The 288358-nt window shown below is 46.1% G+C and overlaps 1 protein-coding gene and 2 pseudogenes across 3 annotated transcripts; all 3 read left to right on the top strand.

Annotated features, from left to right (window-relative positions):
* The first annotated feature begins 156278 nt into the window (after window positions 1–156278).
* On the top strand, window positions 156279–156733 carry LOC309835590 (protein FAM136A-like; annotated as a pseudogene). The gene has a single exon. The product of its transcript is annotated as a protein FAM136A-like (transcript).
* Window positions 156734–167116: 10383 nt separating this feature from the next.
* LOC309835559 (small ribosomal subunit protein eS26-like) lies at window positions 167117–167463 on the top strand (annotated as a pseudogene). The gene has a single exon. The product of its transcript is annotated as a small ribosomal subunit protein eS26-like (transcript).
* Window positions 167464–167672: 209 nt separating this feature from the next.
* On the top strand, window positions 167673–287672 carry LOC309835286 (DNA repair-scaffolding protein-like; the record flags this gene model as incomplete). Its single annotated transcript, XM_082674684.1, has 7 exons — window positions 167673–167805; window positions 168456–168522; window positions 174936–175115; window positions 177620–177777; window positions 249778–250028; window positions 265158–265258; window positions 287455–287672. Exons 4-7 carry the CDS (start codon window positions 177757–177759, stop codon window positions 287670–287672), a joined length of 591 nt encoding a protein of 196 aa, XP_082530810.1. The 5' UTR covers window positions 167673–167805; window positions 168456–168522; window positions 174936–175115; window positions 177620–177756.
* Window positions 287673–288358: the final 686 nt, after the last annotated feature.

Below are 288358 nucleotides of genomic sequence, written 5' to 3'. Positions count from 1 at the left end.
CGCTGACACTGACCCGCGCCCTCACACGTACGCTCCCCCTAAAGCGTTGTCGTACCCTCACCTGGACCCTAAACCGTCCCCGTCCCCTAACCCTAACCCTAGCCCGAACCCTAACCCTAACCCTTCCCCGAAGCCTGACCCTCACCCGTCCCCTAATCCTAACCCGTACGCTGACACTGACCCGCGCCCTCACACGTACGCTCCCCCTAAAGCGTTGTCGTACCCTCACCTGGACCCTAAACCGTCCCCGTCCCCTAACCCTAACCCTAGCCCGAACCCTAACCCTAACCCTTCCCCGAAGCCTGACCCTCACCCGTCCCCTAATCCTAACCCGTACGCTGACACTGACCCGCGCCCTCACACGTACGCTCCCCCTAAAGCGTTGTCGTACCCTCACCTGGACCCTAAACAGTCCCCGTCCCCTAACCCTAACCCTAGCCCGAACCCTAACCCTAACCCTTCCCCGAAGCCTGACGCTCACCCGTCCCCTAATCCTAATCCGTACGCTGACACTGACCCGCGCCCTCACACGGACGCTCCCCCTAAAGCGTTGTCGTACCCTCACCTGGACCCTAAACCGTCCCCGTCCCCTAACCCTAACCCTAGCCCGAACCCTAACCCTAACCCTTCCCCGAAGACTGACCCTCACCCGTCCCCTAATCCTAACACGTACGCTGACAATGACCCGCGCCCTCACACGTACGCTCCCCCTAAAGCGTTGTCGTACCCTCACCTGGACCCTAAACCGTCCCCGTCCCCTAACCCTAACCCTAGCCCGAACCCTAACCCTAACCCTTCCCCGAAGCCTGACCCTCACCCGTCCCCTAATCCTAACCCGTACGCTGACACTGACCCGCGCCCTCACACGTACGCTCCCCCTAAAGCGTTGTCGTACCCTCACCTGGACCCTAAACCGTCCCCGTCCCCTAACCCTAACCCTAGCCCGAACCCTAACCCTAACCCTTCCCCGAAACCTGACCCTCACCCGTCCTCTAATCCTAACCCGTACGCTGACACTGACCCGCGCCCTCACACGTATGCTCCCCCTAAAGCGTTGTCGTACCCTCACCTGGACCCTAAACCGTCCCCGTCCCCTAACCCTAACCCTAGCCCGAAACCTAACCCAAACCCTTCCCCGAAGCCTGACCCTCACCCGTCCCCTAATCCTAACCCGTACGCTGACACTGACCCGCGCCCTCACACGTACGCTCCCCCTAAAGCGTTGTCGTACCCTCACCTGGACCCTAAACCGTCCCCGTCCCCTAACCCTAACCCTAGCCCGAACCCTAACCCTAACCCTTCCCCGAAGCCTGACCCTCACCCGTCCCCTAATCCTAATCCGTACGCTGACACTGACCCGCGCCCTCACACGTACGCTCCCCCTAAAGCGTTGTCGTACCCTCACCTGGACCCTAAACCGTCCCCGTCCCCTAACCCTAACCCTAGCCCGAACCCTAACCCTTCCCAGAAGCCTGACCCTCACCCGAACCCTAATCCTAACCCGTACGCTGACACTGACCCGCGCCCTCACACGTACGCTCCCCCTAAAGCGTTGTCGTACCCTCACCTGGACTCTAAACCGTCCCTGTCCCCTAACCCTAACCCTAGCCCCAACCCTAACCCTAACCCTTCCCCGAAGCCTGACCCTCACCCGTCCCCTAATCCTAACCCGTACGCTGACACTGACCCTCACCCTCTCACGTACGCTCCCCCTAAAGCGTTGTCGTACCCTCACCTGGACCCTAAACCGTCCCCGTCCCCTAACCCTAACCCTAGCCCGAACCCTAACCCTAACCCTTCCCCGAAGCCTGACCCTCACCCGTCCCCTAATCCTAACCCGTTCGCTGACACTGACCCGCGCCCTCACACGTACGCTCCCCCTAAAGCGTTGTCGTACCCTCACCTGGACCCTAAACCGTCCCCGTCCCCTAACCCTAACCCTAGCCCGAACCCTAACCCTAACCCTTCCCCGAAGCCTGACCCTCACCCGTCCCCTAATCCTAACCCGTACGCTGACACTGACCCGCGCCCTCACACGTACGCTCCCCCTAAAGCGTTGTCGTACCCTCACCTGGACCCTAAACCGTCCCCGTCCCCTAACCCTAACCCTAGCCCGAACCCTAACCCTAACCCTTCCCCGAAGCCTGACCCTCACCCGTCCCCTAATCCTAACCCGTACGCTGACACTGACCCGCGCCCTCACACGGACGCTCCCCCTAAAGCGTTGTCGTACCCTCACCTGGACCCTAAACCGTCCCCGTCCCCTAACCCTAACCCTAGCCCGAACCCTGACCCTAACCCTTCCCCGAAGCCTGACCCTCACCCGTCCCCTAATCCTAACCCGTACGCTGACACTGACCCGCGCCCTCACACGGACGCTCCCCCTAAAGCGTTGTCGTACCCTCACCTGGACCCTAAACCGTCCCCGTCCCCTAACCCTAACCCTAGCCCGAACCCTAACACTTCCCAGAAGCCTGACCCTCACCCGTTCCCTAATCCTAACCCGTACGCTGACACTGACCCGCGCCCTCACACGTACGCTCCCCCTAAAGCGTTGTCGTACCCTCACCTGGACCCTAAACCGTCCCCGTCCCCTAACCCTAACCCTAGCCCGAACCCTAACCCTTCCCAGAAGCCTGACCCTCACCCGTCCCCTAATCCTAACCCGTACGCTGACACTGACCCGCGCCCTCACACGTACGCTCCCCCTAAAGCGTTGTCGTACCCTCACCTGGACCCTAAACCGTCCCCGTCCCCTAACCCTAACCCTAGCCCGAACCCTAACCCTAACCCTTCCCCGAAGCCTGACCCTCACCCGTCCCCTAATCCTAACCCGTTCGCTGACACTGACCCGCGCCCTCACACGTACGCTCCCCCTAAAGCATTGTCGTACCCTCACCTGTACCCTAAACCGTCAACGTCCCCTAACCCTAACCCTAGCCCGAAACCTAACCCTAACCCTTCCCCGAAGCCTGACCCTCACCCGTCCCCTAATCCTAACCCGTAAGCTGACACTGACCCGCGCCCTCACACGTACGCTGCCCCTAAAGCGTTGTCGTACCCTCAACTGGACCCTAAACCGTCCCCGTCCCCTAACCCTAACCCTAGCCCGAACCCTAACCCTAACCCTTCCCCGAAGCCTGACCCTCACCCGTCCCCTAATCCTAACCCGTACGCTGACACTGACCCGCGCCCTCACATGTACACTCCCCCTAAAGCGTTGTCGTACCCTAAGCTGAACCCTAAAACGTCCCCGTCCCCTAACCCTAACCCTAGCCCGAACCCTAACCCTAACACTTCCCCGAAGCCTGACCCTCACCCGTCCCCTAATCCTAACCCGTACGCTGACACTGACCCGCGCCCTCACACGGACGCTCCCCCTAAAGCGTTGTCGTACCCTCATCTGGACCCTAAACAGTCCCCGTCCCCTAACCCTAACCCTAGCCCGAACCCTGACCCTAACCCTTCCCCGAAGCCTGACCCTCACCCGTCCCCTAATCCTAACCCGTACGCTGACACTGACCCGCGTCCTCACATGGACGCTCCCCTTAAAGCGTTGTCGTACGCTCACCTGGACCCTAAACCGTCCCCGTCCCCTAACCCTAACCCTAGCCCGAACCCTAACCCTAACCCTTCCCCGAAGCCTGACCCTCACCCGTCCCCTAATCCTAACCCGTACGCTGACACTGACCCGCGCCCTCACACGGACGCTCCCCCTAAAGCGTTGTCGTACCCTCACCTGGACCCTAAACCGTCCCCGTCCCCTAACCCTAACCCTAGCCCGAACCCTAACTTTAACACTTCCCCGAAGCCTGACCCTCACCCGTCCCCTAATCCTAACACGTACGCTGACACTGACCCGCGCCCTCACATGTACGCTCCCCCTAAAGCGTTGTGGTACCCTCACCTGGACCCTAAACCGTCCCCATCCCCTAACCCTAACCCTAGCCCGAACCCTAACCCTAACCCTTCCCCGAAGCCTGACCCTCATCCGTCCCCTAATCCTAAACCGTACGCTGACACTGACCCGCGCCCTCACACGTACGCTCCCCCTAAAGCGTTGTCGTACGCTCACCTGGACCCTAAACCGTCCCCGTCCCCTAACCCTAACCCTAGACCGAACCCTAACCCTAACCCTTCCCCGAAGCCTGACCCTCACCCGTCCCCTAATCCTAACCCGTACGCTGACACTGACCCGCGCCCTCACACGGACGCTCCCCCTAAAGCGTTGTCGTACGCTCACCTGGACCCTAAACCGTCCCCGTCCCCTAACCCTAACCCTAGCCCGAACCCTAACCCTAACCCTTTCCCGAAGCCTGACCCTCACCCATCCCCTAATCCTAACCCGTACGCTGACACTGACCCGCGCCCTCACACGTACGCTCCCCCTAAAGCGTTGTCGTACCCTCACCTGGACCCTAAACTGTCCCCGTCCCCTAACCCTAGCCCGAACCCTAACCCTAACCCTTCCCCGAAGCCTGACCCTCACCCGTCCCCTATTCCTAACCCGTACGCTGACACTGACCCGCGCCCTCACACGGACGCTCCCCCTAAAGCGTTGTCGTACCCTCACCTGGACCCTAAACCGTCCCCGTCCCCTAACCCTAACCCTAGCCCGAACCCTAACCCCAACCCTTCCCCGAAGCCTGACCCTCACCCGTCCCCTAATCCTAACCCGTACGCTGACACTGACCCGCGCCCTCACACGTACGCTCCCCCTAAAGCGTTGTCGTACCCTCACCTGGACCCTAAACCGTCCCCGTCCCCTAACCCGAACCCTAGCCCGAACCCTAACGCTAACCCTTCCCCGAAGCCTGACCCTCACCCGTCCCCTAATCCTAACCCCTACGCTGACACTGACCCGCGCCCTCACACGTACGCTCCCCCTAAAGCGTTATCGTACCCTCACCTGGACCCTAAACCGTCCCCGTCCCCTAACCCTAACCCTAGCCCGAACCCTAACCCTAACCCTTCCCCAAAGCCTGACACTCACCCGTCCCCTAATCCTAACCCGTACACTGACACTGACCCGCGCCCTCACACGTACGCTCCCCCTAAAGCGTTGTCGTACCCTCACCTGGACCCTAAACCGTCCCCGTCCCCTAACCCTAACCCTAGCCCGAACCCTATCCCTAACCCTTCCCCGAAGCCTGACCCTCATCCGTCCCCTAATCCTAACCCGTACGCTGACACTGACCCGCGCCCTCACACGTACGCTCCCCCTAAAGCGTTGTCGTACCCTCACCTGGACCCTAAACCGTCCCCGTCCCCTAACCCTAACCCTAGCCCGAACCCTAACCCTAACCCTTCCCCGAAGCCTGACCCTCACCCGTCCCCTAATCCTAACCCGTACGCTGACAATGACCCGCGCCCTCACACGTACGCTCCCCCTAAAGCGTTGTCGTACCCTCACCTGGACCCTAAACCGTCCCCGTCCCCTAACCCTAACCCTAGCCCGAACCCTAACCCTAACCCTTCCCCGAAGCCTGACCCTCACCCGTCCCCTAATCCTAACCCGTACGCTGACACTGACCCGCGCCCTCACACGTACGCTCCCCCTAAAGCGTTGTCGTACCCTCACCTGGACCCTAAACCGTCCCCGTCCCCTAACCCTAACCCTAGCCCGAACCCTAACCCTAACCCTTCCCCGAAACCTGACCCTCACCCGTCCCCTAATCCTAACCCGTACGCTGACACTGACCCGCGCCCTCACACGTATGCTCCCCCTAAAGCGTTGTCGTACCCTCACCTGGACCCTAAACCGTCCCCGTCCCCTAACCCTAACCCTAGCCCGAAACCTAACCCAAACCCTTCCCCGAAGCCTGACCCTCACCCGTCCCCTAATCCTAACCCGTACGCTGACACTGACCCGCGCCCTCACACGTACGCTCCCCCTAAAGCGTTGTCGTACCCTCACCTGGACCCTAAACCGTCCCCGTCCCCTAACCCTAACCCTAGCCCGAACCCTAACCCTAACCCTTCCCCGAAGCCTGACCCTCACCCGTCCCCTAATCCTAATCCGTACGCTGACACTGACCCGCGCCCTCACACGTACGCTCCCCCTAAAGCGTTGTCGTACCCTCACCTGGACCCTAAACCGTCCCCGTCCCCTAACCCTAACCCTAGCCCGAACCCTAACCCTTCCCAGAAGCCTGACCCTCACCCGTCCCCTAATCCTAACCCGTACGCTGACACTGACCCGCGCCCTCACACGTACGCTCCCCCTAAAGCGTTGTCGTACCCTCACCTGGACTCGAAACCGTCCCTGTCCCCTAACCCTAACCCTAGCCCGAACCCTAACCCTAACCCTTCCCCGAAGCCTGACCCTCACCCGTCCCCTAATCCTAACCCGTACGCTGACACTGACCCTCACCCTCTCACGTACGCTCCCCCTAAAGCGTTGTCGTACCCTCACCTGGACCCTAAACCGTCCCCGTCCCCTAACCCTAACCCTAGCCCGAACCCTAACCCTAACCCTTCCCCGAAGCCTGACCCTCACCCGTCCCCTAATCCTAACCCGTTCGCTGACACTGACCCGCGCCCTCACACGTACGCTCCCCCTAAAGCGTTGTCGTACCCTCACCTGGACCCTAAACCGTCCCCGTCCCCTAACCCTAACCCTAGCCCGAACCCTAACACTAACCCTTCCCCGAAGCCTGACCCTCACCCGTCCCCTAATCCTAACCCGTACGCTGACACTGACCCGCGCCCTCACACGTACGCTCCCGCTAAAGCGTTGTCGTACCCTCACCTGGACCCTAAACCGTCCCCGTCCCCTAACCCTAACCCTAGCCCGAACCCTAACCCTAACCCTTCCCCGAAGCCTGACCCTCACCCGTCCCCTAATCCTAACCCGTACGCTGACACTGACCCGCGCCCTCACACGGACGCTCCCCCTAAAGCGTTGTCGTACCCTCACCTGGACCCTAAACCGTCCCCATCCCCTAACCCTAACCCTAGCCCGAACCCTGACCCTAAGCCTTCCCCGAAGCCTGACCCTCACCCGTCCCCTAATCCTAACCCGTACGCTGACACTGACCCGCGCCCTCACACGGACGCTCCCCCTAAAGCGTTGTTGTACCCTCACCTGGACCCTAAACCGTCCCCGTCCCCTAACCCTAACCCTAGACCGAACCCTAACCCTAACCCTTCCCCGAAGCCTGACCCTCACCCGTCCCCTAATCCTAACCCGTACGCTGACACTGACCCGCGCCCTCACACGGACGCTCCCCCTAAAGCGTTGTCGTACGCTCACCTGGACCCTAAACCGTCCCCGTCCCCTAACCCTAACCCTAGCCCGAACCCTAACCCTAACCCTTCCCCGAAGCCTGACCCTCACCCGTCCCCTAATCCTAACCCGTACGCTAACACTGACCCGCGCCCTCACACGGACGCTCCCCCTAAAGCGTTGTCGTACCCCCACCTGGACCCTAAACCGTCCCCGTCCCCTAACCCTAACCCTAGCCCGAACCCTAACCCTAACCCTTCCCCAAAGCCTGACACTCACCCGTCCCCTAATCCTAACCCGTACACTGACACTGACCCGCGCCCTCACACGTACGCTCCCCCTAAAGCGTTGTCGTACCCTCACCTGGACCCTAAACCGTCCCCGTCCCCTAACCCTAACCCTAGCCCGAACCCTATCCCTAACCCTTCCCCGAAGCCTGACCCTCATCCGTCCCCTAATCCTAACCCGTACGCTGACACTGACCCGCGCCCTCACACGTACGCTCCCCCTAAAGCGTTGTCGTACCCTCACCTGGACCCTAAACCGTCCCCGTCCCCTAACCCTAACCCTAGCCCGAACCCTAACCCTAACCCTTCCCCGAAGCCTGACCCTCACCCGTCCCCTAATCCTAACCCGTACGCTGACACTGACCCGCGCCCTCACACGTACGCTCCCCCTAAAGCGTTGTCGTACCCTCACCTGGACCCTAAACCGTCCCCGTCCCCTAACCCTAACCCTAGCCCGAACCCTAACCCTAACCCTTCCCCGAAGCCTGACCCTCACCCGTCCCCTAATCCTAACCCGTACGCTGACACTGACCCGCGCGCTCACACGTACGCTCCCCCTAAAGCGTTGTCGTACCCTCACCTGGACCCTAAACCATCCCCGTCCCCTAACCCTAACCCTAGCCCGAACCCTAACCCTAACCCTTCCCCGAAACCTGACCCTCACCCGTCCCCTAATCCTAACCCGTACGCTGACACTGACCCGCCCCCTCACACGTATGCTCCCCCTAAAGCGTTGTCGTACCCTCACCTGGACCCTAAACCGTCCCCGTCCCCTAACCCTAACCCTAGCCCGAAACCTAACCCAAACCCTTCCCCGAAGCCTGACCCTCACCCGTCCCCTAATCCTAACCCATACGCTGACACTGACCCGCGCCCTCACACGTACGCTCCCCCTAAAGCGTTGTCGTACCCTCACCTGGACCCTAAACCGTCCCCGTCCCCTAACCCTAACCCTAGCCCGAACCCTAACCCTAACCCTTCCCCGAAGCCTGACCCTCACCCGTCCCCTAATCCTAATCCGTACGCTGACACTGACCCGCGCCCTCACACGTACGCTCCCCCTAAAGCGTTGTCGTACCCTCACCTGGACCCTAAACCGTCCCCGTCCCCTAACCCTAACCCTAGCCCGAACCCTAACCCTTCCCAGAAGCCTGACCCTCACCCGCTCCCTAATCCTAACCCGTACGCTGACACTGACCCGCGCCCTCACACGTACGCTCCCCCTAAAGCGTTGTCGTACCCTCACCTGGACCCTAAACCGTCCCCGTCCCCTAACCCTAACCCTAGCCCGAACCCTAACCCTTCCCAGAAGCCTGACCCTCACCCGTCCCCTAATCCTAACCCGTACGCTGACACTGACCCGCGCCCTCACACGTACGCTCCCCCTAAAGCGTTGTCGTACCCTCACCTGGACCCTAAACCGTCCCCGTCCCCTAACCCTAACCCTAGCCCGAACCCTAACCCTAACCCTTCCCCGAAGCCTGACCCTCACCCGTCCCCTAATCCTAACCCGTTCTCTGACACTGACCCGCGCCCTCACACGTACGCTCCCCCTAAAGCGTTGTCGTACCCTCACCTGTACCCTAAACCGTCAACGTCCCCTAACCCTAACCCTAGCCCGAAACCTAACCCTAACCCTTCCCCGAAGCCTGACCCTCACCCGTCCCCTAATCCTAACCCGTACGCTGACACTGACCCGCGCCCTCACACGTACGCTGCCCCTAAAGCGTTGTCGTACCCTCAACTGGACCCTAAACCGTCCCCGTCCCCTAACCCTAACCCTAGCCCGAACCCTAACCCTAACCCTTCCCCGAAGCCTGACCCTCACCCGTCCCCTAATCCTAACCCGTACGCTGACACTGACCCGCGCCCTCACATGTACGCTCCCCCTAAAGCGTTGTCGTACCCTAAGCTGGACCCTAAAACGTCCCCGTCCCCTAACCCTAACCCTAGCCCGAACCCTAACCCTAACACTTCCCCGAAGCCTGACCCTCACCCGTCCCCTAATCCTAACCCGTACGCTGACACTGACCCGTGCCCTCACACGGACGGTCCCCCTAAAGCGTTGTCGTACCCTCACCTGGACCCTAAACCGTCCCCGTCCCCTAACCCTAACCCTAGCCCGAACCCTAACCCTAACCCTTCCCCGAAGCCTGACCCTCACCCGTCCCCTAATCCTAACCCGTACGCTGACACTGACCCGCGTCCTCACATGGACGCTCCCCTTAAAGCGTTGTCGTACGCTCACCTGGACCCTAAACCGTCCCCGTCCCCTAACCCTAACCCTAGCCCGAACCCTAACCCTAACCCTTCCCCGAAGCCTGACCCTCACCCGTCCCCTAATCCTAACCCGTACGCTGACACTGACCCGCGCCCTCACACGGACGCTCCCCCTAAAGCGTTGTCGTACCCTCACCTGGACCCTAAACCGTCCCCGTCCCCTAACCCTAACCCTAGCCCGAACCCTAACTTTAACACTTCCCCGAAGCCTGACCCTCACCCGTCCCCTAATCCTAACCCGAACGCTGACACTGACCCGCGCCCTCACACGTACGCTCCCCCTAAAGCGTTGTGGTACCCTCACCTGGACCCTAAACCGTCCCCATCCCCTAACCCTAACCCTAGCCCGAACCCTAACCCTAACCCTTCCCCGAAGCCTGACCCTCACCCGTCCCCTAATCCTAAACCGTACGCTGACACTGACCCGCGCCCTCACACGTACGCTCCCCCTAAAGCGTTGTCGTACGCTCACCTGGACCCTAAACCGTCCCCGTCCCCTAACCCTAACCCTAGACCGAACCCTAACCCTAACCCTTCCCCGAAGCCTGACCCACACCCGTCACCTAATCCTAACCCGTACGCTGACACTGACCCGCGCCCTCACACGGACGCTCCCCCTAAAGCGTTGTCGTACGCTCACCTGGACCCTAAACCGTCCCCGTCCCCTAACCCTAACCCTAGCCCGAACCCTAACCCTAACCCTTTCCCGAAGCCTGACCCTCACCCGTCCCCTAATCCTAACCCGTACGCTGACACTGACCCGCGCCCTCACACGTACGCTCCCCCTAAAGCGTTGTCGTACCCTCACCTGGACCCTAAACTGTCCCCGTCCCCTAACCCTAGCCCGAACCCTAACCCTAACCCTTCCCCGAAGCCTGACACTCACCCGTCCCCTATTCCTAACCCGTACGCTGACACTGACCCGCGCCCTCACACGGACGCTCCCCCTAAAGCGTTGTCGTACCCTCACCTGGACCCTAAACCGTCCCCGTCCCCTAACCCTAACCCTAGCCCGAACCCTAACCCCAACCCTTCCCCGAAGCCTGACCCTCACCCGTCCCCTAATCCTAACCCGTACGCTGACACTGACCCGCGCCCTCACACGTACGCTCCCCCTAAAGCGTTGTCGTACCCTCACCTGGACCCTAAACCGTCCCCGTCCCCTAACCCTAACCCTAGCCCGAACCCTAACCCTAACCCTTCCCCGAAGCCTGACCCTCACCCGTCCCCTAATCCTAACCCGTACGCTGACACTGACCCGCGCCCTCACACGTACGCTCCCCCTAAAGCGTTGTCGTACCCTCACCTGGACCCTAAACCGTCCCCGTCCCCTAAGCCTAACCCTAGCCCGAACCCTAACCCTAACCCTTCCCCGAAGCCTGACCCTCACCCGTCCCCTAATCCTAACCCGTACGCTGACACTGACCCGCGCCCTCACACGTACGCTCCCCCTAAAGCGTTGTCGTACCCTCACCTGGACCCTAAACAGTCCCCGTCCCCTAACCCTAACCCTAGCCCGAACCCTAACCCTAACCCTTCCCCGAAGCCTGACGCTCACCCGTCCCCTAATCCTAATCCGTACGCTGACACTGACCCGCGCCCTCACACGGACGCTCCCCCTAAAGCGTTGTCGTACCCTCACCTGGACCCTAAACCGTCCCCGTCCCCTAACCCTAACCCTAGCCCGAACCCTAACCCCTCCCAGAAGCCTGACCCTCACCCGTCCCCTAATCCTAACCCGTACGCTGACACTGACCCGCGCCCTCACACGTACGCTCCCCCTAAAGCGTTGTCGTACCCTCACCTGGACTCTAAACCGTCCCCGTCCCCTAACCCTAACCCTAGTCCCTACCCTAACCCTAACCCTTCCCCGAAGCCTGACCCTCACCCGTCCCCTAATCCTAACCCGTACGCTGACACTGACCCGCACCCTCACACGTACGCTCCCCATAAAGCGTTGTCGTACCCTCACCTGGACCCTAAACCGTCCCCGTCCCCTAACCCTAACCCTAGCCCGAACCCTAACCCTAACTCTTCCCCGAAGCCTGACCCTCACCCGTCCCCTAATCCTAACCCGTTCGCTGACACTGACCCGCGCCCTCACACGTACGCTCCCCCTAAAGCGTTGTCGTACCCTCACCTGGACCCTAAACCGTCAACGTCCCCTAACCCTAACCCTAGCCCGAACACTAACCCTAACCCTTCCCCGAAGCCTAACCCTCACCCGTCCCCTAATCCTAACCCGTACGCTGACACTGACCCGCGCCCTCACACGTACGCTGCCCCTAAAGCGTTGTCGTACCCTCAACTGGACCCTAAACCGTCCCCGTCCCCTAACCCTAACCCTAGCCCGAACCCTAACCCTAACCCTTCCCCGAAGCCTGACCCTCACCCGTCCCCTAATCCTAACCCGTACGCTGACACTGACCCGCGCCCTCACACGGACGCTCCCCCTAAAGCGTTGTCGTACGCTCACCTGGACCCTAAACCGTCCCCGTCCCCTAACCCTAACCCTAGCCGGAACCCTAACCCTAACCCTTCCCCGAAGCCTGACACTCACCCGTCCCCTAATCCTAACCCGTACGCTGACACTGACCCGCGCCCTCACACGGACGCTCCCCCTAAAGCGTTGTCGTACCCTCACCTGGACCCTAAACCGTCCCCGTCCCCTAACCCTAACCCTAGCCCGAACCCTAACTTTAACACTTCCCCGAAGCCTGACCCTCACCCGTCCCCTAATCCTAACCCGTACGCTGACACTGACCCGCGCCCTCACACGTACGCTCCCCCGAAAGCGTTGTCGTACCCTCACCTGGACCCTAAACCGTCCCCATCCCCTAACCCTAACCCTAGCCCGAACCCTAACCCTAACACTTCCCCGAAGCCTGACCCTCACCCGTCCCCTAATCCTAACCCGTACGCTGACACTGACCCGCGCCCTCACACGTACGCTCCCCCTAAAGCGTTGTCGTACCCTCACCTGGACCCTAAACCGTCCCCGTCCCCTAACCCTAACCCTAGCCCGAACCCTAACCCTAACCATTCCCCGAAGCCTGACCCTCACCCGTCCCCTAATCCTAACCCGTACGCTGACACTGACCCGCGCCCTCACACGTACGCTCCCCCTAAAGGGTTGTCGTACACTCACCTGGACCCTAAACCGTCCCCGTCCCCTAACCCTAACCCTAGCCCGAACCCTAAACCTAACCCTTCCCCGAAGCCTGACCCTCACCCGTCCCCTAATCCTAACCTGTACGCTGACACGGACCCGCGCCCTCACACGTACGCTCCCCTTAAAGCGTTGTCGTACCCTCACCTGGACCCTAAACCGTCCCCGTCCCCTAACCCTAACCCTAGCCCGAACCCTAACCCTAACCCTTCCCCGAAGCCTGACCCTCACCCGTCCCCTAATCCTAACCCGTACGCTGACACTGACCCACGCCCTCACACGTACGCTCCCCCTAAAGCGTTGTTGTACCCTCACCTGGACCCTAAACCGTCCCCGTCCCCTAACCCTAACCCTAGCCCGAACCCTAACTTTAACACTTCCCCGAAGCCTGACCCTCACCCGTCCCCTAATCCTAACCCGTACGCTGACACTGACCCGCGCCCTCACACGTACGCTCCCCCTAAAGCGTTGTCGTACCCTCACCTGGACCCTAAACCGTCCCCGTCCCCTAACCCTAACCCTAGCCCCAACGCTAACCCTAACCCTTCCCCGAAGCCTGACCCTCACCCGTCCCCTAATCCTAACCCGTACGCTGACACTGACCCGCGCCCTCACACGTACGCTCCCCCTAAAGCGTTGTCGTACCCTCACCTGGACCCTAAACCGTCCCCGTCCCCTAACCCTAACCCTAGCCCGAACCCTAACCCTAACCCTTCCCCGAAGCCTGACCCTCACCCGTCCCCTAATCCTAACCCGTACGCTGACACTGACCCGCGCCCTCACACGTACGCTCCCCCTAAAGCGTTGTCGTACCCTCACCTGGACCCTAAACCGTCCCCGTCCCCTAACCCTAACCCTAGCCCGAACCCTAACCCTAACCCTTCCCAGAAGCCTGACCCTCACCCGTCCCCTAATCCTAACCCGTACGCTGACACTGACCCGCGCCCTCACACGTACGCTCCCCTTAAAGCGTTGTCGTACCCTCACCTGGACCCTAAACCGTCCCCGTCCCCTAACCCTAACCCTAGCCCGAACCCTAACCCTAACCCTTCCCCGAAGCCTGACCCTCACCCGTCCCCTAATCCTAACCCTTACGCTGACACTGACCCGCGCCCTCACACGTACTCTCCCCCTAAAGCGTTGTCGTACCCTCACCTGGACCGAAAACCGTCCCCGTCCCCTAACCCTAACCCTAGCCCGAACCCTAACCCTAACCCTTCCCCGAAGCCTGACCCTCACCCGTCCCCTAATCCTAACCCGTACGCTGACACTGACCCGCGCCCTCACACGTACGGTCCCCTTAAAGCGTTGTCGTACCCTCACCTGGACCCTAAACCGTCCCCGTCCCCTAACCCTAACCCTAGCCCGAACCCTAACCCTAACCCTTCCCCAAAGCCTGACCCTCACCCGTCCCCTAATCCTAACCCGTACGCTGACACTGACCCGCGCCCTCACACGTACGCTCCCCCTAAAGCGTTGTCGTACCCTCACCTGGACCCTAAACCGTCCCCGTCCCCTAACCCTAACCCTAGCCCGAACCCTAACCCTAACACTTCCCCGAAGCCTGACCCTCACCCGTCCCCTAATCCTAACCCGTACGCTGACACTGACCCGCGCCCTCACACGTACGCTCCCCCTAAAGCGTTGTCGTACCCTCACCTGGACCCTAAACCGTCCCCGTTCCCTAACCCTAACCCTAGTCCGAACCCTAACCCTAACCCTTCCCCGAAGCCTGACCCTCACCCGTCCCCTAATCCTAACCCATACGCTTACACTGACCCGCGCCCTCACACGTACGCTCCCCCTAAAGCGTTGTCGTACCCTCACCTGGACCCTAAACCGTCCCCGTCCCCTAACCCTAACCCTAGCCCGAACCCTAACCCTAACCCTTCCCCGAAGCCTGACCCTCACCCGTCCCCTAATCCTAACCCGAACGCTGACACTGACCCGCGCCCTCACACGTATGCTCCCCCTAAAGCGTTGTCGTACCCTCACCTGGACCCTAAACCGTCCCCGTCCCCTAACCCTAACCCTAACCCGAACCCTAACCCTAACCCTTCCCCGAAGCCTGACCCTCACCCGTCCCCTAATCCTAACCCGTACGCTGACACTGACCCGCGCCCTCACACGTACGCTGCCCCTAAAGCATTGTCGTACCCTCAACTGGACCCTAAACCGTCCCCGTCCCCTAACCCTAACCCTAGCCCTAGCCCGAACCCTAACCCTAACCCTTCCCCGAAGCCTGACCCTCACCCGTCCCCTAATCCTAACCCGTATGCTGACACTGACCCGCGCCCTCACACGTACGCTCCCCCTAAAGCGTTGTCGTACCCTCACCTGGACCCTAAACCGTCCCCGTCCCCTAACCCTAACCCTAACCCGAACCCTAACCCTAACCCTTCCCCGAAGCGTGACCCTCACCCGTCCCCTAATCCTAACCCGTACGCTGACACTGACCCGCGCCCTCACACGTACCCTCCCCCTAAAGCGTTGTCGTACCCTCACCTGGACCCTAAACCGTCCCCGTCCCCTAACCCTAACCCTAGCCCGAACCCTAACCCTAACCCTTCCCCGAAGCCTGACCCTCACCCGTCCCCTAATCCTAACCCGTACGCTGACACTGACCTGCGCCCTCACACGTACGCTCCCCCTAATGCGTTGTTGTACCCTCACCTGGACCCTAAACCGTCCCCGTCCCCAAACCCTAACCCTAGCCCGAACCCTAACCCTAACCCTTCCCCGAAGCCTGACCCTCACCCGTCCCCTAATCCTAACCCGTACGCTGACACTGACCCGCGCCCTCACACGTACGCTGCCCCTAAAGCGTTGTCGTACCCTCAACTGGACCCTAAACCGTCCCCGTCCCCTAACCCTAACCCTAGCCCGAACCCTAACCCTAACCCTTCCCCGAAGCCTGACCCTCACCCGTCCCCTAATCCTAACCCGTACGCTGACACTGACCCGCGCCCTCACACGTACGCTGCCCCTAAAGCGTTGTCGTACCCTCAACTGGACCCTAAACCGTCCCCGTCCCCTAACCCTAACCCTAGCCCGAACCCTAACCCTAACCCTTCCCAGAAGCCTGACCCTCACCCGTCCCCTAATCCTAACCCGTACGCTGACACTGACCCGCGCCCTCACACGTACGCTCCCCCTAAAGCGTTGTCGTACCCTCACCTGGACCCTAAACCGTCCCCATCCCCTAACCCTAACCCTAGCCCGAACCCTAACCCTAACACTTCCCCGAAGCCTGACCCTCACCCGTCCCCTAATCCTAACCCGTACGCTGACACTGACCCGCGCCCTCACACGTACGCTGCCCCTAAAGCGTTGTCGTACGCTCACCTGGACCCTAAACCGTCCCCGTCCCCTAACCCTAACCCTAGCCCGAACCCTAACCCTAACCCTTCCCCGAAGCCTGACCCTCACCCGTCCCCTAATCCTAACCCGTACGCTGACACTGACCCGCGCCCTCACACGGACGCTCCCCCTAAAGCGTTGTCGTACCCTCACCTGGACCCTAAACCGTCCCCGTCCCCTAACCCTAACCCTAGCCCGAACCCTAACTTTAACACTTCCCCGAAGCCTGACCCTCACCCGTCCCCTAATCCTAACCCGTACGCTGACACTGACCCGCGCCCTCACACGTACGCTCCCCCTAAAGCGTTGTCGTACCCTCACCTGGACCCTAAACCGTCCCCATCCCCTAACCCTAACCCTAGCCCGAACCCTAACCCTAACACTTCCCCGAAGCCTGACCCTCACCCGTCCCCTAATCCTAACCCGTACGCTGACACTGACCCGCGCCCTCACACGTACGCTCCCCCTAAAGCGTTGTCGTACGCTCACCTGGACCCTAAACCGTCCCCGTCCCCTAACCCTAACCCTAGCCCGAACCCTAACCCTAACCCTTCCCCAAAGCCTGACCCTCACCCGTCCCCTAATCCTAACCCGTACGCTGACACTGACCCGCGCCCTCACACGTACGCTCCCCCTAAAGCGTTGTCGTACCCTCACCTGGACCCTAAACCGTCCCCGTCCCCTAACCCTAACCCTAGCCCGAACCCTAACCCTAACACTTCCCCGAAGCCTGACCCTCACCCGTCCCCTAATCCTAACCCGTACGCTGACACTGACCCGCGCCCTCACACGTACGCTCCCCCTAAAGCGTTGTCGTACCCTCACCTGGACCCTAAACCGTCCCCGTTCCCTAACCCTAACCCTAGTCCGAACCCTAACCCTAACCCTTCCCCGAAGCCTGACCCTCACCCGTCCCCTAATCCTAACCCATACGCTTACACTGACCCGCGCCCTCACACGTACGCTCCCCCTAAAGCGTTGTCGTACCCTCACCTGGACCCTAAACCGTCCCCGTCCCCTAACCCTAACCCTAGCCCGAACCCTAACCCTAACCCTTCCCCGAAGCCTGACCCTCACCCGTCCCCTAATCCTAACCCGAACGCTGACACTGACCCGCGCCCTCACACGTATGCTCCCCCTAAAGCGTTGTCGTACCCTCACCTGGACCCTAAACCGTCCCCGTCCCCTAACCCTAACCCTAACCCGAACCCTAACCCTAACCCTTCCCCGAAGCCTGACCCTCACCCGTCCCCTAATCCTAACCCGTACGCTGACACTGACCCGCGCCCTCACACGTACGCTGCCCCTAAAGCATTGTCGTACCCTCAACTGGACCCTAAACCGTCCCCGTCCCCTAACCCTAACCCTAGCCCTAGCCCGAACCCTAACCCTAACCCTTCCCCGAAGCCTGACCCTCACCCGTCCCCTAATCCTAACCCGTATGCTGACACTGACCCGCGCCCTCACACGTACGCTCCCCCTAAAGCGTTGTCGTACCCTCACCTGGACCCTAAACCGTCCCCGTCCCCTAACCCTAACCCTAACCCGAACCCTAACCCTAACCCTTCCCCGAAGCGTGACCCTCACCCGTCCCCTAATCCTAACCCGTACGCTGACACTGACCCGCGCCCTCACACGTACCCTCCCCCTAAAGCGTTGTCGTACCCTCACCTGGACCCTAAACCGTCCCCGTCCCCTAACCCTAACCCTAGCCCGAACCCTAACCCTAACCCTTCCCCGAAGCCTGACCCTCACCCGTCCCCTAATCCTAACCCGTACGCTGACACTGACCTGCGCCCTCACACGTACGCTCCCCCTAATGCGTTGTTGTACCCTCACCTGGACCCTAAACCGTCCCCGTCCCCAAACCCTAACCCTAGCCCGAACCCTAACCCTAACCCTTCCCCGAAGCCTGACCCTCACCCGTCCCCTAATCCTAACCCGTACGCTGACACTGACCCGCGCCCTCACACGTACGCTGCCCCTAAAGCGTTGTCGTACCCTCAACTGGACCCTAAACCGTCCCCGTCCCCTAACCCTAACCCTAGCCCGAACCCTAACCCTAACCCTTCCCCGAAGCCTGACCCTCACCCGTCCCCTAATCCTAACCCGTACGCTGACACTGACCCGCGCCCTCACACGTACGCTGCCCCTAAAGCGTTGTCGTACCCTCAACTGGACCCTAAACCGTCCCCGTCCCCTAACCCTAACCCTAGCCCGAACCCTAACCCTAACCCTTCCCAGAAGCCTGACCCTCACCCGTCCCCTAATCCTAACCCGTACGCTGACACTGACCCGCGCCCTCACACGTACGCTCCCCCTAAAGCGTTGTCGTACCCTCACCTGGACCCTAAACCGTCCCCGTCCCCTAACCCTAACCCTAGCCCGAACCCTAACCCTAACACTTCCCCGAAGCCTGACCCTCACCCGTCCCCTAATCCTAACCCGTACGCTGACACTGACCCGCGCCCTCACACGTACGCTGCCCCTAAAGCGTTGTCGTACGCTCACCTGGACCCTAAACCGTCCCCGTCCCCTAACCCTAACCCTAGCCCGAACCCTAACCCTAACCCTTCCCCGAAGCCTGACCCTCACCCGTCCCCTAATCCTAACCCGTACGCTGACACTGACCCGCGCCCTCACACGGACGCTCCCCCTAAAGCGTTGTCGTACCCTCACCTGGACCCTAAACCGTCCCCGTCCCCTAACCCTAACCCTAGCCCGAACCCTAACTTTAACACTTCCCCGAAGCCTGACCCTCACCCGTCCCCTAATCCTAACCCGTACGCTGACACTGACCCGCGCCCTCACACGTACGCTCCCCCTAAAGCGTTGTCGTACCCTCACCTGGACCCTAAACCGTCCCCATCCCCTAACCCTAACCCTAGCCCGAACCCTAACCCTAACACTTCCCCGAAGCCTGACCCTCACCCGTCCCCTAATCCTAACCCGTACGCTGACACTGACCCGCGCCCTCACACGTACGCTCCCCCTAAAGCGTTGTCGTACGCTCACCTGGACCCTAAACCGTCCCCGTCCCATAACCCTAACCCTAGACCGAACCCTAACCCTAACCCTTCCCCAAAGCCTGACCCTCACCCGTCCCCTAATCCTAACCCGTACGCTGACACTGACCCGCGCCCTCACACGGACGCTCCCCCTAAAGCGTTGTCGTACGCTCACCTGGACCCTAAACCGTCCCCGTCCCCTAACCCTAACCCTACCCCGAACCCTAACCCCAACACTTCCCCGAAGCCTGACCCTCACCCGTCCCCTAATCCTAACCCGTACGCTGACACTGACCCGCGCCCTCACACGTACGCTCCCCCTAAAGCGTTGTCGTACCCTCACCTGGACCCTAAACCGTCCCCGTCCCCTAACCCTAACCCTAGCCCGAACCCTAACCCTAACCCTTCCCCGAAGCCTGACACTCACCCGTCCCCTAATCCTAACCCGTACGCTGACACTGACCCGCGCCCTCACACGTACGCTCCCCCTAAAGCGTTGTCGTACCCTCACCTGGACCCTAAACCGTCCCCGTCCCCTAACCCTAACCCTAGCCCGAACCCTAACCCTAACCCTTCCCCGAAGCCTGACCCTCACCCGTCCCCTAATCCTAACCCGTACGCTGACACTGACCCGCGCCCTCACACGTACGCTCCCCCTAAAGCGTTGTCGTACACTCACCTGGACCCTAAACCGTCCCCGTCCCCTAACCCTAACCCTAGCCCGAACCCTAACCCTAACCCTTCCCCGAAGCCTGACGCTCACCCGTCCCCTAATCCTAATCCGTACGCTGACACTGACCCGCGCCCTCACACGGACGCTCCCCCTAAAGCGTTGTCGTACCCTCACCTGGACCCTAAACCGTCCCCGTCCCCTAACCCTAACCCTAGCCCGAACCCTAACCCTAACCCTTCCCCGAAGCCTGACCCTCACCCGTCCCCTAATCCTAACCCGTTCGCTGACACTGACCCGCGCCCTCACACGTACGCTCCCCCTAAAGCGTTGTCGTACCCTCACCTGGACCCTAAACCGTCAACGTCCCCTAACCCTAACCCTAGCCCGAACCCTAACCCTAACCCTTCCCCTAAGCCTGACCCTCACCCGTCCCCTAATCCTAACCCGTACGCTGACACTGACCCGCGCCCTCACACGTACGCTGCCCCTAAAGCGTTGTCGTACCCTCAACTGGACCCTAAACCGTCCCCGTCCCCTAACCCTAACCCTAGCCCGAACCCTAACCCTAACCCTTCCCCGAAGCCTGACCCTCACCCGTCCCCTAATCCTAACCCGTACGCTGACACTGACCCGCGCCCTCACATGTACGCTCCCCCTAAAGTGTTGTCGTACCCTAAGCTGGACCCTAAAACGTCCCCGTCCCCTAACCCTAACCCTAGCCCGAACCCTAACCCTAACCCTTCCCCGAAGCCTGACCCTCACCCGTCCCCTAATCCGAACCCGTACGCTGACACTGACCCGCGCCCTCACACGGACGCTGCCCCTAAAGCGTTGTCGTACCCTCACCTGGACCCTAAACCGTCCCCGTCCCCTAACCCTAACCCTAGCCCGAACCCTAACCCTAACCCTTCCCCGAAGCCTGACCCTCACCCGTCCCCTAATCCTAACCCGTACGCTGACACTGACCCGCGCCCTCACACGGACGCTCCCCCTAAAGCGTTGTCGTACGCTCACCTGGACCCTAAACCGTCCCCGTCCCCTAACCCTAACCCTAGCCCGAACCCTAACCCTAACCCTTCCCCGAAGCCTGACCCTCACCCGTCCCCTAATCCTAACCCGTACGCTGACACTGACCCGCGCCCTCACACGGACGCTCCCCCTAAAGCGTTGTCGTACCCTCACCTGGACCCTAAACCGTCCCCGTCCCCTAACCCTAACCCTAGCCCGAACCCTAACCCTAACCCTTCCCCGAAGCCTGACCCTCACCCGTCCCCTAATCCTAACCCGTACGCTGACACTGACCCGCGCCCTCACACGTACGCTCCCCCTAAAGCGTTGTCGTACCCTCACCTGGACCCTAAACCGTCCCCGTCCCCTAACCCTAACCCGAGCCCGAACCCTAACCCTAACCCTTCCCCGAAGCCTGACCCTCACCCGTCCCCTAATCCTAACCCGTACGCTGACACTGACCCGCGCCCTCACACGTACGCTCCCCTTAAAGCGTTGTCGTACCCTCACCTGGACCCTAAACCGTCCCCGTCCCCTAACCCTAACCCTAGCCCGAACCCTAACCCTAACCCTTCCCCGAAGCCTGACCCTCACCCGTCCCCTAATCCTAACCCGTACGCTGACACTGACCCGCGCCCTCACACGTACTCTCCCCCTAAAGCGTTGTCGTACCCTCACCTGGACCCAAAACCGTCCCCGTCCCCTAACCCTAACCCTAGCCCGAACCCTAACCCTAACCCTTCCCCGAAGCCTGACCCTCACCCGTCCCCTAATCCTAACCCGTACGCTGACACTGACCCGCGCCCTCACACGTACGCTCCCCTTAAAGCGTTGTCGTACCCTCACCTGGACCCTAAACCGTCCCCGTCCCCTAACCCTAACCCTAGCCCGAACCCTAACCCTAACCCTTCCCCAAAGCCTGACCCTCACCCGTCCCCTAATCCTAACCCGTACGCTGACACTAACCCGCGCCCTCACACGTACGCTCCCCCTAAAGCGTTGTCGTACCCTCACCTGGACCCTAAAACGTCCCCGTCCCCTAACCCTAACCCTAGCCCGAACCCTAACCCTAACACTTCCCCGAAGCCTGACCCTCACCCGTCCCCTAATCCTAACCCGTACGCTGACACTGACCCGCGCCCTCACACGTACGCTCCCCCTAAAGCGTTGTCGTACACTCACCTGGACCCTAAACCGTCCCCGTCCCCTAACCCTAACCCTAGTCCGAACCCTAACCCTAACCCTTCCCCGAAGCCTGACCCTCACCCGTCCCCTAATCCTAACCCATACGCTGACACTGACCCGCGCCCTCACACGTACGCTCCCCCTAAAGCGTTGTCGTACCCTCACCTGGACCCTAAACCGTCCCCGTCCCCTAACCCTAACCCTAGCCCGAACCCTAACCCTAACCCTTCCCCGAAGCCTGACCCTCACCCGTCCCCTAATCCTAACTCGTACGCTGACACTGACCCGCGCCCTCACACGGACGCTCCCCCTAAAGCGTTGTCGTACCCTCACCTGGACCCTAAACCGTCCCCATCCCCTAACCCTAACCCTAGCCCGAACCCTAAACCTAACCCTTCCCCGAAGCCTGACCCTCACCCGTCCCCTAATCCTAACCCGTACGCTGACACTGACCCGCGCCCTCACACGTATGCTCCCCCTAAAGCGTTGTCGTACCCTCACCTGGACCCTAAACCGTCCCCGTCCCCTAACCCTAACCCTAACCCGAACCCTAACCCTAACCCTTCCCCGAAGAGTGACCCTCACCCGTCCCCTAATCCTAACCCGTACGCTGACACTGACCTGCGCCCTCACACGTACGCTCCCCCTAAAGCGTTGTTGTACCCTCACCTGGACCCTAAACCGTCCCCGTCCCCAAACCCTAACCCTAGCCCGAACCCTAACCCTAACCCTTCCCCGAAGCCTGACCCTCACCCGTCCCCTAATCCTAACCCGTACGCTGACACTGACCCGCGCCCTCACACGTACGCTGCCCCTAAAGCGTTGTCGTACCCTCAACTGGACCCTAAACCGTCCCCGTCCCCTAACCCTAACCCTAGCCCTAGCCCGAACCCTAACCCTAACCCTTCCCCGAAGCCTGACCCTCACCCGTCCCCTAATCCTAACCCGTACGCTGACACTGACCCGCGCCCTCACACGTACGCTCCCCCTAAAGCGTTGTCGTACCCTCACCTGGACCCTAAACCGTCCCCGTCCCCTAACCCTAACCCTAACCCGAACCCTAACCCTTCCCCGAAGCGTGACCCTCACCCGTCCCCTAATCCTAACCCGTACGCTGACACTGACCCGCGCCCTCACACGTACGCTCCCCCTAATGCGTTGTCGTACCCTCACCTGCACCCTAAACCGTCCCCGTCCCCTAACCCTAACCCTAGCCCGAACCCTAACCCTAACCCTTCCCCGAAGCCTGACCCTCACCCGTCCCCTAATCCTAACCCGTACGCTGACACTGACCTGCGCCCTCACACGTACGCTCCCCCTAAAGCGTTGTTGTACCCTCACCTGGACCCTAAACCGTCCCCGTCCCCAAACCCTAACCCTAGCCCGAACCCTAACCCTAACCCTTCCCCGAAGCCTGACCCTCACCCGTCCCCTAATCCTAACCCGTACGCTGACACTGACCCGCGCCCTCACACGTACGCTGCCCCTAAAGCGTTGTCGTACCCTCAACTGGACCCTAAACCGTCCCCGTCCCCTAACCCTAACCCTAGCCCGAACCCTAACCCTAACCCTTCCCCGAAGCCTGACCCTCACCCGTCCCCTAATCCTAACCCGTACGCTGAAACTGACCCGCGCCCTCACACATACGCTGCCCCTAAAGCGTTGTCGTACCCTCAACTGGACCCTAAACCGTCCCCGTCCCCTAACCCTAACCCTAGCCCGAACCCTAACCCTAACCCTTCCCCGAAGCCTGACCCTCACCCGTCCCCTAATCCTAACCCGTACGCTGACACTGACCCGCGCCCTCACACGTACGCTCCCCCTAAAGCGTTGTCGTACCCTCACCTGGACCCTAAACCGTCCCCGTCCCCTAACCCTAACCCTAGCCCGAACCCTAACCCTAACCCTTCCCCGAAGCCTGACCCTCACCCGTCCCCTAATCCTAACCCGTACGCTGACACTGACCCGCGCCCTCACACGTACGCTCCCCCTAAAGCGTTGTCGTACCCTCACCTGGACCCTAAACCGTCCCCGTCCCCTAACCCTAACCCTAGCCCGAACCCTAACCCTAACCCTTCCCCGAAGCCTGACCCTCACCCGTCCCCTAATCCTAACCCGTACGCTGACACTGACCCGCGCCCTCACACGTACGCTCCCCCTAAAGCGTTGTCGTACCCTCACCTGGACCCTAAACCGTCCCCGTCCCCTAACCCTAACCCTAGCCCGAACCCTAACCCTAACCCTTCCCCGAAGCCTGACCCTCACCCGTCCCCTAATCCTAACCCGTACGCTGACACTGACCCGCGCCCTCACACGTATGCTCCCCCTAAAGCGTTGTCGTACCCTCACCTGGACCCTAAACCCTCCCCGTCCCCTAACCCTAACCCTAGCCCGAACCCTAAACCTAACCCTTCCCCGAAGCCTGACCCTCACCCGTCCCCTAATCCTAACCCGTACTCTGACACTGACCCGCGCCCTCACACGTACGCTCCCCCTAAAGCGTTGTCGTACCCTCTCCTGGACCCTAAACCGTCCCCGTCCCCTAACCCTAACCCTAGCCCGAACCCTAACCCTAACCCTTCCCCGAAGCCTGACCCTCACCCGTCCCCTAATCCTAACCCGTACGCTGACACTGACCCGCGCCCTCACACGGACGCTCCCCCTAAAGCGTTGTCGTACCCTCACCTGGACCCTAAACCGTCCCCATCCCCTAAACCTAACCCTAGCCCGAACCCTAAACCTAACCCTTCCCCGAAGCCTGACCCTCACCCGTCCCCTAATCCTAACCCGTACGCTGACACTGACCCGCGCCCTCACACGTATGCTCCCCCTAAAGCGTTGTCGTACCCTCACCTGGACCCTAAACCGTCCCCGTCCCCTAACCCTAACCCTAACCCGAACCCTAACCCTAACCCTTCCCCGAAGAGTGACCCTCACCCGTCCCCTAATCCTAACCCGTACGCTGACACTGACCTGCGCCCTCACACGTACGCTCCCCCTAAAGCGTTGTTGTACCCTCACCTGGACCCTAAACCGTCCCCGTCCCCAAACCCTAACCCTAGCCCGAACCCTAACCCTAACCCTTCCCCGAAGCCTGACCCTCACCCGTCCCCTAATCCTAACCCGTACGCTGACACTGACCCGCGCCCTCACACGTACGCTGCCCCTAAAGCGTTGTCGTACCCTCAACTGGACCCTAAACCGTCCCCGTCCCCTAACCCTAACCCTAGCCCGAACCCTAACCCTAACCCTTCCCCGAAGCCTGACCCTCACCCGTCCCCTAATCCTAACCCGTACGCTGAAACTGACCCGCGCCCTCACACGTACGCTGCCCCTAAAGCGTTGTCGTACCCTCAACTGGACCCTAAACCGTCCCCGTCCCCTAACCCTAACCCTAGCCCGAACCCTAACCCTAACCCTTCCCCGAAGCCTGACCCTCACCCGTCCCCTAATCCTAACCCGTACGCTGACACTGACCCGCGCCCTCACACGTACGCTCCCCCTAAAGCGTTGTCGTACCCTCACCTGGACCCTAAACCGTCCCCGTCCCCTAACCCTAACCCTAGCCCGAACCCTAACCCTAACCCTTCCCCGAAGCCTGACCCTCACCCGTCCCCTAATCCTAACCCGTACGCTGACACTGACCCGCGCCCTCACACGTACGCTCCCCCTAAAGCGTTGTCGTACCCTCACCTGGACCCTAAACCGTCCCCGTCCCCTAACCCTAACCCTAGCCCGAACCCTAACCCTAACCCTTCCCCGAAGCCTGACCCTCACCCGTCCCCTAATCCTAAACCGTACGCTGACACTGACCCGCGCCCTCACACGTACGCTCCCCCTAAAGCGTTGTCGTACCCTCACCTGGACCCTAAACCGTCCCCGTCCCCTAACCCTAACCCTAGCCCGAACCCTAACCCTAACCCTTCCCCGAAGCCTGACCCTCACCCGTCCCCTAATCCTAACCCGTACGCTGACACTGACCCGCGCGCTCACACGTACGCTCCCCCTAAAGCGTTGTCATACCCTCACCTGGACCCTAAACCGTCCCCGTCCCCTAACCCTAACCCTAGCCCGAACCCTAACCCTAACCCTTCCCCGAAGCCTGACCCTCACCCGTCCCCTAATCCTAACCCGTACGCTGACACTGACCCGCGCCCTCACACGTATGCTCCCCCTAAAGCGTTGTCGTACCCTCACCTGGACCCTAAACCCTCCCCGTCCCCTAACCCTAACCCTAGCCCGAACCCTAAACCTAACCCTTCCCCGAAGCCTGACCCTCACCCGTCCCCTAATCCTAACCCGTACGCTGACACTGACCCGCGCCCTCACACGGACGCTCCCCCTAAAGCGTTGTCGTACCCTCACCTGGACCCTAAACCGTCCCCGTCCCCTAACCCTAACCCTAGCCCGAACCCTAACCCTAACCCTTCCCCGAAGCCTGACCCTCACCCGTCCCCTAATCCTAACCCGTACGCTGACACTGACCCGCGCCCTCACACGTACGCTCCCCCTAAATTGTTGTCGTACCTTCACCTGGACCCTAAACCGTTCCCGTCCCCTAACCCTAAACCTAGCCCAAACCCTAACCCTAACCCTTCCCCGAAGCCTGACCCTCACCCGTCCCCTAATCCTAACCCGTACGCTGACACTGACCCGCGCCCTCACACGTACGCTCCCCCTAAAGCGTTGTCGTACACTCACCTGGACCCTAAACCGTCCCCGTCCCCTAACCCTAACCCTAGCCCGAACCCTAACCCTAACCCTTCCCCGAAGCCTGACCCTCACCCGTCCCCTAATCCTAACCCGTACGCTGACACTGACCCGCGCCCTCACACGTACGCTCCCCCTAAAGCGTTGTCGTACCCTCACCTGGACCCTAAACCGTCCCCGTCCCCTAACCCTAACCCTAGCCCGAACCCTAACCCTAACCCTTCCCCGAAGCCTGACCCTCACCCGTCCCCTAATCCTAACCCGTACGCTGACACTGACCCGCGCCCTCACATGTACGCTCCCCCTAAAGCGTTGTCGTACCCTCACCTGGACCCTAAACCGTCCCCGTCCCCTAACCCTAACCCTAGCCCGAACCCTAACCCTAAACCTTCCCTGAAGCCTGACCCTCACCCGTCCCCTAATCCTAACCCGTACGCTGACACTGACCCGCGCCCTCACACGTACGCTCCCCCTAAAGCGTTGTCGTACCCTCACCTGGACCCTAAACCGTCCCCATCCCATAACCCTAACCCTAACCCGAACCCTAACCCTAACACTTCCCCGAAGCCTGACCCTCACCCGTCCCCTAATCCTAACCCGTACGCTGACACTAACCCGCGCCCTCACACGTACGCTCCCCCTAAAGCGTTATCGTACCCTCACCTGGACCCTAAACCGTACCCGTCCCCTAACCCTAACCCTAGCCCGAACCCTAACCCTAACCCTTCCCCGAAGCCTGACCCTCACCCGTCCCCTAATCCTAACCCGTACGCTGACACTGACCCGCGCCCTCACACGTACGCTCCCCCTAAAGCGTTGTCGTACCCTCACCTGGACTCTAAACCGAACCCGTACCCTAACCCTAACCCTAGCCCGAACCCTAACCCTAACCCTTCCCCGAAGCCTGACCCGCACCCGTCCCCTAATCCTAACCCGTACGCTGACACTAACCCGCGCCCTCACACGTACGCTCCCCCTAAAGTGTTGTCGTACCCTCACCTGGACCCTAAACCGTCCCCGTCCCCTAACACTAACCCTAGCCCGAACCCTAACCCTAACCCTTCCCCGAAGCCTGACCCTCACCCGTCCCCTAATCCTAACCCGTACGCTGACACTAACCCGCGCCCTGACACGTACGCTCCCCCTAAAGTGTTGTCGTACCCTCACCTGGACCCTAAACCGTCCCCGTCCCCTAACCCTAACCCTAGCCCGAACCCGAACCCTAACCCTAACACTTCCCCGAAGCCTGACCCTCACCCGTCCCCTAATCCTAACCCGTACGCTGACACTGACCCGCGCCCTCACACGTACGCTCCCCCTAAAGCGTTGTCGTACCCTCAACTGGACCCTAAACCGTCCCCGTCCCCATCCCCTAACCCTAGCCCGAACCCTAACACTAACACTTCCCCGTAGCCTGACACTCACCCGTCCCCTAATCCTAACCCGTACGCTGACACTAACCCGCGCCCTCACACGTACGCTCCCCCTAAAGCGTTGTAGTACCCTCACCTGGAACCTACACCGTCCCCGTCCCCTAACCCTAACCCTAGCCCGAACCCTAACCCTAACCCTTCCCCGAAGCCTGACCCTCACCCGTCCCCTAATCCTAACCCGTACGCTGACACTAACCCGCGCCCTCACACGTACGCTCCCCCTAAAGCGTTGTCGTACCCTCACCTGGACCCTACACAATCCCCGTCCCCTAAACCTAACCCTAGCCCGAACCCTAACCCTAATCCTTCCCCGAAGCCTGACCCTCACCCGTCCCCTAATCCTAACCCGTACGCTGACACTAACCCGTGCCCTCACACGTACGCTCCCCCTAAAGCGTTGTCGTACCCTCACCTGGACCCTAAACCGTCCCCGTCCCCTAACCCTAACCCTAGCCCGAAATCTAACCCTAACACTTCCCCGAAGCTTGACCCTCACCCGTCCCCTAATCCTAACCCATACGCTGACACTAACCCGCGCCCTCACACGTACGCTCCCCCAGAGCGTTGTCGTACCCTCACCTGGACCCTAAACCGTCCCCGTCCCCTAACCCTAACCCTAGCCCGAACCCTAACCCTAACCCTTCCCCGAAGCCTGACCCTCACCCGTCCCCTAATCCTAACACGTACGCTGACACTGACCCGTGCCCTCACACGTACGCTCCCCCTAAAGCGTTGTCGTACCCTCACCTGGACCCTAAACCGTCCCCGTCCCCTAACCCTAACCCTAGCCCCTACCCTAACCCTAACCCTTCCCCGAAGCCTGACCCTCACCCGTCTCCTAATCCTAACCCGTACGCTGACACTGACCCGCGCCCTCACACGTACGCTCCCCCTAAAGCGTTGTCGTACCCTCACCTGGACCCTAAACCGTCCCCGTCCCCTAACCCTAACCCTAGCCCGAACCCTAACCCTAACCCTTCCCCGAAGCCTGACCCTCACCCGTCCCCTAATCCTAACCCGTACGCTGACACTGACCCGCGCCCTCACACGTACGCTCCCCCTAAAGCGTTGTCGTACACTCACCTGGACCCTAAACCGTCCCCGTCCCCTAACCCTAACCCTAGCCCGAACCCTAACCCTAACCCTTCCCCGAAGCCTGACGCTCACCCGTCCCCTAATCCTAATCCGTACGCTGACACTGACCCGCGCCCTCACACGGACGCTCCCCCTAAAGCGTTGTCGTACCCTCACCTGGACCCTAAACCGTCCCCGTCCCCTAACCCTAACCCTAGCCCGAACCCTAACCCTAACCCTTCCCCGAAGCCTGACCCTCACCCGTCCCCTAATCCTAACCCGTTCGCTGACACTGACCCGCGCCCTCACACGTACGCTCCCCCTAAAGCGTTGTCGTACCCTCACCTGTACCCTAAACCGTCAACGTCCCCTAACCCTAACCCTAGCCCGAACCCTAACCCTAACCCTTCCCCGAAGCCTGACCCTCACCCGTCCCCTAATCCTAACCCGTACGCTGACACTGACCCGCGCCCTCACACGTACGCTGCCCCTAAAGCGTTGTCATACCCTCACCTGGACCCTAAACCGTCCCCGTCCCCTAACCCTAACCCTAGCCCGAACCCTAACCCTAACCCTTCCCCGAAGCCTGACCCTCACCCGTCCCCTAATCCTAACCCGTACGCTGACACTGACCCGCGCCCTCACACGTACGCTGCCCCTAAAGCGTTGTCGTACCCTCACCTGGACCCTAAACCGTCCCCGTCCCCTAACCCTAACCCTAGCCCGAACCCTAACCCTAACCCTTCCCCGAAGCCTGACCCTCACCCGTCCCCTAATCCTAACCCGTACGCTGACACTGACCCGCGCCCTCACACGTACGCTCCCCCTAAAGCGTTGTCGTACCCTCACCTGGACCCTAAACCGTCCCCGTCCCCTAACCCTAACCCTAGCCCGAACCCTAACCCTAACCCTTCCCCGAAGCCTGACCCTCACCCGTCCCCTAATCCTAACCTGTACGCTGACACTGACCCGCGCCCTCACACGTACGCTCCCCTTAAAGCGTTGTCGTACCCTCACCTGGACCCTAAACCGTCCCCGTCCCCTAACCCTAACCCTAGCCCGAACCCTAACCCTAACCCTTCCCCGAAGCCTGACCCTCACCCGTCCCCTAATCCTAACCCGTACGCTGACACTGACCCGCGCCCTCACACGTACGCTCCCCCTAAAGCGTTGTCGTACCCTCACCTGGACCCTAAACCGTCCCCGTCCCCAAACCCTAACCCTAGCCCGAACCCTAACCCTAACCCTTCCCCGAAGCCTGACCCTCACCCGTCCCCTAATCCTAACCCGTACGCTGACACTGACCCGCGCCCTCACACGTACGCTCCCCCTAAAGCGTTGTCGTACCCTCACCTGGACCCTAAACCGTCCCCGTCCCCTAACCCTAACCCTAGCCCCAACCCTAACCCTAACCCTTCCCCGAAGCCTGACCCTCACCTGTCCCCTAATCCTAACCCGTACGCTGACACTGACCCGCGCCCTCACACGTACGCTCCCCCTAAAGCGTTGTCGTACCCTCACCTGGACCCTAAACCGTCCCCGTCCCCTAACCCTAACCCTAGCCCGAACCCTAACCCTAACCCTTCCCCGAAGCCTGACCCTCACCCGTCCCCTAATCCTAACCCGTACGCTGACACTGACCCGCGCCCTCACACGTACGCTCCCCCTAAAGCGTTGTCGTACCCTCACCTGGACCCTAAACCGTCCCCGTCCCCTAACCCTAACCCTAGCCCGAACCCTATCCCTAACCCTTCCCCGAAGCCTGACCCTCACCCGTCCCCTAATCCTAACCCGTACGCTGACACTGACCCGCGCCCTCACACGTACGCTCCCCTTAAAGCGTTGTCGTACCCTCACCTGGACCCTAAACCGTCCCCGTCCCCTAACCCTAACCCTAGCCCGAACCCTAACCCTAACCCTTCCCCGAAGCCTGACCCTCACCCGTCCCCTAATCCTAACCCGTACGCTGACACTGACCCGCGCCCTCACACGTACTCTCCCCCTAAAGCGTTGTCGTACCCTCACCTGGACCCAAAACCGTCCCCGTCCCCTAACCCTAACCCTAGCCCGAACCCTAACCCTAACCCTTCCCCGAAGCCTGACCCTCACCCGTCCCCTAATCCTAACCCGTACGCTGACACTGACCCGCGCCCTCACACGTACGCTCCACTTAAAGCGTTGTCGTACCCTCACCTGGACCCTAAACCGTCCCCGTCCCCTAACCCTAACCCTAGCCTGAACCCTAACCCTAACCCTTCCCCGAAGCCTGACCCTCACCCGTCCCCTAATCCTAACCCGTACGCTGACACTGACCCGCGCCCTCACACGTACGCTCCCCCTAAAGCGTTGTCGTACCCTCACCTGGACCCTAAACCGTCCCCGTCCCCTAACCCTAGCCCTAGCCCGAACCCTAACCCTAACACTTCCCCGAAGCCTGACCCTCACCCGTCCCCTAATCCTAACCCGTACGCTGACACTGACCCGCGCCCTCACACGTACACTCCCCCTAAAGCGTTGTCGTACCCTCACCTGGACCCTAAACCGTCCCCGTCCCCTAACCCTAACCCTAGCCCGAACCCTAACCCTAACACTTCCCCGAAGCCTGACCCTCACCCGTCCCCTAATCCTAACCCATACGCTGACACTGACCCGCGCCCTCACACGTACGCTCCCCCTAAAGCGTTGTCGTACCCTCACCTGGACCCTAAACCGTCCCCGTCCCCTAACCCTAACCCTAGCCCGAACCCTAACCCTAACCCTTCCCCGAAGCCTGACCCTCACCCGTCCCTAATCCTAACCCGTACGCTGACACTGACCCGCGCCCTCACACATACGCTCCCCCTAAAGCGTTGTCGTACCCTCACCTGGACCCTAAACCGTCCCCGTCCCCTAACCCTAACCCTAGCCCGAACCCTAACCCTAACCCTTCCCCGAAGCCTGACCCTCACCCGTCCCCTAATCCTAACCCGTACGCTGACACTGACCCGCGCCCTCACACGTACGCTCCCCCTAAAGCGTTGTCGTACCCTCACCTGGACCCTAAACCGTCCCCGTCCCCTAACCCTAACCCTAGCCCGAACCCTAACCCTAAACCTTCCCCGAAGCCTGACCCTCACCCGTCCCCAGTCCTAACCCGTACGCTGACACTGACCCGCGCCCTCACACGTACGCTGCCCCTAAAGCCTTGTCGTACCCTCACCTGGACCCTAAACCGTCCCCGTCCCCTAACCCTAACCTTAGCCCGAACCCTAACCCTAACCCTTCCCCGAAGCCTGACCCTCACCCGTCCCCTAATCCTAACCCGTACGCTGACACTGACCCACGCCCTCACACGTACGCTCCCCCTAAATCGTTGTCGTACCCTCACCTGGACCCTAAACCGTCCCCGTCCCCTAACCCTAACCCTAGCCCGAACCCTAACCCTAACCCTTCCCCGAAGCCTGACCCTCACCCGTCCCCTAATCCTAACCCGTACGCTGACACTGACCTGCGCCCTCACACGTACGCTCCCCCTAAAGCGTTGTTGTACCCTCACCTGGACCCTAAACCGTCCCCGTCCCCAAACCCTAACCCTAGCCCGAACCCTAACCCTAACCCTTCCCCGAAGCCTGACCCTCACCCGTCCCCTAATCCTAACCCGTACGCTGACACTGACCCGCGCCCTCACACGTACGCTGCCCCTAAAGCGTTGTCGTACCCTCAACTGGACCCTAAACCGACCCCGTCCCCTAACCCTAACCCTAGCCCGAACCCTAACCCTAACCCTTCCCCGAAGCCTGACCCTCACCCGTCCCCTAATCCTAACCATTACGCTGACACTGACCCGCGCCCTCACACGTACGCTCCCCCTAAAGCGTTGTCGTACCCTCACCTGGACCCTAAACCGTCCCCGTCCCCTAACCCTAACCCTAACCCTAACCCGAACCCTAACCCTAACCCTTCCCCGAAGCGTGAGCCTCACCCGTCCCCTAATCCTAACCCGTACGCTGACACTGACCCGCGCCCTCACACGTACGCTCCCCCTAAAGCGTTGTCGTACCCTCACCTGGACCCTAAACCGTCCCCGTCCCCTAACCCTAACCCTAGCCCGAACCCTAACCCTAACCCTTCCCCGAAGCCTGACCCTCACCCGTCCCCTAATCCTAACCCGTACGCTGACACTGACCTGCCCCCTCACACGTACGCTCCCCCTAATGCGTTGTTGTACCCTCAACTGGACCCTAAACCGTCCCCGTCCCCAAACCCTAACCCTAGCCCGAACCCTAACCCTAACCCTTCCCCGAAGCCTGACCCTCACCCGTCCCCTAATCCTAACCCGTACGCTGACACTGACCCACGCCCTCACACGTACGCTCCCCCTAAAGCGTTGTCGTACCCTCACCTGGAGCCTAAACCGTCCCCGTCCCCTAACCCTAACCCTAGCCCGAACCCTAACCCTAACCCTTCCCCGAAGCCTGACCCTCACCCGTCCCCTAATCCTAACCCGTACGCTGACACTGACCCGCGCCCTCACACGTACGCTCCCCCTAAAGCGTTGTCGTACCCTCACCTGGACCCTAAACCGTCCCCGTCCCCTAACCCTAACCCTAGCCCGAACCCTAACCCTAACCCTTCCCCGAAGCCTGACCCTCACCCGTCCCCTAATCCTAACCCGTACGCTGACACTGACCCGCGCCCTCACACGTACGCTCCCCCTAAAGCGTTGTCGTACCCTCACCTGGACCCTAAACCGTCCCCGTCCCCTAACCCTAACCCGAACCCTAACCCTAACCCTTCCCCGAAGCGTGACCCTCACCCGTCCCCTAATCCTAACCCGTACGCTGACACTGACCCGCGCCCTCACACGTACGCTCCCCCTAATGCGTTGTCGTACCCTCACCTGCACCCTAAACCGTCCCCGTCCCCTAACCGTAACCCTAGCCCGAACCCTAACCCTAAACCTTCCCCGAAGCCTGACCCTCAACCGTCCCCTAATCCTAACCCGTTCGCTGACACTGACCTGCGCCCTCACACGTACGCTCCCCCTAAAGCGTTGTTGTACCCTCACCTGGACCCTAAACCGTCCCCGTCCCCAAACCCTAACCCTAGCCCGAACCCTAACCCTAACCCTTCCCCGAAGCCTGACCCTCACCCGTCCCCTAATCCTAACCCGTACGCTGACACTGACCCGCGCCCTCACACGTACGCTGCCCCTAAAGCGTTGTCGTACCCTCAACTGGACCCTAAACCGTCCCCGTCCCCTAACCCTAACCCTAGCCCGAACCCTAACCCTAGCCCTTCCCCGAAGCCTGACCCTCACCCGTCCCCTAATCCTAACCCGTACGCTGACACTGACCCGCGCCCTCACACGTACGCTGCCCCTAAAGCGTTGTCGTACCCTCAACTGGACCCTAAACCGTCCCCGTCCCCTAACCCTAACCCTAGCCCGAACCCTAACCCTAACCCTTCCCCGAAGCCTGACCCTCACCCGTCCCCTAATCCTAACCCGTACGCTGACACTGACCCGGGCCCTCACACGTACGCTCCCCCTAAAGCGTTGTCGTACCCTCACCTGGACACTAAACCGTCCCCGTTCCCTAACCCTAACCCTAGCCCGAACCCTAACCCTAACCCTTCCCCGAAGCCTGACCCTCACCCGTCCCCTAATCCTAACACGTACGCTGACACTGACCCGCGCCCTCACACGTACGCTCCCCCTAAAGCGTTGTCGTACCCTCACCTGGACCCTAAACCGTCCCCGTCCCCTAACCCTAACCCTAGCCCGAACCCTAACCCTAACCCTTCCCCGAAGCCTGACCCTCACCCGTCCCCTAATCCTAACCCGTACGCTGACACTGACCCGCGCCCTCACACGTACGCTCCCCCTAAAGCGTTGTCGTACCCTCACCTGGACCCTAAACCGTCCCCGTCTCCTAACCCTAACCCTAGCCCGAACCCTAACCCTAACCCTTCCCCGAAGCCTGACCCTCACCCGTCCCTTAATCCTAACCCGTACGCTGACACTGACCCGCGCCCTCACACGTACGCTCCCCCTAAAGCGTTGTCATACCCTCACCTGGACCCTAAACCGTCCCCGTCCCCTAACCCTAATCCCAGCCCGAACCCTAACCCTAACCCTTCCCCGAAGCCTGACCCTCACCCGTCCCCTAATCCTAACCCGTACGCTGACACTGACCCGCGCCCTCACACGTATGCTCCCCCTAAAGCGTTGTCGTATCCTCACCTGGACCCTAAACCGTCCCCGTCCCCTAACCCTAACCCTAGCCCGAACCCTAAACCTAACCCTTCCCCGAAGCCTGACCCTCACCCGTCCCCTAATCCTAACCCGTACGCTGACACTGACCCGCGCCCTCACACGTACGCTCCCCCTAAAGCGTTGTCGTACCCTCACCTGGACCCTAAACCGTCCCCGTCCCCTAACCCTAACCCTAGCCCGAACCCTAACCCTAACCCTTCCCCGAAGCCTTACCCTCAGCCGTCCCCTAATCCTAACCCGTACGCTGACACTGACCCGCGCCCTCACACGGACGCTCCCCCTAAAGCGTTGTCGTACCCTCACCTGGACCCTAAACCGTCCCCGTCCCCTAACCCTAACCCTAGCCCGAACCCTAACCCGAACCCTTCCCCGAAGCCTGACCCTCACCCGTCCCCTAATCCTAACCCGTACGCTGACACTGACCCGCGCCCTCACACGTACGCTGCCCCTAAAGCGTTGTCGTACCCTCAACTGGACCCTAAACCGTCCCCGTCCGCTAACCCTAACCCTAGCCCGAACCCTAACCCTAACCCTTCCCCGAAGCCTGACCCTCACCCGTCCCCTAATCCTAACCCGTACGCTGACACTGACCCGCGCCCTCACACGTACGCTGCCCCTAAAGCGTTGTCGTACCCTCAACTGGACCCTAAACCGTCCCCATCCCCTAACCCTAACCCTAGCCCGAACCCTAACCCTAACCCTTCCCCGAAGCCTGACCCTCACCCGTCCCCTAATCCTAACCCGTACGCTGACACTGACCCGCGCCCTCACACGTACGCTGCCCCTAAAGCGTTGTCGTACCCTCACCTGGACCCTACACCATCCCCGTCCCCTAAACCTAACCCTAGCCCGAACCCTAACCCTAATCCTTCCCCGAAGCCTGACCCTCACCCGTCCCCTAATCCTAACCCGTACGCTGACACTAACCCGTGCCCTCACACGTACGCTCCCCCTAAAGCGTTGTCGTACCCTCACCTGGACCCTAAACCGTCCCCGTCCCCTAACCCTAACCCTAGCCCGAAATCTAACCCTAACACTTCCCCGAAGCTTGACCCTCACCCGTCCCCTAATCCTAACCCATACGCTGACACTAACCCGCGCCCTCACACGTACGCTCCCCCAGAGCGTTGTCGTACCCTCACCTGGACCCTAAACCGTCCCCGTCCCCTAACCCTAACCCTAGCCCGAACCCTAACCCTAACCCTTCCCCGAAGCCTGACCCTCACCCGTCCCCTAATCCTAACACGTACGCTGACACTGACCCGTGCCCTCACACGTACGCTCCCCCTAAAGCGTTGTCGTACCCTCACCTGGACCCTAAACCGTCCCCGTCCCCTAACCCTAACCCTAGCCCCTACCCTAACCCTAACCCTTCCCCGAAGCCTGACCCTCAACCGTCTCCTAATCCTAACCCGTACGCTGACACTGACCCGCACCCTCACACGTACGCTCCCCCTAAAGCGTTGTCGTACCCTCACCTGGACCCTAAACCGTCCCCGTCCCCTAACCCTAACCCTAGCCCGAACCCTAACCCTAACCCTTCCCCGAAGCCTGACCCTCACCCGTCCCCTAATCCTAACCCGTTCGCTGACACTGACCCGCGCCCTCACACGTACGCTCCCCCTAAAGCGTTGTCGTACCCTCACCTGTACCCTAAACCGTCAACGTCCCCTAACCCTAACCCTAGCCCGAACCCTAACCCTAACCCTTCCCCGAAGCCTGACCCTCACCCGTCCCCTAATCCTAACCCGTACGCTGACACTGACCCGCGCCCTCACACGTACGCTCCCCCTAAAGCGTTGTCATACCCTCAACTGGACCCTAAACCGTCCCCGTCCCCTAACCCTAACCCTAGCCCGAACCCTAACCCTAACCCTTCCCCGAAGCCTGACCCTCACCCGTCCCCTAATCCTAACCCGTACGCTGACACTGACCCGCGCCCTCACATGTACGCTCACCCTAAAGCGTTGTCGTACCCTCACCTGGACCCTAAACCGTCCCCGTCCCCTAACCCTAACCCTAGCCCGAACCCTAACCCTAACCCTTCCCCGAAGCCTGACCCTCACCCGTCCCCTAATCCTAACCCGTACGCTGACACTGACCCGCGCCCTCACACGGACGCTCCCCCTAAAGCGTTGTCGTACCCTCACCTGGACCCTAAACCGTCCCCGTCCCCTAACCCTAACCCTAGCCCGAACCCTAACCCTAACCCTTCCCCGAAGCCTGACCCTCACCCGTCCCCTAATCCTAACCCGAAAGCTGACACTGACCCGCGCCCTCACACGGACGTTCCCCCTAAAGCGTTGTCGTACCCTCACCTGGACCCTAAACCGTCCCCGTCCCCTAACCCTAACCCTAGCCCGAACCCTAACTTTAACACTTCCCCGAAGCCTGACCCTCACCCGTCCCCTAATCCTAACCCGTACGCTGACACTGACCCGCGCCCTCACACGTACGCTCCCCCTAAAGCGTTGTGGTACCCTCACCTGGACCCTAAACCGTCCCCATCCCCTAACCCTAACCCTAGCCCGAACCCTAACCCTAACACTTCCCCGAAGCCTGACCCTCACCCGTCCCCTAATCCTAACCCGTACGCTGACACTGACCCGCGCCCTCACACGTACGCTCCCCCTAAAGCGTTGTCGTACCCTCACCTGGACCCTAAACCGTCCCCGTCCCCTAACCCTAACCCTAGCCCGAACCCTAACCCTAACCCTTCCCCGAAGCCTGACCCTCACCCGTCCCCTAATCCTAACCCGTACGCTGACACTGACCCGCGCCCTCACACGTACGCTCCCCCTAAAGCGTTGTCGTACCCTCACCTGGACCCTAAACCGTCCCCGTCCCCTAACCCTAACCCTAGCCCGAACCCTAACCCTAACCCTTCCCCGAAGCCTGACCCTCACCCGTCCCCTAATCCTAACCTGTACGCTGACACTGACCCGCGCCCTCACACGTACGCTCCCCTTAAAGCGTTGTCGTACCCTCACCTGGACCCTAAACCGTCCCCGTCCCCTAACCCTAACCCTAGCCCGAACCCTAACTTTAACACTTCCCCGAAGCCTGACCCTCACCCGTCCCCTAATCCTAACCCGTACGCTGACACTGACCCGCGCCCTCACACGTACGCTCCCCCTAAAGCGTTGTCGTACCCTCACCTGGACCCTAAACCGTCCCCGTCCCCTAACCCTAACCCTAGCCCCAACCCTAACCCTAACCCTTCCCCGAAGCCTGACCCTCACCCGTCCCCTAATCCTAACCCGTACGCTGACACTGACCCGCGCCCTCACACGTACGCTCCCCCTAAAGCGTTGTCGTACCCTCACCTGGACCCTAAACCGTCCCCGTCCCCTAACCCTAACCCTAGCCCGAACCCTAACCCTAACCCTTCCCCGAAGCCTGACCCTCACCCGTCCCCTAATCCTAACCCGTACGCTGACACTGACCCGCGCCCTCACACGTACGCTCCCCCTAAAGCGTTGTCGTACCCTCACCTGGACCCTAAACCGTCCCCGTCCCCTAACCCTAACCCTAGCCCGAACCCTAACCCTAACCCTTCCCCGAAGCCTGACCCTCACCCGTCCCCTAATCCTAACCCGTACGCTGACACTGACCCGCGCCCTCACACGTACGCTCCCCTTAAAGCGTTGTCGTACCCTCACCTGGACCCTAAACCGTCCCCGTCCCCTAACCCTAACCCTAGCCCGAACCCTAACCCTAACCCTTCCCCGAAGCCTGACCCTCACCCGTCCCCTAATCCTAACCCGTACGCTGACACTGACCCGCGCCCTCACACGTACTCTCCCCCTAAAGCGTTGTCGTACCCTCACCTGGACCCAAAACCGTCCCCGTCCCCTAACCCTAACCCTAGCCCGAACCCTAACCCTAACCCTTCCCCGAAGCCTGACCCTCACCCGTCCCCTAATCCTAACCCGTACGCTGACACTGACCCGCGCCCTCACACGTACGCTCCCCTTAAAGCGTTGTCGTACCCTCACCTGGACCCTAAACCGTCCCCGTCCCCTAACCCTAACCCTAGCCTGAACCCTAACCCTAACCCTTCCCCGAAGCCTGACCCTCACCCGTCCCCTAATCCTAACCCGTACGCTGACACTGACCCGCGCCCTCACACGTACGCTCCCCCTAAAGCGTTGTCGTACCCTCACCTGGACCCTAAACCGTCCCCGTCCCCTAACCCTAACCCTAGCCCGAACCCTAACCCTAACCCTTCCCCGAAGCCTGACCCTCACCCGTCCCTAATCCTAACCCGTACGCTGACACTGACCCGCGCCCTCACACATACGCTCCCCCTAAAGCGTTGTCGTACCCTCACCTGGACCCTAAACCGTCCCCGTCCCCTAACCCTAACCCTAGCCCGAACCCTAACCCTAACCCTTCCCCGAAGCCTGACCCTCACCCGTCCCCTAATCCTAACCCGTACGCTGACACTGACCCGCGCCCTCACACGTACGCTCCCCATAAAGCGTTGTCGTACCCTCACCTGGACCCTAAACCGTCCCCGTCCCCTAACCCTAACCCTAGCCCGAACCCTAACCCTAAACCTTCCCCGAAGCCTGACCCTCACCCGTCCCCAGTCCTAACCCGTACGCTGACACTGACCCGCGCCCTCACACGTACGCTGCCCCTAAAGCCTTGTCGTACCCTCACCTGGACCCTAAACCGTCCCCGTCCCCTAACCCTAACCTTAGCCCGAACCCTAACCCTAACCCTTCCCCGAAGCCTGACCCTCACCCGTCCCCTAATCCTAACCCGTACGCTGACACTGACCCGCGCCCTCACACGTACGCTCCCCCTAAATCGTTGTCGTACCCTCACCTGGACCCTAAACCGTCCCCGTCCCCTAACCCTAACCCTAGCCCGAACCCTAACCCTAACCCTTCCCCGAAGCCTGACCCTCACCCGTCCCCTAATCCTAACCCGTACGCTGACACTGACCTGCGCCCTCACACGTACGCTCCCCCTAAAGCGTTGTTGTACCCTCACCTGGACCCTAAACCGTCCCCGTCCCCAAACCCTAACCCTAGCCCGAACCCTAACCCTAACCCTTCCCCGAAGCCTGACCCTCACCCGTCCCCTAATCCTAACCCGTACGCTGACACTGACCCGCGCCCTCACACGTACGCTGCCCCTAAAGCGTTGTCGTACCCTCAAGTGGACCCTAAACCGACCCCGTCCCCTAACCCTAACCCTAGCCCGAACCCTAACCCTAACCCTTCCCCGAAGCCTGACCCTCACCCGTCCCCTAATCCTAACCCGTACGCTGACACTGACCCGCGCCCTCACACGTACGCTCCCCCTAAAGCGTTGTCGTACCCTCACCTGGACCCTAAACCGTCCCCGTCCCCTAACCCTAACCCTAACCCTAACCCGAACCCTAACCCTAACCCTTCCCCGAAGCGTGAGCCTCACCCGTCCCCTAATCCTAACCCGTACGCTGACACTGACCCGCGCCCTCACACGTACGCTCCCCCTAAAGCGTTGTCGTACCCTCACCTGGACCCTAAACCGTCCCCGTCCCCTAACCCTAACCCTAGCCCGAACCCTAACCCTAACCCTTCCCCGAAGCCTGACCCTCACCCGTCCCCTAATCCTAACCCGTACGCTGACACTGACCCGCGCCCTCACACGTACGCTCCCCCTAATGCGTTGTCGTACCCTCACCTGCACCCTAAACCGTCCCCGTCCCCTAACCCTAACCCTAGCCCGAACCCTAACCCTAAACCTTCCCCGAAGCCTGACCCTCACCCGTCCCCTAATCCTAACCCGTTCGCTGACACTGACCCGCGCCCTCACACGTACGCTGCCCCTAAAGCGTTGTCGTACCCTCAACTGGACCCTAAACCGTCCCCGTCCCCTAACCCTAACCCTAGCCCGAACCCTAACCCTAACCCTTCCCCGAAGCCTGACCCTCACCCGTCCCCTAATCCTAACCCGTACGCTGACACTGACCCGCGCCCTCACACGTATGCTCCCCCTAAAGCGTTGTCGTATCCTCACCTGGACCCTAAACCGTCCCCGTCCCCTAACCCTAACCCTAGCCCGAACCCTAAACCTAACCCTTCCCCGAAGCCTGACCCTCACCCGTCCCCTAATCCTAACCCGTACGCTGACACTGACCCGCGCCCTCACACGTACGCTCCCCCTAAAGCGTTGTCGTACCCTCACCTGGACCCTAAACCGTCCCCGTCCCCTAACCCTAACCCTAGCCTGAACCCTAACCCTAACCCTTCCCCGAAGCCTTACCCTCAGCCGTCCCCTAATCCTAACCCGTACGCTGACACTGACCCGCGCCCTCACACGGACGCTCCCCCTAAAGCGTTGTCGTACCCTCACCTGGACCCTAAACCGTCCCCGTCCCCTAACCCTAACCCTAGCCCGAACCCTAACCCGAACCCTTCCCCGAAGCCTGACCCTCACCCGTCCCCTAATCCTAACCCGTACGCTGACACTGACCCGCGCCCTCACACGTACGCTGCCCCTAAAGCGTTGTCGTACCCTCAACTGGACCCTAAACCGTCCCCGTCCCCTAACCCTAACCCTAGCCCGAACCCTAACCCTAACCCTTCCCCGAAGCCTGACCCTCACCCGTCCCCTAATCCTAACCCGTACGCTGACACTGACCCGCGCCCTCACAGGTACGCTGCCCCTAAAGCGTTGTCGTACCCTCAACTGGACCCTAAACCGTCCCCGTCCCCTAACCCTAACCCTAGCCCGAACCCTAACCCTAACCCTTCCCCGAAGCCTGACCCTCACCCGTCCCCTAATCCTAACCCGTACGCTGACACTGACCCGCGCCCTCACACGTACGCTCCCCCTAAAGCGTTGTCGTACCCTCACCTGGACACTAAACCGTCCCCGTCCCCTAACCCTAACCCTAGCCCGAACCCTAACCCTAACCCTTCCCCGAAGCCTGACCCTCACCCGTCCCCTAATCCTAACCCGTACGCTGACACTGACCCGCGCCCTCACACGTACGCTCCCCCTAAAGCGTTGTCGTACCCTCACCTGGACCCTAAACCGTCCCCGTCCCCTAACCCTAACCCTAGCCCGAACCCTAACCCTAACCCTTCCCCGAAGCCTGACCCTCACCCGTCCCCTAATCCTAACCCGTACGCTGACACTGACCCGCGCCCTAACACGTACGCTCCCCCTAAAGCGTTGTCATACCCTCACCTTGACCCTAAACCGTCCCCGTCCCCTAACCCTAACCCTAGCCCGAACCCTAACCCTAACTCTTCCCCGAAGCCTGACCCTCACCCGTCCCCTAATCCTAACCCGTACGCTGACACTGACCCGCGCCCTCACACGTATGCTCCCCCTAAAGCGTTGTCGTATCCTCACCTGGACCCTAAACCGTCCCCGTCCCCTAACCCTAACCCTAGCCCGAACCCTAAACCTAACCCTTCCCCGAAGCCTGACCCTCACCCGTCCCCTAATCCTAACCCGTACGCTGACACTGACCCGCGCCCTCACACGTACGCTCCCCCTAAAGCGTTGTCGTACCCTCACCTGGACCCTAAACCGTCCCCGTCCCCTAACCCTAACCCTAGCCCGAACCCTAACCCTAACCCTTCCCTGAAGCCTTACCCTCAGCTGTCGCCTAATCCTAACCCGTACGCTGACACTGACCCGCGCCCTCACACGGACGCTCCCCCTAAAGCGTTGTCGTACCCTCACCTGGACCCTAAACCGTCCCCGTCCCCTAACCCTAACCCTAGCCCGAACCCTAACCCGAACCCTTCCCCGAAGCCTGACCCTCACCCGTCCCCTAATCCTAACCCGTACGCTGACACTGACCCGCGCCCTCACACGTACGCTCCCCCTAAATTGTTGTCGTACCCTCACCTGGACCCTAAACCGTTCCCGTCCCCTAACCCTAACCCTAGCCCAAACCCTAACCCTAAACCTTCCCTGAAGCCTGACCCTCACCCGTCCCCTAATCCTAACCCGTACGCTGACACCAACCCGCGCCCTCACACGTACGCTCCCCCTAAAGCGTTGTCGTACCCTCACCTGGACCCTAAACCGTCCCCGTCCCCTAACCCTAACCCTAGCCCGAACCCTAACCCTAACCCTTCACCAAAACCTGACCGTCACCCGTCCCCTAATCCTAACCCGTACGCTGACACTAACCCGCGCCCTCACACGTACGCTCCCCCTAAAGCGTTGTCGTACCCTCACCTGGACCCTAAACCGTCCCCGTCCCCTAACCCTAACCCTAGCCCGAACCCAAACCCTAACACTTCCCCGAAGCGTGACCCTCACCCGTCCCCTAATCCTAACCCGTACGCTGACACTGACCCGCGCCCTCACACGTACGCTCCCCCTAAAGCGTTGTCGTACCCTCACCTGGACCCTAAACCGTCCCCGTCCCCTAACCCTAACCCTAGCCCGAAATCTAACCCTAACACTTCCCCGAAGCTTGACCCTCACCCGTCCCCTAATCCTAACCCATACGCTAACACTAACCCGCGCCCTCACACGTACGCTCCCCCTAAAGCGTTGTCGTACCCTCACCTGGACCCTAAACCGTCCCCGTCCCCTAACCCTAACCCTAGCCCGAACCCTAACCCTAACCCTTCCCCGAAGCCTGACCCTCACCCGTCCCCTAATCCTAACACGTACGCTGACACTGACCCGCGCCCTCACACGTACGCTCCCCCTAAAGCGTTGTCGTACCCTCACCTGGACCCTAAACCGTCCCCGTCCCCTAACCCTAACTCTAACGCGAACCCTAACCCTAACCCTTCCCCGAAGCCTGACCCTCACCCGTCCCCTAATCCTAACACATACGCTGACACTAACCCGCGCCCTCACACGTACGCTCCCCCTAAAGCATTGTCGTACCCTCACCTGGACCCTAAACCGTCCCCGTCCCCTAACCCTAACCCTAGCCCGAACCCTAACCCTAACCCTTCCCCGAAGCCTGACCCGCACCCGTCCCCTAATCCTAACCCGTACGCTGACACTAAACCGCGCTCTCACACGTACGCTCCCCCTAAAGCATTGTCGTACCCTCACCTGGACTCTAAACCGAACCCGTCCCCTAACCCTAACCCTAGCCCGAACCCTAACCCTAATCCTTCCCCGAAGCCTGACACGCACCCGTCCCCTAATCCTAACCCGTACGCTGACACTAACCCGCGCCCTCACACGTACGCTCCCCCTAAAGCGTTTTTGTACCCTCACCTGGACCCTAAACCGTCCCCGTCCCCGTCCCCTAACCCTAGACCGAACCCTAACCCTAACCCTTCCCCGAAACCTGACCCGCACCTGTCCCCTAATCCTAACCCGTACGCTGACACTAACCCGCGCCCTCACACGTACGCTCCCCCTAAAGCGTTGTTATACCCTCACCTGGACCCTAAACCGTCCCCGTCCCCGTCCCCTAACCCTAGCCCGAACCCTAACTTTAACACTTCCCCGAAGCCTGACCCTCACCCATCCCCTAATCCTAACCCGTACGCTGACACTAAACAACGCCCTCACACGTACGCTCCCCCTAAAGCGTTGTCGTATCCTCACCTGGACCCTAAACCGTCCCCGTCCCCTAACCCTAACCCTAGCCCGAACCCTAACCCTATCCCTTCCCCGAAGCCTGACCCTCACCCGTCCCCTAATCCTAACCCGTACGCTGACACTAACCCGCGCCCTCACACGTACGCTCCCCCTGAAGCGTTGTCGTACCCTCACCTGGACCCTAAACCGTCCCCGTCCCCTAACCCTAACCCTAGCCCGAACCCTAACCCTAACCCTTCCCCGAAGCCTGACCCTCACCCGTCCCCTAATCCTAACCCGTACGCTGACACTAAACAACGCCCTCACACGTACGCTCCCCCTAAAGCATTGTCGTATCCTCACCTGGACCCTAAACCGTCCCCGTCCCCTAACCCTAACCCTAGCCCGAACCCTAACCCTAACACTACCCCGAAGCCTGACCCTCACCCGTCCCCTAATCCTAACCTGTACGCTGACACTATCCCGCGCCCTCACACGTACGCTCCCCCTGAAGCGTTGTCGTACCCTCACCTGGACCCTAAACCGTCCCCGTCCCCTAACCCTAACCCTAGCCCGAACCCTAACCCTAACCCTTCCCGGAAGCCTGACCCTCACCCGTCCCATAATCCTAACCCGTACGCTGACACTAACCCGCGCCCTCACACGTACGCTCCCCCAAAAGCGTTGTCGTACCCTCACCTGGACCCTAAACCGTCCCCGTCCCCTAACCCTAACCCTAGCCCGAACCCTAACCCTAACCCTTCCTGGAAGCCTGACCCTCACCCGTCCCCTAATCCTAACCCGTACGCTGACACTAACCCGCGCCCTCACACGTACGCTCCCCCTAAAGCGTTGTCGTACCCTCACCTGGACCCTAAACCGTCCCCGTCCCCTAACCCTAACCCTAGCCCGAACCCTAACCCTAACCCTTCCCCGAAGCCTGACCCTCACCCGTCCCCTAATCCTAACCCGTACGCTGACACTAACCCGAGCCCTCAAACGTACGCTCCCCCTAAAGCGTTGTCGTACCCTCACCTGGACCCTAAACCGTCCCCGTCCCCTAACCCTAACCCTAGCCCGAACCCTATCCCTAAACCTTCCCCGAAGCCTGACCCTCACCCGTCCCCTAATCCTAACCCGTACGCTGTCACTAACCCGCGCCCTCACACGTATGCTCCCCCTAAAGCGTTGTCGTACCCTAACCTGGACCCTAAACCGTCCCCGTCCCCTAACCCTAGCCCGAACCCTAACCCTAACCCTTCCCCGAAGCCTGACCCTCACCCGTCCCCTAATCCTAACCCGTACGCTGACACTAACCCGCGCCCTCACACGTACGCTCCCCCTAAAGCGTTGTCGTACCCTCACCTGGACCCTAAACCGTCCCCGTCCCATAACCCTAACCCTAGCCCGAACCCTAACCCTAACCCTTCCCCGAAGCCTGACCCTCACCCGTCCCATAATCCTAACCCGTACACTGACACTAACACGCGCCCTCACACGTACGCTCCCCCTAAAGCGTTGTCGTACCCTCACCTGGACCCTAAACCTTCCCCGTCCCCTAACCCTAACTCTAGCCCGAACCCTAACCCTAACACTTCCCCGAAGCCTGACGCTCACCCGTCTCCTAATCCTAACCCATACGCTGACACTAACCCGCGCCCTCACACGTACGCTCCCCATAAAGCGTTGTCGTACCCTCACCTGGACCCTAAACCGTCCCCGTCCCCTAACCCTAACCCTAGCCCGAAACCTAACCCTAACACTTCCCCGAAGCATGACCCGCACCCGTCCCCTAATCCTAACCCGTACGCTGACACTAAACCGCGCCCTCACACGTACGCTCCCCCTAAAGCGTTGTCGTACCCTCACCGGGACTCTAAACCGAACCCGTCCCCTAACCCTAACCCTAGCCCGAACCCTAAGCCTAACCCTTCCCCGAAGCCTGACACTCACCCGTCCCCTAATCCTAACCCGTACGCTGACACTAAACCGCGCCCTCACACATACGCTCCCCCTAAAGTGTTGTCGTACCCTCACCTGGACCCTAAACCGTCCCCGTCCCCTAACCCTAACCCTAGCCCGAACCCTAACCCTAACACTTCCCCGAAGCATGACCCGCACCCATCCCCTAATCCTAACCCATACGCTGACACTAACCCGCGCCCTCACACGTACGCTCCCCCTAAAGCGTTGTCGTACCCTCACCGGGACTCTAAACCGAACCCGTCCCCTAACCCTAACCCTAGCCCGAACCCTAACCCTAACCCTTCCCCGAAGCCTGACCCTCACCCGTCCCCTAATCCTAACCCGTACGCTGACACTAAACCGCGCCCTCACACATACGCTCCCCCTAAAGTGTTGTCGTACCCTCACCTGGACCCTAAACCGTGCCCGTCCCCTAACCCTAACCCTAGCCCGAACCCTAACCCTAACCCTTCCCCGAAGCCTGAACCTCACCCGTCCCCTAATCCTAACCCGTACGCTGACACTAACCCGCGCCCTAACACGTACGCTCCCCCTAAAGCGTTGTTTTACCCTCACCTGGACCCTAAACCGTCCCGGTCCCCGTCCCCTAACCCTAGCCCGAACCCTAACCCTAACGCTTCCCCGAAGCCTGACCCTCACCCGTCCCCTAATCCTAACCCGTACGCTGACACTAACCCGCGCCCTCACACGTACGCTCCCCCTAAAGCGTTGTTGTAGCCTCACCTGGACCCTAAACCGTCCCCGTCCCCGTCCCCTAACCCTAGCCCGAACCCTAACCCTAACCCTTCCCCGAAGCCTGACCCTCACCTGTCCCCTAATCCTAACCCGTACACTGACACTAACCCGCGCCCTCACACGTAAGCTCCCCCTAAAGCGTTGTCGTACCCTCACCTGGACCCTAAACCGTCCCCGTCCCCTAACCCTAACCCTAGCCCGAACCCTAACCCTAACACTTCCTCAAAGCCTGACCCTCACCCGTCCCCTAATCCTAACCCGTACGCTGTCACTAAACCACGCCCTCACACGTACGCTCCCCCTAAAGCGTTGTCGTACCCTCACCTGGACCCTAAACCGTCCCCGTCCCATAACCCTAACCCTAGCCCGAAACCTAACCCTAACCCTTCCCCGAAGACTGACCCACACCCGTCCCCTAATCCTAACACGTACGCTGACACTAACCCGCGCCCTCACACGTACGCTCCCCCTAAAACGTTGTCGTACCCTCACCTGGACCCTCAACCGTCCCCGTCCCCTAACCCTAACCCTAGCCCGAACCCTAACCCTAACACTTCCCCGAAGCCTGACCCACACCTGTCCCCTAATCCTAACCCGTACGATGACAATAACCCGCGCCCTCACACGTACGCTCCCCCTAAAGCGTTGTCGTACCCTCACCTGGACCCTAAACCGTCCCCGTCCCCTAACCCTAACCCTAGCCCGAACCCTAACCCTAACCCTTCCCCGAAGCCTGAACCTCACCTGTCCCCTAATCTTAACCCGTACGCTGACAATAACCCGCGCCCTCACACGTACGCTCCCCTTAAAGCGTTGTCGTACCCTCACCTGGACCCTAAACCGTCCCCGTCCCCTAACCCTAACCCTAGCCCGAACCGTAACACTAACACTTCCCTGAAGCCTGACCCGCACCCGTCCCCTAATCCTAACCCGTACGCTGACACTAACCCGCGCCTTCACACGTACGCTCCCCCTAAAGCGTTGTCGTATCCTCACCTGGACCCTAAACCATCCCCGTCCTCTAACCCTAACTTTAGCCCGAACCCTAACCCTAACACTTCCCCGAAGCCTGACCCTCACCCGTCCCATAATCCTAACCCGTACGCTGACACTAACCTGCGCCCTCAAACGTACACTCCCCCTGAAGCGTTGTCGTACCCTCACCTGGACCCTAAACCGTCCCCGTCCCCTAAACCTAACCCTAGCCCGAACCCTAACCCTAACCCTTCCCCGAAGCCTGACCCTCACCCGTCCCCTAATCCTAACCCGTACGCTGTCACTAACCCGCGCCCTCACATGTATGCTCCCCCTAAAGCGTTGTCGTACCCTCACCTGGACCCTAAACCGTCTCCGTCCCCTAACCCTATCCTTAACCCTCACCCTAACCATTCCCCGAAGCCTGACCCTCACCCGTCCCCTAATCCTAACCCGTACACTGACACTAACCCGCGCCCTCACACGTACGCTCCCCCTAAAGCGTTATCGTACCCTCACCTGGACCCTAAACTGTCCCCGTCCCCTAACCCTAACCCTAGCCCGAACCCTAACCCTAACCCTTCCCCGAAGCCTGACCCTCACCCATCCCCTAATCCTAACCCGTACGCTGACACTAACCCACGCCCTCACACGTTCGCTCCTCCTAAAGCGTTGTCATACACTCAACTGGACGCTAAACCATCCCCGTCCCCTAACCCTAACCCTAGCCCGAACCCTAACCCTAAGCCTTCCCCGAAGCCTGACCCTCACCCGTCCCCTCATCCTAACCCGTACGCTGACACTAAAAAGCGCCCTCACATGTACGCTCCCCCTAAAGCGTTGTCGTACCCTCACCTGGACCCTAAACCGTCCACGTCCCCTAACCCTAACCCTAGCCCGAACCCTAGTCCTAACCCTTCCTTCAAGCCTGCCCCTCACCCGTCCCCTAATCCTAACCTGTACGCTAACACTAACGCACGCCCTCACACGTACGCTCCCCCTAAAGTGTTGTCGTACCCTCACCTGGACCCTAAACCGTCCCCGTCCCCTAACCCTAACCCTAGCCCGAAACCTAACCCTAACCCTTCGCCGAAGACTGACCCGCACCCGTCCGCTAATCCTAACCTGTACGCTAACACTAACCCACGCCCTCACACGTACGTTCCCCCTAAAGCGTTGTCGTACCCTCACCTGGACCCTAAACCGTCCCCGTCCCCTAACCCTAACCCTAGCCCGAACCCTAAGCCTAACCCTTCCCCGAAGCCTGACCCTCACCCGTCCCCTAATCCTAACCCGTACGCTGACACTAACCCGCGCCCTCACACGTACGCTCCCCCTAAAGTGTTGTCGTACCCTCACCTGGACCCTAAACCGTCCCCGTCCCCTAACCCTAACACTAGCCCGAACCCTAACCCTAACCCTTCCCCGAAGCCTGACCCTCACCCGTCCCCTAATCCTAACCCGTACGCTGACACTAAACCACGCCCTCACACGTACGCTCCCCCTAAAGCGTTGTCGAACCCTCACCTGGACCCTAAACCGTCCCCGTCCCCTAACCCTAACCCTAGCCCGAAACCTAACCCTAACCCTTCCCCGAAGACTGACCTGCACCCATCCCCTAATCCTAACCCGTACGCTGACACTAACCCGCGCCCTCACACGTACTCTCCCCCTAAAACGTTGTCGTACCCTCACCTGGACCCTAAACCGTCCCCGTCCCCTAACCCTAACCCTAGCCCGAACCCTAACCCTAACACTTCCCTGAAGCCTGACCCGCACCCGTCCCCTAATCCTAACCCGTACGCTGACACTAACCCGCGCCCTCACACGTACGCTCCCCCTAAAACGTTGTCGTATCCTCACCTGGACGCTAAACCGTCCCCGTCCTCTAACCCTAACCCTAGCCCGAACCCTAACCCTAACACTTCCCCGAAGCCTGACCCTCACCCGTCCCCTAATCCTAACCCGTACGCTGACACTAACCCGCGCCCTCAAACGTACGCTCCCCCTGAAGCGTTGTCGTACCCTCACCTGGACCCTAAACCGTCCCCGTCCCATAACCCTAACCCTAGCCCGAACCCTAACCCTAACCCTTCCCGGAAGCCTGACACTCACCCGTCCCCTAATCCTAACCCGTACGCTGACACTAACCCGCGCCCTCACACGTACACTCCCCCAAAAGCATTGTCGTACCCTCACCTGGACCCTAAACCGTCCCCGTCCCCTAACCCTAACCCTAGCCCGAACCCTAACCCTAACACTTCCCCGAAGCCTGACCCTCACCCGTCCCATAATCCAAACCCGTACGCTGACACTAACCCGCGCGCTCACACGTACGCTCCCCCTAAAGCGTTGTCGTACCCTCACCTGGACCCTAAACCGACCCCGTCCCCTAACCCTAACCCTAGCCCGAACCCTAACCCTAACACTTCCCCAAAGCCTGACCCTCACCAGTCCCCTAATCCTAACCCGTACGCTGACACTAACCCGCGCCCTCACACGTACGCTCCCCCTAAAGCGTTGTCGTACCCTCACCTGGACCCTAAACCGTCCCCGTCCCCTAACCCTAACCCTAGCCCGAACCCTAACCCTAACCCTTCCCCGAAGCCTGACACTCACCCGTCCCCTAATCCTAACCCGTACCCTGTCACTAACCCACGCCCTAACACGTATGCTCCCCCTAAAGCGTTGTCGTACCCTCACCTGGACCCTAAACCGTCCCCGTCCCCTAACCCTAGCCTTAACCCTAACCCTAACCATTCCCCGAAGCCTGACCCTCACCCGTCCCCTAATCCTAACCCGTACACTGACACTAACCCGCGCCCTCACACGTACGCTCCCCCTAAAGCGTTATTGTACCCTCACCTGGACCCTAAACCGTCCCCGTCCCCTAACCCTAACCCTAGCCCGAACCCTAACCCTAACCCTTCCCCGAAGCCTGACCCTCACCCATCCCCTAATCCTAACCCGTACGCTGACACTAACCCACGCCCTCACACGTACTGTCCCCCTAAAGCGTTGTTGTACCCTCAACTGGACGCTAAACCGTCCCCGTCCCCTAACCCTAACCCTAGCCCGAACACTAACCCTAAGCCTTCTCCGAAGCCTGACCCTCACCTGTCCCCTCATCCTAACCCGTACGCTGAAACTAAACAGCGCCCTCACATGTACGCTCCCCCTAAAGCGTTGTCGTACCCTCACCTGGACCCTAAACCGTCCACGTCCCCTAACCCTAACCCTAGCCCGAACCCTAGTCCTAACCCTTCCTTCAAGCCTGCCCCTCACCCGTCCCCTAATCCTAACCTGTACGCTAACACTAACCCACGCCCTCACACGTACGCTCCCCCTAAAGTGTTGTCGTACCCTCACCTGGACCCTAAACCGTCCCCGTCCCCTAACGCTAACCCTAGCCCGAAACCTAACCCTAACCCTTCCCCGAAGACTGACATGCACCCGTCCCCTAATCCTAACCTGTACGCTAACACTAACCCACGCCCTCACACGTACGTTCCCCCTAAAGCGTTGTCGTACCCTCACCTGGACCCTAAACCGTCCCCGTCCCCTAACCCTAACCCTAGCCCGAACCCTAACCCTAACACTTCCCTGAAGCCTGACCCGCACCCGTCCCCTACTCCTAACCCGTACGCTGACACTAACCCGCGCCCTCACACGTACGCTCCCCCTAAAACGTTGTCGTATCCTCACCTGGACGCTAAACCGTCCCCGTCCTCTAACCCTAACCCTAGCCCGAACCCTAACCCTAACACTTCCCCGAAGCCTGACCCTCACCCGTCCCCTAATCCTAACCCGTACGCTGACACTAACCCGCGCCCTCAAACGTACGCTCCCCCTGAAGCGTTGTCGTACCCTCACCTGGACCCTAAACCGTCTCCGTCCCCTAACCCTAACCCTAGCCCGAACCCTAACCCTAACCCTTCCCGGAAGCCTGACACTCACCCGTCCCCTAATCCTAACCCGTACGCTGACACTAACCCGCGCCCTCACACGTACACTCCCCCAAAAGCATTGTCGTACCCTCACCTGGACCCTAAACCGTCCCCGTCCCCTAACCCTAACCCTAGCCCGAACCCTAACCCTAACACTTCCCCGAAGCCTGACCCTCACCCGTCCCATAATCCAAACCCGTACGCTGACACTAACCCGCGCGCTCACACGTACGCTCCCCCTAAAGCGTTGTCGTACCCTCACCTGGACCCTAAACCGTCCCCGTCCCCTAACCCTAACCCTAGCCCGAACCCTAACCCTAACACTTCCCCAAAGCCTGACCCTCACCAGTCCCCTAATCCTAACCCGTACGCTGACACTAACCCGCGCCCTCACACGTACGCTCCCCCTAAAGCGTTGTCGTACCCTCACCTGGACCCTAAACCGTCCCCGTCCCCTAACCCTAACCCTAGCCCGAACCCTAACCCTAACCCTTCCCCGAAGCCTGACACTCACCCGTCCCCTAATCCTAACCCGTACCCTGTCACTAACCCGCGCCCTCACACGTATGCTCCCCCTAAAGCGTTGTCGTACCCTCACCTGGACCCTAAACCGTCCCCGTCCCCTAACCCTAGCCTTAACCCTAACCCTAACCATTCCCCGAAGCCTGACCCTCACCCGTCCCCTAATCCTAACCCGTACACTGACACTAACCCGCGCCCTCACACGTACACTCCCCCTAAAGAGTTATTGTACCCTCACCTGGACCCTAAACCGTCCCCGTCCCCTAACCCTAACCCTAGCCCGAACCCTAACCCTAACCCTTCCCCGAAGCCTGACCCTCACCCATCCCCTAATCCTAACCCGTACGCTGACACTAACCCACGCCCTCACACGTACTGTCCCCCTAAAGCGTTGTCGTACCCTCAACTGGACGCTAAACCGTCCCCGTCCCCTAACCCTAACCCTAGCCCGAACACTAACCCTAAGCCTTCTCCGAAGCCTGACCCTCACCTGTCCCCTCATCCTAACCCGTACGCTGAAACTAAACAGCGCCCTCACATGTACGCTCCCCCTAAAGCGTTGTCGTACCCTCACCTGGACCCTAAACCGTCCACGTCCCCTAACCCTAACCCTAGCCCGAACCCTAGTCCTAACCCTTCCTTCAAGCCTGCCCCTCACCCGTCCCCTAATCCTAACCTGTACGCTAACACTAACCCACGCCCTCACACGTACGCTCCCCCTAAAGTGTTGTCGTACCCTCACCTGGACCCTAAACCGTCCCCGTCCCCTAACGCTAACCCTAGCCCGAAACCTAACCCTAACCCTTCCCCGAAGACTGACCTGCACCCGTCCCCTAATCCTAACCTGTACGCTAACACTAACCCACGCCCTCACACGTACGTTCCCCCTAAAGCGTTGTCGTACCCTCACCTGGACCCTAAACCGTCCCCGTCCCCTAACCCTAACCCTAGCCCGAACCCTAACCCTAACACTTCCCTGAAGCCTGACCCGCACCCGTCCCCTAATCCTAACCCGTACGCTGACACTAACCCGCGCCCTCACACGTACGCTCCCCCTAAAGCGTTGTCGTACGCTCACCTGGACCCTAAACCGTCGCCGTCCCCTAACCCTAACCCTAGCCCGAACCCTAACCCTAACCCTTCCCCGAAGCCTGACCCTCACCCGTCCCCTAATCCTAACCCGTACGCTGTCACTAACCCGCGCCCTCACACGTATGCTCCCCCTAAAGCGTTGTCGTACCCTCACCTGGACCCTAAACCGTCCCCGTCCCCTAACCCTAGCCCGAACCCTAACCCTAACACTTCCCCGAAGCCTGACCCTCACCCGTCCCCTAATCCTAACCCGTATCCTGACACTAACCCGCGCCCTCACACGTACGCTCCCCCTAAAGCGTTGTCGTACCCTCACCTGGACCCTAAACCGTCCCCGTCCCCTAACCCTAACCCTAGCCCGAACCCTAACCCTAACCCTTCCCCGAAGCCTGACCCTCACCCGTCCCCTAATCCTAACCCGTACACTGACACTAACACGCGCCCTCACACGTACGCTCCCCCTAAAGCGTTGTCGTACCCTCACCTGGACCCTAAACCGTCCCCGTCCCCTAACCCTAACTCTAGCGCGAACCCTAACCCTAACCCTTCCCCGAAGCCTGACCCTCACCCGTCCCCTAATCCTAACCCATACGCTGACACTAACCCGCGCCCTCACACGTACGCTCCCCATAAAGCGTTGTCGTACCCTCACCTGGACCCTAAACCGTCCCCGTCCCCTAACTCTAACCCTAGCCCGAACCCTAACCCTAACCCTTCCCCGAAGCCTGACCCGCACCCGTCCCCTAATCCTAACCCGTACGCTGACACTAACCCGCGCCCTCACACGTACGCTCCCCCTAAAGCGTTGTTGTACCCTCACCTGGACCCTAAACCGTCCCGGTCCCCGTCCCCTAACCCTAGCCCGAACCCTAACCCTAACCCTTCCCCGAAGCCTGACCCACACCCGTCCCCTAACCCTAACCCGTACGCTGACACTAACCCGCGCCCTCACACGTACGCTCCCCCTAAAGCGTTGTTGTACCCTCACCTGGACCCTAAACCGTCCCGGTCCCCGTCCCCTAACCCTAGCCCGAACCCTAACCCTAACCCTTCCCCGAAGCCTGACCCACACCCGTCCCCTAACCCTAACCCGTACGCTGACACTAACCCGCGCCCTCACACGTACGCTCCCCCTAAAGCGTTGTTGTACCCTCACCTGGACCCTAAACCGTCCCCGTCCCCTAACCCTAACCCTAGCCCGAACCCTAACCCTAACCCTTCCCCGAAGCCTGACCCTCACCCGTCCCCTAATCCTAACCCGTACGCTACCACTAAACCGCGCCCTCACACGTACGCTCCCCCTAAAACGTTGTCGTACCCTCACCTGATCCCTAAACCGTCCCCGTCCCCTAACCCTAACCCTAGCCCGAACCCTAACCCTAACACTTCCTCGAAGCCTGACCCTCACCCGTCCCCTAATCCTAACCCGTACGCTGACACTAAACCACGCCCTCACACGTACGCTCCCCCTAAAGCGTCGTCGTACCCTCACCTGGACCCTAAACCGACCCCGTCCCCTAACCCTAACCCTAGCCCGAACCCTAAACCTAACCCTTCCCCGAAGCCTGACCCTCACCCGTCCCCTAATCCTAAACCGTACGCTGACACTAACCCGCGCCCTCACACGTACGCTCCCCCTAAAGCGTTGTTGTACCCTCACCTGGACCCTAAACCGTCCCGGTCCCCGTCCCCTAACCCTAGCCCGAACCCTAACCCTAACCCTAGCCCGAACCCTAACCCTAACACTTCCCCGAAGCCTGACCCTCACCCGTCCCCTAATCCTAACCCGTACGCTGACACTAACCCGCGCCCTGAAACGTACGCTCCCCCTGAAGCGTTGTCGTACCCTAACCTGGACCCTAAACCGTCCCCGTCCCCTAACCCTAACCCTAGCCCGAACCCTAACCCTAACCCTTCCCGGAAGCCTGACCCTCACCCGTCCCCTAATCCTAACCCGTACGCTGACACTAACCCGCGCCCTCACACGTACGCTCCCCCAAAAGCGTTGTCGTACCCTCACCTGGACCCTAAACCGTCCCCGTCCCCTAACCCTAACCCTATCCTGAACCCTAACCCTAACACTTCCCCGAAGCTTGACCCTCACCCGTCCCCTAATCCTAACCCGTACGCTGACACTAACCCGCGCCCTCACACGTACACTCCCCCTAAAGCGTTGTCGTACCCTCACCTGGACCCTAAACCGTCCCCGTCCCCTAACCCTAACCCTAGCCCAAACCCTAACCCTAACCCTTCCCCGAAGCCTGACCCTCACCCGTCCCCTAATCCTAACCCGTACGCTGACACTAACGCACGCCCTCACACATACGCTCCCCCTAAAGCGTTGTCGTACCCTCACCTGGACCCTAAACCGTCCCCGTCCCCTAACCCTAACCCTAGCCCGAACCCTAACCCTTCCCCGAAGCCTGACACTCACCCGTCCCCTAATCCTAACCCGTACGCTGTCACTAACCCGCGCCCTCACACGTATGCTCCCCCTAAAGCGTTGTCGTACCCTCACCTGGACCCTAAACCATCCCCGTCCCCTAACCCTAGCCTTAACCCTAACCCTAACCCTTCCCCGAAGCCTGACCCTCACCCGTCCCCTAATCCTAACCCGTACGCTAACACTAACCCGCGCCCTCACACGGACGCTCCCCCTAAAACGTTGTCGTACCCTCACCTGGTCCCTAAACCGTCCCCGTCCCCTAACTCTAACCCTAGCCCGAACCCTAACCCTAACACTTCCTCGAAGCCTGACCCTCACCCGTCCCCTAATCCTAACCCGTACGCTGACACTAAACCACGCCCTCACACGTACGGTCCCCCTAAAGCGTTGTCGTACCCTCACCTGGACCCTAAACCGTCCCCGTCCCCTAACCCTAACCCTAGCCCGAACCCTAACCCTAACCCTTCCCCGAAGCCTGACCCTCACCCATCCCCTAATCCTAACCCGTACGCTGACAATAACCCATGCCCTCACACGTACGCTCCCCCTAAAGCATTGTCGTACCCTCACCTGGACCCTAAACCGTCCACGTCCCCTAACCCTAACCCTAGCCCGAACCCTAAACCTAACCCTTCCCCGAAGCCTCACCCTCACCGGTCCCCTAATCCTAACCCGTACGCTGACACTAACCCACGCCCTCACACGTACGCGCCCCCTAAAGCGCTGTTGTACCCTCACCGGGACCCTAAACCGTGCCCTTCCCCTAACCCTAACCCTAGCCCGAACCCTAGTCCTAACCCTTCCTTCAAGCCTGACCCTCACCCGTCCCCTAATCCTAACCTGTACGCTAACACTAACCCACGCCCTCACACGTACGCTCCCCCTAAAGCGTTGTTGTACGCTCACCTGGACCCTAAACCGTCCCCGTCCCCTATCCCTAACACTAGCCCGAACCCTAATCCTAACACTTCCCGGAAGCCTGCCCCTCACCCGTCCCCTAATCCTAACCCGTACGCTAACACTAACCCGCGCCCTCACACGTACGCTCCCCCTAAAGCGTTGTCGTACCCTCACCTGGACCCTAAACCGTCCCCGTCCCCTAACCCTAACCCTGGCCCGAACCCTAACCCTAACCCTTCCCCAAAGCCTGACCATCACCCGTCCCCTAATCCTAACCCGTACGCTGACACTAACCCGCGTCGTCACACGTACGCTCCCCCTAAAGGTTTGTCGTACCCTCACCTGGACCCTAAACCGTCCCCGTGCCCCAACCCTAACCCTAGCCCGAACCGTAACCCTAATCCTTCCCCGAACCCTGACCCTCACCCGTCCCCTAATCCTAAACCGTACGCTTACACTAACCCTCGCCCTCACACGCACGCTCCCCTAAAGCTTTGTCGTAACCTCACCTGGACCCTAAACCGTCCCCGTCCCCTAACCCTAACCCTAGCCCGAAACCTAACCCTAAACCTTCCCTCAAACCTGACCCTCACTCGTCCCCTAACCTAACACGTACGCTGACATTAACCCGCGCCCTCACACGTACCCTCCCCCTAAAGCGTTGTCGTACCCTCACCTGGACCCTAAATCGTCCCAGTCCCCTAAACCTAACCCTAGCCCGAACCCTAACCCTAACCTTTCATCGAAGCCTGACTCTCACCCGTCCCCTAATCCTAACCCGTACGCTAACACTAACCCGCGCCCTCACACGTACGCTCCCCCTAAAGCGTTGTCCTACCCTCACCTGGATCCTAAACCGTCCCCGTCCCCTAACCCTAACCCTAGCCTGAACCCTAACCCTAACCCTTCCCCGAAGCCTGACCCTCACCCGTCTCCTAATCCTAACCCGTACGCTAACACTAACCCGCGCCCTCACACGTACGCTCCCCCTAAAGCGTTGTCGTACCCTCACCTGGACCCTAAACCATCCCCGTCCCCTAAACCTAACCCTAGCCCGAACCCTAACCCTAACCCTTCCCCGAAGCCTGTCCCTCACCCGTCCCCTAATCCTAACTCTTACGCTGACACTAACACGTGCCCTCACACGTACGCTACCCCTAAAGCATTGTCGTACCCTCACCTGGACCGTAAACCGTCCCCGTCCCCTAACCCTAACCCTAGCCCGAACCCTAACCCTAACCCTTCCCCAAAGCCTGACTCTCACCCGTCCCCTAATCCTAACCCGTACGCTAACACTAACCCGCGCCCTCACACGTACGCTCCCCCTAAAGCGTTGTCGTACCCTAACCTGGACCCTAAACCGTCCACGTCCCCTAACCCTAACCCTAGCCCGAACCCTAAACCTAACCCTTCCCCGAAGCTTGACCCTCACCCGTCCCCTAATCCTAACACGTACGCTAACACTAACCCGCGCCCTCACACGTTCGCTCCCCCTAAAGCGTTGTCGTACCCTCACCTGGACCCTAAACCGTCCCCGTCCCCTAACCCTAACCCTAGCCCGAACCCTAACCCTAACCCTTCCCCGAAGCCTGACCCTCACCCGTCCCCTAATCCTAACCCGTACGCTTACACTAACCCGCGCCCTCACACGCACGCTCCCCTAAAGCTTTGTCGTAACCTCACCTGGACCCTAAACCGTCCCCGTACCCTAACCCTAACCTTAGCCCGAACCCTAACCCTAACCCTTTCCCGAAGCCTGACCCTCACCCGTCCCCTAATCCTAACACGTACGCTTACACTAACCCGCGCCCTCACACGTACACACCCCCTAAAGCGTTGTCCTACCCTCACCTGGATCCTAAACCGTCCCCTTCCCCTAAGCCTAACCCTAGCCCGAACCCTAACCCTAACACTTCCCCGAAGCCTGACCCTCACCCGTCTCCTAATCCTAACCCGTACGCTAACACTAACCCGCGCCCTCACACGTACGCTCCCCCTAAAGCGTTGTCGTACCCTCACCCGTACCCTAAACCGTCCCCGTCCCCTAACCCTAACCCTAGCCCGAACCCTAACCCTCACCCTTCCCCGAAGCCTGACCCTCACCCGTCCCATAATCCTAACCCGAAAACTAACACTAACCCGCGCCCTCACACGCACGCTCCCCCTAAAGCTTTCTCGTACCCTCACCTGGACCCTAAACTGTCCCCGTCCCCTAACCCTAACCCTAGCCCGAACACTAACCCTAACCCTTCCCCAAAGCCTGACCCTCACCCGTCCCCTAATCCTAACCCGTACGCTAACACTAACCCGCGCCCTCACACGTACGCTCCCCCTAAAGCGTTGTCGTACCCTCACCTGGACCCTAAACCGTCCCCGTCCCCTAACCCTAACCCTAGCCCGAACCCTAACCCTAACACTTCCCCGAAGCCTGACCCTCACCCATCCCCTAATCCTAACCCGTACACTAACACTAACCCGCGCCCTCACACGTACGCTCCCCCTAAAGCGTTGTCGTACCCTCACCTGGACCCTAAACCGTCCCCGTCCCCTAACCCTAACCCTAGCCCGAAACCTAACCCTAAACCTTCCCCGAAGCCTGACCCTCACCCGTCCCCTAATCCTGACCCGTACGCTAACACTAACCCGCGCCCTCACAAGTACGCTCCCCCTAAAGCGTTGTCGTACCCTCACCTGGACCCTAAACCATCCCCGTCCCCTAACCCTAACCTTAGCCCGAACCCTAACCCTAACCCTTCCCCGAAGCCTGACCCTCATCCGTCCCATAATCCTAACCCGAAAACTAACACTAACCCGCGACCTCACACGCACGCTCCCCCTAAAGCTTTCTCGTACCCTCACCTGGACCCTAAACTGTCCCCGTCCCCTAACCCTAACCCTAGCCCGAACACTAACCCTAACACTTCCCCGAAGCCTGACCCTCACAGGTCCCCTAATCCTAACCCGTACGCTGACACTAACCCGCGCCCTCACACGTACGCTCCCCCTAAAGCGTTGTCGTACCCTCACCTGGACCCTAAACCGTCCCCGTCCCCTAACCCTAACCCTAGCCCGAACCCTAACCCTAACCCTTCCCCGAAGCCTGACCCTCACCCGTCCCCTAATCCTAACCCGTATGCTAACACTAACCCGCGCCCTCACACGTACGCTCCCCCTAAAGCGTTGTCGTACCCTCACCTGGACCCTAAACCGTCCCCGTCCCCTAACCCTAACCCTAGACCGAACCCTAACCCTAACCCTTCCCCGAAGCCTGACCCTCACCCGTCCCCTAATCATAACCCGTACGGTAACACTAACCCGCGCCCTCACTCGTACGCTCCTCCTAAAGCGTTGTCGTACCCTCACCTGGACCCTAAACCGTCCCCGTCCGTCCCCTAACCCTATCCCTAGCCCGAACCCTAACCCTAACCCTTCCCCGAAGCCTGACCCTCACCCGTCCCCTAATCCTAACCCGTACGCTTACACTAACCCGCGCCCTCACACGCACGCTCCCCTAAAGCTTTGTCGTAACCTCACCTGGACCCTAAACCGTCCCCGTACCCTAACCCTAACCTTAGCCCGAACCCTAACCCTAACCCTTTCCCGAAGCCTGACCCTCACCCGTCCCCTAATCCTAACACGTACGCTTACACTAACCCGCGCCCTCACACGTACACACCCCCTAAAGCGTTGTCCTACCCTCACCTGGATCCTAAACCGTCCCCTTCCCCTAAGCCTAACCCTAGCCCGAACCCTAACCCTAACACTTCCCCGAAGCCTGACCCTCACCCGTCTCCTAATCCTAACCCGTACGCTAACACTAACCCGCGCCCTCACACGTACGCTCCCCCTAAAGCGTTGTCGTACCCTCACCCGTACCCTAAACCGTCCCCGTCCCCTAACCCTAACCCTAGCCCGAACCCTAACCCTCACCCTTCCCCGAAGCCTGACCCTCACCCGTCCCATAATCCTAACCCGAAAACTAACACTAACCCGCCCCCTCACACGCACGCTCCCCCTAAAGCTTTCTCGTACCCTCACCTGGACCCTAAACTGTCCCCGTCCCCTAACCCTAACCCTAGCCCGAACACTAACCCTAACCCTTCCCCAAAGCCTGACCCTCACCCGTCCCCTAATCCTAACCCGTACGCTAACACTAACCCGCGCCCTCACACGTACGCTCCCCCTAAAGCGTTGTCGTACCCTCACCTGGACCCTAAACCGTCCCCGTCCCCTAACCCTAACCCTAGCCCGAACCCTAACCCTAACACTTCCCCGAAGCCTGACCCTCACCCATCCCCTAATCCTAACCTGTACGCTAACACTAACCCGCGCCCTCACACGTACGCTCCCCCTAAAGCGTTGTCGTACCCTCACCTGGACCCTAAACCGTCCCCGTCCCCTAACCCTAACCCTAGCCCGAAACCTAACCCTAAACCTTCCCCGAAGCCTGACCCTCACCCGTCCCCTAATCCTGACCCGTACGCTAACACTAACCCGCGCCCTCACAAGTACGCTCCCCCTAAAGCGTTGTCGTACCCTCACCTGGACCCTAAACCATCCCCGTCCCCTAACCCTAACCTTAGCCCGAACCCTAACCCTAACCCTTCCCCGAAGCCTGACCCTCATCCGTCCCATAATCCTAACCCGAAAACTAACACTAACCCGCGACCTCACACGCACGCTCCCCCTAAAGCTTTCTCGTACCCTCACCTGGACCCTAAACTGTCCCCGTCCCCTAACCCTAACCCTAGCCCGAACACTAACCCTAACCCTTCCCCGAAGCCTGACCCTCACAGGTCCCCTAATCCTAACCCGTACGCTGACACTAACCCGCGCCCTCACACGTACGCTCCCCCTAAAGCGTTGTCGTACCCTCACGTGGACCCTAAACCGTCCCCGTCCCCTAACCCTAACCCTAGCCCGAACCCTAACCCTAACCCTTCCCCGAAGCCTGACCCTCACCCGTCCCCTAATCCTAACCCGTACGCTAACACTAACACGCGCCCTCACACTTACGCTCCCCCTAAAGCGTTGTCGTACCCTCACCTGGACCCTAAACCGTCCCCGTCCCCTAACCCTAACCCTAGACCGAACCCTAACCCTAACCCTTCCCCAAAGCCTGACCCTCACCCGTCCCCTAATCATAACCCGTACGCTAACACTAACCCGCGCCCTCACTCGTACGCTCCTCCTAAAGCGTTGTCGTACCCTCACCTGGACCCTAAACCGTCCCCGTCCGTCCCCTAACCCTATCCCTAGCCCGAACCCTAACCCTAACCCTTCCCCGAAGCCTGACCCTCACCCGTCCCCTAATCCTAACCCGTACGCTAACACTAACCCACGCCCTCACACGTACGCTCCCCCTAAATCGTTGTCGTTCCCTCACCTGTACCCTAAACCGTCCCCATCACCTAACCCTAACCCTAGCCCGAACCCTAACCCTAACCCTTCCCCGAAGCCTGACCTTCACCCGTCCCCTAATCCTAACCCGTACGCTAACACTAACCCGCGCCCTCACAGGTACGCTCCCCCTAAAGCGTTGTCCTACCCTCAACTGGATCCTAAACCGTCCCCGTCCCCTAACCCTAACCCTAGCCCGAACCCTAACCCTAACACTTCCCCGAAGCCTGACCCTCACCCGTCCCCTAATCCTAACCCGTACGCTAACACTAACCCGCGCCCTCACACGTCTGCTACCACTAAAGCGTTGTCGTACCCTCACCTGGACCCTAAACCGTCTCCGTCCCCTAACCCTAACCCTATCCCGAACCCTAACCCTAACCCTTCCCCAAAGCCTGACCCTCACCCGGCCCCAATCCTAACCCGTACGCTAACACTAACCCGCGCCCTCACACGTACGCTCCCCTTCAAGCGTTGTCGTACCCTCACCTGGACCCTAAACCGTCACCGTCCCCTAACCCTAACCCTAGCCCGAAACCTAACCCTAACCCATCCCCTAAGCCTGACCCTCACCCGTCCCCTAATCCTAACCCGTACGATGACACTAACCCGCGCCCTCACACGCACGCTCCCCCTAAAGCGTTGTCGTACCCTCACCTGGACCCTAAACCGTCCCCGTCCCCTAACCCTAACCCGAGCCCAAAACCTAACCCTAACCCTTCCCCGAAGCCTGACCCTCACCCGTCCCCTAATCCTAACCCGTACGCTAACACTAACCCGCGCCCTCACACGTACGCTCCCCTTAAAGCGTTGTCGTACCCTCACCTGGACCCTAAACCGTCCCCATCCCCTAACTCTAACCCTAGCCCGAACCCTAACCCTAACCCTTCCCCGAAGCCTGACCCTCACCCGTCCCCTAATCCTAACCCGTACGCTGACATTAAACCGCGCCGTCACATGTACGCTCCCCCTAAAGCGTTGTCGTACCCTCACCTGGACCCTAAACTGTCCCCGTCCCCTAACCCTAACCCTAGCCCGAACCCTAACCCTAACCCTTCCCGAAGCCTGACCCGCACCCGTCCCCTTATCCTAACCCGTACGCTGACACTAACCTGAGCCCTCACACGCATGCTCCCCCTACAGCGTTGTTGTACCCTCACCTGGACCCTAAACCGTCCCCGTCCCCTAACCCTAACCCTAGCCCGAACCCTAACCCTAACCCTTCCCCGAAGCCTTACCCTCACCCGTCCCCTAATCCTAACCCGTACGCTAAGACTAACCCGCGCCCTCACACGTACGCTCCTCCTAAAACGTTGTCGTACCCTCACCTGGACCCTAAACCGTCCCCATCCCCTAACCCTTACCCTAGCCCGAACCCTAACCCTAACCCTTCCCCGAAGCCTTACCCTCAACCGTCCCCTAATCCTAACCTGTACACTAACACTAACCCATGCCCTCACACGTACGCTCACCCTAAAGCGTTGTCATACCCTCACCTGGACACTAAACCGTCCCCGTCCCCTAACCCTAACCCTAGCCCGAACACTAACTCTAACACTTCCCCGAAGCCTTACCCTCACCCGTCCCCTAATCCTAATCTGTATGCTAACACTAACCCTTGCGCTAACATGCATGCTAACCCTAAAGCGTTGTCGTACCCTCACCTGGACCCTAAATCGTCCCCGTCCCCTAACCCTAACCCGAACCCGAACCCTAACCCTAACTCTTCCCCGAAGCCTGATACTCACCCGTCCCCTAATCCTAACCCGTACACTAACACTAACCCGCGCCCTCACACGTACACTCCCCCTAAAGCGTTGTCGTACCCTCACCTGGACCCTAAACCGTCCCCGTCCCCTAACCCTAAACCTAGCCCGAACCCTAACCCTAACACTTCTCCGAAGCCTTACCCTCACCCGTCCCCTAATCCTAAACCATACGCTAACACTAACCTGTGCCCACCCACGTACGCTCACCCTAAACCATTGTCGTACCCTCACCTGGACCCTAAACCGTCCCCGTCCCCTAACCCTAACCCTAGCCCGAACCCTAACCCTAACCCTTCCCCAAAGCCTGACCCTCACCCGTCCCCTAATCCTAAACCGTACGCTAACACTAACACGTGCCCACACAAGTACGCTCACCCTAAAGCGTTTTCGTACCCTCACCTGGACCCTAAATCGTCCCCGTCCCCTAACCCTAACCCTAGCCCGAACCCTAACCCTAACCCTTCCCCGAAGCTTTACACTCACCCGTCCCCTATTCCTAACCCGTACCGTAACACTAACCCGTGCCCTCACACGTACGCTCACCCTAAACCGTTGTCGTACCCTCACCTGGACCCTAAGCAGTCCCCGTCCCCTAACCCTAATCCCAGCCCGAATCCTAACCCTAACACTTCCCCGAAGCCTGACCCTCACCCGTCCCCTAATCCTAACCCGTACGCTAACACTAACCCATGCCCTCACACGTACGCTCACCCTAATCCATTGTCGTACCCTCATCAGTCCCCTAAACCGTCCCCGTCCCCTAATCCTAACCTTATCCCTTACCCGAAGCCTTACCCTAGCCCGTCCCCTTATCCTAACCCGTACGCTAACACTAACCCGTGCCCTCACACTTACGTCACCCTAAACCTTGTCGTACCCTAACCTGTCCCCTAAACCGTCCCCGTCCCCTAACCCTAACCCTAACCTGTCCCCTAAACCGTCCCCGTCCCCTAACCCTAACCCTTCCACTAACCCGTCCCCTAACCCGTCCCCTAATCCTAACCCGTCCGCTAACACTAACCCGTGCCCTCACACGTATGCTCACCCTAAACCGTTGTCTTACCCTAACCTGTACCCTAATCCGTCCCCGTCCCCTAACCCTAACCCTAACCCTATCCCTTACCTGAAGCCTTACCCTAACCCGTCCCCTAATCCTAACCTGTACGCTGACACTAACCCATGCCCTCACACGTACGCTCACACTATACCAATGTCGTACCCTAACCTGTACCCTAAATCGTCCCCTAACCCTAACCCTAACCCTAACCCTTTCCCGAAGCCTTACCCTAACCCCTCTCCTAATCCTAACCCGTACGCTAACACTAACCCGTGCCCTCACACGTATGCTCACTCTAAACCGTTTTCGTACCCTAACCTGTACCCTAAACTGTCCCTCTCCCCTAACCCTAACCCTAACCCTTACCTGAAGCCTTACCCTAACCCGTCCCCTAATCCTAACCCGTACGCTAACACTAAACCTTACCCTTACATGTACGCTATCCCTAAACCGTTGTCGTACCCTAACCTGTACCCTAAACCGTCCCCATTCCCTAACCGTAACCCTAACCCGAAGCATTACCCTAACACTTACCCTAATCCTAAACGGTACACTAACACTGACCTGTACCCTAACACTTTCGCTCACCCTAAACCATTGTCGCATCCTAAACCATACCCGTTCCCTAACCCTAACCTTAACCCTAACCCTAAACCCACTTATAGCACTATAGCTCAGGGAAATTAAAATAACAAGAAACAACCACCGCAAAGTTTAGGGCTGCTCTGTTTACAAGAGCCTCGACTACGGTACAAATTAAATATCCTTGAAAGAGATAAATGGATAAAGAAGTTTTCGTACTTACGTACAATGGAATATCACTCAACAATGAAATCAATGTCGTCAGGCCCATACAAACATAATGAATGGATTTAGGTACGATGATTCAAAGGAAATAAGTCACACAGAAAAAGAAACTTATCATAAGATATCACTTATAGAGGGAATGTAAACTTGGCTACACATGAACTGAATTACAAAACAGAACAGAGTCTCACATTTAGAAAACAAACTTATGCTTTCTTAAGGGGAATGGTGAATTGGGGTGCTGCGTAAAACCAGAGATTGAAATTAGCACAGATACTATTCCATAAGCCAAATATATAATAGACAAGATATACTCCTTGCTCAACGAATTAGACTCAACACCGCCTATTCACTGCAGAGGAATATATCTGACAATAAGAATATTAAAACATATGTATTTATATGTCTCCGTAAGAGAATCAAGTGTGTGTAGAGCAGTATACACAGCCGTGAAAATCAACTAAACCCCATTATTAAAATAAATTTCAAAAACAAAGACAGTGAAGGAGAGAAAGTTCTTAAATAATTCTTTCAGGGCTTGTGATGAAACTTGGATTTACCACATCTACACCCACAGCTGGGTGAGACATAAGGCAAGACATTTGGGGCTGAGAGGATTGGTGAGGTTCGGTGAGCAAATGCAGACCCTTTGAAGTAATACTGTATGCTACCCATTCCCTGGGTCCCAACTCTCCTGGTTTAAGGGATTCTTCCTACAACTAAAACATGCATGGGAAACCCAGAGGATTGTACACCATGTGATCGGGCAACGTTTCTAAAACCCATCTCATTTTTTGTCCCCTGGTACACGGGTTCGCCATTCCAGACGCTTTACTAAAAATCTCCCCACGTGGAGAGTCAGTGCCTTAAAACTCCTGTTTGGCACAGTTAGCAATTTCTGCGGAGGTTGAACGGGAATAGGGAGAACCAATGAGAGACTAGCTGTAGGTGTTTGGACGGTCACATTTCACTCTAATTTCCCACCAGGAAGAGGAATTAACAAAAGGCTCAGCGTGCCGTGATGAAACAAGATTAGGGCCTGAAGCAATCCTGCAGTTCTGCGGCCAGCCCACAAGAAAGCGAGTTGAAGAAAGGACCTCAGGGGCACTGTAATTCATAAACCTGCAGAGTTATAAATGACAGCTATCGTCCAAAAATATATTGAGGTAAGGCTGCGAAGAGGACTTGAAAGCATGGCACAATTGCAGGAAATATATTTCAGGAGGTAGATGGAAACTGCATTTAAAGCATATGAAAAGCGGCAGAACTTTGACAATGATGCACTTGGCCAAAAAGGGCGTATGCGTTTTTTTCCTGAATACATGCAGGAAAAAACGCATACGCTCTTTTTGTCCAAATAAGCAAGCCTGCAACGGAGATCTGCACTACAATGAAGTCTCACTTCCCACGGGTCAAAAGGGCCATCTGAAAAAAGTGTAAAAACCAGAAAGGCAGGACAGGCCATGGAGAACAGGGAGCCTTGTTATGCTGATGGGCGGGATGTAAATGGCCAACAGCCACTCTGGAGAAGTGTATGGTGTTTCCTGAAACCTCTAAAAAACAAAGCTACAGAGCCTAGGTTGCTTCCACTTATGGCCTATAGCTTAGGAAAATTAAAATCAACAAGACACAGCCACCCCAAAGTTTAGGGCTGCTGTGTTTACAAGAACCTCGACTACGGTACAATTTAAATATCCCAGAAAGAGGAAAATGGATAAAGAAGTTGTGGTACTTATGTACAATGGAATATCACTCAGCAATGAAATCAATATCATCAGGCCCGTAGGAGCATAATGAGTGGATTTAGGTACGATGATTCTAAGGAAATAAGTCACACAGATAAAGAAACTTATCATAAGATATCACTTATAGAGGGAATGTAAACTTGGCTACACATGAACTGAATTACAAAACAGAACAGAGTCTCACATTTAGAAAACAAACATGTTTGCTTAAGGGGAAAGGTGAGTTGGGGTGCTGCATAAATCCAGAGATTGAAATTAGCAGAGATACCGTTCCATAAGCCAGTAATAGACAAGATATACTCCTTGTTCAACGAAGTGGACTCAACACCCCCTATTCACCGCAGAGGAATATATCTGACTAGTAAGAATCTTAAAACCTATGTATTTATATGTCTCCGTAAGAGAATCAAGTGTGCATCGAGCGGCATAAACACAGCAGTGCAAATCAGCTAAACCCCATTATAAAAATAAATTTCAAAATCAAAACACAAAGACAGTGAAAGAGAGAGAAATTCTTAAATAACTCGTTCAGGGCTTGTGATGAAACCTGGGTTTACCACATCTACACCCACAGCTGAGTGAGGCATAAGGCTGGACACTTGGGGCTGTGAGGATTGGTGAGGTTCGGTGAGCAAATGCAGACCCTTTGAAGTAGTACTGCGTGCTACCCATTCCATGGGTCCCAACCCTCCAGGTTTAAGGGATTCTTCCTACATCTAAAACATGCGTGGGAAACCCAGAGGATGGTCCACAGTGTGATCGGGCAAGGTTTCTAAAACGCATCTCATTATTCGTCCTCTGGTACTCGGGTTCGCCATTCCAGACGCTTTACTAACAATCTCCCCACTTGGAGAGTCAGTGCTTGTAACCTCCTGTTTGGCACATCGTTTGGCAGCGATGTACTTGGCCAAAAAGGGCGTATGCGTTTTTTCCTGAGTATATTCAGGATAAAATGCATACACACTTTTTGGCCAACCAAGCAAGCGGGAAATTCAAATCTGCACTACAAAGAAGTCTCATCCTAACACGTACCCTAACCCTATCCCGCTACCGTACCCTAACCTGTACCTGAGACCGTACCCGTTCCCTAACCCTAACCCTTACCCTAAGCTGTACACGAACACTAACCCGTACGCTAACATGTACCCTAACAGTAACACATAGCCATACACTAAACTTTATCCTAACCCTACCCCGTATCCTAACCCTTTCCCTAAACCGTACCATAACCCGTATCCTAATCCTAACCCATCCCCTAACACTAACCCATAACCTAACCCGTACCCTAATCCTAACCCATACACTAACACGTACCCTAACCCTAACCCGTTGTCATACCCTAACCTGTAACCTAATCCGTACCCATTCCCTAACCCTAACCCTTACACTATCCCGTACCATAATCCTAACCTGTACACTAACACTAAACCGTACCCTAACACTTACCCTACTCCTAACCCGTGGTCATACCCTAAACTGTACCCCAAACCATACCCGTCCCCTAACCCTAACCCTAAACCTTACCCTAAACCATACCCTAATCCTAACCCGTACACTAACACTAAACTGTACCCTAACACGTACCCTAACCCTTTGTTGTTCCCTATCCTGTACCCTAAACTGTACCCCTTCCTTAACACTAAACCTAACCCTAACCCGTACCTAACACTAACCCATACACTAAACCTAACCATAACCCTGAACGTAAACCGTACCTGAATCCTAACCCATACCCTAACACTAACCCATACCTTAACCCGTACCCTAACACTAAACCATAGCCATACCCTAAACTGTACCCTAACACTAACCCGTACCATAACCATAACACTAAACCATACTCTAAGCCGTACAATAATCCTAACCCGTACCCTAACCCTAAACCTTACCCTAAACCCTAATCCTTACCCCTAGCTTAATTTTGTTTTTTTGTATTTAAAAAAATATTTTCTTGGGTTAAAACAAACTAGCAGAACAACAAAATAGGGGGCTTCGCTGGTGGTGCGGTGGTTAGAATCTGCCTGCTAATGCAGGGGACACAGGTTCGAGCCCTGGTCTGGGAGGATCCCACATGCCATGGAGCAACTAGGCCCATAAGCCACAACCAGTGAGCCCTCGCATCTGGAGCCTGTGCTCTGCAACAAGAGAGGCCGCAATAGTGAGAGGCCCGCGCACCGAGATCAAGAGTGGCCCCCCACTTGCCACAACTAGAGAAAGCCCTCACACGGAAACTCAGACCCAACACAACAAAAATAAATAAATAAATAATAAACTCCTACCCCCCCCCAAAAAAAAGAACAACAAAATAAAACAGAAAGTAACCTGAGTGTCCCTCAAAAAGCTAAGTCTGAAATAGTTGGTACTTCTGTTCTATGGACTGTTATGTAGCCTATAAAAAGTGTGAGAGCTAAATCTGTTTTTCTACAGTGAGAAGCATGATATTCCAGATGTATAGAACACCTGGATAAAATGAGAAATCTACACATTATGCTGGTCGTTTCAGTAAATGGGAAAGGATGGCAAGTGGTAAAATATTATCTTTTCCTTTAATTTTTTAAATTTCACTTGTTACAAAGAACTTCAATTATAATTGTACTTTAAAAAAGTAACAATGGAAATTTAAAAGAAAAAATATATATTGTGTGTTCAGTTACGTTTCATAGAATTATGAAATGCTCCACCCTCTGGCCATTACCTGAAAAAGCAGCTTTAAAACCTATGCTAATTGTCACTTCATATGAACAAGTCCTGCAGGGCTGTAAAGGAAACCTGCCTTCATCATGTCTTGCGGGAGGTAAAGGCCAAAGTATTTCAAAATGTGGCACATATTTCAAGAAAACCATTTGAAGAACTAAGCTGTAATAACCGTTTGAAAAATAAAAGGACATGCCTGAAAGCTCAATTTCAAAGGATTATGAGACACATGCAAATCCAACCACACAGAGGTATCAGCTCACACCATTCAGAATAACCATCAGGAAAGAAACTACAAACGATCAATGCTGAAGAGGTTGTGGAGAAATGCATACCCTTAATTTGAAGTGGGACGTAACCTGGTAAGAGTCACTAATGGGAACAGGGTGGAGGTGCCTTTAAAAGGTAAACATTGAGCTACTATATGATCCAGCAGGCCCACTCCTGGGCCTATAACATAAGAAGACAGAATTGGAAAGACACAGGCAGGCAAATCTGCACTGCAGCAGTATTACAATAGCCAAGACATGGAAGCAACCAAAAGTCCATCAACAGATGAGTGGACAAAGAGGAACTGTTACATGTAGAGATGGAATATTAGCTCGGGAAAAAAATGAAACAATGCCATTTGCAGCACCATAGATGAGTCTAGAGGTAACCATGCAACTTGTAGTAAGTGAGAAAGCGAAAGACACCTAACGTATATCACTTATAGGTGTTACCTGAAAATTGATAACAATGAAGATATTTCCACAGAGAAAGGCAATCACAGATTCATTGAACAAACTTATGGTTCCCCAAATCGAAAGGTGTGAGGATTGGATACATTACGATATTGGGGTTAACATAGATATAGAAACACATGTGAAATATATAATCACCAAAGACCTACGGAATACCAAGAGAAGACTACTCAACATTGTGTCATAACCTACCTGGGAAAAGGTTCCGAAGAAGAATAGATATATGTATGTGTGTGAAAGAACCACATCTTGCACACCTAGAACAAAAAAAAAAACATTGTAATCAAATTTGCTGCGATAAAAAATAAAAATTAAATTAAAAATATGAACAAGAAATAATGAGACATAAACTGAAAGGAATTTTTCCTGGCACATCCCATTCTAATTTTCAACCTAGAACAGGATTTCCATTAAGGCTCTGTTGCCCTGGTAACCAGATTTGGTAAAGGAGAAATGCTGCCGCCTTGTGACTGTTTCACACAACAGCAGCTTTAAACCAAGAGGTAATGGTCACTTAATATTCAAAATATGTGCAGCACTGTAAAGGACACCGGGCCTCAAAAATGTCCTGGGGTCGTAATCGACCAGAAAATTCAAAAGACGTCAACATTTCAAGAAGACAATGTCAAGAGGCATATTTTACGCACATTTTGTCGTTTCTTTTTTTTCTCTTTAAAATAAAAGGGAATTGAAAAATGCGCAACATCAGCAATGAATAAAGCCATGCAAATCCAATTACAGAAATGTTCACCTCACAGCCGTCAGAATGTTCTTCAGCAAAAAGTCTACAAAGAATAAATGCTGAAGGGGTTTCAGAGAACTGTGTACCCTCCAGCTGCTGGGGGGGATGTAAACTGGTAACAGCCAGTAGTGAGAACATAATGGAGGTGCGTTTAAGGGTAAAAATTGAGCTACCATGTGATCTGGTAGGTCCTTTGATGTGCCTATCACCTGAGCAGAGCAGAATGGAAAAGACACAGGCTGGCAATCCTGCACTGCAGGAATATTTAACATAGCCAAGACTTGGAAGAAACCAAAATGTCCATCAACAGAAAAATGCACAAAGAGGAAGTGGTCCATGTAAACAATGGAATATAAGCCATGGAAAACAATGAAACAGTGCCGTTTGCACCACCATATAAGGACCTAGAGATAATCACTCAAATTAAAGAAAGAAAGTGAAAGACAGATATCCTATGACATCACTTCTAGGTGTTACCTAAAAGTTGATACTCATGAACTTATTTCCAAGAGAAGGAAAAGCATGGATTAAGAAAAAAAATTATGTTTAACCAATGGAAAAGTGTAAGGAATGTGTGAATTAGGATATGAGGGTTAACAGACATGTACTAATACATATGAAATATATAATCACAAAATACCTATGGAATACCAAGAGAGGTCTAGGCAACACTCTGTAATAACCTACACGGTAAAGAATGCAAAGATAAATGACAGATACATTGATATAATGAACCAGATTCTGTACACCTAGGAGAAACAAAATATTTTTATCAAGTTTGCTCTGATAATTAATAAAAATTAAATTTATAAAACAAACAAGAAGTAAGGAGATATAAGCTCTTGGGGATGTGCTCTGGCACATTCCACTCTAATTTGCAGCCTACTAACACGATTTCCAGGAAGGCTCTGCTGCCCAAAAACCCAGAGTTGGAAATGTAGAAATTCTGCTGCCTTGTGGCCGTTTTCCGCAAGAGCGGCGTTAAGCCCACAGCTAATGTTCTCTTAACATTCACAAGGACTCAGGGCTGCAAAGGACACCTGCCCTAAACAACTGTGCTGAGGTAGGGAATGGACAATAAAATTCAAAACTGGCAAATTTTTCAAGACGATAGTATGAAGAGGTAAGTTTGACTCACTCTCTTGTTTAAAAAAAGGAAAATGGGTGAAAGCTCAACCTCAGGAATTATTAGACTCATGCAAATTTAATGTACAAAAAGGTTTCAACTCACACCAGTCGACTGACCATCAGCAAAAGGTCTACAAACAATAAATTCTGAAGGGGTTTTAGAGAACTGTGTACCCTCTAGCTGCTGGTGAGATGTAACGTGGTAAGAGCCAATAATGAGAACAGAAAGGAGCTACGATTAAAAGTAAAAGTTGAGGTACCATTCGATGCAGCAGTCACACCACTGGGCCTCTCACCTGAGAAGACCAGAATCGAGAAGACGCGGGCTGCAAAAGCTGCACTGCAGCCTTATTCACAATATCCAAGACAGTGAAGCCACCAAAATGTCCATCAACAGATGTATGGATGAAGAAGAAGTGGTCCACGTTCACAATAGAATATTAGCCATGGAAAACAATGAAACACTGCTATTTGAGGCGCCATAGATGAGCTTGGAGATAATCACAGAATATGAGGTAAGTCAGAAAGCAAAAGACCTATATCCTATGATATCACTTATAGGCGTTATCTAATAACTAACACAAATGAGCATATTTCCACAGAGAAAGACACTCACAGACTTAGAAATTAAGTATGCTTATCTAAAAGGAAAGGTGGGCAGAATGGATAAATTAAGATTAACGTTACCATACGTATACAAATACATATAATAAACATATATCAAAAAGACGGACCATATAGCAAGGGAGGTCTACGGAACACTGTAATATTTTACATGGGAAGAGGATCTGAACATGAATAGACATATATATTGTACAAATGAACCAGATTGTGTACATCTGGACAAACAATATCTAATCATTACCCCGATTAAATAAATTTTAAAAACCAAGATGTAATGAGACATAAACTTATGGGCGTTCCTCCTGGCACATTCCATTCTAACTTAAAACCTAGGACCACGACTTCCAGAAAGGCTCTGCTGCCCTAGTACCCAGATTTGGCAAAGGACAAATGCTGCCTCCTTGTGGCCGTTTCCCACAACAGCAGCTTTAAACCCAGTGCTAATGGTCACTAAATATTCACCAAACTTGCAGTTCTGTAATGACATCTGCCCTCCAAAAAAATCCTGGGGTCGAATAGCCACCAAAAATTCAAAAGAGGGCAACCTTCCAAGAAGACAGCTTCAAGAGATAGATTGTACTCACACTTGATTTTTAACAGAAAGGAAAAAGGCGTGGAAAATGATGAATTTTAGGAATTTTTAAAGTCATGCAAACCCAAATTACAAAAACCTATCAGGTCACAGCAGTCAGACTGGCCATTAGCAAAAATACTGCAAACTATAAATGCTGAAGGGATTGTGGAGAAGTTCGTACCCTCGGCTCTAAGGAAGACATGGTAAGAGCCACTAATGAAAACACAATGGAGGTGCTTTGAAAAGGTAAACATTGAGCTACTAGTCAATCAGTCATACCCACTGCTGGGACTATCACCTGAGAAAATGAGAATCAAAAAGTCACAAGCTGGCAATCTTGCACTCCAGCAATATTTAATATAGCCAACACTTGGAAGCAACGAAAATGTCCCTCAACAGAGCAATACACCAAGAAGTGGTCCATATACAAAATGGAATATTACTCCGATAAAAATATAAATTAAATTAAAAAAACAAACAAAAGTAAGGAGACATCAGCCTTTGGGGGTTTATCCGGGCACATTCCACTCTAATTTATAACCGAGGAAGACCACCGGCCGGAAGCTCTGTTTCCCTAGTACCAGCATGGGGAACAAAGAAAGGCTGCCGCAATCTGGCCGTTACCTGCAAAAGCAGCTTTAAAGCCTGTGCTAATGGTCACTTCATGTGAACAAGTACTGCAGGGCTGTAAATGAAACCTGCCCTCAAAATGTTTTGAGGGAGGTAATGGCCAATAAATTTCAAAATGTAACACATACTTTAGAAAACACTTTGAAGAGCTAAGCTGTAATCACAGTTTGAAAAATAAAAAGGACATGACTTAAAGCTCAATTTCGAAGGATTATGAGTCATATGCAAATTCAACCACAAAGAGGTATCAGCTCACACCAGTCAGAATATCCATCAGCAAGAAAACTACAAACAATAAATGCTGAAGCCATAAAAAGAAACGAAATTGAGCTATTTGTAATGAGGTGGATAGACCTAGAGTCTGTCATACACAGTGAAGTAAGTCAGAAAGAGAGAGACAAATACCGTATGCTAACACATACACCTGGAATTTAAGGGGAAAAAATGTCATGAAGAACCTAGGGGTAAAACAGGAATAAAGACAGAGACCTACTAGAGAATGGACTTGAGGATATGTGGAGGGGGAAGGGTAAGCTGTGACAAAGGGAGAGAAAGGCATGGACATATATACACTACCAAACGTAAGGTAGATAGCTAGTGGGAAGCAGCAGCATGGCACAGGGAGATCAGCTCGGTGCTTTGTGACCGCCTGGAGGGGAGGGAGGGTGGGAGGGAGGGAGACGCAAGAGGGAAGTGATATGGGAACATATGTATATGTATAACTGATTCATTTTGTTGTAAAGCACAAGCTAGCACACCATTGTAAAGCAATTATACTTCAATAAAGATATTAAAAATAAATAAATAAATAAATGCTGAAGGTGTTGTGGAGAAATGCATACCCTCAACTTTAAGTGGGATGTAACCTGGAAAGAGCCAATAATGAGCACAGAATCGTGGTGCATTTAAACGGTAAACCTCGAGATACCATATGATACAGGATGCCCACTCCTGGGCCTATAACATAAGAAGACAGAATTGTAAAGACACAGGCAGGCAAATGTGCAGTGCAGCAGTATTACAATAGCCAAGACATGGAGGCAACCAAAAAGTCCATCAACAGGTGAGTGGACAAAGAAGAACTGTTACATGTAGAGATGGAATATTATCTAGGGAAAAAAATGAAACAATGCCATTTGCAGCACCGTAGATGATTCTAGAGGTAATCAGGCAAATTGTACTAAGTCAGACAGCAAAAGACACATATCCTATAATATCACTTATAGGTGTTAGCTAAAAATTGATACCAATGAAGATATTTCCACAGAGAAAGACAATCACAGATTCATTAAACAAAGTTATGGTTCACCAAATGGAAAGGTGTGAGGACTGGATACATTAGGATATTGGGGTTAACATAGATATAGAAACACATGTGAAATATATAATCACCAAAGACCTACGGAATACCAAGAGAAGACTACTCAACATTGTGTCACAAGCTACATGAGAAAACGATCTGAAGAAGTATAGATACATGTATATGTGTAAAAGAACCACATCTTACACACCTAGAACAAACAAAACATTTTAATCAAATTTGCTCTGATAAAAAATAAACATTAAAAAAAGAACAAGAAAAAAAAGAGAGAAAAAAAGGGAAAAAAAAGAACGAGAAGTAATGAGACATACACTTAAGGGGCTTTTTGCTGGCACATTGCATTCTAGTTTACAACCAGAACACGACTTCCATTAAAGCTCTGTCATCACTAATAAAGCAGCTTTATAAGCAATGTTGAAGGTAGCTTAAAAGAATTCTCACTAATTATTGACAGTAACAAGAAAACAAACAAAAGTAAAAATCTCACGGCAAAAAGTATACATAGAGTAAGGGTAGTAGATCAAACACTTATTAAACTTCTGTAAAGAATAAAAGACAACAGTGGTATTTTTTTTTAAAGAGAGGGGCCAAATAAATCAGAACTGAAAGAGATGATGTTACAAGAGCCACCACAGAAATACAAAGTATCCTAAGATACACACAGGGTAACTCAGGGCTCAGACTGGACAGAGCCCACTCTCCATTCCCCTGTACATGACTTACAGGAGCCTCAGGAACTGAGGAGGGGGTCCTTGAGGAGAGGCACAAGATAGAAGATGTTAGGCATTAACATGACTGCATTCATTTTAAACGTGCCTGAACTACATTCACATGAGATGATTTTGTCCTGTTTGTACATCAGCACCTCTAGTCGGAACTGCAGATCTTTGGTTTCACCACCTCTATGACAGCATTAGCTTCACCTGCTGCGGACCGTCTCCTATAGGATTTCTAGAACCACAAAACATCGAAGCTTCACAGGACCCAGAGTCTGTGCGACTCCACTCAGAGTCTCAACTGCATTCAGAGACTCAGAGTCTCAACAGAGACTCCACTCTTGGAGGACACACACAAAGTAGTGTGCACATCAGGACCCAGGGGAAGGAGCAGTCACCCCGTAGGTGAATGATCATACCTAGCTGCTAGTTTTAGAGGGTTTCCTGCAGAGGTGGGGTGTGGCTGCGGCTCACCATGGGGACAACGAAACTGACAGCAGAAGTTCTGGGAAATACTCCTTGGCGTGAACTCTCCCAGAGTCCACCATTAGCCCCACCAAGAGCAAGGTAGGCTCCAGTGCTGGGTCGCCTCAGTCCAAACAACCAACAGGGAGGGAACCCAGCCCCATGCATCAGCAGACAAGTGGATTAAACTTTTTATTAAACTTTTATTTAATCCACAGACAAGCAGATTAAAGCTCTGCCCACCAGAGCAACACCCAGCTCTACCCACCACCAGTCCCTCGCATAAGGAAGCTTGCACAAGCCTCTCAGATAGACTCAATCACTGGAGAGCAGACAGCAGAAGCAAGAAGAACTACAATTCTGCAGCCTGTGGAAGGAAAACCACATTCAGAAAGATAGAGAAAATGAAAAGGCAGAGGACTTTATACCAGATCAAGGAACAAGATAAATCCTCAGAAAAACAACGAAATGAAGTGGGGATAGGTAACCTTCCAGTAAAAGAATTCAGAATAATGATAGTGAAGATGATCCAAGACCTTAGAAAAATAATGGAGGCAAAGATCGAGAAGATGCAAGAAATGCTTAACAAAGACCTAGAAGAATTAAGGAACAAACACCTAGAAGAATTAAAGAACAAACAAACAGAGATGAACAATACAATAACTGAAATGAAAAATACACTAGAAGGAATCAGTAGCAGAATAACTGTGACAGAAGAACGGATAAGTGACCTGGAAGACAGAAAGGTGGAAATCACTGCCATGGAACAGAATAAAGAAAAAGAATGAAAATAAATGAAGACAACCTAAGAGACTTCTGGGACAACATTAAATGCAACAACATTCGCATTATAGGGGTCCCAGATGGAGAAAAGAGAGAGAAAGGACCCGAGAAAATATTTGAAGAGATTATAGTCGAAAACTTCTCTAGCATGGGAAAAGAAATAGCCACCAAAGTCCACGAAGCGCAGAGAGTCCCAGGCAAGATAAACCAAAGGAGAAAAATGCCGAGACACACAGTAATCAAATTGACAAAATTAAAGACAAAGAAAAATTATTGAAAGCAACAAGGGAAAAATGACAACATACAACGGAACTCCCATAAGGTTAACAGCTGATTTCTCAGCAGAAAATCTACAAGCCAGAAGGGAGTGGCATGATAAATTTAACGTGATGAAAGGGAAGAACCTACCACCAAGAGTACTCCACCCAGCAAGTATCTCATTCAGATTTGATGGAGAAATCAAAAGCTTTACAGACAAGCAAAAGCTAAGAGAATTCAGCACCACGAAACCAGCTCTACAACAAATGCTAAAGGAACTTCTCTAAGTGGGAAACACAAGAGAAGAAAAGGACCCACTAAGACAAACCCATAACAATTAAGAAAATAATAATAGGAACATACATATTGATAATTACCTTAAATGTGAATGGATTAAATGCTCCAACCAAATGACACAGGCTCACTGAATGGATACAAAAACAAGACCCATATATATGCTGTCTACAAGAGACCCATTTCAGACCTAGGGACACATACAGACTGAAAGTGAGGGGATGGAAAAATATATTCCATGCAAATGAAAATCAAAAGAAAGCTGGAGTAGCAATACTCATATCAGATAAAATAGATTTTAAAATAAAGAATGTTACAAGAGACAAGGAAGGACACTACATAATGATCAAGGGATCAATCCAAGATATAACAATTATAAATATATATGTACCCAACACAGGAACACCTCAATATATAAGGCAACTGCTAACAGCTATAAAAGAGGAAATCAACAGTAACACAATAATAGCAAGGGACTTTAACACCTCACTTACACCAATGGAGATCATCCAGACAGAAAATTAATAAGGAAACACAAGCTTTAAATGACACAATAGACCAGATAGATTTAATGGATATTTATAGGACATTCCATCCAAAAACAGCAGACTACAAGTTCTTCTCAATGGCACACGGAACATTCTCCGGGATAGATCACATCTTGGGTCACAAATAAAGCCTCAGTAAATTTAAGAAAACTGAAATCATATCAAGCAGCTGTTCCGACCACAATGCTATGAGATTAGAAATCAATTACAGGGAAAATAACGTAAAAAACAAACACATGGAGGCTAAACAATACGTTTCTAAATAACCAAGAGATCACTGAAGAAATAAAAGAGGAAATCAAAAACTACCTAGAGACAAATGACAACAAAAACACGATGATCCAAAACCTATGGGATGCAGCAAAAACAGTTCTAAGAGGGAAGTTTATAGCAATAAAAGCCTACCTCAAGAAACCAGAAAAATCTCAAATAAACAATCTAACCCTACACCTAAAGGAAATAGAGAACGAAGAACAAAACCCAAAGTTAATAGAAGGAAAGAAATCATAAAGATCAGAGCAGAAATAAATGAAATAAAAACAATAGCAAAGATCAATAAAACTAAAAGCTGGTTCTTTGAGAAGATAAACAAAAATGATAAACCTTTAGCCAGACTCAAGTAAAAGAGGGAGAGGACTCAAATCAATAAAATTAGAAATGAAAAAGGAGAAGTTGTAACAGACACCACAGAAATACAAAGCATCCTAAGAGACCTCTACAAGCAACTCTATGCCAATCAAATGGACAACCTGGAAGAAATGGACAAATTCTTAGAAAGGTATAACCTTCCAAGACTGAACCGGGAAGAAATAGAAAATATGAACAGACCAATCACAAGTAACGAAATTGAAAGTGTGATTAAAAATCTTCCAACAAACAAAAGTCCAGAACTAGATGGCATCAGAGGTGAATTCTATCAAACATTTAGACAAGAGTTAACACCCAATCTTCTCAAACTCTTCAGAACTTTTCAGGGGAAGGAACACTCCCAAACTCATTATATGAGGCCACCATCACCCTGATACCAAAACCAGACAAAGATACTACAGAAAAAGAAAACTAGAGACCAATATCACTGATTAATATAGATGTAAAAATCCTCAACAAAATACTAGGAAACAGAATTGAACAACACATTAAAAGGATCATGCACCATGATCAGGTGGGGTTTATCCCAGGGATGCAAGAATTCTTCAATATACACAAATCAATCAATGTGATACACCATATTAACAAATTGTAGAATAAAAATATGATCATCCCAATAGATGCAGGAAAAGCTTTCGACAAAATTCAACACGATTTATGATTAAAAGTCTCCAAAAAGTGGGCATAGAGGGAATCTACCTCAACATAATAAAGGCAGTATATGACAAACCCACAGCAAACATCATTCTCAATAGTGAAAAACTAAAAGCATTTCCTCTAAGATCAGGAACAAGACAAGGATGTCCACTCTCACCACTATTACTCAACATAGTTTTGGAAGTCCTAGACACAGTAATCAGAGAAGAAAAAGAAATAAAAGGAATACAAATTGGAAAAGAAGAAGTAAAACTGTCACTGTTTGCAAATGACATGATACTACACATAGTGAATCCTAAAGATGCCACCAGAAAACTACTAGAGCTAATCAATGAATTTGATAAAGTTGCAGGATACAAAATTAATGCACAGAAATCTCTTGCATTCCTATACACTAACAATGAAAGATCAGAAAGAGAAATTAAGGAAACAATCTCATTCACCATTGCAACAAAAAGAATAAAATACGGAGGAATGAACCTACATAAGGAGGTAAAAGACCTGTACTCAGAAAACTATAAGACACTGCTGAAAGAAATCAAAGATGATATAAACATATGGAGGTATAAACCATGTTCTTGGATTAGAAGAATCAATATTGTGAAAATGACTATAGTACCCAAAGCAAGCTACAGATTCAATGCAATCCCTATCAAATACCACTGGCATTTTCTACAGAACTAGAACAAAAAAATCTTAAAATTTATATGGAGACACAAAAGACCCCGAATAGCCAAAGCAGGCTTGAGGGAAATTAAAAGAGCTGGAGGAATCAGACTTCCTGACTTCAGACTATACTACAAATCTACATTAATCAAGACTATATGGTACTGGCACAAAAACAGAAATATAGATCAATTGAACAAGATAGAAAGCCCAGAGATAAACCTACATACCTATGGCTAACTCATCTATGACAAAGGAGGCAAAGATATACAATGAAGAAAAGACAGTCTCTTCAGTAAGTGGTGCTGGGAAAACTGGACAACTACACGTAAAAGAATGAAATTAGAACACTCCATAACACCATACACAAAAATAAACTCAAAATGGATCAGAGATCTAAATGATAGACCAGACACTATAAAATTATTAGAGGAAAAGATAGGCAGAACACTCTATGACATAAATCACAGCAAGATCCTTTTTGACCCACCTCCTAGAGAAGTGGAAATAAAAACAAAAATAAACAAATGGGACCTAATGAAACTTCAAAGCTTTTGCACAGCAAAGGAAAACATAAACAAGACCAAACGACAACCCTCAGAATGGGAGAAAATGTTTTCAAATGAAGCAAATGACAAAAGATTAATCTCCAAAATTTACAAGCAGCTCGTGTAGCTCAATATCACAAAAACAAACAACCCAATCCAAAAATGGGCAGAAGACCTAAATAGACATTTCTCCAAAGAAGATATACAGATTGCCAACAAACACATGAAAGGATGCTGAACATCACTAATCATTAGAGAAATGCAAATCAAAACTACATTGAGGTATCACCTCCCAGCAGTCAGAATGGCAATCATCAAAACATCTACAAACAATAAATGCTGGAGAGGCATTTACTGGAGAAAAGGGAACGCTCTTGCACTGTTGCTGGGAATGTAAATTGCTATAGCCACTAGGGATAACAGCATAGAGGTTCCTTAAAAAACTAAAAATAGAACTACCATACGACCCGGCAATCCAACTACTGGGCATTTGCCTTGAGAAAACCATAATTCAAAAAGAGTTATATACAACAATGTTCATTGCAGTTCTACTTACAATAGCCAGGACATGGAAGCAACTTAAGTGTCCATCGACAGATGAATGGATAAAGAATATCTGGCACATATATACAATGGAATATTACTCGCCATAAAAAGAAACAAAACTGAGTTATTTGTAGTGAGGGGGATGGACTTAGAGTCTGTCCTACACAGTGAAGTAAGTCAGAAAGAGAAAAATAAATACCGTGTGCTAACAGAGATATATGGAATCTAAAGAAAAAAAGTTTATGAAGAACCTAGGGGCAGGACAGGATTAAGGACACAGACGTAGAGAAAGGACTTGAGGACACGGGGAGGGGGAAGGGTAAGCTGGGACGAAGTGAGAGAGTGGCACTGACATATATACACTACCAAATGTAAAATAGATACCTACTGGGAAGCAGCCACATAGCACAGGGAGATCAGCTCGGTGCTTTGTGACCACCTAAAGGGGTGGGATATGGAGGGTGGGAGGGAGATGCAAGAGGGAGGGTATATGGTGATATATGTATATGTATAATTGATTCACTTTGTTATAGAGCAGAAACTAACACTCCATTGTAAAGCAATTATACTCCAATAAAGGTGTAAAAGGAAAAAAGAAAAAAAAAGAAAGAAAGCCCAGAGATAAACCTACACACCTATGGTCAACTAATCTATGACAAAGTAGGCAAGACTATACAATGGAGAAAAGACAGTGTCTTCAATCAGTGGTGCTGGGAAAAATGGACAGCTACATGTAAAAGAATGAAATTAGAACACCCCCTAACACCATACACAAAAATAAATTCAAAATGGATTAGAGACCTTAATGTAAGACCGGACAGTATAAAACTCTTAGAGGAAAACATAGGAAGAATACTCTAACATAAATCACAGCAAGATCTTTTTTGATCCACCTCCTAGAGTAATGCCATAAAAAAGAAAACTAAACAAATGGGACCTAATGAAACGTAAAAGCTTTTGCAAAGCAATGGAAACTACAAACAAGACAAAAAGACAACCCTCAGAATGGGAGAATATATTTGCAAATGAATCAATGGACAAAAGATTAATCTCCAATATATATAAACAGCTCATGCAGCTCAATATTAAAAAAGCAAACAACCCAATACAAAAATGGGCAGAAGATCTAAATAGACATTTCTTCCAAGAAGACGTAGAGATGGCCAAGGAGCACATGAAAAGCTGCTCTACATCACTAATTATTAGAGAAATGCAAATCAAAACTACAATGAGGTATCACCTCACACCTGTTAGAATGGGCATCATCAGAAAATCTACAAACAACAAATGCTGGAGAGGGTGTGGAGAAAAGGAACCCTCTTCCACGATTGGTGGGAATGTAAATTGATACAGTCACTATGGAGAACAGTATGGAGGTTCCTTAAAAAACTAAAAATAGAATTACCATATGATCCAGCAACCCACTACTGGGCATATACCCAGAGAAAACCATAAATCAAAAAGACACATTCACCACAATGTTCATTGCAGCACTATTTACAATAGCCAGGTAATGGAAGCAACCTAAATGCCCACAGACAGACGAATGGATAAAGATGTGGTACATATATAAAATGGAATATTACTAAGCCATGAAAAGGAATGAAATTGGGTCATTTGTAGAGACGTCGATGGATCTAGAGACTGTCATACAGAGTGAAGTAAGTCAGAAAGAGAAAAACAAATATTGTATATTAACGCATATATGTGGAACCTAGAAAAATGGTACAGATGGACCGGTTTGAAGGGCAGAAATAGAGACACAGATGTAGAGAACAAATGTATGGACACCAAGAGGGGAAAGCTGTGGGGGGGTGGTGGTGGGAGGAGTTGGGAGATTGGGACTGACATGTATACATTTATATGTATAAAATAGATAACCAATAAGAACCTGCTGTATAAAAAATAAATAAAATAAAATGAAAAATAAAATTTTTTTAAAAACGGAAAAAAGTTATTCCCTTCACATACATGTATTTATATGAATGAATTATTTCCATGCTTATATCTATAAGTACAAAAAAGAGGAATAAAACCTACCTTGAACCAAAAAAGAAAAAAAAAACAGAACCCACCAGTTATACAGATGAAAACCCTATCAGGGCACTTGCTCCAGTGGTAGACAATTCTGAAGTTGGTCAGAGGCGGGGAATCGTCTCGCATGCAGCCAGCAGCCCCCCCGCAAGGAGTGTCCTCATTGCAAGCCTGGGGGACCGTGCCGAGGCGTCTGTGAGTAAACGTGAGCTGAGCCCCAGGCCAGCTGCTGCTGAACTGTTCCCACCCTTCCCAGGTAAAACACCTGAATATGTACAAGGACTTGAAAGCCTACAGGAAGGGCCGTGGAGCCACACCAGCGACAGCACGCTGGCCGACTTGGTGCCTGCAGGCCAGCAGGATTGTCCTGGCCCCGGGCGCTCTTCTGGAAGCTTTCCATTTCCCTGCCTGAGATACCCCTCCTGTCCAGGCCCCCACTGCTTTTCTCCTTCCTCACCTCTGCCCAGGGAGAAATTCCAGTGGCAGTTACGCGTGACACATCCTCTTCTTTAGCGGGTAGCAGCTTGGCAACTCCTGCAGAAAGTCCAGCAGAGCCCACTCACACCAGGCCACCCACAAAGCCGTGGCCCCTCACTCCCACCCACCAGCCCAGCCCCGACACTGCTGACGGGGCAGAGAATATGGCGTCAGGCACAGCTACAGGGGCCCTTGCTGCCTGGAGCGGTGTTTATATTGACCTCAACCCAGGCACACCTGGAGAGGGCTGGCCGGCACGGTAAGGCTGCCCAGGTCAGCCAATCATCACCCCTCAGGGGCTCACAGTTGCAGAAAATGGACCTTGCTGAACTGGCCAGGTCCAAGGAACAGGTGTGGGCTCCTGAGTCAGGATAGACAAGGGGCTGCAGCTCTGACTTGTTTTCTAATCATTTTATCTGGCCCGTGAGTGGGAGACAACTTCAAGAAGACCCTCTCCTAATGAGAGGAACCCAGGAGTCAGGGAGAGGAGGGGTGGTGGGTGGAGACAGAGGCCTGGTGCCCCGGCTGCAGTGGAAGCCTCTGGAAGACCAGGCGGAAGGAGACCACACAGAGTGAAGCCCAGGGTCACAGACGTGTCCCGGAGCTGCTGTTTGTTAGTTCAGGTCCTGCTCTGAGGTGCTCTGTGTCAGCTCTGACCGACAGGTGGGCTGGGGGTGCTCTGCAATGAGGGCTATGTGCACGGTTCCTGTGTGTCCAGCCCTGCCAGGGTACCTGCCCAGGGGGGCTCTGTATCCTGGGAGGGGCCGGACCACGAGAGCCCCGTGGGCTGCTGGGTTCCTGCCCAGGTGAGCTCCGTACCCTACGAGGGGCCTGACCACGAGAGCCCCGTGTTCTGGGAGGGGGAGGTGTGTATGAGCGTCCTCTCTGTACAGCCGGCACAGAGTTGCTTAGCAACTTCCCTGTGGGCAGTGCTGGGATGAAATGAGAACAGGGAGATGCCACGGGCCCCCTGAACCCCTGTCCATCTAGAGTGATGAGGTCAGTAGGCAGGTGCTGGCCACTGTGCTGCGTGAGGGAGGCCCCACGGGTACCTCTTGTTTCTTCCACCTGACACCACGGAGGCCTCCCCAGGACAGAGCAGACAGCCTGTCTGGGGCAGGTGGGAGCTCCTGGTGACGCTGCAGGGGACATGAGAGGGACAGACCAGGCAGGAGGGGGTGGGAGCCCAGGCAGAGCTATGGGGCTCGGGGCCGAGGGGGCCTTTCTGGGTCTGAGCTGGGAGTGGACGTGCAGGTGGTGCGTGTGATCCAGGAAAGCTGTCCTGGTGACGTGAGGCTGATCCTGCTTCAGTGACAAGCTTCCGGGTGATCCCAGAACAGGACAGTGAGACGGATCCTGTTAGAAGGTAAGTGAGTCCCCCCAAGAGGAGGCTCTGTGAGCTGGCCCGGGGAGGGGGTGAAGGGAACAGGCGTGGAAGCTGCGAGGAGTGGGCAGTCCCCCTGGGCGGGCGGCAGGTGCAGACCCCACTCCGTGGCCTCACATCTGTGCTTCCGGCTGGATTACTTGGCTTCTCGGAGCCTCAGCTTCCCGGTCTGCTCATGGGGTGATGGTAGCATAGATTGACTAGTGATTTGCTCAGAACAGGGTAGAAAGGGGTCTAGTGGAAATTCCACAGAACACCGTCAGTATGGGAATCGCAGGCCCTGTTTCCCGCAGGTCTGTCTTCAGGATCGGGAGAGCAAATCCAAGCAGACTTGCAGCAGAGCCTGGGGACGGGCTCCGTTTGGTGGGTCCCCCCGTTTCCCGAATCTCGGAAGGAGCACCTCCAGTGGGAAGTGGCAGGTTCATCCCACACCTGGGAGCATCCAGACCTTAAGGCCCAGCAGCCCACGAGCCCTGTGTCTGGGCCCCCTGGAGGCAGGCGGGACAGGCCGGCATCCTCCTCGGCCCTCTTCCTGCCCAGAACATTCGGGGTCCGGGTCATCATTAGGGAGAAGCAGGGATGGGGGTGTCCCATGTGGGAACAGGACATGGAGCGGCTTGTGCAAGTGGACGTCCACACCGGGAATGTGGGTCAGTGGGACGCGGGCACCAGGAGGGGCAGGCGGTGGGCCTGAGGAAGCAGGGTGGGACTGGGGGTCCGGGGGGTGGTGCGAGCTTCGCCTGTGCTGGGCCTCAGACTCCACGGGGCTTCCCTCCCCTGTTCACTGGGCAGGAGGGGCCAAGCAGCGTTGGTGGAGGGACCCCTCACGTCCCCAGGCCCTGCCAGCATCAGCCCTCCAGACTCTGGGTCGGGGAGCCTGAGGGGCGCAGGTCCAGCTGTGCCCACAGGGAGGCCTGAAGGGGTCGGGCGGGAAGCATGGGTGTGGTCTCGCCTGTGCGGAAGTTCCCGAGCCAGTGTCCAGTGGGAGCCCTCACCGCGCACATGGGTTTCAAGTCCACAGCTCAGATCACCTTCTAGCCATTTGGTCTGTTTTCTAGACACAAAGTCCTAATATCTCCTATGTCCCCTGCCCGTGAAAAGGCACGTCTCACCTGGCACCAGGTGCTGCCTCTGGTCCCTCCTGACTGGAGGCCCAGCAGCCAGTGTCACCACGTCACGACTGTCAGGGGTGTCAGGCGTGGGGGGACGAGAGCACAAGGTCCAGGCCCACGAGGGGCCGTGCCGTCCACGGAGCCGGTGCTGTGGCTGTAGGTGTTCCCTCCCCCACCCTGCGGGCAGAGACCACCGTCCCCTTACAGACTGATACCAGGTGAAGTCATGTGGACCCTGCTCGGGCCCCAGCCTGCGAGGCGCTCTGCCTCAGTGGGGGAGGTTTCCTTTTCCCACGTGGGTTCAAGTAGGCAAATAACAGAACCAAAGCCGAGACCAACACAGCACAGGCTCCATTCAGTGGCCAAAGAGTGGAGAAGCGGGAACTGAGTTCACAGATCGCCTTCTCGCCCTCCTGGAGAGAGAGGTTTAATTTTAAAGAATAAAGACAAAGAGGGCTTCCCTGGTGGCGCAGTGGTTGAGAGTCCGCCTGCCAATGCAGGGCACATGGATTCGTGCCCCGATCCAGGAAGATCCCACATGCCATGGAGCGGTTGGGCCCGTGAGCCATGGCCGCTGAGCCTGCGCGTCTGGAGCCTGTGCTCCGCAACGGAAGAGGCCACAACACTGAGAGGACCGCGTACCGCAAAAAAAAAAAAAAAAAAAAAAAAAAGAATAAAGACAAAGGGAGGAGGAGGGAGGCTAGTGATGGGATGAAGAGGCCTTCCGGCGAAGGGGTGGGGCTTCCTCCAAGGGGCTGAGGTACCACCTCCTTTTACCCGTTTCTGGTCCTTCATGTCCAGTCATGGCCGCCGGTGGGTGTGTCACTTAATATGCTGATATAGTAAATTCAACATGTGATGAGACTCGGTTGTGTCACTCGGTTGGGTCGGTTGGAGGTCACACTCATTGCCATCTTGGTCCCAGCTGGTTCCATCTGTTTGTTTGTTTGTAGCATCCTTTCTTATCTCTGGACCCCTTCACTTAAATACTTAGGTGAACTCCTGCTGAAGGTGGGGGTGCAGGACATCCCTGTGAAAGCTGGGTGCACGGGGCTTGAGCAGGGCCTGGAGCAGCTCTGACAACAAGAGGCGGAGGCTGAGACGGGGGGGGGCAGTCTGACGCCCGCACTGGGGCCTGTGGTCGGCATGCTGAGGTGGTCAGCCGGGGGCATGTGTCAGGGAAGGCTCTCGGTGTTTACACAGAAGATGTGAACGTGGGCCCAGATGCAGAGCTGCCTGCAGACGCTGCTACAAAAACCCCTGATTCTTTCCTGAGAAAATTTCTGGGCAGTCATTCAGGCAACAGGGCAAACTGCTTGCTCTGGAGGCTCTTGTGGGGAAGTGGGTAGATAGCAACAGGGGTTCAGCCTGCATAACCCCAGAAGCCCTCCCAGGACAGCCCCAGAACTGCTTCTGGAATGGCAAGGAGAAGTGGGTCTTCCACCTACAAGACATGGAGGAGAGGGCTGGGGTCTGCAGGGCCACCCTCACCTTCAGGGACTGGCTGGGAGGCTAACAGGACACAACATATGCTTGTGGCTTGTGTCCTCACAGGTGATATGGGTCACAGCATGCAGTAGGCGTTACCTCGAGGCAAGTGCTCACACTGAGTGTCCCACTAGCAACACAGCATGGTAGGATGCTGACTTTCTCCTCGAGGAGGTTGACTTCAGGTACGAGGTCTTCATGGAATTCTAAGCAGAGGGTTTTCAATGAGTCAGATTTCCCCGGCATGTTGGACGTTCTAGACCGGTGTTCGTGAACCTCTGGGAATGCTGGGGATTTCAAGCAGTCCCAAGAAGGCATGCACTGTGTTGCCCTACACTCGGCATACACAGAGTGGCTCTGAAGGGCTACGGGCCAGGAAGTTGCTTAGCAGGCCCAGGGGGACGTGGGGGTACTCAGTGTTCCTGCCGGCAATACGATGCCGACGCGAGGCTCCTAGGTGTCCTGAAAAGCATACTGCCGTTAAGAAAATGCACTGCATCGGCTATGGGTTCATGGAAACTGCTGCACGCCTCCGCTTCCGCACGGCAATTCAGGGCCTTACCTTGAGGCAAGTGCTAACGCTGAGTGTACCGTTAGCGAAACATCATGGTAGGATGTTGAATTTCTCCTCGAGAAGAGTGACTTCACGTACGAGGTCATCGAAGAATGGTAAGCAGAATGTTTTCCCATGGCAGCTCAGACGATGGCAATGACAAAGAATTCCATGGCACGTCGGACTGGCCAGAAATGTGGTCCTGAGGCCGTTCAAGGGCTCTGGAAATATAGCTCACCTTAAGGAACGTGCAGTGTGTTGCCCCTCACGTGGCATACACAGAGGGCCTCAGAGGGACCAACCTATGGGCCTCGATGTTGCTCAGCACTCCCTCAGGGGTCTGGAGGTACTCAGTGATCCTGGAGCGAAATAATGCACACCCGAGGGGCCTAGGAGTCCTGAAAAGGGTAGTTCCTTTAAAATACAGCAGTACAGTGATTTAGACCTCATGGAAACAGCCGCATGCCTCCCTTTCTGTCCAGATACTCAGCGCCTTCCCTCGAGGCAAGTAGTCAGGTTGAGTTTCCCTTTAGTTCTAGAGCATGGCAGGCTGAACTCCACCCCGGCCATGGAAGCACCTGGTTTAGAGAGAGGAAAATCATTTTCTTCCCAGAACTAGGCCTGCAGTGGCTAGAGGGCTGTCAACAGCAATGAATTTCACGTAGCTTCAAGGCAGCATGAATGGAGCTTTCAAAATGGGAAAGCAAGTCTAGTTGCATCAGGCCCCCATTTCCATGGGCACACTCAGCATACATCCCTATGGTTTCTAACAAGTCAAAAGAGACGCAGGTTACCCAGTGATTCCTTCCCTGAATAAACTCCTTGAAGCAGGATGTTCTGCATCTAGCGAAATGCCTCAACCAAGGTATGCCCTAGCTAGGCTTCCAGGCCTGTGGCTCTTCAAAAGCTTGCAGTGTTACACGAACAACTGGGCTTTAGTGGTAGTCGAAACGCAAATTGAATTTCTCCTGGAGGCAGGGTGACTTCAGGCAGGAGGTCCTAGATGGAATGTGAAGCCAAGGGTTTTTCTCAGTGCAGCTCAGACTAGGGCAATGAGTCAGACTTCCCCGGCATGTTGGACGTGCTAGAACGGTGTTCGTGAAACTCTGGGAGCGCTAGGGATTTCAAGCTATCCCATGAAGGAGGGCAGTGTGTTGCTCTATACTCGGCATACACAGACTGGCTCTGAAGGGATACAGGCCTGGAAGTTGCTTAGCAGGCCCAGGGTGGCCTGGGGTAGTCAGTGCTCCTGCTGGGAATAAGGTGCGAACACAAGGCTCCTAGGTGTCCTGAAAAGCGTACTGCCGTTAAGATAATGCAGAGCAGTGGCTATGGCCTCATGGAAACTGCTGCGTGCCTCGGCTTCTGCACGGCCATTCAGAGCCTTACCTTGAAGCAACTGCTCATGCTGAGTGTCCTGTTAGCGACACAGCACAGTAGGATGCTGAATTTTTCCTTGAGCAGAGTGACTTCAGGTACGAGGTCCTAAAAGAATTGTAAGCAGAATGTTTTCCCATGACATCTCAGACGACGGTCATGACGAAGACTTCCATGGCAGGTCCGACTGTCCAGAAATGTGGTCCTGAGGCAGTTCGAGAATTCTGGAAATGTAGCTCTCCTTAAGGAACATGCACTGTGTTGCCCATCACTCGGCATACACAGCGGGCCTCTGAGGGACCGACCTATGGGCCTCGGTTTTGCTCAGCAGGCCCACAGGGGTCTGGAGGTACTCAGTGAACCTTGAGGGAAATGATGCACACCCGAGGGGCCTAGGAGTCCTGAAAAGGGTACATCCTTTCAAACACAGCAGAACAGCGACTAAGACCTCATGGACACAGCTGCATGCCTCCCTTTCTGTACGGATACTCAGCGCCTTTCCACGAGGCAAGTACTCACGTTGAGTTTCCCTTTAGCTCTAGAGCATGGCAGGCTGAGCTCCACCCCGGCCATGGAAGCACCTGGTTTAGATAGAGGAAACTCATTTTCTTCCCAGAGCCAGGCATACAGTAGCTAGAGGCCTGTCAACAGCAGTGAAGTTCGGGTAGCTTCAAGGCAGCATGCATGGAGCTTTCAAAATGGGAAAGCAAGGCTAGTTCCATCAGGCCCCCATTTCCATGGGCACACGCAGCATACATCCCTGTGGTTTCTAACAAGTCAAAAGAGACACAGGTTACCCAGTGGTTCCTTCTCTGAATCAACTCATCGAAGCAGAGTGTTCTGCATCTAGCAAACTGCCTCAAACAAGGAACGCCGAAGCTAGGCCTTGGGTCTGTGGCTCTTCAAAAGCCTGCAGTGTTACACGAAGAACTGGTCTTTAGTGGCAGTCGGAATGCAAGCCGACATTCTCCTGGAGGCAGGGTGATCAGGGAGGAGGTCCTAGATGGAAGGCGAAGCCGAGGGTTTTTGTCAGTGCAGCTCAGACTAGGGCAATGAGTCAGACTTCCCCAGCATTTTAGACATGCTAGAATGGTTTTCGTGAAGCTCTGGGAGTGCTGGGAATTTCAAGCTGTCCCATGACGGAGTGCACGGAGTGCAGTGTGTGGCCCTGTATTCGGCATACACAGAGTGGCTCCGAAGGGCTATGGGCCTGGAAGTTGCATAGCAGGCCCAGCGGGGCCTGGGGGTACTCAGTGCTCCTGCCTGGAATAGGGTGCCCACGCGAGGCTCCTAGGTGTCCTGAAAAGCGTTCTGCTCTTAAGATGATGCAGAGCAGCGGCTACGGCCTCAATGGAAACTGCTGCATGCCTGCGCGTCTGCACGGCCATTCAGGGCCTTACCTTGAGGCAAGTGCTCACGCAGATTGTTCCGTTAGCAACACAGCATGGTAGGATGCTGAATTTTTCCTTCAGCAGAGTGACTTCAGGTACGAGCGCCTCGCAAAATTGTAAGCAGAATGTTTTCCCATGGCAGCTTAGACGACGGTCATGACGAAGACTTCCATGGCATGTCAGACTGGCCAGAAACGTTGTCCTGAGGCAGTTCGAGAATTCTGGAAATGTAGCTCTCCTTAAGGAACATGCACTGTGTTGCCCATCAGTTGGCATACACAGAGGGCCTCTGAGGGACCAACCTATGGGCCTCGATGTTGCTCAGCAGGCCCACAGGGGTCTGGAGATACTCAGTGATCCTGGAGCGAAATGATGCACACCCAAGGGGCCTAGGAGTCCTGAAAAGGGTACTTCCTTTAAAATACAGCAGAATAGCGACTAAGACCTCATGGAAACAGCTGCATGTCTCCCTTTCTGTTCGGATACTCAGGGCCTTTCCTCGAGGCAAGTACTCACTTTGAGTTTCCCTTTAGCAATAAGCATGGCAGGCTGAGCTCTACACCAGCCATGGAAGCACCTGGTATAGATAGAGGAAATTCATTTTCTTCCCAGAGCCAGGTGTACAGTGGCTGGAGGCCTGTCAACAGCAGTGAATTTCAGGTCGCTTCAAGGCAGCATGCATGGAGCTTTCAAAATGGGAAAGCAAGGCTAGTTCCATCAGGCCCCCATTTCCATGGGCACACGCAGCATACATCCCTGTGATCTCTAACAAGTCAAAAGAGACACAGGTTACCCAGTGGTTCCTTCCCTGAATCAACTCCTCGAAGCAGGGTGTTTTGCATCTAGCAAACTGCCTCAACCAAGGTACGCCCTGGCTAGGCCTCGGGCCTGTGGCTCTTCAAAAGCCTGCAGTGTTACACGAAGAACTGGGCTTTAGTGGCAGTCGGACAGCAAGCCGACTTTCTCCTGGAGGCAGGGTGACTTCAGGCAGGAGGTCCTAGATGGAATGCGAAGCCGAGGGTTTTCCTCAGTGCAGCTCAGACTAGGGCAATGAGTCAGACTTCCCCGGCATTTTGGACGTGCCACAGCGGTGTTCGTGAAACTCTGGGAGTGCTGGGGATTTCAAGCTGTCCCATGAAGGAGGGCAGTGTGTGGCCCTATATTCGGCATACACGGAGTGGCTCCGAAGGGCTACGGGCCTGGAAGTTGCTTTGCAGGGCTAGGGGGGCCTGGGGGTACTCACTGTTCCTGTCGGCAATAGGGTGCTGACACGAGGATCTTAGGTGTCCTGAAAAGCGTACTGCCATTATGATAATGCGGAGCAGTGACTACGGCCTCATGGGAACTGCTGCCCCCCTCTGATTCTGCCCGGCAATTCAGGGCCTTACCTCGAGGCAAGTGCTCACTTTGAGTGTCCCGTGAGCGACAGAGCATGGTAGGATGCTGACTTTCTCCTTGAATAGGGTGACTTCAGTTAGTAGTCTTCGAAGAATTCTAAGCTGAATGTTTTCTCATGGTCGCCTAGACAACGGCCATGACGAAGGCTTCCATGGCACGTCGGATTGGCCACAAATGGGGTCCTGAGGCAGTTCGATGGCTCTGGAAATGTAGCTCTCCTTAAGGAACGTGCAGTGTGTTGCCCATCACTTGGCATACACAGAGGGCCTCCGAGGGAGCGACCTACGGGCCTCGTTTTTGCTCAGCAGGCCCACAAGATTTCTGGAGGTACTCAGTGATCCTGGAGGGAAAATGATGCACACCCGAGGGGCTTAGGAGTCCTGAAAAGGGTACTCCCTCTAAAATAAAGGAGAACGCGAATAAGACCTCATGGAAAGAGATGCACGCCTCCATTTCTGCCTGGCTACTCAGGGCCTTACCTCGAGGCAAGTACTCACGTTGAGTTTCCCTTTAGCTCTAGAGCATGGCAGGCTGAGCTCCACCCCGGCCATGGAAGCAACCGGTTTAGCTAGAGAAAACTCATTTTCTTCTCAGAGCCATGCTTACCGTGTCTAGAGGCCTGTAAACAGCAGTGAATTTCAGGTAGTTTCAAGGCAGCATGAATGGAGCTTTCAAAATGGGAAAGCAAGGCTAGTTCCATCAGGCCCCCATTTCATGGGCACAGGCAGCATATATCCCTGTTGTTTCTAACAAGTCGAAAGAGACACCGATTACACACTGGTTCCTTCCCTGAATCAACTTCTCCAAGCAAGGTGTTCTGCATCTAGTGAACTACATCAACCAAGGATCACCCTAGGTAGAACTTCGGGCTTGTGGCTCTTCAAAAGCCTGTACTGTTACATGAAGAGCTGTGCTTTCGTTTAGGTAGTAACACATGCCGACCGTATCCTGGAAGCAGGGTGAACTCAGGAAGGAGGTCCTAGATGGAATGGGAAACCGAGTGTTTTTCTATGTCCAGCTCAGTCTAGGGCAATAAGTCAGACTTACATGGCATGTTGGACGTGCTAGAACGGTTTACCTGAACCTGTGGGAGTACTGGGGAAATCAAGCTGTCCCAAAAAAGAGTGCAGTGTGTTGCCCTACACTCAGCATACACACAGTGACTCCGAAGGGCTACGAGCCTGGAAGTTACTTAGCAGGCCCAGGGGGGGCTGGGGGTACTCACTGTTCCTGCCGGAAGAGGGTGCCCCCGCGAGGCTCCTAGGTGTCCTGAAAAGCATACTGCCATTAAGATAATGCAGAGCAGTGGCTACGGCCTCATGGAAACTGCTGCACGCCTCCACTACTGCCTGGCAATTCAGGGCCTTACCTCGAGGCAAGTGCTCTCGTTTAATGTCCCATTAGCGACACAGCATGGTAGGATGCTGACTTCCTACCTGAGTATAGTGACTTCAGGTACGAGGTCTTCGAAAAATTCTAGGCAGAGTGTTTTCTCCTGGCAGCTCAGACGAGAGCCATGATGAAGACTTCCATGGCACCTCGGACTGGCTATAAATGTGGTCCTGATGCTGTTCGAGTGCTCTGGCAATGTAGCTCTCCTTAAGTAACGTGCAGTGTGTTGCCCATCACTCGTCATACACAGAGGACCTCCAAGGGACCTATGGGCCTCGATTTTGGTCAGCAGGCCCACGAGGTCTGGAGGTTCTCAGTGACCTTGGAGGGAAAAGGATGCACACCCAAGGGGCATAGGAATCCTGAAAAGGGTACTTCTTTAAAATAAGGCAGAACCCCGATGAAGACCTCATGGAAACAGCCGCATGCCTCCCTTTCTGCATGTCTACTCAGGGCCTTACCTTGAGGCAAGTACTCAAGTGGAGTTTCCATTTAGCTCTAGAGCATGGCAGGCTGAGCCCCACCCCAGCCATGGAAGAACCCTGTTTAGCTAGAGGAAACTCACTTTCTTTGCAGAGCCATGCTTACAGTGGCTAGAGTTCTGTCAACAGCAGTGAATTTCAGGTAGCTTCAAGGCAACATGCATGGAGCTTTCAAAATGGGAAAGCAAGGCTAGTTCCATCAGGCCCCCATTTCCACGGGCACACGCAGCATACATCCCTGTGCTTTCTAACAAGTCAAAAGAGACACAGATTACAACTGGTTCCTTCCCTGAACCAACTCCTCCAAGCAAGATGTTCTGCATCTAGTGAACTACGTCAACCAAGGAACGCCCTAGGTAGGAATTCGGGTCTGTGCCTCTTCAAAAGCCTGCAGTGTTACTCGAAGAACTGGGCTTCAGTTGCAGTAGGAACGCAAGCCGACTTATTCTTGGAGGCAGGGTGACTTCAGGTAGGAGGTCCTAGATGGAATGCGAAGCCAAGTGTTTCTCTTAGTGCAGCTCAGACTAGGGCAATGCGTCAGACTTACACGGCACGTTGGACATGCTAGAAAGGTGTTTGTGAACATGTGGGAGTACTGGCTAAATCAAGCTGTCCCCAAAACACTGCAGTGTGTTGCACTACACGCGGCCTACACAGAGTGACTCTGAAGGGCTCCGGGCCTGGATGTTGCTTCGCAACTAAGACCCTACTGCTGATCCAACAAAGGCCCTGATGCTGCTGCTACATCATGCCCTTACAGTGTTCCCAACTAAGGGCCTGACGCTAGGCCTCACTCAGGCCCTGTCACTCTCCCTAAGTCAGGCTCTGATGCTGTCCCTACCTGAATCCTTGATACTGGTTCTAATTAAGGCCCTGATACTCTCAGTGACTAAGGTCTTGACACTATCCCTAGGTCATTTCCTGACACGATCCATAAACTTTACCCTAACCCTGTCCCTAGCAAATATCCTGCCTCTTATGCTAACTGAAGCCCTTACACTGTGCCTAACACAGACACTGAATTTAGTCCCAAGGCCCTGACAATGTCCCTAACTAAGGCCTAGATGCTCGTCCTAAATCCGGCCCAGAACTGTCCCTCACTAATGCCCTAACACTATTCCTAACTCAGGCCCTGACACGGTACCTAACAGAGGCTCTGATGCTAGTCCTAACGCAGGCCCTGACACTGTCTCTAACTAAGGCCCTGCTGCCATCAATATCTAATGTCCTAACACTATCCTGAGCTACTATCCTGACCCACGTCTTACCAAGGTCCTGAAACTGTCCCTAAGTAAGCCCTGACGCTGTCCCTAAGTGAGGCCCTGAGGATGTCCCTAACAGAGGCCCTGAGAATGGCTTTTACGAAGACCCTAAGGCTGATCCTACAGAGGCCCTTATACTACTCCTACGTCATGCCCTGACACTATCCCTCACTCAGGCCCTAAAGATAGGCCTCACGGGGCCCTGTCGCCGTACCTTAATTAGGCTCTGATGCTGTCCCTACATCAAGACCTGACACTGGTCCTGATTAAGGCCCTGACACTGTTCCTAACTAAGGCCCTGATGCTCTCAATAACTAAGGTCTTCACGCTATCCCTAGCTCATTTCCTGACACTATCCCTGGTCTGGAAGCTGACTCTATCCCGAGCTAATTTCCTGCCTCTTATCCTCACTGAAGCCTTAACTCTCTCCCTAACTAAGGCCCAGACTAGTCCTAACTAAGGCCCTGACACTGTCTCTAACTAAGGCCCGGAATCTGTCCCTAATATAGGCCCTGCTACCGGCAATAACTAAAATCCGGACACTATCCTGAGCTAATATCCTGACCCATTCCTAACCAAGGGCCTGACACTGTCCCTAAGAAAGCCCTGTCGCTGTCCCTAAGTGAAGGCCTGAGGCTGTGCCTAACTCAGGCCCTGAAGCTATGCCTACCTGAGGCCTTGTCGCTGTGACTCTCTCAGGCCCTGATCATGTCTTTAACTAAGACCCTATTGCTAATTCAACACAGGCCCTGAATCTGCTCCTACATCATGCCCTGACAGTGTCCCCAGCTAAGGGCCTGACGCTAGGCCTCACTCAGGCCCTGTTGCTCTCCCTAAGTCAGGCTCTGATGCTGTCCCTACCTGAAGCTATGACACTGCTCCTAAATAAGGCCCTGATACTATCAGTAACTAAGGTCTTTTCACTATCCCTAGGTCATTTACTGACACGATCCCTAAACTTTACCCTAACCTTGTCCCTAGCAAATGTCCTGCCTCTTAAGCTAACTGAAGCCCTTATGCTGTGAATACCTCAGGCCCTGAATTTAGTCCCAAGGCCATGACACTGTCCCTAACTCAGGCCCTAAACCTAGGCCTCACTTAGGCCCTGTTGCCGTACCTTAGTTAGACTCTGACGCTATCCCTACATCAAGCCCTGACACTGGTCCTGATTAAGGCCCTGATGCTCTCAGTAACCAATGTCTTCACGCTGTATCGCTAGCTCATTTCCTGACACTATCCCTGGCCTGGAAGCTGACTCTGTCCCAAGCTAATTTCCTGCCTCTTATCCTCAGGGAAGCCCTAATGATCTCCCTAACTAAGGTCCTGACTACTCCTAACTAAGGCCCTGACACTGTCTCTGACTAAGGCCCGGAATCTGTCCCTAATATAGGCCCTGCTACCGGCAATAACTAAAATCCGGACACTATCCGGAGCTAATATCCTGACCCATTCCTAACCAAGGGCCTGACACTGTCCCTAAGAAAGCCCTGTCGCTGTCCCTAAGTGAAGGCCTGAGGCTGTGCCTAACTCAGGCCCTGAAGCTATGCCTACCTGAGGCCTTGTCGCTGTGACTACCTCAGGCCCTGATCATGTCTTTAACTAAGACCCTATTGCTGATTCAACACAGGCCCTGAATCTGCTCCTACATCATGCCCTGACAGTGTCCCCAGCTAAGGGCCTGACGCTAGGCCTCACTCAGGCCCTGTCACTCTCCCTAAGTCAGGCTCTGACGCTGTCCCTACCTGAAGCCATGATACTGGTTTTAAATAAGGCCCTGATACTCTCAGTGACTAAGGTCTTGACACTATCCCTAGGTCATTTCCTGACACGATCCATAAACTTTACCCTAACCCTGTCCCTAGCAAATATCCTGCCTCTTATGCTAACTGAAGCCCTTACACTGTGCCTAACACTGACCCTGAATTTAGTCCCAAGGCCCTGACAATGTCCCTAACTAAGGCCTAGATGCTCGTCCTAAATCCGGCCCAGAACTGTCCCTCACAAATGCCCTAACACTATTCCTAACTCAGGCCCTGACACGGTACCTAACAGAGGCTCTGATGCTAGTCCTAACGCAGGCCCTGACACTGTCTCTAACTAAGGCCCTGCTGCCCTCAATATCTAATGTCCTGACACTATCCTGAACTAATTTCCTGACCAATCTCTTACCAAGGTCCTGAAACTGTCCCTAAGTAAGCCCTGACGCTGTCCCTAAGTGAGGCCCCGAGGCTGTCCCTAACAGAGGCCCTCATAATGGCTTTAGCAAAGCCCCTGAGGCTGATCCTACCGAGGCCCTTATGCTGCTCCTAAGTCATGCCCTGATACTGTCCCCAGCTAAGGCCCTGACGCTAGGCCTCACTCAAGCCCTGTCACTCTTCCTAAGTCTGGCTGTGAGGCTGTCCCTACCTGAAGCCCTGACACTGGTCCTAAATTCGGCCCTGATGCTCTAAGTAACTAAGATCTTGGCACTATCCCTAGGTCATGTCCTGACACTATCCCTAGACCTTAACCTAACCTTGCCTTTAACTAAGGTCGAGTCTCCTATACTAACTATGTCCCTGATGCTGTCCCTAACTATGGCCCCGAAATTGGTCCCGAGGCCGTGAACCTGTCCCTAACTGAGGCCTGGAGGCTGGTCCTAACTTAGGCCCTGACACAACACCTAACTCAGTCCCTGACACTGTACCTTACAAAGGCTCTGATGCTCGTCCTAAGTCAGGCCCTGACACTGTCTCTAAGGCCCTGCGGCCATCAATATCTAAAGTCCTGATATTATCCTGAGCTAATATCCTGACCCATGTCTTACCAAGGTCCTGAAACTGTCCCAGAGTAAGCCCTGCCCCTGCCCCTAAGTGACGCCCTGAGGATGTCCCTAACAGACGCCCTGAGAATGGCTTTAACGAAGACCCCAATGCTGATCCTACAGAGGCCCTTATCCTGCTCCTAGGTCATGCCTTGACACTGTCCCTCACTCAGGCCCTAGAGATAGGCCTCACTTAGGCCCTGTTGCCGTACCATAGTTAGGCTCTGACGCTACCCCTACATCAAGCCCTGACACTGGTCCTAACTAAGGCCCTGATGCTCTCAGTAACTAACATCCTCATGCTACCCCTAGCTCATTTCCTGACACTATCACTGGCCTGGAAGCTGACTCTGTCCTGAGCTAATTTCCTGCCTCTTATCCTCACTGAAGCCTTAACGCTCTCCCTAACTAAGGCCCAGACTAGTCCTAACTAAGGCCCTGACACTGTCTCTAACTAAGGCCCGGAATCTGTCCCTAATATAGGCCCTGCTACCGGCAATAACTAAAATCCAGACACTATCCTGAGCTAATATCCTGACCCATTCCTAACCAAGGGCCTGACACTGTCCCTAAGAAAGTCCTGTCGCTGTCCCTAAGTGAAGACCTAAGGCTGTGCCTAACTCAGGCCCTGAAGCTATGCCTACCTGAAGCCTTGTCGCTGTGACTCTCTCAGGCCCTGATCATGTCTTTAACTAAGACCCTATTGCTGATCCAACAAAGGCCCTGAATCTGCTCCTACATCATGCCCTGACAGTGTCCCCAGCTAAGGGCCTGATGCTAGGCCTCACTCAGGCCCTGTTGCTCTCCCTAAGTCAGGCTCTGACGCTGTCCCTACCTAAAGCCCTGACACTGGTCCTAAATTAGACAATGATGCTCTAAGTAGCTATTGCCTTGACACTATCCCTAGGTCATTTCCTGACGCTATCCGTAGACCTCAACCTAACCTTGTCTTTAGCTAATGTCGAGCCTCTTATGCTAACTAAATCCCTGATGCTGTCCCTAACTAAGGCCCTGAATTTAGTCCCGAGGCTGTGAACCTGTCCCTAACTGAGGCCTGGAGGCTGTCCTTAACAAAGGCCCTCAACTTATCTTTAACTGAGGCCCTTACACTCCCCCTAATTAAGGACTGAGGCTGTCTCTAACTAAGGCCCTGAGTCTGTCTTTAACTAGTGGCCTCACTCTTTCCCTAACAAAGGTTCTGACACAGTCCCTAACTAAGACCCTGATATGGTCCCTATAACTTCAGCTGTCCCTCATTAATGCCCTGATGCAGCCCATAAATGATGTACTGAAGACGACACTAAGGTCCAGACAATGTCACTAATGACCCAAAATGTCTCTTACTAAGGCCCTCAAATTACCTCTAACTGAGGCCCTAATGATGTCCATAACTAAGTCCCTGACACTATCTCTAACTAAGACCCTCAAGTTATCTTTAACTGAGGCCATGACAGTGTCCCTAATGAAGAACCTGTCACTGTCTCTAACTAAGGCCCTGAGTCTGTCTTTACCTAACGGCCTCACTCTTTCCCCAACTACTCCGTGACGCTGCCCCTACCCAAGGCCCTGACGGTGTGCCTAATTGCCTGAGCTGTCTTTCACTAATACCCTGACCCTGTCCATAACGCCCTGATGATGTCCCTAATGAACAGCCTGAAGTGTCTCTTACTAAGGCCCTCAAGTTTTTCTCTGAGTCCCTGACACTCTCCCTAATTAAGGCCTTGACACTGTCTTTAAGAAACGGCCTGATACAGCTCCTACCTGAGATGCTGATGCCCTCACTAAGACCTTGAAGTCTCTATCTGAGAAGCTGACACTGTCCGTAACTAATTTCCTGACTTTTTCCTTAACTAACATCCTAATTTTGTCCCTAAATAACGCCCTGACACTGGTCCTAACTACGGCCCTGACGCTGACCGTATCTAAGGCCCTGACGATGTCCCTAATAGACTTAGATGTCCCTCACTGGGGTCCTGATCCTGTCCATTACTAAGGCCCTGAATATGTGTCTGAGGACGTCTCTGACCCTGTCCTAAGGCCCTGACCCTCTTCCTAACTAACGGTCTTGATGCTGTCTCTACAGAAGGCCCTGACACTGCCCCTAAATAACGGCCTGACACTGGTCCCAAGTATGGACCTGATCCTGTCCATAACTAAGGCCCTGAAGATGTCCCTCATTAAGTCTCTGACACTGCCCTTAATAAGCCCCTGACACTGTCCCTAGCTAATGGCCTAAGCTATAACTTACAAAGTCTCTAACACTATCCCCAAGACGCTGACACCCTCCCTAACTTAGGCTTTGATGCTGTCCCTTAGTGCCTAAGCGGTCACAAAATAACACCCTGATTCTCTTCCTAAGGCCCTGAATATACCCCTAAGAAAGTCTCTGTAGTGTCCCTAACTAACGGCCTACACTGTCTCTTACGATGGCCCTCAAGTGATCGCTGAGGGCCTGACAACACTGTCCCTAACTAAGGCCCTGTTGCTGGCCCTAACTAACGTCCTGATGCTGAACCTAACTGAGGCCCTGATGCTCTTCCTAACTAAGGCCTTGATGCCGATTCTACCTGAGGCCCTAAAACTGTCTGTAACTAATGACCTGACTCTTACCCTAACTAACACCCTAATTCTGTCCTTCATTAATGCCCTGACACTGGTCGACACTACAGCCCTGATGCTGGCCCAATCTAAGGCCTTGACGATGTCCCTAATAGCCTTAGATGTCCCTCACTGTTGGCCTGACCCTGTCCCTCCCCAAGGCCCTGACCCTCTTCCTAACTAAGGCTGTGATGATGTCTCTACCTGAGGCACTGTCACTGTCTATAGTAACGGCCGACTCTTTCCCTAACACCCTGATGCTGTCCCTAATTGAGGCCCTGAAGATGTCCTTAATACCCTTAGGTGTTCCTCTGTATCACCCTGATCCTGTCCATAACTAAGGCCCTGAATATGTCCTTAGGTAAGTCTCTGATGCTGTCCCTAACTAAGGCCCTGATGCTGTCTCTACCTCAGAATCTGAAATTCTAATGTCCTGACTCTCCCTAACTAACATCCTGACGCTGCCCCTAAGTGAGGCCTCACACCTTAACTAAGGACTTGCCGCTGTCCCTACGTAAAACCCTGACACTGTCTGTAACTAATGACCTGACTCTTTCCCTAACTAACACCCTAGTTTTGGCCCTAACTAATGCCCTGACACTGGTTCTAATTATGGCCATGATGCTGGCTCTAAGGCCCTGAAGATATCCCTAAGTAACAGCCTGAACTGTGTCTAACTAAGGCTCTCACGTTATCTCTAAGTGAAGCACTGACACTGTCCCTAACTTAGGCCCTGATGCTGTCCCTTATAGTCTGAGCTGTCACTAAATAATGCCCTGATCCTGTCCATAACTAAGGCCCTGAATATGTCCCTAAAGTGCATCTCTGACGATGTCCTTAACAGCCTGAACTCTCTTCAAGTTATCTCTGACACTGGCCCTTCCTAAGGCCTCACCCCAGGGCTGTCCCAGGCTGCTGGGCAGTTTTCTCTTGTCCGCATCTCTAGCCAGCTGCCTGCCATCAGCTACTCTAAGATTCTGTGATGCAGTGGTCCCACGTGGGATGTGCCTGTGTAGGCTCACCTGCGGGAGGAGAGTCATGGCCACTCTGCCCTCCAGGGGGCTGCGGTCAGGGTAGGAGTCTCTCAGCCAGTGTCTGGACACAGGGTTCTGTGTCCTTGTTTGTTGTAAATCCCTTGGAGTTACCTCTAACATTTTTTAAATGGATATCCCCCTCAGCATATTTATAATATAAATTATTTACCACACTAAAATCCAGGAATGACATTATTAGAATGAGCAGGAGACACTGGATGCCCCCCAAAGATCTATTACTTGGAGGATTTAAAATTCTAATGAGAAAACACTGACTCTCCTCACCCTCTTGGGCGTCAGCACAAGGCGGGAATCAGCTGCATCCTTTATTTATCCCTCTGATTTTCCAGAACCTTTCCTTCCAGGAGAAATCTCTGGGCTCTGCGGGAGCTGTGAGTGGTGGCCGTCAGGTAAACCTGAGACTGAAAAGCAAGAGGAAGGGAGACAGAGGAAGAGATGAGAATAGGTGATGGGGAGAAGCAGGGGCATCCACGTTCAATCGCAGGCTGAGAGTCTGGGTTAGTCTCCAGCGAAGCTAAGGACCACCAGGGTCTGGCCCCACTGGCCTTGTCACCTGGTGTGGGGACTGGGGACAGCTAAACCCCCATGGCCACTCTCAGAGAAATCAGGGAGGTGGGAGGGCACCCCTGAGAGCCAGATTGAAAATGGACATGCTGTGAAATAATAAGATGCCCTTTCAGAAAAGTGAAGAGTGTCCCCTTGGTCCTCAAAGACTTGCAAATACTCTGTGTCCATCTGGAGGCATGCTGAAGCCTTCACCCTTTGAGGGCAGTAATGGGAGGGCATCTGGGCTCAAAACCATCCAGCACTCACTCCCTGAGGGTGCTGAGGACGACCCGTGTCCACCCCTCGGGTGCTGTGGGGCCTGAAATCCCCTGATCACCGAGGACGGGAGGGGCCGCACAGACACGCCCCTGGACCACTGGGGGCTTGGCTGCTGGGCTAGTCCTTTATCAGATACATGGTTTGCGAACATCTTGGGCCATTTTGGATGGTGGATTATCTTATTCCTTGCTCCTTTTATACACAACTGTTTTTCACTTTGAGGAAATCCAATTCATCTATTTTGTCTTTTGTTGCTTGTGCTTTTGGTAGATCTAAGAAATCATGACCAAATCCAAGGTCATGAAGATTTACTCTCATGTTTTCTTCTAAGAGTTTTATAATTTTGGTTCTTGCATCTAGGCCTTTGGTCCATTTTGCGTTGATTTTGTATATGGGGTGGGGGGAGGTAAGGGTCCAACTTTACTCTTCTGCATGTGGGTATCCCGTTGTTCCAGAACATGTGCTCACTGTTTGGGTGAAAATACCTGCAAATGACGCGACCAACAGGGGCTTAATTCTAAAATATACAAAGAGCTCATACAACTCAAAAAAGAAAAAACATAAAAAAATAGGCAGAAGGTCTAAATAGACATTTCTCCAAAGACATACAGATGGCCAAGAGGCACCTGAAAAGACGCTCCACATCGCTAATCATTAGAGAATGCAAATCAAAGCTACAGTGAGTTATCACCTCGTAGTGGTCAGAATGGCCATAATTAAAATGTCTAGAAATAAATGCTGGAAGGGGTGTGGAGAAGAGGGGACCCTCCTACACTATTGGTGGGAATGTAAATTGATGCAGCCACTATGGAAAACAGTATGGAGGTTCCTCAAAAACTAAAAACAGAACTACCATATGAACCAGCAATCCCACTCCTGGGCACATATCCAGAAAAAACTATAATTTGAAAAGATACATGCACCCCAGCATTCACAGCAGCAGTATTCACAATAGCCAAGACATGGAAGCAACCTGAATGTCCCTCAGTAGATGAATGGATATAGAAGATGTGGTACATATATACAATGGAATATTATTCAGCCATAAACAGAATGAAATAATGCCATTTGCAGCTACATGGATGGACCTAGAGATTATCATACAAAGTGAAGTAAGTCAGACAGAGAACGACAAATACCATATGATATCACTTATATGTGGATTATAAAATGAGGCCCAAATGAACCTATCTACAGAACAAAAACAGACTCACAAATATAGAAAACAGACTTGCGGTTGTCAAGGGGAAGACAGGGGAGAGGGATGGATTGGGAGTATGGGATTAGTAGATGCAAATTATTATATATAGGATGGATAAACAAGGTCTTACTGTACAGCACAGAGAACTGTATTCAATACCCTGTAATAAACCATAATGGAAAATAATATGAAAAATATGTATATATGAATCACTTTGCTGTACAGTAGAAATTAACACAACTTTGTAGGTCAACTATACTTCAGTATCAATTAGTTTGAAGGCACTTTTATAAATTAGGCCTTATTTCTCTTGTCCTTTCATCCTGGGACAAATGTATAACAGAAACTAACCTGGATTACTCCGGGATGAACTCATATCACACAGAACTTTGTTGAACAAACCATGAATACCAGTTACACGATGGGATGTCCTGACCCAATATGAAGTTTGTAAACCTTGCATCAAGCCTGCAGAATCCACTAAATTTGGAAATTCAAACTGAAATGGAGCCACCTGTCCCATGACTTCTCCACAACTAGTTACACAACATCAATTGGAAACCATATACAATCAAATGAATGTAGACAGAAACAACTATAGCCTTTCTTTTTTTTCCTTTTAGATGAAGACGGTATTTAAGGTGATGTCTTGGGCCATTTCAGGGTGTTACTCAATTTCCTGGGTATCTGCCATGCACACAGGAGGTACACATGTTAGTTAACTTGTTTGTGCAACTATATGAAGGTAGTTAATACCACAAAACTGTATACGTAAAGTGAATTAAATGCTAAAGTCGTGTTTTGTATTTTTAATGACAATGAAAAAAAAGTGTAGCGCTGATATTTGTTACAAAAATAAACATTAAAAACATTCTTAGTGAACAAAGCCATTCAGAAAAGGCCACCTAGATCCCATATTCATCTTGTCTGCTTCAAATCCATCACAGTTGTCCAAATGAGGGAGAAACTCAGTAATGGGTCCAGAAAAAGAAAACTGGATCAGGATGGAAAAAGACATTTTCATACAGTTGGGAGAGTAGGTGAAAGTTGAAGTGGGACTGAGTATTAAATTATAATGTGGACATCAGGATTTCTTCATTTAGCGGTTATGTGCTGGTTCCGTGGGCAAAACACACTGAGCATTTTGTGTGAAGCGGCAAATGTGAGTACTTTTTGCCATTATTGCAATTTTTCTGTACATTTTAAATTACTGGAAAGTAAATTACTTTTCTAGACAACCATGTCAGTATCATGACAGAAAATCAGATAAGACAGACATCAAATTTTGTTATAGAGGCCAAGACTTACCCAGACCAAGTTCAACCAAAGTTGTGATATTTATTTCCCTTGTAGGAGTCTGCATGGTATTAAGAGGCACCGTGGGAAGAGTATATTAGTAGCTACCATGTCTTGGGTCCTGGGGATTACCTGGGGTGCAGTAGAAACTGTGAGATTTTGGTATTGCAATTTTTCACATTACTTCAAAAAATATGTTGAAAGATAAATTCAGGGCTTCCGTGGTGGCGCAGTAGTTGAGGGTCCACCTGCCGATGCAGGGGACACGGGTTCGTGCCCCAGTCCGGGAAGATCCCACATGCCACGGAGCAGCTGGGCCCGTGAGCCATGGCCGCTGAGCCTGCGCCTCCGGAGCCTGTGCTCTGCAACGGGAGAGGCCACAACAGTGAGAGGTCCAAGTACCGAAATAAATAAATAAAATAAATTCAGTAAAGTTGCAAAATATGGAATCAATATACACAAATTAGCTTTGTTTCTATACACTAATAATGAACCACCAGCAAGAAAAATTAAGAAAACAATCCCATTTACAATTCCATCAAAAAGAACGAACTATTTAGGAATAAATTTAACCAAGGACATGAAAGACCTATACTCAGAAAACTATAAAGCATTGATAAAGAAACTGAAGACACAATGGAAAAGAATAAACTCAAGATGCTGGTGGATGCACGTACAACCAACTTCGGAGGACAGCTTGGCAGTTTTTTCCAAATCAAAAAGTCTCACCTTAGGATCCAGGAAGTGTACCTCTTGTATTTAGGCAACTGCTTTGAAAAACTGTGTTCAAACCAAAACTAGCATCAAGCAATGCACAGCAGCTCTATTCATAACGGCTAAAAACTTAGATATCAGGATGTCCTTCTGTAGATGAATTCATAAGCAAATTAGGGCACATACATGTCAAGGGGAGCAGAATACACCACCCCAAAATATGCTGCCCATTTGAAAACAGGATTATTTTGGACTGATTAATTTGAGAAACAGCAGACCCAGGAGAATCTTTCAAAACCAAGTGGAAAATGCTCTTTTAGGAGAAAAATTTACATTTATTAAGGATATCTCCATTTGTAAGGGTATGTCCCTCTCTGGACCAGGAATTGAATGATGACTAAATATCAAGAAAAGCTTGTTGGGACTTCCCTGCTGGTCCTGTGGTTAAGACTCCATGCTCCCAACGCAGGGGACCAGGGTTCAATCCCTGGTCAGGGAACTAGATCCCGCATGCTGCAATTAAGAGCCCGCATGCCGCAACTAAAGATTCCACAGGCCGCAACTAAGACCCGGCGCAGCCAAATAAATAAATGTTTAAAAAAAAAAAAAAGCTTGTCAATGAAATAGGCCTGGATGTAAATCTTTATAACAACCAAACCCTTGTTTACTGGGCTTTGCCTAATAATATCCCTTAAATGGCTGCCTCCATTCCCTAACATCTTTCTTTTCTTCTCAGCAGAAGATAGCATTTAAGGTAGCGGCTTGGGCCATTTCAGTGGCTCAGTTTTCCTGGGTATCTTTCAAGTATACAGGAGGTACACATGGTATATATTAAACTTCTGATTGTTTTCTCCAGTTCGTCTCTTTTTCATTACAAAGGAGATCTCAATAAAGAACATAGAAGTGTAGAGGGAAAATTATTTTTCCTCTCATATACATGCAGTGCAATAGTATTCAGAGATATAAAGGAATGGACCATCAACCCGTGCAAAAAAAAAAAAAAATAGATGCACCTAACACTTACATTGCTAAGTGAAAGAATCCAGTCTGAACAGCTACACACTGTATGACCTCCTTTATATGACATTCTAGAAAAGGCAAAACTGACACAGTAAACAGTTTACGGAATATGTGGCTGAAATAGTCCATATGATACTTCAGTGGTGAATACCTGTCACTATGCATTTGGCTACACCCACAGATCTTTACAACCCAACAAGTAAGTTACAATCTATTCAAACTTAGCTACCTAGGATATGGGAGTGTCAAAGACTGGAATACAGAATGTAACAAAGAAGCTAACTGATTCAGAAATGTATGAAAAAACTCGCTGTTGGTAGTGGGACAAACGGGCTGACCTAAGTTAACTATGGAAATGTACAGAATCTGTAGGCCAAAGACAAGATGTGCCGTACACACACAGTGGACTCTATGTTCTTTCCCAGGAGGGGCAGCAGCTAACAGTACTGAAACTACGATATCAGTCGTCAGATGGAACAAGCACTGAATGTAATAAATGACAAATGGTGGAAGCCAGGTTTCTTACCACTGGAGTTGGATGTTACAGTCAAACAAAGGGAGAAGGTTACAATATCCATGTCATAACAGATCTGGTTGGAGATATCAGTATAAACTCTCTTTAGCCTACACATAGTTCCACATGGAAATCTTTATAATTATGTGTATGTGCATAGGCTGGGATACATGCACATATTTCTATGTACTGTCAGCTGAGCATATTTAGCTCCCACATGTAAGTTTTTAATACCATTCGCTAATAAAAGGAACAAGGGCTCTTTGAAGAAAGGGCTGATGGTAGGACTGAGACAGTAAATATATGAAGCAGGATAATCTTAAAATATCAGAAAGTAAAGAAGTACCAAAAAATTTTAAAACCCACAAAAGGAAAATTATGTAAAATGAAAACAAGAGCAAATGGAGAAAGCTCTCAACAGCCAAAGCAAGAATGAACTAAGCAGTCTAATAATGTAGTGCTGGATTATAACCAAAAGTTTACAATAATTATTCACGTGTCCAAACTGGTATAAATAAATTACATTGTTTTTGATGAATGGTGTTAAATAGAAATCTCCTATGCAGAAAACTTCTAAACAATGTATATAGCCACTCAGCTGTCCATCAAGGATGTGAAGCTAACCCTTCTCTCCTCAAGTGTGGCTTCTGCATTATGACTTCCTCCTACATAAGACACACAGGATGGACATGGGAAAAAATTAACCTCACTGTGGTAAAACCTGACAAACGTTACCTCAGCTGGGTGACCAAAATTAAGAATATAAGGGAGAAGTTCCCTTAAGAGCCCGTCCTCTTGATATATAGTGAAGAGGAAGCACTTCACCTCTGTGGCCTGCTTTTTCAAAGCCAAGTCTAACCACGACAAAGCCACCAAGCAAATCCCAGCGCCCAGCAGTCTATACAATACCTGAGCAGCCCTCCTCCACGCTGTCAAGGTCATGGAAACAAGGAGAGTCTGAGCAACTGTCACAGCCCAGAAGAGACTAAACACACATGATGACCCCATGTCCTCTGAGATCCTGGAACAAGGAAAGGTATAACAAAGGGAACGTGAATAGGGACTTCAGTTAATAGTAAAGTATCAGTATTTGTTCATTATTTGTCATGGTTCTGTAGAAAATTAGACAGGAAAAATTAAACATCAAATAAGAGAAACCTACTGTAACAAACTGGAAATCTAGAGGAGAAGGGGGATTTCTTTGTAAAAACACATTACCAAAATGGACCCTAAATTAAGGAAAACACAAAAAGGCCAATTAACCACTGAGGAACCTCTTCCCCTACTGGCTATCCTATCACTGTTCCAGGCTTTCCCTCTCCCGGGACAGGGAAGGAGCAGGGACAGAGCTGTTTGCCAGCTCCCCTAGTATATGACCCCACCCAGGGTCTTCACCTCCCACAGCCACACCTACCCAGTGAGGACACCTGAGGAAGGGTCAGGGATTATTGACTCAGATGTATCAACCAGGACTTTTTCTTTTCCCGGCGACTGGACACACTTATGAAAGCAAAATAAATTAGTATTTATTGTAAGGGTAGAAATACATTAATACTTGCAAGTGGCAAGTTGAAGAATGGGTTTGGACCTGGCAGGTCCAGTGGCTCACACTCTCTCAGAGTGACCTTGCTTCTCTCCAAACCTTTGTCCCGCTCAGTGCCTTTGGGGGACCCCATTCACAGGCACAGGCTCTCTCACTGCACTTGGGCCAACAGCAGTTCTAGGCTGACAACCACTCACCATCCGTTTTCCGAGAAAGAGTTTCTCCTTTTCTTAGATTCCAAGGAAGTCATGGTTTTAAATGCCTTTGGTCTGGCTTGGGTTGCCTTCTCATCCTTGACCCATCACCAGAAGATGGAAAATGGGACTGGCTAGATGTGGGTTGTAAACCCATCTTCGAGCTGGGTGGAACATGGGGTCATCCTTCTGCAACTGTTTGGACTGGAAGCAGGTGAGATGTAATTCCCAAAGGAAAACTGAGGCACTTGGGCCTGAGAACAGATGCTGGCTGGGAGAAAGCAACAGATTCTATGTCAATGACAGCTCACTGCACAGCACAGAATCTGACACAAAAGAAAGAAAGAGGTTCACTTAGGGCCAGGGGCTGCAGCGACTCATCCAGTGCTCTTACTGTCCCTCCCAAGACTGCAAGAAGTTCTTTCGCTTGCTGAAAAGTCAGGATCATTGGTGGTGGTAAACTCAAGTCTCTTTCCTTGGGCATCAGGTCCTCACATCTCAGAGGCTGGCCCAGAACAGCTCATGTGCCGTCAGAAGACACACACAACTCATTCCTGCCCCTGAGAGGTGGGAGCCCTGAGTTATGCCATCTCCCTGGTCATATTAATTGCCCATCCCTGAAAAACAATACTGCTCCTTTTCCAGTTTCTTCTCTCTCCTTTACTAAGAGGAAGAAACCAAATGCTAGGGTGGTAAGGAAACTCTTGTGCAATGAAGTAACGGGAGGCTCGAGAATTCTTCCATGCCATGGAACCCATAGTTGGCAGGCTTTCCAGAGGCCACATGGATGCATATGGCTCTCCAAGACAATGGCAATGGCAGTGTAAACCTCACACTGGGAGGTCCAGTTGCTCCCATATCTTTGATTCTTAATGAATATGCATGTCAAAAGTTAGTAACGACTGAAAGGACAGAGGATTGCAGGGCCATGGTCTGCTGCATGGGTGTTGTGTCAGGGCCACACTCCAATGTCTAGAGGATTATTACCTCTCTTGGCAGCCTGTGAGGCCGTGAGCGGGAGGCCTTTTTCTCAGCCACAGGCATGTTGGTAGTTGAAACTTCTCAAAGGAATGTCTACACTGCCCAGGTAGCTCTTGAATTGCCCGGCATCATGCTCAGCTCCGTAACTGTACATGAGGGCCTGACAATGCCCAGGCTGGACTGAGCTAGAGGACCACAGATGCCTGCCTGGATAGTCAGAGGTCGAGGGCTGTCCTGCCTGAGACTTGATCATCTATTCATGCCCACTCAGATGGGACAAAGGATGCCTCCAGTTCCAGGAGGGCCCCACCAGCCCTCAAGAAGGCAGCATCCGGGGGCTGGCAGGTCACTGCACCCAGTCCTGTATAAATCCACACATGTCCACTGAGTGCCCTCCTGTCTGGGCTGTGCTGGAACCTGGGACTGCCCAGGCAGAGTAGGGCCAGCATCACCCTTCCCAAGTAGGAGGGCAGAAGGAAACCATGCATGACTTCTGACACCCCCCCCAATCCTTGACAGAGGTTGAGGTGGATAAGAAACAGTCCGAGACAAGAACAGACATTTCATTCTTCTCTCAGAGCCCAGGACTTGGGGAAGGGAGGCCAGAAAAACAGTTATTCACCTCAGCTCCCTGACTCCTGTTTGACCCTGGGCAAGTCCTATCCATTCTGGAGGCTTCACAGAGAAGGAGAGGGGAGGGCAATGAGGGCCAACTGTGCTTAAACCTAACTCTAACCTTTACCCTAAGAACGCTAACCTCTAACCGTAACCCCCTAACAACCCTAGCCCCAGACCCCTAGACCCTCGCCACTGACCCCTAAACTCTAATCCCTGACCCTTTAACCACAACCCTCTACCCTGACTCTCCAACGATGACCCATAACCCTAAACCGTGACCGCTGAACCGTCACACTGACTCAGCCCCAGGCCTGAAGTCTGGCCTAGTGGGCGCCGAGGGATGACTGAATGAACTCTCAAATAAACCAAGGAATTACATCTTCCCGACCACGAATTTAGCAATGGTTTCTTAGATTTGACAGTAAAGCATAAGAAATGAAAGAAAAAATAGATGCATTGGATTTCCTCAAAATTACAAACCTTTGTGCATCAAAAGAGGCTATCCAGAAAGTAAAGAGACAGCCCACAGAATGGAAGACAATATTGGCACATTATATATCTGATAAAACTCTTTACCTAGAATATACCCGGGACTTTTCCAACTCATCAACAGAAAGACAAAGAATGAAATTTTTGAAACAGACAAATGGCTTGCATGGACTGCTCTCCAGGCAAGACATACAAACGGTCAACAAGGACATGAAAAGATGTCAAACGTCAGGAGTCATGATGAAAATGCAAATTAAAGCCACAGTGTGATGCCCCTTCACACACACTAGAATAAAAACAAATTTTAAAATAAACTTTAAAATACGTAAATAAAAATAACAAATGTTGGCAACAATGTAGAGAAATTGGAACCCTTAAAAGTTACTTGTGGAGATGTACAATGGTGCATTCTATGTGTACAAACCTTTAGCATTTACTCAAAAATATAAAATATAATTACCATGTGGTTCAACAACTCCACCCCTAGATATATACCCCAAAAATGGAAAACAGGTGTTCAAACAAAAATTTGTACACCAGTTATTCATAGCAGCACTGTTCACAATAGCCCAGGGCAGGAAAGATTTAAATGTCCGTCAGCAGGTAAACGGATAAGCAAAATAAGGTAGATCCAGAAGCTGCATTATTCTGTCATGTAAAGGAATAAAGTAAGATTATACAGCCGCTGTGGAAAACTGTATGGTGGCTCCTCAGAAACATGGAAAATGTATGACCCCTTGATTCCACTCCAGGGTGTACATCCACAATATTAGAAAGCAAGGACTGGAACAGACATTTGTACCCCATATTCATAGCAACATTACTCACAATAGCCAAAAGGTGGAAGCAACACAACACATCCTTCAACAGATGAATGGATAAGTACAGTGTAGTATATACGCAATGGAATATGATTCAACCTTTAAAACTAAGGTAATTCTCACACATGCTACAATGTGGATGAACCTTGAAGTCATTATGCTAAGTGAAACCAGCCAGACACGAAAAGGACAAACGTTCTATGATTCCACTAGTATGAGGTATCCAGATAAGTCCAATCCAAAGACAAAGTAGAATGAGGTTGCCAGGGGTTGAGGGGAGTCAGTGTTTAATGGCTACGGTTTCACATGCGGAAAATAAAGTTCTGGAGGTGGATGGTGAGGATATTTTTACAACAATGTGAATGTACTTAAGGCCATAGAACTGTATACTTACAAATGGTTTAAATGGGGCTTCCCTCGTGGCACAGTGATTAAGAATCCGCCTGCCAATTGCAGGGGACACGGGTTCAAGCGCTGGTCCTGGAAGATCCTGAATACCGCAGAGCAACTAAGGCCGCGAGCCACAGCTACTGAGCCCTCATGCCACAACTACTGAAACCCGTGCGCCTAGAGCCCGTGCTCCGTAACAAGAGAAGCCACCGCAATGAGAAGCCTGCACATGGCAACAAATAGTCCCGCTCGCCGCAACTAGAGAAAGCCTGCGTGCAGCAACAAAGACCCGACACAGTCAAAAAATAGAAAATAAAATAATTTTTTAAAAAGGTTTTAAAAAATGGTTTAAATGGCAAATGTTATGTGTTTTTAATCCCAATGGAAAAAATGAATGAAATAATGATCAATGTTACAAGGCGGATAAACAGTGAAAACGTCCCAAGTGAAAGAAGCCATACAGAAAACCCACTCAGATCATGCTCATCTTGTACACTTTCAATCCAGCAAGGTTTTTAAAGTGAGGAGAAGCCCCAGTGATGGTTCCAAGAAGAGAAAACTGGATTCGAATGGAAAAATACATTTCCACAAAGCTGGGGCAGCTGGTGAAAGTTGAAGTGGGTCTGTGGATAGGATTATAATGTGGAAACCATAATTATTCCTCATTGTGGGGTTATGTGCTGGTTCCCTGGGAGAGTGGCCCTCCCACTCTCACAGGGTAAAACAAATTGGAATATTTTGTGAATGTGGAAAACTTTATACTGCTATTTAAAGTTTTTTATACACTTGAAATTTACTAGAAAATAAAGTACTTATCAAAACAACCATGTCATACCAAGCCAGAAATACAGACATCAAACTCTGTTATAGAGGCCGAGCCCTACCCAGATCCAGTTCACCCACAGTGGGGATGCTAATCACCCTTGTAGGAGTCCACATACCACAAGAGGCACCATGGGAAGATTGTATTCGGAGCCACTATGTCTTGGGTGCTGTGGATGACCTGGATGTAGATGAAACAGTGGGATTTCTGAATTCTAGTTTTCCACATTCAACCACCAAATAACTGTTACAACTAAAAAATGAATTCAGTAAAGCTGCAGGATACAAAAAAAAATCAATGCACAAAAATCATTTGTGATTCTATACACTGATAATGAACCATCAGAAAAAGAATTAAAAAAAAAAATCCTGGGCTTCCCTGGTGGCGCGGTGGTTGAGAGTCCGCCTGCCGATGCAGGGGACACGGGTTCGTGCCCCGGTCCGGGAAGATCCCACATGCCGCGGAGCGGCTGGGCCCATGAGCCATGGCCGCTGAGCCTGTGCGTCCGGAGCCTGTGCTCCACAACGAGAGAGGCCACAACAGTGAGAGGCCCGCGTACCGCAAAAAAAAAATAAAATAAAGAATACTGTGAAAAATGCATTCTAAGGCGGGACTTCCCTGGCCGTCCAGGGGTTGGGACTCTGCGCTCCCACTGCAGGGGGCGTGGGTTCGATCCCTGGTTGGGGAACTAAGATCCCGCATCCTGCATGCTACATGGTGTGGGCCAAAATTTTTTTTAATTTAAAAAAATATGCATTCTAGACAAATTAATGTACACATTCAACGCAATCCTTACCAAAAGTCCAATGACATTTTCCATAGAAACAGAACAAATAATCTTAAGTTGTGTGTGGAACCACAAAGGACCCAGAAGAGCCAAAGCGACCCTGAGGAAGGAGAACGGGCTGCAGGCGTCTCCCTCCCTGATTTCACACTAGATTACAAGGCTACAGTCCCCCAAAAAAGTGTGGAATTGGCACAAAAACAGGCACACAGACCAGAGGAACAGAGCAGAGAATCCAGGAATCAACCTACAGGTATGTGGTCAGTTAATTCACAAGGAAGGAGCCAAGAACATACACCAGGGCAAGGACAGTCCCCTCAATAAACGGTGCTGGGAAAACCAGACGCCACACACCAAAGAACACCGCACTCTGTCTACACCACACACAAAAGGGGCCCAAAACCCAGTTTTCCACATCAAGCCCTTCCTCTCCTGGGTCCTCTGAAGACAGACACCCTCAGCGGTCAGCCACGCACAGGAACCTTCTGCCCACTTTTCCTCACCTTCTCCCTCAGCGGCATCACCTCCCGGCAGGTCCTAAGGAGACCAGGCTCCTGTCAGCATGAACTGGACCCCACAGTGTCCCAAAGCTGAAGCCCCAGCGGGTCCTGAGGAGACCCGGCTTCTGTTAGTGTGGACTCGACCCTGGCTTGTCCCGAAGCCTGGCCATCAGCGTGGACTCAGCCCAGCGTGTTCTAGAAGCCAAAGCCCCAGCAGGTCTTGAGGAGACAGGGCTCCTCTCAGCATGAACATGAACAGTATGATCTGAACAGACATCCCGCCGAAAAAGATAAACAGATAGTAAAAGTCATACAGAAACAAGCTCAACATCATACCATTAGGGAACTACAAATTAAAATCATGAGCTATCACAGCACACCTATTAGGACTGCTAAGCTCCAAAAATATGACAATACCAATTGCTAGAGGGCGAGGAACAAAAGGAACTCTCCCTCATAGCTGGGGGGATGCATGTGCTGCCACTTTGTAAGACAATTTGGCAGTTTTTTCCAAAGCTAAACAAGTCTCACGTTGGGATCCAACAATCACACTTCCAGTATTTAGCCAACTGCTTTGAAAATCTATGTCCAAATGCAAACAAGGATGCAATTATGCACAGCAGCACTCCCATAATGGCTAAAAACTTGAAGAAATCAGGATACCCTTCAAAAGATGAATGCAGTAGAATATGCCACCCCAAAATATGTCTCTCTGGCATAAGGATTATTGGTCTGCTTTAAAAAAAAAAAAAAAAAAAAGGGCTTCCCTGGTGGCTCAGTTGTTAAGAGTCCGCCTGCCGATTCAGGGGACACAGGTTTAAGCCCTGGTCTGGGAAGATCCCACATGCTGCAGAGCAACTAAGCCTGTGAGCCACAACTACTGAGCCTGTGCTCTAGAGCCCACGAGCCACAACTACTGAGCCCATGTGCCACAACTACTGAAGCCCGCACGCCTACAGTCTGTGCTCCGCGACAAGCAAATCCACCACAATGAGAAGCCCGCGCACCGCAATGAAGAGTAGCCCCTGCTTGCCACAACCAGAGAAAAGCCTGCACACAGCAACGAAGACCCAATGCAGCCAAAAATAAAATAAATTTTTAAAAAAATCTCAGAAAACTGAGATTGCCGTTTTATGAAGGACATTCACAACAGAGAAATCTCCATTTATGAGGGTATGTCCCTCTTTGCACCAAACATAGAAGGATAATCTTAAGTAACTCTTTCCAATGGGGAAGTCCTGACTTAAATGTGCAAACAGTCATACCCTTGTTTACTGTGCTGTGCATGATAACCTGCCATAACTGGCCTTCCCCCCTTCCCCAGCATCTTTCTTCTGTTTTTAGCTGAAGATGGTATTTAAGGGGATGGCTTTGGTCATTTCAGGGCGTGACTCAGTTTTCCGTGGTATCCCCCCCTGTATTCAGAAGGTATACATGTTATTAAACTTCTGCTTTTCTCCTGGTAATCTGTCTTTTATTACAGGGGCAGGGGGGCCTCAACCAAAAACCTAGAAAAGTAGAGGGAAAATTGTTTTCCCTCCCATACACGTGTAGTGGAATACTACTCAGCAGAAAAGAATGCACCACCAACCTATGGAAAGACATGGATAAATCTTCACTATGTACTGCTAAGTGAAAGAATCCAGTCTGCGGAGGCTGCACAGAGTATGACCCCATTGATGACATTCCGGGAAAGGCAAAGCTCCGTAGATGATAAGCAGATCATGGGGTGGGGGTTTGAAGCAGTCCATGTGATACTCTAGGGTGGATACCTGTCACTATGCATTTGTCTAAGCCCACAGATGTGTATAGCCCAGGGGGTCAATCATAATCTATTCAAATTTAGTTATTTAGAATGTAGGCGTGTTGCAGGATGGAATACATAATGTGACAGAGTCTAAATGTATTAGAAATATATGGAAACAACTCACTGTAGGGGATGGGATAAAAGCTGCTGACCTAAGTCACCTTTGGAAATGAATGGAATCTGCAGACTGAAGGCAAAATGGACCGTATATAAACAGTGGGCTTTATTCTACGAAGTTCTTTCCAGGCTGTAGTAGCCAACAATTCTGAAACCTCTGCACATGTAACCTGGCAAGGAGCAATGCACAGATAAATGGCAGATGGTGGGAGCCAGGGAGCCAGCCACAGCCTTGCTGTGGGAGTGGGAAGTTACAGATAAGCAAGGGGAGAGCCTCTGCCCTCGTAATCCTGGAGCTGGGCTTCCTGGGAGGATGTTGACTGGCCGGGGGAAACACACAGATCTTCATGCTGGGAAGACCCTGCAGACATAGGAACTTCATGCCCCATCTTTCCACCCATATCTGCTGGAAACACTCAGCCCTCCATAATCAGTCAATTGCAGCGTTTAAGACATTCTCACCCCCAGGCAGATAAAGGAGCATGAGGGTCTTGCTTACCCCTAAGCTGTCCCAGAATCCAGGCCCTGGAGGTGGAGCCAGGATGGGGGTCCCTGGGCCTCTGAATCCAGGCTCTGGGGGTGGAGCCAGGATGGGGGTTCCTGGGCCTCTGAATCCAGGCCCTGGGGGTGGAGCCAGGTTGGGGGTTCCTGGGCCTCTGACCAGCAGGTGAGAGGAGGGAGGAGGACCAGTCCTGAGGACAGAGGTTCCCTCAAGTCTGTGAGCCCAGGAGCCCTGATGGGGTTCATTCCCAGTGCGGACTTGGGCGGGGCCTGCAGTGGTTCTCTGTTCCCCCTGGGCCCTTTGATGAAGCCATGGCAGCACTGGGCCCAGACGTCTCCTGGCGGTGTCTCAAACTGACACAGCGGTTTTACAAAGGAACAGGAGAATGGAGCTGAGCCCCTGATGGCCACTCCTTTCTGGATCTGAGTTGCTCCCAACAGGACCGCAGTCACCTGCATGTAGTCTGCTGTGACCTACCTGCCCCCACTGGCCTTTCCTCTCCCTCCCTGCGATGATTCCAGTGACATTTCCAGCCTGGATCCCTCTCCTAGGCCAGACGCCTCTGTCCAGCCACTGCATCCCCATCTCCCTTGGGGGCTAACAGGCCCCTCAGAGGACTGGGCCAGCAGCTCCCCACACCCAGGAGCAGCCCCACCTTCCCAGGTTGCTGAGCCCAGGCACCGGGTGTAACCAAGCAGGACCCTACGGGGCCTTCCCAGGACAGACCCCTCCCCCATACCCTCTGCTGCAGGTCCTCTCTGAAGTACCTGGATAACAGTGTCTGATGCACGCTTCCTGAGTTGTTTTACAGATGCTAAAACCACCACCAAGTGGAAGAACTTAACTACTTGATGATCATGAACAGGTAGCCCCGGAGCTTCTGGCGCCTAAGAATTTATAATGTTAACCTCCTGTTACCTCACCATCAACCAGAGAATTGTGCACAAGCTGATCACATACCCTGCGACGCCCCCCCTTCACCTGGCCTTTAAAATTGCTTTGCTGAAATCCTTCAGGGTGTTTGCGGCTTTAGAGCACAAGCCACCTGGCCTCCTTGTATTGGCACTTTTACAATTAAAGCTGCACTTTCCTTCACCACACCTGGGGTCAGTAGACTGGCTTTACTGCACTTGCGCAAGCGGACCGAAGTTTGTTCAGTAACACTGGGGTCTCCCCAGCTCCCACTCTCCTTGTGCCCCAGTGACTTTCACCTGCTCCTCCAGAGTCTTCTTGCAGCAAAAACAGAAATGAAGTTTTCCCTCCCCTGAGAACAAGGAAAACAAAGGAACAGCGAAGAGGCTAGAGAAGAAACATAACCTGGCCTGAAAGAGTTCATCACTCCTTGTTTTACTTTGTCACTCATTTGTAGTAACTAGATTTGTACTTTACAAGACTAACCTCACTCCCTGACACTATGTAATTTACATTCGGCACCCATCACCCCTAACTCTGTGTGAGTTACATCCCCTGCCTCTCACTCCCTAACCTTATTATGTCCAGCACTTACATTCTATACGCCCCTCATAACAAATCACCCCTTATGGTTTTTGCATTTCAGAAACGAGGTCACCGCCAATAAACCAGAGGCAAACGGACGCAATTACAGACTGCCGGGCGGCCTGATGCCAACTATGACTGTTTTGAAATGATGCAAAGGAAAGGAGGAATGCAAGACCTTCACTACTTTGATCCTTATCCTATACCCCGGACTGCGAGAGCCCCACATATAAAATCTTCCCTGATTCTCAAGGAGGGGGTGCCCAGTTCTTGAGGCGCTAGCCGGCTTTGTCTTCCTTTCTGCCTGGCAGAAAAATAAAGCCATCTCTCTCTTCCTCCAAAACCCATCTCCGTATTTCTGTTCAGCCCCGGTGCACAGGGAAGCCGAGATTTCGACAACAGTCTGTGGCCCGTTCCCACACTAATTCCCCTCTACGCCCACAGCCCTGGCCCAAGCCCGATCTGGTGCCTGGTTCCTCCATCAGGCCTGACAAAGCTCCCTGCCCCACGGTGCGTCTCACATCCCACCCCAATGTGGTCTTTCTGAAGCATAAACGAGACTGACTCTCTCCCGCCTGTAATCCCCCAAATGTTTCCCCACTTCCACTAGGGTATCTGCCGGGAGGACATCTGCCAAGGCCCCGAGAGTCCCCAGCATCCCCACTAGGCTGCTGGCTCCTGAGTTCCCTGACAATGTGCACCTCAGCAGGCCGGGAGACACGGCAGGAAACCCCAGAACTGCTCACCTCAGGACGGGGCAGCAACTGCCATGGCCTCATCCAAGAGAGCAGAGGAGGCTTCCCCAGCTGGGACACAAACTCTGCACGAGTGGCCTCTCCTTGAGCCATTACATCACCTCGTGTGACTTGAGGGAAGGAAGGACTGAAGCACACTTGGTTCCTAAGGAGGATGGTATAGGCTCAGTCACGTCCCCCCAAATTCACATGCTGGATCCCTAACCCCCAGGACCCCAGGATGTGGCTGTATCTGGAGATGGGATTTTTAAAGAGGTGATCAAGGTAAAAATGAGGTCACTAGGGTGGATCCTAATCCAATAGGATTGATGTCCTACAAGAAGAGATTAGGACACAGATAGGCACAGGGGGAGACCATGTGAGGACATGGGGAGAAGACGGCTGTCTAAGCACCAAGGAGAGAGGCCTCAGGAGAAGCCAGCGTGCACACACCTTGATCTCCGACAGCATCCAGGACTGGGAGATAGGTCTGTTACCCAAGCTGCCCTATCTGTGCTATTTGTTATGGCGGTCCTGAGCAGACTCACACGCAGGGTAACTCAGGGCTCAGACTGGACAGAGCCCAATCTCCATCCCCTGTACGTGAGTTACAGGAAGCCCAGGAACTGAGGAGGGGGTCCCTGAGGGGAGGCACAAGATAGAAGGTGCTAGGCATTAACATGGCTGCATTCATGTTAAACGTGCCTGAACTACATTCACACGAGACGGTTTTGTCCTGTATGTACATCGGCACCTTCAGTCTGAACTGCAGATCTTTGGCTTCACCAGCTCCACTGAGAGCATTAGCTTCACCTGCTGTGGACCGTCTCCTATAGGATTTCCAGAACCACAAAGCATGGAAGCTTCACAGGACCCAGTGTCTGTGCGCTACCGTCCAGGCGACTCTCACAGGACAGCCGCGCAGCTGCCCATCAGAACCCATTTCCCTTTTTCCTTTTCACAGCTACCCTGCACCTCCCAGCTTTCCCACCCCTTACAGCTGGGGCGCAGTTTCTCGCATTACCAAGGGGAAGGGGTGAAGGTGGTGAGGGCCTTAGCCAGCCTGCATCCTAGGACGGAGGGCATGATGCCCACCTGGTCACCCCACCCTGCTGGTTGGAGCCCTCACCTGGAAGCAGGGAGGAGAAACAAGGGGGACAGAGCCTGGGACCTGACACCCACCTGCCCTGGAATCTCACAAGAAGGGGACAGAGACATCTTGAACTTCAGCCCAGTTCTGGGAAACACTTTGTTCCAGCAACAAACTTTTGCCTTAAAAGCCAAGGTGCTTTACAGACCCCTCCCCAGCTGTCACAGAAAGTCAGGCTTCATCTCATCACACTTTTCTCAAACCCCAGCTCACGCTGACACCACCTCTCGGGTGATGGTGCAGCCTCTTTAAAAGATCCCTGGAGTTCAGCTCTCCCAGCCCTGCCTTCAGTTTAAGGGAGAAATTTCCTTGGCAAACCTTCTCAGTTTCCTTGACAACCAAGCTTCACAATCTCTCAAACTCTTCTCCTTCAAACATTCCTATTCTAGGCTGGATGAGCTTAAAGAGACAGTGCTGTCATCACGTGCCAGAAACCGATTCCCCCAAGGCCGTAGTTACTGGTTACATGATGCTATTGATGATGAAATCCCAGAAGAGCCAGCTTTGCAATATAACCATTTCTGGACTTGGCACTGGGTCCCTTTCAACGGACCAAGTGGAGTGGCTGTTTCCACGTGCCCCGTGTTGGAAGAGCTCACCTAATGCAGCCAGGACTTCATCCTTTCCAGGTGATTCCAGGGTCCTCACTCTGCCCAGACCCCACCCACATGGCTGCTGTCTGTGCCAGTCTATACGGGACCTTGGTAATCTCCTAAAATGAGGGTTATTTTATACACAGGTAATGGGTTGAATGCTGGCCCCAAAAGATGTGCCCCCCCAGAACACATGAACAGGACCATATCTGGGAAAAGCGTCTTTCTATATGTACTTAAGGATCTAGAGGTGAGGTCATCTTGGGTTAGGGTGGCCCTCAATCCAATTGAGAGAGTCCTTATGAGAGACAAAAGCGAAGAAACACAGACACAGAGGAGAAGCCACGTGAAGACAGAGGCAGAGATGGGAGGGATGCAGCCGCAAGCCTGGGAATGCCTGGAGACCCCAAAAGCTGGAAAAGGCAGGAAGAACCCTATCCTGGAGCCTTTGGAGAGACTTCTGTCCTGCAACACCTTGACCTCAGATGTCTGGTCTGCAGGACTGGGGGAGGATGAATTCCTGTTGTTTTAAACCACCCAGCTTGTGGTCATTTTTTACAGAAGCCACAGAACGGTCACACAGACCCTACTCTGTAGGATCCTGGAGTGTGGGTCTCATTAAACGCCGACAGAGGCTGGATTGCAGAACCCTTAGAGTCAGCATTGGGCCCCAGAAATCATAAAGCAGAGGCTGGACACCAGAATGATGAGGGGTCAGTCGGAAGCCCATCCCTAAGGGTGCTGGCTGCACATGGCCTCCCCAGGTTTTTACACCTGTACATGTTGGGGATAAGTATTTCCATCCTGATTCAGGACCTCTGATGTCACCGTTCACATTGCTAATTAAGAACCCACTAGTTACACAGATGAAAACCCTATCAGGGCACTTGCTCCAGTGGTAGACAATTCTGAAGTTGGTCAGAGGTGGGGAATCGTCTCACATGCAGCCAGCAGCCCCCCACCCCACAAGGAGCATCCTCTTTGCAAAGCTGGGGGACCGTGCCGAGGCGTCTCTGAGTAAACGTGAGCTGAGCCCCAGGCCAGCTGCTGCTGAACTGTTCCCACCCTTCCCAGGTAAAACACCTGAACGTGTGCAAGGACTTGAAAGCCTACAGGAAGGGCCATGGAGCCACCCCACCACAGCACGCCGGCCGACTTGGTGTCTGCAGGCCAGCCAGGATGGTCCTGGCCCTGGGCGCTCTTCTGGAAGCTTTCCATTTCCCTGCCTGAGATACCCCTCCTGTCCAGGCCCCCACTGCTTTTTTCCTTCCTCACCTCTGCCCTGAGAGAAATTCCAGTGGCAGTTACGGGTGACACATCCTCTTCTTTAGCAGGTGGCAGCCCGGCAACTCCTGAGGAAAGTCCAGCAGAGCCCCACTCACACGGAGCCACCCACAGAGCCGTGGGCCCTACTCCCTCCCACCATCCCAGCAGCAAAACTGCTGATAGGGCAGAGACTATGGCGTCAGGCACAGCTGCAGGGGCTCTTGCAGCCTGGAGCGGTGTTTATATTGACCTCAACCCAGGCACACCTGGAGAGGGCTGGCTGGCCGGGTCAGGCTGCCCAGGTCAGCCAATCCTCGCCCCTCAGGGGCTCAGAGTTGTAGAAAATGGGCCTTGCTGCACCGGCCAGGTCCAAGGAACAGGTGTTGCGTCCTGAGGGTCAGGATACACACGGGGCTGCAGCTCTGCTTGTTTTCTAATCATTTATTCTGGTCCATGAGTGGGAGAGAACTTCAAGACCCTCTCCTAATGAGAGGAACCCAGGAGTCAGGGAGAGGAGGGGTGGTGGGTGAAAACAGAGGCTTGCTGCCCCAGCTGCAGTGGAAGCCTCTGGAAGACCTGGTGGAAGGAGGCCGCACAGAGTGAAGCCCAGGGTCACAGACCTGTCGGAGCTGCTGTTTGTTAGTTCAGGTCCTGCTCTGAGGTGCTCAGGGTCAGCTCTGACCAACAGGTGGGCTTGGGGTGCTCTGCATTGAGGGCTACGTGTACGGTTCCTGTGTGCCCAGCCTTGCTGGGTGCCTGCCCAGGTGAGCTCCATATCCAGGGAGGGGGCTGACCACGAGAGCCCCGTGGGCTGCTGGGTACCTACCCAAGTGAGCTCCATATCCTGGGAGGGGCCTGACCACGAGAGCCCCGTGGGCTGCTGGGTGTCTGCCCAGGTGAGCTCCATATCCTGGGAGGGGCCTGACCACGAGAGCCCAGTGGGCTGCTGGGTGCTTGCCCAGGTGAGCTCCATACCCTGCGAGGGGCCTGACCACGAGAGCCCCGTGGGCTGCTGGGTGCCTGCCCAGGTGAGCTCCATACCCTGCGAGGGGCCTGACCACGAGAGCCCCGTGTTCTGGGAGGGGGAGGTGTGTATGGGCGTCCTCTCTGTACAGCCGGCACAGAGTTGCTTGGCTACTTTCCTGTGGGCAGCGCTGGGATGAGATGAGAACCAGGACATGCTGCGGGCTCCCTGAACCCCCATCCATCCAGGGTAATGAGGTCAGTAGGTGGGTGCTGGCCACTGTGCTGCGTGAGGGAGGCCCCATGGGTACCTCTTGTGTCTTCCACCTGACACCACGGAGGCCTCCCCAGGACAGAGCAGACAGCCTGCCTGGGGCAGGTGGGAGCTCCTGGTGACCCTGCAGGGGACATGAGAGGGACAGACCAGGCAGGAGGGGGTGGGAGCCCAGGCAGAGCCATGGGGCTCGGGGCCGAGGGGGCCTTTCTGGGTCTGAGCTGGGAGTGGACGTGCAGGTGGTGCGTGTGATCCAGGAAAGCTGCCCTGGTGACGTGAGGCTGATCCTGCTTCAGTGACAAGCCTTCCGGATGATCCCAAAACAGGATAGTGAGACGGATCCTGTTAGAAGAAGGTAAGTGAATCCCCCCAAGAGGAGGCTCTGAGAACTCGTCCTGGGAGGTGGGTGAAGGGAACAGGTGTGGAAGCTGCGGGGAGTGGGCAGTCCCCCTGGGCGGGCGGCAGGTGCAGACCCCACTCCGTGGCCTCACATCTGTGCTTCTGGCTGGATTACCTGGCTTCTCGGAGCCTCAGCGTCCCAGTCTGCTCGTGGGGTGATGGTAGCATAGACTGACTAGTAATTTGCTCAGAACAGGGTAGAAAGGGGTCTAGTGTAAATTCCACAGAACACTGTCAGTATGGGGATCCAAGCCCTGTCAGTATGGGGATCCCCAGTCTTCAGGATCAGTCCGAGCAGACTTGCAGCAGAGCCTGGGGATGGGCTCCGTTTGGTGGGTCCCCCCGTTTCCTGAATCTCGGAAGGGGCAGCTCCACTGTGCAGTGGCAGGTTCATCCCACACCTGGAAGCATCCAGGCCTCAAGGTTCATTAGTCCCCGAGCCCTGTGTCTGGGCCCCCAGGAGGCAGAGGGGACAGGCCAGCGTCCTCTTCGACCCTCTTCCTGCCCAGAACATTCGAGGACCAGGCCGTCATTAGGGAGAAGCAGCGATTCTGGCGTCTCTGAACTTGAAAACTTCTGCTCTGGATACTAACCCCCAGCTCTCAAGTAGATGGGGAAATAACACCCCTGTCTCCGGTTATCCACGGCTGCAACCATTCCCTAAGCACGGCTTGCTGAATTCATAGCCCACTTCGGGTTACCGTTTATTTTTAAGGCTGGTCCTTGCTTGACAAAGCACACCACGTACGAGCTTTATTTGAAAAACCCCGCGCGGGTTTTTCAGCAGCTCCCTGACCAGGAGGCTACGGCGGCGCTGCGGCCACTCCAACGCGTGCTCTGCCGGACCCCGGCGCAGTTACAGGCAGGCCGAGCAGCGAAGGACAACCCGGACCTACGACTGGTGCCGGCGCCCGGTTCTCAGCGGCCGCAGTGTAGATCAGTGCCAGGAAGCGTGGGTAGCAGGGAAACCACGCCCCCGCGCGAGTGTCCGCCAATCGCAGAGTGCAGTGAGGCGCGGCGCGCTGGGAGGGCGGTGCGTCCGGAGAATCCCCGCCCCCAGCCCGAGCGTCCGCCAATCGCAGAACGTGGTGTGTCGCGGCGCGCCGAGTTGGTCCGGGGACGCGCGGCCTTCCGGCGGCCTGAGGGGGTGGCACGCTCTGGAGGAGGCGGCGCGCGCGGAGATGCCCCGCGGAGACCAGTCTCGTGGCTTGAAGGTAGGCTGTGGGTCTCTGGGCGCCGTCTCCTCGGTCCCCCCACGTCGGCTTCGCCCGCGGGGCGCGTGTGGCTGGCCCCGGGCTGGTGGGCGGCCGGGGCGTCTGTGGCGTGGACGCAGCCCGCGTTGGAGGCGGGGCGGGAGGGGCCGTCTCCCTGGAGGGTGAGGGTCGCGGCTGCGGGGCGGCCGGAGCGGGTGAGCCCGGCCGTGCGGCCCGAGTCCACCTGGTGCTCGCGGGTCTCTGCTGGGCCGCAGGGCGACAGCGGCGTCCTGGGGTCCGGGAGGGCCTGCGTAGCCGCCGCGTCTGCGCCGCGCTGCCTCCCCTGCCACTTCCGACGCCGGAGCGGGAGCGTCTCGGCCGAGTCGGGCGCGGGGTCCGCCTGGTGACCACGCTGAGAGCGGCGCAGCTGCGTTCTGAGTGCCTTACGTTTGTCCTGCGTGTGCCCTTTACCTTTTGAAAGCGATTTCTGAGCTCCATGCTTACCGACATGCTTGTCTCGTCGTACTGAAAACTGAATGAAAGCAGACATTGACTCCTTTCTTGATTCCTCTTTTCTTACCAAAAAAATTCCTGAAAAAATAGTCCGCGCACGCTGGTTCAGCCGCCGTCTCACTGCTGTGTCTCCTTGCCCCTGGAATATCATTGGTTGTCACACACGCTGTCAGTTTTGTGACTACCCATTTACGAAGTCCAGGAAGCCCATGACAAGCATACCTAACCCTGATTTCAAAAATACTAAAATGTGAAGAAAGAAAAAACCAAGGAATCAAGGAAGTATGTTAAATTGTTGAAGCCCATGTAACTTGTGAACTTGGTCACTGTAGCATTTGACACATTTGCCACTTGATTCTTTTCCTGTATTGCAACTGCTCATTTATTTCTCCTTTGCTGCCTTCCTGCCAGGTTCTGACTTCTGACTTTGCGCCTTTTTCCTCACTTTCCAAGTTTGTTCTGGGAAGTCTCACACATTGATGTTAGCTGTTCCTCTGTATGGACGATTTTCAGATGTGTATTTGACCTTTCCCTTGAGCGCGGTTTAAACGCAGTGCACCATGAAGTTGTCATTTTCTCGCCCTTAGTCCCCTGGGTGCCAGCACTTCCTCCTGTGTTGTGCTGCTCTCAGCCTGTTGACACTGATGCTCTCTAATTGCGATTGCAGGGTGCACTTCAGCAGAAACCGTCAGGAGACTTGGAGGAGCAAGGTTCATTCCTCACAGGTCCTGGAGGGTGCATGGTACACCCAAGGACCTCACGGTGAGGTTGGGGGGCGAGACACAGGGAGAGAGGGACGGCACACCTGGGGTCTGCCTTTATTAGGGTCTGGGGGTTAGGTGTCTAGAATTTCGGGGATTCATTCTTCGTTGGCTAATTTAAAGCAATAGCAGGGAGGGGGAAGCACGGTCACTCAAATGGTCAGTTATTTAGGTTACCAGGACTTGTTGAAAGAGGAACCTTCATGGGTGAGGGCAGCCTAGTTCCTTACCTGGTTGTTTTGCAAGTAGCTCTGGCATACAGCTGTAGATGCTTTTATTCAAGGTGGATTTCTTCTAAAGTGGATGCCACCTGGCAATCAGATGCTTAATGTCAGGCACTTACACTACATCCTCACTTAGAAATCTTCATGTTTTTGACTTGATACTCACTTTTCCCTTCGTCATTCTATCAGTTTTCAAGACCTTATCATAGCACCTGTCATAATCCCTTGAACATATTAGATACTTAATAGATATCTGATGAATGAATGAAAGGAGAACTAGTATAGAAGGTTTGCAAGTATTGTAGGTATGAAGAAACATGGAGAAATACCCTGGTCAGAAGACTTGGGTACCAGTCTCAGCTCTACAGCTAACTAATTTTATAATTCTGGGCAAGCCATGTAGATCTTTCTGGACTCTTAAAATGGAAGTTGATATGTGCCTGAACTAACATCGTAGAATTGGGAATAGTATTGGGAAAGGACTGAGTTGATAGATAATAAAAGGAAGATGAGACTTAAGTACCTGAAATTGAAAGATGAAGAGGGAAGAGTCAGTGGTGACGCAAAACTTGAACCTGTGAAAAATGGGAAGCTTGGGGAGAGTTAGTTGCTTCTTACCTGATGTTAGGGAACTTAAGGCCCAGGGAGAGATTAGGCTCCAAGTTGCTCCACGGCTGGGTGTATTTTATTTCTTTCTTCCCTCCTGCCTTTGCCCCCTCACTGTCCTTTCAAGTGCTATGATTCTTATTCCCTTTAAGCTTTGTCTTCTCCCTTTGCTAAATAGCCAGGAACGACCACAGGTACTCCCTTTACCTATCAGTTGCTTACCTTCTGAGATTTCCTGGTCCTCCCCTCACTCTCACAGTTCCTTCTGCCTCCTCAGACTGAATTATAGCTCTCCCCCTTCTCTTTCTCACTGAAAGGAAAACTATCTTGGTAAGGTCATAAAAGAAATAAAGGAACATCATATCTTTCTGATGACACCCTCCTTCTCTACTCCTTTGGGTCCTCATCAGAAAACCTTATTTTATTTCTGGTGCTTCTTTCATAATAACAAGGACATAGTAATTTTTAATTAAATGCAGTGTACGTGTCATTTCAAAGAAGTTGTTTATTTTTCAAGAAAGGGAAACATTGCTTCTTTGAAGCAGGATGGGGAGGAGCCAAGGATAGAATGAAGACCTGGCTTGTGTTACAGAAAGGGGCTAGTATTAGGTAATAGGAGTATTTTTCCTCTGAGACTATAGGGAAGAAGGAGAGCGCAGTAGATGGGAGGTCTGCTGAGTTTTATAGTGGCTTATTTTAACCTTAGGGAAGATGTGACGGCTTGCGCTATGATGGTGACAAGGAGAGGTAAAGGCAAGCACGGGTGTGGAACTTGTGTATGTAAGTGTGTGTGTGAGAGTAGAGGGGTAGGGAATGGTAAGAGTGTTTACCAGCATTGACCAAGGACAAGTAATAAGAAAATATGAAGAGGGCCACTCTCATTTGTGGGTCTTTTTATCCTAGCCTTGTGGGTTGGTGATTGGTAAAGTGAACTGGTAGAAGGGTAGGAGTCTTAATGCTTGAAAGGAAACACTGACGTACTTGGCCGTAAGCGTGCAGAATGGCAGGTGAGACATCATGATTAGGAGGAGGCTAGTGGCTGATACCGTGACTGGGCTTGAGACTTAGAAGTTCCAGTGATATTCCCAGGTTCTCAACCCGGTCGGAAAGCTCAGCTGCTGTTATGTGCCTTTGAGTTGAAGGTGCACGTGACAGTTATCGCTCGACACTTTTGTTAAAGTGAGATAATGCAGAATCAGTGGCTAGAATCTTTATTTCTGGAATTAGACATACTTGGGAGAAAATCCTGACATGTTGTTTACTAGCTCTCTGACCAGCACAATATACACAGCATTTCTAAGTTGTAGCTGCTTTGTCTATCAAATGGGGATAAGATAATACCCATCTTGCAAGGTTGGTATGAGGGTTAAATGATGAGAACTGCATGAAATGATGTACTGAGCGTATAGGCACTCGATTAATGTTAGTGATAATGAAAGCAATTAATAATAAAACACCATGATAATGAAAGAAATTTCTAGATGAGGACAGAGCTATTGTTCATCCTCTACTGTTTTGCCTTTAGATTTCTCCAGAATTGCTTCACTCAATTTGTTGAACAAGGAATAGGAAGAGGGCTTAGTTTTAAAGTTGTTCAGTGGTGGAGAGAGATTCTCTCATAGTTACCTTGGTAGGAGTACATTATGGTTCCAGTTTTAGCCCTTGGTAATCCCATTGGATGATTTACCAGTGGCTCTGCTTCTCAGAGTTGGACTCCTTAGTACTGATATCCTAGTCTAGACGTTGTCTTATCCTTAAAATGGAAGGAAAGGAGAACTAACATTTATTGAAGACTTTTCGTATGTCAGGTACTTCACATATATATTTCCTGTAAGGGGAAAAATATTTTCTTTTAAATCAAAATAATATGTGCTCATAGATAAAAAAAGTAGTATGAAAAAATTTCTCATGAAAACCAGCAATTGTTGCCCTGCTCCTTCCTGCACTTAATCATGTTCCTGAAGGCAATCCCTGTTTAAAATTGAGGTAATCGTAGAATCACATAACAGTTGTAAGGAATTACAGACATCTCACGTATTCTTTATCTAGTTGGCCACAATGGTAACATTCTGCAAAACTGTAGTACGATATCACCACCAATGTATTGACATTAATACAATACAACTGTCTTATTCAAATCTCCCCAGGTGTGCATCTGTGTGTGTGTGTGTTTAGTTCTGTACAGTTGTATCACGTGTAGGTTCATGTATCTACTACCACAGTCAAGATACTGAACAGTTTCATCAGCATAGGATCCTTTTTATAATCACACCGACTCCCATTAACTCCCACCCCTAACCCCTGGCAATCATTCATCTATTCATTATTTAAAAGTTTTTGTCATTTCAAAAATGTTATTGGGGGCTTCCCTGGTGGCGCAGTGGTTGAGAGTCCGCCTGCCGATGCAGGGAACATGGGTTCGTGCCCCAGTCCGGGAAGATCCCACATGCCGCGGAGCAACTAGGCCCGTGAGCCATGGCCACTGAGCCTGCGCGTCCGGAGCCTGTGCTCCGCAACGGGAGATGACACGACAGGGAGAGACCCACGTATCGCAAACCAAACCAAACCAAACCAAACAAAACAAAACAAAACAAAAATGTTATTGGGATAGGATCATACAGTTTATAACCTTTTGACAGTGTTTTCCTTATTTTTCTTCCCACTCAGCTTGTCTAGGTTGTGTATATCAGTAGCTTCTTCACTTTTATTGCTGAGTCGTAGTCCATGGAATGGACTACCACAGAATGGATGTACCACAGTTTCACTTAGCATTTTACCTGTTGAAGTACATCTGGGCTGTTTCCAGTTTCTGGCTATTAGAATAAAGCTGCTGTGAACACTTGTGTACAGGTGTTTTGGGGAACATATGTTTTTATTTCTCTAAGGTAAATGCCCAAGAGTGTAATTGCTGGGTCATATCGTAATTTGATGTTTAGTTTTATAAGAAACTAACAAACTTTTCTAGAGTGGCTGTACAATATTACACTGGCAATGTATGAGTGATTCAATTTCATAGATAATAAATTCATGCTTTTAAAGTACAGAATTCAGTGGTTTTTTAGTATATTCACAAAGTTGTACAAATATTTCTTACTAGAGAATATTCTCATCACACTGAAAAGGAACTCCATGGCTGTTAGCAGTCATTCCACATTCTCTCCTTCCCCATCTCCCTGGCAACCACTAAGCTACTTTCCATCTGTATAGATTTGCCTATTCTGGACATTGCAAATAAATGGAATAACATGGTCTTTTGAGACTGGCTTATTTCACTTAGCCTAACATTTTCAAGGTTCATCCATTGTTGTAGCATGTATCAGTACTTCATTCCCCTTTATGGTTGAATAATTTTTCATTGTATGGTATACGACATTAAAAAAATTCCATTCATCAGTTGATGGATATTTGGATTATTTACACTTTTTGGTTGTTATGAATGATGCTGCTATGATCCTTTGTGTACCAATTTTTGTGAAGATGAAAGTTTTCATTTACCTTGGATGTAAACCTACCAGTGGAATTGATGAGTCATATGGTAATTGTATGTTTAAATTTTGAGGAACTGCCAAACTGTTTTCCAAGTGGTTACATTTTTTAGTCTCACCAGCAAGGAATGAGGATTCTAATTTCTCCGCATGCTTGTCAATACTTGTTATTGCGTTCTTTTGACTTTAGCCATCTTAATGGGTAGAAAGTGGTATTTTATTGTTTTGGTTTTGATTTGCGTTTCCCTAATGACTAATTATGTTGAGTATCTTTTCACGTGCTTATTGGTCATTTGTGTATCTTCTTTGAAGAAATGTGTATTCAAATTACTTGCCCATGTTTTTTTTTTAAATTTGGCCGTGTTGGATCTTCGTTGCTGCATGTGGGCTTTCTCAAGTTGTGGCAAGTAGGGGCTACTCTTCGTTGCGGTGTGCGGGCTTCTCATTGTGGCGGCTTCTCTTGCTGGGGAGCACAGGCTGTAGGTGCACGGGCTCTAGAGCGCAGGCTCAGTAGTTGTGGCGCACGGGCTTAGTTGCTCCGCGGCATGTGGGATCTTCCCGGACCAGGGCTCGAACCTGTGTCCCCTGCATTGGCAGGTGGATTCTTAACCACTGCGCCACCAAGGAAGCCCTTGCCCATGTTTTAGTTGGATTTGTCTTTTTATTGTTGAATTGTAAGGGTTCTTTATAAATTCTCTATACAGTTTCCTTATCAGATATGTGGTTTGCAAATATTTTCTCCCACTCTGTGGGCTTGCTTTTCATTTTCGTAATGAGGTCATTTGAAGCACAAATGTTTAAAAGTTTTGATGAAGTCCAGTCTTTTTACTTTCGTTGCTTATGCTTTTGGTGCATATCTAAGAAATCACTTAGGTCATAAGTCATAAAGGTTTATTTGTATCTTTTTTCCTAAGAGTTTCTAGTTTTAGCTCTTACATTTAGGTCTGTGGTTCATTTGGAGTTAATTTTTGTATGTGGTGTAAGGAAAGGGTCTACCTTCATTCTTTTTTTTTTTTTTGCGGTACACGGGCCTCTCACTGTTGTGGCCTCTCCCGTTGCGGAGCACAGGCTCCGGACGCTCAGGCTCAGCGGCCATGGCTCACGGGCCTAGCCGCTCCGCGGCATGTGGGATCTTCCCGGACCGGGGCACGAACCCGTGTCCCCTGCATCGGCAGGCGGACTCTCAACCACTGTGCCACCAGGGAAGCCCTACCTTCATTCTTTTGCATGTGGATATTCAGTTGTGCCAGTACCATTTGTTGAAAAGATTATTCTTTCTCCATTGAATTGTTTTTGCATTTGCTTTTTAAAATCAATTGACCACAAATGTAAGGATTTATTTCTTAAGTATGAATTCTGTTCCATTCATTTAGGTATTACCCTTATGCCGCTACCATACTTTCTTAATTACTGTAGCTTGGTAGTAAGTTTTGAAGTTAGGAAATCTCTAGCTTGAGTTCTGTTTCAAGATTGTTTAAATTATTCTGGGTTCCTAGCATTTTCATGTGAATAGTAACATCAGTCAATTTCTGCAAACAGCCATGTGGGATTTTTATTAGGTAACTCTGTAGGGAAATTGGACAGTATTGCTGTCTTAACAGTATTAAGCTTTCCAAGCCACGAACGTGGGGTGTCTTTCCATTTTATTTAGCTCTTTCATTTCTTTTAACTATGTTTTGTAGTTTTCACTGTAGAAGTCTTGCACTTCCTTGATTAAACTTATTTCTAAGCATTTTATTCTTTTTGTTGCTATTAATGGAATTTTTAAAAAATTCGTTTTTTGTGTTGGTCATTGCTAGTGTATATAATTACACTTGATTTTTTTAATATTCAGATTGTGTCTTGCAACTTTGCTGAAGTCATTTGTTCTAATTGTGTGTGTGTTTCTTAGGATTGTTTATATATAAGACCATATCATCTCTAAGTATTCAGAGATAGTTTTACCTCTTCCTTTCCAGTTTGGATGTCTTATTTCTTCTCCTTGCCTAATTGCCATGGCTAGAACCTCTAGTACAATCTTGAATATAAGTGGTGAGAGCTCACATCCTTTTCTTGATCCTTATCTTAGGGAGAAAACATTCAGTAATTTATTATGTGTGATGTTAGCTCTGAGTTCTATTTAGATATTCTTCATCGGATTGAGGAACTGCTGTTCCATTGCAGGTATGTTGAGAATTACTATGGAAGGGTGTTGGCTTTTGTAAGTTTTTTTTCTGTTGATCCAATTTTTTCCTTTGTCCTTTATTAATATGGTATATTTATTGAGTTTTGGATGTTACATCAATCTTGCATTGCTGGAGGGAAAATCCCTATTGGCCGTGGTGTATAACCCTTTGCATATATTGCTGGATTCAGTATGCTAATATTTTGTTGAGGATTTTTGCAACTGTATTCATAAGTAATAATGGTCTAGTTTTTTTTTTTTGATGTCTTTGGTTTTGTTATAAGGATGTTTGGTTTCATAGTATGAGTTAGGAGTTTGTGAAGCATGGATATTAATGCATTTTTACGTTTGGCATAAGTTATTAGTGTAGTCGTCTGAGTCTTGCTTTTTCTTTGTGATAAGTTTCCAAATTACTGATTCAATCCATTTGTTATGTCTATTAAGTTTTTTAAAACATTAATTAATTTATTTTGGCTGCGTTGGGTCTTCGTTGCTGAGTGCTGACTTTCTCCAGTTGCGGCGAGCGGGGGCTACTCTTCGTTGTGATGTGTGGGCTTCTCATTGTGGTGGCTTCTCATTGTGGTGGCTTCTCATTGCAGAGCACGGGCTCTAGGTGTGCGGGCTTCACTAGTTGTGATACGCAGGCTCAGTAATTGTGTCTCACGGGCTCTAGAACACAGGCTCAGTAGTTGTGGCGCACAGGCTTAGTTGCTCTGCGGCATGTGGGATCTTCCCAGACCAGGGCTTGAACCCGTGTCCCCTGCATTGGCAGGTGGATTCTTAACCACTGCGCCACCAGGGAAGCCCTATTCAGTTTTTTAATTTCTACTTGAGTCAGTTTTGCTAGTTTGTGTCTTTCTTGGAGTGTGTGTATTGTATGGTAGTTACCTAATTTGTTGGCGTACAGTTTTTCATATTATTCCCTTATAGGGTTTCCTATAATCCTTTAGTGCTTTTTCTCTTTCATTTCTTGTTTTTGCAATTTGAATCTTCTCTCTTTCCCTCTTTTTTTTTCTTTTTGTGAGTTTAGCTAAAGGTTTGTCCGTTTTGGTCTTTTCAAGGAACCAACTTTTGGTTATATTTATATTCTTCGTTATTTTGTTTTCTATTTTATTTCTGTCCTCATTTCCTTCCTTCTGCTTGCTTTGGGTTAGTTGCTCTTATCTTTCTAGTTTTCTAAGATTAGCGGTTAAGCTATTAATTTGAGGCCTTTTTAAAAATAGATATTTACAGCTATAAGTTTTTTTGTAAGCATTGCTTTTTTCTGCATCTGCAAGTTTAATATATCTTATTTTTTTCATTTTTCTCATAATATCTTCTAATTTTTCTTGTTATTCTGTCTTTGATCCACTGGATATTTAGGAGTGTGTTGTTTAATTTCCATATTTTTGTGATTTTTGCAGTTGTATTTTTGTTGTTAGTTTCATTGTATTGTTGTCTAAGAATAGTAATATGCTCTCACTCCTTTACAATGTATTGAGGCTTGTTCTGTCTACAAGAAGGTTTCATATGTATGTAAGGAGAATGTGTATTCTGCTCTTGTTTGTTTGAGGGGGTCTTCATGATTTCTTGTGGGTAGTCAGCTATTTTATTGGGGATCCTTTTACATGATGAGTCTTTTTTCTCTTGCTGCTTTTATGATTTCTCTTTGTCTTTTAGTAGACATGATGTGTTCAGGGTTGGTCTCTGAGTTTATCCTCAGAGTTTTTTGAGTTTCTTGGGTGTATAATCAACATTTCATCAAATTTGGGAAGTTTTTGGTCTGTATTTTTTCAGATACTCTTTCTACATCTTCCTTTTTTTCTGGGACTCATGCATATATTTGTATACCTGATGGTGTCCCACAGGTCTCTGAGGTTCTGTTCATTCTTTTTTTTTCTGCTCTTCATCTTGGATACTCTCAATTGTCCTGTTGTAAAGTTTGCTGACTTTTTCTTCTGCTAGCTCAAATCTGCTATAGAGCCTCTCTAGAGAACTTTTCATTTCAGTTATTGTACTATTCAGTTCTTGAATTTCTATTTGAGTGTAGTGGTTTCTTGCTTTCTTTCTAAAAAATAATTATGTCTTTATATTCTCTATTTGCTGGGCTATTTTATTTTAACTTTTTTAGACAATTTCCTTTTTTTCTTTGAGCATATTTACAGAAGCTGATTTAAAGTCTTTGGTGAATCCAGCTTCTGGCCTCCCTCAGGTACAGTTTTTCTTGACTGCATTTTTCTTGTTATACCTTTCTGTTTCTTTGTGTATTACGATTTTTGGTTGAAACCAGACATTTAAAATATAATGCAACAACTCTGGACATTAAGTTCCCATCCCCTCCCCAGAGGTTTTTTAATTTGTTTGTTTTGCTATTTGTTTGTTTAATGACTTTCCTAAAGTTTCTTAAAGTTTGTAAAGTTCCTGTTTTCTGTAGGAAAAGGGGCATCTCCAACTTTTCCTGCTACCTCTAGGAGATGGGTCCATTAAGGGGCAAGGGGTGGATTGCCATCAAAGAGCTGGAAGTAAAGGAGCCTTGCTGTCCCAGCCCATGCCCTGCCCTGTGAACCCGGACCCATAAACTGCATAAAATGGAGTGTTGGTGGCTATTTGAGGCTTACAGTAAATGCCAAAAATTTGAGGAAAAAAATATTTCCTGTTTGTAGCTGCTGAACACACTACAGTGTTTGTTTACTTGTCTGTGAATTATTGGACAGATATTTCTTTAGATGCTTTGAGCCAATAAGTCTTTCATTCTTTACTGAAGAGCTCTGTGTGTGTTGAGGCGTGCCTGCTATAGTCTGGCAGTTTATAACTGACTTAACTTTCTCCTTGTGCAGGGCCTTGACATTATCCAGAGCTGAGATATTGGGGCCTTCTCAGGTTTTTCCTGGGCATACACACAGCCCTGCAGATCAGGTAGCATTCCAGATCCCCTGGAACATGTCAGATCTTTTCAGTGCTGCCTGTGGACATCTTATTCTAAAGATATTCCTTCGTTAGCACTTTTGACTCTTTGGTCCCTGAAACGACTATTGCTGCCGCAGGCAGCTATAATATGAATTGCTGTCAATTGTTTTAGACAAATGCCCTGGTGATAGGGCTTTCCCATTGAGTGAGCTGTGAGTCAGGTCGAACTAAGTTCTGTGAATAAGTTTTTTTTCTCAGGAGCTGCCAGGCAGTTCAGATAGTGATAATACTCTGTGGATAGGGCCTTTTGAGGACCTACAAACCCAGTTTGCTCTCTCCTCTGACTGCTGGGCTGCCAGTTTACACAGCTTATCCTGGTTATGAGGCTGCTGTTTTTCAAGGCTACTATGGAGCTAAAGAGGGGGCATGAGATGAGGGCAAATTAAAACACCAAAAAGTTCACTGTTCTTGTCGATATTAAGCTCCTTTTCTTGAGTGAATGCTGTTCGGATTATGAGCCTATGGTTAATTTCCAAAGTTTTGAAAAATTAAACTTTGACTATTTTTTCCCGCTGTTATTATTTCTTTTATGAAGGAGCAAGTTATTAGAGGTTCTTATTCTCTTATTCTGGAAGTTTGCTCATCAGGTTTTTTTTTTTTTTTTTTTGTATTTATTTATTTATTTATTTATTTTTTAACATCTTTATTGGGGTATAATTGCTTTACAATGGTGTGTTAGTTTCTGCTTTATAACAAAGTGAATCAGTCATACATAAACATATGTTCCCATATGTCTTCCCTGTTGCGTCTCCCTCCCTCCCACCCTCCCCATCATCAGGTTTTTTATTTTAGCCATTATGATAGGTGTGTGCTGATAACTCATTGTGGTTTTAATTTGTATTTCCATGATGGCTAATGATGTTGAACATGTTTTTATGTGATTATTTGCTATCTATCTTCTTTGGCAAAATACCTGTTCGTTTCTTTTACCCATTTTTAAATTGGATTTTTTGGGGTTATTGCTGAATTTTGAGAGCTTAAAAAATATTCTAGGTACTAGTCCCTTGTTGGACATGTTGTTGCCAAATATCTTCTGGCAGCAACATTTTAAAATTTTTACCATGTTCATTTGATAGTTGGTGCATTTGCTATCAAATCTGTAACAACTCTTTGCCTAGCTCTGGAACTCAAAAATTTTCTGTTTTTTTCTAACAGCTTTATAGTTTAATGTTTTACATTTAAGTTTATGACATATTTTGAGTTAATTTTCATATAAGGTGTGAGGTTTAGGTTGAGGTTTTTTTTTTTCTTTTTTTGGTCTATGGACTTTCAGTTGTCCACTACCATTTATTGAAAGTCTGTTCCTTCTGCCATTGAATTGCTTTTGCATGTTTGTCATAAACCAATTGTGCAAATATGTGTGGGTTTATTTCTGGGTTTCTGAAGTGGTCCAGTCATCTATGTGTCTATCTCTTTGCCTACTAAGCCTTAACATTGGATAGAGTGACTTTCCACTTTATTCTTCTTCAAAACAGTTTTAGCTCTTCTAGGGCCTGTGGCTTTACCTGTAAGTTTTAAAATAGTTTGGCTATGTCTACAAAATACTTTCTGGAATTTTGATAGGAAATGAATTAAAGCTATCTGTCAATCTGGGGCAGATAGACATCTGTGAGTCTCCTAGTCCATGTCTCTCCATTTGTTAATCTTTGGGTTCTTTCATCAGCATTTTGAAATTTGTAGCATGCAGGTGCCATACATGTTTTGGTAACTTTATACTTAAGTATTTCATTTATTTTGGTGTGATTGTAAATTGTATTGTGCTTTTAATTCTAGTTTCTACATGTTTATTGTTAGTATTTAGAAATGGATTGGTTTTCGTGCATTCATGTTATATTCTGTAGCCTTGCTGAACTCAGCAAGGCTGGCTAGTACTTATTAGTACTAGCCATTTTTTTTGGTTAGATTTCTTGGGATTTTCTGTGTAGACTATCATGTCTTTGTAGTTTTGTTTTATCTTTTTCAAGCTGTATATTCTCAAATCCACTGTTGTCCACTGCCGCCCCCCCACCCCTGTCCCATCTCCCTGCCTTATTGTAGCAGCTAGAACTTCCAGTACCATGTTGGATAAGAGTTATGAGAGTGGACATCCTTACTTGTTACTGATCTTAGGGGGAAAGCATTCATTCTTTCCTGGTTCAGTATGATGTGAGCTGAGGGTTTTTGGTAGTTGGTCTTAAGTTGAGAAAGTTTACTTTTATTTGTAGTTAGATTACAGTTTTATAATGAATTGGTATTGGATTTTATTATATGCATTTTTTGTGTGCCAGATGCTGCAGTTTTTCTTTTCAACTTGTTGATATATGGTAGATTACATTGGGTGATTTTAAAAAAAATTGATCCATATATATTTTTTAATTAGTTAATTTATTCTTTTTGGCTGTGTTGGGTCTTTGTTGCTGCGTGCGGGCTTTTTCTAGTTGCAGCGAGCGGGAGCTACTCTTCGTTGAGGTGCTTGGGCTTCTCATTGCGGTGACTTCTCTTGTTCTGGAGCATGGGCTGTAGGTGCACAGGCTTCAGTAGTTGTGGCACGTGGGCTCAGCAGTTGTGGCTTGTGGGCTCTAGAGCACAGGCTCAGTAGTTGTGGTATGGGCTTAGTTGCAGGCTTACTAGTTGTGGTGCATGGGCTTAGTTGCGCTGCGGTGTGTGGGATCTTCCCAGAGCAGGGATCGAACCTGTGTCCCCTGCATTGGCAGGCGGATTCTCATACATTGGTTAATTTTTGAATGTTGAATCAGCCGTGCACACCTGAAATAAACCCCACTTGGCCTTGGTGTACATTTCTTTGTAAATGTTATTAGATTCCTTTTGCTGATATTCTGTTGAGTTTTTTTTTGCATTTAAATTCATAAGAGACATTTGGTCTGTAGTTTTCTTTTTTATATTGTCTTTGCCTTACTCTTATCAGGGTAATGTTAGTTTCCTAAAATGAGTTTGGAAGTGTTCTTTCTTGTTTTATTTTCTGGAAGTTATTATAAAAAGTCGATGTTAATTCTTTGTTGAAGGTTTGTTAGAATTGTGTAATGAAATCACTTGGGCCTAGTGGTTTGTTTTCTGGGACTTTTAAACTTCAAATTCAATTTATTTGATGATTATAAGGTCTGTTTACATTATCTATTCTTGGTTGAGTTTTGGAAGTTGTGGTTTTTGAGGAATTGGTTGACTTATAAATTATTGAGTTTATGAGTGCAAAGTTTGTAGTGTTCCTTTATCTTTTTAATGGCTGTAGGATTTGTAGGGATATATTTTTTCAATGGCTGTAGGATTTGTAGTGATATCCCCTATTTCAAACTCATATTTGTCATTTGTGTCTTCTCTGTTTCTGTTTTTTGTCAGTCCTCATAGATGTGTATTAATTGTAATAATCTCTTGAAGGACTAGCTCTTGGTTTTATTGCTTTAAAAAATAGTTGTTTTCCTATTTTGAATTGAATTGATTCCTACTATTCTCTTCCTTTTGCTTGCTTTAGTTATTTTTTGTTCTTCTAGTTTCTTGAGGTTGGAATTTAGGTTATTGATTTGAGTTTTTTTCATTTCCAATGAAAATAAGTTGACCCTTGAACAGTGAGGAGTTTAGGAGGCTGATACCCTGTGCAGTTGAAAGTCCATGTATAACTTCACAGTTAGCCCTCTGTATCTGTGGTTCCACATCCATGGATTCCACCACTTGTGGATCATGTGGTACTGGAGTAGGTATTTATTGAAAAAAATCCATGTGTAAGTGGACCCATGCAGTTCAAACCTCTGTTGTTCAAGGGTCAACTGTATTTAATGTTATGAATTTCCCTCTCAGATCTGTTTTAGCTGCATCCCATATATTTTGATTGCTGTTTCTTTTTTCATTTAATTTTGTATGTTTAAAAAAATCTGTTGAAGACTGTTTTACTCATGAATCAGAAACTTGTTATTTATTCATGTTTTTATCATTTATCTGTTTTGTTTTCATTATTGGTTTCTAATTTAATTCATTTATGATTAAGCCACACATTCTGTATGATTTCATTAAATTTATTCTCTGAATATGCTACATTTGGGTGAGTGTTCCTTTGTGTTTGGAAAAATAATATGTATTTTGTTTTTGTTGGGTGGTGTGCTCTCTTTGTGTCAGTTAGGTATTGTTAGGGTTTTTTTGTTTGTTTTGTTTTTTTGGTGAGATCTTGTATGACTTATATTGTTTTCTACCTAGAAGTTCTATCAGTTGCTGAGCATGGTGGGCAGGTGTCGAAATCCCCAACTGTAGTGGTGGATTTGTGTATTTATTCTTTCGGCTCTATCAGTTTTGTTTTATGCATTTTGAGGCTCTGTTGTTTGGTGTTTATAAAATTAGTAGTGTTGTATCTTTCTGTTGAATTTATTCTTTTATTGTTACATAATTTCTTTGTTTCTAGAAATTTCTTTTTGACCTGAGGTCTACTTTACTAGATACTAATATAGCCACTTTTGTTGTCAGTGTTTACTTGGCATATGTTTCTATTCATTTACTTTCAACCTCCCTATAGTGTTGAACTTGAAATTAGTTTCTTCCAAATAGCATGTGGTTGGTTCATGTTTTTTAATCTATGCTGCAAGGCTCTGTCTTTTGATGGATGTATTTAAGTCATTTACATGTAAGAGAAAATTATTGATATGTTAGTGTTCAAGTTTGCCATTTTGTTGTTTTCTTCCTGTTCTTTCCTTTCTCTTTTCTTGCGTTTTTGGAGTTACTTAAAAAATTTTAGGTTTCCATTTTGATTTATATATAGTTTTTCTTAGCTTTTTTGGTTGTATCATTTTCTCAATGGTTTTTCTAGATATACAGTAATATATGTGTAGCGTATCACAGTTTACATATGCAGCATTTTATCACTTCTAGTAAAATGTGGAAGCTTCACTTTCCATTTAGGCACCTTTAATGTAACCTAGTATTGTGGCTTTTGTTTCATATTTCATATTCATTGACTATGATTTATACAGCTCTTGAGAAGGATTGTCTTTTGTATTTATCCATACTCCTGCAGTTTCTGTTTTTCCTTTTTCCACACTGCTCACAAGGTTTAAAAAAAATCATTTTCTACTGTTTGAGTACTTTCTTTCACCAATCTTTAAGTGTGTAACTGCTGGTTTCCAAATTCTTAAGTGGTTTTTCTTGGGGGGGGGCGGGTCTAAAATATCTTTATTTGATTGTTGAGCAGTTTACTGGATATCAGATTCTGGGTTGCTGTTATTTTCTTTAAGAACTGAAAAATAATTGCCCCACTTCATTCTGGCTCTAAGATTTCAGATGAGAATTCTGTCACTAGAATTGATGTCCCTGTATAGGCAGTATGTTATCATGGTTCTTTTCCAAACTTTTCTTTATCTTTAGAAGTTTAATTTTGATGTCTTGCTGTTGGTTTCTTTGGGTTTATCCTGTTTGGGGTTCTTTCAGCTTACTGTAGAAATATTATATCTTTTACCCAATGTAGGAAATTTTGAGCTGATATGTTTTAAAATACTTTGTCAGTTTAATTTCTTTTTCTTTACCTCTTGGAACAGTGATATGAATGAAGAATCCTTTGTTATTGTCTCACAGGTCCCTGAGGCTCTATTCATTTTTCTTCACTATATTTTGTCTGAATCTGTTGTTCAGATTAGTTGAATTGTATTGATTGGCCTACAAATTATTGATTCTATCTTCTGTAGTTATGATTTTACTGTTGAGTCTACCCAGTAGGTTTTTTATTTTGGTAATTGTATTTTTCAGTTCTATAATTTCCATTTGGTCCTTTTTTATAATTTTTTCTTTTTTTTCTAGTTTTTCATTGTTTCAAGAGAACTTGCAGTTGATTATTGAAGTATTTTTATGACAGGTATTAAAAAATTCTTGTTAGATAGTTCCAGCACCAGATTGATTTGCTTGTTGGCATCAGTTGATTGTTTCTTTTTATTTGTTTTTTGATAGTATTGGTTCTTAGTATGAAGAACAATATTCAATTGTATTCTGGACATTTAGTCTATCTTAGGAGATGCTGGGTTCTACTTAAGTGTTTTATTGTTGCAGTATGCTGCTAAGATCAAGCACACAGGTCCTGACCTACTTTTGTGGATTGTGGTTCTAATGATAGTTTAATTTTTAGAGCCTTTGTGATGTTGTTTTGGTCTGCTCGGCATATCTAGTGCCAGTAACCTTAGGGAACAGAAGGGGGTTCCCCAGGCTGACCTGCTAGGGTCTCTTGGTGAAGGAGCAGAGAATCTCACGCACACAGTGACCAAGAAGCTTCCCTTGTCAGGTTACTGCTATGTTGGAATCCCCCATGCCTCTGAGAGACAGAGAGTGATTCTTGGGTAATGTGTGAGTTGTCAAGAGATCTATCCTACTGACACCTAATCTCTCCACCTCTCTCCACTCTCTTCCTTGTCCTGGAATCTCTAATGGAAGGAGATCTGGGTCCATTGGGATTCCCTTGATCATTTATTATTGGCAGTGTTCCCAATTGCTCTCTCCCTCTGGTGGTGCTGGGCTTAGTTGTTACTGTCAGAGAGATTCCTGTTTGATCAAGAGGAGGAATGAGCTAGGTTGGGGATGGGGAAACATGGGGTCTGGGTTACCTTCTATTGGGTGCTCGGACATAAGTCACCTTGTTACTCTGTTATTCCTTCAGTCTTGGGCTCCCAAACCAGCTTGCTATTTCTAGAATTCTTACCAGTCTCTATGTTATTTTCAGGGATTATAGTTGTTTTTAGTGGGGAGAAGCTGGGAGAAACAGATCTGTATCATCTTGTTTAGATCACAAGTTTGGAAATAACTAATTTTTAGCTGTTTTTCTCTGGCGTTTATTTTCTTATTTTAAAAAACACATTAATTATCGGGTTGGCCAGAAGTTCCTTCAGTTTTTAAGTAAAAATAAAAGACACCTTTTTTATTTCACCAAGTACTTTACTGAACAACGTGTTCACCATTTTGTTCCACTACTTTCTGCCATTTTTCAGCCAACTTCATAATTCCTTCTTCCCACAACTTTTTATCTTTTTGAGCAGAGATCTGCTCCAGGTGCCTTTTTTTTTTTTAAACCCCACATTTGTTTTTGTTTTTTTGTTTTTTTTGAGGTACGCGGGCCTCTCACTGTTGTGGCCTCTTCCGCTGCGGAGCACAGGCTCCGGACGCGCAGGCTCAGCGGCCATGGCTCACGGGCCCAGCCCCTCCGCGGCATGTGGGATCTTCCCGGACCGGGGCACGAACCCATGTCCCCTGCATCGGCAGGCGGACTCGCAACCACTGCGCCACCAGGGAAGCCCCCCACATTTGTTTATTTATTTTTGGCTGTGTTGAGTCTTTGTTTCTGTGTGTGGGCTTTCTCTAGTTGTGGCAAGCGGGGGCCACTCTTCATCGCGGTGCGTGGGCCTCTCACTATCGCGGCCTCTCTTGTTGCAGAGCACAGGCTCCAGACACGCAGGCTCAGTAGTTATGGCTCACGGGCCTAGTTGCTCCGCGGCATGTGTGATCTTCCCAGACCAGGGCTCGAACCTGTGTCCCCTGCATTAGCAGGCAGATTCTCAACGACTGCCTCATCAGGGAAGCCCTCCAGGTGCCTTTTACAGTCTTCCAGGGAATTGAAATTTTTTCTGTTAAGAGAATTTTGTGAAGACTAAAATAATTGGAAAGCCAAGGGTGCAATGTCTAGTAAACACAGTGGGTGTATTAGAACTTCCCAGCCAAACTTTAACAGTTTTTGCCTGTCATTAAAGAAACATGTGGTCTTGCGTTATCTTGAAGATTATGCTTTTTCTGTAGACTAATTCCAGACACTTTTCGTAGAGTGCTGCTTTCAGTTGGTCTCATGGGGAGCAGTACTTGTTGGAATTAATTGTTTGGTTTTCCAGAAGGAGGTTGTAGTAGAGGACTCCCTTCCAATCCCACTATATACACCATCTCATCTTCTTTGGATGAAGACCAGCCTTTGGTGTGGTTGGTGGAGGTTCATTTCAGTTGCCCTACTATCTCTTCTGTTCCACATCACTGTACAGTATCCATTTTCCATCACCCATCACAATTTGTTTTTAAAATGGAACTTTTTTTTACGTTTCAGTAGAAAATCGAATGTGGGAATATAGTTAAGAAAGTTTTTTTTTTACTTACGTGGAATCCAAACATCAAAGCAACTAACATAACCAAGCTGGTACAAATGCTTTTAACACTTGAATTGGATATTTTGAGTATGTCAGCTATCTCCCGCATGGTATAATGTTGATCTCAATTAATGTCTCGATTTCATCGCTGTCAACTGCAGCTGGTCTACCCATCTGTGGAGCGTCGTCCAGTGAGAAATCTCCAGCATGAAACTTCGCAAACCACTTTTGACACGTTCAATGAGTCACAGCACCTCTTCCATACACTACACAAATCTGTTCTTGCATTTCAGTTGAGTTTTTACCTTTATTGAAATAAAGCATAATATGCTAAAAATGTTGCTTTTTTCTTCTGTCTTCAATATTAAGATGGCTACACAAAAATTCACCAACTTTGGAAAGCTTTTTTTTTAATGCATGCTGATAGGACAACTGTTACAATACAGTCTAACAAAATTGTTTCAGATGAAGTTAAAGACAACTAAGTGCTACTACAGCCATTTTATGGAAGAAAACAAATGCACTTGGGCCCAACCCAATATTTAATCTGTTGATTACCTAGTATGGCAGATGAGGACTTAGCTGTCTTATGTGAGCATTCCATATCTCTGTTATCCTTTGTTATTGTTACAGGTTTTTGCTAAACCAGAAATAAATATTACTACTATGATCACATAAATGTGGCCCATTGAAGACTGAAGTAGTGTACTTTGTTTCCTTCTTGTGCAACCATTATTTTAATGTAGTAAATCATTGCTACATGTTTTTCTTTACATCATTTTTTACTTAATTATAGGTAATTAAATTTTTTTTTTTTTTTTTTTTTTTTGCGGTACGCGGGCCTCTCACTGTTGTGGCCTCTCCCGCTACGGAGCACAGGCTCCGGACGCGCAGGCTCAATGGCCATGGCTCACAGGCCCAGCCACTCGGCGGCATGTGGGATCCTCCCAGACCAGGGCACGAACCCGTGTCCCCTGCATCGGCAGGCGGACTCTCAACCCCTGCACCACCAGGGAAGCCTGTAATTAAAAATTTTTTATGCCTGTCCTTAGGCAATATGGCTTATTTCCTCCTTTTGCATGATATATTCTCCAGTATCTTCCTAATAAAGAGTGTGTTAAGAGTTTTTTTGAGTTCTGCATGTCTGAAAATTTCTTTATTTTGTTCCCATAGTTGATTAATAATTTGGCTGAGTAGAGAAATCTAGATTGAAAATCAGTTTTCCTCCGAATTTTTAAGGCATTGTTCCAGTGTCTTCTTATGTCCATTTCATCTTAAATGACTCAATTTAATTAAAATATAAGTGCAGATGGAGTTGGAGCTAGATATATTCAAGGCCCACATACGTATTTAGGAAAAGCAAGGTAAAACTTGATTCAGTACTCTTAATGCTTGCTTCATAATTTGGGTTTTGATCAGGAAAGCTAATGGGTTGGGATGTAGGGAGAAAAGTTTGGAAGTGTGGAAGACATTCGGTGAAAGAGGTAGCTAAAGAAACTTAGGGAAGAAAAAGTATGAAGTGAGTAGTTAGGTTGTTTTCTTATGTCTTGTTAACTTGCTCTGAAGTTCATAGTCCAAGTATCATTGTATTTTTTTTCTTTTTAAAATTTATTTATTTATTTTAATATCTTTATTGGGGTATAATTGCTTTACAGTGTTGCGTTAGTTTCTGATGTATAACAAAGTGAAAGAGCTATATGTATACATATATCCCCATATCCCCTCCCTCTTGCGTCTGCCTCCCACCCTCCCTATCCACCCCCCAGGTGGTCACAAAGCACGGAGCTGATGTCCCTGTGCTCTGCGGCTGCTTCCCACTAGCTAGTTATTTTGCATTTGGTAGTATATATATGTCCATGCCACTCTCTCACTTCATCCCATCTTACCCTTCCCCTTCCCCATGTCCTCAAGTCCATTATCTACGTCTGCATCTTTATTCCTGTCTTGCCCCTAGGTTCTTCAGAACCATTTTTCTTTTTTCTTAGCTTCCATATATGTGTGTTAGCATCCGGTGTTTGATTTTTTCTTTCTGTCTTACTTCACTCTGTATAACAGACTCTAGGTCCATCTGTCTCACTAGAAATAACTCAGTTTCGTTTTTTTTTTTTCTGACTTACTTCACTCTGTACGTATGACAGACTCTAGGTCCATCCACCTAACTACAAATAACAATTTCATTTCTTTCTATGGCTGAGTAATATTCCATTGTATATATGTGCCACATCTTCTTTATTCATCTGTTGATGAACACTTAGGTTGCTTCCATGTCCTGGTTATTGTAAATAGTGCTGCAGTGAACACTGTGGTACATGACTCTTTTTGAATTATGGTTTTCTCAGGGTATATGCCCAGGAGTGGGATTGCTGGGTCATATGGTAGTTCTGTTTTTAGTTTTTTAAGGAACCTCCATACTATTCTCCATAGTGGCTGTATAAATTTAAATTCCCACCAGCAGTGCAAGAGGGTTCCCTTTTCTCCACCCCTCTCCAGCATTTATTGTTTGTAGATTTTTTGATGATGGCCATTCTGACTGGTGTGAGATGATATCTCATTGTAGTTTTGATTTGCATTTCTCTAATGATTAATGATGTTGAGCACTCTTTCATGTGTTTGTTGGCAATCTGTATATCTTCTTTGGAGAAATGTCTATTTAGGTCTTCTGCCCATTTTTGGATTGGGTTGTGTTTTTGATATTGAGCTGCATGAGATGCTTGTATATTTTGGAGATTAATCCTTTGTCAGTTGCTTTGTTTGCAGATATTTTCTCATGCTTTGATTTAAAATCTTCATTAGCTTCTAGACGCTGCTCTTAGTTTGGGGGAACTATTTAAATAACCAGCAGGGGGAGTACTCAGTTCCTTTTGCAACAGGGACTCAAGCTGGAAAGATAGTTGGGATTTTAATATGTGCAGTTTAGAACAACAGTTTAAAATTTTTTTTGTTTTTTCTGATATTAAAAATAATATGCACCTATTGTAGAATAGCTATAAAAGAAAGAATACAATATAAAATAACACATGTAAATCTACAATCAGGTGATATAGGCACTTTCATGTATTTCCTGTTAAACTTTTTTCTCTCAATGCTTTTTTTTAAAGTTATTTTATAGATTTATTTATTTTTGGCTGCTTTGGGTCTTCATTTTTGTGCGCGGGCTTTCTCTAGTTGTGGCGAGTGGGGGCTATGCTCACTGCGGGCTTCTCATTGCAGTGGCTTCTCTTGTTTTGCAGCACGGGCTTTCGTAGTTGTGACATGCGGGCTCGAGAGCACAGAACTCAGTAGATGTGGCGCACGAGCTTAGTTGCTCCTTGGCATGTGGGATCTTTTTGGACCAGGGCTCAAACCCATATCCCCTGCTTGGCAGGCGGATTCTTAACCACTGTACCACCAGGGAAGTCCTGTCAATGCTTATATCTACTGCAAAATTGATGTTAGTTTTAAAACTTAGGGTCGTTAGTATTACATAGATACTCTTTTGAAAATCAATCTGAATATTCTTTTCCATCCTGGTAAGGTCAGAAACAGAACATTTATTCTTGTGTATAAATAAGATTTCTATTGGTTTCTCATAAAGTTGTAGATTTTAATTTCTGTTCTTTTAAGGAGCAGAACCTCTAGAGCATCAGAAAATTCCTATTAAGCAAAGAAAGGCAGCAGAATACAATGTTGTCTATCTTAAGGATACAACTAAAACATATATAATCAGAAGATGCAAATAGGGCAGCAGTATATTAAAACAGTTGTGTCAGGTTGCTGGCTTGGTGCCTGGTACATAATTTAGTACTCAGTTTTTGGAATGGACAAATAGTGGAATAGGGTGATGCTTTTAAAAAATTTATTGTAATGTTAAGACAAATAAAAATGGAGTACTTTTGTAAAGATTGAAACACACATGAACAATTTCTTAAAAAGTTATGTGTAAGAAAGGTTGTCCAGTTGGTGTAGCTCTAGATTATCTCCTCTTAAAAGCTATGACCGAGAAAAACAGTACGTATTATCTACCCAATCTAATTTATTTATAGAAAGAAGAGAAACATACTTAGTGCCTGAGTTCTGGCCACAATTTTACTAAGATCTCAAAAATATTTATCTTTGAACATTCTGTATAAGTCTCTCCTTATTTTGAACCAGTTTTCTTGAATTCTGCATTCAGTTCTTGTCACTTACGCATTGAAATAACAGGTAACAAATGTACACTTATGAGTGCGGAGAAATCCATTAATCAAAGGGAAAACAGTTTTGAGGAGAGGTTAATGAAGAAATCAGATTGCAGTAGTTGAAGAAGAAAATCTTTGTGTTGACAAATCTCTATGTAAGTGTGCTGGGGAAGAGAAGGAGCAAGGGATAGCATGATGGGGTGAGAGAGAGTTAAAAAAAAAAGTTAATGAGAAACTTGTGCGTGGTTGAATGATGGCCTAAGGGGTGGAACAGATTAAGATAGGAAACTTTGGAATCCTGAATGCAGTGTCTCATGACTGGCATCCTGTTCTTCATGTTGAGGATTTTCTTTTTATAGCCTCAAGCCACTGGGATGTAAAGCTTTCTGTTTCTTCCTCAGCCTTCTAAAAAATTCAATAGAGACTATGGCATTTTTACTTTTTTACCCAACATTGTGTATTTTACTGCAGCAGAATATTCCAGGCATGTGCAGAGAAGTTTGTTCTGTGTTTAGTTTACCTGTATGGTAAAGCCATACAGGTTGGATTTTTTTTTTGGCTGCATTGGGTCTTCGTTGCTGTGCGTGGGCTATCTCTAGTTGCGGTTAGCGGGGGCTTCTCTTGTTGCATAGCGTGGGTCCTAGGCGTTCAGGCTTCAGTAGTTGCGGCGCCTGGGCTCAGTAGTTGTGGCTCGTAGGCTCTAGACCGCAGGCTTACTAGTTGTGGTGCACGGGCTTAGTTGCTCCATGGCATGTGGGATCTTCCCAGACCAGAGCTCGAACCTGTGTCCGCTGCATTGGCAGGTGGATTCTTAACCACTGCACCACCAGGGAAGTCCCTAGAGGTTGGATTTTAATCCATTGTTCTTGGTGGTGGTTCTCAAACTTTAATAGTGCCTAACTCACCGGGGTGGTTGGTGGGCCTCTCATCACTTAAGATTCTAATTTGAGGTTTGAGTATCTACTGTCTCTAAAAGCATACGTGGTGATTCTGATGTGCATCGCCCTTGATTGCATTTTAAAAATTGTGGTCAAATAGAATGAAATTAACTTTTTTAACAATTTTTAAGTCTATGGTCTGTGACATTAAGTATTTTCATGTTGTTCCGAAACTATCACCACCATCCATCTCCAGAACTTTCATCATCCCAAACTGAAATTATACCCATTAAACAACAACTGCTCATTTTCCCCTCCCCGCAGCCCCTGGGAACCACCATTCTACTTTATGTCTCTGAGTCTGATGACTTCAGGGACCTAATATAAGTGGAATCATAATTTTTGTCCTTTTGTGTCTGGCTTATTTCATTTAGCTTAATGTCTTGAAGGTTCTTCCATGTTGTATTGTGTGTCAGAATTTTTTTCTTTCTTCTGTTTTTTTTTTTTTTTTTTTTTTTTTTTTGCGGTACGCGGGCCTCTCACTGCTATGGCCTCTCCCGCTGCAGAGCACAGGGTCCGGACGCGCAGGCTCAGCGGCCATGGCTCATGGGCCCAGACGCTCTGTGGCGTGTGGGATCCTCCCGGACCGGGGCACGAGCCCGCGTCCCCTGCATCGGCAGGCGGACTCTCAACCACTGCGCCACCAGGGAAGCCCCGAATTTTTTTCTTTCTTTAAGGCTGAATGTAGTCCATTGTATGTATATACCACATTTTGTTTATCATTCATCCATTGATGGACGTTTGGGTTGTTTCAGCCTTTTGGCTCTTGTGAATATGGCACTCTGAACATTGTTGGGGAAATATCTGTTTGAGTCTCTGCTTTCAATTCTTTTGGGTATATGCTGGATCATATGGTAATTATATTTTTAACTTTTGAGTAGCCACCATACTTTTATCCACAGTGACTGCATCGTTTTGCATTTCTGTCAGAATGTACCAGGGTTTCAGTTTTTCCATGTCCTTGCTAGGACTTCCTATTTTCTGTTTTTTTTTTAAATTTTTTAAATTTTAACTTTTTTTAATAGTAGTCATTCCTAATGGGTGTGAAGTGGTATCTCATTGTGGTTTTGATTCACAATTCTCTCATGAATAATGATGTTGGGCACCTTTTCATGTGCTTATTAGCCATTTGTATATCTACTTTGGAGAAATGTCTCTTTCAGGTCCTTTGCCCACTTAAAAATTGAGTTGTTGGTCTTTTTGTTGTTGAGTTGTTAGGCGTTCTTTATGTATTTTGGATATTAGTTCCTCATCAGATCTTGGATTGCATCTTAAGAAATGCTGGCTTGGGGTAAGGAGTTTGAATTGTGGAGTCAAACCAGCCTGTGTATGAATCTTGGCTTGTGTGTAAGTTCCCTTGCATATTAAAACTGCCAGCTACCAATCTGGAGTGATCTACCTCTTTCTTTGGTCTCTCCTTGTCCTCTATGCATGGGCACCAGTTTCAGACTTCACTTGGGGACTCCTGAGGTCGCAAACCTACAATGTGTCAGGATTTCATTGCTTTTTAAGGCTGTGAATAGTTTTTATTTACATGTACATGCTTATTTTGTTTATCCATTCATCCATTGGTGGACATTTGGGTTGTTTCCAGTTTTTAGTTATTGTGAATAATGTTATTTTGAACTTTGACATTTAAACATACATTTGAGGGACTTCCCTGGTGGTCCAGGGGGTATGACTGCACGCTCCCAACCCAGGGGGCCTGGGTTCGATCCCTGGTCAGGGAACTAGATCCTGCATGCATGCCGCGACAAAGGGTTCGCATGCGGCAACTAAGAAGTCTGTGTGCTGCAACTAAGGAGTCTGCATGTCACAGAGAAGATCCCGTGTGCTGCAGCTAAGACCTGGCACAGCCAAAATAAAGAAGTAAATATTTAATTAAAAAAACCCAAACATCCATTTGAGTCCCTGCTTTCAGTTCTTTTGGGAAATCGAATTGCTCAGAAGTAGAATTGGTAGATCCTATGGTAATTCTATGTTTAATTTTTTGGAGGATCCACTGTACCATTTTCTATAGCAACTGTATCATATTGTACTTCTACCAGCAATGCACAGGGGTTCCAGTTTTTTCCATATCCTTGCCAATACTTATTACTTATTTATTTTTTGACAGTAACTATTATAATGGGTGGGAGTTGGTATCTCACATCGTGGTTTTGATTTGTGTTTCCCTAATGACTAATGATATCAAGCATCTTTTTATGTGACTGTTGGTCATTTGTATGCCCTCTTTGGAGAAATGTCTATCAGACTTTTACCGAGTTTTAAACTGAGTTGTTGAGTTGTGGGAGTTCTTCATATATTTTGGGTACTAGATTCTTAGTTGGATATGTGATTTGCAAATATTTTCTCCCATTATATGAATTGTCCTTCTGCTTTCTGAAAATATCTTTTGAAATTCATAAGTTTTAAATATTGATGAAGTTTAGTTTATTCATTTTTTGTTAACTTGTCCTTTTGTGTCATGTCTGAAACCGCTGCTTAGTAACTTCTGTTATTTTTTGTCAGACCCTTGACAGAAATCGTTTGACCACAGATGTATGGGTTTTTCTGGACTATGAATTCTGTTCCATTGACTGGGTCTGTTGTTATGCCTGTACCACACTGATTTGATTACTGTTATTTTGTCGTAAGTTTTGAAATTGGGATATGAGTTCCAGTCATGGAACTTTTGTGGTTTTCTCATAGAGTCAGGATGAGTTACATGTTTGGTATCAATGTGTGACTGTATAGGTGGGTTATTGTCAAGGAGGGAACCTCACCTGAGCCTTGGTGTCCAGAGTTTTTACTGGGACTTTGCTATGGACTGCATATTTGTGTTCTCTATTCCCAGCCGCCATTCATATGTTGAAACCTAATCCTCAATGTGGTAGTATTTGGAGGTGGAGTCTTTGAAAAGTAAATAGGTCATGAGGGTGGAGCTCTCATGAATGGGATTAGTGCCCTTATAAAAGAGGTTCCAGAGAGATCCCTCCTCTCTTTAGCATCAGTGAGGAAGTGAGCCTTTGCCAGATTTCACCACTAACACTGAATCTGCTGACACCTTGATCTTGGACTTCCCAGCTCCTAGAACTTGAGAAGTGTTTGTTGTTTATAGGCTACCTACTTTATGGCATTTTGTTATAGTAGCCCGAACAGACTAAGGCTCCATTACGTAGACATAAATGGCTGATCTCAGTCTCCAGTTCTTCTCTGTGTGACTTAAAGCCTCCACTCTAAATCATACTGTCTTTCTGGTGTCACCAGCCCCCATGCTAACAGTATGGGGTGTGATTAGCCACCACCCTAAATCACATTATTGGACTGTCTGGTGTAACTGAAGCTCTCAGGCAAAGAAAGACACTTCTGTCAGCCATGGTATTCCAAGGGCATAGACATTACTTTCCAGAAGCCAAGGACAAAGGCTAAACTTGTTTGTTTGTTTGTTTTTTGGCCGCTCCGTGCAGCTTACAGGATCTTAGTTCTCTGAGTATAGATCAAACTCAGGCCCCAGCAGTGGAAGCACTGAGTCCTAATCACTGGACCACCAGGGAATTAATTCCCTAGCCTTCCTTTTAGGTGAGGTTAGATTCTTTACTCCATGTTTACTTTTTCAGTCTTTCCCTAATAGGTCTTTTACCCATGGTTGTCTTTCTTTTCACACCTTAAGAGCCCATGTTTATGACAAACACAAATCCTCTTCTCAGTCTGCAAATGTCTCTCCCTAATTCACATTCATGTGCCCTCATTTTGAAGTGAATTTGTGATTGCTGCCTTAACTCACAGAGTTACTATAAGGCTTCAGTGAGGGAAAGAAATTAAAAAGTGGTTTTTAGAATTAATTTCTGCAATCTTCGTACTGCCTCTGCATGTTTATACTAACTTCTGTTATTTTACTTCTCTGTATTGTGTTTTGTGACAGGTCTAATGATCATATTGATTTCTTGAGGACAGGGTTCATGATATTTCTCTGTGTTTTCTGTGCTTAAGTGATGACAAGCACTGGTTTGTTGAATTTAGTTTTCAATAATGCTAAAAATATATTGAAATTCCATTTGTTTTTAACCACCAGAGTGGCTGCATTTGGTTGTGCAGGTTGAAAACCGCAGTGCCCGCAGAGGCCCTGTTCATAGTCATGTCCTGCAAAATTTGTATATTTATTATGCTACTCTTTCAGTAGATCGCAATAAAGCACCTTTTCTAATAAAATCAGTACGTTATGACAATTTCCAAATATATGGAAGTACAGTGACTTGATAAGGGAGTGTCTTTTTCTCCTTTGCAGAAAAATGTAGCCCTATTAAGAATATGGTCCTTGGGCTTAAACTAGCTTGAATTTTGATCCTGGCTTTACTATTTACAGATACATGGTCTTGAAAAATGTCTTCAACAGTTAGTTTCTTTGTCTGTGAAATGGAATTAATACTACTCATTTCAGCATAAAATATCACCTAGGATCTATATGAGGTAATAGACATGAAACATTTGCAGTGATGTCTGGCAGCTACTGAATTATCTTAGTCTGTTCAGGCTGCTGTAACAAAAATGCCATAGGCTAATGGTTTATAAACAACACAAATGTGTCACAGTTCTGGAGGCTGGGAAGTTCAAATTTAAGGTGCCAGTACATTCAGTGTTTGTTGAGGGCCCACTTCATGGTTCATAGCCATCTTCTTTTTGTCCACACATAGTGGATCTCTCTAGTACCTCTTATATAAGGGCACTAATCCCATTCGTGAGGGTTCCATCCTTGTGAACTAAGCACCTCCCGAAGTCCTCACCTCCAAATACCATCACATTGGGGATTAGGTTTCAACATATGAATTATAGGGGGGACACAGACATTCCATCTGTAGCATAAATATTCAGTTTGTGATAGCTAAACGATTGTGCTTCTTTTCATTGGAGCTGGTTTTACTTTAGTAGTGTGTGATTACAGAGTTATATCTGAGGTGGTTTACAATTAGGTAAAAGTAATTTATTTACTTATTCGGTTGCATGAGGTCTTAGTTGTGGCAGGCGGGCTCCTTAGTTGCAGCTTGAGGGCTCCTTAGTTGTGGCTTGCCAGCTCCTTAGCTGTGGCATGCGAACTCTTAGTTGTGGCATGCATGTGGGGTCTAGTCCCCGGACCAGGGATCGAACCTGGGCCCCCTGCATTGGGAGTGCAGAGTCTTAATCACTGCACCACCAGGGAAGTCCCATAATTAGGTAAAATCTTAATTCGGGGGGGCGGGCTTGTGCGTGGGAGTCCATGTGGGCGCCTGCGTGGCAGGGAGCAGTGCAGGGTCGCCGTGGCGGAGCTGCAGCAGCTCTGGGTGCAGGAGGCAGTGGACTCTATGGTGATAAGTCTGGAGAGAGAACATCCGGAAGATGCAGGGCCTCATGTTCCGGTGCAGCGCCGCCTGCTGTGAGGACAACCAGGCATCCGTGCAGCAAGCGCACCAGTGTATTGAGCGCTGCCATGCACCTCTGTCTCAAGCCCAGGCCCTGGTGACCAGCGAGTTGGAGAAGTTCCAGGAGCGCCTGGCCCGGTGCACAATGTATTGCAACAACAAAACCAAAGATTCAACGGATGTGGGGAGTAAATAGGTTCAGGTGAAGGGGCAGCTGGAGAGTTGCATGACCACGTGTGTGAATGGCCACGTGAACCTCATTCCAACCATGACCAAGAAGGTGAAGGAGTCTCTCTCATCCATTGGGAAATAGATGTCTGCTATTGGCCATCGGGGCTGAAGGCAGCAATCTATTTAAAAAGAGGAATGGGGATTTGGGTTTTCTAAGGAAAGTTTATGAATGAGGAAATTAAGGATGGCAGCAAGTTTAAGGCCTATATCACTTGCCTTTGGTCACTGGTTCCTTTGTGTTTGAAACCTAGAAAGTGAAGAAAACTGGTGCTAAAATTGGGGTCAGAGATAGCAAGGGAGAGTTTTTGTGAGCCTGAATTTCACGTGGCAAGTGCTTATCCTGGCAGCGGGGCGTCTCCCTTGTACCAAATCAGAGCCCTCCAAGGTACCAGATTCTCATAGTACACAGATACCAACAGGCTGGCACGTTTATCTGACCGGATTATGATCCAGTAGAGTGTGAGGAGAGGTGTTTCTATTTGTTGCCAATCTCCTGTTTACCGGAAGGATCACTACCACATTTTACACAAACTGGAAATAAAACAAAATCCACGAGGTCACTAATTTAGAATGGGAAAGGGGGCTTCTGGGGCTTTGTTTTGCGTGGTTTTGTCTTATATACAAGGGCATGAAGTTACTTTAAGATGTAGAGGTAGTTTGGATAAAAGCTTTGAAAGGGTGCTTGTGGATGTTCAGTTCTGGCCGTCAGGACATGGATGCGCATTTCTTAAAATTCTCACACGTGACATCCTTCAGCCTGGAGACGCTGCTAAATTATAAGAAGCGCTGTCACACTGTAGGGGAAGCGTGTTGCTGCAAATGGCATTATTTTATACTTTTTTAATGACTGAGTAGTATTTCATTGTAATTATATACCACATCTTCTTTATCTATTTGTCAGTGGACATTTAGGTTGCTTCCATGTCTTGGCTGTTGTAAATAGTGCTGCTATGAACACTGGGGTGCATGTATCTTTTTGAATTAGAATTTTCTCTGGATATATGTCCAGGAGTGGGATTGTTGGATCATATGGTAACTCTATTTTTAGTTTTTTAAGGCACCTCCATACTGTTTTCCATAGTGGCTGTACCAATTTACATTCCCACCAACAATGTAAGAGGGTTCCCTTTTCTCCACACCCCTCCAGCATTTATTATTTGTAGACTTTTTAATGGGATGGCCATTCTGACCAGAGTGAGGTGATACCTTATTGTAGTTTTGATTTGCATTTCTCTGATAATTAGCAACGTTGAGCATCTTTTCATGTGCCTATCGGTCATCTGTATATCTTCTTAGGAGAAATGTCTATTTAGGTCTTCTGCCTGTTTTTTTTGATTGGGTTGTTTGGTTTTTTTGTTACTGAGTTATATGAGCCAATTGTATATTTTGGAAATTAAGCCCTTGTTGGTTGCATCGTTTGCAAATATTTTCTCCCTGCCCATAGTTTGTCTTTTCGTTTTGTTTATGGTTTCCTTTGCTGTGCAAAAGCTCATAAGTTTGATTAGGTCCCATTTGTTGATTTTTGTTTTTATTTGTATTGCCTTGGGAGACTGACCTAAGAAAACATTGCTACAGTTTATGTTAGAGAATGTTTTGCGTGTGTTCTCTTGTAGGAGTTTTGTGGTGTCCTATCTTAAGTACTTAAGACATTTTGAGTTCATTTTTGTGTATTGTGTGAGAGAGTGCTCTCACTTATTGGTTTACATGCGGCTGTCCAGCTTAACCAACGCCATTTGCCAAAGAGACTGTCTTTTTTCTGTTGTATATTCTTGCTTCCTTTGTCAAAGATTAAATGACCGTAGGTGTGTGGGTTTAATTCTGGGCTCTCCGTTCTGTTCCACTGATCCATATGTCTGTTTTTGTGGCAGTACCACGCTGTTTGATTACTGTAGTTTTGTGGTATTGTTTGAAGCCCGGGAGGATTATGCCTCCAGCTTTGTTCTTTTTCCTCAGGATTGCTTTGGCAGTTCTGGGTCTTTCATGGTTCCATATAAATTTTAGGATTATTTGTTTTAGTTCTGTGAAGAATGTCACAGGTAATTTGATGGTAATCGCATTAAATCTGTAGATTGCTTTGGGTAGTATGGCCATTTTAACGATATTAATTCTTCCAATCCAAGAGCGTGGTGTATCTTTCAATTATCTTTAGCTTTCTTTATCAGTGTTTTATAGTTCTCAGTGTATAAGTCTTTCACTTCCTTGGTCAGTTTTATTCTAAGTATTTTATTATTTTTAATGAGATTTTAAAAGGGATTTTTTTTTTTTACTTTCCCTTTTTGATATTTCATTGTTAGTATAAAGAAATACAGTCAATTCCTGAATGTTAATTTTGTATCCTGCTACCTTGCTGAATTTATCATTTCTAGTGGTTTTTTTGTGGAGTCTTTAGGGTTTTCTACATATAGTATCATGTCATTTGCATAAAATGACAGTTTTATCTCTTCTCTTCCAGTTTGGTTACCTTTTGTTTCTTTTTCTTGTCTGATTGTTGTGGCTAGGACTTCCAATACTATGTTGAATAGAAGTGGTGAGAGTGGCCATTCTTGTCTTATTCCAGGAATCAGCAAAAAGGCTTTCAACTTTTCACCATTGAGTATTATGTTGGCTCTAGGTTTGTCACAAATAGCTTTTATTAAGCACCTTTTTAACTAATTGCTTTTAAGTTAAAGTCTATTATAATTTTATTCAGACTTCCATCTTCTGAAGAGTAGGCGGGTTAGGGTTGAACTGTAAGTGGAGATTTGGTTAGAGGGCTGTGAGGGAAGGAGGGACAAAGACTTGAATCTGTAGCCTTTGAAGGGGTCTTGCTGATAATCCTGCCTTTGCATGAGAATAAATTTATCACAGTTGGAGTTTATAGGTTGCTGTGCTTCAACTTCTCAACAGTGAGGAAGCAGGAATGGGAAAGAACCAATGCAAACTCATTGTTTGCTTTTGAGTGGGGAGCGATCAGTAAAATAAAATTGGACCCAGAGTGTGATATATTAGCAGCTGTCATTGTTTTATGTCTTTTAAGTCCTTAGATTAAGAGTAACGTCAGTGGAGCCATGTCAGTGGAGCCAAGAGTGGTTTTAGGCAGCCTGGCATGGGAACTTGGTTTCCAGCAGAGGAATTTTCCATTTCAGAAAAAAATAAGTTTCAGACTAATGGTATTCTGAGCTGGTGTACAGGGCTAGTGGAAAATAATTCTGCTTTTCTTTTCAAGTGTTGAAAATTAAATACATCACCATATTTCCAACATTGTTACGTTAAGAAGTTCCGGATTGTTGAGAAGAATGAGAAAAAGAGGGCTAGATTGCTAGAGATTAGGATTCTAGCATCAGAGTCTTATTAGAATAGCTGTAGTAAATTAGTCTGATTTGTTTGAACAGTTTAGGTGTTTGATGACACCCAAACTAGGTGATTATTGTACTGTAAGTTTAAGCATAATTGTACATTCCAGACATTTACTACTTAGCCAAAGTACTCTTAAGTTTGAAAGTATATGAAAATTATACAAAATGTGGCAACCGTTTCCTTTATTTTCTCTGATGACAGAAGAAGAAATGAATTTAAACTGCTACATGATTTAATGCCTTTCTGACCGAAAACTTTAAAACACTGGAATGGCTATGGATTCTTTCCTGAAAAAACTCTTCCATGAATGGAAAAGATAGTATAGATATGAACTTCCTTAAATGAAGCAATGATTTAGGTGACTCCTAAACTTATTTAGCATATGCTGAAATTATTTAGCAGACAAGGGATAAACCAGTAAGTTCTGGAAGCTAGCGCTTTTAGAGTTTGCCACTTGTAGAGCGTAAGTTATAAGTGAATCCTGGTTTGGGGGTCATAGAAGACATAAACACATGAAAATAGCATTCTCTATTGTGGCAGTGGAGGTGCTATTGGAAGTGCTGATTTCCAAACGAGTGGTTCAAGGAGGATGACTGAGGGCTATAACAGTACAGGAGGATTCGTGAAGAAGGTAGTCCTTAGGCCAAATCCTGAGGGGTCCAGCAGGTCAGACTGAAAGAGAGTTGGAAAGACAGCCTGGCAGGAAACAAAGGAAAGGGCGAAGTTGTCTTGAACCTTATAGGCAGTTTTCAAAAATTTTGTTATGCTTTGTGAAAATTTATTTTACTTACATGTTTTTTCTCGGACTTGTTCTAATACCCTTTATTTTCTTATTTATTAACGTCTGTTGTCCCCACATCAGGAGGGTCGGTCTTTCTTAATCGGCATTGCCTGACTGTGAGAAAGATAAGAAGGCTAGAGCACTGGTTATGGGGGCAGCTCATGGAATAGTGACTTTGACTCTGCAATAAACTGACCTTTTCCAATGAGTCATTTAATTCCCTTCTTCTTTATTTTTAAAGTTTTTTTGAAATATTTATTTGGTTGCGCCGGATCTAAGTTGAGGCAGGCGGGCTCCTTAGTTGTGGCCTGTGAACTCTTAGTCGTGGCGTGCATGTGGGATCTACTTCCCTGACCAGGGATAGAACCCGGGCCCCCTGCATTGGGAGTATAGAATCTTATCCACTGCGCCACCAGGAAAGTCGCTTAATTCCCTTCTGCTCCTTAAACTGTCTGAGAGGCTGTAGAGTTCTAATCAGTAAGCTGCTTTTTCTTATTTTTCGAGGTTTGAAATATTATAGTTGGTCATTAGATTAAGACAGTATTTTATGAATCATAGTGTATGAAAATATAAGCATCTTTATAAAAAATGTCTAAAGTACCTTCTCATATTAACTCTGCTGAATGTTAATCAGCTCTTCTACCTTCCGTTATGGTGGTCTGTGGTACTATTATTTCACAGTATTGTCATTAGTGTCAGTTTTATCTTGGTAGTCATCTTGAGGTAAGTATATTTATTATTCTCATTTTACTGATACAGAAACTGGATCTTGGGAAGTGTCAGTGTAGCCAACCAGTAGCTCAGCGGTGACTCAGGCCAGGTCAGTCTGACGGCACAGCTTGAAGATGGGAGCTGAAAGGATTTGTGTGCTGCTTGTGGAATTTCCTGGATGTTTCTAAGCTTGAGGAGGATAATAACTCAGGACATTTGGAATTAGGACTAGCCTGGGAAATTGAGGATCTATGGGTAGCCATCACCAAAGTACATTTCTTCCTTTGTTCAAGTCCAAGACAGCTTTCTCCAGGAAACATCCTCTCAATCTATTTTTGAGCTCATTAGCCCAATTTAGGTCTGTTTCTTCCTCCACTCCAATTATATCCTTAGAACCCACGGTCTTTGAAGATGGAAACTGTCTTTAGCTGTATACCTTCAGAGGGCTCAGTGAATCGTTTCAGCTCAGTACGAATATTTACTGAGTATTGTGGTCCACCTCTTTCAGTAGCTGGTGATTGAAGGCCAACTTCAGCTGGACAGAGGCACAGAAGATTGATGGGTTGGCTTGCAGTTGACAGCATCTGGGCACCTGGGCAGCTCAGGGACCTGACTTACAGCCTGGAGCATGATTTGTGCCTCTTTCTTTCTCAGGTTTCTTCATATTATAGGTTACAAGGTGGCTCACTGCTTTGGGGTCACACCCTTGGCCAAGTTGGGAAGAAGAGACTCTTCTCCAGTAGCCCCAGTTAGAAAAGTCCTGGAGAGGGCCTCTGACTGCCTCAGCTTGGGTCCCATGGCATCCCTGGACCAGTTACTATGGCCAGGCTGATGTCCTATGATTATCCTTGGCCAGGTTGGGCGCCCAAAACTGTGGTGCTGGGAGTGTGTTTTGTCACTAGAAATGTGGATGGATGAGAAGGCTGAGTAGTGAAGTCGCCCTGTAAGCACCTGCTCTGTGGCTGAGTAAACACTGTGGAGAGAGAAATACACATGTTCTAGAGAGCTGTGGCAGAGGTATTGTTTATAAGGATAAGTAGATGAAATGGAAATGAGTTTAACACAGCTTAAGGGCTGTGTTTACGCTTAGGTTTATACTTGCTGACTTATTTACTTTAGATATTTTAGATTTTGTGACAGGTGTGGTAATAGTCAAGAAATTTGCATATTCATTCAAGAGTCATTTAGTGAGTACCTCAGTGGGGAGTGCTGTGCACTGGGGATAAGATGAAGAGGCATGAGACTCCTGCCCTCAGGAGCTCTTATTCTAGGGAAAGGAGTAGATGGGGCAGGAAACAGGCTGTTGTCCCAGAGGGAGGGATTAAGTGGAGGCATTGAGGGATAGTTCATGGAAAAGATGAGCCGGGATCCATGGCAGAGTTGGAGAGGCTAAAGGAAGAGGAGAGGTGATTTCTGGCAAAGAGTTCCATGGATGCAGGTGTGGTGTTGGAAATGCTCCACTTGGCAGCAGCAAGGGGCGTAGAACAGATTGGCTGGGGAAGCAGAAGGGGAGGCTGAAGAGTGCTGTTGAAGGCCAGGATAGTAGGTATCAGAACTTGGGCTCAGGACCTCGTGTCAGTGAATTTGTGGGAGGGTCTCTGTTGCCACTGCCTGAGCTGCTGGAGGGCAGAGTCTTTCTTGTTCGTCTTATATCCCTGGGGCCTGGCGGAGTGTCTGCCTGCAGTGGGCACTCAGTACATGTTTACTGACAGACTGAAGATGAGGACATTAGAATTCTGTCTTTTATGTTAAGTTAGAGGGTTCTAGTCCCTAAAGAATCTGAGTATGGATGAAATCCAGAGAAGCAAAGGATAAGTCAGATGCAACCAAAGCAGTGACAGGCCTGAGAAACGTTCTGTTGCCAGAGAGAAGGAGAAAACAAATGTGCAATTAACTTGATAGGACAGGCTCTGAGCATCACAGTGCCTACCGACTAGCTGATGTGGTTAAAACTTTACATCTGTTCCTCATATTTGACAGGAACAGATTTGAGAGCCACGGAGTCATTGTCTCTGCTTAATGTAGTTCAATTTCTGGGTGAAAAAGGGTTGACATCCTTCAAGTATGTGGCTAGAGCCATTGGGATACATTGGGATACATATATTATTCAGATACCCAAGGAAACTTCCTTTTTGGATTGTTAGATATCAGATTTGTTCCCCAAATTTATTACATGATATCCAAAACAATATTTAGAAATTTTCACTTCTTTCCAAGGGGAGTATCCCACAAATGTATAGTGGAATGCATTTGGTTTTATAGGGAGTAAAGTTTCAAAATGAGTAAATAAAATACATAAGCATGGTGTACTTGAGAAATGAAAAATTGAGCGGAGCACCAATAAGAAGGAAAAGTGGTCTCTGAGGGGCTGATGTGGATAGTAAAGCAGTGAAGCAGAGTTTAACCATTTTGTGTTTTAATTGGTTGCTTTTTTCTGAAGTATGGTCTATTCAAAGTACAGTCAATCCTCATTTTTCAAAGATTCTGCATTTATGAAATCGCCTACTTGCTCAAATTTATTTGTAATCCCCAAATCAGTGCTCTTGGTGCTTTTATAGTCATTTGCAGGCATATGTAGAGCAGGGAAAATTTTGAGTCACCTGACACCCGTGTTTCCAACCGAGGTCCAAGGCCCCACTCTGTCTACTTGTTCTAGCTCTCACACTCTAAACGAGGGCCCTTTTCTTGGTCTTTTTAGTGCCACGTTTTTCACATTTTTGTGCTTCGTGTTGGTGATGTCACTGTTTAAAATGGCCCCCAAACATAGTGCTGTCTAGTGTTCCTAAGCGCAGGACATCTGTGATGTGCATTATGGAGAAAGTATGTGTGTTAGATAAGCTTTGTTCAGGCATGAGTTATAGTGCTGTTAGCCGTGAGTTCAATGTTAATGAATAAGCTATATATATTAAATAAGGTGTCTTTAAACAGAAACACACAAAAAGTAAAGTTTCATATTGACAGGAACTATGCTGTATTCCCCGAGGAGCAGTGGTTCAGGATCTGCCAATTCGTTGTTTTTGGCAACTTTATAGAACATTAACTACTTTGAATAATGAGAATTGACTGTATTTGTTTCCTGTTCTTCTTCCTGGCCTCAACCTGGGCTTATATAGTTATTTTGTGTGTGTGTGTGTGTGTGTGTGTGTGTGTGTGTGTGTGTGTGTGTGGAGGGTCGGGATAACTTTTTATTTTGACAAAATTTCAAACTTACAGGAAACTTGCAAGAATAACATAATGAGGTTCTTTCTAGTGGAACTATAAGTGGGTTAATAGTGTCCCCTGCAAAATTCATGTCCAGCCGGAACTTCAGAATATGACCTTATTTGGAGATGGGTGTTGGAAGATGTAATTAGTTACTATGAAGTCATACTGCATTAGGGTGGGCCCTAAATCCAGTGACTGGTGTCCTTATAAGAAGAGGAGAGGACACACAGAGATACACACAGGAGAGAATACCATGTGATGATGGAGGTGGAGATTGGCGTGATGCAGCTACAAGCCAAGGAACGCCAAGGATTGCTTAGAGCCACCAGAAACTAGAAGGAGGCAAGGAAAGATTCTTCCCTAGAGCCCCCAGAGGGACTAACACGTTCATTTTTGGACTTGAAGCCTCTAGAATTGTGAGAATAAATTTGTTGTCTCAAGCCACTGAGTTTGTGGTAACTGGTTATGTCAAACCCTAGGAAACTAGTACAGTAACCCTTTATTCTGATTCACCAATTTGTTATTATTGGTCTCTCTGTCTGTTTCCCTTTCTCTACATGTGTATATCTAATTTTTTTCTGTAATATTTCAGAGGAATTGAGAGACATAGTGAACCTGTACCCCAGAATGTTTATTTCCTAGGTTAAGGACAGCTCTTACATAAGCATAGTATAATTACAAAACTAGGAAATTAAAAATTGATGAAATACTGTTATCTGATCAGTCGTATATGCTCAAATTTTATCAGTTGCCTAATAATGATCTGTTTTCCCTGGTCCAAGATCCAGTCCATGATCATATGTTCATTTTCTTTTCATGCCTCTTTAGTCCTGCATTAATCTGGGATAGTTCCTCAGACTTTCTTTGTGTTTCTTGACCTTGCCATTGTTGAGGTGTATAGGCCAGTTATTGTGGGCTTGTTTGATATTTTCTCTGTTTAGATTTAGGGTATGCATTTTTGGTAGTAATACAGTGGAGGTTGTCCTGTATTCTGGTTGTTGCCTCATATTAAGAAGCATTTGATGCTGGTTTACATCAACATTCATGACTTGATTAAGATGGTGTCTGACAGGTTTCTCCACTGTAAAGTTACTGTTTTTCCCTTTGGAATTAATAAGTAATTTGAGGGGAATCATTTTGTGATCATGTATATATCCTCTTCATCCTCAAACTTTTACCCACTAGTTTTAGCATTCATTGATAATTTTGTAAATCCGTCATTTATTTATTTGTTTATATCAATGTAGACTTACAGTCTTGTTTTATTCAGTAGGTTATAATCCTTTACTGTCATTATTTATTTGATGCTGGAATGTCCCACATTTGGCCAGTGAGAGCCCCTTCATTCAGGCTCATGTGTCCTTTTTACATGTTCTCATTATTCCTTGGGCACTTTCTCACTCTCTGGCTCAAGATATTTCAGGCTCATTTTGTCCTTCCCTGTCCCATCCCTGGTATCACCCACTTGGTTAAAGAGCTGACCTGGGCTGATTTAATGTATTAAAGAGGTATTCTGGAGTTAAAAATGTGTGTGTGTGCGTGTGTGTGTGTGTGTGTGTGTGTGTGTGTGGACTCTGAGTAGGCCAAATGATATTTTCCAGTTTCTTTACTGTCCTAGATAACTAAGTGAGCTTTCTCAGAGCTGTCAGGTAACTGAATCCTGACAGGTGTCTGTGGAGGGTAGCACCTTCTTGAGGATAGATACCTCTTCCTCTTGCAGTCCTGCCCCACCATAGGAATTTCTGCATGAGAAGGAACATGCTTAGACCTGTTAAGTATTAAAATACCATCTATGTTATGGCTGAATTTATTTTTATGAATTTGTTCCCTTCTTCCTAGTTAAGAAAGTTTTAATGGTATATTTTAATCTTATTTTTTTAAACTACAATGGCACTGGATGAGGGATTTTATTTCTGATTCGGTGGTCAGCTCATAGTAGTTGACCTTAATTTGATTCCCAATGCAAATATAAAATTTTCCTTAAAATGCAAATTTAAAAACTTACAAAGTGAGTATTTGTCTGTCATAGACATTTAAAAAAACAAAATGGCTTGAGGAAAGAAGTCAGTGTTGTCACTGTTCCTGGATATAAACTCCTTGGCTCCTTTGGGTCTTCTAGGGTGGATCCCTTGCCCTTTCTATTTCTGGTGCATTCTCAGGCTGCCTGCTCCCCTTCCTGGTGAACACCAGATGTCTGTGCTCAGTCCTCCTTTGCTCCCTTGCTTCTCTCAGCTGCTTTCCTCTCAGATATGATACCATGCAGAACTTTGGAGTGTTCATTGTTTGTCCTCACACGCTTGTATTTTGGAGTTTGTTGTCTAGTTGTGTTGTCCACGTGCTTGTGGTTTTGCTATCTCGTGACTCTTTCTTTCTGTGGCGGTTCAGAGACATTTAAAAACTCTGCCAGTCCTCTCTTGCCTTCTCACTTCCAGGATGACCAAGAAAAGAAGGAACAATGGTCATGCCTAAAAGGGCCACAGACATGTGCAGCCTGTTCGCTGCACAACTGTTCGCGACGTGTGCCCAAGGACAAGGCTGTTAAGAAATTCGTCATTTGGAACATAGTAGAGGCCGAAGCTTTCAGGGACATTTCTGAAGCCAGTGTTTTCGATGCGTGTGCACTTCCCAGACTGTATGTGAAAGTACATAACTGCACGAGTTGTGCCATTCACTGCAAGGTAGTCAGAAATCATTCTCAGAAAGTCTGGAAGGACTAAACATCGTCACCTTGTTTTAGATCTGGGGGTGCTGCCCCACAGCCTCCACCAAAGCCCATGTAAGGAGCTAAGTCCTTAAAGACTGAAGAAATACTGTTCTTTGAAAAGACAATAAAATGGAAATTATACTTAAAATAAAATAAAAGCTATGCTGCCACCGATGCCATTTCTGGGCTTCCACAGTGTTACTGTATATTTAGTGAAGTTGATTTCACTGGTTTTTTTTTTCTTTGAAAACCATTTCTACAGAGAAAAAGAAATTGGGATGTAGAATACCCATCCTTTCCAGGAGAGAGTCCACTGCAGTGCAGACAAGCAGGTCTCAGGACCGTGGGGGCAGAAGCTTCCCTCTCTGAAGCATGGCTCAGGTGTGGAGAAGGATTTCAGGAGACTCCTGAGACTCTGGTAAAGTCATAATATTTTTTTCCCTGAAATGCTGAAGGGCAAATCTGAGATTCCTGAGAGTTCAGGCCACTGTAATTATATTTCTTCAGAATTCCCTTCCTTATTTTCTTTCAGAACACTGTAATTGGTGTGTTACTTTTTTCTCCTCATCCTTGAATTCCTTAAAAATTGTGGCATAGCAGTATTCACCTCTTTCTGTCATGCAGAACCTTTGTACTTCTTTGTAAGTGAAGGATACATACTGAAAATGTTCTCAGAAGATGAAACTGTTGAGCATCCTTCTCTTTAAAAGAAGTATTTATGAAATGCTTACATATTTAGAATCTAATGGCAGCGAGATATTCTGGTTAATTTTGGTGTATGTGGTAACTTTGAAGTACTCAGCATAAGAAGGAGTACTCACCACTAAAGGTTAGACAGCTCAAGGTTAGATAGCTCTCTGTTTAGATTCTGGAAGAATACAAAAATGCACTGTAAGTATTTGCTTTGGGACTACTTGTTGGTAAATAAAGGAAAACAGAGGAATATGTTAAAGGGGTGTAGTGTAAGTTCTTGAATATTTTATGTAATATTGTTGGTTTTTAGCCCTTGTCACATAAACTGCTACATCATCACTAATTATCATTATTGTTGTCATTATCTGCCTGCAGTCATTAACAGCTGAAAAGAAGACTACTACAGAAAAACACCTTGAATTATCCTCTGGACCCAAGACAGGTAATATTTTGTTGATTTCTTGGCAGAAAAGGTATAAGGCTAATGTATCCTCCTTTGATTTATTTGCTTTCTTTTAAAAAGATGTTTACATAGTTTGGGTAGGCTATATATTCATGGTTAAGAAAACACCCAAACAATGTAAAAAGGTATTGTTTTGAAAAAATCTCTCATCTTTGTCACCATCCACCCCATTTTTTCTGTGTCATGTAGGTAATTATTAAAATTTTTTGTCTCTTTCCTGGGTTCACTGTTATCAACAGAGCCCAGTAGGCAAGCTCAGGTTCATAGCTCCAGGGTTTTAAAAAGAATCTGATTTGGGAAATAAAGTTATGATCTATGATACAAGGACTATACGACTTAGTCAGTGAAATTCTTACTTGGCAAATTAGTTAGGGAAGGCTTTCAGTTACACATAGTAGGAAGTTGTATTGGAGTGTTTGAAGAGATGGGTTGAATTTATCCCCTGCAACAAGAAGCACAGGGGGCCAGACTCATTTTGAGTTCTGCTGCCTTAGTGTAGGGTTTGTTTTTGCAGTCGTGAGGTAGAGGCTGAATTCTCCAGGCTCAATTCTCAGGAAAAGTATAGGCTTGGAGGATTTTCTCCGAATGAACTTTTCCTCTGAGAAGGAGTACTCTCCCTAGGACCTCTGCCTTGGCCAGAGCCTTTTACATAGGGTCACCTCCACTAAAGGGACATCAGTGAAATTAAGGATTTTTAAACATGTATGTTGCTGCTCAAAGAACATTGGGATTTTGTTAGGAAGAAGAGGGAGTGGCTATCAGGGAGGCCACTGGTTCTGCTGCTACACTCAGTGACCCTCTGGGCAGGAAGGATGAGGGCTTGAGACTTCAGGGGTCTCATCTGACCCTGAAGTGGCCTGACTGTATCTTGAGTGTGGGGTCTTGAGATAGCAAGCCAAACATGCTGAGCCTCAGTTTCTGCATCTGGAAAATAGGCCTAAGAATTGTGTATCTCATTGCGTTATTGTGAGTTTAAAAAATAATAATAATCAAAACGCCTAGTTCAAAGGTTTACACTTAGTAGGTGCTTAATGGCAGCAATTGCTGTTGTGTTTGATGGCAGAGTGGGAGAGCCGCTCAGAGTCCTGCGGGGTGGGGAAGCTTTCTGTGAGTAAGAGACTCAACACTTTAAGCTGTATTATTACTTCACTAACATTTAAGGGGGTTCTTTTTATGCAATTGAAGAATAAAATTCCCCTAATCTTTTTGATTCATAAAATGCTGTATTATAAAATACCATAGTCTTCTGATGGTGCTACAGAATTTAATTTTTAATATTATTAGTGCTGAATGTTGTGATTTTCAAAGATCAATTTAATTCTGATTTCTAAACTGTCATAATGTATGGAGAGAATAGTATAGTTGATCCTTGAATGACTGACATGGGGGGCTGGGGCGCTGACCCTCCACACAGTCAGAAATACGCCTGTAACTAACTTTACAGTCAGCTTTCCTTGTCCGCAGTTCTGCATCAGCGGATTCAACCTACTGCGGGTCATGCCGTACCGTAGTGCATATTTATCGAAAAAAATCTGTGTGTAAGTGGATCTGCGCAGGTCAAACCTGTGTTGTTCAAGGGTCAACTAACTATTTTCTTTTACAGATGTGGCTTCTATCTTTTTTTGGAGACTTAAAATTGGTGTAGTCAAATTTAACTTGGAGAGAGAGAAATATTAAATAAGCTGCTACCTTGTATTTAATTTCAAAAGGATCTTTTGAGATGATTTCCCATGCCAATATATTCAACCTAAAACCTACTCTGCTGTGCTCTCGATTCTGTGGAATGATCAGTAGATTCTCATGGGCTGAAAGAGCTTGTATCCATGTATAATTAATTTATTTACAGCATAAGCAGGTGGTTAAGAACAGAAAGTATTGTTAATAACTTAACAGAAGCTTACAAATAGAAATTGATAGAAAAGGGGACTCAAGGCATTTCCTAGAACTGGTTCATTTTAAAAACAGTAACTTCTAACATATTAGTTTAAGACAGGCTATTAACAAAACTTCTAGGATGTGGAAGTAATATTTTTATGAGAGCTGGGAAGCAGAAGTGGGGGAACATACTTTTGCAAAGTGTGCAAAAAAGGGGGAGACTCCATTTCCTTGTTTCCGCATCTCTATTTCCTTACCTGTAAGGCACTGAGAACCAGAGAAGGAAAGGGGAGGAAATGGAGGAGAAGAGAAGGGGTGAGAGAAGTGAGCAAATGAATGTTGGCAAAGGATCTCGCCAGAAGGTTTGAGGGACGTGGAAGAAGATAAAAACTTGAAATGAAAGAGGCTGGAACCTTTGTAGTTAGTGATTTTCTTTAAAAGGCAAAACTTTAAAAAAGTGTATTTACCAAGCAAAATGAAACTATGTAATAAAAAGAAGATAGTGTTTATTTTTTTTCTTGAAATACCCTGCAAAATATGTTCTCAAAATATTTATTTGTTATGGAGTCAGAAATCTCCTTGAGAAGGATTAGTAAATTTTTATGTATGTATTTATTATTATTATTTAAAAAAATGTCTAGTCAGGTCTTCTGCCCATTTTTTAAAAAAATTCTTTTTTTTTTATTATTATATCTTTTTTTGGCTGCATCAGGTCTTAGTTGTGGCACGTGGGCTTCTCTGCAGTGTGGCGTGTGGGCTCTGTAGTTTGCGGCACGCAGGCTCTCTCATTGAGGTCCGCGAGCTCAGTGGTTGTGGCACGTGGGTTTAGTTGGCCTACGGCATGTGGGAATCTTAGTTCCCCAGCCAGGGATCAAACCTGCATCCCCTGCATTGGAAGGCAGGTTCTTTACCACTGAACCACCAGGGAAGTCCCGCATTAGTAAATTTTTAAATTATTATTTCTTGATGTGCTTTTCTCCCTGTTGGACCATAGATTTTTTCAGGGCAGACCCTCCTCTATTGCTCATCTTTATATCCGAGGTGGCTAGGGCTAGGATATGGCTAGGGCTGCCATAATAAAATGCTACAAACTGGGTGTGTTTGTTTGTTTGTTGGGTTTTTTTTTTGCAGTACGCGGGCCTCTCACTGTTGTGGCGTCTCCCGTTGCGGAGCACAGGCTCCGGATGCACAGGCTCAGCGGCCATGGCTCACGGGCCCAGCCGCTCCGCGGCATGTGGGATCTTTCCGGACTGGGGAACAAACCCGTGTCCCCTGCATCGGCAGGCGGACTCTCAACCACTGCACCACCAGGGAAGCCCCAAACTGGGTGTTTTTAACAACAAAAACTTCTTATCTTGCAGTTGTGGAGGCTAGAAGTCTAAAGTGAAGGTATTGGCAGGGTTGCTTCCTTCTAGGATGTGCTCCAGGCTTCTTTCCTTGACTTGTAGGTGGCTGTCTTCTCCAAGTGTCTCTTTACTGTGTTTTCGCTCTCTGCATGTATGGTTCTGTGTTCAAATTTCTCCTTTTTGCAAGGACAGGTGTCATATTAGATTAGGGCCCACACTAATAATATCGCTTTAGACCCTATCTTCAAATAAGTTCACATTCTTAGATGCTGGGGGTTAGAATTTTAACATATGAATGAGTTTTGGGGGGACACAATTCAGCCTATAACACCAAGTCCTAGCATAGTGCCTAGCACACGTTGGTCACCCAGAAATGTTTATAAATACATGGTAACTATTCTCATAGTCTGGCTGATGTTGTTCCTGGAATTTCGTTGGAATGAGCCTTGATTTCAAGGGCAACCCCTTTTTAGCAAGTAAAATGAATTACTGAGTAATAAATTCCTGGTAGAGGTTAACTATATAAATTATACAGTTAGGGGCCTATAATTTATAGGTTTATGAATTTGTTATATAATCTGAAAATAGTGATAACTTCCTGTCTTACTCCATTCAGGCTCTTATTGTATATAAGAAAAATACTGTAGACTGGGTGGCTTATAAACAAAAGAAATTTATTTCTCACAGTTCTGGGGGCGGAAAGTCAGGACATTGATTTAGTGTCTGGCGAGGACTCGCTTCCTGGTTCATAGCACCTCCCTGCTGCATCCTCATAGGGTAGAAGAGGCTGGGGATCTCTCTGGGGCTTCTTTTGTAGGGCACTAATTCCATTCATGAGGGCTCCACCCTCATGATCTAATTACCCCCTAAAGGCCACACCTCTTAATACCATAACACTGGGATTTGGCTTCAATATGTGAGTTTTAGGGGAACACAAACATTCAGTCTGTAGCATTCTACTTTTTCTTTTTTGATTTACTTGTCCAGATGCATAATAATGAAAAAGATTGATAATGTCTTTGGCAAGTAAGTACACAGCTTAGTTTTATTAGCTCTTTAAATCAATATGAGTTCTTAGGTTATTGTGAATAGTTTATATTTAATTTTTTATTTTGAAGGATAGACAACTTTAGTAATTCTAGATGTTCATGGAACAAAGTAAGTGTTCAGTAAGTGTTTACTATTATTTCATGTTTTTGTGCCTTTGTAAATGTTGATTTTCCAGACATCGTTTTGTCAGTGAATCTTCCTTTCCTGATCAACATAAAGTGGAGCATCCACCTTTTTGGCGCCATCATCATTATACTGTGACATATCTCTAATACAGTATTTAATTTTTCTTTTCATGATCAACTAGTGTTGCCTTTCAGATCATGCATTCCTTGAGGGCAGGAGTTTTCTTTCTTTTTTTTTTTTGTTTCCTCAAGGTTTACTATATCAGAGGTGTTATATAAATAGGTATTTAATGAAGTCACTTAACTTTTGAGCCTGTTTCCTCTTCTGTAAAACTCGAGTTATAATATCTAATCTCTAAACTTTATACTGTATTGAAATGTGACTAAGAGAGTTTTTTTTTTTTTGGTTTTAGCATTATAACTCACCTATCTACTCAATAGGAATAGAAAATTTGATTTTTATTAGACACCTATTCCTTTTCTGATCAAAATCAGTAAAATTTTCTGTTGGACTTCTGGTTCCATCGAGATAGAGTCGCCCTGTTCCTTCTAGGTTTCCTGTCTATCAGAATGGCTAAAATAAAATATAGTGACCACACCAAGTGCTGCTGCTGATGTGAAAAACTGGATCAGTCACACATTGCTGGTGGGACTATAAAATGGCACAGCTGCCCTGGAAAACTGTTCGGCAGTTCATTAACAAGACTAAACGCACAATTACCATACAGCCCAACAATTGCACCCTTAGACATTTATTCTGGAGAATGAAAGTTACAGTCACATAAAATGCTGTACACAGTGTTCATAGTGGCTTCATTTGTCATAGCCCCAAACTGGAAACAACCCAGATGTCCTTCAAGGGTAACTGATTAAACAAGCTGTGGTTCATCCACACCACAGAACACTGCTCAGTAATAAAAAGAAAGTGACTGGTGATACACACAACAGCCTGGTGAATGTCCAGGGAATAATGCTGAGCACAAAAAGCCAGTCCTAAAAGGTAACACAGGTGATTCCATTTATATATTATTCTTGAAATGACAAAATTATAGAAGTGCAAAACTGCCTTGTGGTTGCTAGGGATTGGGAATTGAGGTGGGGAGGGGAGTTATCCTCACAGGGATGGCAGTGTAAGATATCCTCACAGGGATGGAGTTCTCTATCTTGACTATCAGTATCGACATTCTGTGTTGTACTGTGGTGTTCATGATGTTACCATTGGAGGGATTGGGTGAAGCATACACGGGCCCTCTCTGTTATTTCTGACAGCTGTATGTGAACCAACTATTACCTCAAAATAAGTTTAATTAATTAAAATAGTTTGCTGTTAAGTATTTTAAGCAAACTGCTGTTACCAGGGCTCCTAGTATGGCAAAGGAAGCACACAGAAGCATTCCGATTACAGATAATTATTGGTGTGGTTTGTTTTGTGGTTTTTTTTTTTTTTTTGCGGTATGTGGGCCTCTCACTGTTGTGACCTCTCCCGTTGCGGAGCACAGGCTCCGGACGCGCAGGCTCAGCGGCCATGGCTCACGGGCCCAGCCGCTCCGCGGCATGTGGGATCTTCCTGGACCAGGGCACGAACCCACGTCCCCTGCATCGGCAGGTGGACTCTCAACCACCGTGCCACTAGGGAAGCCCTGTTTTGTGTTTCCTTATGGCTTGATGAAATATTCTACGAAATTTTATAGTTTTGTAATTATTCGAAGGTTATTTTTGAGTTTTCATTTGTGCTCCAGTCATTTTCCTTGTCTTTTATGACTTTTCTCAATCATTTTGACTTCTTTTTCTTCTTGTAATTTGGCTTTAATTCAAAGAATCTTAGCCAGGTTGTACATAGACCTTCAGTTCGGAAGATTTGAAATAAGACATTGCTTTCACTATCAGCAGAATATTGTATATTTGTGACTTCAGCAAAGTAACATGTATAAAACTTCATTTTGATCAATAACTGTATCAATTGGCCATTTTTATATTTTCCCTTTTTCTTTTGCAGAACCTACCACATCTAAGAGTACCAGTGGGCTTACAGCTATAACATGGAGTTCCAGTGGAAGTGATCTGTCAGATGAAGATAAAACAATTTTGAAATCACAGAGAGAGAATGGACATGGTTCTAGAATAGGCAGGTTTTATAGCAGGAATATTTTCTCTCCAGAAGATGGGGCCAGTGAAGGTAAATTGATAATTTTGTAAGAAATTTAGTTTCTGTTATAGATTAGATTTTAATAATGGAAGAAACTTACACTCATTTTCTAATATTGATACTTAGCATTTTTAAAAATAATACTGAGTCGCAGCCTCCCAGCCTTTTAGAAACATTTTCTCATAATATTTATCACAATAACTCTAAGAGATAAGTATTACCAGTATTATTTTTACAGTTAACAACTTAAACTTGAACATGTTAGAACTGGTTGGATTCCACTTTGGGTCTCTTTGACCAAGCCAGTTCTCTGAAGTACAGGTACATGTTAGAGATATTGCAGGTTTGGTTCCCGACCACCGCAATAAAGTGAAAGTTGCAGCAAACCGAGTCACATGAATGTTTGGGTTCGCAGTGCACATACAAGTTATGTTTACGTACTACTGTAGTCTATTAAGTGTGCAGCAGCATTATATCTAAAAAGAAATGCACGTACCCTAATTAAAAGGTACTTTATTGCAGAAAAAATGCTAACCATCATCGGAGCCTTCATTCAGCAAGTCGTGTATTTTTGCTGGTGGAGGATCTCGCTTCAGTGTTGATGGCTACTCACTGAAGGCTGGGGTTGGTGTGGCAGTTTCTTGAAATGAGGCAACAATGAAGTTTGCTGCATCGATCGACTCTTTCTTTCATAAACGATTTCTCTGGAGCTTGCTATGCTGCTCGATAGCATTTTAGCCACAGGAGAACTTCTTTGAAAATTGAAGTCAGTCCTCTCAAACCTTGCTGCTGGCTTTATCAACTAAGTTTTTGTAATGTTCTAAATCCTTTGTTGCCATTTCAACAGTCTTCACAGCCTCTTCACCAGGAGTAGATTCCATCTCAAGAAATCACTTTCTTTGCAGATCCATAAGCAGCAGCTCCTCACCTGTTAAGAGTTTTATCCTGAGCTTGCAGCAATTCAGTCACATCTTCAGGCTCCACTTCTAGTTCTACTTCTCTTGTTATTTTCACCACATCTGCAGTCCTTCCTCCACTGAAGTCTTGAACCCCTCAAAGTCATCCATGAGGGTCAGAATCCACTTCTTCCAAACTCCTGTTACTGTGGACATTTTGACCTCTTCCCACTGAATGAATCACAGGTGTTTTTTTTTTTTTTTTTTTTTTTTTGCGGTACGCAGGCCTCTCACTGTTGTGGCCTCTCCTGTTGCGGAGCACAGGCTCTGGATGCGCAGGCTCAGCGGCCATGGCTCACGGGCCTAGCTGCTCCGCGGTATGTGGGATCTTCCCCGACCGGGGCACGAATCTGTGTCCCCTGCATCGGCAGGCGGACTTTCAACCACTGCGCCACCAGGGAAGCCCCACAGATGTTCTTAATGGCATCTAGAATGGAGAATCCTTTTCAGAAGGTTTTCAGGTGACTTTGCCCAGATCCATCAGAGGAATCACTGTCAATAGCAGCTATAGCCTTGCAAAATGAACTTCTTAAATAATAAAACTAGAAAGTTAAAATTATTCCTTGATCCATGGGCTGCAGAGTGGATGTTGTGTTAGCAGGCATGAAAACAACATTCATTCATCGTACAACATCTTCATCAGAGCTCTTGGGTGACCAGGTGCATTGTCAGTGAATATTAATATTTTGAGAGGAGTCATTTTTTCTGAGGAGTAGGTCTCAACAGTGGACTTAAAATATTCAGTAAACTATGTTGTAAACAGATGTGCTGTCATCCAGACTTTGTTGTTCTGTTTATAGAGCACAGGCAGAGTAGATTTAGCATAATTCTGAAGCGCCTTAGGATTTTCAGAATGGTCGATGCGCATTGGCTTAACTTCAAGTCACCAGCTGTTTTAGCCCGTAACAAGACAGTCAGCCTGTCCTTTGTAGCTTTGAAGCCAGGCACTGATTTCTCCTCTTTAGCTGTGAATGTCCTAGATGGCATCTTCTTCTAGTAGAAGGCTGTTTCATCTGCATTAAAAAATCTGTTATTTAGTGTAACCACCGTCATGAATTATCTTTGCTAGATCATCTGGATGACCTGGTGCAGCCTCTACATCAACAGTCACTGCTTGACCTTGCACTTTTATGTCATGGAGATGACTTCTCTCCTTAAGCCTCATGAACCAACGTCTGCTAGCTTTAAACTTTTCTTCTGCACCTTCCTCACCTGTATCAGCCTTCATAGAATTGAGGAGAGTTAGGACCTTGCTCTGGATTAGGCTTTGGCTTAAGGGAATGTTGTTTCTGGTTTGATCTTCTATCCAGACCATTAAAACTTTCTCCATATCAACAATAATGCTGGAGAAACTCTAGAAGAATACAAAAACAACTAACAGAAGTAGTTACCTGAGAATTGGGGTAGGGGTAAGAGTTGGGAGAAATGGGATGTTTATAGATAAGAGTAGGAGTATACTTTCTGCTGTCTTTTAATATATTTTAAAACTGTTGAACAACATGGATCTTTTACAGCTATAGAGGAAGAATAGATTTCAAACACATTAAAGATATTTAAAATTAAAATTGTATTTTTTAGATGATCTCCAGGTTATTGACTGGGAGATTGACAGTGACAGGGAAGATACATGTGATGAATTTGAAGACCGTGAGAGTGTGGTGGAAATATCTGACCGTGCTTCTTGTACAAGCAGTCGTTCTTTGACACCTCCAGAGATGCTGCTTGAACTTCCTAAGGTAAGAACGAATTGTTTCCAACTTTCCATTCTGTCTATGGCATTTGTTAGTCACAGCCTTTGGTGTTTTGTTTGAAACTCCTTCCTCAGGGACTACCACTTTTGACTCTGTGGATTATTTTGTTCTTTACCTCCTTTTCTCTAAATAACATGCTTGTAATGTGCTTTTTAAAAAATATATATATTTATTTTACTTTTGGCTGCCTTGGGTCTTAGTTGCGGCCTGTGAGATCTTTTGTTGTGGTGCACCGGCTTCTCTCTAGTTGTGGCACATGGGCTCCAGAGTGCATGGGCTCTGTAGTTGTGGTGCGCAGGCTCACTAGTTGCGGCTCGTGGACTTTAGTTGCCCCGCGGCATATGGGATCTTAGTTCCCTGACCAGGGATCAAACCCGTGTCCCCTGCATTGGAAGGCAGATTGCTAACCATTGGACCACCAGGGAAGTCCCTGTAATGTGCTTTTAAACGTGGATAAATACTGAGTACTTTTCTCCTCACCCACTCTCGCCTCTGCTACACATGGGACTTTCCCATCCCTCTGTTCCCCCAGGACAGATGTCTCATGGTCTGGTTACATTAGATTCAGCATTATGCAATTCTGAATAATAATATTCATAACAAGACAACTATTAATTGTGATTTTCCTTCCCACCTTTTCATTTTTGTTGGAGTTAATCATTTGGGTTTTTGTTTGCCTAATTTTACTTATCATGAATAAAACTCTTAATTTTACTTATCATGAATAAAACTCTGATTTTTCACCATTGTTCAGTTCTCCCATTAAGATTTTCACACATAGCAGGCATTCTACTAGTTCTTTAAAAAAAAGTTTAAAAAATATTTTATTGAAGTATAGTTGATTTACAGTGTTGTGTTAATTTCTGCTGTATAGTAAAGTGATTCAGTTATATGTATTCTTTTTCATGTTCTTTTCCATTATGGTTTATCACAAGATACTGAATAGAGTTCCCTGTGCTCTACAGTAGGACCTTGTTGTTTATCCATCCTATATGTAATAGTTTGCACCTGCTAATCCCAAACTCCCAATCCTTCCCTCCCCCACCCCTCCCCCTTGGCAACCACAGGTCTGTCCTCTATGTTTGTGAGTCTGTTTCTGTTTTGTAGATATGTTGATTTGTGTCATAGTTCGGATTCCACCTATAAGTGATATCATATGGTATTTGTCTTTGTCTGACTTACTTCACTTAGCATGATAATCTCTAGGTCCATCCATGTAGCTGCAAATGGCATTATTTCATTCTTTCTTATGGCTGAGTAGTATTCCATTGTAATTATATACCACATCTTCTTTATCCTTTCAGCATTCTATTCGTTTTGTTTTTATGGAGAACTGTTTCCCACAACCTCCTAGCCGCTCGAATTTCAACTCAGAGTCCTCTGTGCTTTGTGAATGTAGCCACCCTTGAGTCACCCTTCACCGTCTTTTGGGGGAATTCCCTTCACCTCGCTCCTGCATGGAGCAACTTTATCCTGGACTCCTCTTTCTTGGTTGTTACTCTCATTTTGATTGAGCACATCTTCCACTAGCTTCCAAGAAAGGATTTATGGAAGATAATTTTTTGAGACTTGTCATGTCAGAAGATGCATTCATCACACTTTAATGTGTGATTGAAAATTTATATAGAATTTTAGGTTGGAAATTATTTTTCTTTAGAATTTTGAAGGCATTGCTTCATTGTCTTCTAGTTCCAGAGTTGCTATCAAGAAGCCTGAAGCTCTTCTCACTCTTGATCTTTTAAGTTTTTCTTATTCCTTGTTTTAAACTGTTTGATTGTGATATGCCTATAGGTGTGGTTTTCTGCTTGGAGTTCGTCAAGCTTCTTGGATCTGTGGTTTGTCTGGGATCCCCAAGCTCACTTCTGGGTTCAGTGATTTGCTAGGAAGACACTCAGAACTTAGCATACAGTCATACTCACAGCTATGATTTATTACAGTGAAAAGATACAAAAGTAAAATCATCACTCTTCCAAGAGTCTTTTTCCAGTGGCGTCATACAGGGGATGCTTAACTGCTCCAGCAGAGAGTTTTGACAGTATATGTGCAGTGTTGTCTGCCGGGGGTGCTCATCGGTGACTCAGTGCCAACGGTTTTTATCAGGGGAGCTCTCTGCCTAACATGCGCCAGAATTTCAGTTTTCAGGATGGAAAACAGGTATTCAACATAAGCCATATTGTTTGCACAGGTTAGGCACAGGGAGATACTCTTATCATTGGGGAATGGTGGGAATCATCCTGAAATCTAAGTTCCCAGAGGTAGGCAAGGACCAACATTGTAAGCGGGGCTTTCTAGGGATACCTGTCTCGGGTCTGCTAAGTTAACTCTCCTCTTCACATGGGTTCAAAGGTTTCATCACATTTGGAGAGTTTTTTGCCTTTATTCAACACTTTTTTTTCTGACTCCCTTTTCCTTTCCTTCTGTGACTCAAATTATACGTATGTTATTTAGGCTCCTTGATATCGCGTCATGTATTATCGACACTGTGCTCATTTTTTCCCCTCTCTGTTTCATTTTGAGTGGTTTCTATTGCTATACCTTCAAGTTTGATAATCTTTTCTTCCTGTAGTGTCTAATCTGCTGTTAATACTATCCAGTGTATTTGTCAGCTCTAAAAGTTTGATATGTCATTTTATCTTGTCCATGTCTCTCCTTAACACGATCATACATTTGTCTGTGTTTTGAACATAAAGAGTATAATAGTTGTTTTAACGGCTTTTTCGGTAAATCTGTCATCTGTAATTTCTGTGTCTGTTTCTATTGATTGGTATTTCTTTTCATTATGGGTTGTATTTTTCTGCTTCTTTATTTACATGCATGGAAATTTTTCAGTAGATACCAAATATTTTGAATTCTATGTTGTTGGGTGCCGGATTTTTAAAAAAAATTATTTTAATTTTGGCTTTGTTCTGTGGTGCAGTTACCTGGAAACAGTTTCATCCTTTTAGGTGTTGCTTTATGATTTATTAGGTGGGTCTGGGGAAGTACACAGTCTTATATCCCACTACTGAAGCAAGACCTTCCTGAGGTCTGTGTAATTCTCTGAATTATGGGTTTTTTCCAGTCAGGTTAACGGTTACGGTTTCCTGACCCTGTGTGAATAGTGGGCACTGTTCTTCTAATACTTCCAAATGGTTCTTTCGCTGGTCTAGTGTTGTTTCTTTATATGCACATGCTGATCAGTACTCTTCTGTACACTTGAGGGGGATGATTGGGGTTCTCTGTGCAACTCTGGCTTTTCTGGTACTCTGTGCTATGAACTCTAGCTGCTTTTGTCTCCATGGACTCTCAGCTCTGTCTCTTCAACTCAGGGAGCTCACCAGGTTCCACCTCAGTTCTCCCTCCCTACTGTGTGGTTTGGAAATTCTCTCAAGAAAGTAAGCTGGGGCAATTATAGAGCTCAGTTCGTTGTTTCCCAGCTTTCAGGGGTTAGTGTTCTTCTTGCCTGATGTCCCATGTCTTGAAAACCATTGTTTCAAGTATTTTGTCTCTTTTCTTTTCTTTTCTTCTTGATTGTTTCAGGCAGGAGGATAAACCCATTCCCTGTTATTCCATCATGGCCATCAACCTGATCTTTCCAGGCAGTCGAGCACATGAAAAGGTGCTCATCATCATTAGTCATTAGGGACATGCAAATCAAAACCATAATGAGATCTTACTATGTACCCATTAGTATGGCTGTTACCCATAAATGGGAAAAAAAGTGTTGAGGATGTGGAGAAATTGGAACCCTTGTGCACTACTGGTGGGAATGTAAAGTGATGCAGCCACTGTGGAAAACAGTTCGGTGGTTTCTCAAAAGTTAAAAATAGAATTACCATATGACCTAGTAATTTTGCTTCTGGACATATACCCAAAAGAATTGAAAGCAGGGACTCAGACACTTGTACATTGATGTTCATAGCAGCATTATTCACAATGGCCAAATGGTGGAAACAACCCAGATATCCATCAACAGATGAACGAATAAACAAAATGTGTGTGTATGTATATTGTCTACTAAAGAAATATTCACAGCATAAAAGTTGAGAGTTATGTTTTATTCGGCACGAATTTTTAGGACTTCAAGCCCGGGAGGCAGCATCTCAGGTAACCCTGAGAGAACTGCTCCGAGGAGGCGAGGGGGGGAGCCTGGTTATATCGGAGTTTTGCAACCAAGGGCAGGTGGTTAGAACGTCAAAAGATTATTTTTAATTAAAGTAAACTAGGCATCTCATGTAAAGGAATTTAACACTTTTCTATGTATGGGAAGATGAAAGAGTCTGAGCACACTGAAATCGTTCCTTTGATATATACCTCAGCTGTCTGGGGCCGGTATCCTGTGTTTTCATATCCTGAGTTCCCTCAGGGCTCACCACCTCACCGTAGGCTGGTGGCTGCAATCACTGATGACTGTGACATCCTTTGTTTACTGATATGCAGTCAGTATTCCATTTCTCAACATGTATGTATATTTTTGTATATATATCTACATATATGTATATGTATGTATATATGTATGTTACTGAACCAAACTTGGGTCCACTTGCCCACGTGTACTAAAGCCAATCTATTGACACTGGCTTGTGGTGAGGGAAAGTACAGTGTTTATTGCATGGCGCCCCAACATGGGGCTGAGCAAGGAGAACAGGTGGCTCATGCTCAAAAGACCCAGAGTCCCCAAAGGCTTTCGGGGAAAAGTTTTTAAAGACAGGGTGAGTGAGAGGGTTGCAGGGTGCCTGATCAGCTTGTGGACATTTTTCAGATTGGTTGGTGGTGAAGTAATCAGGAGTCACCATCGTCAACCTTCTGGTTCCGTCCAGTCTGGGGCCTGTGTGCTTGTGGTCAGCATGCAGCTCACTTATTCCACCTGGTGGGGGTTTCAGTGTCAGCAGAACAGGTCAAGGACATGGCTCAGCATGTTATCTATAGCTGATGCGGAAGAACTAAAGGCCCTTCACTTTGTTTAATGGCTAAACTATTATTATTTTATCTTGCCTGACTGTTTTGCTTTGTTTCTTCGTTATCTCACATCTCGAATTAAATTTGTTCTTTGGAACTTGGGGAAGTCCTAGGAGGCTGAAGCTTTCCTACAAACAAGAGGCCGGGTACTCAGCAGTGTCCTGCTCTGTTTCGCCTACAGCAGGCTATTATTCAGCATTCAAAAGGAATGAAATTCTGATACATGGTACAATGTGGATGAAACTTGAAAACATTAAGCTATGTAAATTTTTTTTTTTTTTTGCGGTACACGGGCCTCTCACCTTTGCAGCCTCTCCCGTTGCGGAGCACTGGCTCCGGACGCGCGGGCCCAGCGGCCATGGCTGACGGGCCCAGCCACTCCGCGGCATGTGGGATCCTCCCGGACCGGGGCACGAACCCGTGTCCCCTGCATCGGTAGGCGGACTCCCAACTGCTGCGCCACCAGGGAAGCCCTATGTAGATTTTTTTCTTGGCTTGTTTTTAGGGGAAATATTCTGTCACTTAAGGATATACTTATCCTTTGAAAGCTGCTGTAAATAACCACTTCTGAAGGACTGTAATGCTACATGGTAGAGATGCCGGGTGCTAGACTGAGTTTACTAACTCAGCAAACTCTTGCATACAGGTTTTGTAGTGCTTGCAATTCAAGTTTATACCTTGTTAAAATTACAAATTACAGTATGACACAGACTTTTCAGGGTTGCTCTTGAATAATAGAGTTGAGTTATAAGAAGTGAGTGGCAAGCCTCCATAGTTCTCCAAAAGTGTGTCTCTGGGTGGTAGGATTATTGGAGAAGTTTATTTTCTTTTTTGCTATATTTATTTCATAAATAAAAAAACAAAAGCACAACAGTCATTGGTTTTTCCCTCAAGGAAGACAGAGAATCAAATCACGTATAGTGAACATATACTGGGCCTTACATTGTACTAATTGCTTTATGTAAGTGTATTAGTCCCTTTGAGCTGCTGTAGCAAAAATACTACAGACTGGGTGGCTTAAGCAACAGAAATTTATTTCTGACAGTTTTGGAGGCTGGGAAGTTCCGCCATCTAGGAGCCAGCAGATATGGTTTCTGTTGAGGATCCATAGCTGTCTTCTCACTGTGTCCTCAAATGATGGAGTGGGCGAGGGGTCTCCCTGGGTCCTTTTAATAAGGGCATTAATCCCATTCAGGAGGGCTACACCTAAAGGCTTCACTTCCAAATACCATCACATTGGGGATTAGGTTTCAACATGCAGTTTATAGCAGTACATTTTCCATTTGAGCCTTAAAACAATCTTGTGAAGTCAATGCTGTTATGCCCAATTGTCAGACAGGAAACTGTTAGAAAATTATGTGACTGTGACCAAGTTATGTAGTAAACAAGGCAGCTGTGAAACTTTGCAACAAAAATATTCAGGTGTTGTTTGAATGCCTCAGAATCTACATAGATTGCTTTCTTATGTTGGAAGAAGCTTGCGCATGGGCAGAACTTTGAAAGATATGGTCATAGAAAAGAGAAGACCTTGGCTTACTTTGTATTTAAAAATTCAAGACTTCTCTATGTAGTTTCTCATCAAGTACATTTGTCTTTATTAATAGTCATGTATGTTAAAAATATAACATACTACGTTGTCATTGAAAACTGACTCAAAAAATGGATTTCTCCAAGCAGGCATTGGGAGGCATTCCTATAATGTGGGAATTGTGGTTTGCCTAATCATAGCAGTGTTCTCTAGACCTTAACTCCTGCCTCCTTTTCTTCCTTTCTTTCCTCATACAGGAACAAAGATTCAATTATTTTCCTTATTTTCTTCAAGCTGCTCTTAAATCTTTTTCTAATGCTCTTGCTGTCCTGAATTCCATGGGGGTTTCCAGCTGCCTGATGACATCTTTGTGTGGATGTCCTAAAGTTACTGCAAGTCTAAGAGTCCGAAGTCCTGTCCCTCTTCCTTTTAACCCAGGCTCATCCTCTTCATGCGTTTTTGGGCCTAGTTCATCGTTTTTCTTTTTCACTGCCCAAATCTATTCATTATCAGGTCATGCAGATTTGGCCTCAAAACCACAGCATCCCCACCACTTCTGCCCTAAATTGGGCCCTTTCATCTGTTGTCCGTTTTGTTTCAGTTGCTTCATAACTGATTTCTTAGCTTACATCTTTTTGTTAGATTCATCTTAATAAACATTATGACCTTATCATTCACTTATTGAAACACTTTTCAATGGTACCCCATTGCCTGAAAGTCAAGGTCCATGTAACTTGACCTTTACAGTTTAGCCTCAGGCCCTTAAAATGAATGAGGTGGAGTATATACTATATGATTGTCTTTATATAAAATTCTAAAAAGTGCAGATGATTCTATAGTGAGAAAGCAGGTCAGTGGTTTATTGGGAATGAGGGTGGAGGAGACGGATGGATTACAATGGGACATGAGGAAAGTTCTGGGGGTGATGGAAATGTTTATCTTGATAATGGTAGTATTTTCACAGGAGTGTACATATGTCAAAACATTGAATAAATATGTGTAGTTTAGTGTGCTTAAGTTTTATACTTCATTAAAATTGATAAAACATTTTGTAAAGTATAAGAAAGATGTAGGTCTATGTGCTTATGAAATAATATTCAAAATACTTTGTTAAATGACAAAAACAGGATATAGAATACTTGTGTAGAAAAATGGAAAGAATGTATGTTTATATGGACTGTCTCTGGATTGAGGAAACTTTTTTCTTGTATGTTGTTTTGAATTTTGAACCATGTACATATATTGCTTGCATTAAAAAAAATTTTAAAGGACAGTTTACACTTCTATCCAGAATATAGTGAGAACTTCTACAGAACAGTAAAGAAAAGATAAATAGCCCAGTTGAAAATCAGGTGAAGGATAGGAAAGGGAAACCTGAATGACTAATGAGCATGTGAAAAGATGCTCAGTGTCACTAGTTGTATGAGAAGTGCAAATTAAAAATGAGATACTACATTTTCATCAGATTGCCAAAAAAAAAAGTCTGACAGTGCCTAATGTCAGGAGTGTGGCTCAATAGGAATAGTTGCTGTTGGAATGTAAATTGGTGCAGCCATTAGTAAAGCTGAAGATGTTCATATTTTATCACCCCACAATTTTGCCTTAGATAAATATCCTTGATTTTTTTCAAAATGGCTTATGACCCATCAGTGGATGCTGTAATTGATTCAATGACTTAAAAATAGAATGGAATAAAATAGACTACATTAGAATGTATGACAGTAAGAGTATTTTTTGTGAAACTCTAGGTTCAGATTTATTAGTATACATGTGTTGGATCACAATATGAATGTATGTTTTACTGTGGTTCTTGACCAAAAAGTTTGAAAGCCACTGTTCAGAGAAATTTTCACATATGCCCAAAGAAGATATGTACAAGAATATATGTTCAAGGACATTTATTTTAGTATTGTTTATAAGAGAAAGAAATGTAGGAAAGTAACCTAATTTTCTGTGAACACATGCAAATTGTGGTACATTTGTATAGTGGAGAGCTGTAGCTACCATCATGGTTAATGCTGAGGAAGTTAGCCAGCTTGCCGAAGGCTATGTGTAGTTTGATGCTACGTTACTTGAAGTTTACAAACATGCAGAACTGTAGTTCATACTGATAACGGGACAACCTTGGAGAAGAGGGAGGTTTTCGCTAGACCCATTTTTCAATCCTAAGGTAAGGTCACTTTGCACCATCATTCCCTACAGTGCAGCTATGGAAATGGGCTTGTACTGTACTTGTGTCTGTACTGGGACCATGCTTCCCATGGGCTGGTCCCAGCCATTGACTGAATATACCAGGGTTGTGACAACAGTCACACAGAACCGCTCGAGGGATGACTTTGAATTGAAGACAGCATCAGCTAAGCTAAAATCTCCTAGAGCTGTGCTGCAGTCAGAGACTCTTCTACCCTGTCCTCTTTCCTTCTCCTCCTCCTTTCATAGTTGTCAGACCTGCATTGTGGTCTTAAAGTTCTCCTTGACTCCTGCTTTCTCCCCTTTGTCCTTCACAGGTGTTTCCTCCAATAAATCTCTTCTGTAGCTGTTGCTGTCTTGGCATCTACCTTTCAAGAGACTTTAACTCATATATCTGCATACCCTCTGCCCAGTATCTTGCAGTCACATCAGCAGTTATTTCCTAATGCTTCCCTATACTGATACCTAAAGCCATTCTCTTCTGTTCATTGAATATTTCAAGGAGGTCAAAAGAAGTAAAATGTGATGTGCAGTTTTTGTAGACTTGCGTCTACTTAACGTTTGTTTGTCTTTGAATTTCTGTAGCAGCATGCCCTGAGAACATCTGGTGGTGAAGTGGGCCAGTGAGCCTGGGAAGGGATGGCAGCCAATCAAGGCATCAATATCAACAAGTTACCATTGTGGGTAACTTAGTACTGCTGGAAACCTCTGGAAGCATCAGAATTATCCCACCAGAGGGGCAGGGAAGCTGGGGTATTTATGTACAGATGCCTTCATTCCTTGGCTGAGGGCTGCTCCGTGGTGGAGTTGGGGGATAGGAGTTTTTCCTAATTTTTACAGACTACTGAACAGGTGGAAAAAATGGGTTCCAGCAGCCAGATGAAGCCCTGATGCAAAGAAATGGGGGTGTTGGAAGTTGGAAATAGGGCCAGCATCACTGAAGACATAGGGGAGGAGTTGGGCGTTGACAGGGTCAGCTACAGTGTTAAAATGAGCCATGCACGTTGATTAACACGGAGGGGGAAGACTTATACCATAATTAGGAATTTTATAACTATTACTTAGCTCTTCAGAAACAAAACCTCCCTTATATAACTCATGAGGCTATTACTTTTGCCTCTCATGCATGCTTGTAGAAATGGAATGTATGGGGGGTGGGAGGATACTTACTCTACAGAAGAACTGTATTTTAACTGAGTGGGAAGCCTTGATTGTAATTCAGGTCTATCTTGAATTCCTTTCCCTGGGCGGAGTGAGGGATGTTTTTGAACTAGGAAACATATGCCTGTAAGCTTGATTCCACCAGTTCTCTGGAATAGAGTTCTACTAGTCCTATGTAAAGGTGACTGAACTCATAACAACAGCAGCAGATAATATTGAGAGTGCTTCTGATGTGGGGCTCTCCTCTAAGTGCTTTGCTATATACATTAGCTTATTTAAACCTCACCATAACTCCGTGAGCTGGGAGCTATTATCATTCCTGTTTTCCAGATGAGGATTCTAAAGCACGGAGAGATTAAGTAATTTTCCTGTGGCTATAAGTGACTGAACCTAGATTCTAACTCAGGCACTCTGGCTTCAGAGCTCTGGTCCTGACGTTGTTACAGTGTCAATTATAGTAGTAGCAATGATAACATTAATAACAATACAGTAACCCTGAGTTATTACTATATGCGAGGCCCTTTGGTAAGTGCTGATCATGTTGTGTAGATGTAGTTATTAGCCCCATTTTACAGATGAGGGAATCGAGACATAGCCAGTAAATAGCAGAATGAGGTTCCAACTAATGTAGTCTGATCCCAAATTCTCTTAATTACTTATGTTGTTTTTCTTGCAATATAGCGTACTTACATAACTTGGAAGAAAAGCATGATGAAAATCAAAGACCATAACTTCTGTTTCTAATGTTGCCGTTTAGGACATTTGACAAATGTGGTTGATTACTGGTGTTGCTTCCTATTGTTCAGTATTGCTGTCTGGGTTTTCAATTTATGTGTCTTCCAAGAACCACTCCTATAGAGGGCAGCAGAGATGCAGCAGTGGGTTTTCTATGTAATGCACATTTTTCTGGAAGTGTGAAGAAAATTGGATTTAGGTGAGCTTTGTTATGTAATTCTCTTGTACTTTATGTAGTGAGTCCTATGCAAATACAGGCTTGCAGACTTCATAAATATCAGATAACCCGAGTGAGGTTTGGGTTTTTGTTGAAGATGCGCAATAGAAGCTGAGTGGCTCAAACAAGATCTGAAAGCTGTAGTTTTAAGAGAAAGCAAATTTGTTTTTCAAATTTGAAATATGGATTCATTGTTATAAAACAGATGTTTTCTTTGTACTCTTAACAATAGGGGCAGAACAGATGATTCAGTATCTCACAGAATATGGAATATGGAAAAGTTTTAACAAAATTAGAATAAGCAAAATTTTATATTCTTACATGGGAGGATATTGAGAAAGTGATCTGGCAAACTTCAAATATATTTGTAAATTGAATGAGCATATTTGTAATTCTTTATATTTGTATGAAAGTTTGAAAGTAATACATTTAATTTCACTTCTAATCATTTTTAATGATGAATTAGAATAAAATGATGACTAAATATGTACTAATTGTTAATGTCTGAGAACTGTCCAATGTATACAACATGTATAGAGTTGAAATAATTAATCAAGATCAAAAGCACACATTTTAGAAACCCTCTCTAAAATATTATTATGTTTGTATAAAAATGACAATTTAGTGCTTGTAAAGGGAAATATATGGAGTTTTTAGTCTTGATGTTGTTTGATTATATTTTAAAGATTTCATTGTAGAAACATTACACTTAAGAAACAAATTCATACTGCAGTGTGTTCTTGTGGTAAAAAAAGGAGGACCCTTAGGAGTTGTATTGAGGAGCAGGTATCTTTTTTTGTTGTTACTTAATATTACAATTTTATGTGCATATATCTGTGATCTATCTGTTCATGATCTGAAAACATTATAGCATATTTTGGCTTTTATTCTCCTTAAGAAAGTGAGTATGTGCCAATATCATTTGTAGCATCTGTTTCAGAACTTAACATCCTTATTTTTCCACATCTCCCTTCTTAATTGGCTAAACTTGAGCTTATGACATAGCAGGACAGGGACTTCGTCATTTTTTTTTTTTTTTACTATAAATCTTCCTCCTATTTCGCTGTCACCCTGTCATCCCATTTCCCTTCATTTTCCTTTCATTGCCCAAATTCATTTGTTTTCTGGTATAAGAAGGAGCAGAATAGAAAAAGGACTGCTGTAGGAATTAATATTACACCTGTATAAATTTAAAAATAGTGAGTCATCATAGCATGACTTTTATAGTCCTCTAGTTTTCTAATTAAAAAAAAAATCCTTAGGAGTTCCACTTTCAGTAATGACAGAGCAGCATGTGTCAGATTACTTTTCTTGCAAATAACAGTGACAAATTCTGGACATACAACGTGTATTAAATGTATTTTTGAAATAGAGTTTATAAAAATATAAAAAGAATATAAAAATATTTAAAGACACAGTAGAAGGGGAAGACAGCTTGCAGAAACTGGAGGGGTTGACACTTTGAAGATGAGAATGGCACAAACCAGGAGAGTTTTTCATTTTTCACTGCTTTTCACCCAGGGGCAGGCCCCCATCAGTGTTGTTCAGGGTGGCTAAACTTGGATAGAAATCACAACACAGAGTTTGGGGTGGCTGCAGGAGCTTAAAAGGTAGAGAGTGTAAAGTAGAACCTCCCAGCGAGAACTACAAATGCATATAAATCTTACAGGATATAAGAACTGCACAGATTTCAGTCGCTTTCCACCACATGGGAGAAAGCAGTGTGCAGAGTGAGTACAGCCGAGTTAACTGACATTTTAGCAAAAAAGTAAATACTCTTCAGAAGAGCATAATAGAATCCAAAGTCTAAAATAGCCACTAATAATGACCAGGATACACTCCACATTTATTAGACAAACACAGATACATACACATGTAAACCAAGAAACATGTGACTTATACTTAAGTGAAAAGGCAATTAATTGAGACAGACCCTGATATGACTCATATATTAGAATTAGCAAGTCTTGTAATTCTGTTCTGGGACATAAAGAAAAATATGCACATGATGAATGCACAGACCAAAAAACTTGGCAGAAAAATAGGAATTGGAAAAAAGGAACCAAATGAAAATTCTATAATTAAATGTACAATACCTGAAATAAAACTTCCATTAGATGAGATTACAGAAGATTGGGAAAAAATAAAAGTCAGTGATCTTGATAGATCAGTGGAAATTATTCAATCTGAAAAAGTGGAAAAGGAGATTTTAGAAAATGAAGCTAGTCTCAGTGACTGGTAGGACAATGTAAAAAGGTCCAACAACACATGTTTAATGGAGTCCTTAAAGTGGCAGAGAGGAAAAATTGGAGCAAAAATTTTTGGAAAAATGATGGCTGATAATTTCCCCAAATTGGGGAAAGGCATATATTTACATATTCAAGATGCTCAGTGAATTTCAAACAAGATAAATACAAGAAAATACATTTAGTCACTTCATAGTCAAGATGTTGAAAATGATAGAGGAAATATCTTGAAAGCATCCTGAGAAATGGTACAGTGATAACAAATGGTCTCTACTACTTATCAGAAACAGTGCAGGCCAGCAGGCTACAGAACACGTTTAACGTGCTGGAAAAACAAAAGTCAACCCAAAATTCTATAATCAGTGAAAATAATCATTCAAGAATGAAGGCAGAGACCTTCAAGATGGAGGAGTAAGACGTGGAGATCACCTTCCTCCCCACAAATACATCAGAAATACATCTACATGTGGAACAACTCCTACAGAACACCTACTGAACGGTGGCAGAAGACCTCAGACTTCCCAAAAGGCAAGAAACTCCCCACATACCTGGGGAGGGCAAAAGAAAAAAGATAAAACAGAGACAAAAGAATAGGGGGGACGGAACCTGCACTTTGGAGAGGGAGCTGTGAAGGAGGAAAAGTTTCCACACACTAGGAAGCCCCTTCACTGGCAGAGATGGGGATGGGGCGGGGGGAAGCTTTGGAGCCATGAAGGAGAGCGCAGCAACAAGGGTGCAGAGGACAAAGCGGAGAGATTCCCACACACAGGATCGGTGCTGACCGGCACTCACCAGCCAGAGAGGCTTGTCTGCTCACCAGCCAGGACGGGTGGGGGCTGGGAGCTGAGGCTCGGGCTTTGGAGGTCAGATCCTAAAGAGAGGACTGGGATTGGATGCGTGAACACAGCCTGAAGGGGGCGAGTGCACCATAGCTAGCCGGGAGGGTGTCTGGGAAAGAGCCTGGACCTGCCAAAGAGGCAACAGACCATTGTTTTGGGGTGAGCGAAGAGAGGGGATTGAGAGCACCACCTAAATGAGCGGGAGCCGTGGCTATCAGCACGGACACCGGAGACAGGCATGAAACGCTAATGCTGCTGCTGCCGCCACCGCCACAAAGAAGCCTGTGTGTGAGCACAGGTCACATCCACACCTCCCTTCGGGGGACCCTGTGCAGCCCGCCACTGCCAGGGTCCCGGGATCCAGGGACAACTTGCCTGGGAGAACACACGGCACGCCTCAGGCTGTTGCACCGTTACGTCAGCCTCTGCTGCAGCAGGCTCACCCCACATTCCGTACCCCTCCCTCCCCCCAGCCTGAGTGAGCCAGAGCCCTTGAATCAGCCACTCCTTTAACCCCCTTCTGTCTGGGTGAAGAACAAATGCCCTCAGGCGACCTACATGCAGAGGCGGGGCCAAATCCAAAGCTGAGCCCCGGGAGCTGTGAGAACAAAGAAGAGAAAGGGAAATCTCTCCCAGCAGCCTCAGGAGCAGCGGATTAAATCTCCACAGTCAACTTGATGTACCCTGCATCTGTGGAATGCCTGAATAGACAACGAATCATCCTAAAAATGAGGCGGTGGACTTTGGGAGCAACTACAGACTTGGGGTTTGTCTTCTGCATCTAATACGTTTCTAGTTTTATGTTTACCTTAGTTTAATACTTAGAGCTTATTATCATTGGTAGATTTGTTTACTGATTTGGGTGCTCTCAATTTTATATATATATATTTTTCCTTTTTCTCTTTTTGTGTGTATGTGTATGCTTCTTTATGTGATTTTGTCTGTATAGGTTTGCTTTTATCATTTGTCCTAGGGTTCTGTCTGTCGTTTTTTTGGGGGGGGGGATAGTTTTTAGTGCTTGTTATCATTGGTGGATTTGTTTTTTGGTTTGGTTGCTCTCTTCTTTCTTTCATTTTTTTATTACTTTTTCATTTTTAACACTATTTTTTAATTTTTCATTTTAGGAACTTTATTTTATTTTTATTTATTTATTCATTTTTCTTTCTTTCTTTCTTTTTTCCCTCCCTTTTCTACTGAGCCGTGTGGCTGACAGGGTCTTGGTGCCCTGGCTGGGTGTCAGGCTTGAGCCTCTGAGGTGGGAGAGCTGAGTTCAGGACATTGGACCACCAGAGACCTCCCGGGCCCATGTAATATCAATCGGCCACAGCTCTCCCAGAGATCACCATCCCAATGCTAAGACCCAGCTCCACTCAATGACAAGCAACTTACAGTGCTGCACACCCTATACCAAACAACTAACAGCCCCACACATTAGCAGAGGCTGCCTAAAATCATAGTAAGTTCACAGACACCCCAAAACACATCACCGGACATGGTCCTGCCCACCAGAAAGACAAGATCCAGCCTCATCCACCAGAACACAGGTACCAGTCCCCTCCACCAGAAAGCCTACCCAACCCACTAAACCAACCTTACCCACTGCGGGCAGACACCAAAAACAGTGGGAACTATGAACCTGAAACCTACAAAAAGAAGACCCCAAACACAGTAAGTTGGGCAAAATGAGAGGACAGAGAAATACACACCAGATGAAGGAGCAAGGTAAAAACCCACCAGACCAAACAAATGAAGAGGAAATAGGCAGTCTACCTGAAAAAGAGTTCAGAATAATGATAGTAAAGATGATGCAAAATCTTGGAAATAGAATGGATAAAATATAAGAAACGTTTAACAAGGACCTAGAAGAACTAAAGAGCAAACAAACAATGATGAACAACACAATAAATGAAATTAAAAATTCTCTAGTAGAAACCAGTAGCAGAGTAACTGAGGCAGAAGAATAGATAAGTGACCTGGAAGATAAAATAGTGGAAATAAGTACTACAGAGCAGAATAAAGAAAAAAGAATGAAAAGAATTGACAGTCTCAGAGACCTCTGGGACAACATTAAACGCAACAACATTTGAATTATAGGGGTCCCAGAAGAAGAAGAGAAAAAGAAAGGGACTGAGAAAACATTTGAAGAGATTATAGTTGAAAACTTCCCTAATATAGTTGAAAACTTCCCTAATAAAGTTGGAAAAGAAATAGTCAAGTCCAGGAAGTGCAGAGTCCCATACATGATAAATCCAAGGAGAAACACACCAAGACGCATATTAATCAAACTATCAAAGATTAAATACAAAGTATTAAAAGCAGCAAAAGAAAAGCAACAAATAACATACAAGGGAATCCCCATAAGGTTAACAGCTGATCTTTCAGCAGAAAGTCTGCAAGCTAGAAGGGAGCGGCAGGACATATTTAAAGTGATGAAAGGGAAAAACCTACAACCAAGATTACTCTACCCAGCAAGGATGTCATTCAGATTCGATGGAGAAATTAAAACCTTTACAGGAAAGCAAAGCTAAGACAATTCAGCACCACCAAAGCAGCTTTACAGCAAATGCTAAAGGAACTTCTCTAGGCAGGAAATACAAGAGAAGGAAAAGGCCTACAATAACAAACCCAAAACAGTTAAGAAGATAGTAATAGAAACATACATATCGATAACCACCCTAAATGTAAATGGATTAAATGCTGCAACCAAAAGACATAGACTGGCTGAATGGTTACAAAAACAAGACCCATATATATGTTGTCTACAAGAGACCCACTTCTGACCTAGGGACACATACAGACTGAAAGTGAGGGGATGGAAAAATATATTCCATGCAAATAGAAATCAAAAAAAGGCTGGAGTAGCAATTCCCATATCAGACAAAATAGACTTTAAAGACTATTACAAGAGACAGAGAAGGACGGTACATAATGATCAAGGGATCAATCCAAGAAGAAGATATAACAATTGTAAATATTTATGCACCCAACATAGGAACACCTCAGTACATAAGGCAAATGCTAACAGCCATAAAAGGGGAAATCGACAGTAACACAATCATAGTAGGGGACTTTAACACCCCACTTTCACCAATGGACATACCATCCCAAAGGAAAGTAAATAAGGAAACACAAGCTTTAAATTATACATTAAACAAGATGGACTTAATTGATATTTGTAGGACATTCCATCCAAAAACAACAGAAATAAACTTTCTTCTAAAGTGCTCATGGAACATTCTCCAGGATAGACCATATCTTGCGTCACAAATTAAGCCTTGGTAAATTTAAGAAAATGGAAGTATCTTTTCCTACCACAACACTATAAGACTAGATATCAATTACAGGAAAGAAACTGTAAAAAATACAAGCACATGGAGGCTAAACAATACACTACTAAATAACCAAGAGATCACTGAAGAAATCAAAGAGGAAATTAAAAAATACCTTGAAACAAATAACAATGAAAACACGATAACCCAAAACCTATGGGATGCAGCAAAAGCAGTTCTAAGAAGGAAGTTTATAGTAATGCCATCCTACTTCAGGAAACAAGAAACATCTCAAGTAAACAATCTAACCTTACACCTAAAGCAGTTAGAGAAAGAAGAAAGAAAAAACCCCCAATGTTAGCAGAAGGAAAGCAATACTCAGTCCAGAAATAAATGAAACAGAAATGAAGGAAATAGCAAAGAGCAATAAAACTAAAAGCTGGTTCTTTGAGAAGATAAACAAAATTGATAAACCATTAATCAGACTCATCAAGAAAAAAAGAAGACTCAAATCAACAGAATTAGAAATGAAAAAGGAGAAGTTACAACTGACAGTGACTAAATACAAAAGATCATGAGAGACTACTACAAGTAGCTGTACACCAATGAAATGGACAACCTGGAAGAAATGGACAAATTCTTAGAAAAGCACAAGCTTCTGAGACTGAACCAGGAAGAAATAGAAAATATAATTAGTTTGTTAGGGATTGCATTGAATCTGTGGATTGCTTTGGGTAATGTAGTCATTTTCACAATGTTGATTCTTCCAATCCAAGAACATGGTATCTCTCTCCATCTGTTCGTATCATTAATTTCTTTCATCAGTGTTTTAGAGTTTTCTGCATACAGGTCTTTTGTCTCCTTAGATAGGTTTATCCCTAGGTATTTTATTCTTTTTGTTGCAGTGGTAAATGGGAGTGTTTCCTTAATTTCTGTTTCAGATTTTTCATCATTAGTGTGTAGGAATGCAAGAGATTCCTGTGCATTAATTTTGTATCCTGCAACTTTACCAAGTACATTGATTAGCTCTAGTAGTTTTCCGGTGGCATCTTTAGGATTCTCTATGTATAGTATCATGTCATCTGCTAATAGTAACAGTTTTACTTCTTCTTTTCCAATTTGTATTCCCTTTATTTCTTTTTCTTCTCTGACTGCTGTGGCTAGGACTTCCAAAGCTATGTTGAATAAGAGTGGTGAGAGTGGACATCCTTGTCTTGTTCCTGGTCTTAGTGGAAATGCTTTCAGTTTTCCACCATTGAGTATGATGCTTGCTGTGGGTTTGTCATATATGGCCTTTATTATGTTGAGGTAGGTTCCCTCTGTGCCCATTTTCTGGAGAGTTTTTATCATAAATCAGTGTTCAGTTCTGTCAAAAGCTTTTTCTGCATCTATTGAAATGACCATATGGTTTTTACTCCTTAATTTGTTAATGTGGTGTATCACATTGATTAATTTGTGTACATTGAAGAATCCTTGCATCCCTGGGATAAATCCCACTTGATCATGGTGTATGATCCTTGTAATGGGCTGTTGGATTTTGTTTGCTAGTATTTTCTTCCAGGATTTTTCCATCTGTGTTCATCAGTGTTAGTGGTCTATAGTTTTCATTTTTTGTGATATCTTTTTCTGGTTTTGGTATCAGGGTGATGGTGGCTTTGTAGAATGAATTTGGGAGTGTTTCTCCCTCTGCAATTTTTTGGAAGAGTTTGAGAAGGATTGGTGTTAGCTGTTTTCTAAATGTTTGATAGAAGTAGCCTCTGAAGCCATCTGGTCCTAGACTTCTGTTTTTTGGAAGATTTTAAATTATGGTTTCAATTTCATTACTTGTGATAGGTCTGTTTATATTTTCTAACTCTTCCTGGATCAGTCTTGGAAAATTTTACCTTTCCAAGAATTTGTCCATTTCTTTGTGGTTGTCCATTTTATTGGCATATAGCTGTTTGTAGTAGTCTCTTATAATCCTTTGTATTTCTGCAGTGTCAGTTGTGATTTCTCCTTTTTCATTTCTAATTTTATTGATTTGCATCATCTCCCTTGTTTTCTTGATGAGTCAGGCTAAGGGTTTATCAATTTGGTTTATCTTCTCAAAGAACCAGCTTTTAGTTTTATTGATCTTTGGTATTGTTTTCTTCATTTCTATTTCATTTATTTCTGCTCTGATCTTTATGATTTCTTTCCTTCTACTGACTTTGGGTTTTCTTTGTTCTTCTTTCTCTAGTTTTTAAGTGTATGGTTAGATTGTTTATTTGAGATTTTTCTTGTTTCTTGAGGTGAGCTTGAATTGCTATAAACTTCTCTCTTAGAACTGCTTTTGCTGTGTCCCATTGGTTTTGGGTCGTCCTGTTTTCGTTGTCATTTGTTTCTATGTTCTTTTAAAATTCTTCTTTGATTTCTTCAGTGATCTCTTGCTTATTTAGTAGTGCACTGTTTATTAGCTCCATGTATTTGTGTTTTTTACAGTTTTTTTTCCTGTAATTGATATCTAGTCTCATAGCATTGTGGTCAGAAAAGATGCTTGATGCTATTTCAATTTTCTTAAATTTTCCGAAGCTTGATTTGTGACCCAAGATGTGATCTATCCTGGAGAACGTTCCGTGTGCACTTGAGAAGAAAGAGTATTCTGCCACTTTTGGGTGGAATGTCCTATAAATATCAATTAATTCCATATTGTTTAATGTGTCACTTAAAGCTTATGTTTCCTTATTTATTTTCTGTTTGGTCTGTCCATTGGTGTAAGTGGGGTGTTAAAGTCCCCTACTGTTACTGTGTTACTGTCGATTTCCCCTTTTATGGCTGTTAGCATTTGCCTTATGTATTGAGGTGCTCCTGTGTTGGGCTCATAAACATTTATAATTGTTATACCTTCTTCTTGGATTGATCCTTTGATCATTATGTAATGTCCTTTTTTTTTTATCTCTGATAACAATCTTTAAAGTCTATTTTATCTGATATAAGTATTGCTACTCCAGCTTTCTTTTGATTTCCATTTGCATGGAATATCTTTTTCCATCCCTTCACTTTCAGTCTGTATGTGTCCCTAGGTCTGAAGTGGGTCCCTTGTAGACAGCATATATATGGGTCTTGCTTTTGTATCCATTCAGCCAGTCTGTGTCTTTTGGTTGGGGCATTTAATCCATTTACATTCAGGGTGATTATCCATATGTATGTTCCTATTACCGTTTACTTAATTGTTTTGGGTTGTCTTTGTAGGTCTTTTCTTTCTCCTGTATTTCCTGCCTAGAGAAGTTCGTTTAGCATTTGTTGTAAAGCTTGTTTGGTGGTGCTGAATTCTCTTAACTTTTGTTTGTCTGAAAAGTTTTTGATTTCTCCATCAAATCTGAATGAGATCCTTCCTGGGTAGAGTAATGTTGGTTGTAGGTTTTTCTCTTTCATCACTTTAGGCATATCCTGCCACTCCCTTCTCGCCTGCAGAGTTTCTGCTGAAAAATCAGCTGATAACCTCATGGGGATTCCTTTGTATGTTATTTTTTGGTTTTCCTTTGCTGCTTTTAATATTTTTTTCTTTGAATTTAATTTTTGTTAGTTTGATTAATATGTGTCTTGGTGTGTTTTTCCAAGAGTTTATCCTCTGTGTGACTCTCTCTACTTCCTGGACTTGGGTGACTATTTCCTTTCCCATAATAGGGAAGTTTGTTTGTTTTTTTTGTGTTTTTTTTTTTTTTCAGTATACGGGCCTCTCACTGTTGTGGCCTCTCCCGTTGCGGAGCACAGGCTCCAGATGTGCAGGCTCAGCGGCCATGGCTCATGGGCCCAGCCGCTCCACGGCATGTGGGATCTTCCCGGACCGGGGCACGAACCCGTGTCCCCTGCATCGGCAGGCGGACTCTCAACCACTGCACCACCAGGGAAGCCCCTAGGGAAGTTTTTGGCTATAATCTCTTTAAATATTTTCTCAGACTGTTTCTTTTTCTCTTCTTCTTCTGGGACCCCTATAGTTTGAATGTTGGTGTGTTTAGTGTTGTCCCTGAGGTCTCTGAGATTGTCTTCAGTTCTTTTCATTCTTTTTTCTTTATTCTGCTCCTTGGCAGTTATTTCCACCATTTTGTCTTCCAGCTCACTTATTCGTTCCTCTGCCTCAGTTATTCTGTTATTGACTCCTTCTAGTGTATTTTTCGTTTCACTTATTGTGTTGTTCATCTCTGTTTGTTTGTTCTTTAGTTCTTTTAGTTCTTTGTTAAACATTTCTTGTATTTTCTCAATCCATTCCTCCATTCTACTTTTGAGATTCTGGATCATCTTTACTGTCATTACTCTGAATTCTTTTTCAGGTAGATTTCCTTTTTCCTCTTCATTTATTTGGTCTTGCAGGTTTTTACCTTGCTCCTTCATCTGTGACATATTTTTTTACCGTTTCATTTTTCTTTGTTGTTTTTTTTTTTTTTTGTGAGTGGGATTGTGTTCCTGTCGTACTGTTTGTTTGGCTTGAGGCTTCCAACACTGGATTTTGTAGGCTATTGGGTAGAGCTCGGTCTTGGTGCTGAGATGAGGAACTCCATAAGACCTCACTTCAGTGACTATTCCCTGGGGTCTGAGGTTTTCTGTTAGTCCAGTTGTTTGGACTCGGAGCTCCCACTGCAGGAGCTCACGCCAGCCCTGGGCTTATGAACCAAGATCCGTCAAGCCATGTGGGGCAGCAAAAAAAAATAAAATTACACTAGGAAACTAACAGTTATGTTAGAAAGGATATAAAAATAATAACGTAGACGAATCGACAGCTGGAAAGTACATCAGTAGCACGATAGTAAGACAGGAGCGGGGAGAAGACAAAACAAGCGGGGGGGAGGCCTTCGCTCCGGAGGTTGGGGCCTAAGCAAGGGTGAGGTCTGGGCAGTGGGCAGGGCCCATGCTTAGGGCCCACAGGGCTGGAAAAGACCCTGGGGGCTGTGGGCGGTGGGGCTTAGGCTCAAGGAAAAGAAGGGGCCCAGGTATGCCCCCCACCCCTGGTCTCAGAGGGCAGGGGACCTCACCTGCGAGCCCAGCTTGCTTCCTGGGCTCGAGTGCTTGGGGCAGATACCCTCCTCTCCTCTCCTGCTCCTCTGGTCTGGGAGGATCCCTCTCACCTGCCTCTCCTGATCTCCCTCCTATGCCCCAAGGACCAGTGCAGTGGTGGGGTGGGGGGGGGCTTGGAGGGCAGGGGACCCGCCTGGGAGCTCAGCAGGCTCCCCGGCCTGAGTGGGCGGGCCTATGCCCCTCTGCTCCTCTCCCGCTCCTCCTGGATGGCCCCTCCCGCCTGCCTGTCCTGATCTCCCTGACCTCCCTCCTATGCGCCCAAGGACCCATGCGGCCTCGAGGGGGCTTTGGAGGGCAGGGTATCTGCCTGGGAGCTCAGCAGGCTCCCTGTGCCTGAGTGGGCAGGGCAATCGCCCTCTGCTCCTCTCCCATTCCTCCCAGAGGGCCCCTCCTGCCTGCGTCTCGTAATCTTCCCGGCCTCCCTCCTTTGCCCCCAGGACCCACGTGGCCTGGATGGGGCTTTGGGGGGATGGGTTACTGGCTTGGGAGCTCAGCATGCTCCCCGGCCCGAGTGGGTCAGGCAATTGCCCTCTGCTCCTCTCCCACTCTTCCCGGAGAGTCCCTCCCACCTACTTCTGCTGATCTCCCTGGCCTCAGGGGCGCAGATCCTGTGTGGCCTCCACTTCTCCTCCCCTGTCAGTCCCCGTACGTACTACCAGTTCACTTTGGGGTTCTTCGCATCTCCTTGGGCGTCAGAGTCCCCACCCAGTGGCCAGCAGGTGCCCTAGTTTTGGGGAGAAGCTAACTCCTTATTCTTTTTATAGCTGAGTAGTATTCCATTGTGTGTGTGTGTACCACATCTTCTTTATCCATTCATCTGTTGATGGACACTTTGGTTGTTTACATGTCTTGGCAATTGTAAATAATGCTGCTATGAACATTGGGGTACATTATCTTTTTGCATTGGTGTTTTTGTTTTTTTCCGGATATATACCCAGGAGTGGAATTACTGGTCACACGGTAATTCTATTTTTAGTTTTTCTGAAACCTCCATACTGTTTTCCACAGTGGCTGTACCAATTTACATTCCTACGAACAGTGTACAAGGGTTCCTTTTTCTCTACATCCTCGGCAACATTTGTTATTTGTAGACTTATTGATGACAGCTATTCTGATAGGCGTGAGGTGATGTTTCATTGTGGTTTTTATTTGCATTTCCCTGATGATTAAGTGATGTTGAGCATCTTTTCATGTGCCTGTTGGCCATCTTCATCACCTTGTGACGAGAACTTTTTAAAAGATCTAGTCAACTTTCAGGTATGCAATACAGTATTTTTAACTACAGTCACCATGCTCTACATTATATCCCCATGACTTAATTATTTTATTACTGGAAGTTTGTACCTTTGAACTCTGTTTATCCATTTCTCCCTCCCTCTGCTCCCCCTCCTTCAGCCCCTGCCTCTGATAACCACCAGTGTATTCTCTGTATCTGCAGCTTGGATTTTTTTTGTTCTTGTTGATGCTTTTAAACTCCACATGTAAGTTAGATCCATAGTATTTGTCTTCCTCTAAGTTATTTAACTTAACTTACTGCCCTCAAGGTCCATGCATCTTGTTGCAGATGGCCACATTTCGTTCTTTTTTAATGGAAGAATAGTATTCTGTTGTATATGTGTGTGTATGTGTGTGTGTATAAACATATCACATCTTTTTAATGTATTCATGCATTGATGGATGCTTAGGTAGTTTCAGTATCTTGACTATTGTAAATAATGCTGCAGTGAATGGGGCAGGGGGTGTATGTGTGCATATATCTTCTCAAATTAGTGTTTTTGTTTTCTTTGGATAGATACCCAGACGTGGGATTGCTGTAACTTTTAATTCCTTTCATGACTTTTTTACTATGTATTTTTTAGCTTCTCAGAGATTGCTCTAAAGCTTAACATGTACATCTTAATTTAGCTGACTCTTTCTCAGGTTATACCAATTTTATTCCAATGAGATATGGAAACATTACTTCTATGTAATTATTCTCTTTTACTCTTCTTGTGCTATTATTGTCATACATATTATATCTGTATATGTTATAAATCCATTAATAAATTGGTATAATTATTCATATAATTTATGTCTTTTATAGAAGTGGAGAGAAGAAAGGAGAGTGTATATTTATAGAGTGTTATGTGATCTTTCTTAGTTATCGTTTTTTGTCCTTTTCATTTGTTCTCATGGAATCACATTACCATCTAGTAACATTTCCTTGGTCATTGCAGCTTAGTTCCCACCTGCCTCCTTTGTATTATTGACAGGTATATTACATTTCTATATGTTATAGGTGCGATACAATTATATACGTACTATTTTATGCAGTTGGTTTTTATATCAGCTAAGAGAAAGAATACACATTATACTTTGAAAAAAATAAGTAATTACTTTCGTTGACACTGTTTTTTTCATGTGGATTTGTGTGGATTCTGAGGTCACTTGCTTTCAGCCTTAAAACCTTCCGTTAGTATATTTTATAAGGTGAGTCTGATACTGTTCATCAGTTTTTGTTTTCTGGGAATATTTTATTTTGCTTACATTTTTTTTTTAGCAGATATTCATTTTAAATTATTTATTTATTTATTTATGGCTCTGTTGGGTCCTCGTCTCTGTGCGAGGGCTTTCTCCAGTTGCGGCAAGCTGGGGCCACTCTTCATTGTGGTGCGCGGGCCTCTCACTACTGTGGCCTCTCCCGTTGAGGAGCACAGGCTCCAGACGCGCAGGCTCAGCAGTTGTGGCTCACTGGCCCAGTTGCTTCACGGCATGTGGGATCCTCCCAGACCAGGGCTTGAACCCATGTCCCCTGCATCGGCAGGCAGACTGTCAACCACTGCGCCACCAGGGAAGCCCCTCAATTACATTTTTGATAGTTATACTGTAGATAAAAATTTTGGTTGACAGTTTTTTGTTTTTTTTGTTTTTAACTCAACACTTTGAATATGTCATCTCTCAAAAGTCAGCTGTTAATCTTATGAAATTTCCCTTGTACATGACAAGTCATTTTCCTTTTGCTGCTTTTAGGATTTTTTTTTTCTTTTTCTTTCAGCATTTTTATTACGATGTGTCTGGATGTGGATCCCTTTGTGTTTATCCTACTTGGAGTGTTGAGCTTCTTACATGTGTAGGTTTATGTTTTTAGTTAAGTTTGAGAGATTAATGGCCATCACTTCTTGGAATTTTTTTCTGCTTCTCCCTCTTTTCTCTCTTCGTTTTCCCATTACATGTATTTTGGTGCGTTTAATGGTATCCCACATTTCTCAGAGAGTTCGTTCATTTTTATTTTGTATCTCTGTTCTTCATATTGCATAATCTCTATTCATCAGTTTCTTCTTCTTCCAGTTTATATTTGCTATTAAGCTATTCTGGTGAATTTTTCATTTTAGCTATTGAACTTTTCAACCTCAAGATTTGTGTTTGGTTCTTTTTTCATCATACCTATCTTTACACTTAAAAACATGAGATATAACTGAAAGGCCCCAAATTTACCCATTGAAAATGTACAATTCAGTGATGTTTAGTTATATTAACAAGGTTGTGCAATTATCACCACTTTTTTCGTTTGTTTTTTTTTTTTTTTTTTTTGCGGTAGGCAGGCCTCTCACTGTTGTGGCCTCTCCCGCTGCGGAGCACAGGCCCTGGACGTGCAGGCTCAGCAGCCATGGCTCACGGGCCCAGCCGCTGCGCGGCATGTGGGATCTTCCCGGACCGGGGCACGAACCCGTGTCCCCTGCATCGGCAGGCAGACTCTCAACCACTGCGCCACCAGGGAAGCCCTTATCACCACTTTTTAATTCCAGAACATTTTTATTGTCTCAGAAAGAAAGTCTGCATTGATTAGCAGTCAGTCCCATTCCACCCCCCTCACATCCCCTAGAACTTTCTAATCTACATTCAGTCTCCAAGGATTTTCCTATTCTAAACTTTTTGTATAAATGGAGTCATAAATATTTGACCTTTTGTGTCTGGGTTTTTTCACTAAGTACAATGTTTTCAAGGTTCACTCATGTTGTAGCATTGTCAGTATTTCATTATTTTTTATGGCTGAATAATATTCCATTGCACTGATATACCACATCAGTTGATAGACATTTGGATTTTTTCCACATTTTGGCTGTTTATGAATACTGCTTGTCTATAATTAAAGTACAGGTTTTTCTGTGATCATGTTTTTGGTTCTCTTATGTATATACCTAGAAGTAGAATTGCTTGATCACATGGTCACTCTGGTTTGACTTTCGGGGGAACTGTCAGACTGCTTCCATAGTGGCTGCACATTTTACATTCCCACCAGCAATTTATGGACACTCCAGTTCTCCATATCCTTGCCAACACAGCCATGTCCCTGAATTTTTTTCTTTTTTTTAATTTCTTTTAATAGCCACCCAGATGGGTGTGAAGTGGTATCTCATTTTGGTTTTTATTTGCACTTCTCTAATGGCTAATGGTTTTGAGCATCATTTCATGTGCTTATTGGCTATTTGTATATCTTTTTAATAATTTCTGTATTCAGTTTCTTTATTCCCTATTTCACTATTCTTTGGCATTTCTATTCAGATCCTTTGTGCATTTTTCACTTGGCTTATTTGGGGTTTTTTTACTGTTGAGCTATGAGTTCTATATATATTGTATATGTAAGTGTTATCAGATACATGATTGGAAATATTTTCTCCCATATGTGAGTTATCTTTTCACTTCCTTGATACTGTCCTTGGTTGCATAAAGGTTTTTATTTTGAGGAAGTTCAGTTTATTATTTTTTTTTGATTCCTTGTGCTTTTTGTATCATATATAAAAAATGGTGTAATATAGTCATGAAGATTTGCACCTATGTTTTCTTCTTAGAATTTCTATAGTTTTACCTTTTAAATATTGATGTATGATCCTTTTTGAGTAAATTGTTCAGTTGGTGTTAGGTAGGGACAGATTTGTTCTTCTTCATGTGCATGTGCAATTGTCCCAGCAACATGTGTTGAAATACTATTCTTTCTCCATTTAAAGGTCATGGTATCCCTATCAAAAATCAGTTGAGGGCTTCCCTGGTGGCACAGTGGTTGAGAGTCCGCCTGCCAATGCAGGGAACGCAGGATCGTGCCCCGGTCCGGGAAGTTCCCACATGCCGCGGAGCGGCTGGGCCCGTGAGCCATGGCCGCTGAGCCTGTGCGTCTGGAGCCTGTGCTCCGCAACGGGAGAGGCCACAACAGTGAGAGGCCCATGTACTGCCAAAAAAAAAAAAAAAAACAGTTGACTATATATGTGTGGGTTTTACTCTGGATCTTAAATCCTTTTCTATTGGTCTGTATGTCCATCCTTATGACAGTTCCATCCTCTCTTGATTAGTGTAGTTTTGTAGTAGATTTTGAAATTGAGAAGTTGGAGTTCCTTAACTCTTTTCCTTTTTCAAGATTGTCCTGGCTATTCTGGGTCTGTTGCATCTCCATAGGTATTTTAAAGTGAGCTTTTCTATTTCTGTACTCTTCTGCCCCACTGCTCCCTGGGCAGGAGGGCCTGTTTCCCCATTCCGGTACTGATGTATGAGAGCAGAGGAGTGTTCCACATTGAAAGAGGTTACATCCTAGTAATGATTCACTAGTGATCAGGACCTGAAGATTTCAGGAGAGGGCATAGTTGGAAGATGTGTTGTTCTGCTCTTACGCCATGAAATTCCTAACAGTAAATTTCATGTGACCACAAAGTAGATTATCCATACATTCTCTTACAATGGTTATGACTTGAGGTCTTCAAACAAACAAACAAAATCTAACAACCTTTGAGAGAGTCATTGGAAGTTAGTGTTCACAAGCATTATAATGGAAGAAAAGTGTCATTAGTAGTGATATAACCGACATTAAACGGCATCAAGGAACCACAGCAGATGTATATTTTCTCAATACAATGTCCTAAGACCGTTGTGAGTAATAGCAGTATTGTTACCTTTCTCTTGGGTGGGCGTTATGAAATTAGTTATGCACGTATGACAGTAAAAACCACAGATATGATGTCTATGTTACACCGTGAAGAATGTTTATGTGCATGATTAGACAATCAATAAACACTAATTATCTGTTTTCTACCCCATTTTCGAAAACTTCATGAATAAATGACTATAGCTCTCATGGGCCCAAGAATTTTGTAAAATCAATTATTTATTCAGACAGATGCCTTACAAAAATTATATGCTGAGGACCTTCACATATCCTAGTAGTGGCTCTGCTCAAGGGTACATTCGTAGGTGGAATCCCAGTTGTTGGTGGGATATCAGCCTTGGCATTCTTTTATTATGATCGATAGCTTACGTGAGAATAGGGAATGTTTTCATGAGTAAAGGACAGACAGTAATATCAGTTGAGCTTGCATTGTTTTACTTTAAATAACAATATTATTTATAGTGTATCTTCATGGGCACTGTGAGGAGTATGAGTGAAAATTTTCCTTAACTAGATCCGTGAACCTTGTCTCAGTATGACTGCCTATGAAGGGCCTGGACTGGGTAGAGAAGAGGAACTAGTGTTATGACGTTAATAATTACAACCTTGAATAGATAGGACTTATAGATTTAACACAAATAAACAGTAAAGTAGTTTAAAATGTAGTATTTGCTTTTCATTTCTGTTTTAAATATTATTTGTAAGAAATGATTCACCACTCATAATTAATACTGGAGACAAATCATGGGATTACAGTTTTGGAACCTTAGAGATTTCGTTGGTGCCTTTCTTTTTTTTAAATAAAAAACAAAAGGGACTTCCCTGGTGGTGCAGTGGTTAAGAATCCACCTGCCAATGCAGGGGACAAGGGTTCGAGCCCTGGTCTCGGAAGATCCCACATGCTGCAAAGCAACTAAGCCCATGAGCCACAACTACTGAGCCTGCGAGCCACAGGTATTGAGCCCACGTGCCACAATTACTGAAGCCAGTGTGCCTAGAGCCCATGCTCTGCAACAGTAGAAGCCACCTCAATGAGAAGCTCGTGCACCGCAATGAAGAGTAGCCCCCACTCGCTGCAACTAGAGAAAGCCTGTTCACAGCAACGAAGACCCAACACAACGAAAACTAAATAAATAAAATAAAATAATTTAAAAAAAAACCCAAAAATATTTGAGATTGGGCTTTGATAAAATTACTCCTTGTGTCTAATTTACCATGGTCCTATTTAGAATTCACCTACCATATTCCTATCAACTAATGTCTCATGCTCTTATTGAGAACTAATCTACCATGTGCCTATCAAGAACTAATTTACCGTTTCAATTTCAGTGCTTGTGATTGGTTTGTTCGTATTTTCTATTTCTTGCTGGTTCAGTCTCAGAAGGTTGTTGAAACTGTGATTAAAAATCTTCCAACAAACAAAAGCCCAGGACCAGATGGCTTCATAGGCGAATTCTGTCAAACATTTAGAGAAGAGTTAACACCTGTCCTTCTCGAACTCTTCCAAAATATAGCAGAGGGAGGAACACTCCCAAACTCATTCTACGAGGCCACCATCACTCTGATACCAAAACCAGACAAAGATGTCACAAAGAAAGAAAACTATAGGCCAATATCACTGATGAACATAGATGCAAAAATCCTCAACAAAATACTAGCAAACAGAATCCAACAGAACATTAAAAGGATCATACACTATGATCAAGTGGGGTTTATCCCAGGAATGCAAGGATTCTTCAATATACACAAATCGAACACGATACACCACATTAACAAATTGAAGGATAAAAACCATAAGATCATCTCAATAGATGCAGAGAAAACTTTTGACAAAATTCAACACCGATTTATTATAAAAAGCCCTCCGTAAAGTAGGCATAGAGGGAACTTTCCTCAACATAATAAAGGCTGTATATGACAAACCCACAGCCAACATCGTCCTCAGTGGTGAAAAACAGAAAGCATTCCACTAAGATCAGGAACAAGACAAGGTTGCCCATTCTCACCACTGTTATTCAACATAGTTTTGGAAGCTTTAGCCACAGCAATCAGAGAAGAAAAAGAAATAAAAGGAATCCAAATCAGAAAAGAAGAAGTAAAGCTGTCACTGTTTGCAGATGACATGATACTATACATAGAGAATCCTAAAGATGCTACCAGAAAACTACTAGAGCTAATCAATGAATTTGGTAAAGTAGCAGGATACAAAGTTAATGCACAGAAATCTCTTGCATTCCTATACACTAATGATGAAAAATCTGAAAGTGAAATTAAGAAAACACTCCCACTTACCATTGCAACAAAAAGAATAAAATATCTAGGAATAAACCTACCTAAGGAGACAAAAGACCTGTATGCAGAAAATTGTAAGACACTGGCGAATGAAATTAAAGATGATACAAACAGATGGAGAGATATACCATGTTCTTGGATTGGAAGAATCAGCATTGTGAAAATGACTCCACTACCCAAAGCAATCTACAGATTCAATGCAAGCCCTATCAAACTACCACTGGCATTTTTCACAAAACTAGAACAAAAAAATTCACAATTTGTGTGGAAACACAAAATACCCCAAATAGCCAAAGCAATCTTGAGAAAGAAAAACAGAGCTGGAGGAATCAGGCTCCCTGACTTCAGACTATACTACAAAGCTACAGTAATCAAGACAGTATGGTACTGACACAAAAACAGAAATATAGATCAATGGAATAGGATAGAAAGCCCAGAGATAAACCCACACACATATGGTCACCTTATCTTTGATAAAGCAAGCAAGAATATACAGTGGAGAAAAGACAGCCTATTCAGTAAGTGGTGCTGGGAAAACTGGACAGCTACATGTAAAAGAATGAAATTAGAACACTCCCGAACACCATACACAAAAATGAACTCAAAATGGATTAAAGACCTAAATGTGAGGCCAGACACCATCAAACTCTTAGAGGATAACATAGGCAGAACCCTCTGTGACGTAAATTGCAGCAAGATCCTTTTTGACCCACCTCCTAGAGAAATGGAAATAAAAACAAAAATAAACAAATGAGACCTAATGAAACTTAAAGGCTTTTGCACAGCAAAGGAAACCATAAGCAAGACCAAAAGACAACCCTCAGAATGGGAGAAAATATTTGCAAATGAAGCAACTGACAAAGGATTAATCTCCAAAACATACAAGCAACTCATGCAGCTCAATATCAAAAAAAAAAAACCCATTCCAGAAATGGGCAGAAGACCTAAATAGACGTTTCTCCAAAGAAGATATACAGATTGCCAACAAACACATGAAAGAATGGTCAGCGTCATTAATCATTAGAAAAATGCAAATCAAAACTGCAGTGAGCTATCATCTCACACTGGTCAGAATGGCCATCATCAAAAAATCTACAAACAAATGCTGGAGAGGGTGTGGAGAAAAGGGAACCCTCTTGCCCTGTTGGTGGGAATGTAAATTGATACAGCCACTATGGAGAACAGTATGGAGGTTCCTTAAAAAGCTAAAAATAGAACTATCATACGACCCAGCAATCCCACTACTGGGCATATACCCTGAGAAAACCATAATTTAAAAAGAGTCATGTACCAGAATGTTCACTGCAGCTCTATTTACAATAGCCAGGACATGGAAGCAACCTAAGTGTCCATCGACAGATGAATGGATAAAGAAGATGTGGCACATATATACAATGGAATATTACTCAGCCATAAAAAGGAACGAAACTGAGTTATTTACAGTGAGGTGGATGGACTTAGAGTCTTGTCATACAGAGTGAAGTAAGTCAGAAAGAGAAAAACAAATACCGTATGCTAACACATATATATAGAATCTAAAAAAGGAAAAAGTGGTCAGAAGAACCTAGGGGCAAGACAGGAATAATGATGCAGACCTAGTAGAGAATGGACTTGAGGATACGGGGAGGGGGAAGGGTAAGCTGGGACAAAGTGATAGAGTGGCACGGACATAATATACACTACCAAACAAAAACAGATAGCTAGTGGGAAGCAGCCGCATAGCACAGGGAGATCAGCTCCGGTGCTTTGTGACCACCTAGAGTGGTGGGATAGGGAGGGTGGGAGGGAGGGAGATGCAAGAGGGAAGAGATATGGGGACATATGTATATGTATAGCTGATTCACTTTGTTATAAAGCAGAAACTAACACACCATTGTGAAGCAGTTATACTCCAATAAAGATGTTAAAAAAACACAAAAAAACAAAAAAACTAATTTACCATGTTTCTATGAAGGTAGCCCAAGAAAAACAAATATTTGAAGGTGAAAAATTATCCACCATACTTTATATAAAGTTAAGCTATATTTTTCTTAATAATTTCCACACTTTTCTCATTTGTCTGCAGCAGATCAGTAGGTCTAGTACGGGGGGGCCTGTGAAAATGGATATTTATTTAAACAACCTACAAAATATAGTCTTTGCCATTTTTTGGACTTACTTAGAGAGATGAAATAAACAACCCATTGTTTTTATTTAAAACGGAACCAAAAAAAAGCTTAAGTTCTATAATTCTTGATGATAACATAACTATTCACATTCTTCTATTGCTGTTTTAATTATTATCCATGGATAAATATAGTTTTTGCATAGTTATAATCTAGTTGTGGTATCATTTTATGGTTTTTTCCCCAGTTTTTCATGTTTATCATTTTTAGTGATAGTTTTATATTACACCTTCTTTCTTTGCTTTCCAGCTGGATAAACAGTTTCTAACAAAGGGGGCTTGATCAGTGAATGCATTTGTTTGTGGCATTGTCCTATATGGCTGGAAGTTCTGAAGGGAAGATAAAACCATGTGTCTCAAAGAAGTTCAGTTTTTGACTTCTTAAAAACATGTGTATTATACATTAATAAAGCAATATTTAACCATTGTTTTCTTATTATAATTAGGAAATTATTATAAAATGTCTGTTTTTCCATGTAGAATGGAAGTTTCATAACTGGGGAAATTTGTCCTTTTTCATTCAGTACCTTGTTCCCAACCCCAAGTACAGGTACTTGATAAATACTTGCTAAATTATTATTTGTTGGATTGAATTAGCCACTTTTTTGCTGTTATTAAAAGTGCCTGCATGTAGATGTGCATGTGTGTATATATACTATATATGCATATATGTGTACATACGAAATATATGCTTATCTTTTTTCTTTTTAATTATTTCCTTAACGGTAAAACCAATGAGAATAGAGACAGGACTGTGAATGAACTTATGCCTTAAAATATTGAACACATTATAAGTGTTTTCTGTAACCTCTCCTTGTTTTTTTTTTTTCCTGTCATCCATTTGTGTTTTTCACACATCTCATTTGGCATCTTGACTTTGCTAATAAGTGTTGTCAGAGATGAATGATACACAGACTGTTGTTAGGGAGCTTATGTCAAGTGAGAGATGTAGAAAAATTGACCCAAGCAAGCACTTAGGAGGAATATTTCATTTAGATTGAGAGTGGATTCCAGAGAAGGGGACTTCAGATCCAAGGCAAAGATAAACAGGTAGTAACCAATTGCACATCTTTGACAAAGAATGTGCTGTGTGTTTGCCAGAAGGCAGTGGCCCTCTTACTTTTGATCAACCAAATATTACAGAAGTCTAACTATTCGTATTGAAATCTTGCTCATGAGAAGGGTGATTTTGTATAGTTAGGGAGAGATTTCTGTGTTCTTATTTTTATGTAGAATAATCTGAATCTTAAAAAAGTTAAAGGGGTGGGGGCTTCCCTGGTGGCGCAGTGGTTGAGAATCTGCCTGCTAATGCAGGGGACACGGGTTCGAGCGCTGGTCTGGGAAGATCCCACATGCTGCGGAGCAGCTAAGCCCGTGCACCACAACTACTGAGCCTGGGCATCTGGAGCCTGTGCTCTGCAACAAGAGAGGCCGCGATAGTGAGAAGCCCATGCACCGCAATAGTGAGAGGCCCGCGCACCGCGATGAAGAGTGGCCCCCGCTTGCCACAACTAGAGAAAGCTCTCGCACAGAAACAAAGACCCAACCAACACAGCCAAAAATAAATTAGTTAATTTTTTAAAAAAAGCGTTAAAAAAAAAAGTTAAAGGGGCCCACTAATGTATGCTAGTCCCACTTAGGTTAAATGTTAATCATTCCGTACCTTCAGCAAAGGAAATCTCTGGTGGTAAGAGGGCAAGACCAGGAAGCGTCATGGATCAGCCCTATTCCTGAAGATTGGAAGTGGCAGCGTGAATAATTTTCTTTCTTTACATTTTACAGAATGGAGCAATAGTTGTTTTGATAAGTATTTAAAATTTTTAGTGAACTTGAATTTCTTGTTTACTTTTTGATTTCTTTTGCTTATATTTCTATATACTCATTTGGGGATATATAACATGGAGGAGTTTGCCAGACATTTATGGAGATACTTAAAAAATTATAAGTGCTTTTATAAAAGTATGCACACTGGGGACACGAAAAGTTGTTTTTCTGTGGGAGTTCTTTTATACTTTTTATATTAGTCAAAGTAATTGTTGTTGAGATAAACATTCTATTCTGTTTTTTTAGAAAATAGAACATTTAAAATCCTTTACTATAGATACGTTACAATTTTTCCAAAGACAGCAACTTTGACTTAGAGAATAAAAGATTAGCTCCGGTTACATAGCTAATTAGTGGTAGAACCTGATTTGAATCCTGGACTGACTTAAAGCTTCTGCTCATTCGGCTGTGCCTGGCATCTTTTTGCTTATCCCACTTAATTCTCACTATAGTTGCACAAGGTATCTAGTAGTATTGTTGTTCTACAGAGAACTAAGCTGAAGACTTGAAAAACAATTTATCTAAGGATTTGGAGCTAGTAGGTGGAAGAGGTAGGTTTTAAATTCAGGTCTGTCTGTGTTCAGTATAATAAAAAATGTATCTGGTCCTTGTCCCCAGTTCCTGCTACAAAGCTTTAAAAAGCCTTGGAATTTTGAATGATAGGAGGATCTTTTTTATAGTAATGAGGTAGGCCTCTACATAGCTTTAGGTGGGAGACTGTTCACCAGAAGGACCACCATGCCTGGAGAGGATTGAGACTTTCAGCTGCCTGACCTTTAGTGGGACCAGTGATTTAATCAGTCATTCCTAAGTAATGAAATTCCAAAAAGCTTCTGGACACTGAAGCTAAGAGGCTCTTCCTGGTTAGTGAACACATCAATATGCTGGGAGGATGTCAGGCCCTGATCCCTCAGGGGCAGAGCATGGAAACTGCATCTGGTACCCTCCCAGGCTTCTCCTGATGTGTATCCTTTATAATAAAACTATAGTTGTTAAGTGTCATACTTTCCCTGAGTTCTGTAAGTTGTTGTAATGAATTATCGCATGTGAGGGGGTTGCAGGAATCCCTGAATTTGTAGTGAGCCAGCTCGATGATACCTGGAACTAGCAGCTCGTGTCAGGAGTACAGTCTTGTGGAGGACTAGCCCTCAAGGTGCGGGGTCTGGGCTGTCTTGGGTAGTTAGTATCAGAACTGAATTGCAGTGCACCATGTTGGAATAGTGGAGTTGAAACTGTGCTGATACACAGCTTTGCCCTGACATGTTTGCAAACATAATTTCATTGCAAGGCTGTGAAGTAGTGCAGTGTTCTCCTTCCAACTGTAAGTTTTATGTTCTTAAAGATCTCTCGCAGGAGAAGAGTTTTTGTTTAAGTAACTTAAAACCTATAGGAAAAACAATACTGGCATGACTTCGGTTGCAGTTTAGGGCTTTTGGGGTATGTAGACATACCTGTTTTTTTGTTTATTTTAAAAAACCTTGAAGCAAAATAAAATATTTCACACATTTAAATTAGTATAATAATATGTTTTGTAATGCTAAGTTCTGTTTTCTTTTCCATTTTCAAAACTTTCTCAGTTAAAAAATGTTTTACTTTATTACAGGTAATTTTTATGCAAAGCAGAATTTTATTTTTCTACACGTGAACCTTCATCCCTGGTTTGTTTTTTGTCTAAGTTTTAAATTACTGTTACCAGCAAACTGTTTCCAGAGTCTCCAGTAACTTTTGTCTCTCATATTGCCAACTTAAGGGAATACTGTTATGTGCATCCAGGGAGGTTTTCCAAATTCCTTTTCTAAAGTTACATTGCCACCCATGATAACTTCCTGTCACAGCATATAGAAAGTATCAGTATTGTCTCACATGGCTTTATCAGCAGTTCCTATATGAATCTCTTATTCTCCAGTCCCTCCCCACCCCCCTTCTCTATCCTGCCTGCTACCATGGCAAAAAGGACATAAGAAAATCCTTCTTAGAGGTAGGTATACTTTGCTGTATCTTCCTCTGTCATTTCCAGATAGTGTTACCAATACGTTTTTTGCACTCTGCCTTCTATTTCATCCTCCCCCGCCACCCCATTTCTCACCCTCCATTCCTATTTCTAATGATCCTGAAAAGGATATTTTATATGAAATTTTGTATTTAGAGAAATTGTTATAGAAGTCTAACTATTTGTACTAAAACTTAGCATAAGGGGCTTTTGCTTAGCTTTGGAGATGTTTCTGTATGTTTATTTTCATACAGAATCATGAATCTTAGAGAAGTGAAAGCTCATGGATCCATGGTTGATAAGTGGAGGAGTTGTCTGGACAGAGAGAAGATGTACGGTTAGAAACAGCAGCCAGCTGCCAGCTCAGGGCTATTTCTTTGGCCTCACTGCTTTCCTCTCTGTAGAATTTCTGCCGTATGTTATCTAATTATGATGGTAACGTAAGTTAGATTTTCTTCCTCATATTTCTGATTTGTCCTCTGTTGTGCTTTGAAGTAAGTCTGGATTTTGTATTTTTGAAGATAGTTTTTGGTATGCATTGTAAACTCTCTTTCTTACTATTACCTATCTTATGCCCACTGGTATTTCATCATTTACTTATCTTTAGTGCAGGTATCTATCTCGGCTGCCTTTCCTTTTCCTCCAGTAGGCTGTACTATACTAACATACTTACTGTGGGCATGATCCCTGCATGTGCTTGAAATCTGGTCACATTTTGAAAGAAACATTTCAGAATATATAGGTAATTTGTAAAAACCATATTTCTCAGTTTCATCTAAAGTTCAGTTGGATTGGAAATTGTTAAGACATACACACTTCAAGATCATTATCTAGCTGTCCTAACTTTATTGTACTAGTAAATTGATATTAGGAATAATTAAGTGGATGCTATGTTACATGTTGACTTTACACCTAGGAAAAATTTTGAATTGTAGTCTTGTTTTGTTCATTGTTCAGTATGTCTTTTTCTTTTTCCTTTAAAAAAATTACCTAATGCAAATACTAGTATTTGAGGAGATAGAGCTCAGCTTTCCTCAGCTGGTTTCCCTAAAAAATTTATTTCCAATATAAAGATGATGGTACTAAAGTTAAGAAACAAATAGGAAAATCAAAGGTTTCCTTATTATTTCTAGTATTTTTGGCTCCAGGTATCTGAGAGTTGGATTTTCTCATATTCAAGAAGAGACTGAGAATGCCTTCATTAGTCTGAGATTTGGTTTATCATTCTTGATACCTAGCTCAGAGATTGGCATGTGATAAGTCTTCACCAAATGTTGACTGAATCAGGGAATTAATGAAGTTAGAACCAAGTATGTTACAAATCTCTCATGATGGAAACAAATCAGTGGTTGACCAGATTGGGGTAAGGGATTGACTACAAAGGAGAAACGTGAGTTTTCAAGGTGAGGGAGCTGTCCTTCCTGTACTGTGGCAATGCATACACAACTCGGCATTTGTTACAACCTATAGAACTGTGAACCCCAAAACGAACTTTACTCTGCACATTTAAATAAATCAAATAAATCAGGTTGTCAGGGGAACCCAAGACAGAATGCAGACTGTGGTGAATTATGTAACTTCACTCAAGGGTTTGAGGAAGAGTGTACTGATCTAAGTAACTTTGGCTGAATACCCTAAGGCTAAAAACAAAAAGAACTGGATACATACATTGTACTCCAGTCTATGTTTGTTTCTCACAGCTATGACTTAGCAGTTTTGAAAATACTTTGCATGTGTACTGTTGTTGAGCACATAAGTAAATATAACTCAAATTGTAGATACTGAGAGCTGGGGGAGAATGAAGTCACAAATAAGCAGTGGGAAATGCTGACATGAACTCCATGGCTCCGTATTGGAGTTGAGTGTATCAGTTTGAACTTATGTGCTTTCTTTTAAAAAAAAAAGTATAGATAGGTAGATAGATGCAAGAAAGAGGTATAGAAGTGTGTGTGTGTGTGTGTGTGTGTGTGTGTGTGTGTGTGTGTGTGTGTGTGTGTGTGTGTGTGTGTGTGTGTGTGTGTAATTTCCTGTCTCTTCCACTGAGGGGGCCCAGAAGCAGTGAGCAACAAGTAAACCTAGCGGCCCAGGTCATGGTTTTCAATACCGCACTCCAATAAAAGGAATCAGGACTCTTTAGAAAAAGTGGCTGAATCTGTGGCCAGGGCAGAGAAAACATAAGGTGAGCCTGGGGCATCTTTGGTTGTCAGAAAATAAGAAAGTATTCAAAAAAGAGTGTTGGGAGGAATGTCCAAAGGACATATTCACTCTGTAGTTAAAGCTGGAACAATTGGAGCAGTGAGGTAAGGAATGATAATATTGAATTATAACCCAAAGAATAAAATAAATATCCATGAGTCCATACTGGTACAGACACATGATCGAGTAAATAAATACATAAATAAATAAATAGAGAAAGAACAACTTAGAAAAGAATTTCAACAAATGTAGAAGGAATGAGGGAAATAGGAAGTCATCTTTAGACCAGAACAATAATAATTGCTGAGGGCAAGATCCATCAGGGAGTGTTAAAATCAGTGGGCAAGCTTTATGAGAAACAGGATAAATTTGTATGACTTTAAAATATTTCCCCCAAATATTTCTTAATTACACAGGGGAAAATAGTACTTTACATGTTGAACCCTGGCAGGCACCCCCTTAACCAAGTGATCAGTGTTACTGACATTGATATTATGTACCCTCTGATGTGATGAACTGAGGGCACACCACCACAAAGTTCCTGACTTCTGTCTAATCATGAGAAAATATTATGCAAATCCAAGTTGATTGACATTCTACAAAATAGCTGAACAATACTTCTCTAAGGTGCCAAGTTTGAAAGACAAGGAGAGAAGAACCATCACAGATGGGAGGAGAATTGGGAGACATGACAGTTAAATGCTGTGTGTGATCCTGGATTGGATCCTGAAACAGAAAGACTGGAGGAATCTGATTAAAGCCTGTAGTTTAATTAATAGGATGGTACCAATGTTAATTATTATTTTCCTAATTGTAGCATGGTTATATAAGATGTTAACCTTAGGGGAAGCTGGGTGAAGACTACATAGAAACTCTGTGTTATCTTTGTAACTCTCCTGTATGTCTAAAGTTTTATCAAAGCAGGAAGTTTAAAAAAAAATCCTTCCATTTAAAACGTTCTTCTTTTAATTGAGGTTGTCATCATCTTTTTATATTCATGTATATTTTCTAAGCACTGCCCTCATAGATAGGTATAGATGTAGACACGTGCGTGTGTGCACGCGTGCGTGCACACACACAAGCAGGGAGGTTCATTTCTCTATCATTCTGTGTAGATGGAATAGTTTCTGCAGGATTATCAGAAGGTCTTTGCATAGAAATTTTATAATTTTTATGCCAAGGCTGTCTAAATTGTTGAAGTGCTTCTGTATAACGTGGTGGAATGCCATAAGAGAGTATACATCCTTATAGCAAATGTATAATATAAATGGTGATTTTATATAAAGTTAACTAATGTGTTTTAATTTGTTGGTTAGATGGTCATATCATAGAAATATAGAGTAGAACTGACTTTTTAATTATAGCAAAATTTTAAGCCTAGGCCTACTTCTAGATGCATTTTTGGTCCATGTATACTTAGTTATCAGTTAGTATCAAGATATTTAGATTAGTTTTAATATTCATCTGAGTCAGTCATATTTGGTTGAAAAAAGAAGCGTTTATTTGAAGGTAAACCATGCATATTTAAATTCTTTTTCTTTGACTTCCTGGGTTAGTATTAACTACAACTTACTTTAAACATAATTTGAAATAATTATGAACAAATAATTATGTTATAATTTTGAAAAAGTAAGGTTTAAAATACATTATAATTTTAAGACAGTAAGTGTTCAATATTCTTTAACGTTTTACTATGTTGAGAAAAATCATTTGACTATGTAATTCTGTTTTTATCTGGAGTCTAGGCCATAAAAATATCAGCATCAGAGCTAAAGACTTTATATGCTTGTTTGCTTTGACTTAGACATGGGATATGTGCTGCTGTAAGATGAGAGATCTATAAAAGTAGTAAATAATTAAGACTAAAAGCTAAAGGTTTAAGGGTGAATAAACATCTGTCATTTCATTGTTGACTTCTGCCAGTGTAGACTGCTGAATGTTTGTGGTTTGAATCTTGTTCACTCTGAGCATTCTAGGACTCGTGTGGGTTTCCCCCATATTAGGAGGTGATTGTGAACTGCTGTAGTTCGCGGTGAGATTGAACTATCCTAATGTTAGACCAAGGATGGCCTTTTTGGAGTAGGAGAAAAGGAGGATGGCAAAAACTAAAGGAAGACTAGTGTTTTCTTCTGAAAGAAAGTATATAGACTCGCTGCCACATTGTGTGTTCCTTGCCTTCTCATTTGCATCTCACCTTTGTGGATGAGTTAACGTAACCTGTATGGGAATGACATAACTTTAGTACCTCTTACCTGTTCTGACAGCATCGCGTAAGACGACTGAACCGTGGCCCACATTTTTCTCCAGGGCTTTCTGCGGAAGTGAGTCAATGCATTGTTTCTGGCTTTACTTGCTGTCCCTCCTACCATTGCCAGTGCAGGGTGCATTGGAATTTTCCAGGTAAATCATTAGAGGAGGAGGCACAGAGGAGGGCCAGAGTGGGGATTCACAGTGTTCTGGGAGGGGCCCAGAGGAAGTGTTGTGAAAGTGAACCAAATGGAGTAGGGGTTAAAAATTATCTGAATTTAAAATGTACCAAACACTGAAAAGCCCTCATCATATTTATCTTTTATCATCATATTTAAAAACCGACTAAAATGTGAGCTGAGATTATTTTTAGCGTGGATTTCAACACCTTTCTTTGTGCTTGTGCCAAGAACACAGTGTTCTGTTAAGTCTTCAGTGACGAAGGTTACTGGCTTGCTGCCAGCCAGGGTCAAGTTCATTCAGATAAGTTTCAGTGTAGATTCTAAACTGAGTGAGGAACACTCCTCTGTCTTGCCATGTTAGGTGGGTCTGGAGAATTAGTTGTTTTAAAACAAGATTATTAATATTTTTGTCTTTCAGAGATGTGGTTTTTATGGCTTCATATACAAACAATGCTTTTGACACCGATATCACGTTCTTGTCTGTTTATTGACTCTCCGTGTCTGAATTGGTGAACTATCACTGCTCTCTTAACCATACCAGACACGTATCTAGTAGGTGCCACATGAACTCTACTGTGTCATGGAAGGTGTTGCGTTATGCCACTGAAGAAAGCACACAGTATTCAGAAAGTGCTTTTCTCAGTCACATATGCAAATTAAAGCTGGAAGAGGTGGATTAGAAGCAAGAGAAATACTATCAAATATCCATCTTTAAGGATTTTATTCATCCTTTCACTCATTGGAATGAATGGTTCTTGCTTAGTTTCTTGGGTTTTTTCTCACTTACCAACTTTGTTTTCCACTGTCAGAAATGCCCTGACCCTTTTGTATTAAAAATGCAGTAAGTATACAGAAAGCTAATGATTAGAGCAGTTTTGTCTGAAAATTATACGTTTAAACAATTTTTTTCCAAAACTAATTTGCATATGTGTAAGTGAGTGAGCAAACGTATCTTGCCTTATACTAGCTCACTAGATCCTCGGAAGTTTACTTTTTTTCTTTTTCATTCTAGTACTTAACCAAGGATATGAAGTTTCTGTTGATACTGATAAAGGTTTTAAGGAAGTCTTGCATTACTGTCGGAATATGTGATTTTGGGGGGTGATGTCTGCTAATATTTCTTTTTTTGTGATTGATCACTGCCCTATTCATTAATGCCTTTCTGGAATCTGGCAGGTTGCCTTGTCCTCAGCTGCTCACCATGTACTAACAGCTTGTACTAACAGTTAATGGATGACAGTAACATCACACATCAGACTTATGATGATGGGGCATTTAGGTATGGGAACATATTTTATATCAAAAAATAATCAAACAAAGCAAATAAATCATAAACATATGCTTTTACAGGCTTATATTAAGTATTTAAAACCAAACATGTTAGCAAAAGCTATAATATAAACATTTCTTTCAGGCATTTTTCTGCATGGGTTACTTTCGCTGGGCTTCCAGTAAAGCTTGAACAGAAGAAACTTTTTTTCCCCCATCAAATCTTCCTTTGGCAAAAATACTAATTTATTGCTCTTCCAAGGACCTTTGAACAGTATTAAATACTGTTAATGCAGATTGAATACACATAAATTTCTCAGAAAGCCTTAGAATGTTGAATGCTGGAAGGAGTATACTACTTCCTTCCCCTCCTTCCTCAGGAGACACGTCGTAGCGCTAGTCGAAAGCTAGGGTTTGGGTATCACGTCACCACAGTGCCCTTCTTGCTCCCAGTGTGTCCTTTGTCATAGCTCCCAGTAAGCACTGCCTTACGCGCCTTTCTCCCCAACTGGACTGAAGTTTCCTGAGGGCCTGGATCATCGTGAATGAGTGAGTAGAGGTAAGACAGGCAGATGGGTAGTGGCAGGGATTTTTTGAAAACACTGCTGGCAAGACTCATATACTCATGAGTTAAATACCTGTATCTGTGGTGAAAGCAGAACTAAATATAACTGTTTAAACATTCAATTCTCATGAAAATAGAATCGGTGATATTATATTTTTTATTCTGTATTTATTCCCTTAAATTTCTCTACTTTTATCAGACAGTTTTACGCCTATAATGAGGGTGACAGGATAAAGTTGAGGGATCAGAGCATGATTTCTCACTCTGAGTATCTGTCAGTACTGAAACTTTCATATCGTAGTGGAGGATGCTTAACAAAATATGTGTCCTGATACCATCGGAATTTTCATCTGTGAGAAAAACTAAGTGAAGAAAGATTCTGTACTTAATTAAGGAAAAGAGTTAAAGAAATGACTGTGTAATAAGCATGCATGATCACATGGCTTGGCCATTTGAAAATGTATTACCAAAATTTCATATGATAATTAAATTCCAAGTAGAGAGCTCATTAACAAAGCTAATGCGTCCCATAGGTTGAACGTGTGGTAATGATCTGTATAACGTATATTTCCAGGAGAAGTTGTAATGAAAAATATTCCTGAGTAGACAGCACATTTGAGGTAGGTGGGGGCAGGGAAGGGTTGCATCTGATACCTAAAATAAGACCAGTATATACATAAAGCCCTAGAAAATTTGGATGTTGAACTTCAGTTTTTAAAACTTGTACAGTGAGGACATCTGCTGTTATGTGGGTTTCTAACTGATATGCAGAGTCCTAGAGGATCTTGCTTATGTATATTTTTGTCATACATTTCAGTTTCCACAGTGGCCCTGTTGAGGTGGGCATTACTGTCTCTATTGTGCCTGTGGGAAAATTTGGCTGAGTCTCAAATTAAAACCTTGCCCAGCATTACTCTGCTGGTAAAGGGCAGATGAGGACAACAATGGAATCTTTGATTTAGATCCTAAGAGAAGAAGAATCTCCTTGGATTCTCATCAGTTTAAGTTGAGTGCTCATGTAAAAGGTTTTGATTCTTAAATAAGTAGGAAATTAAGGAATGGGGGAAATGTGAATTGATCAACGGGGATTGTAAGGGAACACATTAAACTTTCTATACTAACATGTTTCTTGTTCATCTTTTACTTAGAGTCTTCCATCCAAATTTCTGGGCCTTGACACACCTTGCTATTTGGATCTAAGGGAGGGAAAATCATTCCACTGTGTTTCCACGTCCCAACACCCACTCCCTAGCCACCAGTCAGAACTTGTGCTTATCTTGCCTGTGTTGGAGACGTCAGTGCACTGCTCTGCTCAGTGTGTATCTTATAGTTCTTAAAGATATCCCACTAGGTTCTAGGATGTCTACGTGAAAAAAGCACTGAGTGTGGAGGGGTTTAGGAAGGCCAAGAGAAGGAGGGCATTTGCTTAAGTCAAACTTCTTTCCTTTATCTTATTTTTACTGCATCATTTCACTTTGGTATGGGTTGCATTCTTTCTGTGGTATGATGGAGCAAGATAGCATTTATTTTCCTCACCATATGATTTCTGCTTCTTTTACTGAGCTGAGCTTCTAAGAAGGAAGGCTCAAAGAGCCTCAAACTCATTTCCATAAATATGTGCCTTTGTTTTTTTACTTATAAGAAAGAGATTTGAAATCTGGAATTTGGAGTTCTGAAAAAAATTTGGGGAGGAAATGAGAAAGAAAGGAAAGGAGATTTCTTATGTGTTGAGGATGTAGTGTTTTAAAGCTGCATTAAGGTTAGTAAATGATATTAGAGGACATTAAATATAAATACGCGTATCTGTGATTCAGTGGATTTGTGTTTACTCACTAAAATGTTCGTGGCTTACACGTATTTTATGCTGACAGTCTTTGCTCTCCACCCTGGTAAGAATCGCCATCCTTATTTATCAGATCTGTTAACAAGTAAACTGGGCTTTGGGCAGACCATTTCATTTTATTTTTTAATTTTAAAGAAATAAATATTGAGTGATTATCTTATTTTTTCCCCAAATAACTGTATGTCCAAAATGATAGGTTTACAGGTACGTTCACTCCTGAGTTTGGCCCATTTTCCTGTGGTGGCAGGAGACAGGACCTAACACAGATTTTCTTAATTTAAGATGAAGGTTTAAGGCTAAGATCTCGTTATATCTGCCTCACAGCAATCTTGTGAAGAGAAGATGATTAAATACATTCACACCTGTGCTCTCTGTAGTTGTCTGTAAATATGGAATGTCATTGGCTTAGATTGTCTCATAAGAATTTCTCAGTTCTAGAGCACTTTCTCACCTTTATATCAGTAGGAAAATTTTAAAGATTTTGTTGTCATGTAATATATTTCTTTCTTTTTTATGGGTTTTTGTCCTGCCCATAGTTATTTACGTTTAAGAAGTTAGGATGTAGGATACACACACACCTCTTTTTTTTGAGTTTTCTCTGCATTATTAACTGATAACCACAACTTTTCTATAGTCTCTCTAGCTGGAGGTAATGAGAATTAACATTTTTGTACAATTTATTTTCATCTTAAGACATTAACTCAGTGTGAGTGGGGTTTCCTGGGCATCTGGTAATGAGAATGAGGCATTTTACTTCTATAGATTTTTAGTAGAGTTCTGTTTTTATATTATTTGTGGCACATTAGATGAAGTATTCATATCACCTCTGTTATCATTGTGTTGGAACACTGTGAGTCCCAAACGTTGACAGCATCTCTCCTTTGGAAAGTACCACAGTCAAGGCGTCTGCTTGTTGGGAGCCCCAGGTCCCAGTTCTGTACGTCAGAGCGTGTGAAGGAGTCTGAGATGGCCTTCCTTTTTGGCTGCACGCACAGGGGCAAAATGGAAAAGAGACTTAATGAATACAGTATAGTGATTTTATGTCTTGCCTTTTCTTCAAGGATGAAGGTGGGGTATGAATTTAATTCTTTCTGTTTTCCTCGAAAATCAACTTAACCACTGCAGATAAACTTGAGATTAAATCTCAACTTTATGCCTTATAGAGTTTGTAAGTGTCCTACAGTTTAGGGTAGAGAGCATCCCACCTCTGAAGAAAGTACAGTAATTGTGGGTATGTGTGTTTCATGTGTTTTTTTGTGTCTCAAGAATATATCATAAATGGTAGTCCTCATTTTGGAATGTACCACTAGCTTTCTCCTCCCAGGTATTCTTCCTTCTTCGAAATAACAAACCATAACAGTGTGATCAGGATTGGCTTTCATACTGAATCATATGGATGTATGTATATGTGTAAAACTGTTTGAAAGAGCCTGGAACACCTTTTTACAGAAATGGAGAGTGGCTTTCCCGGAAAACAGGCAACAAGAATCATTGCTGTGTGGCTGGTTATTTCTCATTAGTCCTTAAGCAGCCAAAGGATGTCACTGTCAAGTTGTGAATCAGTTTACTCTGCTCGTTCTGCTCACCTTGGAGCCTGGAGTCATTGATTCATCTGTATAGGAACAAGTCCCAGGGTGGGAGGCCTGTGGATGCTTGTGGACCAGGCAAGTGATACACAAACCATTAGGCCCAGAGGGCCTGGCTGAGCACAAGAACTGTTAGTAAAGCTCTGGCCAGCTGTTGCCTTGCAGGAGTGTGACTGCAGCATTGCCAGGTCCTCTCAGTTTCAAGAGAAGCTATCAGTCAGATCTGCCTGTGAAATCTCCCAATTTCTACATGTAGGCAACTAGTTCAAAGAAAAATAAAAACGAAAAATGAAAAACTCTGTAGGGCAAAAAGCAAAAATGAAAACTTCTCTGCTGGCTGCCGGTTTGCCTCCTGTGCTTTAAAGTATCTTTACAAGTTTGGCTTGTTTAGATTCCACATATAAGTGTGATACCATGCAGTACTTGTCTTTGTCTGCCTGACTTATTTCACTTAGTGTAACGGCCTCAAGCTCCATCCATGTTGTCGCAAATGGCAAGATTGCATGGTCTTTATTGAGGCGTGGGCAGCCTCCTGTGTGCAGTTGCCACTTGTCTGCCCTCGTTGCAGGCCTGTGGCTGTTCTACTGGATGTGTCTTTGCTGTGTACAGCGCAGCGCTTCTGGCAAAAGAAGGAGTCCACAAATGTTTGGGCATGTTACCTCTAAAACTTTTCTTCTGCCAGAGAAGATCAGGTAAACACATATGGGTATTTCTGGAAGCATGAAGCTTCTTCTGGAGCATAGAGCTTTACAACAAGCTGTGGATGAATCTGCTCCATTCCGGCAATTACAGAGGTGGCTCTGCCTGGCCTCTTTCAGTACCAGGTTCACACAGTCCACATACCACAGGCAAGGACGGAAGCCTCCTCAATCCCAGAGTTCCCTTCCCCCAATCAGCAAACACTACTATTAAATTCTTCCAGAGATGTAAGTAAATGTATATGAAGATATGTCCCCTGACCTCTGTAAACAAATGACAGCATACTTGACGCATAGCTCTGCACACGAAGTAACACATTCAGTGTGCCCAGACCCTTCCGTAGTAGCTCAGGAAGCCTCCTTTTTACCGCTGTGGCACAGTGTCCGCACGTGGTGATACCGTCATCTATTTAGCTATTCCCCTGTGGGTGGACTTTCAGATTGTCTCCCATCTTTTACTTAACGAAACAAAGCAACCCTTGTGCACATGCAATTTTGCACATGAAAATGCACATTTTTCCAAGTTCTATTTCTCTCCCTACTTCAAAACCTCTTTTACTATGTGTCCTCGATGTCTAGAAGAAGTAGTTTATTTTCCTAGAGTCGTTTTTCCATTTACTCCTATTTTAAGAGTCTTAAATATTATTCAGTGTAAACATGAAATAAATTGACTTGTCTGCCACTCTGGATTGTTAATTATGCTCTTACCTCATTCCTACAGAGACCAGAATGGATGGCCTGCTGTATTAACCTCTGTGTTAAAGATGTTCTTCCAGGCAAGGAACTGGAGATGTAGATTGGATCGTGGGGAAAATTGACTCAATTCTCTAGCTTCTTGTATGTGCTGCATAAGATGCTGAGGGAACGAACACACACACACACACCACACACACACACACACACACACCACACACACACACCACACACACACACACACACCACACACACACACACACACACACACACACACACACACACACACACACACACACACACACACACACACACACACACACACACACACACACACACACACACACACACACACACACACACACACACCCTTGATAAAGTGGGAGAGGTACAGTGCCCCTGTAAAAAACTTGATAGGAGCCAGAGCAAGATAAGGCTAATGCCAGGCGGTATGGAGGGAGAGGTCCTTGAGGCAGGTGGTAGCATGAGAGTGATCGGAAAAGCCTTTGTGCAGCTGGCGCCACAAGGCTAAGGCACGTCTGCATGAGAGAGCAGTACACAGAGCCTGAGGTGGGACTAGACGGTGAGGAGTGCAGGCAGCTGACTCTCTGGTGTGGAGCTGGATTACGGGGTTTGAAGTATGAGTTCAGGGCCCAGGGAATGCTAAGTATTGGCCGTGAGCACTGGCACCAGGAGCTCCTGTATCCGGGACTGGGACAAGCGGCTGCTCTGGTTCCCGAGTGGGAGTTCCTGAGTCGGCCGAGTGGGGTGTTGGGGACTTCACTGGCATGTGCAGAGTGGGGCCAGTGTGTGCGTGGACAGAAGGGGAAGAAAAGAAAGCTCCAGGGAGGGGAGGTCAGGTTGGGAGACCAGTGTTTCTAATGACCCTGTTCTAGACAGAGTGTGCTTGGGAATGGAGAGAGGGAGGAGTATTAAGATTTATTGATGAATTAGTTTCAGTTTGGCTTGATGTCAAAGAGAACACAGAGTAAAAGATAAAATCATCATGCTGAGGCTGATACCCTGGAACACTGGCTGCCTGCGGGTGTAATGGAAATCTCAGAACGGGGTAACTCTGAAGGGGAAGGCTGTTAGTTCAGTCTTATCATGTGAGGTTGAGTGAGATATTCAAATATAAATGTCTCAGGCATTTGTAAAGATGAGTGAATTAGGGATAAAAAAGCAGGAGGCATAGATTTGGGAGTTGTCTATAATTTTTTGGTTCTTGGAATCTCAGGATTGAAAACTAAAATCTTTATATAGAGAGAACCCAAGTACCCAGTTTCTGATCAGTGCCATAAAATTCTTCCTTGATGACAAGTATCTTAATGCCAAGTTTTTGTGTTTTCTTTATAAATTGTGGTAGGTAGAATTCTAAAATGACCTCTGACATCCCCATTCCCGGCAGTACCCTGCATCATCCCTGCGACTGTGACTAGGATGGTATTTACTCCCATGATTAGGTTTTGTTATGTAGCACAGTGGACTTGAAGACAAGAGTTGATCCTCAGTGGGCCTGACCTGATCCCATGAGCCCTTTAAATCTGGGTCTAGATGTCAGAGACTGAGGAAGTCAGAATTGGAAGCAGGAAAGGGATTTATGTAATATTGCTGGTTCACAGTTGGACGAGGCCACAGGGCAAGGTATGTGGCAGCATCTAGGAGCTCAGAGTGGACCCCGGCCAACAGCCAGCAAGGAAATAGAGACCTCAGTCATAAAGCCGAAAGGACCTGAATTCTGCCAACAAGAAAATGAGCTTAGAATTGGGTTTTTCTCCAGAGTCTCCAGGGGAGAAGTAAGCCCAGGCATACCTTGATTTCAGCTTTGTGAGCAGAGGACTCAGTTAAAGCAAGCAAGGGACTTGCCTGGCAGTCCAGTAGTTTGGACTCTGTGCTTCCACCGCAGGGGGCATGGGTTCGATCCCTGGTCGGGGAACTAAGATCCCACATGCCATGCGGTGCAGCCACAAGAAAACAAACCAAAAAAACCAAGCAAGACTTCTGGCCTGCAGAACTACTAGCTGATAAGCCTGTGTGACTACAGTCTCCTCAGTTTGTGGAAACTTGTTACACACGATAGAAAACTAACCTAAAGCTCGTGGACAGCATTCACAGGGCACAGGTAGTGTATGTTGTTACGTAAACCCACACGTTTAAGTGAGTGGGAGTATGTCAACATAAAGAAGTTAAATAGCTGGCAGAAACTCTGCTGCCGGCATCCCAGCACAGCGAAGGGTCATCTTCACTCTCCCTCCCTCCGGGAGCCCTCGCTGGCCCCCACCCCTGGGTCTGGTTTCGTGCCCTTCTTACATACCTTATAGCACTTTGTCCTTCCTCCTTCCATGGCATGTAGCACACTCTGTTGTAACAGATGATTCCCTGTCCATAACTAGCCCACGTCTGTCTTCGTGTTTGTGCCGCAGCGTCGAGCAGAGCACTTGTTGTTCATCAGTGTTTGTTAAGTGAATGAAGGTGAGAAAGGCAGGTGGAGATTGTAAGAACACAGTGATTCCAAAGCCAAATTAGAAATTCTAGGATGGTGATATCAGTGGTTATTAACAGAGTCAAAAGGAGTTGAGACGTCGGAAAGGTGATTTTGTGAGGGAGATCTCACTCTTGAGTGCAGGTCATTTAGAGTGAAATAGTACCAAACAAGATTTCGGAAATTAGGGTAAAAAGCAGGTCCTTGGTGCCTCACATCGTCTTGCAGAGGTGAACATGCTGTGGGTCTTGATAGAAAATCGACGTGGTCACACACTCTAGATACAGGAAAAGTCACATGTGGTCTTTTATGAAAAACTTAATACTCTCCTTCTTGTTAATACCACTATTAAATATTTTTAAAGCCTATTATTGACTAAAAACATATATGCAATACTGTTTCTTGCTTAATGGTGGAAAAGGTCTGTTGTGCGAATATTTCTAAGCATCAGGAAAAGAATTCTGGACATGGTAAAAAAAAAAATTAAAAAGAGAGATGGGGGGTGGGATATGAAGTTTCCATTGAGTTTCTGTTGTTTACAGATGGAGGAGATAGGGTGATAATTTGTGTTAATTCATTTAATGCCAAGGAACTGACTAGTAGTGTGGTCTTTGTGACTTGGGTACATTTTACGGGCAAGTGGAAATAAACTCTAGAAGTTGCCATTTATTACAGAGACTAGACGCTTATTGTGTGAGGGTTTGTGTGTGAAGAGGGCAATGCAGAGCATTGTAAAATGAAGAGGAATCTGACCAGGACTCTTAACTGTGTAGGGGCAGATGAGTGAGAGTGGTCTTCCTCTGTCCCTTCAGTCAATATCATCACCATACATTTTTCCAGAAGAGCTTTCTGCAAGGAATAGAGGAGAACAGCAGCCCCTAACAGACATGATTTGACTTCTATGGGTGAGCTTTACCCTAAACTGCATTGGCAAAGTTTCAAATTTATAACTAATGATAACCTGAATATACTATGTAAGGCTTTAAATAGATGTGAGACCACAAGTAGTTTCTTCAGTATTTTCTCAAGTTCTTAAGACACTTAATTCTCCCTCTTGACTTCCTCTTCATCTTAGAAACTGCAATTTCCTTTGTAGGAACAACTTCTTGCTGGGCACCACTGTCTTTGGCCACTTCTATCTTGGATGCCCTGTGTTTTCACCCAAAGTCATAACTGCATTGCAACACCAGGCCATTTCATCATCCTGTGAGTTGAGAAAGTCTAGCAGGAAATCACCAGTTGACTGTCCCCAGCACAAGCTTTTGTGTTTCTTGGTTGCTGTGTCATGATAGGCAGTTATGAAGGGGATGCTTTGTAGAAAGAACTTCTTTTCTAGGGTATATTTAAGAGTCTCATCATCTGAGGAACAAAATACATGTGGAAAGAAAATATTTTCACCATAGTCTGAAAAAGATCCCGTTCAGGGCTGTTTTCCTGTGGTCATATTAAATTCACTCATATTTAACAGTGACTCTTTTGGTTTGTCTATCTGTTTTTATGTTTTAAGGTATGTTACGTACACCCCCTGCCCCCTGCCATTATATGAGTGTCTTTTCCTTTAATAGAATGGAAGGTAGTCTCTATTTGTTTTATCTCCCATTCTCTTCTGTTTTCTACACTTCAAGTCTGCTGCGTTCTGTTAATCTCATCTTCTTTGCACAGGAGCTGATTTCACGATTATCTCCTGAAAAGGTGGTTTCCTAGATGTAACAATGGGTCAGAACAGAAGTGGTTAGCCTATCCTATGAGTAGTATCTAAAAATTTGGTTGCGGTCTCCTGGAGGGTCTTTTTGTGTGTGTGACATCTAATTTAGAAAGAAATCTGCTCTCCCCCCAAAGCAGAAGGAACCTCTTTAGTTTCCTTCTCTATTAACTGCAGAAGTGGTGCAAAGTTTATTTCCCCTTTGTTGCTGTTCAGATGGAACAGTTGCACCTAGGGCTCCCAACACTTCAGGGAAAGGTATATAGTGAAAAAAAATTGATTTCTGCTGTTGTTATTTAGAGGTCAAATAAAGAGAAGTTTTCAGTGAGTGAAGTGGTCAGAACTTACTTATTTCATATTCTCTCGCAGGAAATTTCTTTATGCCAGTCTGTACTCTTGGAGCCATGCATACAAAAACCAGGTTAGGCTTTCAAGCTCACAGTCTCAAAGAAGGACAGACATGTATACAAATAGTACATAGAAATAGAACTGGGTACAATATGTAGTGGTGGCAAAATGAAAAGCCCTTTGTGGGTTAGGAAGAACTCCATTGTAGGTACAAGCTAAAGCAATATGGGAACTGTTACTGGTGGACTCGCCGTGGTGGGTGTGTGGGTGCTCACTCATGATAGACGGTTGGGGTGGGGAGAAGGGTTTCATGGATGATGGATGCTGTAACAAAGTCTTCAGCATTGAATGAGAGTTTGCCAGGTAGAAAAGAAGGAGCAGGGGCATTCCAGGTAAAATAAATAGTATATTAAAGGAAGAAAGAAAAGAAAAGAATTCAGTAATTTGGTGTAGCTGAGTTAGGCTTTTTTATGAAAGAGCAATAGGAAATGAGCTTAGAGAATTAGGATCATGAGGGTATTGAATGCCAAATTATTTATTTGCCTTTTACTTATGTTTGCAAAAGACAGAGTTCTTCATCAAAACAAAACAAAACTCTCACCTTTCTTGACTATACTTCCCCTGCAGCGTCTGCCTCAACTCCTGTGTAAAGCAGAACTCCTTGAGACGTGTCTTTATGTTTCTGTCTCTAATGCCTCTTCTGTGCCTCTGGTCCAGCTTCTGCCCCTGGGCGTGGTGCTCTTCCCCAGGGCCGCAAAGGTTCAGTCCAAAGGCAGACTTCACTCTCAGCCCACATGACTTAGCAGCGGCACTGGCACTGCTGACCACTTGCTCCTCCTTAAAAGCTACAACCAGAGATTTTCTTAAAAGGGACGAGAAAGGAAACCATTACAAGAGTATATATGTTGCTTCGTAAAATAGTTGTTTCAGTTGTAGACATACATGTCTTGCCAATTGAAATTTATGTTGTAGTCAAAAGTTTGAAATCATTTGCAAAATTAGACAGAGCATGAGAGTTAAGAACGTGGTGGACAGCATGGTTTCAGATGGGCCAGGCTGGGGTCCCAGTTGTCATTGTTCTACCTAGAAGCAACTTAACCTCTTTGGGCCTTCTCTGGAAAAGAATAGGAATAACTATCTCATAGGCATATAGCAAGGATCAAAAGAGATCATGAAGATAAAGCCTCTGGGTTTTCTTCCAAAAAAAGCCAAAAGAGATCGGGAGAGCTGCTAAATAGATGGCGGTTAGAAATGCTCTGCCTAGAGCTTTCTGGGATGTGGTGGTCATATTTTTATCCCCGCTGCTTGTATCGTTGGCCCTCTGGCTCTGCTGTGCTGACCACAGGACAACTCCCCACAGATGGAGGGCTCCTTATTCCATCATATTTCTGCCTCCTGCTGTTGTCTTTGCTTAGAATTCACTCTTCTTTCCCACCTCCATCCCTGCCTGTGAAGTATCTACTCAATTTCAAGTCACCTTTTCTGGGAAGACTTTCCCATCAACCTTCCTTGCCCATAAACTTGAGCCGTCGCTCCCTGTGAATCCTCCCATGACCCACATCTACTTTAACGCCTGTCACTCTTTATGTTACTAATGTTTGTCTTTCTGTTCCTTCTTCTATATTGCAGGTTTCTTGAGGCCAAGAAAAATGTTTTATTTATCCTTTGTCCCCAGCCCAGAACAATGCCTGGTACATGTTATTAATGTTTGTTGAGTGAGTAGGGATAGGAAGGCTTGTAATTTGCTAAGGCAGTGCTGGCCATTGGGATAAGTAAGATAATATACTATTTCTGTTCCTAAGAATCTTTTTTTTTTAAAGGAGTTCTCATTAGCTGCACTCTTTATTTTTTATTTTTATTTTTGGCTGTGTTGGGTCTTCGTTGCTGTGCACGGGCTTTCTCTAGTTGCAGCAAGCGGGGGCTACTCTTCGTTGAGGTGCACGGGCTTCTCATTGCGGTGGCTTCTCTTTGTTGCGGAGCACAGGCTCTAGGCGTGAGGGCTTCAGTAGTTGTAGCACGCGGGCTCAGTAGTTGTGGCTCGCGGGCTCTGGAGCGCAGAGTCAGTAGTTGTGGTGCATGGGCCTAGTTGCTCTGCGGCATGTGAGATCTTCCCAGACCAGGGCTGGAACCCGTGTCCCCTGCATTGGCAGGCGGATTCTTAACCACTGCGCCACCAGGGAAGCCCTATTCCTAAGAATCTTATAGTGCTTTTTATATTTCTTCATTTAATTCTCAAGGTAACATTGTGAAGTAGGTATTATTATTCCTCTTTTATAGTTTGAGATATTGAGGCTCAGAATGGTTAAAAAACTTGTCTAGGTTATACCACTAGTAGATACCGAAGCTAGAATTTACAACCGGGTCTCTCTGATTCAAGTGCCAGTTTTTTGTCTGCTGCATCAATATAAAGATGTCTTGTTCACATTTGTATTTCCTATATTGCCTAGAGCATTTCTTTGTATGTATGTGACAGTGAATTAAAATTTTTAAACTGAGTTTAGTGTCAAAAGTGAGCCATTTTGTGCCAGGAACAATAATTTTCCAAATCATATGTGATTTGAAAGAATTAACACAATGTCTAAAATTATTAGCTGGTGCTAGGTACTATGCTATGCACAAAGGAGATGAAAAGGAAGAGATACAATGGCTAGAATTGGAATAAGGGTCTTCGAGAACTTATTCATTAATTATCAAGCTCTAGTGACCTAACTATGGAAAATGGAGGTAAACATGACAGTATTCAGATCACTGCTATGGAATGTATTCCTGAAATGGTATCATAAAACTTGATTAAAAATCTGCAGCTCATCAGAAAAAGAGTATTTCAAGTAGTGTTTCAGATAGTGCTGCTTGTTTCAAAGATAAATGAAGAAGATCACAACCTTCTCATAATCAGAAGGCTTAATTAAAAAAATCACGTTTGTTAAAAATTCCATAGACTGAAGGGTTTGGCCAAGATGGCGGAGTAGGAAGATCCTGAGCTCACCTCCTCTCACAGGCACTCCAACATTACAACTGTTTACGGAGCAGCTGTCGATGAGGACCATCTAAAGACTAGTGGAAAAGACTTTTCACAGCTAAAGGTAATAGAGAGAGAACCACACAAGGCTGGTAGGAGGGGTGGAGTCACGGTATAGTCCAGGCCCACAGCCCTGGGAGGGCAGCCACAGTCAGGAGGATAATCACAGTTGCAGCGGTTCTCCTCAAGGAGCTCCCCAGCTGGGGGTCCTGCACCAAGAAGGCAAGTCCCCAGAGTGCCTCTCTTTGAGGGACAGTGGAGCTTACTTTTGGGAGAGCCAGAGGGCTGTAGGAAACAGAGACTCTGCTCTTTAAGGGCACACACAAAATCTCATGTGCTGTGAGACCCAGTGCAGGGGCGGTAATTTGAAAGGAGCCTGGGTCAGACCCACTTGCTGATACTGGAGAGCCTCCTGTAGAGGCAGGAGGCAACTGGGATTCCTCCTGGGAACATAGATGCTGGTGGAAGCCCTTTTTGGGAGTGCATTCTCCCATGAGGACACTTGGTGCTGGCAGGGGCCATTTTGGAATCTTCCCTTTAGCTCATCAGTGCCAGAGGCTTACCTACCCATGAACCTGTCAGCACAAGCCCTGGGACCAAGCAGCAAGCTGCATGAGGACCCAGTCCTGTCCACCAGCAAGCCCAGGACTTGGCCTCACCCACTAGTGGGCTAGCAGCAGCCCCAGGGCTCCTGGGGCCTGCAGTCAGCCACCTGGGACCCAACCCCACCCACCAGGGAGCTGGCAGCAGCCCCAGGAACCCCCAGGCCATGCAGCCAGTCATTCCAGCACCCAGCCCCAGCTACCAGGATGCTGGCAGCCACTGCCAGTGCAGGACCTAGCAGCCAGCTGGGCCAGGGACCAGCTCCACCTACCAGTGTGCCCACAGTATTCACCTGCCATAACAGAAGGGCCCACACAGCTCACATAGGGGCCACCTCTAGAGCATATAGCTCTGGTGACCGGAGGAGGTGTGCTTCAGGGCCCCCCCCACAGGACATGTTCAACCTAAGGCCACTCATCCAAGATTAGGAAGCCTAACCAGCCTTTCTACTTAATACAAAGAAATAAAGAGAATTAGGCAAAATGAGAAGACAAAGAAAAATGTTCCAAACGAAGGAACCTCGGAAGAACTTAATGAAGTGGAGATAAGCAATCTACCCACTTAAGAGTTCAAGGTAATGATTATAAAGATGCTTACAGAACTGAGGAGAAGAATGGATGGACACAGGGAGTTTAACAAAGAGTTAGAAAATTTAAGGGAGAACCAAGCAGAGTTGAAGAATGTAATAGCTGAAATAAAAAATAGGCTAGAAGGAATCAACAGTAGATTATAGGATGCAGAGGAATGGATCAGTGAACTGGAAGACAGAGTAGTGGAAATCACTCAAGCTGAACAGAAAAAACAAAATTTAAATGAGGATAGTTTAAGAGACCTCTGGAACAACATCACGTGTACTAACATTATACACATTTGCATTATACACATTTGCATTTTAGGGATTCTAGAAGAAGAGAGAGAACTTATTTGAAGAAGTAGTAGCTGAAAACCCTCCTAACCTGGGAAAGGAGAGAGACATCTAGGTCCTGGAAGCAGAGTCCCAAACAAGATGAAGCCAAAGAGGTCCACACTATAACCTGTAGCAATTAAAATGACAAAAAAATAGAGAATATTAAAATCAGCAAGTGAAAAGTAACTAGTATGTACAAAGGAACTCCCATAAGATTATAAGTTGAGTTTCAGCATAAATTTGCAGGCCAGCGGAGAATGGCACATACATTCAAAGTGATCAAAGGAAGAAACCTGACAACCAAGAGTACTCTACCCGGCAAGGTTTTCATTGAGATTTGAAGGAAAGGCAAAGAGTTTTACAGACAAGCAAAAGCTAATAGAATTCAGCACCACGAAAACAGTTTTACAAGAAATATTAAAGGTACTTCTCTAAGCAAAAAAAGGCCACAACTAAAAATATGAAAATTATGAAAGGAAGAAATAAAAAAAGATATAAATTGGCCCACTTTGAATATATTTCCGAATTGTTTAGATTTAATTATTTTGCCTTGTTTGTGCAGTTTTGAAGTCTAAGTGTCTAAGTTCTCTTTTGTTTTCCTTCTTTTTATATCTGTCCAGCAAAAAGAGGATGTTTTCCTGTTTGTCTCCACCTTGGGCCTCTTTGTGATAGTTTACTTTTAGATGCTGTCCTCATTTTTAGCTGAGATTTAATCTTCTGATTTGTTCTGGACAACTCAGCTTTCCATTGTACCTAATTTAATCAAGGAGACAAGAAAGGCCATTTAAACAATAGACAACGCCTAATTTTAATAGATATGGTCAGGCGGATTTGTAGCTAAAACTGGTAGAAAATTCGCAAGGTGTGTAATTCTCTTTATTTTGCTTTGTCTAGTTTAGAAGTTGTATATTTTTCTTTCTTTTTTGCTTTGGTAAAATAGATCAAGACTTAATAGCTATTAAGAAAACAAACAAAAAAATTTTTTAGGGGCCTTTAAGAAAATAGCTGTAATTGTTTTATGTTTTCAAGCTGTTATAAATTTCTTGTTTTGCTTAGTTTCTTTTAGGATAGTTGTCATTAAATCAGTAAGTTGTGGATGATGAAGAAAGGAATTTATATAGATTTGGGGCACTTACAAGTATGGTTAAGAACTTCACACGATAGAAAAGCTTTTTTGTTTGACCTCATTCGAGGTCATGTATTACCTGAATGGTTAAGGTTCATGTTAATGCTGGTCCAGTGTCTCAGAAATTTGGATTAAATGTTTTTAATGTAGGACCCTTTCTATAAAAAAGCTCATTTCAAAACCTCTCAGTGATTTTTAGGGGCTTTAATTTTGTTAGGCATACTTTGAGATATTCATTGAGCAATACTGAATCCAGTTATTGGCTAAATTAAATGTTCTAAACTCTGATTGTAAGAACCAGTTGCAGGAAGTTATATGAGGATTCCACAGGAAAAAGATTATCTGTTGCTGGCTCTGAAGATGGGGGAGGCCATGTGGAAAGTCATGTAGGCTGGCAGTAGCCCCCAGCTGACTGCCAGCAAAAATTCAGGGACCTCAGTCCAAAAACTGCAAGGAACTGAATCTTCCACAACCATGCAAGCTGGGAAGAGGACCCTGAGCTCCATACGAGAAGCAGCCAGCCAGCATCTTGATTTACCCTTGGGGAACTCTGAGTAGAGAACTCAGCCTGCCATTCCTGGACTCTCTAAGTTGGTAGTGATTTGTTACGACGCAGTAGAAAACCCAGTGTAGGGGTATGTCAGCCAGTCTAGGGATGCCCAGTGCCAGTGAGCCAGCTTACCCTTGGATTTTCTCTTCATAACTTTTGGTATTATACTGAGGTCAGAGTGGGTATCAGCAAATACTAATTGAGTTTTAAAATTTATTTCTACTTCTAATTTAGGTGATTTGAGTTTTACTTTTATTACAGCATATTAAGGTACATTGAGTGATGAGGAAAGAGTTTTGGTATTCTCCTTGGTTTACTTTTTGTTTTATTATTTTTTAAATCCGTGGTTGTCTTTACCTAGAAAAGAAATTGAGAAAAACTATTTTTATTGAAGCTCAGTTGTTCTGGAATGGGATTGGCAGACTGCAGCTTGCAGGCGACGTCAAGCCCCTTGCCTGTCTTTGCAAATGAAGATTGATTGGAACGCAGCCGCCCTCACTGGCTTATGTGTTGTCTGTGGTGGTTCTCTAAGTCTTGAATATACATTATTAAAAGAAATATATCCAGGGGACTTCCTGGCGGTCCAGTAGTTAAGACTCCACCCTTCCAATGCAGAGGACGCATGTTTGATCCCTCGTCGGGGAACTAAGATCCCACATGCCACACAGTACAGCCAAAAAAAAAAAAAACAAGAAAATCCAGCCACATCTGATTACCAGGATTGTGTAGACTAGTTTGTACCTCTTACTCTACTCAAATAATGGAAAGTGTATTAAAATTAATAAAATTCTATAAACTGTGTGTCTGGAGTCCCTAAGACCATCCCCAGATTTAGCGATTTGTTGGGAGGAATCATTGGGCTTGGAAGTTGTTATACTTGAGGCTAAGGTTTATTACAGCAAATGATCCCAAGCACAGTCCACAGGGGAAAGGTGTGTCAGGAGCATTTGGGGGAACCAGCTATGAGCTTCCAAGAGTGCTCACCCAGAGGCTGCACAGCACACGCTTAGTCCTCAAGCAGTGACTGTAGCAGCGCGTGCAGAGTGTAGTAAGCTCACTGGTTCCTGGTGGGGTTTGGTCATGCTGGTAACCATGCTTGGTGACTGACTGTAGTGACCAAACCCAGTCGCTCAGAAGGAAAGCAGTGCTCACCATAAATTACATGGTTTGCAGAGACTGTCTATACACAGAATAGTACAGTGTGGCCAAGGTACTGAGTGTGCAGAATACTTCTACCAATTTGAATATTCCAAGAGATCAGTTCTCAGGTGCCAGTGAAGGGCCAGTGAGGAAAGCAGCCCTTCTGAGTGCACGTGGTTTGTTCAGCTCGACCGCTGACTTAATACTCCTGCACACTCCATAGTAAGTGTTCAGAAACATCCACAAAACTTTTGCTGGTTGTCAGTGTTCTGCTATACAGTGTTTTATATATATAGTTTCATGTATATATAAAATATTCTGCTAGTTCAACTATATTTCAGATATGTTCTTTTAGTGAATTGATTATTTTGTCAGCATTATCTTTATTTTTCAAGTAAGAAAACCTACATGACTTCATGAATCAAGCCCAGCATAACTTTATAGTATCATGGGTCTTTAAAACTTCACCAAGATAAACATTGTTTTGTTTGAATTTACAGTTTAAACCAAGTATCTTCTTAAGAGTGGACTACTTTGTTGTTTCTAGCTTTTAGAGACTGAAACAACCTGGTACTTCTTTTTCATAGTTCATGTTCTTGCATGAATGTTAAAGAGTAATCATTTTCAGAGCTGACTTATCTCCATAATATTGTTTTAGCTCATTGTGGTCAATAAAATTCCCAACAGTATGTTAAACATTTATCTTTTAGTTATTGAAATAATGATGAAATGAGCATTATAAAACATTACACCTTTTAAAATCCTTGATATTAATATAAAGTGCTTGCTGTATCACCTTTATTGACCCTCATGTTATGGAAAAATACACAGGGCAAATTTCTTCTTTAGAGAGAATTCATTTTGCCTTTCTTCACTTCAGTAGCTGTTGAAATTAAATATGTGGACATATATATGTATGTGTATCTGTGTGTGTGTATATATGTTTTCCTCTATTCTTTTGGCTGGCATTATTTTCTAGACAGAGCCTGGTGTAGTGTGTTTAGAATCCTGTGTGGATAGTGGGGATTCCTGAGATTATTCACTTAACTTGTTGTGTGACTCTGGACGACTACATATAAATCATTTTATCTTCCTCTGTTTCAGTTTACCTAGTTTGCCCTCTTTCATCATGTTATATAAGATGTGGTCAGATGCTACCTGCCTGAAGTCTGATTGGGACCTTTTCAGCTAACCTCTGAAATAATTACTTTTAATTAATTAATTAATTAATTAATTAATTTTTGGCTGCATTGGGTCTTCATTGCTGCGCGCAGGCTTTCTCTAGTTGTGGCGAGTTGGGGCTACTCTTTGTTGCGGTGCGCGGGCCTCTCATTGTGGTGGCTTCTCTTGTTGTGGAGCACGGGCTCTAGGCTCATGGGCTTCAATAGTTGCAGCATGTGGGCTCAGTAGTTGTGGCTTGCAGGCTCTAGAGTGCAGGCTCAGTAGTTGTGGTGCATGGGCCTAGTTGCTCTGCAGCATGTGGGATCTTCCTGGACCAGGGCTCAAACCTGTGTCCCCTGCATTGGTAGGCGGATTCTTAACCACTGTGCCACCGGGGAAGTCCCTAAAATAATTGCTTTTAGATTTTCTTTACAGTGAGTGTTTCTGGCTTCACTGAATTGTGAACAAGTAGCTAGGTACAAATGTCTAAAGAGCAGAATCTATATTTTATTAATCTTTATAGTCCTCCTGTTGTCCAACACTGAGCCTTGCTGTTTCCTGGTTTAAACCCAAAGCAAACAAGGAGTGTGTGACTTTGATAGTCAATCAGAAATGCAGCTAGGAGCAGACTTGGGCATCACAGGTTTGAGACCAGCCAGCAGCCTTGTAAGTGGTGGGAAAGGAAGCCCATCTGGCACATGCAGAACTGCATACGTCCAAGTCCAAAATAATGGTTATCCACGAGAATAATTGTGAGTTGTCAAGAAAATATTAAACTCTCTTCAGCATATGATATTTTAGAAGATAGAAGTAGAAGAAATTATGGAAAACTACAGCCTCCTCCTAGAGATCACAGTATGGAAGGATGTATTAAAGGCCCCTGAGAAATCTCAGCACTTAATTTTATTCAACCATGTTTATTCAAATGGATTTGACTATGGAGCTCCCTTTTCTCTGAATGCCTGTTAACACCTCCTGGAACCCATGTTTGGAAGGTACACCTTAGGCCCTGTGAGGCTGTGTAGTTGCTTTTCAGTGTTCTTGCTTTTGTTTATTCCCTTGTTCCTTAGGGCACTTACCTGGCTTATTTCCTTTGAAGCCTTCTACCTTCTCTAGGATCCTCCCTCCATTTCTTACAACCCATCTCCCCCCCCACCCCCCATTCTGCATTGTGTAGGATTTTATTTTGTTTTAGTTTAGTTTAGTTTTTTTAAATTGAAGTGTGGTTGTTGTACAATATTATATAAGTTACAGGTATACGATGTAGTGATTCACAGTTTTTAAACGGTATACTCCATTTATAGTTATCATAACATATTGGCTATATTCTCCGTGCTGTACAGTATATCCTTATAGCTTATTTTAAACCTAATAGTCTGTGTAGGATTTTAATTCTTTGCCTTGAATAAAAGCAAAGCCTGACTCATAACCAGCAACAACCTGTGTCTTGCCTCTGGTTCTGTTTGCACAAATGAACAGATTAATCTTTTTGAGTGTGCTGTCCTTTTTGCTTCCCTGTTAATTTTGAAGCCCCAGTTTTGAGTGTAGGTTTGAGTTGGATGCCCCTTAGCCTCCAGCTGACCAGGGATATGTGTGCCACCCCTGCCTGGGTCTGCCAGAAGGCCGTGTTGCAGAAAGACGTGGGCTGTGTCTTTCTCTGAACATATTTGAAACAGAGAGAATGGTCAGACAGGTTGTGTCACAGACTGCATCCATATTCCAGTCATATACTGTCTTCCTTGGAGGAAGGGTGCTTTTCTTTCTTCTCCTGTACTCACCCGCTGGGCCATGTGGTCCTGGTTCTGGGCGGATCTTTGCTGCGGGGCCCTCCTGGACCTGGGCCTGCAGGCAGGCGCTTCTCCACGCTCAGCTGCTACTCAGTGAACTTTGACTGACCCAGCAGCTTCCTTCTTGAGTGCTGCAGTTTCTCTTTCTTGCTCTTTGTCTTAGGATGAGCCTTTGCCCTGCTGTTTCTCATTTCCTCCTTGGGCTCCTCAGAGCAGGCACTTTGGACGTTAAGATGAGGTGGAATGGTGCTTTTGTGAACCCGTAAGATGAGGTGGAATGGTGCTTCTGTGAACCCATGTCGGTGTTCTGTAGTTCTCATTGGGCTGGAATTGGAGGTTGGAAACATTTGGTTTGGGGAAGGCAAGCCAAGTGGTTTACAGAGGTGTAACCATGGGTGTAGCTTGTTAAACCTGTTTACCTCAGAAAATATTTTTTTCTTGAATGTGTGGGAAAATCTGTAGCTTTTGTTTCCCTCTTACTAGCTGGCAGTGCTTTTCATGGATAAAGTTTCAGTCACAAAAAGCTCACCGAGTAAACAGTGAAAGTGTATCCCCTATCAGTACTTTAAGACTCTGTTGTCTAGAATTTTGTTGCTTTTATTGAGTTTTAATCCCAGAAGAAAATAAAATACTGTTAGGAGCTGGGATTCTGATACACTCCTTCCATTCTTGGTGGTTTTGCTGCCCTTTTTCACACAACCAGTGTAGTTCTTGATAAATAGCCGGTGAACAGCCCACTGTTAATTACGGAGTGTGTGTGTGTGAGTGTGTGTGTGTGCGTGTTACGATTCTGCGGGAATTTAAAGACCACACAGATAAGGATTCTGGTGTCCCAGCCCCGCCCCCAGTACATCCACTGCACCCAGAATGATTTCTGATATTGACACGCAGCAGCATTCAACTACTTTGTTAAACGAATGAATTCCATTTTATAATTATGAGTGGAAATGAGAGCATTTGCTAACTAAATTTGTTGGCTTATCAGCTACCAGTACTCTTCATTCCCCTTAATTTTTAAGAGCACTCTTGGTTTTGGCGCTGTTACTTGTCACGGCTGCCATGGCGTACCTTCTTCAGCATGTTTGCTGTTGCCCCCACCTTTTTTTTTTTTTTTTTTTTTTTTTTTGCGGTAGGCGGGCCTCTCACTGTTGTGGCCTCTCCCGTTGCGGAGCACAGGCTCCGGACGCGCAGGCTCAGCGGCCATGGCTCACGGGCCCAGCCGCTCCGCGGCATGTGGGATCTTCCCGGACCGGGGCACGAACCCGTGTCCCCTGCATCGGCAGGTGAACTCTCAACCACTGCGCCACCAGGGCAGCCCCTGCCCCCACCGTTTAACCTTCTTAAAAACCTGGTGGTTGTTAGATTTAAAAGCTTCTCAGCAGGCAGGACCTTATACTTCTCTTGTTCTTTCCTTAAAATTCCCCTGGCTGTTCTCATTTGTACTGAGTTGAAGAAAGGGAGGCCGAACCAGGATAAACATGGTGAACTGGTCATAGCCTGGCCCTCGCTGATCCTCCCAGGGCAGGTCTGGGCTGGCCAGTAATTGGGTGGGAAGCCTCGGAGAGCAGAGGCAGTGCTGTCGGGTGTGGTTCTGCCACTTTGCAGGGCTAGCAGGCGCACAAGGTGCTTCCCTGGCCCCACTGGGGATGCCTTCTTGCCTGGGCTGAGACCAGGGCTCGAGGCTTGTGTTTTTGTTTGAGCTGTTTTCTGTCCTGTAATTGGTTATCTCAAGGAATGATTTTAGTTTAGTTACCATCTTCCTTTTGTTTTACTAGCTGGGTGAGTATTTAGCTACAGAGGCGTCATCTCAAAATGAAGAGGTTATCATTTATTATTGATACTCCACTGTTGCTCTTGGTGTGACCTTTCTATAAAGTTTAGAATTAAAAGCTTTAATTTCTGAAAGTTAGAGTGGTGTTTCATCTGGCTGATTGGTTTCATTTGCTTTACCCCAGAGGGTCCACTTAATCTTGCAGTTAACTTCTTAACTTTGTTAGTGGATGCAATTTTTATCCAGGAGGACCCTACACATGTAGACGTTTATACATGGATTTAGATAAAGATTTGATGTATAGGAATTAGGACGCTTCAATTCAGGGGTAGCTCTTTACTTACGAAACCCTTTCCTGACCATTTCATGAAGAAAATTTGTAGATGGGATTATAGGTAGTAACTTCAGCTTAAAGAGTATCAGATGAATTGCATAGAATATGATGCTAATTAATTTTTTAAATTAAAAATTTATGATACTTATTTAAAATCTATTTTTTAAAGAAAAAGACAGTGATATTGTTGACTATCCACCTATTTAGAAAATTGTAGAATTTTTTTATTCCTGGTTTTCCAGCTGATTACAGCTCACATTTTATCCTTGTGAGCTGTGTGCTTCCCATTTTATCCTTGCTCTCCGCATCGCTCAGATGTTGTATGCACTGCCAGATAACTGGCAGATTTTTAGGGAGAGACAGTGGGGTCTTTTTATCATCTTGGCTGCACGGTGTTATAGATTATTAAAATAAAGAATCCCTAAAAGTAATGGAAGTCGTGGAGCCATTGTGATTCCTACCATACAGTCTGTGGGAGGTTGTCTACGATGAGGTGGAAGTCATAAATGCACCTTAACTGGGTTCAAGGAGCCCAGAAATTAGAGTGCTGGCGGCCAGCTTGTCCTCACGCGTGTCCTCCATGAGGGCATCTTACAGGTCAATACCTTGGATTGTTTCTTCTCCAGTGGCCTCTTTGCCAAGCAGCTGAATTTCCAGCCTCCTGCTAGGTGGCTCTCTGTGTCTGTGCTAGTCCTGTGATCGTTTAAAACTCCGTGTATTCCAAAGAATTACCTTCTTTCTGCTGTTCTTTGCTCTTGAATGTGTCCTCTATTTCAATTGGTAGCACCACTACCTTGACTGTCATGAAATTTGGCCTTTCCTAGTGCGTTACTTTAACCAACTGATTCTTAATCTGAAGTATTTTCAGTAGTGCTGTTTGGTTACCAAACAGTTTTAGAATAATAATTATTAAAGTAGTAGGCTGGGAATGAATTAACACTTGCCAGTGTGCTGAATTACTTTCAGCACATTAAAACGCTATAGTAACTTAATTTGCTAGAGCACTTCATCAGTGGGGCTGGGAATGGAAACAGGTCTGAAAGCATGGACTTCATCATTGACTCAGAGCAGTCACTGGTACCAAGAAGCCACATTGGAAGGATGTGAGTGAATTTGCCCCAGTTCATCATTATTCCAAGAAATAAATTTAGAACCTATTTCCCATTGATGATGGGTCATCTGATTTATCTTTTTGTAAGAGAACGTATGTGCTCTCTCTACACACACACCCAATCTGTAGGGTTATGTTGCTATTGTCTCTTGCCTCCCAACATGAACTCTAAACTTCCATTTGTCTAGACTTGTCTGTGTATCTTGAATATCTATGGTACTTTGCTGCCTTATGTGCTTTCTTTTCTCTTTTCTCATCTTTATCTGTTAAGAATTTTTAAGAAATATCTCTTTATTTGATTTCAGGGTCTTTATGGAACTCTGTCTCATTAAACTTTCTCTCTTGCATAACACCTTACATGTAGTGTGTAGTTAATACATATTTGTTTAATGGAACATTTTCCGTACTTGGAGATATTTAGCAGATAGTTAATTTTCTTAGATGCAAGTAACAGAAAACAAACGAAGCTAGTTTAAGAGGAAAAGTAAATTTTTTGAAATTATGCTAGTATATCCTGTGGAATCTAAGGTAAAGCTGAAGGGTCTGAGCCGCAGGGAGATCGGGGAACCTCACTAGCAGGAACTCACGGATCTTTCCTTTAGAGATTTGTCAGTAGTGTGTCTCAGCTTCTACCTGTCAGACTCTGTATTTCTCAATTCAAGATCTGCAGAATCTGCTTGCCTCAGATCTGATCAGTTGCCTACCTAAGGCCAGTCATAGTAGACACATGACTGTTCAGACATGGGAGGCCATCCCTGTGGCTGCTTGGAGGTGGATGGCTGTCCCCCGGTAGAAAGGCAGTTGTTCTCTGAAAGGAGGGGTCAGAAATAAATTGTAACGGATGTCTCCTACAATGGTATTTCTGACTTGTGGAAACTGAGCCAGTATGGGTTTGGTAGATTGCAGGTGACTTCAGCTGTGGTCAGGTTAGGGTGTTGTCCTTGCCTTTGCTGACTGATTTCATAGGAACTACTTGCTCATGTCTTAATCTTGTCACTTGTGATACTTAATCACTAATTCAGGAGACTCCTAGTTCTGAAGTTCATTGGGTCAGAGGAGAGAAAAAGTCATAATACTAATAATTTTGTTATGTTTTAAACATTAGCAAATTATGATCATAGCTACATAGTCACTCTTTGGTTCTGTGAATTTGACCACTGCAGTATTTTTTCTACTGCAAAGGATCCTAATTTTCTCTTCTGTATTATTTCTGTAAATGGGCTGTAAACCTGAAGGAAGTAATTGTGTATGAAAATTTTCAGAGGGCACCAGTTGGTTATCTTTCCAAAGAAAGCAGGAGAAAATCAGCCTCTCCGTCTGTCTCTCTGTGTCTCTCTCTCTCTCTCTCTCTCTCTCTCTCTCTCTCTCTCTCTCTCTCTCTCTCTCTCGTATTTTGCTATGGCAGCCTGAGCAGACCAATACAGAGGGTGGTGCTGAGAAGTGTGGTGCTGCTGTAACAAATATCTTAAAATGGGGAAGTGGCTTTGGAACTGGCTGTGGGTAGAGGCTGGGAGAGTTTTGAGGTGCACAGAAGCAAAAACCGGGATTGCTGTGAAGGGACTGCTAAAGATGATTCTGGTGACAACTGAGAAAGGAGAAATGATTATAGTTTTGATACATTTGGTTAAATAATATATTAATTTCATCTGTTTCTTTTTATTTTCTTAATATGGCTACTAGAAATTTTAAAACTACATAACTTTCTTTCATTGGGCAACACTGAAATAGAGCTAACATGTATGAACATGGATAAATATAAAAAAAAGATAATATTGATAGAAAAGTAGGTCATTCAGAGCTGTGTTCACAGGATACTGTTTAAAAATTTTATATGAAGTTTTGGGCTTCCCTGGTGGCGCGGTGGTTGAGAGTCCGCCTGCCGATGCAGGGGACGCGGGTTCGTGCCCCGGTCCGGGAAGATCCTACATGCTGCGGAGCGGCTGGGCCCATGAGCCATGGCCGCTGAGCCTGCGCGTCTGGAGCCTGTGCTCCGCAACGGGAGAGGCCACAACAGTGAGAGGCCCGTGTACCACAAAAAAAAAAAAAAAAAAAAAATTATATAAAGTTTAAAAGCTTGCAAAATAATACTATACAGTATTTATGTGTGTGTGTGGTAGAAAAAGGCTAAAAACAGGATGTTAATGAAATGCCAAATTCAGGAGAGAGTTACCTCTAAGAAGGAGGAAAACTAGAACAGGAAGAGAGATATAGGAAATTACAACCGCATCATTAAAAAAACTGAAGAAAAATTTGTATTGTGTTAATATTTGGTGAAGGGTGATTGGGTAATGAAAACATGTATTTTTTATTATACTTTTCCATGTACTTAAATTATTTCATAATAAATAGTAAGTATCTCTAATTCTTGAAATATTTCTAGTAGAATTTTTCCATTTAACTAAGCGATGGGAGAGCCAGTGAAGTAACTTGTGCAACTGCAAAACAATAAAATAGCTGCACTGTGATTGAGAACCAAGTCTTTCTTGGTCCAAAACTCATAGCCCTCCTTTCTCATTAATCAGATTCTACAGTATAAAGATAAAATGTAAACTGAAGCTTCTGAACCTGCAGGCTCCTCTGACCTGTCTTTGATTCTTCCCTTCTCCTCTCATCCCAGGTACATGCACCTCCGCATCCCTGCACACAGACACACCATGCACGAGCAGTCATGCACACATGTGCACATGTGCACCCCATCTTTGTGAAAGAATGTGAGTTCCTTACTGTCAGGCTGGGGCTAAGACAGCTAGTGTCTGGTGAGCTGTAGTTCCTCTCTGTGTCCATGTGAGGAAAGTTCCTCCACGTTCATCAGGATTTCAGGCTTGGGGGAGCAGTTCTAAAATAAAATATGCTGAAGTGTTGCCTCTTGCTCTCTTTTGCTAAAGATATTTGTTATGGCCTTTTGCTTCCTGTTAGAAATTAGAAATGCCTATGTGAAGAATACATGGCTTCCTTTGCTGGCTAAGGCATTAGCTGTCTTTTTGATTGGCTGCTGAAGACATTATTTGTTGTCTTCCTCACTGTCCTTTACATAGAGATCCTCTTAGGAATCAAGAAAAAAAACTTTCCAGAAAATAAATACAAAATTTAAAAATACAAAATTTGAAACATTTACCAGATGCTTAATGTGTTAGATGTGATTATTTCTCCAAATTGAAGATGAGGAAACAGGCATGGGAAAGTTAAATAAATTGCTTAAGATAACCTGCTGTTGAGGGCAGGGCTGAGCTTGAGATGATGTTGGGGTCATGTCTGTGCAATCTCTTTTTTCTCAAATCCAATCCACTTTTCTGTCTCTTCCCACCTGAATACAGGTTTAATGTTGGTGATATTCGTAAGGTTCCAACCTGAACCTTGTCTTCTTACTTTTACATAATTTCCACGGACAGTCTTTTCTAACTCTCATACCTTCATGCACTGTTTCTGTTCTTATGATTCCTGAACTTGTATTTCCGTGTCATATCCCTTTCTTAAAGCTCCAGACCCATAGAGCCGCTGCCTCTTGGTCAGTTTTACCTCAACTATTTCATAGGCATTGCAATATTAACATATCAAAGCCATATTTAGTATTAGCAACTATCCCTCTGCAGATATATTGGACATATAATATTTCCTGAATTCCCGTTCTTGATAAATGTACCTCTCTTGTTGCTCAAACCAGGTGCTTGGGGTCTCCTTTGACTCTGCTTTCACTTTCATTTCTAACATCTGGGAGTCCTTAAGTATTGTTATATCTCCTTCCTTATGTTCTTCCTAGTCCACTTCTCTCTACTCCCACTTCCCTCACATCTTCTTTATCTCTTGCTTTAATTATGGAAGAGCCTTCTAGCTAGCTGCTTTCCCTACTTGCCCATAGTAGAGTCAGTTCTTCAGATTGTTGTTTGGATGATCATTCCATATCAACATGTGACTTGGTTAGCCCCTGTTAAAACTGCCCGTGGCTCCCCCAGTGCCTCAGAATGAAGCTGCATGCCCTGCTCTGGTCTGCAAGGTGTTCAACAGCCCTCTCTCTTCTGCTGCTTGTAGATGTTCCTGCATGTGCTCTGTTCTCTCTGGCCTCATATTTGTGGTCTTCCTGTTCCTAGCCCCGAATGTACTTCCTTCTCTCTCTGCCTAATAACCTACACTTAGCATTCAGCTTTAGGTGGCAGATCCTGATTCAGGTGGTAGTTCTTTCCTTCTTCCCTTCTCCCTGTGCCCCACCTGGCTTTGTTTTCCTCTTGTTCCCGTAGAGCCTGAACAACACTTCAATTGCAGTACTTCCACCACATTGTTTTATGACTATTTCATTTTGACCTCCCCATCGCCACAAAGCCCTGTGTCCCCTTTGCTTCTGCATGTGAGTCCCCAGAACAGGCCACGTGTAGCTGGTTATTTGTTGACATTTTTCTAGGACAGTAGTTCTCAACTGGGGATGATTTTGCCCCCCAGAGGACATTTGGCAATGCCTGGAGACATTTTTGATAGTCATGATTGGTGGGCAGTGCTAATACATCTAGTGGGTAGTGGCCAGGGATGCTGCTAAACACCCTACAATGCACAGGACAGGACCCCACGTTATCTGGTGTGAAACGGCAACAGTGCTGAGGTTGAGAAGCCCTGCTCTAGCAGGAAGCGCAAAACTTGAGAGTACTAAAATAAAAGACATTCCATAACAAAAAGATGAAATTAAATTTGGAGTTCTCAAGTAATATATAAAACTTTTCAGTGTTGAGGAACTTAATTTTCAATGTAAACGACCCTGGTTCTTTTTGTGGCCTGTTGTTAATATTTATTCGGAAGCTGTGTTTGGGGGGAAACGTGACCCTTGAGCTTATTAATGGGTTAGCAGTATTTAGTAATTAAACACTTTAGTAATGCAGTAATGTAGGCATGCAACTGAGATTGTGAAAAGGATAGTGGAACTAAGCTCTTCTTTTGAGAATTTTTTTCATTTACTTTTTCGTATTCTAAATGCGCCTGGTAACAGGTGACTACCCAAGCTGGTTTTTGGAGGAGATGTGGGGATGGGTGATGTCCTTTTTAAGCTCTTAAAAAGGTTTTAACTATAAAATCCTCAAAAAAAGGCCCAATGTGGTAAACCTTTTGCCTTGTGTGTAGATTAGGAAATGATGAAAACCATAGTGCTAACCAACCTCCACACACGCACACACCCACACCCATGCACACACCCACACCCATGCACACACATATCCCCACAAATGATAACCCTCACCCACTTGTATCCTCTTCACTTGTTCTAGCCAAGTGCCTGCTATAATGCCAGTGACACAGTCCATGCTGACCATCAGTAGAAAGGGCGCCTCATGAGGGTCCCCATAGCTACACCATGAATTGACCAGGTAGAGAATCCATTCAACTAACTGTACAATTTACATTTAGTAAATTTAAAATTTAGTGTAGGTATTAAATTAGGAGGGGCTACTGATATACTGGAAAATTAGAATGTTGAAGGGTAAATTGTTGCTGACATTAGAACAATACGGGACTGACTTGCAAAACCAAATAATGGGAAAATAAAATACCTACCACACTTGAAAGTTTTAGCATGTGTCTGGGCAAAGACAGCAAACATTACAGAAGAATGTTTTCATTCTTTCCTCCAGGATTGGCTGTTGACATGACTTCTGTTTTATAATCTGGTTTTCAAAAAAAATTCTTATTTGGTAGTTCAGAAATTTGAGTAAAAGAAAGAATAGGAAATGTTAGGAAGAAGACTCAGTGATTCATTCTTTAAGTAGTTCCTGTTGATATTAGCAATTTCAAATTAGCCTCTTGAAAATATAATATTGTATTGGAATTGTGTGGGAAAAGTCCATTTTTCATCTTTATCGTTGGAGACTTCTTTGTTAAATTAAGTGGTTTTCACCTGAAGAGGCAATTTTCTTTATAGTTGGCTTTTAACAAATAGTGAATATTATTTACCCCACATTAAAATCAAAACAATACTTTTTTTCCAATAGGTGTTAGATTACAATGGCTAATGGCTATTCAGGTTGGTGTTAGGAGTTCAGTTTTTGAGACTGACATATGTGCGGCACATTTCTTTTAGTTTGTTGAAGGAAGATTGAGATATTTGTACTGAATTTGGTGGATTCTGTGAGATAGTGCCTGGCTTACAATTGATTTAATCTCTTGTCTTTGGGTATATGGCTTACTTAGTTTGGATTTTGTGTCAAAATAGAAGTTTAAGCTACAGATACTATATCTGCAAAGTTATTTCAATGAATATAGTCATAAGGGAATAGAATAATAGGCATGTATAAATGTGAATTTTAATAAAGAGGTCTCCAAATTTAATTGCATTTCTCTTAATTTTTTTTTTTTCAGACAAATCCTACAGAAATTTTAGAGTATTCATCAGATAGTGAAAAAGATGATGAGTCGGAGAATGTCTTGTTCATTGATTCAGAATCCTCTCACAAATACCACATGGATTTCGGATCAGATGGAAGACAGGTTATGGAGAGACCGATAAACCCTAGGGTAAAATCTACAGAGGCCATTTTGCATACACCTCAGAAAGAGACAAAGCTTCCCAAGACTCCAGAAAATTCAGCAAAGAAGAAGAAGCTTTTAAGGTTATATTACACCTTTTTAAATACTTTTTTTTAAAAAAGTTTTTCTCTTTCTTAAAAAGCCCAAATACCTACAATGTTAATTTAAAAATACTTATTTACTTGGGAAGGAAGATTGACAGAATAGAATTATAATTCTGATAAGCAGTTATGAGTCCTAATTTCTGGAGATTGTTTATGGAATTGTTCATCCAAGTTGAGCATTCACTGTTTCAGTCATAACCAGCTTATGCGACTGCTTTCCTTAATGGAGATTGGTTGTTTGGGTTTATCAGATTTTATTGAGCACCCGTGTTCCAAGTGCTATCTTAGACAATTAAGACAAGTAAATGACTGTTCCTGTTTTTGAGTAAATTATGTCTAAAAGAGGGAAATAGAAATATAGACTATTGAGATCACTTTTGTGATTATGGTTGGCCAGGGAAACACTTAGAAATGCAAAGACTTACGGGCAAAGATTCATGGGCAAGAAACTGGCTGGTGTGTGTGTGAAGAACCATAGGGGCCAGGTCATGGAGGGCCCAGCAAGACGTGTGAAGGGGCCTGGGGTGTGCCATGTAGGGGGACGTGTCCCAACCCTGCGTTGTACATCATCTCTTTGTGTTTTAAATTAGAACAAAACAGTGAAAACAAAACCCCAGTGAAAGTGAGAAGGAGAACTTGTGGGAAACAGTGCCACAAAAGCAGACTCAGTGGACAGTTTCAAGGAAAAAGGAGTGTAGTAGAAAGTGTAAACATGGCGATGAAGAACACGGTTTTAGATCTGTTTAGGGTATGTCTGCGTCAAGGAGGGCAAGTACGATGCACCAAGGAGAGCCCAATGACAGTGTCGGACAGTGTTGGTGGACTGGTCAGGGAGGAGGCGAGGGGCTCGAGTTGTGGAGATGGTGCTGTGACCCCTCTGCTAGAAGCTGGGATTCAAGGCAGGAGAGGGGTGGGGAGCTTAGGTTGCAAGTTTGATCAGGCTTGATTGGGATCCATTGTCTAAAGAGATCTCAGAGAAAAGGTGAGATGGATTTAGAGAATAATAGGGAAGACCCAGTGGAGGCAGAGAGGTTAGGAATAATTACTGTCAGTGTCCAGGAAAGGAAGTGGGAGAGGGAGGCCTGTCTTGAATAAAGGAGTGGAGAGGAGAGTAAAAGGATGTGACCAAGTCTAGTGGGATGGACATAGCATGGTGAGTCAATTGATGCCTGTTCACTGTTTTGTTTTTTTTTTTTAACATAAAACAAGACAGAAGGCCTTATGCCCGAAGTGAAGAAGTTACAGCCTCAAATGAATATGGTGATGGTTTGTAATAGCCTCTGGAGAAAACAGGAAAGGAAGCAAATAAAAGGGATTCGAATGTCTTTGTTGAAGTTGATCCTTTGCAATTAGAGAAGGTCATGTTCCCAACCCTGTTGGGGGCCTGCTGTGTGCCAAGCACTGTTTCATGTCCTGGAGGCACAGCAGTGAACAAAGGCAGTGAAAGCTCTACCTGTCCTGAGGGGAAGGCTGATGAGGAGCCAAGAAGTAAAGTAGACATCATGTCAAAAGGAAATAAACTGTATGGAGAAAAAGCAGAAAAAGAGGGACAGATGGCCAGGAGGAAGGGGAGGACATTTCTATTTTAAACAGGGGATCAGGGAAGCCTCTGAGAATGTGACTTATTGAGCAGCTGGAGGAACAGAGCTGACATTTCCTGAGTTGAGGTAGGAGGCGGGTGAGGGGATCATATGGTTTGGTTTGGTTTTCCTTGGTGGGAATATCATGAGGCTTTTTTTAGGGAGATGAGGTTATTCGTCTTTTGCTTTCTCTGTACATTGACTGTACAAGTTCTTTTCACAGTTACTTGGGGTTTGAGTTTTTCATACTTCCAAACAAAAATTGGAGTTTCCCCACCATCTTTGCTGTTTGGCCTCAAATGCTTTTATACTTGTATGTATACATTTTGGGGGAGTGTATAAAAGTTTATATTTGTGTGGTCAATTCTGTAGGTCGGTCTTATTGTGTCAAGTTGCCTCCCAATTACTTTTTAAACATAGGAAGTTCTGTATCCTTAGTAATAGTAATCTCCTTTTATACATATTGTGTTATCTTCTTTCAGTTTTATTGAGATTTAATTGACATAGAGCACTGCGTAAGTTCAAGTTCAAGCATAATGACTTGTATACATTGTGAACAGTCATTTACTTGTCTTACTTAATTGTGCGGAAGCTTTTTAGTTTGATGTTGTTCCACTTGTTTATTTTTTATTATTATTTTTTTGCGGTACGCAGGCCTCTCACTGTTGTGGCCTCTCCCGTTGCGGACCACAGGCTCTGGACGCGCAGGCCCAGCGGCCATGGCTCACGGGCCCAGCCGCTCCGCGGCATGTGGGATCTTCCCGGACCGGGGCATGAACCCGTGTCCCCTGAATCGGCAGGCGGACTCTCAACCGCTGCGCCACCAGGGAAGAAGCCCCCTGCTTGTTTATTTTTGATTTTGTTGTTTGTGCTTTAGGTGTCGTATCCAAAAAATCATTGCCAAGACCTATGTCATGGAGCTGTTTTCCTTGATTTTCTTCTAGGATTTTTATGATTTCAGGTCTTACATTTAAGTCTTTAATCCATTTTGAGTTAATTTTTGTGAATGGTGTAAGATAGGGTCTAGTTTCATTCTTTTGTATGTGAATATCCAGTTCTCCCAGCACCATTTATTGAAGAGACTGTCTTTTCTCAATTGGGTGTTCTTGGCTCCCTTGTCAGATATTAATCGACTGAGTATGCATTGATTTATTTCTGGGCTCTCTTTTCTGTTCCATTGGTCTATGTGTCTGTTTTTATGCTGGTACCATACTTTTTTGATTACTGTAGCTTTATCTTATAGCTTATCTTGAAATTAGGAAGTGTGATGCTTCCCACTTTGTTCTTAATCAGGATTTCTTTGGCTGTTTGGGGTCTTTTGTGGTTCCATACAAATTTTTGGATTTTCTTTCTACTTCTATTAAAAATTCCACTGGACTCTTCCAAGGAATTGCATTGAATCTATAGACGGCTTTGTATATTATGGACATTTTAACAGTATTAATTCTTCCAGTCCATGAACATGGGATATCTTTCCACTTATTTGTTTTGTCTTCTGTTTCTTTTATCATGACTTTATATATTGAAAATCCTAAAGATTCCACCAAAAAACTGTTAGATCTAATCAACAAATTCAGTAAAGTTGCAGGATACAAAATTAACATACACAAATCAGTAGTGTATCTATAGAGACACTAATAATCCCATTTACAATAGCATCAAAAACCATAAAATACTTAGGAATAAAGTCAGCCGAGGAGGTGAAGAAGCTCTACAGTGAAAACTACAAGACATTGATGAAAGAAATCATGAGGTTTTCGACTATGTTCAGTTAGCCATTATATATCTGAGTAGGAGTACGAGTCTGGACTTCACATGACAAGGTTGGTGCTGGATGTGAATTTGTAATCTTTAGTGTCCAGATGGTTTTTAGGGCATGAGCTGGGTCATTTCCTAGATCAAATGCACACTGAAAGGAGAATCTGTCACAGAATCTGTGTCTTAGGCACTCTGCAGTGGTTGAGTCACAGAGGAAGAGGCTACTGAGGGAGGAATTAAATCTAAGAGAGCATGATGTCCTGGAAAGCAGCCAGCTATGACAGATGCTGCTGGGTTTGCGCTGTGGAGGACAGGGAATATAGAGCCTTCTCAGTGGAATGGTCAGGCAAAGTCAAATTGCTGTGGATTTAGAGAGAATGGAAGGAGAGAAACTGAAGACAGCATGCATAGAAAATTCATTGTGTGTTTTGCTTTAAGGGATGTAGAGAACTGTTTGCTAATTCAAAGGAATTTGGAGATTGAGACTTCTTTTTTATGAGTGGGAATGAGAGCAGATTTTTTATATATTGATGGGAAAGGTCCTCAGCAGGGGAAAGAGACGATAACTGTTGGAGTTGTGTCTGACTTGGTGGAAGGGGTTTACAGATGGAGGGGTGTCCTGGGTTAGGAGCACAGTTAGTCCATCCACGGACAGGTGAGAGGGCAGAGTCTCTTCAGGTGCAGGTAGATATATGTGGCAGTGGGAACTCATGCAAGTTCTTGCTGATCGCGTCTACTTTCTCGGTGAAATGGGAAGTGTCTTCATCAGCTGAGAGTAAGGAAAAGGAGATGATATTGGAGGAATGAGGAGAGAGAGTAGATGACATGGTCATGTAGTGGGGGAGTGAATGAACTAGGGAATTGCAGTAGGATTGTTTGGCAGGAGTGGTCATCATGAATTGAGTTTGAGACTGACTAGTCAGCATGGATTGAACCGTGGGGCTGCAGGTGTGGAACAGAGTGTGGGATTGTCCACTGAGTATGATGAACCCCGTCAGTAAAAGTCCTGAGGGTGATTGTGATACTGGACCATGAAATCTCGACTGGGTAAGGTCAGAATGAGAGCATGCAGGGTGTAGAGCACGAAGAGATGGGGTTGTACCACCTGATTGTGAACTGGGGAGAGGTTGGTCGAACACTTCTGAAGTCATGACGCTAGAGGTCATGAGCTGAACAGGTAAGAATGACTGGTGCTCAGAAGTGAATTAATGGAGGGAGGCGGTTTGTAACCTTGAGGTTTAGAGGATGACCATGGGCGATGAGTGGCTGAGGTGAGGTGGAGGACACGCAGTCTTGGAGGAGAGGACTTCAAGGAATGAGGAGGTTGAGGTATCAGACGCCTGGCAGGGAACTGATATCGACAAGAATGGTGGCCTGCAGCCAGAAGATAAGGCCTCCAAAGAGTTGCTGGCACAGCTGTGGAGGTGCCTTCCCTGGGGTGAAGATGGTCTCTGTCCTGTCCTCCCCGCCTCCTGGAATATAAGGGGGGTGCAAGATGGCCTGGAATCCTCAGCGAGGAGCAGGCCTACCCCTTCCAGGCCCTTCATGCCTGTCAGGTGGAGGGGAGGGAGAAAAGACAGCTGCTTTTTAAGGTCCCTGTCTCAGGGGAGGAGCAGGAAGGTAAAGAGAACATGCGGAGAGGTTGAGGACACGGGTTTTGCTGGCGACTGAAGCAGCTCCAGCAATATGCACATGATTGTTTTCTTCTTGTGATTTCTAAGCGATAACTAAGAGGTGTCTATTTTGTGGTTATTCTTTTAAAGTTACTGTGTTGAAGTACTAAAAGAGAGGTTGGTGTGATTTGGGTTGGCTGTCTCAGGCATCAAACTGGAAGACTTTCTGTTGACAGTAGGAGGAGCTTTACTGAACTGACCAAAAGGCCCATGATTGCCACAGGATCGCTGTTTGATGACCTGCTTCAGAAGCAGGGGAAAGGGTTACATGTTTTGGCTCATATGTGTTTAGAGCATCATGTTTTAGAGAGTTAAGAAAATCTCTTAGCTTGTTGTCTAGTAATGATTGAAGAAAGAGTTTCACATTAAGTGTTTGATTTGTTGACGTGAAGTCTTATGAAAGTGCTGAGAATACAGACATCTTGATAATCCTCCCAGGGAAAGATCACCAACTTTTGTCATAGAAGTTCAACAGGGGGCCTGAGGAAAATAACACTGCTACTAAGGAAAAAAGCAGGTGTAGGTTATAGATTTTCATTATGTAGCATGAATATAGCAGTGATTAAAAGATTTTTTTTTTTTTAACCTGATAAGGACTGGCTAGCAAGGATCAAGTTAAGTAGTTGGCATTTCAAGGCTGGAGAACACTCGTCCTCTCTCCCTGTGGTTTGCCCCACAGGGAAATATTAATTCAGTCTCTTTGGGCTTTCTTCCTTGTTTATTTTTATTTTTGATTCATGGCACTGTTTGAGGCATAACTAATGAAAGTCAGTGCAACATTGTTTTGATATTTGAGTTATGTTGTCAGTAATAAAGCCATATTACCACAGTCGTACGATCAAGTTTTTTTTTCACAGTGTCTATTATATCTGACAGAGAGCAAAACTTGAAAATATTGTATACTATATTTATTTAAATTATTTTTTCTTCACCTAGTTTCTTTACCTATTATAACTTATTAAAAATATTATAATGATTTTTTTTTATGGAACTTAGAATGTTTTTGAATCTTTATTCTTTTTCACTTCATACATTGTAGAAATGTTTAGCCTTGTTGAATTGATGCCAGTAATCTTTTCAGATACAGTACCAATCTGTTTATTTTATATAAAAGATAGACTATCTTAATTTGGTTAGTGAATTTATCTTTTTTTTTTCCCCACTCCACTGGTGTTTTGGATTTTATCTGTGACTAACTTAGCAGACTATATTGAAAAGAGTTAATTTGGAGGTTCCAGTCCAAGATGGCGGCATAGGAAGCTCCTGAACTCACTTTCTCCCATAGACATATTGAATCTACAGCTATGCTCAAGGCAATTCCCTCTAAAAGAAATCCAGAAATGGAGAGGTTGTTATACATTGGGCAAATGAGAAAGTACGCCCGTTGAAATGGGTAGGAAAGGCTAAGACATGAGACACCCTCTCACCATAAACCCCACCCCAGTGACATACAATCAGTAGGGAACTTGTAACTCCTAGCTTCTCCGTGAGGAGCAAAGAGTTTGGATCCAATATCTAGCACCCCAGCTTTTAAGACTTTCACTGGAGGCACTAGCCCCCATAACACCCAGCTCTGAAAGCCAAAGGGGCTTGTGTCCATGAGACCCACGAGACTATAGCAAACATAGAAACAGTTCTTAATGGGCTTGCTAGGACTCCCCGTGGCTATTCTTCCAGGGCTCAGCACACAGAGCTGACAGAAACACTCATCTCCCAGTCTTTGCCCAGAAGAGGCCTATTTGCATATGTTAAAAGCTGCTGCCTGAGGATCAGGTTCTCATTTAGCACACATCTAGGGTGCTGACTGCCAGTCTCCTCAGAGGCGAGGGAGGCAGCGGGTACCATCTTCTTGCTGTCCCTCTACATCACGGTGGGTTGATGGTGTCTCCTAGAAGAGGCTTTTTCACATGTCTGGCATTCTGGTAGCAGCTTTTGCTGCTACCACCCAGGAGAAACACTTCTTGATTGCCTGTCTCTGATGGCTAGCAGGGCTGGCATTTGTGGATCCCACAGGAAAGTAGCAAACAAAGAAGCAGTTCTTTTCTGGCTATTCCCAAAGGGCTCAGCTTAGAGGGAGTAGGCAGAAATGCCCAGCTCCCAGTATTTTCTTTGAATAGGTTTCCCTGCCTACTTTAAAAGCTGCTGACTGAGATTCTACCCTTTGGGACACTGATAGGTTTTGGTATACTCTCAACTTCTGGGAACCACTGAGAACAAAGAAGGCAGCTTGGATGTTCACAAACGTTTCAGAGAACCAAGAACTCAGGCCAAGCTGAAGAATAAGGTTGTTCTCCTAAACACATAGAGTCAAGGAAAATGAAGAATAAGAGGAATATGTTCCAAAAAAAAAAAAAAAAAAAAAAAAACAAGGAAAAACTCCAGAAACAGAGCTAATGAAAGAGAGATAAGTGATTTACCTGAAAAGAGTTCAAAATAATAGTCATAAAGATGCTCACTGAGGTTGGCAGAGTAATGCATCAACAAAGTGAGAATTGTAAGAGATAGAAGATAAAGTACCAAACAGAAATCACAAACCTGAAGAATGCAGTAACTGCACTGAAAAATTCAGTAGAGGTGTTCAACAGCAGACTAGATTAAGTGGAAGAATGGATTAGTGAACTCAAAGACAGGGCAGCAGAATTCATCCAAACAGAGGACCAAAAAGAGAAGGGAATGAAAAAGACTGAAGATACCTTCAGGGACTTAAAAGACACCATCAAGTGGACCAATATTTGCATTATAGGGGTCTCAGAAGGAGGAGAGAGAGAGAAACAGGCAGAAAGTTTATTCAAAGAAATAATGGCTGAAAACTTCCCTATTACAGGGAAAGAAACAGACACCTAGATCCAGGAAGTCCAGAAAGTTTTTAGTATGTTGAATCCAACAGACCCACACCAAGACACATAAGTAAATTATTAAAAGTTAAAGAAGATCATCTTAAAAGCAGCAAGAGAAAATGAACATGTTACGTACCAGGGAACCCCAGTAACACCATCAGTGGATTTTTAGCACAATGTTGGCAGACAAGAAGGGTGTGGCATGATATATCCAATGTGCTAAAAGGGGGAAAAAATGCCAACCGAGAATACTTTACCCAGCAAAGTTGTCCTTCAGAGTTGAAGGAGAGATGAAGAGTTTTACAGATATGTAAAAGCTGAAGGAGTTCATCAACACTAATCTAGCCTTATAAGAAATGCTAAGGGACTTCTTCAAGCTGAAAAGAAGAGATGCTAAAGGTAACAGGAAACATGACAGAATAAATCTCACTGGTAAATGTAAATATATAGTTACATTCAGAATATTCTAATGATGTTATGGTGGAGGGTAAATCACTTCTAAATATAGTATGAAGATTAAAAGACAAAAATATTTAAAATAACTATAACTACAATAATTTGTTAATGGACAAATAAGGTAAAAGATGTAAATTGTGACATCAAAAACAAAATGTCAGAGTGGGGGAGAGTAAATATATAGAATTCTAGTATGCATTTGAACTTAAGTTGTTTTCAGCTTTAAGTAGACTGTTATAAATATAAGGTATATTATATAGCCTTGTGGTAACCACAGAGTAAAAACCTATAATAGGTAACAAAAAAGTTAAAGAGAAAGGAATCAAAACACACCAGTATAGAAAATCAACAAATTAAAATGGAAGAGACAAAGAGAAGAAGAAAGGAACAAAGGTGTTACAGAAAGCCAAAAAGCAATTCACAAAATGGCAACAGTAAATCCATATTTATCAGTAATTATTTTAGATATAAATGGACTAAATTCTCCAATCAAAAGACAAAGGGTAGCTGAATGGACTTTTTTAAAAAGAGGCCCAACTAAGTGCTGATTATAAGAGACTCACTTCACCCTTAAGGCCAGAAACAGACTGAAAATGAAGGGATGGAAAAACATATTCCATGAAAATGGAAACCTTAAAGAAAGCAGGGGTAGCTATGTGTATATCAGAGTGTATAGGCTTTGAGCCAAAAACTGTAACAAGAGGCAAGAAAAGTCATTTCGTAATGATAAAGTCATCATAATGATAAAGTCATCAATTCATCAAGAGGATATAATAATTGTAAATACTTATGCACCAAGCATAGATATATAATGCAAATTTAACATACCTGAAGGGAGTTAGAAATACAATAATAGTAGGGGACATCAGTACCCCACTTTCAACAATGGATGGATCATCCAGAGAATCAATAAGGCAACATTGGACTTGGACATACTACGTCACATGCATTTAACGTACATTTACAGGACATTCCATCCAAAAACAGCAGAATATACATACTTCTTAAAGCACATGAAACATTTCCAGGATAGATCATATGTTATGCTATAAAACAAGTTTTATTAGGTTTAAGAAGACTGAAATCATGTCAACCATGTTTTCCGACCACAGTGGTTTGAAACAAAACAATTACAGGAAGGAAGGAAACTGGAAAATTCACAAATAGATGGAGATTAAAAAAACATGCTCCTGAACAACCAGCGGATCAAAAAAGATATCAAAAGAGAAATAAAAAATACCTTGAGACAAATAAAAATGGAAAACCACATACCAGAACTAATATGAAGCAGCAAAAGCAGTTCTAAGAGGGAAGTTCATAGTGTTAAATGCCTACATTAAGGAAAAAGAAAGAAAGATACCAAATGAACAACCTAACTTTACACCTCCTCAAAGAATCATGTAAAGAAGAACAAATTAAGCCCAAAGTTAGTAGAAGAAAGGAAATAATAAAAATCAGTTGGGAAATATATGATACAGATTGAAAAGACAATAGAAAAGATTAGTGGAAATGATTAATGATTAATGGTTTTTTGAAAAGCTAAACAAAATAGACAAACCTTTACCTAGATATAACAAAAAAGATAAAAGTCTCAAATAAAATTAGAAATAAGAAGGGAGTCATTACAACTGATATCACATAAATACAAAGGATCATGATAGACTACTATGAACAATTATACACCAACAAATTGGACAACCTAGAAGAAATGGGTAAGTCCTAGAAACATTCAACCTACCAAGAGTGAATCAAGATGAAATAAAAAATCTGAACAGACAAACTACTAGTAAGGAGATTGAATCAGTAATCAAAAACCTCACAGCAAAGAAAAGTCTCGGAACAGACGGTTTCACTATTTAATTCTGTTTCATTTTCAATGATGAATTAATGCCAGTATTTCTCAAACTCTTTCAAAAAATAGAAGAGGAGAGAACACCTCCAAACTCAACAGCTCCAAACTCATTTTACATGTCCAGTATTACCCTGATACCAAAACCAGATGAGGACACTTCAAGAAAAGAAAATTACAGACCAATATCCTTAAAGAACATGGGCACAAAAATCCTCAATAAAGTGTTGGCAAACCAAGTTCAACAATATATTAAAAGGATTATATACCATGATCAATTGGGATTGATTCTAGGGATGCAAGGATTGTTCACCTTCCACAAATCAGTCAACACGATACATCATATTAACAAAATGGAGAAAAAAATCATATGGTCATTTCAATAGATGCAGAAAATGCTTTGACAAATATCCGCATCCACTCATGAAAAAAATTTCAACTGGGTGTTAAGGGAATGTACCACAACATAATAAAGGCCACAGAGCGCAAGCCCACAGCTGATACCTTACTCAACAGTGAAAAGGTCAACACTTTTCCTGTAATATCAGGAACAACAAGGATGCCACTCGCGTCACTTTTATTTAACATAGTACTGAAAATCCAAGCCAGAGTAATTAGGCGAGAAAGAGAAATAAAAGGCATCCAAATATCAGAATTAAAAATTCTTCACAGATGACATGACATTATACAGGAAAACCTAAAGACTCACCAAAAAACCGTTAGAAGTAATAAATGAATTCAGCAAAGGATACAAAAATCAGTATAGGCATACTTCATTTTATTATGCTTTGCTTCATTGCACTTTGCAAATATTGTGCATTTTTGTTTGTTTGTTTTACAAATTGAAGGTTTGTGGCAACCCTGTGTTTCTATGCCATTTTTCTAATAGCACTATTTTAAAATTAAGGTATGTACATTTTTTAAGACATAGTTGTACACTTAGTAGAGTGTACAGGGAAACCAAAAAGCTCGTGTGATTTGCTTTATTGTGATATTAAATTTATTGTGGTGGTCTGGAACTGAATCCCCAATATCTCTGTATACAAAAATCAGATGCATTTCTATATGCTAACCACAAACCTATCCAAAGTAGAAATTAAGAAAACAATCCTGTTTACAGTTGCATCAAAAAGTACTAAAATACCTGGGAATAAAGGTAAAAAATATCTCTACACTTAAAATTATAAGACATTGCTGAAAAAAATTGAGGAAGACAAAAGTAAATGGAAAGATATTCTGTGCTTATGGATTGAAAGAATTAATATGGTTAAAATGTCCATATTACCCAAAGCCATCTACAGATTGAATGCAACCCCTATCAAAATTCCAGTGGCATTTTTCACAGATATAGAACAAACAATCCTGAAATATATGTGGATCCACAAAGACCCCGAATAGCCAAAGCAATCTTGAGAAAGAAGAACAAAGCTAGAGGCACCACACTTCCTAATTTCAAACTATATTACAAAGCAGTAGTAATCGAAAGAGTATGGTATTGGTATAAAACACACATATTTCAATGGAACATAATAGAGATCCAGAAATAAACCTGTGCGTATATAGTCAATTAACTTACAACAATGGAGGCGCAAATATACTATGGGTAGATGATAGTCTCTTCGATAAATAGTGTTGGGAAAATTGTACAGCCACATGCAAAAGAATGAAACTGGACCCCTATCTTACACCACACACAAAAACAACTCAAAATATATTAGACTTTAATGGACGACCTGAAAACATAAAAATCTTAGATGAAAACATGGGTGGTAATCTCCTTCACCTTGGTCCTGGTGATGAATTTTGGGGATTTAACACCAAAAGCAAAGGCAACAAAAGCAAAAATAAACAAATGGAACTACATCAAACTAAAAGGCTTCTGCACAGCAAAGGAAACCGTCACCAAAATGAAAAAGGCAGCCTATAGAATGGAAGAAACTATCTGCAAATCATATCTGATGAGGTTAATATCCAAAATACATAATGAACTCACACAACTCAATAGCAAAAATATCAAAGTCTGATTTTAAAAATGAGCAGAAGAACTGAATAGACATTTTTCCGAAGAAGACATCCAAGTGACCAAGTGACAGGTATGTGAAAAGGTGTTCAACATCAGTAATAATCAGGGAAATGCAAGTCAAAACTCATTGAGATACCACCTCACGTCTGTCAGAATGGGTATCATTAAAGAGACAAGAGATGACAAGTGTTGACCAGGATGTAGAGAAAAGGGAACCCTCGTGTGCTGTTGGTGGGAGTGTAAAATGCTGCAGCTACTATGGAAAGCAGTACAGAGGTCCTAAGAAAATTAAAAACAGATCTGCCATACTATCCAGCAATCCCACTTCTGGGAATATTTTCATACAAAAGGGGTGCAAACTTGTAGTCATAGAGTGAATAAGTTAGGAGGGTCTAATGTACACATGGGGTGATGTTTATTCAGAACACTACCTGTACAACTGAAATTTGCTGAGAGTAGAATTTAAATGTTTACATGAAAAATAAAAAGATAAATATGTGAGGAGGTGGATCTGTCAATTGAGTAAATGGGGGGGGGGGTCCTTTAACATGCACGCATGTATCCAGTGTCCACAATGTACGCTGTAAATGCTTACAGATTTATTTGTCAAATATATCTCAATAAAATTGAAAAGAAAAAGAAAACAAAAAAAGAGTTAATTTGTATGTATTGTAGCAGAGCCTTCTTGAACCTTTTTTTTTTTTTTTTAATGTACGAGAGGTTTTTTACTAGAATTATGATTGTTGACTAGAGGTCATGGTGTTTCCATTCCTAAGTCTGGTGCACCAGCTCAGAATTCCCTGCAGGTTCTTGGAGCAGAGGTATCCTGTGACCCTATGACTAAAACCAAGGTGGAAATGCAGATTCTCTATTGCGGTTTCAGATGCTCCCGCCTGTGGAGAACTCTTCTGCCTTCATTTTTACTCTTGCTCTCTATCTTTCATCCTGTAATTCCTGCAGTTTACTTGTGAGATTCTAGGGCTTGGCATTAACTATATACTTCTTTCAGATTGTATTTTGTCCTTTTTTTTCTTCTCTCTAAAGTAATCTCATAAGATTGAAAACCAACATTTGGCAAATAATTATCTAAACCATAGTTCAAAGAACACAGTGTGTTGCTTTTTTTCTTGTGTTTATTATAATGGGTTGGCCAAAAAGTTCGTTCAGGGTTAGGACTAGTTCTTTAAGTAGTAAGTATTCTTTTTTTTTTGCAAACAAACTTTCATTATTCTAGTTCAGTCTTTCACAAACATACTATACAGAGTCTTATATGGTATAAAACAAAGGGAAACATCTCTGTCTATTCAATTTAACACAACACCAAAATAAAGCAATTAAGACTTTGGGGAATTAAGTAGTAAGTATTCTTGAAGAGGCAGTAGGTACATCATGAGTCTAAGCTTGTGATCTCTGGGGCCAGACTGCGTGGCATGCATCCAGCTGTGCCCTCAGCAGATGTCTCACCTGCAGTGCTGTGCACTCAGTGTCTCTGTTCATCATCTGTAAAATAAAGATGACAGTAGTACCTCCTTTTGTGGTGTTGTTTAGAGGGGGTGTATAAATGAGTTACTTCATGTAAACAGAATGATAAGAAGGGCTTGCATATATATAAAGTAGAGATTCTTTGGCATTTATGTGATTATGATAATTTTTTAAAAATTGCTGTTATATATACTGCTTGCACACACACGTATTCAGAAATAATTACTGCCTGTAGAAAAACAGCTACCTATAGGAAAACAAAGTAGTTGGTAGTGACAATATATATAATATGTTTTAAAGTAAGATCCTTCCATCATTGTGGAAAGAGCATAGGGTGCAAGTAAAAATCTAACAGAATCAGTAACACCAGTGACGAACATTTTTTGAAGATTTACTAAATGCCATACACTGTGCTCAGTTCTTTCTGTTTTCAAGAATGTTTCCTCATCTGGCTAGTTATACGATATTGGAGAATTTTCTTAACCTCTCTCTAAGCTCTGATTTTATAATGTATGAGGTGGGTATTGATGTCTGTTCTTTCTACCTCAAAGGGATATTATTAGAATAAAATGAGATAATGTAGTGAAATGATCAGTGAACATAATTTTATGAGATAATACATTGATAAATTATATAACATGTAGTCATAATGGTGATTAACAGCTGATCTTGATTTCTCTTAAGATCACAGATGTGTTAGGAGCTGCTGACTTCTGAGTATAGGTAGTTTACGAATTTAAAAAAATGTGTGTTTATATGAATTTATAATTTATCTACCTACCTACCTATCTATCTGTCTAGTCATTGATAGGTCAGGGCTCTTGTGAAGTGCCTGTATGTCCATTGTTATGAATTGTCTTCCTGTCATGCATGGAAGTTTTCTTCTTTGTATAATGTTGGTATCCTTGCTGTATGTTTATGATTAATACTCAATTATCTCTGTAGGCCAAGTAATGAGCCCATACCCAAATCCTTATTTGAGTGTTCTACCTATCAACAGTGTACAGGTTTTATTCTTGACTACAACTCTGAACCCATTTTACAATTATCTGTTTGCCCGTCTGCTGATCAGATTGTAAGGCCCACCGTGACATGGCTTATTGCCTTCTTTGTACCCTTGGCACCTGGTGCTTGGCTAGGTAGAGTAGGAAACACGTAATCAGGACATATATATGGAATAAGTAAACTAAGAAAGGATAGTCCGGAAGTCATACTGATCTCAGAGGAGCCCGTATTTCTAAGAATCAGAAAACTGATCTTCCGAGAAATCTTTAAAAAGGAGATTACTAACCTAGAAGGATTTGGCCTCTAGGAAGAGAATGTATTGCCAAACAAGTTAAAATTTGAATGCTTTATTTGTGCCTGATTGGAGGGTATAAAATATAAATGTACCAACTATTCTGAAGCTTTTCTTTTAACTAAGCTTAATACATTATAATTTGTTGAACAGAGGCGGGCTAGCAGAAAGACTAAATGGACTGCAGAATCGAGAGAGATCTGCCGTTTCTTTGTGGAGACATCAGTATCTTTCTTACCAAAGGACACTTTCAGGTAAGGCTTGCACTGGCATCTGTGAGTAAAGAAAATGCCAGTTAAAAGTATTTTTACATTAAAATATATGAAGTTGATCATCACTATTTTTACACCTTTTTCTCTAGGTGTCCAAAGATCTGAGTGGGAGGGTTCTGTACTATACCTTTTTCTTGCTCTGTCCCAGTAGCTTTCAGACTTTTGTGGCTGTGACCCACAGTAAACAGTACATCTTACAGCATCTCCCAATACACACACGACATTCACACATATCACTCACACACACACACACACACCCCTGAAACAAACATTTAATAAACAACACCAAGCTCAGTGATGTACCAAAGTCCTAGGCTCACTAAATTGGTGCAGAACCCTTCTAATGAGTTGCAACATTACAGTGAATGAACCAAATTGTCAAGCACAGAGCTGAGAGAGTGTCTTCTGGAGGCTGGACTAGAAAAATACCAAGACAAACTAGTGTGCCTGGGTGCCTGGACCGAGGGGAAAAGATGACCTTTTGTTTGGCTCATTGGCACCAAATAGCTTATTTGGAATGTTCCTTATGTTTTCTCTTCTTTAACTTGGGAATAGAGGGTATTCGTGATATTTAATTATACCATGAATAAAAGACAAAAACAAAATAAAACAAAAAACCAGAGCCAAAAATTAATCCGTGAATTTGAAAATATGAATGTGACCATCTCTAATAGATTTTTCTGTTAGAAGTCTCTATATTTAGGAACTTGGGTTTTGTTTGTCTCTTAGATGAATTTATTTTTCAGATCTGTGAATCCTCCCCTTGATGTCTTGTAATAAGTTGTGTCTTTTTCTTTACTTTTGATATAACTCATTATAAACATATATTAGGAGGAACATTTCACTATTTGATGTTTTGTTTCCTGTGTGGCCTGGCAGAAGAAGTTTCTTCTTTTAACATAAGAAAAGTTTTTTCTCATTTCTGTATGTGTATAGCAACTGAATAAATGAGAGAAAAACTCGAAAATATTAAGTAGAGGTAACTCCCTGTCTCCCCAATCCCAAGAACTAAAATTTAGTAAACAGCTGAAATTCAGCGATGGATTTGTTAAAATATCTCTGTAATTAAACTCTCTAATCCTCTTAATTTCCCTGTCAAAAATGCGTATAACTGTAGACCCTTGCCTTATGAACTGTGCTAATAATAAATCAAACTGCATGGGAAGGATGTGCAGCTCTAGGATGGCCCTGGGACTTGATAGACTGTGGAAACACAGAAGCACTGTCATTCTGAGGTTGGTTTCACTGCCGCCAGATCTGGAAGTTCAGAAGCAACCGAGAGCAGCAGCTTCTCCTCCCCCTTAGGGTGTGGGTGTACCTTTGGGTTTGCACAGTACCGCAGTCAGAATCCCGTCTTCTTCTCTTCAGACTCAAGAGCGTTATTGAGCTTTGGTTAATTTTGAATGACCAGGGCACTGTGTCGGGCTTGATTTTTCCTTCTTCTGATGGGTTTGAGAAGTCTAGGAGTTAGTAGTAATTTATGAACCACATCTTGGTTTTTGTTCTGAATATTAAGTATAGTATATCTCACTGAGTCTACCTTTATATCCCTCAGATATGAGAAATTATGGTTTACAAAATTAATCTGTAATTGTAATAATTTAGCCTGAGGCCTTTCTTCCCAAGTTTCTTATATTTGAGGAGCATTATCTAATTATTCCACAGTTGAGAGGGACGTGGAGCCTGCTTACTAACTTGAAATATTTGAGTAGATGTCTTCAACACATCTTTCTGCCTTTTTTTTTTTTTTTTTTATTGCGGTACGCGGACCTCCCACTGCCGCGGCCTCCCCCGTAGCGGAGCACAGGTTCCGGGACGCACAGGCTCAGCGGCCATGGCTCACGGGTCCAGCCGTTCTGCGGCATGTGGGATCTTCCCGGACCGGGGCACGAACCCACGTCCCCCACATCGACAGGCGGACTCCCAATCACTGCGCCACCAGGGAAGCCCTTTCTGCCTTTTAAAAAAAAACTTTTCATTTGGAGGTAATTGTAGATTCACATTAAACTAATGCCATTCTAAGAAATAACACAGTGGCTTCTTGTGCCCCTCACCTCGTTCCACCAAGGCTGACGTTTTTCCTATGTCTAGTACGCTGGCACAACCAGGAATTGATCCAGATACAATTCACCAACCTTATTCAGGTTTTACCAGCTTATATGCACTCGTGTGTGTCTGTTTTGTTTATGTAATTTTATCACCTGGGTAGATTCATGTGCCCATTACCACAGTCAAGATACAGGACACTCATCATCAGGATCCCGCGGACTCCCTTTTAGCCACCTCTTCCCACCTAAAGCCTCGCAACCACCAGTGTGTTCACCATTGTCATCTCAGAAATGTTCCATAAATGAAATAATATGGTATGTAACCTTTGGGGAATTGACTTCTTCTCACTCAACACCATTCCCTTGAGATTTATCCAAGTTTGTGTGTATATCAGCAGTTAGTTCCTCTTACTCTGTGATATGGATGTACCACACTTTGTGCACCTGTGGAGGGACATTTAGACCTTACAAATAAAGGTGCTGTGAACAAGATTTTGAGTGAACATAGGTGTTTAATTTTCTGGTATAAATGATCAAGGGTGCAGTTGCTGGGTGTTATAGTAAGTGCTTGTCTAGTTTTGTAAGACGTTGCATATTAATATCAAATATTTCAGTGAGTATCTCTAGCACATGTTTCTGGCTTTAAGAAAAAAATTTTTTTAACACCTTTAGTTTGTGGATTTCAACTCTTCTTTTCTTCCCTCATGGATAGCTTACTTTTCTGGGCTGTTTTATAACTCTTACCATTTAATAATCAGTTTTGTTTACCTTGTTAGTACCTTCTAGTACATTTCAATATAAAAGACATACATCTCAAGGTTCTTAAAAGTTGAGTAAATTTTTATGTGTGCCTATTTTCTTGGTTTTTGTTGTAGTTGTTTTTTGATACACTCAGGAGAGATTGAGCTTTGCTGTTGAAAGAACAGAGAGAAGCATGTGCACTACACATGAAGGCCAATATAGATGGATGTGTTGGATGAAACACAGAAGAGAAGGCAGAGGGTAGACCACTCAGGGCTTGGAGGCCACTCTTGGATTTTATTGCAATGTGATGCCTTGCAAATATGCAATTTAAAATATGGCTGTAGAATAGAGAATTGTGATTATAGAAACAAGAGAAAAATATTTCCTAGATTTCTTTTCAGGAACCATTTTATTTCTCTTCTTCCTATTTGAGGGGAAACAGTTTTCCAACAGTAGTTTGCCATTTACCTGGATGGCAATGGTCAGTTTCTATTAAGTGGTATTCAGAGTATTTCACATGTTTATCATCTCATTTAATCCTCACAGCCGACCTTTCAGTTAGGTTCTCTGATCCTATTTTAGAGACAGAGAGAATCTGGACAGGCAGGGTCCTGTGTCCTGGCTAGCAGGTGGCAGAGTCAGATTTATATCAAACAGTCTCCCTTGCTGGCCCGTGATCGTGGCCCATCTTGTTCTGGGTAGATTGCTGGGAAGGCAGATCCAGGCCCTGAGGACATGAGCCCATATTGTGCCCGACTTCTGTAGATGTGAGTGTAATGATTCCTTTGTCTGACCTCTGTTTAGTAACAGTGCAACAAATATTTTCACAATATGTTTGATATCTATGTTTTTAAGACTAATAATAGTTACAGATATTCTTGGATGAAAAAGAAACTGAACTTCTTATACTGTTCAGGAAGAGTGTAAAGAGAAAAAAAAGAAGAAAGAAGAAGTGCAACAAAAAAAATGATGGGTTTGAGATAAATTATTTTTCACAAGATTTTTGTTCGTAGAAGTTCGCTCTAAACTTCAGAAGGAAGAAGGGGGTGGATAAGAAAGGAGGGAAATCAGTGAAGTGCAGTAGCAGTTACTGTCGTCCAAAGCAGAATTCTCTCTGGATTTCCTTGTTCGTCACCTTGCTGCCATTGAACGTGTTGGCAGTGCTCGCTGAGGGCGTGTGTGTGAGCACTGGCCTGTGAGGACAGATGTACTTTAGGTTTCTGTGCACGTGTATGTGTTTCAAAAGCAGTAAATGTGTCACCTCGAATTTAGATTGGTGGTATCAGAGCAAAGCATGAACCTAGTTATTCACATTGACATTAGCATTTAATAGCTTTTGGATTAAAAGGATTTTAATTTTTTTTTTTTACCGTTTTGCCACTGAGTTGTGGTCAGCTGAAACTTTGTAAAGTGTAGGCCACAAAATACTGTAAATACCTCTGTCCGTGCCTTTTGCCAGCATTGCTCACCAGCATCCTGATACAACCACATGTGAAATCTTGCGTCCACATACAGTGCTAACCAGCCCTTGGGTGTCCCATATAGTTGGCAAACAGCCCCTGTGGGCTCACCTAGATGAAATACTGAGTTTCCTTAAAATATCAGTAAATTCACACAAGGCTGCCTGTCTGCCAGAGAATAATTATTTCCTTATTTTTCCCACCGTGATTTTTTCAAAATTACATTCACTACCTTACTGTTTTCCAGTGCCACATTTTATTACACACTCCACTGCCAGAGCTTTTGTTGTTGTTTTGTGGGGTGTTTGCTTTTTATTTGTTGTTGTTTCCTCCTCCAGAGAACAATCTCTAAATTCAGGGGAGGGGAGAATTTGCTGTTCATAATTTCTCCTTGGATTTCTGGATGCCAGACTTGAAAGTTTTTCAGAGATGATGCAAGTAGGTGAGACACTGGAGTTTAGACTGATGTAGATAATACAAGTGATGGCTCCCACTGAATGCGCCTCCTGCCAGGCCCTGAGTGAGGAGTGCACACAGCTCTCAGAGCAACCCTGTGGAGCTGCACTATGCCTTCCAAATCCTAAAAGTATCCAGACATTTTATTTTCTAGTCCCTAGAGTCAGAGATTATTTGTTAAGTGAAGAAAGCTGATTTGGAGGCAGGAGACAGGGCCTTACTCTTTAAATGTTAAGTTTTTCACTGCCTATTCTTGATAAAGGCTTTTTGGGGGGGGGTTGTTTAAGGTCACTTCAATTAGCTAATTAAAAAACACTGATTCTGCTCTAAATTGTATTGTAGAAGGTAAGCAACCAAGCAGTTTCAGTGTCTTTTTCTGTGAAATTGTCACGTACATCACTTGTGCAGAGGGACGTTTTTTATGTGCCCATATTTCCGTGCTAATTTTAGTTATATGAAATAAATGTTATTCTCCCTCACTGCTAATTTTCTGGCGCTTAGAATCTGGTGGTGGAGATGGGATGGTAGCAAGAGACAGGCACAGGCAAGGAACTGGACACTTCATCTTTCATTTATTCCTTCCACAGGTGTTTATTGAGAGCCTGCTGTGTCCCAGACAATATACACCATTGTCACTACACTCGTGGAACTTTCATTGTGTTGAGTGAGATAGATGATAAGCAAAGGGAAAATACAGGTACAGGTTGGCACAGTGCAGGATCTGTGAGGCATTGGGCCGTGCTGGGCAGGCCGCGGGGGAGCTTCACATTTACAGCGCGTGCCTCCAGTCCCCGTCTAGTTTCCAGGCCAGAGTATCGAAGAAACGTGGCTAAAGAGTTATGGAATGGTGGTTTTGTTACTTATTAATTTTTGCAAGAAAAATCATAATTTAACTGAGATTTTGAATAGCCCATATTTTTCTTGTTTCTATCTTTTTTCAGTTTTACCGAGATACAATTTTTTTCAGTTTTATTGAGAGATATTTTTCAGTTTTATTGAGATATAATCACTATAAGTGCAAGGTATAAAGCGTAATGATTTGATATACGTATATGTATCATCACAAGTTTAATTAATATCCATCATCTCATATGCATACAAAAGAAAAGAGAAAGAAAAAATACACTTTTTCCCTCGTGATGAGAACTCTCAGGATCTATTAACAACTTCCCTACGTACCACACAGCAGCATTAACTTAGTCACCGTGCTGTACATCACATCCCTAGTACGTACTTATCTTAGAACTGGAAGTTTGTGCCTTTTGACCACCTTCCTCCAATTGCCCCTTCCTCCAACCCTGCTTCTAGTGACCGCAAATCTGATCTCTTTTTCTATCAGTTTGGTTTGTTGGTTTTTTTGTTTTTGTATGTGTGTTTTTTTAGATTAAAGTGAGATCTAAGTGAGATCATACTGTATTTGTCTTTCTCTGACTTAGCATGATGACTTCAGGGTCAATCCGTATTGTTGGAAATGGCAGAACTTCTCTTTTATGCCTGAATAATAACATTCCTCTGTGTGTGTGTGTGTGTGTGTGTGTGATGTATACACACTGGGATATTTTATATATATGTAGTATATAAATATATATGTATATCTCTCTCACACTTTCTTTATCCATTCATCCATTGATAGATACTTTGGTTATTTCCGCATCCTGGCTATTGTCAACAATGCTGCAGTGAACATGAGGGTGCAGCTATCTCTTTGACATCGTGTTTTCATTTCTTTCTGATGTGTTCCCAGAACTAGAATTGCTGGATCATATGGTAGTTCTAATTTTTTGAGGATCCTCCATACTGTTTTCCACAGTGTCTGCACCAGTTTACATTCCCACCAACAGTGCACAAGGGTTCCTTTTTCTCCACATCCTAACCAGCATTTATCTGTCTTCTTGATGATAGCCATTCTGACATGTATGGAGTGATAGCCCATTGTGGTTTTGATTTGCATTTCTGTAATGATTAATGATGTCGAGTATCTTTCCATGTACTCATTGACCTGAATAGCCCATATTTTTTTTGTCTTTGTTTTTGTTTTGTTTTGTTTTGTTTTGCGGTACGCAGGCCTCTCACTGCTGTGACCTCTCCCGCCGTGGAGCACAGGCTCCAGATGCTGAATAGCCCATATTTTAAATATTTTTCCACTTGCACACAATCATTATAATTGAAAGGTTTTTTTTAAAGGTTATTATTGAAATTCAGTAGGGAGCAGTTTATTTGGTATACATTTTATTCAAGCAGAGAAATATAAAAGTACAATTTAAAGCTTTGGAAAATCTGGGATGCAACAGATTCTTTATTTTGAAGAACCTTTACCTTGTGAATATTTGCTTTTCTTAAATTATTATTTTGTGTTGAAATATATCACAAAGAAGATAATATAGAAAACGTAGATATATACCTTAACAAGTACTTGTAAAGCAAGTATCCCTATAACCATCGCTACTCAATAGAAATAGAGGTTTTCTGTTAATTTCAGGGTTTTTAGTTACTAGCGAAATACAGTGTATTGGTGCCTCATCTCTTTGTTTTATCATGACAGGTGGCCTTAATATTTTAACTTGTGTGTATTTGTTTTACTTTGTCTCTTATTTCTTTCATTCAAACTTTTATTAAGCAGCAAATGTGGGTTCATCACGGACAGATCTGACTCTGTCATAATCTTATAATTAATTTTTTCTTGCTTCCTTATTTAAAATTACTATTAAAGATTTATTCTTTAGAAGGAAACAAAACAGTATTTTACACTTGAAGATGTTTTAATAATGTCTATAAAATTTTACTTATTGAAGCACATTTTGGAAAATCAGACAAAAGAAACAAAGCCAAAGGGAATAAGGGTTACTCCGTCAAGCTCTAAAGGAGGGTAACTGCAGTGAGTACTCCTGAAGAATGTTGTATTTATACAGTTTCAAGAAAAATTAAAAGATATCATGTACCATTCCTTATTCTGATGATTATAATAAAATCTTCAGGATAGTGCTCCTGGGTACTTCTAATGCTTTTAGATTTTCTTCACATTATATAATAGTTTGGAAGTCTTAGTAAATACTATAAAATAAGTTGTACAAAAATGTTAACAAAGGTTATCATTGGAAAAGGTGTTGGGACAGGGTTTTAAAAAAATGTTCCTCTTATAAAAGAAGAAATTTGTTAAAATCAAATGTATTATTTTCACAATTAGAGAAGGGAGGAGAATGTGAAATAGAGAGTTCCACCCTGACTTTTCCTCAAGAAGTAGTAAAATTTATACTTTTGTGTCAGGATGTGAAAAGTTCAATAACGAGGCTGATTTTTCCAGTGAGACAGTTTTCACAAGGCAGAGTGTTAGTTGGCCCTTGCCCTCTAGCATAGTTAGCTCTGAGCACTCAGAGGCTTCCGTCTCCAAGGCCACAGCGGGTCCCTAGGCACTGTTCCTTCTCTCCCTGCATGAACCTTACGTGGGCATCGCTGTGCCCCTGACACACAGGAAGCTTCTAACCTCCAGTGTAGTGGCGCCCGTGGAGCGGGGCTCACTCGGACTTGCTGGGAATTCGAAGCCAGAAATCTGGCCCCTTGCCTCTTCCTCACTGCTTTGCAGGGGCTCCTCTGAGGCCACGGAGCCCCCTGAAATGGGGTCATGTTCCAGACTCCCCACTTGAGTGGTCAGGAGAGAAAGCAGGAACAGCAGGGCAGCCTTTCCTGTACAGCGACAGCAGTGGAGCAGGAAGAGCCAGGACTTCGTGGAGACGCGCGTGTCTCCTTCCCAGTCACCTAGTTTCTTAATCGCTTTGATGCGGTACTTTCTCATAATGGAAGAGTGTCTTGGGTTAGGAAACGTTAGGCTGATTCTTTCTACCAAAGCAAGTTAGTTGGTAAACTAAGATCCCTCAGTTACTTGAAAAATAATTGTTAAAAAGATATATGATTTAGTCTAAGTCTTCTAATGTTCAGTGTTTAAAGCTAGGACATGAAGCATGTGGTTATCTGTTCATTTAATTTGGCTGACTTTTGTCAATATTTTATGCCTTTTAAATCTTTAGTTTCTGTGGGGACATGGGATTTTTTTTTGACATCTTTATTGGAGTATAATTACTCCACAATAGTGTGTTAGTTGCTGCTTTAAAACAAAGTGAATCAGCTATACATATACATATGTTCCCATATCTCTTCCCTCTTGCGTCTCCCTCCCTCCCACCCTCCCTATCCCACCCCTCTAGGTGGTCACAAAGCACCGAACTGATCTCCCTGTGCTATGTGGCTGCTTCCCACTAGCTGTCTATTTTACGTTTGGTAGTGTATGTAAACGACATGGGATTTTTGACACAATATGACAAGTTTAAAAACAATGCATGTCTGTTTAGATTTATGAAATGAGAATGACATGAAGCGGGTTGTATTTTTTAGTTCAGAGTCTTAGAAAACTCATTTAAAATGTTTTCTTAAACTCCTTGATCTACCTTACTTAACCACCCTTTGCTTCAAGTGAAGGGACACTGCTTGTGACCTACTCAGTGTGGGTCAGCCCCAGGTTGCTGGAGAGGTTTCACGCAGTTCCTTTTCTTAACTTCCCCTTTCCTCTGGGTCAAGGGAGCTGCCTCTGGATTGTCTCCAGCTCCCCTCTGACCAATAAAACCAGAAAGCCAATTAGGGTCTAAGCTTTATTTCCCCCCCTTTTTTTATATCCAGACCCACATTTCGGTACAGCAGTGGTATTTAATATTGTTCTTTGTAGTCATGGGCAGGAGGAATTCACATTAATACTCTTGAGTTATTTAAGTCAGGAAACAAAGTATGATACTAGTTTGCCCACTGTTAGAGATGTGATTTCATGTCCCAAATGACTATAATTTCCAGTGATCATTTTAAGTATAAGTTAACAGAAGAATAAAGAATTCATATGTGAATGAATTTCATAATACCAAGTTATTTCATAATTATGTTAAAAATAATGATGGGACCTGAGGAACAGAGGAAGGGATACTAATACCAAACTCAACTCTCCAGCTAACATATCTGTCACCCCTTGGCTGCTTCTGCCACATCCATTTTTAATTCTTACGAGTTTTTCTACCTAAAAGTATATAAAATGAGGTTTGGTGATACAGCAGAATTAAATGATGCTTTCAGGTTCCCTCTAAATTTATTTAATCTGTGCTTTCTCCATTTCTTTTTACATGAAAAGAAAAATAGTAATTCTACAGATCGTTTTCTGATAGATCTGAGCTTTAAAAGAATCTTCATTTCTGTTTTCTGTTGTAAATGATCCAAAAATAAGACTGCACAGTTAGCCCATTCTAAATGAATTATACAGTGGGTAAAACGTGGTTCCCGTTGAATTCCACATGTGGTTCAGTGAATCAAAATTCATTCATAGAGTTAAATTGGGACCTCATTAATGACAAAAATTATCTATATGTTCAAAATTCTGGTTTTAACCTTTAGAAAAGTGTTGATATTGGCAAGGCAGGCTTTTCTCTGGCTCGCTCAACCAGTTGTCGTTTTTATCCTCCAGCCTAGTTCAGTATCGCACTGGCCTTTGTCCATGCTGTGAAATCTTGTGTGTGTCATCTTAACCTTTTCACCAGTCTAGTTTTCCACACTCCTTCAGCTCATTTTTACTTTCAAAGGGGTTATAATTTCCACTTGGGACGCTGGTGCCTGAAGGATGGCTGGCGTCAACAGGTGTTCCTCAGACTTCTGTCTTGGCCCTCTTCTCGTCCTGTGTCCCCTTCCTGGGTAATCTGGGGTCTCCATGCCACCTCCGCCAGGACTGCTAGGCGGTCTGGTAAGTCTGTCCTGTGGCCTTTCCTGGCCCAGCCTCAGCACCGCCTGCACCTAAGCGTCCTGAAGACCCAGCAGACTCAACGTGCCCCAGCACCTGCCTGCCCGGGCGCATGAACTGCGCAGCCTTACATTGGGCTTTCTTGAACATTTTTTCAATCCATCCAGTCCCTAGATGCTAGTGATTCTACCTTAGAACTGCCTCTCAAGTCAGTCTCTCCATTGATCCCATCAACCACTAGTTCAGGCCCCTGTTCCCTTGGGCCTGGATTACTGTGTCAGTCTCCATCTGGTCTCCCTGCCACTGCCCTTTCCTCATTTTCAGACTATCAGAGTCATCTTCCTAAGAGGCAAATCTGATATCACTTGTCTGCTTTAAAAAACTTCCATTGACTGCCTCTTCTGTCAGAGTAGATATCCATCACCGTTAAAGTCTCTGGTGAGCATTCTTGGTCAGGGTCCCAGCCTACCTGACTGGTTATCTCTCACAACCCAACCCCTTGCTGTGCCACCTTGCACCCGTCACAGCGCTACATACCTCCTTCCTGTATCACCTGTGTCTTTCATGACATACACTTGACCACTAGGCCTAGTATACTTTTCTTTGTTTGTAGTTATACTTCTGGTATCCTATTGTATTGTAATTATATAAAGTATAGGTAAATCCTAACTCTGCAAAGTGCTACAAGGAAGTGTAGGGCTGACCTAGCAACCTGAGCCATGCCTGGTGACTCAGGATGTGTTTATGTAGTAAATAAATGGTGTCAGTGGTAAATTTCAAAATTCCATGTGACACCAGAGTGCAGAAATGGTCCCAACTCTGCCGGAAGTGAAGGCCCATGCAGGTCACTTGATCTGTGCCTGTTTCTTTACTGAGAAAATTTGACTTTGTCAACCCTTAGGTGATTTCTACTTTGGGATTCTGTGTTGCTCTTTTACCTGTCCCTGTCCAGTGTTCCTGTGTAAAGTCATTCTCAGAGTGCTTCCCCCTCCGGGTCCCTGAGTGTTTCACTTGTGATTGCACTCTCTGGTCTCTCCCTGCACGCCCTTTGAGAGATGATAACTTTTATGATATCATCTCATTTTCATCCGTGAGTTAATCTCTCTTCTTTTCCCTCTCCTCCCTGTTAGTGTTTGTTACAGTGTCCTTGGGAGGAGATAGCACCCAAGACCAAAATACCTACTTTTGTTTAGTAGTTGTGAATTCACTGTACTCCTCCTGGGACGTGTACTGCTCTGCCTAATTGTAGATTTTGCCTATTTTGACCTAATTTAAATGGACTTAACTGATGAATTAGAAGTTCTTCACTGGAATACCCTTTATTAATAGTTCTTAGAGAGTGAGAGGGGGTTGAGGGTTGATAGTGGAGGAAGTATCAAGAATAACACGGCAGGACTCCCCTGGAGGTGCAGTGGTTAAGAATCCGCCTGGTAACTCAGGGGTCACGGGTTCAAGCCCCGGTCTAGGAAGATCCCACATGCCACAAAGCAACTAAGCCCGTGCGCCACAACTACTGAGCCCGCGTGCCACAGCTGCTGAAGCCTGCACGCCTAGAGCCTGTGCTCCACAGCAAGAGAAGCCACCACAATGAGAAGCCCGTGCATCTCGCAACAAAGAGTAGCCCCTGTTTGCCGCAACTAGAGAAAGCCCGTGCGCAGCAACTAAGACCCAACACAGCCAAAATATAAATAAATAGATAGGTAGATAGATAAATAAATAAATAAAAAAGAATAACATGGCAGTAGGGACACCCTGGATTCTATCAGCACATCAGTAAGTGTATCTACAAGATTTACAGTGTGTTGCCCTGGCAGTGGGTATGCTCTTCTCTACAGATGCACATGCAATTCTGTCCTTCTTCAGGATTGCTTAGAAGAGGGTGGGTATGAGTTCCAAATTCTAGAGGGCTCTACTAACAACCCCCAATTAGTAATTTGCTATTTTGTAATTGGGTTCTTAAAATTTTTCTCATCGCATTTATTTACTTTTCAGCTGATGTTAAATTTATAGAGATATTTAACAGCCATATGACCTTTTTTAAGGTACTTTGGGGTTTTTTTGGGGCTGCGTTGGGTCCTCGTCGCTGCGTGTGGGCTTTCTCTAGTTGCAGTGAGTGGGGGCTACTCTTCATTGTGGTGCACAGGCTTCTCATTGCGGTGGCTTCTTTCGTTGCAGAGCACGGGCTCTAGGCGCAGAGGCGTCAGTAGTTGCGGCACATGGGCTCAGTAGTTGCAGTATGCAGGTTCTAGGGAACGTGGGCTTCAGTAGTTGCGGTTCACAAGCTCTAGAGCGCCGGTTCAGTAGTTGTGGCACACGGGCTTAGTTTCTCCGTGGCATGTGGGATCATCCCGGACCAGGGATCGAACTCGTGTCCCCTGCATTGGCAGGCAGATTCTTAACCACTGCGCCACCAGGGAAGTCCCATGTGACCTTTTAAAAGTTGTTTTCAGTGTGATTTTTGGACACCATTTTAATCCTGTTTTCTGAGCCAAAAATATTACCTGCAGTACTATGAAATAAGGTTTTTAAATATGGAAGAGAAGACCTTTCTTTGTACTCAGAGTGGAAGGGGTCAGTTTGCACACTAGGTGGTCCCATACACACCACACCTTGGAAAAAAATTTTTTTTTCTTTCTCTGTATAGCACAGGAAACTTTATTTATTTGCATCTTTAAAAGGGGTATAATTGCTTTACAATGGTGTGTTAGTTTCTGCTGTATAGCAAAGTGAATCAGTTATACGTATACATATATCACCATATCCCCTCTCTCTTGCGTCTCCCTCCCACCCTCCCTATCCCATCCCTCTAGGTGGTCACAAAGCACCGATCTGATCTCCCTGTGCTATGCGGCTGCTTCCCACTAGCTATCTATTTTACATTTACACCTTGGGAAGTTTAACGTGTTATAAGCCCCTGTCTCAGCTTGGGCAGCCATAACAAAGTACCACAGACTGGGTGGCTTAAACAGCAGACATTATTGCTTACAGGTCTAGAGGCTGGAATTCTGAGATCAGGGTGCCTGCATGATCTGGTTCTGGTGAGGGCTCTCTTTCTGGCTTGTAGGCAGCTGCCATCTGGCTGTGCGCTCATGCAGAGAGAGAGAGAGAGAGGAAGAGAGAGAAATCCAGCTCTCTGGTTTCTCTTCTCATAGGGACACTAATTCTATCGAATCAGTGCCCCTGTCCTTACGAGCTCATTTAACTTTAGTTTCTTCCTTAGAGGCCCCTTCTCTAACTATAGGTACACTGGGGGGTTGCGGGGGGGGGCTTCAGCAAACGAATTTTGAGGGCCGAAAACATTCAGTCTATAACATTGTGCCCTTGGCCTTCCATAATTCATGTCCTCTCACATTCAAAATACGTTCATTCTACCCCAGCAGCCCCCAAAGTCTTACTCATTCCAGCATCAACTGTACAGTCCAAAGTTTCATCTAAATATCATCTAAATCAGATATGGGTGAGACTCAGGTCTGATTCATCCTGAGGCAAAATTCCACAACAACTGTGAGCCTGTGAAACCCAAGTTATGTGCTTCCAAATACAATGCTGGGTCAGGTACAGAGTAGACAATCCCGTTCCAAAAAGAAGAAATAGGAAGGAAGAAAGGGGTGATATGTCCCAAGCAAGTCCAAAAACTACCAAGAGAAGTTCTAGTAGATTTTAAGGCTCAGAGACAATGCTCTTTGGTTCCGTGCTCTGGCCTCCAGGTCCACTGGAGGGCAGTGTCGCCCCAGCTCTCTTGGGCCTCACCCAGGGCTCTCTGCAGAGGCGCCACCCCAGGCAGGGAGGGGCGGCCTCGCCCGCCCAAACCCTAGAGGCAGCCCTACCCTTTGAAACCCAGGAGAACATATCAGCCCTGCCCTGGGCCTGTGGCGAGAGTGCCAGCCCTTACGATCTCTGGATTGCCTTTAGGGTCATCCTTCCCTTTTTTGAAGGATGATGCACATTAGCAGAATGGTTCTTTTGCCCTGTTGGAAGTGTAACAGCCTTTCTTCATTTCCTCTGGGTTCTGTCTCCTTCAGTTCAAACTGGCAGTGTTTCTGCTCCTCTAATCACATCATCTCTTTACTGAGTGACAGTTTAGCTACACCTTCGGCATCCTTTTCCAAACATGCTCTTTCATTTTTTTGCAATATGGACAGGCTGAGAATTTTACAAATCTTCCTTTTTGCAGAACAATTCCTTCTTCAGTCCATCTGTTTTCTCTTGCATTTCATCGTAAGAGGTCAGGAGGACTCAGGCCGTACCTTTAACATTTGCTTAGAAATCTCTTATAACTATCTAATCTCACGACTCACATGTTTCATCATCCATACGACACTAAAAAAAATTCAGTCAAGCTCTTTGCCATTTTATAATAAAAATTGCTGTCTTAGTTTGGGCTGCTGTAATAAAAATACCATAGACTGGGTGACTTAAACAACAAACATTTATTTCTAATAGCTCTGGGGGCTGGGAAGTCCAAATCCAAGGTACCAGCTGATTTGGTTCCTGGTGAGAGCCTCTTCCTAATTTGTAGATGGCTGCCTTCTGCTGTGTCCTCACGTGCTAAGAGAGAGATCCTCTCTCTTGTGTCTCTTCTTATAAGGGCACTAACCCCATTCATGAGGGCACCACCTTCTTGGCCTAATTATCTCCAAACGGCCCCACCTCCAAACACAGTCAAATTAGGGATTAGGGTCTCAATATATAGATTTGGGGGGGACATAAACATTCAGTCCATAGCAATCACCTTTCCTCCAGTATCCAATAACTTGTTCCTCATTTCCGTTTGATACCTCACCAGAATCACCTTTAACATCCATATTTCTAGCAAGCACCCCAGACTCCTCCAGCCTCTGCCCATTACCCAGTTACAAAGCTCTTTCCACATTTTCAGGTATTTATTACAGCAGCATCCCACTTCATGGTACCAAAATCTGTCTTATTCGGCTTGGGCTGCCATAACAAATTACCATAGATGCGGGGCTTAAACAACAGACATTTATTTTCTCACAGTTCTAGAGGCTGGAAGTTCAAGATTGAGGTGCCACCATGGTCAGTTTCTAGTGAGAGCCCTCTTCCTGGCTTTTAGGTAGCAGCCATCTGGATGTGTGCTCACATGGCCTTTCTTCTGTGCTCAGCAGAGAGATATAGGGAATCTCTTGGTGTCTCTTCTTCTAAGGATACTCGCTAATCCTGTCAGGCCAGGGCCCCACCCTGGTGACCTCATTCAGCCTTAATTGCTTTCTTGGAGGCTCCATCTCCAAATACAGCCACACTGTGGTGATAGGGGTCCAACACATGGATTTAGTGGGGACACAGACATTCGGTCCAGAGCACTCCCTCTTCTCTGGTTTTGTATGAACTTTGCTTAGGGATCTGTTGCCTTCCTGGAGCCTTTGTATGCTTTTTCCTTACTTGGGTTTCTTAAAAAATGGGACCTTCTATTGCCCATTCACCCTCTACAGAACAATACAGGCTACCCCTGTAGAGCAAGTCATGGTGACATGCCTGGTGATAGCACTGTGACACTGTGATCCCAGGTGGCTGGTGTGCTCTGCTAAATTCTGTTTGTTCTCCTTGCTAGGGACTCTGATGAACATTACAGTCTCCTGGTTAGTATTATCTAGTCTTTTTTTTTTTTAAGAGTTGGGTTTCGGATTTCTGTTTCATGCTTAGAATTATTGTGGCTTTTGGCAGAGAATATTTTAAACTGGGTGAAAAGGCCAAAACAAAAAAATGTAGAATCAAGAAGTGAAAGCACAATTGTTTACAGTTCAGTAAGCAGTTGTGGTTAAGAAATGTGTCTGTTCATCATTGCCAGATGACTTAAAATTTTATGGGGGAGCATAAATTTTAAACAGAAAAGTGCTTTTACAGGGTAAAGATGTAAATTTCTTCAGAATTTAGTTTTTAGGTATTATAATCTAGACCTCCTGCTTAGAGCTTTATGAATTTTATTGTGAAATTATCTGTGAAATGAATCTCCTGGCAGCTTACAACATTTACTCAGAAACTAAAATTTTGATGTACCAAGCATTAATAATAATATAATAATGCAGTTAATTAGAGAGTCACTAACTGAATACTCACAGGCACATAATATTGCTGGGTGTTTGGGATCATTGGTAAAATTAAGCATAGTTGTAACCTTTCAAAAGAAAAGATAGTATAATTGTGTACAAATAAGTACAATTCAACTTTCAGTGCATAGTAATGAAAAAAAGCAGTGGTACAATACAGTGAATAGAAAAACCATCATTTGGATTTGATTTTGGACTGTATTGTTTATTTTCCTTTTTGGAGCATCACTTGAATTACAGTTTAATTTGCATCCTTTGGGTAAATATCAAAACCAATTGAGGTGAGGGAGGTAGGTCAAAACCATCTTGGTTGGCAGTGAAATCAAGAACAGAAAAATAGTCCCCAAAATTCTTTACATCAGTTTGTATTATTCGAGTTCATTCAGCTCTTACATATTTTATTGGTATTTATCCAAGTACAGCACAGAGTTCATGATTTAATAGACTAAATTATTCATTTCATGTGTTAAAATCTTGGTACAGTGGTACAGTGATGACATAAAGGAGAATGATCAACCCTGCTGAATGGAAAAGCAGAACTGTGGTTAGAGAATTCACCTGGGAGGTGGTGGTGAAATGCTTTCTTAAAGTATGGGTATAGAAACAATGTAAAGATACTTGAGTAGAGTTGTGGAATTTGAGGGTAGAGCAGTGAGAAGTAACTGGTAACAAAGGTGTCTCTAAACAGTGGACGGTTGTCTGGATTACTCAGTGGTTGGCGCCTGAAGGATTCAAGAACAGAGGTGGCTGTCGTTAAATTTACATGTACCAGAGGGCCACTCTGGAGGGCCTTGTGTTAGGGCAGAGTAGTCAGGTACCAGACTGCGGAGGTCAGTTAGGGCCAGGCTGTAATAACTAAGAGGTATCTCAGCCTTAATAAATCCAACACTGATATCATGACACCACTGTTACCCCTGTCCCTTGCCCCTAACACACACACACACACACACACACACACACACACACACACACACACACACAGAGAGAGAGAGAGAGAGAGAGAGAGAGAGAGAGAGAGAGAAAGAGAGAGAGAGAGAGAGAGAAAGAAACCTGCTCCTCTGTCTGCACAGGAAGCAGGTGTACTTTAAACTCCCCTGATCTCCATCCCTGACCCTTGCTGTGCTGTCTTGCCCTCCTACCCCAATCTGTGTGTGTGTATGTGTGTGTGTACATGATGGGTGAGGACTGAGGAAAAAAGTAATGGTGGGCACCTGTTGATGATTTGGCCTGAAGAAGAGAAAAAGTACCAGTTTCAGAGAATAGTAGGACATATATTTTAAATCACGACGCTTTATGGATTAGCCTGTTAGAATATTTATGAAGATAAAGAGAGTAATCATACAGGGAGGATCCCAAATTACTCTGCAGTCATCGTGTGGATAATGAAGTGGAACAGCTTAAAGTTAGTGCAACAATTATATTATGAAAAGTATTTCATGATAAAAAATTACCGATGTTTCTGTCTCTATAGGAGGATGATTTCAGTATTTCTCCCCCCGTACTAACTTGCTTCACCTGGTACTTTCTTTTATAGTTTTTGTTAATTTCTTGTATAGTATTTTTTGTATAAGTATTCATGAATGTTTTCCTCACAATATATATTAATTCATCAGCATAACCTACTGAGGAGGATTGGAATTAACATGCATATAAATGGACCCTAGCCACCTGTGTATTTCAAATAAGTCATTTAAGCCAGGAATCAAAAATATATTTTATTCTTATATTACTTGCTCAATTCTTTTGTGGCCTCTTGCTCATTTAAAATCAAAGACTTTTTTTTTAGAGAAGTTTCCTGATAAAATAAATCACTCACTCATTCATGCATTCATTCATCAAATGTTAGCCTTTAAGTTAACTATTTGCCATTTTAACTACAGAGTGTTTCATCTGCTCGGCATATGTATGGATAGAAATTACTAGATCCTGTGGTGTATTTCCTCTGTGAATCGTCTGTTCCTGTGTCTTAACCACTTTCGTGCTGTGTTGATATCTGTGCTTTCCATTTGGTCTTCGGGCACTTCTTCCTCAGCGTTTGGTTTCTGTCAAATTATACTCTTCCTTTTCAGTGTTGAAATCCTGACTGTGCCCAACCAGCGAGAAGCCTCACTTGAGTCCATTTCTCAACCTGCTGTGCTTTTTCTTTTTCTTTTTTTTTAAACATTTAAACAAGTCCGACGTTTGAGCATAATAAAATAGAGAAAAAAAGCATCCTCAGTTTCCTGTCTTTAACTGCCATTTACCCTTGAGACACTTCAAGTATAGGACTTGTGAGAATACTCAGTTTTGAGCATAAAATCTGCCAGTAATCCTCTCTAACCTTAAGAAAGTCATATGAGCAACTAACTTGTTCAGTTTTATTTGTCAAAAAGGGAGATTAATATCTTCCTTACCTATCGCATAGGGTTATTGTGGATCAAGTACCGTAATAGATTTGAAAATGCCTTGAAAAGTTGATATTGTGACAGTGACTGATGACAGTGGCAGCCATTATTGTATGGGTGACAGACCAGGCCCTGCACTGTAGGCTTTCTGTTCTCTCTCTCTCAATGTTTGCAGTGTTCTAGACTATAGCTGATACTATCTCCATTTAAAAAGGAGGGTACTTGTAAGTGTAGATAAGGTATTTGAGGATTTCAGAGGGAAGGAATAGTTGGCTCTGGCTGAGATTCGGGAGACACTTCCTTGACAACATGAAACTTTGGCTGAGTCTCACAGCATTTATGGAAAACTTGCCCCACTGTCACAGAATGGCTGTTTTTTTTTTTTGTTTTTTTTTTTTGCGGTACGCAGGCCTCTCACTGTTGTGGCCTCTCCCGTTGCGGAGCACAGGCTCCGGATGCGCAGGCTCAGCGGCCATGGCTCACGGGCCCAGCCGCTCCGCGGCATGTGGGATCTTACCGGACCGGGGCACGAACCCGTGTCCCCTGCATCGGCAGGTGAGCTCTCAACCGCTGCGCCACCAGGGAAGCCCCAGAATGGCCTTTTATGTTTCCTCCATCTAACTGCAGAACAGTCTTCTTCGCTTGTAAAACCAGCATCTCTTGTGCTCAGATTGAAAGCTTGCATCGAATGCATAACTTGTCTTGGGTTGTCTCCCTCAGAGGAAGAGGACATTACGCTGCTTACTTTGTGCAGGGAAGGCAGACCACTGGCTTCTCCTCAGGCCTGTGTGGGAGCACATCCTGTGGGAGGGACTTCACGGTGCTTGGTGGAGAAGTGCTGTTCGCAGCCCTGTGTGCATCCAAGATAGCACTCCCAAACCTGTTTAGTCACCAAGCATGCTGTGGTGATGGTCAAATCGGGGTTCATAGTTATTAGATATTGTCAGGAGTTCTCATAAAAATCTTCAAAGAAACTGCAGTCAGTAGCAGTGTGACTCATCATAAATATATAGGTATTTCTGCTGTAATACTATTTATGTGTTTCTGTAGTGTCTTGCCTTTTGTAAAGTCTGTCAGGGTCTATGTGGACTGTAGGGTTGGGGGCAGACCGCTGAAAACCTATATCGCTTTTTAATCAGCCGCACATGCCAGTGATTGGTTACCCAAAGGGAGAACGGTGCTGCCCGGGCACCACTGGCCGCTTGAACTCCAGCAGGACAGTGGGTGCTGGAGAGCACGGGCCATGGGGCTCTGGACAGCAGCCGCTGCTGGTGGCCGAGGATAGTGTTGGGGGTAACCCCTGAGCACAGGTAAAAGTTTTAAAAACTCCTAAAGTATGTCCAGAAATTTGCCTGTGGCTAGTGCAGTCCCTACCACTAGGGCTTTTCCCTTTGCTGCCAGTGAGCTGAACTCTACCCACTGCATTGCTGCCCTGCCCAGGAAAAACGGTGTGCTCACCGCAGTGACCCCCACATATCCTGACTTCTTTTCCTGTTCACCAGCTGAGGTGAGCTGCTTTTTATTAAAAAGACACCTGTCGCGGCAGAGCAGGCTGAGTCTTCACTTCCTAGGCAGCACCGTTCTTTCCAGTGTGTTTTACTCTCCATAGTGACCAGCCCAGCTGAGCCAGCACAGCTTAGGATGTGCTTGGTCACATCCTTCCCCCTTCTGTTTCCTTCTTACCTTGAGAAACAGTCTCACGATAGACACATACTTAGAAATCATAGTTCCAGATAGTGCTCTGGGGAGATGCCATGACCTTGCTTCATACATGAACGCTTGCTGAAGGCACTCAGAGAGAGCAGGGCATGGAAAACTTGGGGTCCAGGGGAAGATGACTAGAGAAAAGTGAAAGGGAGAAAGAAATGAAAACGAAATTAAACTATATAACTAAGGCGCTGGTACTGTTTAAATGTTAATTTTTATACTCACTGTTAACCAGTTAGCTAAAGTGGTAATGAAAGTCATATTGGTGTCTGTTATTAGCAAGGCACTGTACCGGACACTTTGGTTTTATCTCATTTAATTCATTTATTTTTTTTAACTAAAAAGCAGAGAGTAATAAAAAAAGTGTATTTACTACCTAGAATTAATAACACATATTAATCTTTTATAACAAACAATACGGCAGATAAGTTTGAAATCCCCTGGGTTCCCTTCCTGAGTCACACTCCTCTTTCTCGCATGATTCAACAGTTACAACGAGTTTTCTGTGTGTCCTGCTAGTCCATATTTATGTACCTGTATGACATATGTACCTGTAACAATATTTTATTAGTCTTTGTGTTCAAGAAAAATAACATTATGGGTGTTAGGCTGTACATATCTGTTTACCCCTCTTGTATTTGAGATCTCTCCAAGCTGATATGTACAGATCAGGTCCATTCACATAAGCTTCTGTAGAGTGTCTCTTCCATGAACCCACCACAGTTTACCCATTGGCTATGGACTGATGCTGGGTTTCCTCCTCTTACAAACAACACTGAGATGTGCAGCCTTGTCTAGATCTCCTGGTGCATGTGACAGAGTTCCTGGGTACATCGCTGGGATTTCCAGGTTATAGGCTATGCACACTGTCAACTTTATCTATCTTACTTAATTCTTAAAAATGTTAATCGAGGCAGGTGGCATGATCCCCAGTTTACACATGAGAAAAATGAGGTGTTTAAATGCTGTGTAACTTGGCCAACTTAATTAATAAGAGACCCAGTGATTGAATCCAGATCGAATTCCACCCATTTAAATTTAGAGCCCTAACTCCCATCAGTCCACAGAAATCCTCAACTTTGAACGTCCACGATCGTTAGAATACTTGCAGCCGGCCAGTCATACTGTGTCATTTCAAAGTAGACAATCAGAGCAGGTAATGAGGTGGAGAGGACCCGGTCATACTCCTTTTGTTGTGATTTTTGAAAGGGTTCAAGTTTTGGAGTGAAAACATGCTTTGTGAAGTGATGGATCTGAGTTTCCCGTATGTGCAAGACTGTTTCTTTATGATAGAAAACTGTTTCTTATGTTGCTTAAAATGTACATATTAAATGCAACATGCAGGATATATTGATTTAAAAAAAAAGATGTTACCATGAGCATGTTAGAGTCTGTATTTTACTTTTCAAAGTATCAATATATAGACCATTTTCTCCAGGTGAAGAAGGCTATCTGAAAGTGATTCTCTTTTTCATGATAATTTTATTCACACTTGGACCATATGTCTTTTAGACTTCATTTTTGCTTTTGTTCTTTTCTTCACCTTCTAGGTATAAAATCTGGTATATTAACTGTGAAAATCCTAGAGCTTCATGAGGAATGCACGATCCAAGTTGCAATGTGTGAGCAGTTATCGGGGCTGCAGGCTGACAGCTCTTCTCAGGGTGGGGCCCCTGGGACTGGCCTGAGGGTTCTCTTCGCCAAGGAGACTGCACGCTGCCTCCGGGGACTTCCACAAGACATCATCCGCATCTACCCTCCCTGGTGAGTGCAGAGAACTGATCCCCACAGTCCTCAACTGTGAGTTTGTCTCAAAAGACCTTTTTATCAGGAACATTTTTGTCACTTTATTATACAGTAATGCCAGGGGATGGAGCCAGGATTCGACATAGATTTTATGTAACAGAAGCTCTGAACTGTCTCTGATGGCTCGTTTGTATTTCTGGTAGCAAATTTTTGATAATTTGGCGGGGGTGGTGAGGTGGTGAGGGAGAAACAAGCACATCAAGATTCCTGCTTAAGTGGTGTGTTGTTATGAAATCTGGCTGTTTTTGTTTTTATCTTTCTTAGAAATATAATTTTTGTAAGAGTGATTATGTGACAATAGAATAATACACATTAATTTAATACTTCTTTGCTAATTACTTTAGGGGGATAAAAATCACGAATTAAGACATAATAGGGTTTGATCTTCAGGGGCATAAGTGGTCATTAGTGGATCAGAAATTATTTTTGAGGATACCATGTTTGTTTTCTTCTGCATAGGGTATTAATTTTTACCACCAAAAGCAGAGGGAAGGTTTGAGCAGACTTGTTTTAAGGGCTGTTAATTTTATTGACAGTTTTTAAGTTTCATTCATCTGTTAAATTCTTAGGTTTGAATTCAACTTAAAGATCTTTAAGTTAAACTTCTTCCCCAGAGGAGGGATCTTTTCATTGTGTCCATAGTGAGTG

The sequence above is a fragment of the Grampus griseus genome (genome assembly GCF_964374135.1).
Source record: "Grampus griseus genome assembly, chromosome: 17".
Taxonomy (NCBI): domain Eukaryota; kingdom Metazoa; phylum Chordata; class Mammalia; order Artiodactyla; family Delphinidae; genus Grampus; species Grampus griseus.
This window is presented reverse-complemented; position numbering and strand designations above follow the sequence as displayed.